This window comes from Calonectris borealis, chromosome 14 (genome assembly GCF_964195595.1).
Source record: "Calonectris borealis chromosome 14, bCalBor7.hap1.2, whole genome shotgun sequence".
Lineage (NCBI taxonomy): Eukaryota > Metazoa > Chordata > Aves > Procellariiformes > Procellariidae > Calonectris > Calonectris borealis.
The window spans coordinates 11,189,493-11,477,850 of NC_134325.1; the positions used below are offsets into that span (position 1 = coordinate 11,189,493).

A 288,358-nucleotide genomic window follows, 5' to 3' on the forward strand; every position below is an offset into this window, starting at 1 on the left:
AAACCTGCCCAGCACTCTCAGTGTTCACTGGCAGAAAGCAAATGTTTTCAAAAAGAATCACCTTTCAGACTGAGGCCAACAAAAGAAGAATACACATCTTTTGTGACAGGACGCACAGGGTCAGTTTTGGACACACAGAGCAGAACCAACTCAGGTGCTGCACTATCTCTACAGAAGAGTCCTTAGATTTAAAGTCATACTATTAAAATGCTTGAATGTGCACTCAGCACACATAAGTTCAGTGCGACAAAGATACTCAGTTAAGTTACTGTGCTTCATATTAATCTTAATCTTGTATAATTTCAGGGCAGGTATGATAAAAAAAATTAAGGTTTAAAGCTATCACTGTAGGTGCATCCATTTTGCTTGCAGAGCTCCTCTAATGTAATTTAGGCTTCTGCTGGGCCATGTGCTAACCCCAAATATGGGAGAACTGAGATAAATGTAAAGCAAACTATGTCCTCACAATCCCAGTTGTGCATCAGAACAAATATAACTGAAAATATAGACCAATATTTCAATAACAGGTGCACTCTAACATCTGCAGGGCACAACTGAATGCACAACACCCAGGGTCACTCTGTCTGGGAAGATTCATAAGTACGCTATACATGTTTCTTTTTTCTACTTGCATCTTCTCTCCGAGGCTGTAGGACTTTCAGCAGCAGCCTTTCCATGTACTCAGCTTTTCTGTAGTCATAGCTACGTTTGCTGAAGCCATTAGATAAACTTAATGCGATAATATTTTTATATGTATGTAGGGAAGAGTTGGGTGCAGTTTGGCTTAAGAGCTGCTTTTCTGCCTATGATGCAGAATCATTGGAGAGAGAACCATAAAAACGCTACAGGAGCCTGTGATTTTACAAGCCCAAATAATTATCACATATCTAGAGTATGGAGTCTCACTGAAACTACAGTCACTGCATGCTATTTACTTTGATGCAGAATGGATGAGTTAATAGAATATAATTTATAGCCCTGTTTATGTGTCATTCTTTTTGTAACACCAATTTTCCCAAGTTCTTTTTTTCTTAATGCCTAGAAGAAATACTTCATTCTTGTATAAACATCCACAATGAAATTGGTTTGTTTAGGTATTCACAATGAAACCAATGTTCACAATGTGTGCAAACCAACACACTCTAAAAAGGAATCTCATGCTTTTTCTCATATGTACTATTTAATGAAATGGCAAGTGTGATTATACATAGACACAAACACACACATATATCTGTGACTGTGGCCTTGTTTGTATTAGCAAGTGCCATGGCACAGCAGCAATGGATCTGCAAAGTAAAACAGTTGATTCTGTGGGCCTGATTACCATCTATATGTGTCTTGGGTGGGGGTTACTCCAGACTAACTCTAGTGCTGTTGACTGAATTACTTGTTGGGGCACATTAGGAGGGCTCCCAGAGTAAATTTCTAGTTTCAGATTGCTCCACTGCATGAACCAAAGCATGATAACTGGAGAGGATCAGGAGATTTACTTTAGAAGTGCATACCTAATCTGAAGTAAAATGCTAATGTAGCAGCACTCTAAATCATCATAACTCTTACTGCTTCTAAATGAATGTCTGAAGGCTGAGCTGAAAAAGATTTGTTTTGATCTACACTCCCCAGAGGAAACCTAAATGTCACATGCCATCATCCTTCGAGTTATGAAATTATGCCCTCAGCTCTTAATAAGAAAAAAGGTTTCCAGATATCAGAAAGGTAAGTGCTGAGTTCTAGCATACAATAAGCAAAACTTACTCCGTGGGGTTTCAAATATACAGTTGGCTTTCTCTGTTATCTTCGGTTTGGACTCTGGAACATGGCTTTGGATATGGCATATGGGATCCTTTCTGAATCAGTTTTGATACTTTTTTTCCCTCCTGGCAGAAGTAGCCAGCTTACTCGTGTTTTCTTACATTTTAAGCCTGCCAGGAAAAACAAGAATCTGAGTCCTCCCTAGCTTTGTCACTTCTTCCATCACAGAAGGATTTAAACAACTTTAGCTAAAGAGGAAACATTCTGTGAACCAAAAACCTCCTTATCCTCATGCAACAACTTGAATATCTAAGAAAATAACAAGTTCCAGCAACTTTTTAGGCCCTTTTATTGTTTAGAGCTTCCTGTATCAATTGTCCTCCCCAGGGCACTCTGTGCCAAAGTTACACGTGTATACTTTCCTTTTGTACTTGGCAACACTGAGAATTTCTCTGCGAAGGGGGAGGGTTTCTTCCTTTCACCTAGAATTAGCATTAAATTCTTTATACTTCCCTCAGTGTGGACTATGCCAATTCCATCACACAGCCATGAGCAAGAAAATATATACTGACCTGTGACATTTTTCTAACTTTCCTTAATAAAAAACTCCATGGATTTTACATGAAAATTAGATCAAGTATTTTATTGAGCCATTTTTTGGTAAGAATTACTAGAAAAATGTTTTACTTCTAGAGAACTCCATTCAGTAGTCATTGATCTTTTTCTGTGTTTTATGAGATATTTCTATAAACAATTACTAGTTTGACCCAAGATTATGTCTTTAATATTTACGAAAAGTGTAGCAAGTAACAGCTTTCTGAGAGATCTGTCACACTCAAAGAACAATATCCTCTATTGCAAGGGAGGAGTGCTTTATTTAACATGAATAGCCATCTGAAGTATTTCAACAATACTCATATATTTTCAAATCAAATTATCATTATCACAATCATTTTCAAAACAGCACTTTCTGTTGTCATATTCATTTCACACAGGTGAGCCATCACTGTGAAAGTTCTAAAAGAAGCCATCAGATTAAATATGATCCAAATGTGAGTTTTCTAAACACAAGCTATAGCAAATGGGAAAATCAGTATAAATGCTTCTTTAATGTGTTTTAAAATGTCAGTGGGAACAAATGAATATTTTATTACTTGAAAGATGAACTCTTCAGCATTCAGCCAGGATTACATAACTTTAAATTGCATCTGAGCACAACTCTTCCACCACTGTCTAGGCAGTAGAAATAGCCTAACTTAGGAATAAAAAAGACAGACACTGAATCCCAGAAGCACCATGTTGCCTGTCACAAGGAAACCACAATCAAAAAGGGTTCAGGAGCTGCAAATGAAGTGGCTTTATAAAGAATAAAGTATTCTGGAGAAAGCTCCAGGGTATAGTAAATGTGTCTGAAGAACTAGAGGAGTATGTCTGGAATAATCAGCCTGCAGCACTTATTAAAAGAAAGTATGTAAGAAATGATGAGATTCAGACAGAAAGACACAACTCCTAAATAATATAACATCCCGGAGAAATTGAAGACAACAGCTCAGGAAAGGACAGAGGATGCTAATGTATATGGCAAGATTCCTCCAGAAACTGGAGTAAATGAAGGTGTAAGGGTTGGTAATTTGAGTAATTTGGTAAATTTTGCAAAGTGAGGCTGACCCTCTACTAAAGAATAAGGCTGAACAAATCAAATATGGTAGCCTTGACTACACTGAGAACTTCAGTATAAAAAGCTAGCCACTAATGCACGAGGGACTAACAAAAAGGGTTATTGCAGCCAGGACAAGCAAAGCAGTCCTTGTAAAATGAATGCCCTGCTATAGCATAAATCCTTGCAGAACCCCCAAACCAAATGCATTTGATGAAGAATTAGGATATGGCCCCAGACATAAATTATAAGCAAGATTAGCCTGCCAAAAAGTAACATAAAAACAACAGGCAGTAGCACCTTTGACTGGAGGGAAGCAAAGAACACTCACAAAGAAATACAGTAATGACTGGGACAAAGAGTAACTGTGAGTTGCCCCAAAAGAAGATTAAAGAGGTAGATGAAAGAGAAGATGGGTGAAACCATATGTTGCATATGACATGTGAAAACCAAAATGAAAAAAAACTCGAACCGTTTCTCAGCCTGGAAAAGCTGAAGCCTTATAACAGAAACACAAAGTCTTTTGTGTTAGAATAGGGCTAAAAATAAATTCTTTCATATTGAAAAGGTGGTCCCATATGTATAAACAAGGGAAGAAAAATAAAAGCAGATTTTCTGTTTACAACTTTGGACAACTTCGGACAACTTCTGGGTGCATGAAGACTGGAAATAGGCTTTCATAACTGTTCTGGAAAACTGAAAATTAGTAAAAAATTATAGAAAGGAGCTTCTCTGTAGGAAGAAAAACTTTAAAAGAAATGTGAGGGAAAAGCCATGGAGACTGCTTCAGAAGTCTATATTGAAGATGTGCACTGCGGTGGACCTCAGAATCCCTATCCCCTGACAGCTTAGATAGAGAAGTTAGTGAGTGCTGCAGCTGCTTTCTAATGCACAGCCCCTGATTTTATCCCCATGTAAACCAAGGCATGAGAGAAAAGGACAGAAGTGATGATGTATAGTCACACCCTGGTGGAATCAGGATAGAGCTAGAGCTCATATCTGTATTTGTGAGCCCAAAGGTTTTCCCAGACCACCATTCTACACATAGAAAGACAGACTAAGAATCAGCCAAACCTTCTGTATGTCCAGAAGGCAGCAAGTTTGATCAGTGGAGAAAGCCTAGCACCATTTCTTAGTTCCAGTATGACTAAAGAGCTAACACTGTCATCTAATTTTTTCTAGATTCTGTCATATTGAAGAAAATATGTGACTTTGTCCAGAGTATAGGCTTTTGGGAGTACAACTCTTGATTATTTCTGCTGCAGCATTTAAAATTAAAAGGAGGCCAAAAGTGTTAAGTTTTTTTCAGACTTTCAGACAAAAGGTACTCCTTTGACTGAGTAAAAAATTGTGAAGGGAGATAATTAGGTCAGGGTCCTTTATAAGGTAACTATATGCGTGTCTATTCCAGACTACTGAGATATCAGATAGCCCAGCTGGCTGTGCTAACCCCAGAACTGGAATCAGTATCACTGCATCCTCATGGCACTGCACTCAAACTAATTAGCTGGGTGATGAGAGATACCTTGCCATGTGGTTTATAATATATTACAGCTTCAGCTAGATGTCTCCACTCTGCTTGCTTCTGGGACATGTGTCTCTATTAGCCTGCTGGGAGTTTGCTTAGGGGTCTTTGCACGCTGCCTCCTGTGGGGTGCAGTCAGGCCCTGAGCAGACGACCCTAGATGATTAGGTAGGGCCTTGGAATGGAAAAAGGCCTCTAAGACAGAGTGCAAGAAGAGCATAAGGTTGCCTGTGCTTTCAACTGGAGGCACAGATCCATTTAATGACATTTCTAAGGGGAAGAAGTAGATATTGATCTGCCTGTAGCTCTCAGCATAGCTGGCTACTAGTCTCCTAACTCACTGAGAAGCATCTGATTCTGGTAAAAAAGCCACCAGGTCAGTGCTGTTGCTGTGCTTTGAGAACTGTCTGAATCCTCATCTTCCCCCCGTCAGTGATGTAACAGACAAGCAGAGGCATTTCATGCTACTACATGAAATTTAACCGGAGATCACAAACCCTAAGATGTCTTTACCTGCCACTCACATAATTTCTGCCTGGTATCACCACTGAGTGCCAGAGCTGCATTGCTCTATCCTGACATAGTTTGATTTTCTTTTCAAGGTAACCTTTGTTCTGAACTTTCTTGTTTTGTTGAACTTAGATTGAGGATTAGTTTCAAGATCTCTGTAGTGTATTTTGTCGTAAATTAGTGCTGGGTGCACTTACCTGCATTGTAATTAGGGTCTGGAAATTATAGAGCCCTACAATGGTGTGATTGTGCATGATTCTTTGTTCACAGATGCACAGCAGAACTCACCACCTACACACTATGGCAAAGAACAAAATGAAACGCCCAAGCTCTATGCTTATAGTGTGTCTAGGTTAACTCCAAAACAACTACAGCTCCTTTATCATGCATAAACATCCACAGAAACAATAGAGATGAGATCAGTGTAAATTCAAGTAATAGAAGGAGGGGGGGTTGCAGCCAGAGCAGCCAGATTTATCTTCAAAGTTGGTCAAGCCTTGGAGTTGGCTCTGCTTGGAGTCTGGGAGGACAGACCAGATGAGGTCCCTTCAACTAAAATTTTTCTGTGATTCTATGATTCCAAGAGATTCCAAGAGATTGTAGCACCCAGTCTAGTAAGGCAAGGAGGAGATGTTGTGGTATAACCTCAGCTGGCAACTCAGCACCCCCTCTCCCAGGGGGAGAGAATCAGAAGAGTAAAAGTGAGAAAACTCGTGGGTTGAGATAAAGACAGTTTAATAGGCAAAGCAAAATCAAAGCAAAACAAGGAATTCATTCACTACTTCCCATTGGCAGGCAGGTGTTCAGCTAGGAAAGCAGGGCTCCATCATGTGTAACGGTTACTTGGGAAGACAAAATGCCACCACTCTGAACATCCATCCAGCTTTATATGCTGAGCATGATGTCATATGGTATGGAATATCCCTTTGGTCAGTTGGGGTCAGCTGTCCCAGCTGTATCCCCTCCCAGTTTCTTGTGCATCCCCTCCATACATGCAAATTAAAGTTTCTCAAATTATTACAGAAGTTAAATTTAGGTGCATTTTTCAGAAGTCACTTTTAAAATGTGTCTGTGACATCAAATAAAAGTAATGGGGAAGATACCAATAATATTTCAATGTTGGCACAGCAGCGTATTTTGTCTAGTCTCATTTTTGAAAACAGGTAAAAAATATTGTCTTCATGCCGCCAACCAGGTAGTTACACACACCTTGTGTACGTTTTCCATGCTAATGTGCTAATTCTTTGGTTTTCGGTAGCAACTGTTAGGATTACAATGTATATTCAGTAAAGGTTACTGAATCACCAAATCACAGAACGGAAAGGACCTCTGGAGACTGTGTAGTCCACCCCGCCTTCTCAAAGCAGAGCCACCGAGAGCAGATTCATGAGGGCCGTGTCCAGTTGCGTTTTGAGTATCCAAGGACAGAGACTCTACACCCTCTCTGGGCAACCTGTGCCAGTGTTTGACCACCTTCACAATAAAAAAAAAGGTTTTTTCTTTTGTTTAAGTGGAATTTCCTCTATTTCTGTTTGTAGCCTCTTGTCCTGTCACTGGACACCACTGAGAAGAGTCTGGCTCCGTTGTCTTCACTCCTCCGACCAGGTAGTTACACACACCGATAAGATCCCCCTAAGCCTTCTTTTCTCCAGGCTGAACAGTCCCAGCTCTCTCAGCCTGTCCTTGCACGACAGATGCTCCAGTCACTTATCACCTTCACGGCCCCTTGCTGGACTTGCTCGTGTCCCGGTCTCTCTTGTACTGGGACCCCAGAAGTCTCACCAGTGCTGAGCAGAGGGGAAGGATCAACTCCCTCGACCCGCTTCCTGATGCAGTCCAGGAGGCTGTTGGCCGCCTTTGCCATGAGGGCACACTGCTGGCTCATGGTCAATGTGCTGTCCACCCAGATCCCCGGGGCCTTTTCTGCAAAGCTGCTTTCCACCTGGTTGGTCCCCAGTCTGTACTGGTGCACTGGGTTATTCCTCCCCAGGTGCAGGGCTTTGCATTTCCCTTTTTGTTGAACTTCATAAGGTTCCTGTCGGCTGATTCTTACCTTTGGCTGCATGACTACACACAAACATAATTTCTCCTTTTGCATTCTTGCTGCATCACTTAAGAGCACCAGAAATACCTGCCATGAGATCCAAAGTATGAAACCTTATTTTGAAAAAAATTATTAAAACACCTCCTAACTGTACTGGCTACCGTGCTGAGTCCTGTCAGCTCAGTATAGTGATATTTGTGTTTGATACATGTTTCCATATAAATGAAATTTCTTCTCATTTCTGTTAGTCTAGGCCATAGGCTCTTTTAGTATTCATTCTAATTGGTAATCATTAATTATTTGTGTTGAGATGTCTCTTCACTTTACCAGTGAATTTCATTAGAATTATGAAATCCACATGTCAACATTACTTGTAGCCATTTCTTTTTCTGTCAGCTCATTTCATGCTTCGCTTTTCCTCTTTACCTTATTTATTAGTTTTCCATATCAAAATGTTGAAATCTGCTTACTTCTTGTGCTTAGTAATTTCATAATATATCCCAATATTTGATACCTTTGAATTCATGATCAGTTCTCCCTTCTGTTTCTGTTTTAGTTACCCTTTTCTTGCATAAGCTTCATAATTTGTCCTCAAGGACTGATTACACACAATCAACATCTAGCTCACATAAACAAGAAGAGTCATTTCTCTACCTGTACGATATATAAACTACACAAGTCCTTGTCTTATTGCTCGCAACAATTACTTCATAATCTTTGCTGTTGTTCTACTAAGCAGTTTAATAATATTCCTTAATATAAGCAGAACATCCCACCTCAATGGTATTTTCTCCAAAGAGATTTTTTTTAGCTTAGTGTTTCTGATTTTGTAGGTTCAAAATAATTAATCTATTTCCCATGTTTACTTTGTTCAAAATAAGCCATTTCATGCTGTCGTGGTTTAACCCCAGGCAGCAACTAAGCCCCACACAGCCGCTCGCTCACTCCCCCCCGGTGGAATGGGGGAGAGAATCAGAAGAGTGTAAGTGGGAAAACTCATGGGTTGAGATAAAGACAGTTTAATAGGTAAAGCAAAAGCCACGCACACAAGCAAAGCAAACCAAGGAATTCATTCACTCCTTCCCATCGGCAGGCAGGTGTTCAGCCATCTCCAGGACAGCAGGGCTCCATCACGCCTAACAGTTACTTGGGAAGACAAATGCCACCTCTCTGAACATCCCCCTCTTCCTCCTTCTTCCCCCAGCTTTATATGCTGAGCATGATGTCATATGGTATGGAATATCCCTTTGGTCAGTTGGGTCAGCTGTCCCAGCTGTGTCCGCTCCCAGCTTCTTGTGCCCCCCCAGCCTACTCGCTGGTGGGGTGGGGTGAGGAGCAGAAAAGGCCTTGACCCTGTGTAAGCCCTGCTCAGCAGTAACTAAAACATCCCTGTATTACCAACACTCTTTCCAGCACAAATACAAAACCAGCCAAAACCAGCACACATGCTTTCAGCTGTGAAATAAAATAGTACCTCTTCCTCAGTCATATAATCACTGTTTCAAAAGTTTGCAGTTTTTTGGTGTTTATTGGCTCTTACCCTTTAGTTGATAATGTTGCATTATATTCATTGCAACTTGGCATTACAGGGGCAGATCGGAAGACTGAAGCAATCAGTGCTGAGGCCCCTCTTCATCAAAGGAATATGCAGAGGTGAGAAAAACAAGCCTGTCAATACAGGGCACTGTTCTGTTGTCTATGTTCTCTGTGCCCAGGTTCTCAAGAACAGGTTTCAGTATTGGAAGAACTGGGACAGAGCTATTTTTGCCTTGACTATCTGATGAGAGGGATAGGTGAAGTCAAGTTCTGAAGATGATGATTTAGTAGAGAGGAGTTACCTCGATGCCATTGCCAGCATGGTGACCTAAGAGACTATGAAGTCTCCTATGGCTGCCTGTAGCAGGGCAATGCAGAATGGTAAGAGGCATTTGCAAAGGAGGAGAAAGAGAGCAGAGAACTGGGATTCCTTATTTTTTGTAGCCTGCACTGAATGAAGAGTGGGTCAAAAAATGCCTGCTTGCTCAGTTGACCCCAGGGATACTTACTGGGTGAGGCCTTTGAGTGCAGACAAGGTATATCGTGACTGCTGGCCATCAGTTTGCCCATACAATGCTACTGCCTGTGCAAACCCTATGCTGCTGGGATAGCACAGAGAACTATGGTCTTGTGATCAGGTAAGCAATGTATATTACTTCTCCACAGCTCTGAGCTAATTGCTGTTATTCCACCAGAAGCCCCATGCTTTCCACCCTAGAGACACATTCAAAAAGTATTACAGTTATTTTGGTTTCAGTCAGGTGTGCTTATACAAAGAGCTGCAGATGCTGATTGTTGTGGGGAGAAAGTTAAAGACATATCCCTTGCAGAGTTTTCTGTGGGATTAGGAATTGGATACCCAGAGCAATGCTGGAAGGTACACAGACTTCCACTTTTTCCTGTGTAGTGACCATGGGACTGAGGGTGCAGAAGCCCAGATGAGCTGCCAGCTTGGTAGGGTGTTCTCACCTGAGGATGCCTTCAAGCTCTCTGTCATTGCTGCATCTGTTGTGTGGCCCCAAAGTGTCATTATCATTCTTGGTCTTCAAGAACACTGCCTTTGTTCATTCAAATTTATTGAGGCAACAGTCTTCTCAAACACAGCAGTTGTTGTGAGGTAAACAACACACTGATACTGCCATGGGGTAATCCTGCTACCCAAGAAACGTGGCTTTCTCCTGACACAGATTCACAAGGAGTGTCATTTTCTTAAGGCTCCTGGTTGCTCCTCTCTGAAGTTTCTCTGAACTTGGAAAGAGAGCTGTTGACATGGGAGAAGCAAATGGATAAAGAGCAAAAAAAGAAAAGTAATACAAGAAAGAAGGGCACCAGCAAGGGGGGAATGGCAACAGAAAGTAGGGCAGGGAAAAGGATTTCAAACATGAAGATGTGTAGATGGATGAGGAAGAGCTGAAGGCTGGCCATCAGCAGCAAATGGAGTTGTTGACATGACACTTGAATCTTGAATGAATTTGTGATGTGCCATTGACTTTTCAAACAGTGGAGGTGGAGAAAGGTGTTTAGAAAAGCCACCAGGCATGGAAATGAAGAATCATGGAAACTTTCCTGTATTTTGAGTGTGAATCCTTGAATGGGATGAAGAAAAATCTTATCTCACAGCTGCACTGTCAACACTCATGTGATATAGTTATGCTACTGAGCAAAGTTTTGTTATTCTTCATCAAGGTTTTCAGACTGGCATAACACAAATACCCCATAAGAACAGCCTCAGACTCATGGCAAATTACAGCTTCAACAGATGAATGAGAACAAGATCCCTGCTGAAGATACAAGGATGTAACATACATTAAAGTAGGGACAAATGCAACTCCTACCTTAGGAAGCTACATCGTGATGAAGCAAATGTTATGTTGAACTGATTCCTATTGCTATTGTGAATGGTTACTCTGCCAGCATCTCTGGCCAGAGCCTGGAAACTATCCCTAAATGATACTGCAGCAGATATAGCAGCACAAAGAAGAAAGGATCAAACTGGTATATGCTCCTCTTCCGGCTGTTAGGCGCAGTCCCAGTACACATTCTGAGATTTTTTACTTTATTTCTACCTGCCTAAGACTGACTCTAGAATCTCATGTGAGTCATTGAGTGATATGACCTGGAACGTGATTAGAAATTAAAAATTAGAAACATAGTGGTAGCAGTAGGAGAGAGATCACATTCAGAAACTGTGAAACTTCCTGTAATGACCTTATTTATTTATACAGAGCCACAAGTCAGCAATAGCAAAAAAAGATAGTGAGGGCCCATGAACACTGAGTGTAAGATTAGTATTTGCAATTAAGTCATCTGTGACATATTCTTTTGTCTGAATTTTGCTTTATGCTATCAGTTGTACAGACCAGGGACCATATATGGTTTAAGATGCTACTGTGATTCTAATGTAGTATTTGACACTGGTGATTTAAAGCCATCACCACAATGCCATATGCAGTTTCCTAATAATTTTTTATGACATGTAAGTAGCACAGGAAGACAGAAGTTGAATATCAAGGAGAGCAACACCCTGCCTTTGTTTCTTATACTCTGTTTCCTTAAGTGTCTGGTACTGGCCATTCTTAGGGTAACATTGAGAAAAGACAATATTGGCTCAGTTTGGCAGTCAATATTCACTGAGCAGTTTTACATCCGTTGAGCAATATAATCTAAGTTTATGATGCACGGTTGCAAGATGCCACTGATGCTGAGACACCTCTGTTAAGATTAATTTCTCATCAAGCAATGAACTATATGAATTCTAACACTGAAAAATGCTTTGTTCAAGTAAGTTACAGTCAGTTGAACCACATACGAGAGAGCTGCTTAATCTTCACCTTAACATTAGCCATATTAGACCATAAGATTATATTCTTGGCAACACAGTAAACTTAAACTCCACCAAATGCACTGTTGTAACACTTGCTGCCATGAAATTACTTCTTTTTAAGACACTTGAATTTATAATCTATGCTTTAAGTTTTAATTGCACCTGTAATATTGCTACAATATTGCTGCAATCGCCAACAGGACTTGACTCTTAAAGCAGAGTTATCAGGTCTTCAGGTTCCCAAGGATACAGCCTTTTTTTGCAGAAGATTCTACAGATATTTTGACTGGGCAGAATTTAAGGATATTGGACATTTTTCAAGGGTTTCTGGTTATCCCACCATTCAGTCCTAAGCAGACAGCAGAATGTTCAGAAATCCCAAACACTGTAACAAACACACAGTAGTTATGGCACTTCCCAGAAGATACAGATCTAATGTGCATGTACTGTAGCAATGGTTTGCAAATGCACAACAAATCCAGCAAACTCCATGTGTATTGGAGTTAGAGAAAATGCCTTGTTTGCCCATGAAGAATATGTAGAGGTGGTCTACTGCAGCCTGAATGTGTCAGGCTCACTGTTTAAGCGCTCAATAGATGGATATATACTTCTATCGAGGCAGAGACAAAAGAGCCCCAACCTAAGAATATCAGTCTAAATGCAATAGTCCTTACTCCAACATAAGGACTCAGAAGTAATTGTGAGCTGTGATCTCATTTTGGAGTAGTCTAAAGATACTGTAATCTGGTGATTAAGGCACCCACATTGGTGTTGACAGACCTGATTTCAGTCCTCACTCTGCTTGATTAGTAACTTCAGTGTTAATTCTTTCTCCCATGGTCCATGAGAGTGACCTTGACAGCAGGCTGCTATATAACCTGGATGTCAATCTTCTGGAATCTCTTACTTGCACTGTTTCGCTTTATATAGTAAATTCTTCAGAACAGGAATGTGGATGAGAGACAGAATGTGGATTAGAAAATACATTCCTCCTCCTAACTAAGGTCCTCCTAAGGGGTAAAATTGATCCCATTCTCCTAAGGAGAGAAGCAGCTTTCTGTTGTTTGGGATGTAAATTACATTTATCTCTGTTCTTGGCAGGACCAACTAGCGGGATTAGACTTGAATGCATTGCTTAGAGAGCCAGGGTTTCCAATCAGGAGCTGAAGCAGTCAGATGGCTAAAAGTCAAACACCTTTGCAAACCTTATTCAGATTGATTTGGTGAAGTTTGAGGCTCCAGAGTAGAAGAAATCAAACTGAACATTTTTCTTCTGTGAGACATTTTAGTGTCTGCTCTTATTCGACAACGGGTCAGGGTCTCCAGTCTTTGGCCATACTCTGGATCTGATAGACAGAGCGCAGTTGGAATTTAAATATTTTTTTCTTTTTTTTCCTCCTGCTTAATGCAGGACAGGTTTTGGCAAAACTATTACGGCATAAAATATTATCTTGTGCTGTGAGTTTGTTCTATCGAATCCTGTTTTCCCTGATATTATATCAACTGCATTTAGCTTAACTATTTCCGTTAGCCAAACGCCTTCACATTCCTTGGTATTTCATGGGAATGAAAACTGCAGCATGTGGCTCCATTAATTTTGCCTGAAGTACAGCAATCCATTTGGTAGATAGAATTTGAAATAAATCAAGCCTCCATATTGTCTTAAAGAACTAACCTTTTCTTTCATTTCCTCTATTTCCCATTCTTATTTCCTCACTCCCTTATCTCCTGTGCTGGTTTGGCTGGGGTAGAGCTTCATAGAAGCTAGTATGGGGCTATGTTTTGGATTTGTGCTGGAAACAGCGTTGGTAACACAGGGATGTTTTAGTCACTGCTGAGCAGGGCTTACACAGAGTCAAGGCCTTTTCTTGTAAAGTAAAGTGAAGAGACATCATCGACACAAATAATTAATGATTACCAATTAGAATGAATACTAAAAGAGCCTATGGCCTAGACTAACAGAAATGAGAAGAAATTTCATTTATATGGAAACATGTAGTTTTGTGCTTGGGAAAAATAACAACACTATGTGCTAGACCCTCAACAGTTTGACAGGACAGAAGAGGAAACCAGAATATACTCATCAAATTCACACTTTTTATGAACTGCTGACATGAGGTAGTTATGAGAAAAACAAATATAAGCCTAAGCTGCCATCGAGAGATCTGTTTTCGGTAGAGGTATGAAAATATTTTTGCTGTGTAAGATCTCAGTGAAATTTCATCTGGAATATTGTATGAAATTATGAATTCAATCTGAAAAAGATGTGAGGATGGGCTCCTGGAATGATTAAGAAAGAGATTCTCTACACAAGAGAAAGCTTACAGAACATGGCTATTCTAGCCCAATAAAATGAAAGTTGAAATGCGATAAGATTGCTCTCTACAAATATATCACTGTGACAATGGATTATTGGACAAAAAGGCAAGTGCTGGCCCAGAAAAAAAAAGTGTAAATGCATTTAGACTGCAAATTACAGGACAACTAAAAGAAGGTTAGAAGTAGCAAAGTACAACTGTGTTAAAAATGGAACACAATCATTTTACAAAGGGACTTCTGTGAGCCAGTGCCTGTGATAGCTGGGCACCAGAACCATGAGCCCATTGGGCTCCCTTTAATCCTCATGTTCGTAACGGGGCTACCTGCCTTATAACTTTTTTCAGCCAGTCTGCTGTTCCTAATTGAGCAACAACTTTCACACCTTTACTGTCTGGTTCCTTTCAACAAGTCTATACTGTACAACATTTGCTTTTTACTGAGCTGTTTTATTTTAGTCATATGATCCAGATAGCCACATTTCTTAAATGGTGTGATGACCTAAGCCTCACACGATCAAGTTGTAACTAAGACTCCGTCCTTCCTCTTAAAGGATCAGTTCACCCTACAGCACTCCTCACAGATACCAGTCATTCCTAGCAACTGCTCCTACCACCCGCAGGTTTATTGGTATACTCAATGCTCTAAAATGCAATTAAATGTATTGATATGCCAAAATGCAATTGCATCAGCAAATTTCAATATCAAAGAAGAGAGGAAATATCAAACACAAATATCACTATACTGAGCTGACAGGACTCAGCACGGTAGCCAGTACAGTTAGGAGGTGTTTTAATAATTTTTTTCAAAATAAGGTTTCATACTTTGGATCTCATGGCAGGTATTTCTGGTGCTCTTAAGTGATGCAGCAAGAATGCAAAAGGAGAAATTATGTTTGTGTGTAGTCATGCAGCCAAAGGTAAGAATCAGCCGACAGGAACCTTATGAAGTTCAACAAAAAGGGAAATGCAAAGCCCTGCACCTGGGGAGGAATAACCCAGTGCACCAGTACAGACTGGGGACCAACCAGGTGGAAAGCAGCTTTGCAGAAAAGGCCCCGGGGATCTGGGTGGACAGCACATTGACCATGAGCCAGCAGTGTGCCCTCATGGCAAAGGCGGCCAACAGCCTCCTGGACTGCATCAGGAAGCGGGTCGAGGGAGTTGATCCTTCCCCTCTGCTCAGCACTGGTGAGACTTCTGGGGTCCCAGTACAAGAGAGACCGGGACACGAGCAAGTCCAGCAAGGGGCCGTGAAGGTGATAAGTGACTGGAGCATCTGTCGTGCAAGGACAGGCTGAGAGAGCTGGGACTGTTCAGCCTGGAGAAAAGAAGGCTTAGGGGGATCTTATCGGTGTGTGTAACTACCTGGTCGGAGGAGTGAAGACAACGGAGCCAGACTCTTCTCAGTGGTGTCCAGTGACAGGACAAGAGGCTACAAACAGAAATAGAGGAAATTCCACTTAAACAAAAGAAAAAACCTTTTTTTTTATTGTGAAGGTGGTCAAACACTGGCACAGGTTGCCCAGAGAGGGTGTAGAGTCTCTGTCCTTGGATACTCAAAACGCAACTGGACACGGCCCTCATGAATCTGCTCTCGGTGGCTCTGCTTTGAGAAGGCGGGGTGGACTACACAGTCTCCAGAGGTCCTTTCCATTCTGTGATTTGGTGATTCAGTAACCTTTACTGAATATACATTGTAATCCTACAGTTGCTACCGAAAACCAAAGAATTAGCACATTAGCATGGAAAACGTACACAAGGTAGCAGAATGCCTTCAATTGTAAACAATATATTTGTTACCCATTCGGTTTGGACACCGATACCTAATATGTGTTAAATATATTCAGGATTAAATTTAAAAAACACCTAGAACACTAAGTAAGTATGCTCAATCAGTTAATTCATTAGTAAAAGACAAAAACAGCACTTGACCAAAAACTGTATTACTTCTTTGGAGAGTAGAATTGTAAGTTTCCTCTCATGAGGTGTTTGCTCTGTTTTGAATCCAAAGATACCTTTAAATATTCTAACTAGCTTTAATATACAGCTGAAAATAAGTTACTGGACTTTTCCTAAACTGGTTTAAATAGTTTTCATCAGACCCTTATCTTTGAACCATAGTACCTCAAATTAGAAAACAAATAGTTTTAACTGTATTAGTTACTGCTCATACAAAGTCCCTGTTTTGAGCTCCTGTAGAACTGTATCTTCCATATCACATCACATACAGAAGTAAGCTTGCAAATTTCAGCCTATATTACTGTGACTGGAATGTACTGTAGCTCGAGGGTAAGAGCTGTTAATGCGCATAACATCATAAATGCACCTTTTATAAACACCTTCTATGGGTATGGCTGTTAACTCCTATCAGCGTGAGCACAAATGAAATATTATGAGAGTGTAAGTTTGCTGAACAGAAACTGCCTGTGCGCATACTTCTGGCAGCACAGAAAGTAAATTTTTTGTTGACTAATCCTTTCATTAAATGGGTTGCATTTACCCATTTAGAAATATAAATGAGTATCCATACAGCCCTCACAAGTAGCTAGCTTGTGGTAAATACATGCCTTAGTTTATGCAAAAAACCCCACTCTTCATAATATGTCCACAGCCTACTGAAATAAAGATACATGACTATTGTTTGCATAAAAACAGTTCTGTTTCTGAGGTATAATAGTGACGAAGTTATGCACAGAGAAACAAAGTTTCTATATGAACACTGTTTTCCTGTAGCATGGCTGTCATTTCTAGTGATACTTCATGTTTTTGATCTGGCACTTGTCGTCTCTCACTTCTGCCAGTGACACCTTTTTCAGTCTCCAAAGCAGGGAGACTGGGGAACCTAGTCCAGGCAGTGGATGCAAAATTAAGGATTTCTATGAGCTGGTCAATAAAAGGCACAAAGTTTTTACAACTGTTGGCCTTGCTTAAAATTGGAGAGACTCAATGAAGTAATCTCTGGAAGATTCTTGTTCATGTGCACTGACCTCAATTCTGCATCTGTATCTATCTGCTGCAGTGGACTCTTCCATACTGAGGAATCTGAAATGAAAGAGCTTCATCCCCATAGTCAGTAAGGCTGCTTACCACATGTCAAGATTTCACTAGAAGAAAAAAGGAAACACTGGTGACATAATAGCGTACAACAAAGTAGTAAAACCTTTCAGCAGGAATGTGGGAGATTTGGACTCAAATGTTTGCATTGCCTGCGTTGGTTTTCTTATATGGCGGATGGTCAGATAATGCTTCAGCTTCAATGAGCAGGTATTTTCCGAGGAGTAGTGTCTTTGAAAAACTGTCCAGTAACAATTATGATAAAGAGTTTAGAGTTATGTGATTCTAAGTACTCTGTCAAGAAGTACTTAGGTATTCGGTTTAACTAGTATGGAGTAGAAAAATCATGACAGTACACACCTAACAATAAGGATAAAATCATTATTGAATTGCCGTCGATTATTGAACACAACTCCCATTCTCATGGCCTGTATCAGGCAGAAGCCATTCTGAAAAACTAACATGCAATTGCATAAGCAAAGACTGTTTACAATTCTCATATAATACTTTATGTGCACTGTAATCAGAATTAATATGGGTTGCGCAAGCTTATATAGGGTGTTTCCTAACTTGAATGGTTGATTTTTTTTTTTTAATCTGATGCATGTCTGTCTGTGCAATATTTAGTTATGAAACAAAAGGCATAATGGCATGTTGCTTTGTAGCTTAGCAGTATTTGGTAACAAACGGTGAGGTAAGTGGAGTGCAATGATTTTTGTAGCAGAGATGCAATGTGTATCAATAATATGCTGATAGTATTATTGCGCTTATATTGACATTGCGCTTATAATGCTGCAAAGGGTCCTCAGGCATTTGGCTTGTAGGTGCAAGCTGCTAAAAATGTCTCCAGCATTGCTGCTGTGGAAATGACAGTTCAGTGGGAACGGTCCACCCCTGCTCCAGCCGTTCTCTAACTCCCCTAACAACTGGATTCGCTTTGGTGGAGGCTGGGTTGCCTTCTAAAGCCTCAATTGGTTTTGGACCTTTTGGCTGATTTCAACCAAAATTGACTTAGTATCTCAATATTCAAAGGTTTTGAAATTTAACAGAAACAAGTGAAATCACTGCGGCAAGGGATGAGTTGTGGGTATCTATCTCAGGTGTCAGAGCAACCATACACACACAGGCATACGACAGTGTGATGGGCCCGTGTTTTGCTCACGGGTGGCGCGACGAGCGGCAGAGCCTCGGGCGGGCAGGGCGACCTCCTCCGGTGGTGGCCCGCGATGGAGCGGCTCCCCCGGGTGGGCCGGAGGTGGCGCGGCACAGGCCTGGGGACAGCGGAGCAGCACTTTCACAGCGCCGCGGGGACGGTTTGGCGCCTACCGGGCGGCCCCCACAGCAGCGGGGCTGCCCCGCGGTACCGGGGCCGCGGGCAGGCGCCGTTGGCGGGGGGCGCGCGGGCGTCCCCAACCGCCGCGGAGGGGAGCGAGGGCGCAGCGCGCGCACCTGAAGCGGCGGCGCAAATCATAGCCGCTCTCCCCCCGCCCCCCGAGGCCCCCGCACGCGCCCAGCCGCCCCACCCGTCGAGCGGCGGCCCTGGGTGGGGCTCCTGGAATCCGCCAACCCCCGGCGTCCTCGTCCCTCCGAGCGGCGGAGGGAGGAACCAATAGGCGGGCGGGTACTGTGTGCGCAACGGCCAACGGGAGCGGCTCTTTTAGGGCTGCTGTGCAAGCCCCTCAGAGCGGCGGGGGAAGGCGCGGGGCGCAGGTAGCGAGGCTCAGCGAGGGACGCCGCCCGGAGCAGGTAGCGGCCGCCCGAGCTGCGGCGGGAAGTCGAGGCGGGCCTCCGCGGCTAGGGGCCGCGGGCTGAGCCGCTCCATCCTCCCCTGCGGTCTCTGAGGGGGGCGCGGAGGGAGCCGGCCTCCGACGCGCGTTTCCGGGAGGCTGCTGGAGAGGGAGGGCGGCGGGAGCCGCGGGGGGAGGCAGGCAGACAGGCGCTGGGGACGGGGAGCTGCGAGATGCGTCCTGGTGGCGGGCAAGCGGCCAGCCGGAGGCGCTTTACAGGCGGAGGAGCTCGCTTGGCGGGATCGATGCTTAGAAAAGGGGGGAACCCCAAGCGCTCCTCCGGGGCGGCTGTCTCGGCGCCGCCGGGCTGCGCTCTCGCGTGGGCGAGGCCGAAAGCCGTGGACTCCGCGACGGCCCGCTCCACCTGCCGCTGGGCCCGGAGCCGGAGACTACCACCCATCTCCCCGCGCTCTCTGTTCCTCGCCCGCCTGTCCGTCTGCTCTGCCCTCCCGTCGCTGGCTGGGCCTCTTGCGAGCAGCGGCGCGCCGGCTTTTCCTGCGAAGCAGCTCTAGCTTCCCCCGGCTCCGGCCGTACTGCTACAATAGTTCCCCTTTCTCAGAGCCCGTGTAGTTGCGGCTGGTGCAAAGAATAGTCTTACGGGAAAAGGCTACAAGTTTCTCTCCCGCTTAAAAGAATGTATGGGGAAGAGAACTAGAATGGTCCACTTCTTCAAACAGGAGTCCCAGTTCAGTGAGTCCATGCATCAGGAAATAGTAGATTGAGAGCTGTGATAGCTCTTAGTGTGTGCAGCAGCCCCTGAGTCTGGGTAGAGGCTTGGAGTCCTTGTGGAGCAGGAGCCGCGTGGGTACAGAAAGACTTTCTTGAGTGAACTTTAAAGTGTGGCTAATTGCAGAGATATACTGATTGGTAGCAGACTTGTAATTGAAACCAGCTTGAATCCCATGGAAATAGAAACCTTTAATTTCATTTAACCTATTTCACAGCTTTAGCAACTGAAAGTTTTTGATATTTTAATAACTGTTTCAATAATAATTAAACCAGAAGTGGAGCATGTAGGAGTTTTACTGTCTGTGACATCCATCTGTACTGTAGCAGGCTAGAATTTCTTGACCCACAACTTCCCTAATTTGTGTATCATGTCTGTGCTTCATAACTGAGATACCATTATTTCAGCAATTTGGAGATTATGTATTAGGTATGTATTTCTAGGATCTCTACTCTTCAGCATTTCTACCGTTTTTGTACCCTCCCCTCAAGTATAGATGGTGTAAAAATCAGCCCTTTTGCCACCCAAAACCTCCCACAACTGGATATGAAAGACTGACTTTGCAGGTTTGTGTTTTTTTTTTCCTCCTAGCTGCTGCAGAATGATAAAGTAATATGCAAATCTAGATCTGTAACTTTATACTGCAAGTACTTAGTCTTTATTTATTTACCTTATGCTGGATTGCAGGTCTAATAAAGCTTTACTAGAGACAATAATTTGAACACTAAAAGGACAGTGGGGCAGTTGTTTTCCATTAAGTGTGATTGTCTAATGTAGAGGTATGTTTTAGACATGATAAATATTTTTCTTGCTATAGTTACAAAAAAACCCCACCTGTTGACATCTTAATCATCCAGAGCAGCTGATACTTGTCAATAAAAAGTTAGCATTGAAGCAAAACTGTAATTTTTATAATAGCAAAGGATTTTTCCTTATTTGGTTTTCCTCACTTTGAAAATGTACAGGATATCAACTAGCCAGATGTGAGCAGAGAGCATCACTAAGTGTCAGTTTTATAGTGCAACTCCTGACAGTATGCCATGATTCTGCTTGAGAGGCATCTTTGAAAGCTGGAGTAATAGATGTCTCGAAATACCTGTACTAACATTTCTCCTGCAAATGGAGAATCAGTCCATCCCTAGAACCTCTAAGCTCCTGAGAGGCCAAACTGAATCTCCTCCTGGCTATTAAAAGGCAAGGGGTCCTTTGTCATCTTCCTGTTTCTGGGTTCTAGCTCTTGTAGGAACACACAGTTCCTCACAAGCACTGTGCTTCCAGTGCTTGGAAGGGATGTGTAACAAACTAAAATGGTTATACAGCAATTTGGAAAGTTTAAGTGAGTGCTAGAAAATGTACCAGGTGGTGTTGAAGACACAGCTGTATCACTGCAGTGATTTCGGGTTTGGTTAGCTTCTCCAGCCAGAAATTGTCTTCCGTGTGCGTGTTTGGGTTTTTTTTGTCACAAAATATTAAGTGTTTGAGGAGGGTCTATGTTCAGTACAGCATGCCTGTTACTTGTCTGCAGGAAGCAGAACTGCTGAGTAACTTAAAGCAAACAAACAAAAACTTCTGAAGAGGAACCAATATCATCAAAACTTGTACTTGGTCAGTTTGGTACTTTGTCTGTACTTACCTCATGTAATCCTTTAATGGCTGGGCGTTGTTAGTACCTTCATGTACATCCATAGTGTTTCTCCCAGTTGCTAATTCTGAACCTTGCAGTAATACAGTCCTCCAGCTATGCTTTCTTTAGCCTCAACACTTCTGAAGTTTGGGAGTTGCAAACAGTCCTATACTGTCTCTCTGAATAGACTAGGTATTCCTATTTGCTTTTTTCTTCCGAGTGTCTCCAACCCAGGTTTTATAGTGAGGCCCTTTTTATAAAACTGTTCTTCTTTGCCTTTGTTAAGCTTTTTCCAGACTTTCACAAAGAATGTATGACTCCTCGGATGTACCCTGTTACTTTATTCCTTTGGGTGTGGTTAGAAAGACTATGCTTAGTAGATCTTGCTAAGCTGCCATTTAGTGTTGGTAGCTGTATATTCATTACATCATGCCAGCCTTTCCATGTCATTGTTCAGCTTGATGTTTGTAAATTTGTAGGGCTTCTTGTGCAATAGGCGTAACTGATAGAGCCACATAACACATCCATTAGTGTAAACAGGACTTAAGATTGGAGCCCTTAGCATCTACATGATCAGTATCAGCTACAGGAGTGGAGTAAATACCTCTGTTCTTCTGAGAAGGAAGAGAGAGGCTTCGTGAATCCTGTTTAATTGTCGTTCACTTTATTTGTCCTGTTTGTACAGGACAGGTAGGCAATGTACTGGTAGAACTTGCTTTAACTATGTGTTTAAGCTATTTTTAAAGACAAGTGGTGAAAATGGGCTTTTAATTTTTTGACAGGGTTTTGTTCTACATGTATTGGAAAAAAGGAAAGGTAAACTTGTGTGTGTGTTTTTTTTTTTTAAAGAAGGTGATTAGGCTTCAAATGCAACTTGATAGAGCAGTTGTCAGATAAATGAGTTATTTTAGGTTTCAGAAGAATTATTGGGAAGTTCTGCAGGAACATAATGGGAGAGGAGATTTCTTTAACAGAGTGTTCTAAAATCTTAACTCTTTTTACAGCTGTTCAGCAATCAGCTCATCAGCTGTGAGTATGCTTACTATGGGTGTTCTTTACTACAAAGGCGCTAGAAGTTGGGATTTGGTGAAACATGGTCAAGGGTGTTTGCGGATTTTCTTACAGAAGTAGAGTTAGTGAATTAGTACTAAACATTCACATGTATCTGTCAAATAACGGATTATGTTGGTTTTTTCCCCCCCCCCCCCTGTAAATCTTTCTTGAACTGCCTGAAACTCTTCAGTTGAGAGGAGCCGAGAAGATCAGCAAGGTTGATCATTTTGGATTTTTTTTTTTTCAATTTTAAAAGCTATGGGAAAGTATGAAAGGAGTCTGGAAGTGTTGATTCCTAGGATTTCAAATTCATTGTGTAATGTCTGCTGTAAGATGTGACTCAAGCCTTCTAACTCTGTAATAATACGTACAATTTAAAATGAGGGAGGAATAAGAGTTGGGTTTTTTGTTCTTGATTAAGTATTCTGGTTGTAAATGCTTTGTTAATAAATCTAATCATACATGCCAGGGTGATTCTAGCAAAAGACTAGCTCAGAAGGCTTATCTTGTCCTTCTGATGTTTTGAACAGAATGTAATTGCAGGTACAGTTTTTGGGTAGTTGCCTTTGTCCTGTCAGTTCAATATGAATCTTGGTTTTAATTACCCAGGTTTGTCTCTTACCTGTGAAACGAGACAAACTGATGAGCCACTGGAGCGTGGTTTGTTTCCCCTCCCGCTCCCTTCCCTCTGCTTGGTTTTTGGCTTTCCAAAATACTTTGAATCATAAACCTCACCCCACATCCCCTCCCAGCAAAATGACAGTATCGCAGTAATAACTGGAGCAATAATCTTGCTGCTGCTAAGGCTTTTCCTAGTGATTACCTGGACTGAATATCAACATACCATATGAAGGCTAAATTGATGCCTTTGGCTAATTTTCTTAACGCAATGAATAAGAATTGAGTGATCTTGTAACTGCAGCAGTTTATGTAGTAGTCAACTGTGAGTGTTACTCTGTTCATTATGTTGTAGGTAGGTTCTTCAGACAGGTTTTGTTCTTTCAAGGTTAATTCAAGAGCCATGATTTATGCAACTACCTTGATAAACAGTGTGGCTCTATCTTGTAATCCTTTTGTAACCAAAAGCACAAGTGAGATTTCTAATGCAGATTTCTATTTAACTTTGATAAAATGATCTGGAATTATGATCCTGTTTAATGAATCTTGAATCTGCCTGCCTGTTGTTTTCCTAAAACTTGTTTGAAAGCGCTCTGGATACAAGTGTTAAAACATGTTTCCACGTGAACTAGAGATGGAGTATAGTAAACGTTCCTATGTGGGATGTGCTTTACTGTAATAGCTTAATTTCTGGACAGGTGCAACTTGGAGAAATGAGGTTAATCTTACCAAAAGAGATTTTTTTTCCTTCAACATGCACTTTGAAGACTAAGCTCAAACAGTAAACAATTCAGAAAAACATCAAATTATAACCTAATTATAAAGGGGTAGTAAAGGAGAAGAATTGTGTTTTGTTTTTTTTTTTTTAAAGCAAGTCTACTTTATTTGTGGACCTAAGGCTATACACTTATTTATGTAAACTTTGACCTAACTAATTAGTTACTGTAACTGATATTGTGTTTCAATAGAGAAATGATTTAAAATAGACAAATCTCTTCATTGGTAGTAGGTTAGTCTCTTTGAACACCTTTGAGAGTGAAGAATATAACTAGTTTGAAATGTCTATTGTTGTTTTTCAGAAATTCTCTAATATACCGAGTATCAACCACAGGTTTGCCATATTCCACATACAGCTTTGAGTCTTCTGATGGCATTTATACTGCAGTTGTCATGACTTAAGTATAATCTCTCAGACTGATTTAGTTTTGTTGCGTTTCACTTGTTTGTAGAGATCATCAATAAAGGCATGTTTGGTATACATGAGAGAACTTAGTATTTCCCTGAATCCACTCCAGTTACTTGTCTGGAAAATGTGTAGTGAGACACTTACCATATAGCATACTACCAGGCATGAGGCAAAGACTAGCTAGCTAATATCAATTTAGTGGACCCATTTTGATAGTTCTTCAAAACTTAGTTGTTCTAATTAGCTTCCAAACCTGGCAATGTGTTTTCCAGCTCATGGAGATATGTTAAACTTTCTTGGCAGGTTTATCCTGCGAGGGACTGTGGCTTACAGCTAGTAGAGAAAATGACCTTGCAGAGAGTAGATAAGAATGTTGATGAAGTCTAAAACATGGATAAGCTTGTCATTCTGCTAGCTGTGGGAAGAATCCCAAATCTTCCACATGATTGTGGAGTTTAGAATAGGTATGCTTTTAAGGTTAGCTTACACCAAAAGCAGCTTACAACAGGAAATACTGTGTTCCATCACTTCAGTCTCTACTCATCTCCGAAAACAGTATCTTTCTCAGATAAGGTTTCTCAATGGATATAACCTTGGACCGTGAAGACAAACTATCATCCTTTGGTGATACGCTGGATAGGTATTGTCCAAATAGGGCAGATCATTGACCCTTGTGGTTGCTGAAAATGTGGACATTCTGCTGATAGCATTCATCGATTTACTTTTGTGGAAACAAAGCACCAAATGAAATGAGACGTGATATCATGATATGATATGACCCAGGCTTGTCTTTCTGGCAGTAACCTTGTTTAGATGAGTTAAATATTACTTCCTTTGTTGCCTGAATCTCTCCAGTCTCCCCAGTTCTTAGACTTTTTTGCTTGCCATAGTGTCCTTGCAATGGGGCAATTGAAGCTCTATATGAGAGACTTCTGTAATGATTTTTGTCTGGTGTGGATGCATGCATGCATGTGTAGTGTTTAAAAAATATTTGGTGCATTCAGATTTGATGTTTAGATGGACTTCATCTCCTGAATATATATAAATAAACTGTTTCTTCCACCTTACTTTTAGATCTTTTTTCTGTTGTACTGCTGCTAGTACTAGGTTCAAGCTGTCAGAGGGAAAGGGGGGAAATTAGTTTGTCAGGCTGTATTTTTGCAGAACTCTGTGGCTTGTTGCTGATGTTTGAGAGGTTGGGAAATGTTTTCTATTTCTTGTGAATGATAATCTCAATATGAATTTGGAGGGAGCATGTTGTTGGCCTTATGTTTGTCAGTGATAAACTAGGAAACAGACCTTTTAATCTCTAACAAGGACATACATGCGCACTCTAGTTGCTGGATTTAGCATTTAAACATTCAGTGGAACTGCCGTAGGCTTTCCTGGCACTTGGAAAGTAAATCTTTAAGCATCTTGATCTGTGTTTGGACAAATCTGAGAATTGATCTTTTTCCTGTTAAAAACAGAATTGTCCTTGTTTTGAGAGTCATAGAGACCTCTGTTTGAAGCAATGAGTTAAATATTGCTGCAGTAGCTCTGAAGGCAAACAGAGCCGCCGTTGTTTGCTCCATAATAGCACTTGCTCAGCCTTGGACACTAGAATTTTTTTACAAGATGGGGAATGTTGGCTAGGATCCTGAAGTGTGGGGTTTTACTGAAGTGCTTAGGAGCTCTTGATTCATCAAAGGACAGCACCTTTCAAATAAGCGGTGTCTTCAAAGTGTCACCATTGGTTTAGTCTTGAACCTGTGAATTCAGAAGTATCCTAGCATCAGTTTCTCTGTAGCAGCAACAGAAGCTTCCTCTACCAAAGGCTATTTATCCCTACAAATCATCTGGTAATTTTGATCATCCTTGTTCTACAGCAAAAATCCTTTACAGAACTGTTATTAATCCTTTCAACTGTCAGATTTCTTTTTTCTCGACTGTTATTACTTATTAGCTCAAAAAAAGTAGCTATGCTACAGGGATTCAGATATTCCAGAGTGTGCGTTAGACAATTTTGTGTTTTATAGAAGTTACCTGTCTGCATGTTTGAAGAGGTGGCTGTTAACAAGTCATTGGACAACTGGTGAAAATATGTATTGCTGGTTAATAGGTACAATTCAGCTATTGCAAGCATGCAAGAAGTTGCACTCTAAAACTAGATAAAACAATTGCTGACACTTAAATATTAATCTTAAAATGCTAGATTTTATTTTGCTAAGTTGTCTTGCAAGGTAGGTATCTCTTCTGGACCTACTCCAGCCTGTTACGCGTTAGAGGTCAAACTAAATTTCCACTGGGAGCTACATCTGTTTCTTAACTGTTTGGTTTTTTTTTAAAGAAACACAATTATGATGTAGTTCTTCAGTAATTTGCTGCCATAAATAACTTTAAAAGGTAACAAAAGTAATATATTATACTTGTGAAATAAGTCCCTTCTGAGCTTGAAGTTAGGAGTTGCCAGCAATGCTATGCTAACTGGCATGTGGAGGTGCATTCTCAAAGAAGGTAGGGGAAGGTAGGTGGAGAATGGGAACATTCTTTCCCTTTCCTATGGTTGAGATAACCTTTCTTTCTAGTAGGGCAAAACATAGGCTGCTTATTTCAGGCTTTCTTTGTTCACATCTAGATTCCATACATGGTTTTTACCCTTAATTCAAATTTGGTGCTTCTAGGCAGTTCCCTCACAGTCCCAGTATTTATTGCTGTAACTTTAGCAGCAATGTAGACTTCTGAAAAGGTCACCAATTCTGTTTTCTAGCTGGAATCTTCTAGAGGAATGGAAGTAGAAGACAAACGTAGTGTGGAAAATTGCTATGAATGAAGTCTACCAGAGGCTAGTCGTCAGACAGCGGGGTAAAGGGAAATGGGTGTTGAGAGTTTCTCAAAGGAAACAATTCTGTCAATCCTTTTTTTTTTTTAAAAAAATAAAAGCCTACAAACATAGAGGTGTTGCTGCCTCTCAAGTGTGAATGTAGTATTGATGTATGTTTGTGGTTTTTTAAGAGAACCCATTTTGTCATTATACTCAATCATAGCTTTGGATCTGGATGTTCTGTAGGTCTGGTATTCTGTAAAAGTTTCAGGAGAATAATATAATTACTTTTGATCTGATACCAACCTCTTACTCAAAGGAGTATGGTCAGAAATAACTGAGGCAGGAAACTTTCTTATCTATTCTGGCTTCTAGTTTTCTTTACATCGTATGACCCTAAATATTGTCAGATTTTTCAGTTGGCTAAAAAGCTGGACCATAGCAACACAGATATTTCTACTGGTAGCATAACTTTTTTCATTGTTTTAGCTTTTAGGAACAGATGTTGGACTGTAGCCCATGTACTAGATGTTGTAGCAAGGTTGCTGTATTTACGTAGCCAAGGACTGTCTCTGCCCACGTGAACAGGTTTGCAGACTGAGGATACAGCATTATGTCAGAAGTAGTATTAAGCCTTCCGTTACGGAAGGGCAAGTGAACTGATGGTATTAACATACTGTCATAGAGTCTTAAGGGGTAAAAGATATGAATTATGGCTAGGCAGGTAAATTAGTAACAAGATTATGTAGGAACCAGAACAAGACTGAATCTTGGTGACAAAATTGGTATGGTAATAGTTGCATGAGTCTTCTCTTCCCTCTTCGAGGGAACAGAAGTCATATCCTATACGTGGGAGCAAGCATGCAGATTTTTAGGAGGAAATGGAGTTGAATGGTGTATGCAGAGACCAGGAAAATGAAAGTTATGGGGAGGACATAAGAACATACTTGAAGTCACAATTAATGTTCTCTACTATTCAAGAGTCACAGTGAAGACAACAGGCCTGTATCTTACATTCAACAGGAAAAAATGACTCATGAGCATGCTGTATCTTGCTCTCCATGCTTTATTGCAGGAGATGTGCTTTGAAATTTGCATTAAAGTCTTTTAAGTATGTGGCAAGAGTGGTTTAATGTAAATAGCTTTTTCCCTCCATCCCCCTCTCAGTCTCATCAACCTTTAAAGAAACAATTTTGAATGATGTACTGTGGCCAATGGAAATAATTGTTCTGTTCTAAACTTGCTACTGTATCCCACCATCAGTTTTTTAGATGCTTCACTAATAAATGCAGGAGCTAACCTTGTCAAAGAAGGGAGTCAAAATAAGATTTGGAGTGTTGGACAACAAAACATAAGACTTTGTACCCAGACTGCTGAAACTGGGGCTTGTGCAGTTGGTAACTCATTTCTGGCAAGTAATCATTTAGAGCTTGTTCAGAGGCTTTGTTGTGGTATGAACATGAAAAGCACAGCACAATTGCTTTAATATGACAGCTACCTGAGATGTAGGCAAGTGTTCCAGAAATTTTTACTTACTTTTCAGGCAAAAAGTACAAATTAAGCCTGTAGTTTTTCACTCCTAACATTCAAGATCTCATGTGTATTCCCTGGTAAGTTCCTGCTTGCAGTAGCCTGCCGTTTCAAAAGAACTAAGTATATATTTAGAAGGTACATTCCTTTATTCTTGGGTGGTAGGTGAAGAAAGGCTCTCATCCTGTTTAGGTATTCAGTGTAGTAATTCTTACTTGCTTAAGAAACACTTTCTGACTGTGTTTAGAGATTCATTTTTGTTGGGTTTATTTAGTACCATGGTTTTATGGAATCTGTCCCTTTTGGTAATATTTGGTTGTAATGAGTTGTGTGTGGATCTGCTATAGGAGACTACAACTAGACTTTCACTATATCAGCTTGTTATTTTTATAAGTCTGATTAGAAAGATTGGTACAACATGGTGGAAGTGTATCCATATGCTACAGTCTTCTACAGTAAAAGTAAGCTGTTTAAGGATTACGGTAAAGATGTTGGTATATTGGACTTAACAGAATGGCTTGAAGTTAGCCTGAGGCATGGATTGAGTTCTAAAAGTCACAAAGGTCATGGTCCAAAGATCACATTAGTGTAAAAAACAGCAGTATATTTGTCCTTAGAAAGTCTTTCAGTTTCCAGTATCTAGAATCAGACATAATCTCCAAGTGGTTGATTAAGGGAGGGGAAAGAGAATAATTCTCATAGTTAACTTCCTAACTGAAGCAAAACATACAACATCTTTGAGCTTTGTGCTGGATTTGAGTAACAATCCCTTGCCCCTCGTTTCATTAGGTGGCATATTTGTGGCTAACTCATATCTTCAGTTTGTGTGAGAATTCTAATCACTTATTGTGGGGGGGAGGGGAATACAGAATTAATGAAAAGGTTGGAAGCCTGTATCATCTGTGAAACTGCATGTTTTTTTGTAATCAATGTAGAACCAGCAGTTTCTTCTCATACCAAAAACTAACTATATCTTCTCTCTGGCCTAGCTATGTCTGTAGGAAGGCTCAGCCTAACACTGACAGGGGACTTTGCTGACACAGGCAAAATACCAGGGCCAGCAATTGGCAGATGGCTGGCTCCCTGTCTTCTGTCAACATATTTGAAGTATCTACTTGTGATTATATTTTAATGGTATGACCTCTAATTTATGTGGAACAGCCACTTAAAGTGGTAAAGGACCATGCACAGGAACAGCCACTTAGAGTGGTAAAGGACCATGCACATAGAGGTACAAGTAGACTAAAGTTGAGCTATTTTCCTAGACTGAGTGCGTGTCTAATTCCTTAAGAGACTGTTAACAGGGGCAGTTTACAAGAAGATCTGGAATGACTATAGTGACCCTGTGGGAACTTTTTCGGAATGTGGTGAAAAAAGACATCTTTAAGTACTCGTTATAGGTTAAAAAAAAAAAAAATTACTGTTAAACATTTCTTTCAGGTATGAGGTTGAATGTTTGCATCTATGCTGTCCATTTATATCTTCTGCAAATCCGAACTCCTAGAAGTTCTTTAATATACTTTTGTCTTTAACTTTTGTTAAGGTCATAATGGTTTCCATCCCTGAATACTATGAAGGAAAGAACATCCTCCTGACAGGAGCTACAGGCTTCTTGGGAAAAGTGCTTCTGGAAAAGCTGCTCAGATCTTGTCCTAAAGTGAAAGCAGTGTATGTATTGGTAAGACACAAAGCAGGACAGACACCTGAAGCACGAATAGAAGAAATTACCAGCTGTAAGGTATGTGTCATATGCTCACATTTTTGTCCTTCTTTACAACATTCCCATTTCATTTTGAGAACAACTTTGGTTTGTCTAAAGCAAAATATTGCTGTTAAATGTTTTTTGTTCTAACAGAAATATAAAATCCAAGACCTGGCAGTGCTTCTATGGCCGATTTTCAAGCTGTTAGTCTCTAGCAAAGCCAGTAATGGAAAATTATCCTGAATTTAATTCAGGAGGAGGATGTTCAGCTGTAATGCAGAATTGAGAAGTAAAACATCTGAGTTAAAACTTGTTAAGAGAATGTATGATCAAGTGCAAGAAGTGGTGTGGACTGGGAGTTGTAAGATAGGATTGAGTCCCTTCTTTAGATCTCAAGCAAGTCACTTTTTATTCTTGTGCCTTATTTTCTTTACTGTAAGATGAGGCTTAGTACTTCCTTCTCCTTGAATGTGCCATTGGATCCACCAGTAAGCAAGAATGTGTTCTAACAGTTGTTTAAATAGCTTATGTTTGTAAACAGAACAGAAATGTTTATCTTAATAGATTCTACTATGGATTTCTGTTAGTCATAGAGATTACTATAAACCTGTGATAACAAAGGAAAGGCACTGAAATTCTGTGCTGTGGAAGTACCAAAGTGGTTATCTAAAAGTTCTTCTGTGCATGCTGGGTGGGATACTTTCCTTCTGAAAAGACTCATAACCTTAATATTCTGGTGAGCTAGGCTGGGCATTCTTACTACATGCAGAACCATCCATCAGTGTTGCCCATCTCTCTAATATGTATCCCGTTTACGATGAGAAAGACGAACAGGAAGGGGAGAGATTTCTAGCATGAACTTTGCTAAAGCAGGGTTTATTCATTTCTATCCAGGTCCTTTCTCTTATGGGACGTGGGAGTTGGCAGTTTAATTTTTCAGGCTTAGGAAATATGTTGAGATGCAATGTAGTCTCTACGAAGTGTGTGCTTAGAAGGTGCTTAAAGGGAATCAGTAAAAAAGTATGAATGCGTTTAGGCTAGGAGGGGTAAGTTGTTTAAAGTAGGGCAATGAATTTCTGCGACTCTGGTAAAGGTTACAGCAGACATGAGGATGGCTGTGTCCCTAATAAATTATTTTCTATAACCACGTCAAAACTCTAGCTCATTGCTCAAAAGCATCTGCTTGCAGTCCTGTGCGATGTCATAGAATGCAGCAGAATGAGTAACAGTGGGGTTCTGTCTTAAAATCAAGTTGCAAATTCTTTCTACATAAAATCCTCAGTTTGTCACTCCCTGAAACAAGGAAAAGATCTCCAGACTAAGCTCTGAGATGAGAAAGGAAAAGTTTCTCAATCCCCTTTTTGTATACACTATTACCCAAATAAAAAGTGGGGAATATTCGGGCAAGGGGGAGAGTAGCAGCAGTGTGGGCTGACTTAAACTTCAGTAAGACTTAAGCCTCAATATAGCTTTTGGGAAACTCGTATGTTGTAAAAGGCTTTTAACTTTGAGTCCAAATCTTCTGCTTATAGTCTGTTATCTCAGCTGGACTTGGTATAATCTGATGTGTTTTATGAGTCTTGTTGAGTACTTACTGCTGGAACAGGTTCACAACAGAGGTCCTGGTAAGCAGGACTTCTGCTTAAGGTAGTCCTACATCTTAGTCCCTAGAGTGAGAACATGAAGGGATGGTGTTGCACATCTATGCAGAGATGTATATAGGGCCAGATATTTGTTGTCCTCATCACATGGTGAGACAAATTAGATTGAAAGTATATTGTTTAACTGGCATTAATGTAATCAAGATTCCTCCAAAAGAGTATGAAAATTTTTAATAGGATATGTTGTCTTAAGTTGTTCCACTTGTTGAGGGCCCTGCCAGCAATTTTTCACAATTTGGATGGGCTCATTAAGTGTTCTAAAGATTCTTGGACATTCTGTTTCTTGAACAGTTTAAAATTTAAATGGGTGAATGTGATAATTAAAATAAATTGAGCTGCAAATAGCCAAAAAATGTTGAGGTTTCTACTTCCTTTGGACTTCAGATATCTAATTCCTCTGTTAATTTGCCATATGTATTGCATGTGCTCTAGGTGTTTGTTCTTTTTCCTCTTTGTACTGGTGTCAGTGCTAATATGAATTATGTCAGAATAATGTATGGCTATGGATGTGAAAAGGGGCAGAACGGATAAAGTGTACAAACTAAAAGTACCAAACTGGTTCTTTGCTTAAGTGCTTATCCATGGGACTTCTTTTCTATTATAATGCATACACATTAATATGGTTAAAAGGTAGTTGCTTCAGTTCCCTGGAGGCAGGCACCATCATTCCAACTAAAAACATAGCAAGCTTATTTGCAAAATAACAAAAGGCTTCCTGCCCTTGGGTAAGCACTGTTTGCTGTACCCTGTGAACTAAGAATTGCAGAGTCTTTAAATGCTCTCTTGGCAGCTTTGTCCTTTAAGGTGAACTTTCATGTTTGGGAAATCAATTCTAAGACCTCTATTACTGGAGGTGTCCCATATTCTCGCTATAGCATTACCACTGCTACTTTAGGTGGCCACACAGTGAGCTGCATTATCTCACAGTTCAGCTGAAAAAAATCTACAAAAATGCCTATTTTTTTCGGCTGGACCAGTAAGCTTGTGTGCTCACACGGCTATTCAGCTACTTGCTATTGCCAGTGCAGGAGAAGCAACATGGAAATGAAGAAGTTAGAGGGACCAATCTGTTTGGTAGCAGTACAAACTATATTGCCTTAAGAGTCCTGAAACTGTACTTCTAGGTGAAAAGACTAAGTTATAGTTGAAATCAATTGAGTTCTCTTCATTCTGTAAGGAAATGTCTCTTAACAATTTGTATTCACTATAACTCCATGTTTGGAAGGGGGAAAAAAAAAAGTACTGCTGTGATTTTAATACATTTTAATCGACTTGTGTTGAAGCAGTGGCTAAGATATTGGCTCCTGTATAATTAAGAAGAGGGGTCTGCTCTGGTGAAACTTTGAAGTGTTTTATTGCCACAATACTATTTTGCTCAGGAAAACTTGCATGCTAATGGGTGTAAATAAGATGAGGCAAGAATTTTTATCTGTGTGTGTTAAGCCACATGCTTAGAACCTGGTTAATTATGAGGAGAATATATGATGGAATATAATATGGGTGAGATTTTCATAGTTGAACACCAGTTTGATAAGACTTGATCAGATTGTTCTAACATGGTACGCAGCCTTTAACCCTGCCTTTTTCTTTTAACTAGCCAGAGAAACAACTTTTAAAATCTGGAAGTTCCCCAAAACTGGCATAATTCCAGGATACCATTTCTTGAATCACTCGAAATTTTTAAAGCTTGATGAAAGCTTTCTAAACCTAAAAAACGGCATGACTCGTGCAAGTCTACAAGAATTTGAATAGTTAGTATCAAGCTTAGGAATTGGGCAGACTTTTCCCTTTCCTTCTGTTGAAAGAAAAGAGATTATAGTATTTAGACTGCTACTTAAAATTTATTTGAGTCCTGTTGTCTAATGGAGACCATTCCTTCTTTCTTCTGATATTTATAGAGATCTGATTTTAAGGATAGGGATGAGTATTAAAAAAAAATTAAGTGCGAATTTAAGTCTTACTACCCTCTGTACAACACATGCAATACTGCTTTCACTGTATGGGATAAAGTGTGCACAACTTCATCACTGGATATGTTCAGGGGAAGTCAGTAACATGTTGTAATATTCCTAACACTTTTCTAACTTACTTCTCAAGATCATCAGTATAACTCTGCATAGGCGGAAGATGTAAGATTTTTCTTCACTTAAATTAAACATCTCTGTCTTATCTTCACTGGCTATTGGTTTGAATTTTCAGTCCTGTTTTTTTTTGACAGCTCTTTGACAGGTTGAGAGACGAGCAGCCAGACTTCAAAGCAAAAATAATAGTAGTTACAAGTGAACTTGGACAGCCTGATCTGGACATTAGTGAACCAATCAAGGAAAAACTTATAAGATGCATTAATATTGTATTTCATTGTGCTGCTACAGTCAGATTCAATGAAACACTAAGGTAAGTCTAAAATTCTGTGTACTCTGGTCTGGTAAACCAATGGTACTCAAAGGGAGGGGGTAAATCAGGTGTCTGCACAATCTTGCAAATATTCAGCCTGTCAGGCTACTTCATGTACTCTGATGTTTGTGTGCTTGGTCAATTTCATGAAGCCCCTTAAGGTAACAATCTTTCCCCCAAACTTATCTTAAGCTGTTGGGTTTTCACTTGCTCTTCTTAGCAAGATGGAGGCATATTATTTACACCTGCTTTGCCAGAGATTAGAATTACACTATTCAACATGGAAGAGTTCATATCTTTTTAAAGCTTTAGGCAAAAAGACAAATCCATTATTAGTGCTTAGAAACGAAATAAATTATTTTCGTACTTTTGTTATAGGCCCCTCAGGTTTTGTGTGTTTGAATTTTTTTGTTTGTTTTGGGTGTGGGTTTTTTTTTTAACTAAATCCCTGTGCCTGAATTTCAAAGTCTTTTTCAAGGGAAGCTGTTGAAGAGACTAGGGAACATGTTGCTATTCCGAGTCTTCCTAACATCATGTGTTGCTCTGATCTCTGGGATGGGTAGAAAGGATATGAATAAGCTGTAGCTATATGTACTCTGCTCACTAGTAATGTTAGAGTTTTTTTTTCCTAGTGTGTAAAAGGGAACACAAACTATTCCTTTAGCCTTCCTTGTTAGAAGGGGAACACACATTATCAGAGGATAACTTTTTGGCAAAACTGTATGTGGGGAAAGTTCTAGCACTTGCTCTCTACCTGATGAACAAACAGGAGATTAAATACTGCTCAGCTTTCTTCAGGAAGTCTTTCATTAAGAAGAATAGAGGTTTGCATTGGAGGGAGTAGGGAGAAGTAGATGCACAGGGAGAAAGGTGAAAACTTCCGTGTTGTACAGAAAATCTATTAAGGAAATACTAGAGAAAGGAGTACCAGAAGCAAAAAAAGATTGTCTTTTGCCTTTTGGCAAAAACAACGCCTTGATTTAGTGTTGAAACACTTGAATAAATATTCATTTCGGGTAAATGACTTTGTGAAGAATAGCTCCAATTTTTATGGGGTGAGGGAGAGTGAAGCAACTTCAAGATAAAACGCTTCTCAACTCAGATTTTCTTTGAGTTGTTACAAAGGTTGGTACTATCTCTCTAAGAATGCTATACTGTATGCTGAAACGTCATGAGGTAGCCCATGTTTATCACTGTTTCATGGTCTTGAATTGCTGAAGAACTGCCAAGCTGACAAAAGCCCAGAGAGACTTTAAAACAATTTTCAAGACTGGTGGAATGGGGTCTTGCTACAAAAAGCCTCTGGCAGCTTCTGCTTTCTCGGCAGGCCCCGTATGTTGTTTAGCAAAATAGAAAATGCGAGCATTTCTTAGGTCCTCTGGGCTCAACTCTTTCATAACAGATGTGCTGGAATAGTTGGAGGAACCTTACAAATCTGAAGACCACCTAGAGCAGCCTTCATCAGATATTTAACAGGAATAACTAATGTAAAGTTCAAAGTACTTGGCTTGGGGCCAGTGGTAGGAATAAAGTCAGGAAAGCAAAATACTTGAGCTTATTTTGGAACTCTTCCTAATTTGTGTTTCCTATACACGTCTGTATCAGTACATACAGCTCTGATTATGAACTCTTTCCTTTCTCTTCTTGAAAGAGGCAATGAAGACTGAGAATAATACTTTATAAAAAAAAAAATTATTGAGATGTAACGTTTTCCATTGATGTTAATTGCTTTGGGACAGTGGTTCCCCCTCTCCTGTCCCCCAATGCTTCAGTAATAATGTGTGATAAAGCAGTCTTAAACTTAGTGCTTATTCAGGGGGGACCAAGATTTTTTTTTTTATTAATGTAACACTTTATTGCAAAGACTTTGATAAAGCTTTGTTCAGCTGTATTCTTGAAACTTAATTGATTACTACACTGTGTACAAGAAAACTAGCATCCATAGTAAGTTTTGTAGGCTGGAGAGAATATCTGAATTGTATAAAATAATCATAGTAGTGGGTCATTAAGCTGAGTTCTGGTGGGAATTGTAGAGATATACCTACTCTCCTACAGTGTCCTCAAGGACTCTCTTTCAATGAGAAGCAGTGAAGTTGGAGGATGAAAGTGTGGTTCTTGGTGGTTCCCCCCCCCCCCCCTTCCTTCCTGTAATCCTGTTGTGCTGTTGAGCCTTGAGCTATTCTACAAGAAGATGCCAGTCTCCAACTTACTAGTCCTCTGAGCCTTCCGAGTTGTTGACCTAACTCAACTTGAACTAGGAAGTTCAGAGATGCTCTTAAAACTGACATGCATCTCACGTGGCAGCTAGGTGTTGTGTTGCATTATTTCCTTCACATTTTATTAAAAATGTAGGATTGGGATTTAGCTTAAGGAGATCAAAGACTTTCCCACTCTAGTAATAGAGCATGAGGATGACAATAAGAACAGGGTAAAACTTAGGAAAGTTATCCTGAACCTTGAGAGATGTTCTCGATTAAGACTGCAGTGTATTGTTCTAAGCAGAAAGTTAGGACACTGATGGTTTTTTGAGGAGGGTGGGGTGTTTAGGAATACTTTATATGCCTATCACTGAGGCATTTAGGAGTGAATTGACTAGTTATTTCTTTTTGCTTGTTTTTGTCTTGCTTTCTGTTAATCAAGTTTTCTGTTTAATCAACAGAGATGCTGTTCGGTTAAATGTGATTGCCACACAACAGCTCCTCTTCTTGGCACAGCAAATGAAGAATCTGGAAGTGTTCATGCATGTTTCAACTGCCTTTGCATATTGTGATCGAAAACATATTGAGGAAATAGTTTATCCACCTTCTGTTGATCCTGGGAAACTGATCGATTTTCTTGAGTAGGTGTTAGGTTTATTACGTCAGTAATCTGTAACCTCTTGCTTCCTAGTAATGAAGTACCAAAAAATAGTTAGGAATCTGAAAGATGAAGAAGTTAGCTTATGCTGTCCTGTAAGTCTGTCAGCACAGCTGACACCTCCCTTATCTGTAAAGGCGATGGGCTAAGGTTTTATGGTCACTTTCAGCTGAGCTAGGTGTAGAGTAGTACTGAAGCAGGGGGATGCTCATATCTATTCATGATGTCTCATATATGCTGAGAGTGGCAGTTTTTCAGCTGTATGATGAGCTGAATCAGGAGCTATTAAAACCAAAAAAGCTGTGCTGTTACAAGTATGCTAGCACTGGCATTGTGAAGGAAAGGGGTAAAAACAAGACAGTCCCCTTTAACAGCAGCCTCCCTACATCCACCTAAAAACCATAGCAAAACCAGCCTGAGATACTGAAATAATATTACTTAACTGCTCAGAAACACAACTGTAGAAGTAGCTCCGTTAGGAATTCAGAGAGCGCAAACATTAAAAATCTGTTTCTGTAGCTTTTTAGTCTTGAATTGGGTGTTGCTGGGGGAAAAAACTACTCACTCTATATTTTATTTTCTGGGTATATTAGCTGTCCTGAGGTCTTATTTAGTAGCTGTCAAACCCTACCTGAAATAGGTGGCAAATACGGGATAAATCAAGTGTAATGTAATAAATAATAATCTCATCTCTAAATTGGTCTCTCCCTTCTTCCCTGTCATACAAAATATCACCCCTTGTAAGAGAAGTATGGAACTAAAAATAAGTAATTAAAAAGAAAAAATTTTCTTTAACTTGTTATTGTAGATGGAAGAACACTAACATTAAAAACAAATGAGCTACTACCTAGAATGCACGTTGAGCCAACCTGTTTTTATAATGTTGACTTTAAATACACTTTCAAATGAGATATTCTGAAATAGTTATATTTTTGTCTATCTTTTCACAAGCAGGATAAATATAACTTGGACAGCTGTCTGTATTTTAGAACTCATGGCAATGAGGGAAAGCTTTTGTAAACTTAGACAAGAGTGATCTCTTTAGCCAACAGCTGACTGAGACACATAGGAAGGGACACAGATCTGTTTCTGGGCTTTTCTACCCCTCTTCCCAGCCCAGTTCATATCATGAAGGCAGTCTGATGCATGTCAGCTTTGATTGTAACAGAACGTTGGTGAAAAACAATAACAATGTTGGCTAAATTCCATTTATGTGGCTAAAATGTTAGGTGGCTGAGACAAATAAAATCCAAGTCCTGTTTTGAAGTGAACACCAAAGTAGCAATAGTTCAAAAGACACATATCTGTTGTGCTTGTATGCTGAAGGCTATTACAATTTTAAATACAAACTGCTGAATGAATTGGGAAGCAAGATGAAATTGCAAGACTTAACTAAATTAAGGAGAGAAAGAAACATGGTGAACCAGCTTGCTTCAGAGGTGTGGGATCGCTTAACACCACAAAGGTGGAGGTGATGCTTGTAATGCAGCTGGGACTCCTTTCCAATGGCATTACTTTCTAGATCACTTAATGCTAACCGAGGAGCAGCGTGCCTGTGTCCCAAAGACTTAACTTGCTGTGTCTGCACTTCATGTTTGAGGACTTAGTTGATAGAATTAGGATTATTATAAAGCAATGTACTACTTGCTCTGTAGTTGGTGTGTAGTAAATGAATTACTTGGGCAAAAAAAGTAAATAGCAGTATGCTTCTCTCAGTGGATGCTGAACATACAAGCCTCCTCTCTTTTACTGAGAAACTTGTTTTCATTTCAGGCTGTATCCCTTTTTCTTTGAAGGAGAAAAAAAATTCATGGTAACTTCAACAACAAAAGAAAAAAAAAGATTTGATATTTAACGAAGTTCATAAATATACTTACTTTCTACAGTACACCATATGAAATAGTTCCAAAACACTTTTGGAACTGGGCACGTGTTGTGGTGAAAGATTTTTTTTTTTATTACTGGCATTTACTTTCAAGAGTTTAGATTTTATGGTTTAATTTGAAACACAAAATGAGCATGAAGTCAGTATAAACAGTCTTCTGAAAGTTGGTAGTAATGTCCTTAAACAAACCAGCCTAACTACGCTGTTGCTGTAGGATCTCAAATATAACATTCTTCCTCAAGATCCCCTTTTCAGAAGGGCTCTACATATGCAGTTGCCACCTTAATTTAAATAGTAGTGTATAATCAAAATGAGCAATAGACGGGCTCTATTAAACTTGATTTTTCTGGCCTCTGGGATTGGCCTTCAGTTTAAAGAAGCAAAAAACCTGAACTCCTATATTTTGGTGAATGGTATTTTAGGAGGCTATGTGGTTTTAAAGTTAAACGCAGTATAAGCTGTCAGCAGACATTTATTGTTTGATATGCAAATGCTTATGGAAATGTTTTAAACTTCCAGCTGTTTAAAGTAGAAAGAAGTGTGTGACATGCTAACTTCAGTGGCAGTTGGTGTTAAATTCTGAAAATCGAGCTGAGATTTAAAATGTACTAGTTTAGTGTTAGATACTGGGATTGTTGCAGAAACGTGAAATACAGAACTGAGTTTTTAATTATTGCCTAAATTTCTTCACAGAATTTCTTGTTCCTCTGTGCTTAGGTATTTTGTAGGGGAATGCTAATGCTTTGGTGGTTTTAGTGTGTTGTTTTGTTCAGTGTGGGTTTTTTTTGCCTTGGGTGGTGTTTTAAAGAAGAGATTGGATTTTAATTTTACTTTCTGAAGTATTTTTTATTTAATCTGGTTATCCTTTTTACATATTGTTTTTGCCCCAGCCCTCCCCCCCGCCCCATCCCTGGTGAAGCAGCACACAGTAATTTACACTTACCTTTTATTTTGTTTCTTTAGGTGGATGGATGATGGCCTAGTGAAAGATATTACTCCTAAACTGATAGGCAGCAGTCCTAATACTTACACATATACAAAAGCCTTAGCCGAATATGTAGTACAACAAGAAAGTGCAAAATTAAACGCAGCCATTATAAGGCCGTCTATTGTTGGTGCTAGCTGGAAGGAGCCTTTTCCTGTAAGTCATTGAGTTTTCACCTGACCATCTTGCCTGTTAACTGTAGTACATACTGACAGCCTGTTTATCTAGTGACCTTTGTAGAGGAAAATCTTTTAGACTGTGAAGTTGTGTCTTGGTTGCTTCTGGATAACAACTCTGATACGAAAGCTGCCAAATACAGTATTCTTATGTGGGAAACTTAGGGGTAAATTACTTCTAATCATAGAACAATACAATTCTATCAGAATGGGATATACTATTTCACATGTTAAATAAATGATCAGCTTTTTACTTCATGATTCTGTGTATCTTATCTGTTTTTCCCCTCTTCAAGATGCTTTGGTATGTCAGTAGCTGCAAAGGATGACTAGGAAAACTGGGGACCATGGGACATAAAGATGTTTTGGTTCTGCTTCTTTTAGTCAAACCCTGTAAGCTTTGCAGGGGATGGCATAAGTTCTATGTACTGTATGCTATATTGATATATAGCATATATGGTATATTCTTCCTCCTATATGGGAGATTGGTGTTGGAATAGCTTCTCCACTTCAAGACTGAATATCTCTCAAGCCCTTAAAACCCATATAATTGACTTTGCATACCTTTTTGAGTAGTATAAAATGTACACGTCAAACCAATAAGTATATAGTGTCTAAATACTGTCATTAAAGATGAACAAGAATGTCTTCTGTTTGAAAAATGAAAAAACTAAAAATCAATAGCAAAACTGCTTATTTGTTTTCTGAGTTGCTAGAAGCTAGTCTAAAAATACTTGTAAACTTGAATAGTTTCAACATAAACATTTATAGAGACAATGCCCTGCAGTTTATTCACTGAGAAATAAACAAGCTAGCATCTCACTCTGAAGGACCAGTGAATCTACCGTCCTTGTAGATCTCTTGTCTGAGTCATAGCAACTTGTTACATCACCAGACTTTGCTATGGAAGAACTTCATTTAGAGACATAGAAATTACTATCTTTCTCTTTATTCTCTTTTCCCTCCACCCCTTATACTTGTAGAAACTTCTCAAATTTTCACTTGAAACTGCTGACTTCAGTATATTTTAACCAAATCCTTTCCCTCCCCCCTGTTCATAATAGGGATGGATTGATAACTTCAATGGACCTAGTGGTCTCTTCATTGCTGTAAGTAATGAATATACTTAAATTTTTTTCCTCCTTTTGGAAGGCAACAAAGCTTCATATGTTTTACTGGTGGGTCTTCTGTCTCTTTTTTTTGTTGTTGTTTTGTTCTTTAAGGCAGGAAAAGGAATTCTTCGAACAATGAGAGCTTCCAACAGTGCACTAGCAGATCTTGTTCCAGTAGATGTTGTTGTCAATATGACACTGGCTGCAGCCTGGTATTCTGGAGTTAATAGGTATAACAGGTGACAATAGAGAGTACTAAGTATTTTGAAATGATATTGTGTATTTTAATAAATCAGTCTTCTATCGAACTTCTAATCAGTGTCCTGCTATTCCCCCCCAGGACAAAGGAATCTAAGGTTCTAACAGCATTAGTCCCTGAAAATGTAACTTCCTTATGCCAAAGAGGAAGACATCACCTACTGATACTGTTGTATAAGCTATGCCTGAAAATTGTTTCCTGGGCCATGTTGTAATCAATACAATCTACAGTAATGTAGGTGATGCCTTCTCTGAAAGAAAAGAAATATGATAGTGAAAGAAGGAGAAAAACACTGGAAGATGATATAGGGAGCAAAAAATCTAACACAGGACTGATGCTTTCTGCTTTGTGTAGATGATGCTGTTAAGGGAAAGGATAACTTTGGGTATGTCTTTTGTCTGTGTTCTTAAAAGGTTGTTTGTCTTCTAACTTGCTCTTTTGTCTTTCCCCCCAGACCAAGAAATGTTATGGTATATAACTGTACAACAGGTGGCACCAATCCTTTCCACTGGGGTGAACTTGGTATGCCATGTTTCTTTTTTTTTTTCTATAAGCTTTAATAGAAAAATAAGGTCAAATAATAAAAGCACAGGCTATAATCAGTATGTCATACTGCATTTTTATTGTTGAAACTAGTATAATAGCCATACCTCTCAACTTTGCAGTGTATTGTGCTTTTTCATTATCTTCCACTGTTAATTCTCTCCCCTTGTAGTGTTATCACTGTTTCATTTTGTTCTTGATTTTTTTTTTTTTATTCCATTATAACTTAAACTATGGGAGAACTGATTTTTCTGTTTTGATGCTGCCATGACTTAATCTTCAGAGTGTGGGTAGTGTGCAGAGAAAAACATTGCCCAGAGGAGCCGTATAGTGATGTTGGGTTTAATGCCAACTTTACTAAATACATATGGATAAACAGTCCACAATTAGATGTTTTGTACATCTGCATAATTGAGAGGTATGGTAATAGTTTTGCACTTGTGTAGTTCTTTGTTGTGTTTGGCTTAAGTTAATTGTTGGTTGAGGTGGCTTTTTTAATCTTCAGATAGCTACATGAGACTTCTACTATTCATGTACAGGGAAAAGTAATCTTTAAGAAGGTATGGCCACCTATTTTTAGCTCTTAAATATCCTGACTAGAGTGTAATCCATATGCCAAAAGCTTTGTAATAGTTTTTGTTATAAATAGCAATACAAGCTGACTGGCATGCTAAAGCTATTTGTTAGCTTTCAGTTTTTTAAAAACAGAGTTCTTAAGCTCAGAGTATTTTTTTTCTTTTAGTTAACTTAAATACTTAAATCTATTTTATTTCTCTTGACTACTTTCTTCATGCTTTTTACTTGCTTTTGCCCATTTTATATGTCTGTATTTATAAACCTTACTGCTTCAGCCAAACTTGGAAAATCCTGACTTCATTTATCCCAATTTGAATCGGGGTATTTAAACACTGTTTATAACAACAGAATAAAGTTACAAGAGATGATTACAAAGATGAGGTGAATTTCAACGTAACTTTTTAAGACACTGATCCTGCATATCTGTCACGTACAGAATTTTCAGGTGTCAGCAGGAGTTTCTCATGGAGGCCCATCCAAATTACTTTTCTCTTAATGCTCAAATATGGATAAGTTGTTTAAACATGTCATTTGAGGTGCACTTCAGATGCTTGCAAAGTCCTCAGTCTGTTTTTTAAATTATTCTTCACACAAAAGATTAGAATAGCCTTCTTCATGGAATATAGATGAGTATTTAAATAGCTCTACATGCTATACAAACTGAAATTGCTGTGAATTTTTGAGATCAGCAGTTTCTAAGGTAGGGGAAGAGGAACAGAAAGAGAGAAGCTACAATAAAATATGATACTGAAGATAAAGGCATAAAAGACCTCTTGATTATAATAAGAACCAGTTTAACAGTATTTTAGGGTAAAAGCTTACGACTTTGTTTTAGTTTCTGTGGATTGTAGAAGAGTTAGAGTGGCTATTTAAATAACATACTGAAGTAAATATTGTACACTGTAATGTACTTTGAAAACCACTAAATTTTACATGGTTATTATCAAAGCTGTTACGCAACTTTTCTTTCTCAGAATACCATGTAATTTCTACTTTCAAGAGGAATCCTCTCGAACAGGCCTTCAGACGGCCCAATGTAAATCTAACTTCCAATCACCTTTTATATCATTACTGGATTGCTGTAAGCCATAAGGCCCCAGCATTCCTGTATGATATCTACCTCAGGATTACTGGAAGAAGCCCAAGGTAATGGTGACTAGCTCTGTCTTGTCTGTTCCTCTGACTATATGTAAGCTATGCTTACACTATGATGTACATTGATTATTTTTTTTAAATTTTTTTCTTCCCCTGAATGCTTTGTGACTAAAACCCAGCCTTTTTTTCCTGAGAACAGGTCCTTGAATTCAAAGTGACTTTGAACTTTCTAGCAAAAATGAGGATGTTTTTGTTGGATAGTTTGGGGGTTTGAGTAGTCAAGGTAAACAGAATTACAAGATCTAGCAAGTGATGTTTGTTCTTGAATAATAAATATTCAAAATATGTTGATCCTTATTTTTTCCTACAGGATACCACATTAATTTGAATTTCAAGATAAATCCGTTAGAAGGTGCAGTAAGGCACCCTGACATTAGCTTACAATCCAACCCCCTCTTGTGTCAATATCGGACTGCAGTCAGCCATACAGTGCCTGCATTTTTGCACGATCTTTTGCTCAGATTGACAGGTCATAAACCATGGTAAGAAGGACAGGGCTAAAAATATCTTGCTGGTAAGGTGGTGGAGACTTGTGAAGAAGACATGGCATGGGCACTATCTAGATTTACTAACTATAAGCAATAACAATCCAGTGGCAGCTTTTCGAAGAGATTAACGACTGGCTCAACAATATTGTCCAAGATATGTCTCAGATCAGAATCCTAGTCAGTCATTAAACTCTAGGAAGTGGCTTGCATTAAGATTGTTGTTGCTATTATAAACTGAAAATGGAACGGGAGACGGAGTTAATAATTGCGTGTTATTCCTGTAGATGATACAACTTGATCTGGTATGTTGGTTTGTATCATCTCAACATTCCATTCAGTTTATAATATTTACACTACTATCTGGCTAACTTCTTAAGTGGTGAAAATGGCATAGCTCTGCTAAATAGGCTAAACTAAATTATGTAGAAGGAATATAAGATGTCACTTCAATTTGTTTCAGATTTGCCAAGCCATATGATCTTAACTCATTGCATATGTTATGTTTTCAAAAGTATTTGTGTTCAGACTCTATAAAATAATCTCCACTGTGGTGACAGTGTATTAACACAAGTGAGTATTCATTCATTGTCCTTTAGTCTAGGTCTGTCTTACAAGGAGGGAAAAGCTATGTAACAGACTTCGCGCTGGTTTATTGGAGAAAACTTCTAAACTGCCTTGGGTTCTGTTGTTCCAAGCCTACTCAATAGTGTAATACTCACAGCAACAGTAGTGGCAGGGGGCTGTGCCTGTATAGTAATCTTCCCACATTAAAAAGATGTAAGCTCTTCAGATCAGAAGAAGATACTGAATGTACAAGTTCCTATCTTTTAGGTTCTTTTGCAATTTTAAGTTATTCTTAATAAAAATTGATTGAAATTCCCTGGCAGATGCGAAGACTTCATCACTCACTAAAAATAGTTATACTATAAATGCCAACCTACTGTCTTTCAAATAGTTAGGAAGTAGTACAGCCAAGAATCTTGTCAGTCTTTAAAAGGCGTCTAGTCTCTTAAGTATTTGACCCGTGGGAGTAAAACAAGGCTGTGAATAATCATGTTTAGAATGCTCTTAATGGTTTTATATTATAACACTGGGAATGTTGAATCTTGGTTTTGCTTTTCCTGGAGTTTTCGCTTGACGTCCAAAGATGGAATTTGGAACTTTAATCAGTACTAGTACAATTGGTGACATTAAATATGTATTTTCGAGCCTGTGAAGTATTACTGGTATGAGTATTCCTAATTAGTTTAATATAAGAGTGGATGGGTGAGTTTCCTATCATGTACAAGATCTCTAGTTTAGAGGAAAGATTCAACTCAAACAAGCTATTGTTCAGTCGCTAAAGTTACTCAAATGCACTTGAAAGAAAAACTTTTAAGTTTGATACCCAGCCCACCTTCAGGAATATAGCTTTCATTATATAGTGCTCTTCTATTTTTTAAGCATTTAAAAAATGGGAGCCTGCAATAGGACCAGTAGAGGCAAATAAATATATAGATGCAGGCAAGACATGCAGTGTTAAATCCTAATGGGCTTCATGTGTTGCTTAATAATAGACGAAATTTGAGACAGATATTTACTCTTCTACTTTTTTCTAGTCTTCTGGCTCAAAGTACTTTGAAAGCTGCTTTAACTGATGGGCTGGAGACAGTCACGGTATAGGGATGTTGCTGTGGTCATTCTGTCCAGTTGACAGAACGATTTTAATTACCAGGTAGCACGTACTAGGAAACTTCTAGAGCCTCAGAAGCATTACTGGAGATTCTTAAACTCAATATAATGCTGTTCTGAGTGAAGAAAGGCTGGCTTACTCTAAAATGTTACCTTTTCCACCACAATTTAGCAGAAAAACTTGAGCAATATAGTAAAAATGTAGTAAAATCAGCACAAAAAAAATTCAAATACTGTGCTAACTTGACTTCACATGGTCAACAGCCTGCCCTCTCTGTGCTGAGTCTGAATACACTTCTGAGGTCTCTATTGCATACACTGTAGGAAAAACTCTAAGCCATGAAATTACTGTGTAGGTTTAACTGCACTGTTGTCATACTGTCAGGATATTGTACTGCAACTGAATGAGAAATTTTTAACAAGTAGAAGAAATAGGTCAGGCCTATGACCCGTCAGAACTAAAGGATTATGTTCATAATAACAAAAAAATATCTTCCTGTTCAGGGTTTTTGGAAAACTTATCTGTTGAAATCTTTCTGCAATATGAAATCATTCTTTTGCACCTCACTTGTGGAAGCAATGTTTTTAGTGAGATGGAAATCTTGTGCTGTTTTTGCATCTAGTTGAAGGTTCTTGAATTTAACAATTCTCTGATAATATTAACAGTTAAGGAAAGGGAAGGGAGAAATAATGCATACAGTATTTCTTCTGAATTTTATAGGAAGAACATGTGCAATAAGGATTGACATAATGAAGATTTAATATTTTATACTAAATACCTAAGACTGATATAGCATTGTGCAATTACATAAATAGTGGTGATAATTCTTAGCATCCAAGTTTAAGGATGTTGTGTTGTCAGTAGCTTGCCATATATACTTAGTTGCGTAGCAAAGCTTGTTAATTTTGTCTAATTAACTTTAATACAAGGCATAATTCTCTCTTGTAACTTTGCATAGTGCTTAGCACAACAGAACCAATTGTTATTTAAAAACAATTCAGTATATTTGAAATCTTAAAGCTTTTAAAAATACACACCCAGCAGATCTTTCCAATTACTCTGGAAGAACAGAATGTGGCATGAAATATTTAAAGTTGTAATTCAGGGATTTCTCCTTCAATTAATTTTCTATTTTTGCTTATTAGAAAGCTGAAGGGAAGGTGTAGTTGATATATATAGGGAGGTATAAAGGACATAATTTCAGATCTATCATTTCAGTTTAAAGCTGCTTGAAAATTAACACGAAGCACCTTCCACATAGTTACTGTCTTACAAACCAGAAATGAGTGAAGAGTACACTTTTATTGAATAGATTAACATGTTTTTTCCTCTTGGAAGCACTTTTAAGTTGTACACTTAAAGGAACCACAGAGCTGCTGGAAAGATAAGAATTCCAGTAGTATGTCTTACATGTCAAAATTTACAGCCAAATGAAAATTTGAACAAAGACAAATCTGAAAGCTTGTTTTATGTATTTTAGAGGAATCTTTTTTTAAATATAATTAACTATCTCTAATGCTTATGCAGAGACTTGCAGATTGGCAGCCTGTAGATCCACTGAAGGATCAGTCTGTATTTAGCATCAGAACTGTTTTTAGCCTGGAGACAATAGGTTGTGTGTAAGACTTCTTCAAAATGCAGTCATAGCCTTAAGCCAGGTTGCTTTTAATTGTCCAATTGTCTGGTATAGAAACATGTCCACCTAACTTATGGATAATTGAATTAACTATTGCTTAAAACTTTTAATTCCCGTGATGTGCTTCTCAAACTGTTGTAATGAATTTTGTGTTAATGGCAGTAAGGACTGCCTAGTAGAGGCAAAATTCTACTTAGTATCTAGGTGAAAGTCTTGCATGCTGTCACAGTGACTTGCTCACTGCCGCTAATGTTCAGTTCTTTATGATGATCAGCAGGTCTGACTTTTTTCTGTCTTCAGCTTATGAAGAAGGTGTGATGCAATGCTTGATACTATACTGACTGGTTATATATGGCTTTGATATTTATGACTTGTATTCAATGGCTATCTCTGGAACAACCTGTGAAGTGTATATTTCAAAACTTCAAGTTGAGAGATAAAGTTCCATTATGTGTATTCATGCTTTTCTTTGAGTTGTGTGTATATTCCCATTTGCAGGAGGAATATGGTGCCATTGAACTTACAAAACTTAGTCTGCCAGAGCTACATAAGTGTCCACTAAATGACACTCATTGCTGACATCTCTGAATATGAGAGGCTGTCACTATACTTCTTCTTCTCAAAAAAAGTGTAGTTTCATGTTGATTTAGTACAAACTAACAAGCTATCACCAAGAAAGTTGGTCCTCTTCTGCCAACTTTGTAATTGATCTAGCAGCTGAAAGAATGTGGAGACATTTGATTCTTTTGGCTGATATATCAAGAAACTAACCCTACAAAAAAAAAAAAAACCCAAACAATTTTCCACTGATGAATTGAATCAGCTGGTTCTGTGGCCAGTCACTAAATCCAATTTGAGTTGGAGGGAGGGAAAAAAATCTGCAGCTGAGGTAGAAGAACTCTTTTTAGCCACTTGATTTTTTTTTTTTTTTTTTTTTAATCAGCTTAGCTATGCTCTAAAGCCATATCCATAAGCAGAGACAGCAAGATTCCCAGCAGAGGTTAGTCTTTACATTAGTTTAAGTTTAGTTTAGTTTTTGCTTACAGAGAAGAGTGAAAACAAATGTCAGTGGCCAGTAAAAAGCTCAGAATCTACACTTGTTTTGCAGGGGCACAAGTTTTCTTAAACTGTAGCAGTCTAAGCACTCTAAAACTCAGCTGCTCTTCCAGCTTAGTATAAGAACATAAATTGGGGAGGCACAAAATGGCAAGTCAACTAAATTAAATTGTCTTAAGACTGTCAGTGGACAGAACTCTGCAAAAAGTCTAAGCATTTAGCCACTGTGTCCTGTTTGGCGCTACTTTTATCCAGGCCATTTTGCTATGAGGTCTTGCTGGCTTATCTGACCAGCGAGATCTTTGCTTTCCAAGTTTTGGGCTCTTTTCTGAATTTTTTGGCTTAACTATTATGCTTTTTTTATGTTCAGTTCAGTCTTGTTAGCACAGGATATCTTTTGGATACACATTCTATATTACTAATTATTTTTGAATCAGAGGAACTCTGGTTCAACTCAGCTCCCACTGTTGCCACCTTGCCCAACTGGTGAAACTATATAAAGAGATGTTTGAAAGTGTCTAGAAATCTCTACTAATAAAATTAGCTGGTGGTCTAAAATTTGAATACAACTCTAAATTTTACTCTGTACATAAGTTCCTATGGGGTTTAAGGAAAAATATTTGTGCTTTGTGTGCTTTAGAGATACTCTACTTTTTCAGTGGTCTCTGCAATTTGAATTACTCAATTTTGTGAGAAGAAAAAGAGGCAATTTTGATATTCCCTTAGATGCTGAGATGCCAGCCATTAGTGACATTAGGGGACACTAATGCGATGCAAAATAGTTTCTTTAGAAGACTTTCTGCGACAATGTGCTATATCCCTTCTACAAGTATGAATGCATCAAGGCAGCTTTTGGAGAAAAATCAGTGGTTTTTATTGTTTCTATGAACTTTATTGAACAAAACTTACCTTCAGAAAGCCATTTCCTGTTAGTGCTGGGTTGTTCTGCTTTCTTTGCCTTCCCCCCCGCCCCCCCACTCTGTGCTTAAAATGATCAGTGTGTCCTGCTATAAGGATCAAATTGGAAGCAGTTCTGCGAGATGAAAAAACCTTGAGCACCCAAAGCATTAGGTTATGTGGTACTAGTTAGTACTTATTAAAATTATTGACCATCTCTAGCACTGTAACACTTGAAACAATTTTCTTGTCATAAATATGGGAACTTTGCATCTCAGAGACTGGTTGACTCACGTTTTTGGGTCACATGGATCAGATAGTCTGATCAAAGAGAAACTTGCCCAAATTGATCCTTATAACATAATTTCTCTGTACTACAAGTGATGGTTTTGTAGAGTTGCTTCCTCTGCATAGTAAGGGATGATGGAAGGTATTTCTGCATATTTTGAAGTAGCATAGAACTGATCATCTAACCAGCAGGATCTGCTATGGTCAGTCTGTGCCCTTAAATATTTTCCTGCCCTTTGCTGCAGAAGCAGTAGAGTTAAGGGGCTAAGCCATATTTCTGGTGGTTTTAAGCCTTGATCTCTTAGTGACCATAATAAACCAATTTTGTTTTGTTACAGAGATCTGGTCTTGCACAGTGTGCAGGAAGATCAGGGAAACTTACTCCCTTGCTTAAAGTTTTCATGTGCATATGTTCTGCAGTGTGCAATTTGACTCTTTCATCAAGTCAAATTGTTCAGTACAGCTAGATATTCCAGTATGCTGAAGTGAAAAGTGTTCTGTGTCTGTGTCCTAAAATAAGAGTTACCAACAGAAGACAACATTTTACCATGTCTTCTTTTTTTAGGGAAGAAACTCAGTATTGCACTGGGAAGTAGGATTAGGGAAAAAGGACTATCCTATAATTTCTGATTCTATATAAAGATTGGACAGCCAAAGTCCACTTTAATAATATGCAGAAACATCCTGTTGATCTAATATAACATGCTTTGGGTACAGAGCAAGATGGGATATGTTAACATAGGGGTGTGGGGTTGGAGGGTAAAAAATATACATCTTACTGTCTGTTTTTCTTGTTTGAACTTATCTTTGCTACTGTAACCTGTACATTCCATGCCTTGGACTGTAGGATGATGAAAACAATAACACGTCTTCATAAGGCCATGATGGTGTTAGAATACTTTACAAGCAAGTCTTGGACCTGGAATACTGAAAATATGACTATGCTAATGAACCAGCTAAACCCCCAAGACAAAAAGGCAAGTAGCTATGTGATGTGGGTGTGGGGACTGAAAGTGAAATATAAGCTCATTAATTTAAGATTGAATAAGGACATGAACTGGTAGTGCTGCTTACTGTAATGTAGAGCTCTAACCTTAGTACTAACGCAGCGCTGGAGATTCCTGTCACCCCTGTTCAGTTGTGCCAGGGCAGTGTTATGAGTTAGATCAGTGATGTGATCAGAGATGAGGAAGGGCAGGACTCCCTTGAAAGTGGCCTGATGTAAAAGATGGTTGTCTGTGGAGTGGCCTGATCATGTGATCTGGTGTTGCCCACATATCAACCAAGTGGCCAAGCTGTTATGGTTTTACCTACATCATGAATAAAACAAGGCTTTACTTCTTGACCACCAATTCTTTTTCTGATGAACAGGAGGTGGGTTTTGAGGGACTTTTTTGCTTGTTTTTAAACTAGTAACAAGTTTTATATACCCTTTTCATGCTTTGGCCAGAGAGCCCCAGAGTCTATTCAAAGAAATGTAAGTGTAAATTCTCTCACTTCTTTCTGAAGCACACTCTTGCTGTGTGACTAAAACTGCCCCATGCAGGGGGGAAAGTATAACAGAAGCAGGATGACAGAAAAGTCCTGAAGGTTGTTGAGGAAGAACGAAAACTGTTAAGTGCAGGGTTTGAGTAAGAGTGAATGAAAGCTCAAAGGAAAAGTCATAGTCTTCCCACTGTGTGTTTGTTGACCATCTATGCGAGTCTCTCTATTTTTGTTCTATGTTTACCAATCTCAAACTAACAGAAATGGCTGGATGTGGCTAGCTGGTTCACCTTAGTGACTAGTATCGATCAAGGCTACCTTCCTCTCGTGCATGTGTGCCTGTACTGCCAGATTCCCATCTCCCTACCCCTCATATGGCTGGGAAAAGTTACGCAAATCTTACTGGATTCATTCCCAGTAATTCAAAATATATTTGTCTAATAGTGAAGCTGTAATGGAATGGAGTTGTTGTTCCCTTCCCCCTCTCCCTCCAATATGTCTCACAGGAAGATCCATGTACGTGTTAAAATAAAGAAGTATTGCAACTGAGATCAATTTCTGTTCCCCCCCTCCCCCCTCAACATTTAACTGAGTTTAAACTTCCTTTCTGCTATCATTTTATTGGTTAATATTCAGCAGGATAAAAATCACCAGTTACTGTTTTAAAAACTCAAATCCCCTTGTGCATTTGGAACAGTTTTGTCATCTTTAAGATGTCTTTCCTATTCAAGTGTTTTCAAGAATCTAGTTCTATAGTTAAGTTGAAGAAAAGGTGCCAAACTCCTAAATAAACTGCCTAAAAGTAGGAAATAAAATAGCTTTTGGTGATTCTTGTGTGGAGAGGATTTCCACCCCTTCCCCACCTCACCTGCCCTCAGCAACTTGAGTTCAGGAAAAGATTAAAAAACAAAACTGAAATAACCCCAGAGCTTTGGACTGTTAGTATTTTCAAATAGCTGAATTTTCAATAAGATATGCATAAAATAGCAATAAAGAACTACTTGAAATAACAGTTGGAACTTTACTTTCTTTATTCTTACATTCTTGCTGTGATGTATATTATGGAAAATAAAGTTTAATTGAGAGATTCTGATAACTTACCAGTACTAGAAGGCTGTTGAGCATGTATGTATTATATATCATGACTAGAACTACATGCTGACCTTTAACTTGCAAACAATGGTAAATTACAAAGACTCACTGTGAGGGATTGTCTTCAGAACTGTAATGGGTTTATTTTTCATCATACCTTATAACACATCTGCCATGCTGTTAAGCAGCTTATTTGGAAGCATGGACTTGGGGATTTAGTGTATGTGTAACAACTTTTAAAGCTGAATAGAGTTTCACTGCACAAAACTGTTTACATGTCTCTTGTTCCTGTAATGATCTTGCTTATTCTTTTACCTGAAACAAAATTGGCACAGTTAAAAACCTGCTGGGAAAATCTTGGTATTTATTGGGACTTAAACGGCTATTATTGTAGAATCTTGAGATGAGGAAATCAATATATTGGTGAAAAACTTGAGTTGTGAATTTACTGTAGTAACTTCCTCTCCTGAGGAAGCAACAACTGTAAGCACAGCTAAAAGAATTCTGCATTTATCAAACTGAACTTGGCACAGAGCAGTGTTTATTCTATAGCATATTAGAATTCTTTTGTAGCTTAAAAGGAAACAACATAATAGAAAATGGTTATTTCTAGAGTGGAATTCCTTACAGACAGATGAAATGGGAAAGCAGTGCACTTGGAAGTGGAGGGAAGAATGTTACTGCTGAGGGGGAAAAATAAGGCATGAAATGGTTGAAATTTGGAAGAGATGGTATAAGAAGCTGGTGGTTGAGTCAGAAATGGTATCTAATTCTGGATCATTCTTATGATTAAGGACAAGATAACTTTCTTGCATCAAAGACAAATTGAATTATCTGGTATAAAGGCATTTATCCTTTTCCTTTAAATTATTATATATAGCAGGTGAATTTTTAGGCAACTAACAATGAAAACTTATTTTATGCAGACGTTTAATTTTGATGTTCGACAACTACATTGGGCAGAATACATGGAAAGTTACTGCATGGGAACAAAAAAATATGTGCTGAATGAAGAAATGTCTGGCCTCCCTGCAGCTAGGAAACACTTGAATAAGTAAGTATAAGTTTTTAATTTCTTCTGTTTATATTTTCTGTTTTCCTGCTGTTGTCAAGTTTTGCTTTTCCATGTTATGACTTAATTGTTCTTTATAGCATCTGTTTAGGTCCTCCAGAATTCTTCTGTTCCAGTCCGGTGGTCTGACGTGTTTTGTAAAGAAGTCAGATGTCATCTATCTTGTTCTATTTTTGTTGCTCCTGAGATGCTCTCAGTATTAATAATTACAGTATTAGTCTGGGATATGGCTGTAGCTCTGATCACCAGTGTATACTGTAATCCAGGTTTCTGATTTTTACCCAAGTATCTTTTGGAAGGTAAAAAGATACACAGTAACACAAGGGCAGAACGGCTTGTTCAGTTAAGGAGGTTTAATAGAACAATAGTTCTTTCTTCTGGGAATGTGATCTTTTGAAGCAGGCGAGTAAACAGGCATGGACTCTCCACCTCAGAGCAGGAAACTTTGATGTTGGTGTTCTAAGATGACTTTTCTTAACCTTTTATCTGTGGCTTAACTCCTCCAATTTGAATGCATTGTTACTGTCCAGAATTTTACTGGCACAGTTGTTCTTGGCTGATTCATAATGACAGTTGTAGACTTTTTGATTTGTCTCTTTAAAGAGTGAAATAAAAGTGATTAATCTTGTTCTGCAATAGTACTTCACATCTATTGTGCTATTTGGATAGCACAAAGAGAAGTGGTTTAGGTCATTACTTGTGTCATTCTTCTAAAGACAAGGATTTGCAGTTGTAGAGTGGATTGGCATGATATGCTACAATCTCAAATATACTTTTGAAAGATGGTAATCTTTGATAATGGGGATAGCTGAAGTGGTGTCCCCTTCTGATTTTTTTTTTTAATTTAGATGCTGTTAAAAAATGCATAGGAGTTATCATACAGTTGCCATTCTTTGTACCAAAAATAACATGAGAAATAGTATTGTATTGGAACAGCATCTGGTTGCCCCCAACTCTCTGTTTATAAGTGGATTATTTTGCAAGAGGTTTAGATTCTAACATATATTTACTCTGAGGTATTAAGTTGGTCTCTTCTGTTACCATCTAGCTCTTAACTCTAACTAATCTGCATTTAAGGAGTCCATTGCTTCAATATTAACCAGATGTGGCAGCCTAGGGGACCTGACTTTTCTAGGAAACTGAGTAGAATTTTTCCCCAAATGAAAAAATGGGCTTTACTTTTGTAATACAGAAATTTAGACTGTTTTTTCTACAAATAAGGTATGTAGAGGAAGGTCTGGCTAGAGTAACACCCAGCCTACCTGTAAAACAAGATAAGAGCAGTGAATATTTCCTTAAAAAGAGCTGCCTTTAAAATACAAATTGTCATGATCCACTGAACCAGATAAATTGTTCTCTTTCTAAGAAATCTGAGCAAATTCTGATTGCTGTTGGTGTTGAAGCTTCCATCTTTACCTGTGAGAAGATTGGTAAAAGTCACAGTTGCCCTAAAAGGATGCTTAGTTTCTCTTAATCTTTAAATATAGTTCCCTGAGAAGTAATAAGTTTAAAATTGCAATGGAGACTCCAGGCTCTGTGCTGGAAAATCGTATTGTGGGTGGGTGTGTGGTTTTTTTTGTCAGAGGCAGTTGGAGCTATATATACTAAGTTTTAAATATGTGGAGGGGAGGAGGGGAGTTCATAGTGTTAATATTTCCTTGGTTTTGGGTTGGATGGCAGCCTTCTACAGGTAAGTTACTGTGAGTGTGACTTTAGCTTTAAGAGGTTTTTATCAGGCAGCTATAAAGCAGAAGTACATGTGGCGCTGGCTCTGTTCCTTAGTTTTCATGTGTTCCACTTTTTAGCAGTGAACTGTGGAAAAACCTTCTCTGTTTGGTCCTTGACTTAGCTTACTTTCGTCATTCACTTAATACCACTCATAATGTATCTTGAGATGAATAGATAAACAAATTAAATTCTACATTAGAAGCTAATTTTTTTGGTACCTTGGCTTTTAATTATTTCTTTTGTTTTTCCTTAGGTTAAGGAATATACGCTATGGCTTCAATACAGTTCTTGTGATCCTGATCTGGCGTATCTTTATTGCAAGATCACAAATGGCAAGAAATATCTGGTACTTTGTGGTTAGTCTGTGTTACAAGTTCCTCTCCTACTTCAGAGCCTCCAGTACTATGAGATACTGAAGAAGAGAATTTAGCATTAGGACATCTATGCATATGGTGGTCTAACTGCACAAAGCCTGTAACATGTAGTCATCTCACATTTTGTAAAAGCATAATTTCATCTTAAATTGGAGTGCGAAATATACGGTATAGTATATGTAATGTTAGTTGTGTATCTTCCTGGAAACAGAGGAAAATAAAATGGTCAAGTGCCAGGTTGAATTGGCATTAGACAAGCTTTTAAATAACTTTAACACTTTGACCTGGGGAAAACATTTTAGACCACTGACCAACACAACTGTGCAATTTGGAACGTGTTTGATTGAAATCTGCCTTAACATGATTTTTTTCCTTTTAAGTTTTACACCACATTGAGCAAGATAAATATTGACTTAGTAGTTGCTAGTTGCTGTAGACCTATTTATTTGAAATTCTTCTAAATTACAAAGGGTTTTACAAGTTGCAAAAGTGTATTAATTATGGTGGATCTCCTGAAAAAAATTATTTGAGGACTTTTGTAATTTGTCTTTACTTTTTGCCACTTTTTCCCTTCTCAAAGTAGGGATGCAACAATGGTGCCTACTTTGCTCTAAAAGAAAAAAGGAAAAGGAAAAAAAAAAACCAACAAAACCCCAACCTTCCTTAATTACTGAAAGGCCTTTTGTCCGATCTGGTCTTCAGAATGCACTTAGTGATTCAGTTCTGTGCTCGAAACTGGCTGCATCCAACTTGCATTTATGTCAGCATGAACAATTTGCTTCTCTGAAAGCAGAATTGATCCTATCATTGAGTAGATGAAAGGAATTGTAGCCCTGAGGGGAGCAAAAATTAAGTCATTGACCGTCCTCTTTTTTTTTTAATGATTTTTATTGAGAACACAGAGCCAGCACTTGATTGTTACACTTCTGACTTCAAAAGGTAAATGTATTTGAAAGGAGTTTATTATGCTTAGTTGCTATTTATATTACTGATAATAGTTGGACAAACTGTAGGCTTTCATTAAGAGATATACCTGTTCTTAAATTCTAAGCAATGTTAGCAAATACTTCATGAATTAATAATTTTTTAAATCTGAGCTATGAAATTTGATGCATGGACAACACCAATACGTAAGCACACTTTCTCATCCCTGCCCCAATAAAACCTCTCATTTCACTGGGCAAGCAGAGCAAGATGCACCTTGCTTCAAAATGAAAGCATGTTAACAATTCTTCCATCTATCTTCTAACTTAAATTATTAGGTTTAAATCTGAAGAAATCTGTGTTTTTCTGCATGTCACTTTGTTTCAGTAGGGAAAACATTTGTAAGAATAGCAAGTTGTAAGAAAAGATTGAATCCTTGTTTAAGGCAATACATGAAGATCCCCTTAAATTTTGGTTGCACAGAATTCTATCTGAGAACACTGTAATGTTCCTCTGATTGATGCACTGACCAGAACCCTTGCCCGGTGTTTGTTCATTAAAATCAGTTTATACTGATTAATATGTTCTTGAATCTGCTTGAAAAGACAAATAATGACTTAATTACATAAGAGCTACGATATGCTTCCCCTTGATAGTTTTTTGTCCTATTTGAATTAAGTATGTGAAGAACGAACTTTGCTGTTGTTATGAAAACTCTTATTTTAAGGAGAACACCTTTCGTGCAGGTGTATATCTCATTTTGAAAAGATAATGGCTTCCTTGCTGAAGCTAAACACTCTGTAGTAAGTAGTTAAGCTGTAATTCCTTTTTAAAATTACCTGTGTGTATATATAAAGCTAGTGATGAAAAGCCTAAATGGTCTAGGACCACACCTTGTGTGAGAGACCTCTGACTGTGGCTGAAAATAAATTATGGCTTCTGTGATTGAAGATGTTACACTTTAACAAATACATTAGGTGTATTACATTTTTAGTTGCCTCCCCAAGTATCTTACTAGACCTGAAAGTATGCTTAAGCATTCCTGCATTGTAGACTTTTTTTCCCAGAGGTGCCTACTATCCAGTGACACTGCTTGTCCGATGTTCACATGTGGCTGAAGTTTGCAAAAGACATACATCATATTCTGAAAATGATTCTGTGAAGCAATTCACTTATGAATTTTGGTTGTTTATAACTATTATACATGATACTTTTAATGTTGATTTGTTAATACTGAGAACTATGAAGCCAATGAACTGATTATTTCTGGTCCAAAACACTGCTTAGAAATCTATGCTTTTGAATAAATAACGAAGAAAAGGATTACTTTAAACATAAGGATATTTAACCTCTATTCTTTAAACATTTGCCAATTTAGAAACTCAAATTTTTTCCCCTCTCTGGAGACCGTGGTTCTGTGCACTATTGGTATCTTACACAAATTCATCAGTCATCCTATTTAACTGACAGTAGATTCAGTGTCACATTTATTACATTAGTTTTGTCACTTCCTGTGGTTGGTCTGTGAAATTCTATCTTCTATCTGAAACTACTGGGGTTTTTTCCGTATCAGAACTCTGTTCTCTTGCAGTTCTTCATACCAGTGTTTGCACATAACAGATGTTGATAAAAAATATACTGGAACTATATTTTGATATAGTAAGCTAGACTCACTGTACTGACTAGCAAGTTACAGGAGATATTCCAGTTGGTTAAATAGGAAGAAGAGCAGTCTGAAACAACATGATCACTTAACAGTTACTGGTATTTCAATTTGGGACCAGGAAAAAAAAATTATATTTTCCTGTAATGTTTTTCTCTGCTGTAGGAACAGATGTTTGGAAACAAATGCTAAATCTGTGAGCTTTTATAAGACATAAACAGAAATATTGGGTGCCTTTGTTTGTAAACCAAAAATAAACAAATCCCTTGAAAGTGTTGTTACAGTGTTTACTGTATTTTTTCATGTTTTTAGTCTAATTTGTGGAAAATAACTGGATAGTAATTACTGGAGAGTAAATGCTATCTTAATATACATGAACATGCTCTTTCCTTTGTGAGAAACTTTGAAAATCAAGTTAATGACTAGTACTGCATTTTTAAAAAACAAAACAGAAAAACCTTCACAATCACAAAACAAAAAAACCAAACAAACCCCCCACAATCTAAACCTTCATGGTGATGCCAAAACACATGGTGAGGTATGCTTGGTCATGGTGACTTTCTTGTCTGTCAGCTAGTTTTCTCCTTGCTGTCATTGCCTGTTAACTTGTAGTGTTAGTTTCAAATTTACTTAAATAGATGGGTGCTTTTTCATATGGTTTAAAAGAGTACTGTGGTTTTGCAGTAGCTTTTGGATTAACATTTCAAGGAATTGCAAGCAACTACAGCTATTTGTAGCATCTACATTTTGTGGTGAGGGAGGAAAAGGTATCATCACCAAAATGGCTTGTTTTTTGTTTTTTTAACTTTAATTTCTTGGAATCTTCAGATTTCATGGATTCTTTCTCCTTTTTATAAAGAGCACAGTTCTAGAGATCATGCATGATCTGTAAGCTGTGGTTTGGGGTCTACCAGCTTTAAAGCATAACCTTTCCTTTACTTAACTCTAAGTCATAAACTACCAAATATAGATGGTTTTTGTTGGTCTCCTTAGTTGATTCAAAATTGGAAGCAAGGAACAAAAAAAAAAAAAGCTGTAAGATGTTATCCCTTATGTGTCTTGTGCTATTAAACATTTTGCCCTTTCTTCATAGTACAGTATTGCATCGTACATGGTTCAAAAATAAAGAACAGATTTATAGAGGTAACTTGGATCGGAGAAGTACCCTGCACAGAGCTGGGAAGTGTAACTTTTCATAATATTTTTACATATTTCACAATCTGCTGAGCAGACTTTAAAACAGAAATGAAGAAAAGTCACCAAAGAATGGCTACTCTGAAGAAATTTAAGTGAATTGCTTTAAAGTGTATTCTTGCTGTTTGTCAATCTTTTTGTGCTGAAGTATGTGCAATTTATTCTGTCTGGCCTGGTGACATTCACTGTGTGTTTGAGTAAATCTCTAGAAACTGTAAAATAGTTCCAGTGCAGCTGATATGAATTGTCTGTGCTTATTTTTAATATGTGCTCTACCATCAGAAGCGAAGATTGACAGGTCTCACCACTTTAAATTCTAGGTTTTCTTGCTCTCTTCTAGAGTATTCTTTAGAACTTCAACTCTGTCCTCCTTTCTGTCTGCAGGTGACTGCAAGTTAAAGGTTACTTAACCTAACTGTGAGCTGCTTCTCTGCCATCTCAAACTAAATTTAACCCTGCTTCCACTTTCAAGATATTTATAAATGCTTTCCTCCTTAATGTTATCTTAGTACTTTTCTTCAGGGCAGAGTTGACATTCACTTCGGCTTTCCCTGCTCTGCAACAAATATGACTCACTGATAGATAATTAGTAATTATGTAACTGTCTTTTCTGGAATATGGAACAATGACAGCTTTAAGCAGCTTTTCTTCTTACTATGAGAAGCAGGAGAAACCGTGACTAATTGGTGAAAGCAGAAGTTCCAACACATTAATGCACTGAATAAAACTGGAATGCTTAGAGCCATGGGCTCTAGGTAGGGTGAATGGAACTTTTTTACTCTTGATTCAGTTTTATCCATTAACTGCAAGTGCAGTGATTATTACCAGAAGCCTTTAATTTCATTCTAATTGAATTGTTACACTTTTCAGGATGGTAATTCTATAGCCAGCCACTATCACTTGTGAAAAATTAATATCCTGACATGTAGAAGCAAGGTCTCTTTTGCTGCTTTATGAGCATATGAAAAAACTAAAGTATGAACTTACCATAAGATTCTTCGAAATAAAAAAAAATAAAACCACCACTTGGTTAAAATTTTCTGGGATGTAGAATGAACATTAAATCTTAAATTCCCCTTGCATCATGTTGTAGGAGTTTCTGCTACATCCTCTGTATATGCCCTATCTCTGCTGTAGAAATAGCAATTCAGTCTACCACCAGGAGTGCCAGAAAGTAGTTGTGGTATTTTTCTTTTAATCAACAAACATCTGATTTACCACTTAAGTGAAAATGATTCAGTACTTAGCCACTATTAACTTTTATGTATCATGTCAGCCTTAATCCAGATTCAAGACAGCATCATATAATTGAGTATTTTTATCCTTATGAAACTTGGTATCTCATCCTTTCCTTCATTCCTGATGAAATTATCCCACAATTGGATGTCTAGGGACACAAATATTACGCTTACTGTTTTAGGCACCTAACTTGGATGGAATTCAAGAATCTAAAGTTAGGAAGCTTGATTTCCTCTATTATACAGTTTTCTCAGTATGATTCAGACTCATAAGGCAAATGCTTAAAATAAGCAGGAACTTCTCAAAAGCAGTCACATTGTGGGGTGGGGAAAGACAGACCTGTGGAAATGAAAGGAAATGGTTAAATTATGGGAGCAGGCTGAATATGGTTAATATTTGTTCTTATGTTAGTATGTATGTGGAATTGAGGCTGTATTGACACTGTATTGTGTCACGTGGCTCATGATCTGCATTTTATGTAAAGCTTGTGGTCTAAACAGATAAATCAGACAAGAAGTTAACTCTAAGTGAGCAAGTCTATCATCTGGCGCTTCTCACTTAATGTACTCTCCTAGGACAGTGCTTATTCAACTTAAAGATTCAGATTCACTTTGCAGAGGGACAGCAGCTAAAGAGATGTTTGGAATATTGCTGACAGTGTATGAAAGTTTGTAGAGTCTGTGGAAGATGAGGTTTTCTTTGCAATTTGCAAGATGGGAATCTTCTTGCACGTTATTTACATGGCATAAAGTGCAGCAGTGTGTCCCTCAAATACACGTTAATCACTCCCATGATTAGACTCCCATGAACAGACTCCCAGTCTGTTCAAATAGGCTTTAAAAAATTTCTTGTACTTCAAGAAGGTAATTAATTTTTAATAAATTGCATAGGCTAGAACAAGAGGACTTGATAGCTACTGTAAGTCCTTACCAGGAAGAATGGAAATTTCCTGATCCACTTGCTGTACTGTACAATTTCTTGCTTCATGTTCCTTCAAGGACTTTTTAGTTGATGTGCTTAATTTTTAAGTTGTACTTAAGTTAATAGTTAAGTATAATTCTCCAATTGTATGAAGTTACTTTTACTTTGAGAGAGACTAGTTGTTTTTTGTTTGCCTATATCTTTCAAATACATCTTACCTTTTCTGTTTCATAAAGGCTCTCCCAATTTAGGTCAGAGACCTGCTATTTGTTGCATAAAGCACACAGCACATAGTTTCAGAATCTTGTGCCTGGTAACCAGGGTAAGGATTCAAGTCTACTTCAGGCCAGAGCAGCACAATCACCCTGAAGCTGTTGAGCTTTCACTGAGTAACTGTGAATTAACAACATATGCTGTTCTGACTGTTAATGCGACCTTCTCCAAGCCTGCAAGTGAAAGAGCTCTCTTCCAGGTACAACAGTGGAGGACCCATAAACTGATTTCACCTGGCATTCTATTTGTTTGCTGGCAGAGCACTTGTCTATATCAGCTACTTAATGTGATCTAATGTAGGACTCATAATAATCACCTTTTTCCTCTATCATGTTGCAAGAGTGACAATCCAGTAGGCTGCTTCCATGTTTGGTCTTAGGTTTAATCTCCCCTTGCTGAAGGGGCTTTTTTAAAAGGAAGACCAGAGCTCTGGATTTAACTGTGCTTCACTAAGATCTGGAATTTGTTTAGAGTATTTTATGGCAGGTTAGTTTGCACTGAGCAAACAAACTCTCAAAAACTGGCTCCTTTGTTTTCCTCCCCCACCCAGACGCTACCATTGGTTCTTCTGCTCTTGCCACCCACTCAACTGACTGTAGTTGTGGTGCCAGGCCTCTTGAGATGAAAAGATTGTACACTTCTGGCTGTAAACACTTTATTAATGCTAGGCACTGTAATACTCTTAAAAAAAACGAAGTGGCCATTTCCCCAATACCTAAATTATGATTCTTGGAAACAGGTGAAAGGCTTCTAATTCACCTGCGACAACAAGGATTAGTGTGAATTATGCACTTGTAAGGTTACTTAGTAAGCAGAGCATGTCTCACTACTTTTCAATCTATGTGTATGATTTATAAGCCACAACTAATCTTTCCTTGTCAGTGACACCTGTGTTTTTCCTCTGTTAAATATTTGATTTGGAAAGAAAAACATGCAAGGTAACTTCCACTCTTTGTGACTCTAATTTAAAACCAAGTCTATCCATTTTTAATAGGAATGTGCTGCACTTAGCCTAGTAAGTCACCTTCTTATAGATGAATTAGCTACTTCTGTGCTGGTTTCTGCATTCCGTGTGGTTTCTGCATTTCAGAGCCAATAGGTGCTTAGCACCTATGTATGAGTTCAATGAGCATGAAATGTGACTTGAAAATTCTACGGCACATTAGGTGGCTGAAGATATTTTAGGGACTTACACACCAATAGTATTCTGTAAGGGCTTTCCTTGTAGCAATTCTCTCTGGTTAGAGAGAGACACAGAACAGTTCCATTTTAAATGTTAAGTGATCTCACTGTTACATCAGTCTCTACTATTACTGTAAAGAAAGAGGAAAGTACTGATACAAGTTAAACCACTGGTAGGAAATACTAGCTATGTCTGAATTAATGAGCTAAAATATTTTAAATCAGACTTGATAGAAAGAGAAGTACTGGAAAAACTTGGAGCCACAGAATATAGAAGCAGTTGGTGCTCTTCTCTATAAAGGTTGTGCTAATACCTATCAAATAACCTTGCTTTTACTTAGAACTTTACTGTAACTTTTGTAAGCAAAAAATGCTAAGACCAGAAAGCAAGTGCAAAAAAATCAACCAGTTCTTCTTGGCACTTCTTTCTGTCTTTGTTTTAGAATTAAGTGCAGTCTTGTCACTTTAGTCATTTTGTTGGAAACTCTTGGGTTTTGTGCTTCTTGTTTGTCTTTTGTTGAAATGTCAGGAGTTATTACCCTGGGTGCCAGCAGTGATCAGTGTAGCTGGCATAGAAGCTGAATGAAGAATCTGGAAACAGATGCTCCCTTCACTCATGGTAGCTTTACAGGTGCTTGGCATGCAGGTTTAGTAATTAACCTTTTTATGTCAGGCATCTTTTAGGGTAAGTTGGATATGTGGTGGCAGGATAAGATAGCTTGCCTGAAAGGGCCATCTCTTCAGGCACTTAAATAAAAAAAAAAAAAAAAAAGAAAAAAATCCAGAAAACCTATGGTAAGTAGAAAGCCAATGTTACCTGCATACTTAAAGTAATAGCTTTTCTAAATCCTGAGGTGTTGTCACCACATCAGAATGCTTTTTGCATTTTCTTCTAGAAAGCTATTAAAACATGACAAGTGAAGATGATGATTTGCATTTTGATGAATGGTTATAATCTTTAAAGCATGAAATCTGCTTACAGGTCATCTTTCTCTTAATTCCTCTTCCCACCTATGAAAAATTGGGTGGCTCCTATTTTAAAATCACCTTCTTAGAAACCCAGGTGGGAGAGTTTAGAACAGGTAGTTATTAGCATCTGGTGCTGCAGAAAGACACAGCTGCTGCACATTAACTGAACAAGCTCACTTGGGCCTCAAGTGATGGTGATAGAATGGGCTGCCACCCCTTTAAACTGAGAGCACCTGCTGTTAGTCTTCCTGCCCAATTTGCCTCCAGTTCCTTTTGTTAGGATTTTCAGGGTTGATTGCTACAGCATCTTCTCAATTGCTCTTCTAGAAGCTTTTCCTCGTCTTCATCAGCAGCAGTTTCATAGGATCCCTTAGGAAGTTGGTCAGGAGATGGATACAGACTTCAGGTAAGAGAAAAGCACAAATGAGCAGTTTCCATAAGGAGAGAACAGAAAAGGCTCAGAGGTTCCTCTGAATAGCGGCTTGTTTGAACTGACCCACAGTGAACTTGCTGCTCTACTTGTTCATCTTTTCTGCATCATCCATGTGCCTCTCCATGCTGACTTGTAAACACTCGCTTCCAGAGGGACTGCTTGCTTCCTCTGCTCCACTGTGTTTAATTAAAGCATTTGTCCACCACTGCAGGCCTTTTGCAGCTGTAGTTCTTTTGATCTCGGGCAGCAATTTTTCTTTTTTCTATTGGAGCATATATAGTGCGTTAGCAGGCATTCAAATACGTTTCACAGCTTCTGGGTTTTGTAGAACTTCTTGAATGTCCTACTAAATGCACTGCAAATGGCTTCCTTTGTGTAGTGCTTTGTGTCTTCAATATCCTTAGCATTGGGAAGCTAGTGCAAATTCCTAGACATAGCTGACCAGGAAAACATTAATTTCATGTGCACTCCAACTTGTAAAAAAACGGTTTTGTTTTTTTTTAAATGTAAAATGTGTGACGTGAAAAACTACTGGTGTTTTTACCTTTTTTTCCTTCCAGCTATCTGTAATACTATGCTGTCTGTTAATTGTTAGATTTTATAGGACTTCTCCAACTATATATACAGTGCACATGGCTTCTGTTGTCCAGCCTTCTAATATACTGCTAGTTTTATGTTCACTGGAAATAGTCTTTTTTAACAGAATTCTATTTAGAACAGGTATATCCACAGTAGATTTGAGTCCTCATGTTTCTTTAAAGTATTACTCAGTTGTGTTAATCACATTATGAGCATACATAGTGATTTGCAAGCATTTTATAATAATTTGAAAAACTTCCAAACTGTTTAATGTCTGTACGTGTCTCATAATCTCCACAAACATGTACACATGTATAAAGAGCAATATATATTGCCAGTTTTTCCTCTTCTGTTTTTGTTCATGACTTCTGATTTGCTGTTCTGTCTGTGGCTTCTTTTGGAACTGAGGGAGGAAACACTTAACCATTACTATTTTCAAAACATAACTGCTTTACAAGAAGGCTAAATATAGAATGCCTGTGCTAACTTGTGCCATCTGTTAGGTGCTTGGCTTGCGTCAAAACTGCACTAGTCCAGTGCTGCCTTAAGTCCTTTTGCTGTGTTGATGCCATGGTCTTCATGCTGCCTGTATGAAAGAGCACGGTTTGGTCTGAGGAGAAGACATGAAGCTAGTCTGGATACAGCATTATTTGAAATTCTGTGGGGCTGCTGACTGATGCTATGTTATAGAATTAAGTACTCCTAAGCTCGTGTCCACTTCTAAAGGAGGCTTTTGAAGTATACACCAATGATAGATGCTAAAATGTGAATAGATTTGACAGGCTTATGATTTACCAGGGGCACCAGAACTGAAGTGGGGAAGCACGGGTTGTCACCGGTGTCTTGACATAGATGTGGAAGATGGGAACAAACATTTCATCCTTATTGCAGAAATTACTTAAGACTCGTCTAAAGCCTTCTGCCCTGCTACCTTTTGAAAGCAAGAAGTACGTGTGCATAAAAGAAATGGTAAAGTGGTAAAAAAAGTGTCAAACTTTATACAGCTGGATTAAATAAAACTTGCAGAGCTTGTGGTAGTATTTACACTTGTCTGAAAGAGAAGTGGAAAATGAGAGTTAAAATGGAAGGTGGATGACGAATCACTGCTCTTAAAATATTTCTACTGTTGTCCTTTTCTTTAGAGTGGAAAGTATAACTGCTTTAGAGGCTGTGTTTTGAAAGTAAACACTCTAAGTCATTGCAAATACTGATTTTTGCTCCTGCAGGAATTGGTTATAGTTTATTGATAAAATTGCTGCAGGATAATGTCTCTTGGGCTGTTTAATTCTGTTCTGCCAAAATGAAGTATCTGAGGAAAGATAAAGTATCTGAGGCTGTAATAGAAATGTTGATTGTATTGCAGGTTTTGAACAACAGACTCCTGGCCACTGGCTGGGATGTCTTGCAGCTGAAGTGATTTGAGTACATGTGATGTTAATTGGTAAGCTCTGCTTAGATTTAACTGTGCTATCATTTTGAACTGTGTGCATTAGTAAGCTTATCAGAAAAGCAATATTCAGTGTTCTGAGGAAGTGACACACAATTACTCTTTTTATGTACTCAGACTATAACATTATCATAGCAGATTTTCTGACACTCCTGTTCTTTCACCTCTATTTCTTTAGAAAAGAATGACTGAAGATTAGTTGTTTGTTGGAAACTAAGAAACACAGAGCCCAGATCTCTCTTACCTGGCAATTAACTTCTTTAGGAAGGAGGCTTGCCTCAGGAGACAGATAAGTTTGTAAGTGTTGCATGTCTACCAATATAGCATTTTAAGAAGTAAATAATCTATACAGTCAATACTTTTCAAATCAATTGAAGTTTAACACTGTACAGACAATACCTGCTATGTTGTGATATTTAGGCAGACAGTTTAATTGTAATAGAATTAAACAATTTCAATGTTATTATTAAACAGAAGATTTAAATACTAGCCATCACTTAAGTATTTCCAAATAAAAATCATCCTCTCTAAATTACATGATTTGCTTATTTTTTGTGTAAACTCTATAAGCATATATGTGTGTGTATACACACACATGTACACAAATGTATGAATGGCTTTTCAATTTCAATCTTTGTAGGAAAAGCTTAAATGCTTGCAGTGCAAGGTGTATGAGAGGATTTTCACTGCTTTACAGAACTAAAAGGTTTATCATCTCCATTTCATCTTTATAGGTATATTAAATGCAGTGTGGAGCCTTATAGTTCTATTTTTAAGTTAGTTACTGCACATAGAGAAGCTGGTGCATGTATTGTTGGTAAGTTCTGCTCCAGAATAATTGAGTTTTGAATAGAAAGGATTAATAAAGAGACTGAAAAATTAAAAACTATGTTTTAAGAACTATTTTCATTACTTCATTAAGATCTGTAGGCTCTAGTTTGTTTACTGATGGGTTTGAAACCTTGACAACTAGTAAATGGACTTGAAGAGAGATGGTGTCAGTCTTAAAAACACTCTCTGCACATGCTTGAGCAGGTAGAAATAAATGGAAGGGTGAGAGAAGAGGAGCAGGTTCAGTTGTATTCCATGAAAGGCACTTTCCTCCTGCCAGTTAATGAAAACAACCTGGGAGCTTGTAACTGCACGCATTTGAGGGGAAAAAAATCATTTTAAGTTTACTTTTTCTACAGCTCTGTAGGAGCTGTATTCTAGAGTTAATTTTTAGAGCAAACTTGAATGCATGGCTAAGCAGTGGTTGAGTGAAAGTGCTGATACACCATTAATAATGATATTGCAGATGCTGTTGCTTCAGTGAGTTTATGGACTGACAATTCATTTGAATAGAGAGAGCAAGCCAAAAGAGGAGGTTTTAAATCGGAGATCATACAATGGACTGTTGTTGCACACAGACGGTTAGGTAAGCAGTGATAAATAGATAGAGAGCATGTTGATGGCAATTATTGTGTGCTCCGTTTTGAAAACTTAATTATGCCTTCTGACAAACACGGCGTTAGTACTGCAGGGGCTGCTGTTGGCCTGTTGTCTAACTTCACCTGTGTAACAGAATTGCAGTTAGATGCCTTGAGACAGACACCTCATCTTTTGTTTCACACGCCTATTTCTCTCTCTCGTTACATGGTAATACTGCACGCTGTCGCTGGCGCTGCGCTGAATGCTCTGTGTGCAGAAATCAGAAATATAGGAAATTCTGATGACCAGCTCCAAGTTGCTCACATTCCTGCTCAGAGCCCCTGTTGTTAGGAGCCTGTCGGTGTTTCCATAGTAAACTCTAGGTCTGCAGCCTGAACCCCTTCAGGGTGGAACTTGGCAAACAGGCCAGGCCTGATTTTGCTGCCCTTAAGCTCAACTGCAGAATCGCAAACTGAAAGAGCGAAGTGAGTCTTCTAGGGGGTTTGAAACAGATATTGCATCGAGGATACTTTGCATGGCAAAACCAGCTCTTTCCAAGGATTCTTGCACACACACTTTTTGTTGGGGAAGAGGATTGTTCTGCTTAAAGAGAATTTTCCTGAGAGGGAAAAAATGACTAAACAGGCAAACAACCCAGCTCAGATGCTGTTTGAGGTTGGCCAATTAAAGCTACACGGCAGCAGATGATTTGATACCCAGCAGACTTTAATTCCAAAAGCAGCATTTTTTACTCCAAGAATCATAAGCTCTCTATACTAGAGAGCTTTACACTAGCGAAGACTCAGTTCTTGCTGGGAAGTTTGGGTGCCAATGGTAGTCTAGCTATGGCAAAATGGAGCTTCCTCTGGGCTTAATTGCACTGCCAAGAAGTCAAGATTATTAGTGTCAGCTGAACTCAGGGAGTTTTAGATATTGAAGTTTCTGGGTGTCCAAATAGTCAGAAACACATGGTGAAATGTGCAACGGAAGAGTGGCATTACAGAGGTTCTGAATGGATTTTGTTGTTCTTGTCTCTGTTTTTAATTTAGCCATTGTGCTAATTTGACCTTTGTAGTGGCCACTCATGCAACGTTAATTGAGAGATGAAATTCTGGTGTTCTGTTTTGTTTATTTAATTGTATCACTTAATAATAGACTTTTGTACAGCAAACCAGGTATTTCAGAGTGAGGAATAAATGAGGGTAACTAAAAAAAAAATATATATTTCAATTTTAAGAAGTTTTAAGTCAAAGTGTACCCAAATGTCAAGGTTGTTCCCCATTTATGAAGTCTAGACAGTTGCTTTATGTATGTCAACTTAATTTTTAACTTATTCTAGGAATTAGGAGAAATCTGGCTAAACACAGACCACAAGTGATAAAGGCTGTGAAAGCACAGAAAATCAGAATGTAACCAGAAGCTTCTTGTGCCCAGGGTGTTGAATCCAGGTTCATAGGATAGGCTTTGTGGCACTGCAGTGTTCAGCTCTCTAATTTATCTGGTGCTTGACAATGACTTACACTGAACACACTTACTAAGTAACCACTAGTTTCTTGCATGATTCTTTCCTGCCTGTAACAATGAAAATATTGGAGACTACTTGAACTATTAACTCTTCATAGTCCTAAATCTGGCATCCTTCCTGCAAGTTGAGAGAGGGTCTGAAGCTGCAGAAACCTTTTGGTTTGCTTTTTTGCTATCTGGGAACAGTTCAGGATTCCAAAGACTATACTAGGCCCACGGAGGACCTCTAACATTACAGGTAGAAATACAGTGCAGAAAGAAAATGGCTCTGTTCATCTTGGTGGAGAAAAGCATGCAAAAGATGCAGAAGCTGCTAAACTGAAGGAGTTGCCTGTTGGTAAGACTTTCTTGAATGTCAATGGCAGTGCTTCCCTTGGCTGGCTTGTAATGTTAGTCCGCAGCCCTGCTGTGCCTCCTATTTTTAACACCACATGACTTCAGCCTCTGGAAGTTTTTTTTTTTGTAGGTTACTCTGGAGGTGAAGATGTGCCTCACTGAAGTTTGCTGTACTTGGGTTGCAGATTTATCTCTCCTACCCCATGTCCTTTCATCCATCTGTCCATACACACATGTACTGCTCAAGCTTTGTACGTTGGGCCTTCTTTTGCATTAAAAGATATCAAAAACTACAGTTTACCCCTGACCTCTGCTCTAGAGAAGGTAGAGCGTTCCTAAATCATGAATTAGTGATGCAACCCCATGCATATTGCATTAGGGCAAGGAACAGTGCAGCAAGTGATGTATACTAATTCAATATAAACTAGCACAGAGCAGCACAAACCTACAGTATTCTGCAGTATTTGTGAACTGCAGTGTTCTGAGGGCTTGACATGGCACTTTCCTACATAAAAAGGGTTGCATTGTGCACAAAGTTGTGAAAGAAACACTGCCATTCAGTGTGTTTCAGCTGTTGTTATGGAGGGAGTTAGTATTTGCTGTCTAGTTTGGTTTTGGTTTTTTTTTTTTAGAACTGGCCAGAGATCTTGCATGATCAGCACAGTGCTGCTCACAAATGTGTCGCCCGACCCCCATAGCAATGAAGTCTTAAGTCAAGCATGTACAGAATTTATATGTGGCTTAGTTCTATCTCCTGTTTACATCAACTTAAAAATAAAGCGTGTTCATTTTAATTTAACACTATGTCTGTATTGGTTGAATTCACAAGTCACCAGTCTCCTAGTGCCACGTACCACTGTGTTAGAAATAACTGTCTTGAAGAAAGAGAGCTGACATTAAAACTTGCCTGCTTAGCTTAGGTGGACTGTATTGCAGTTGTTCTGAGTGGAAAGAATTTAGCAGCTTCAACTCATGCTGATTCTGTGGAATATCATGCATCTGCTGATGAAAGGCAAAAGCCACTTCCTGTCTTCGAGCATAATGTGATTTCTGTAGTGTTCTGTGATGTTCATTAAAGGCCTCCAATTTGTGACTGAATTGCTGCAAAAGAATTGACCAGTGGCATAGCTCAGTTTTCTACCTACTGAAGTCTCACATCAGCCCTGGAACTCCTTTAAATTCATTTTCTTAAGCTATTAAGACTCTTCTATAATCATTTTGTTGTAATGTGCTGCTTGGAGCTTGCTCTGGCCTGTCATTGCAGATGTGATAGTAGTAACCTAAACCCTCAAACTGGCAACTTTGCCAAATCTTGCTGAGACAGTTGAAATTTATCCCTTCCAAAGCAGAGGTGTGATGGGGTGGCTGTACATCCATGTCTCTTCTTCACAGTATGCACGATCACATTACTTATGTACAAGAATGTTTTATTAGTAGCTCCATTATTTAGCTTTTTTGCTTTGGCTCTTTTTGCCTCTTCTCCTTGCCACAATTATTTTTGCAAAGACTTCATTTGTGTGTGCGCATTCAAAGTACTGAATATTTTGTAAGGCAGACTTCTCATTTCCTACTCAGTATTTAGAGCTACATCTACCATTGCAGAGATGGGGAATCCCCTCAGTTTCAGTAGACGTTTTCTAGTTCCCCTCTTTCATCCTACTGTGTGGTCTGTGCATCTTTCCCTAAAGGAGAGAACTAGTAGTTTCATTGCTGGCTGGTAATACCTAAGCAGTGAGTCCCCTGTGACAGAAGATATTGCAGGTGGTTGCATTGATACAAGCTGCTTGGAAGCAGGAGGCTAGTTATGAAAGTGAGAAAATAGGGATATTAATTCAACTTGAGAATTCTAAGCTAGCTAGAGCTTAAACCCAGTGCATATACCTGTACTAGGATGAATCCTACTTAGGGTTGCTGTGGGGCAGAAAGGGTTTGCAAATTACTGTCCCTTGTACGCTCAACTTTGAGAATGAGATACAAAACTGGAAAAGCCATACAAAAATCACACAGCAAGATGTGTGCTGACTGTGTCACCGTTATTCATAATGCCGTTCCTTTTCATGATAACATCGCAGATTTTCCTTAAGCTTTCTCTGCAATCATGAAAACAGTTTAAAATTTATTTCTGGAAAGTCTATTAAGAGGATTATGAACTAGACTTTCTGGTATGACTTTAGATATCTCACTGGATTTGAATGAGGCTTGTCTTGCAGTACAGAGGGGAAACAATTGATTCTTATTTCTACAGCTACTTGCATGGCTGCATGTTTACTATACCAGGCAATATCAAACTGTCATGTGTAGATCAACTACCTCCGTGACAGAAATGGTGTTGCTCTGCCATCTTATGGCAGAGCTGAAAACAGAACACAGCACTTCCTACTTCAGTTTCCACTGTATGCATATTAATGTGGGGCAGCTAGAAGAATAAATATGAATGCAGTTGATTCTGCTATTGGCTGTATTTTAATTATAAATAAAGGAAATATCTCATCATTGTTTGGCTTAGCTTTCCCCATCTCTCTGAAATTGCTTTTTCTTTGGGCTTGGGCTGACTTTGCTTGTGCTTTCCGCACTCTTACATTACTCTGGTAGTATAAGATAGGAGACAGAAGACTGGTTTTAACTTTGTTGCAGACTTCTCTGTCTCTCTTTTTCTCTGTGTCTCCCTTTCCATATTTAAAGGTGGGGACTGTGAATCTTGCAATCTTTCACAAAGAAACCCAAAACCCGCTACCCAGATTCCAGCCTGGAAAGTACCCCCAAAGATTTTTAAATCCACCTTTCTACAGTTCTGGCACAATATAAATAGCTCTATGAGCATGCTATTTTGTCACTGTTCTCTCCTCTTTTCTGCGTTGACCTCTCAGTCTAAACCAGTAGCTGAGGGTGTGAACCTGCTCTCTGATTCTCCCTATGCTGATTGCATTTTCCCCTGGGTCCTGAAAAATCAGTTATTTAGCCATGGAGACCAAGCCTGGCCAAGAGCAGACACACTATGGTTATGTGCCAGTTTTCTGTAGCAGTGGAAGCTGGTCTCTGTTGACTGATCAAGAGCAAATACATGGATTACTTTTGGACTTCCTTCTCCTGGACTTTTAATCTGACAAATCATTCATCTCTGATCGTCTACCATTTGGACTCAGTTCCATCTCCTCGTAGGCAGTGGTTCCCTCTGTGAAATAGGCTGTACAATGATACCAAGAGTTTTGGACCTCCAGTGCTGAACTTAGCAGGCACCTGGAGTGCTGTCCTTTTATGTCCTGCTCATGATGTGATGTGATGCACAGACGCTGTACTGGCAGCATAGCCATGCTAACGTAGTACATTTTTATGTTAAGTATGTTTCTGAGCAAGCATGCAAGAATTCATCTCGCCGCTGTTTGCCTGAGATGGCGTATTTATGTATTTTGAGCATATTCTTTAAGCACTGTAATAATGTAAATGTTTTTATCTGTTAAAATCAGACATTAAAATGTATTCACTGTGCTCTCCAAAAATCAAGTAATTTATTGGATTTATTTTGGACCATGTGTCTGTTATGCATCAATTTAATAAGAGATGTGCAGTTGATTTGATGTAATTATTATGAATGTCTTCTGTGCAGGGGACAAATTCTCCTTTTATACCTTGCTCTGTTATGATGCTTTGAACCTTGTTGGAAGATAGTATATAATCAGGGCTTGCTGGCAACTTTGGGCCAAGAGTACCTGAAGCTGGGGAGGGGGGACATGATAGGACTGTAGTCTCACTCATACTTGTTTCACACTAATGATGGGGAAGAGGTGGTACGGCCCCTTCTCCTACCTGATGTTACTGTTGCATCTGTCACTTTTCAGCATATACCTCATTTATAATGTCAGGTATGAAAAATAATGCAGTAATCAAAAGGCGGTTCCTTATGCTCAGCTCTTATGTTCAGGAGTTGTTTGTGTTTCATGATAAAATACTAAGGCCATCATAGAAATGCTTAATCAGGATGGATGTTTAGATGTTGAAAATCTAGTGTGTCCAGTTACGATTTCCTAGTATCAGGCCCAAAGATGAGAAGCAGTAAACAAAGTGCAAGCTGATACTTGTATGGGCAAGCTGGAGATTTATTGCTACGAGATGGTCAATATAAACATATCAGAATGATTCCTATCAAGAGGATGGTGAGGGGACAGATGATAAATCTTAATAGGTTTATATTTTTTTTTAAGTGGCTTAACTAGTTACACTGGAAAATATTCTATTCTTTATCATTGGTCATGCTGAGAGAAGACATTACATTCTTGGGGAAAAAAAAATTCTGTCTCCTAATCTACAAAGCCTGCCTGATGAACACTTGTTCAGCTAAATCATGCCAGATTGCCCTAGCGTCATTTCAACTGTCCTTGTCGAGGTGTGGTGTGATATAAAAATGTGCTCGTTAATTGGCGTACTTGTCTTGCAGCAGTTCGCTGTATGAGGCATCCTTAGGGTTCTTCTCCGTGCACGCAATACCGACAGCGGGAGGGAGGGATGAAGGGAGGGATGGATGGACTCTGTTGTCTGTGCACAAAGCACGGCAGAACAGCTGCGACAGCTGGCAGCGATGGAGGGCCTGTTTCTCCAGTACCTTACCTCTCACACTGTTGCGGTGCTCGCTGAGCGAGGAGAGCCAGGACCTCACACCCTTTGTGCTCATAATAACTTCTCTTGGTGCAACACCTCGTGAGCTCAGGTTCATTGCATTTCAGGCTTTATTCTTCTGGATGTGAGAGGGTGCTAAATATAGGGTCTAGATACCTGCAGAACAAAACCAGTAATTGCTAGTATGCTAGCATAAAATGGTACAGTTACATGAAATTAATGCTTTAGTGTTCCTCTCTTTTTTATTTATGTTTACATTGAGGAGCTACCACTGTTCTAAAGACTATGCATTTCATTAGCATCAAAACATTCCTGAGGGGATGCTATACGTTTGGGAGCTAAGCGACCAGCATGCCTCTGACTGTTGCTGATTTTCTTAATCCATATGCCAGATTTTCCTTTGCTGAAAAGCGTTAGTATTGATCTTCCCTTACAAAGCATTTTGAGATATTCAGCCAAATAGTTGAGCTAAGCACAATTTTGTTCCCTTTCTCTTCCTTCATTTGTCCTTTCCCAATTAATCCGTTATGCTGTAGATGTAAGGCTGGACTCTATCCAGAGGAAGCTTTGGCCTGTATCTTAACACATTGTGCTTTTCAAAGCCTGCAGTATTTTTGCTTTTGTGGACATTGTTCATCTTGTTTGGTCTTGTTTACTTTGAACTGTAAAATTTCTGACCATGAGACTTAGCTACAAAAGGAAAATGTATGTCACAGCTTTACTCATCGCAGATGCAAGTAACTGAGCCTGTGTCTACAATTCTTACATATTGGTGAGCTCTGAAAGCAGGAAAAATGGAACTTTCTGAAAAGCAGGAAAAGGCCAGCAGGTGTTATTTCTTTCAGTTCTTGGTTACCAGTTACTTTTGGCTAGTATAGCAACTATTGTGCTTTGCTTTGCATAATGAAAAAGAGCTTAGTGCATCTTCCTCTAAAGTTGCACTCCTTTATTGCACACGAGACTCAAATAGATCTTGATGCATATCCAAAAGCCTGAATTAAAGACCAAATGTTCTGGGAAACAGTGTCTTGGGGGGTTTCTGTGGGTTCTTATCCCACCGAGTGCTCTTTTGAACATTCTTGCTATTGTACACTTTGTCCTGTGCCCTGACAGGTCAACTGAAGAATTTAGGAGGATGTAGCAAGTTGAAGTAAAAACATTATCAAAAGCCAACCTTTCTTGTTTTACTGCTCCCTCCGAGTCCTTACTTAGTTAATTAGAAGCAATAAAACATAACTAAATGTCTCTCTGTGAGGCAAGAACGCTGGCCCTTTCAGTTATGTGAGGGCTGTAATGGGAACACAGTGGTAGCCGGGGAGGAAATGTTAAAAGCACGAAATCTCAGAAAGTAGTCTGCATCCAAGGGAACCTGACTAATACTTGGGAGGGTGCGAGGTGGATGTAAGTTGTGCTGGGGTGGTAGCAACTTTCCTGTTTGAACTATGGAGTTACTAGGTGACTGTATCTTTTAACTTCTGCTATGCTGCTAAAAGTCTATAAAGATACTTTGCCCTTTTAGGGGTCTTCACACCCTAAGAAAAGGGACTTCATAATCCCCAGCCTGCGATGGTTGATACCTAAATATTGCAGAACATTTAGCTGAGACATGTTTACTAACCAGGACCAGACAGGAGGTCGTAACAAAGCTTGGAACAGAACTGAAAACTCTGGGTCTGTTTTTAGGACAAGACTGTGTCTAAAACCTAGTCTGGCTGAAGTTTCGTGATTGCTTTAGATACTTTAAAATGTAAGTGGAGGCTGCAGTCGAAAGGAATGGACTGATCTGTCTAGTGCGTGCTTTCATTCCTCCTCCTTTGCAATGGCACTAGCATTCAATTTTTGAGTAACAGCTTTGGTCAAGAAACCAATCCAGCTATAAAAGCAATCCAACTACATAAAAAAGAAGAGTATTTAGCTCTCCACACAGCCTGACCAGCACTGAGGCTAGCACAAGGGGAATGGCAGCAACAGGCACTTTCATGGGAGATGGGGCACAACTGCCTTCTTGGTAGCAGCCTAAACTTGGGTTGGTTTAAAGCTATCGTGAACCTACAAGCACTGGGCGAACATACATCAGTTTTTTGGATTGCTTGTGAAACATTTGCCTTGTGTATTTTCAGCAGTTACTGTTTGTCCTTGGTATAGTGGCAATCAATCGTCAGCACTGTTTTTATTAATAGATGGAAGTTGAATAGGTTCAAAATGGTACTGGCTTAAAAGTTTTGTCTCTGACCTTTTTATAAATATTTATTTTGCTTAATTTTCAGGTAAGCATTTTGCTTCCCCAAAAATGTCCCACTGACTGAAAAATCATGGATATGAATCTTTCGGGAAAATGAATTGATAGTATCGTGAGCATTATTACTGCAAAATTTTAGTTTGCAGTTCTTTTTTGAAACGTTTACCCAAACCTAGCTATAATTCTAAACTATAAAACTAGCTTAACTAGGATTCATGTGGGAATGTTGAAGTGAAATTCTGTGGTTTGTCTTTTGCAGGAGGTCAAACAAATTTATCAATGATCTCTGCTGGTCTAAAAAGGTACACGAATCCCCACCACATGAATCCCAACTAAAGGTGTAACATGGCAGAACGGCATGGTCTGCTGAGATGAGACTATATTCGTAGAGAGGGAGCGGGGAAAACATATTTGTGAGTTGAAGAGTTATTTAATGTTTTGATTCTAGGAATTGAGAATTTCAAGGAGGAAATTCCCTCAGCTTTTCAAGGCATTGCTCTTTGAAGTAACATGAAGGCTTTGGCTGAAAACAGTGAATGAAAAGTTAACCTCTCTCAATGTGTGTGTGTGGGGTGGTGGTGGTAGGGATTTAAGCATATTAAAATTGAAGTGAGTTTTGTGCTGGTGCTATTCAGGGTCTTTTATATGCATCTTAATGTCTTCTTTCATTTTGGGGAAATGGTAGGCAATAATGGCCTTGTCTTGAGAATTAAACTTGATTTTCTTGTTACATCAAACTTGGGCATAATTTGAATCAAGTCATTGGAATTACAATAGGCTAAAAGTGTTGAAAAATAAGTTTGTTGGAAAATGCAAACTCATGCACAACTCTCAAAACATAAATACATTTAATCCCTATTAAAACTAAATCTGCTTTCAGTTAAGAACTACTGGATTCATAAATGTAATACATGAATTATAAGATTTATGAAGTTTAATATTCCAAGACATTATATCTTGTTTAAAATGTGAAACTGTTAATTTTATTGAGCTAATAGGTTTTCCAGTTTTCCAGCAGTGACCTTGCAAACTGTTCTGATGTGATCAGTGACCCTTGAAAGCACAGCTCATTGTGTTTAAAAAAATGCCAAAACCAACCCACAACCAAACCCAACAAAAACCAGTCCAATTTAAATGTGTCTTTTCTACTGATCTTCTAAAAGGTTAATTACTAACCAGCATTTGCTGCTTGTTTTAGCCTCCCCACCCTCTGTCCTTCACTCCTCTGTTTCCTCTTCTCTTAAACTTCACATTGTCACTAGGTGAATAAATTTTCTACCTTTCTTCCTCCTCGGATGGGAGGAGCCACACGAAGCAACTTTTCTGGCAAGAATAGAAAGTAGTTTTTTATGTCTTGCAGTCTGGCCATCTCAGTGGTCCACTAACCTTCACTGAAAAGCAGCCTGCGTTCCCTCCCACCAGCCCTCCACCCCCTTTAAAAACCCCTCAAAACCAGAAGAACAGAGCAACCATTCTGCAAGGTTCTGATGATGAATATTATCTGTATTCTTTGCAAAAGAAGGGACAGACCAGACTGACTAGCATCAATTAGCGCCGTTGTTTTGGGGCTAGGGACTGGCTCTACCCGCTAAAACATGGATCAGGCCGTTTTGGACAGTGATTTAATGGCTTTGTTTTTCTTACCACAAAGGTACAGGACACTAACAGGATACAAAGCCAGCTCTGCATTGAGATTCAGAGCACATGCGTGGATGGAGATCAAGTCGTAAGATGTGACCTTTGCCTGCCTTTGAGGAATGATGCTGGCGGCGCTGCCTGCCAAAGCTGCGAGTTTTAGGAGCAGTAACAGCTATCCAGTGGGGAAGGTGGGTAAAGTCATTAGTGCCTCTGTCCGCACACAGGGTAAAGATAACAGCTTCAGCAAAAAGATAAATAGGTAGCAAAAGAGGAGGACAAAGAACAGTAGGACAAGAAAGCCTGCACTTCTTGTTTTGCCATCCCAGATAAGGAGCAGGTTGTACCGAACGTGCCCTTCTATGCTTTTTCTTTCTGACCTCTTTGGCTGCTGCACAGTAAGTGTTGCCTCTCTGTCATAAATTTGAAATGAGCCGATTGTTTCTCCATTTGCCAGTGGGCCGGATGTTTCTATTTCTCATCGGTAATGTGACAGATGTAGTTTGCACAGCATCACTTATATATCCTGTTGGATGGCATCATTCCAAAGGGTGTCATTGTGGTGGGTGATCAGAGAGCTCTACTGTACACGGAACTGATTTGGGGGGTTTGGGGTTTTTGTTTTGTCCCTGCAAAATACAAATGAATTAATGAAGGAAAGCAGCCTTCAAAGTTTTTTATTAGAGCTGGAATGATATTGTTGATGCAGGGTTCAGAAGTTGCAGAATTAGGGATCTCCACAGGATCAGTAGGAAAACTGAAGTCTTAAGAAGTTCTGTATATTTATAACAGAAAAAACAACTGCAACTCAAAGTTTCTAGGACAGGGTTTGTATTCTGTTGTTTGTTATGAAATTGCATATTCAGAGTAGAAGCTGGTTTTTGTTATCCTCTGACTGGCAGAGGAAAAGAACGACAAAGACTTAGAACCGAATAAATACATAAATGATTGTTGGGATGTTGACTGATGGTGGATCGGGGGGGTATTGTGAAATCCTTGGCCAAATAACAGAACATATTCAATAGACTGGGGCTAATGAGTCAAGTATAAGATTGTTTTCTTTGGAAGCCTGAGCAGAATTAAAAACACATGAGTCTTGTCCATTGTGATAGTTTCTCTTTTTGTGGTTACCATTTAATTACTGTTGCAACTTACTTTAAAAGAATATATATATTTTGCATTTACCTGTTGACATCTTGAAAAAATGGTAATTTTGATAAGTTATGACTATGAAGGTGTTCAAGATGAAGTTTGTATTAACATGCATGTATTGTTTACCCATGTTTCTGTCTTCATAGTTTGATGCATTTCCCATGTGAAAATTATGGGTTTTGTGGGAGTATTGAAGGTGGAAATATTGAATTATTTTTTACAAAGAGGGGGGAAGCTGAGGATCTCAACCACTTCAGCCAAGGAAAAAAACCACAAACAAACTACGTTTTTCTCTGTCTTGTGTAAATATTTCTTTGTCCCAGGTATAAATATCCCTTGCCCTTTCTGGTATAAATGAGACTGGTGGCTTCTGTCACCCAGAGTAAATCTATTGCTTCTCTTGATGACTCTAATGTCTTGGTGCTTATGTATTTCATATGAATTTAAGATAGTTCAGATAGTATTTTAATTGTATTTACTACTTTGTTCAGTCATTTCCAAGTCGAGCAATACTTGCTAAAACTGATGAGATGAAAGTTTTAAGTGGTGAATTTGCAGGGTAATTAAACTTATGCTTTCTGTTTTGTGAATTTTTTTAATTTAGCTGCTGATGTGTTCCTTATTTAGGATTTGAATAGCCTTCTAAGAGACTTGCACTTAAATTGCTATTGAAAGTGGAGCTTAGCCATCAAAGTGACTCGGAACTGGTGCTGCTGATTGCAGCAATACTGAAATATTTTTAAAAAGCTGAGCCCTGTCCTCCTTAGCTGCCTTTCAAAAATGGGATGTAAACACTGCTCTTTTGAAAAAATGATACGTGGATGCAGAGAGCTATCTTTGTCTTGTACAACACTGAGCATGCTGCCAACAAAATGATAAACTTTTGGTATGTTTCTCAGGTCTGTAAAATTGGCTAAATATAAAGTGTGCAGGAAATATAAACTATTGTCTCTTCCAAAGCTGTAGAAATTGTAGGGGCAAATAGCAATTGACATTCTGTTCACGTGTGTTCTACTTCGATGTGTAGATCAGCCTGGGTAAGTGTTGCTAGCAAAGCAAGCAATGGTAACTTCATTTTGTCATTTTGCCTGAAAAAACTAGTTTTAGGGAGGATTTTAGCTAGTATTTTACAGCAAAGACTTCAGTAATGACATACAAAAGAATCATGCTCTGTTACATTTGGAAAACTTATTTGTGCAGGTAAGTGCTTTATGGCTGGATTAATGAGTAACTTCTTCAATTAGTTGCTGTTCTCCTGCAAGTGTAGTATTTGGGTTTCTTTTTCCCTATAAAAACTCTCCTTGTTTTCACTCAGTCATTTAGCACCCCAAGATGCGCCTTGCCCCCAGGAAGCTGCAGTTACTCCTGACGGGGATAGTTTGTATTACAGAGTTTCGTGCTGTACCATCCGCTCTTCAGAAAGGTAGGATGAAAATTTCACGTCTAGTTTTAACAGTTTTCTAAGTGCTAACGGTTTTGTTCTTAGGCTGTGACAAGCATGGAAGGCAGTGCTGAAATAAAGAAGATGCTCTAGTTTCACCCCTTGAGTTTTTGACCCTGAGAGCTTGCAGACCTAGACGCAAGGTAGCATTAGAATAACTGGTCGAGTTTTCATTCTTTGCTTTTGTTCCAATCCAAGTCTGTAACTGAAAGTTATTTTTCAATGAGTAATTCTTACGGAACTTTTGTCTGATTCCTTGATGATTCAGAATGAATAACGTTAAATAAATATGATGTATAATTAAATAAAAAAAATTAAATACTCTCAGATTTGCAGCAAGTTAATGAAGGTCATGATTTAGCATGTTGCCCGTGGGCTGCAAACAAAATACAGTGTGTTCTCTCTTCCATTGTCTTACATTTTAAAATCCAGGGTATTCTTTTTTTTGGAACAATTAATTATTGCAATTGTTTCTGTTTCCTTCATGAAGATTTACTGATTTATAGCAAACCGGAATGGAAATCAGATCTTCGCTGTTTGCATAAGCATTTTGCTTCTATTTTAAATTTGCAGTAGTAAAAAATGGAAATTTACAGCTTGATTTCCTAAATTCTGCAAATCACTTGTTTTCACTGTAAAAACTCTATTTTGACTGTCAAAACAGGCATGGTATCTAAATCATCATAATAAGTTGCTCACTTAAGCAGTCCAAAGCATAGTATTCTGTAGAATGGTATTCTTTTGCTTCAGTGTCCTGCCATGCAGATGGATGTGATGCAGTTTACATAGAAATCTCTCATCCGACCAGTGAACGACATTGGTCCTGAACATTCCTTCCTGCAAAGCAGGCAGGAATCTCTTGGGCTTGCAAGTGCCATGGTGCAGAAGATTTTAGAGTTTATAAAAATACAGATAATATAAGTTTTGTATAATATTAATATCAATATTAACTTGTAACTTTTAAGCTAATCTTGCATATGTTAGGAGAATAGATTTATTCAATGCTGAAAGAAAAAAAAGGAAAGTTTTAGTTTGTGAATCTGATTTTTAAATTTTATTTATTTGCCCATTTTTGCCCATTTCCCCAGTACCAAATTCCTTTTTGTAAAACCTAAATCCCATTTTTTAAAATTTTGTCTCTGTTTCCTCTTTCCCTTTTCCTCACTGTATTTTTGCACGTGGGAAAAAGGTGGGTGCAGTGAGAATTAGGAAAGAATGAAAAAAAAATCAGATAAATGAACTGGATCACTTCTATATAAAGCCTTTTTTATTTAAGAGCTAGGGTAAGTAGCATTGTGTCAGCATTCTTGTGACACTGTAATCACTTGCATCAGCCATGTTAATCCTGAGTATGATTGCAAAATCCTTATAGAAGTTGTAAGCTGCATTTTATGGTTTGGAGGATTCCACATTTTCCAGACAGTGCATACAAGTATGGGTCCTCCATCCTTTGAATGCAGCCACCTATCTGCCAGAACAGCAACGAAATGTTCCAAGTTTACAGATGCTAAATTTTTCCCAATGTAGTGTTTAACAGAATTTGTAGTAAAATGTTTGAGAGATGCGTTTGGCTTCACTGAGTTTTCATATGGCTTTAAGAAAAAAATGCCTGTGGCCACTGCTGGGTTTGGGAAGTGCACTACAAAGAATTCCTCTGTTACAATGTGCTGCTTGGCAGAATTGGTTGCTCTGCTCCTATCTTTCTTAAAATACTACGAAATCAGTAGTTACCACCACAAATATTTGTTTCTATAAATATACTCCTGTACAAATACATAAATATTATCAGCTTTTCTTAGCCATAGTAGATGATAACAATAATGAGTTAAGAAGAAATGAAGTTGGCCCAGTAGTAGATGTTCTGGAGAAATTCAGCCACTGTTGTTGGTCATCAAGGTCTGTATGTTGTGCATTTTGACCCCGTTTGCCCAAAATATTTTAAGTACCAATGCTGGGTGTAAAGAGATTTCTGAAAGCGATAATGAAACAGTGATTTAGTCCCAAAATAATTCCAAAACTTGCTTGAGAGAGAATGTTGGCATTCAGAAAGTTCAAGTAAGCATGGACCTAACGAGAACATTTTTTTAATATATATATATATGTATATATATACACGCACACACACACTCTCTCTTGTTCATGGAAGGCAAAATTTAATTTTTGTGATACAATTAAACAAAAAAGTGCTAATTTGGAGAACTGCAAAATAAAGTACATTGCCTTTTTCTTAGCCCAATTTAGCCTTAGTCTGGGCAGTTTGTATTAGGAATTGTAAGACGGTTCCTGTCGTGGCAGCGAGATTGCACTGACCTCTGCTCCAGGCCATGCCTTCCAATTCTATGTACCTAAAAAGTAGAAAAATTTAAATCCAGACTAAATCTTTTCTGCTTTCCCCCCTTTTACTCCTCAGATCCTAAGTGTGGGCAGAAAGTTCAAGATATAAAACCATGGAGTTACCTGAACCTTTTCACTCGGATTGTTGGGGGAAACCAGGTGAAACAAGGCTCACATCCATGGCAGGTTTGCATAAACAAATGTGGTTTTATCTTCAGAACAAAGTCCTGACTTTTCATACAAGTGACAAAATAAGAAAACAGGTATATTTTGTGCTTACTGACATTTACGGTATATTGTTGAGCTCCACTCTGCTTTTATGAAAAGCAGTGAAGGAGGTGGAGAGGACACGGAACCTGTTCTGCTCTCTAAGAAACCTTTGCTTATCATTTATTATTTTGTTTATCATTCTTTCTGAAAGAGCATCTATAGATTAGTCTATTGTAAAAAGGCATGGGTGAAACTACTCAAAATTAGAAGGACACCGAAGGACACCACACCCAGCCCCTGACTATCGTCAGGCATCATGGATTTCCAGTGCTCCCAGTGATCTGCAAAGGAAAAATTCTCAACTAACTAGTAACCTTTACAGCGTGCTGAGTACCTCAGTGACTTGGCATTTATTACATGTGTGTTGCTTTTATCCAGGTACCAAGTCACCGCTGAGGGAAACAGCAAGGTTTAGGATCTTTTAGATTCAAGGACCGTAAGAATGCCATGAAAGTGTGTTTGCTTGAAATGCAGCACGTACTTTAGCTATGTGAATCTTCAGAGAGTACCTGCACGTACTCTCTCCTTTCTTCCTCAAATGCAATCAGAGCAGATAAAAAGGTTTTCTTTATTTGACATGCTTTCTTTATGCGATGCAGGTTTCCCTGAAACGAAGGCAAAAGCATTTCTGTGGAGGCACCATTGTTTCTGCTCAGTGGGTGGTCACGGCAGCTCACTGCGTCTTGGACAGGTATGGATGTGATATTTCAGGAGCAGGCTGCAGGTGCAGAAAAACATTGATTGTAAATGTGTGTGTGTGCTGTAGCATCTTTTTGTGGCAATGACTTACAGGTGCTACCCTTTCATTTGTGATGAAATATTTTCCATGTTTTAACAGAAAGGGAGAAAAAAAACAAAACCTTTGAACACTTAAAAATAATTAAGAATAAAATAAACTTACAGGAATTGGTGGAGACTGATTTTGGAAGTGTAGGTAAAAATCTGACTATATATCTGACTATAATTATCAGGTGACTGCAATTTTTTTTTTTCAGAGGTAGCAACTGGCAGAGTATATGCAATTAAATGGTGAATGGATATAGTACTGACCTCTTGCATGCTGATGATTTTCAGCCTTAGTGCTAAAAAAAAAAAAAAAAAAAAAAAAAAAGGTCTGTGAATGTTGTACGGAAGGTTTCAGTCCTGATTCTGTGGTGGCTTCACTGAGATTCTAATTCCCTTATAGTTAATACTGATTCTTTGTACTAATGGGTCACCTGGAATTATAAATTTGATCCGTAGCTGGCATTGTATGTGATCACATCTTGGTCAAATTAGCCAATAACTGCAGAGTTTATGTTAACTACAGAAGGACAGGCAATATCTAAATCAGCATAAAGCCTCCTGACACAAAAGTGATTCTTCAAGTCTGGTGAATAAATTTGAAGCAGAATAAAAAGTTTATAATGATTGCTTTTGTGTTTCCTTGCTACACATCTGATCTGCTACTAGGAGCCCTAAAACAGGATTCACTATGTTTTTAAGTATAAACTGAGAATGCTAGAGAAGCGGTGTTATTTTTTCTCTACTTTCCTATGTTCAAATCTTACCTCCTTCTTCAAAAAGCAGCGTGACTGAACATTTCTAAACAGAGTAAGACGACCTGGCTCCTCAGTGGACCACCAAACCACAGTCAGGAGCGTAGCCAAATCACCTTCCTTCTCAGTCCTTTTCATCCCCCAATTCCTGCTGCGGGGCCTACTCAGCTCTCGCTGGCTCTACGTATTAAGAGCTCTAAAATTTGAAGATGAAAGGTATTGGGTATCCGTAGTAATAACTTTTCTGTTTAAAAACAACTGTATTTTCTCCTTTCATTTTGAAGATTCTGTAGCTGAACTTTTTATTTTTCTATTCTACAGGAACCTACTCCAGTACTTGAATGTCACTGCAGGAGAGCATGATTTGAGGATCAGGGAGAATGGCGAGCAGACACTCCCTGTTAAGTACGTCGTTAAGCATCCAAACTTTGACCCCAGAAGGCCGATGAACTATGACATTGCCCTTCTGAAGCTGGATGGAGCCTTCAACTTCAGTAAGGCCATAGTTGTCTGTGATCCTTTTCAGTGGGGAAGGCAAGGCCTTTGTTTCTCCCACATGCTGTGAAAAGTCTTGAAACTCAGCTTAAACCCATTTCCCAGCTGCCAGGTTATACCATTAAAAATCTCCAGAGTATTTTGCAACTGAAGTGTTTAAAATACCAGAGGTAAGTCAGAAAAATGTATCAGTCGAATTAAATGGTCTTCTTCAGACTTATTACTCCCTCGAAGAAAAAGGTATTGTTCTTTGTATGCAGGAGATAAAAAATAAAAACACCTATCTGGTCAAATTTTAATCTAAGGTGTAGGTGGAGATTTCCGCCTCTGGCGAACAGCAAAGCTAGCTGAAGGCAGACCAGAGGTCGGAGCGTACCGCAGCCCTGCCTGTGCCGTGCTCGCACCCCCTCTGCTATTTGCCCTCTTCTCCCTTCCCGCAGACCGCAGCAGGGAGCGCGGGGTTGCCTTCAGCGGCGGCAGAACGGTCCCGGGGGGCTGTAAGGGAGAGGGGAAGGGGAGGGGAGGACGGCTGTTAATACCCTGTTTCCTGGCCCGTGAGCCAGCCGTTTCTCAGCTGTGCACTAACTTTGCCTCACGGTCAGCCTTTCTGAAAGGCTACTGCACGTCAGTTTTACACAATAGTGAGGTGCGTGCGCTTTGCTCTTCCAAAGGCTCCAGCTCACGTCACCAGTTGCTCTTTCTTTGCCACCACAAAGGTGAGCAACTACTTTTTCTGATGGAAGTTTGGATCATGATAGCAGCTAAGTTTAAGCTGAACGGCAAGGCCTGAGCTGAAGCTCGTGGTGCTCCTGGCTTTCTTTTTCCATTCCAGAACACCACGAATTGGAGGCACAGATAAATTGTCAAATGCCAGATTAATTTTTCAGATGTCACAAAAATAACAACGCTTTTTAGTTTAAAAAACTAACTGAGAAAGAAAGCTTTTTGTTGTTGTTCTTTCAAATATTTATCAATAAAATTCATGTCCATCTGTGGCAGGTTCATCAGTTTTGCCAGCGTGTCTTCCTGATCCAGGTGAAAAGTTTGAAGCAGGACATATCTGCACTGCTTGTGGCTGGGGCCGTTTAAATGAGAGTAAGCCACTCAAATTGTTCTTTGACATTCAAGTTTCTCAGTGTCTTATTTCTGAAGCGAAGAGCTTGATTGCGTAGGTCATAGACAGATCAGAAAAAACCATCAACTGGTCATAAGAATTGTAATCTCAAAATGGGATCTTAGCTAGCTTCTATGCCTACTTGTGAATTATCTCAAAATGGGTTGCTACAATTATAGACTTGTATTTTAATTTTGAAACATTTTGAAATTTATTCAAGTAAAACTGCTTATGTACACAAAACTGGATGTTTATGTAACCATAAAATGGCTTAGAAGAAGTTTACAACTCTTTTTTTTTTGTGTGTGTATTAGCAGTGACATGAAGCTCACCTTTCAGTATTTCTTACGAACAATCTTTTTTGTATTTCAGATGGAGTACTCCCTCAGGTCTTATATGAAGTCAATCTACCAATCCTGAACAGTAGGGAGTGTTCAAGAGCATTATCAACTTTAAAGAAACCCATCCAAGGTGACACTATAATGTGTGCTGGATTTCCAGATGGAGGAAAAGATGCCTGCCAGGTCAGCTGAGCAGAGGGCCTTGTGTCCTTACAAGGGTTTCTCAGAAGCTCAGGGCTCTGTGTGCCTAAGTGAATAAGTACACTGTAAAATGCAATATTTGGAGTGTATTTATTTTGATGTGTGAATTCTTTCAAAGATTCTGTATGGGGCAATGCACTTAATTACATGATTCCATTTTAATTACTGCGTGAGTTGTATGACAGGTTCCTGAGAGCAATTTTGCAATGTATCCCAGTGCAATAATGCTTAGGGCTTTCTAACTTCAGAACGCTTGATAAATTAATTAGTTAATGTTGGTAAGGTCCTAAGCAGGCAAGTAGGAAGTATTGCCTTGGATTACAGGAAGGAAAGGAAGTGAGATAAAGCTTAAGTGATGGTTCCTTGTCATGCAGGTAAAAAAAAAAGCTCCCCACTCCTTTTTACATGCTAAAACACAACAGAGGTGCACCCATGAGGGAATTAGTCTCTCTCTCCCCCTCTTCACAACCCTGACTAAACACAAGAAAAAAAAAGTGTCTTTCTTCATAGTTTTTTTTTTAATTACTATCCCCTACATTGCAGATTTGTTACTATGGCACAAAAAAAACAATTCAATGAACTCTTTGAGGCTTGCTCAGCGGTATGCATGCACTTCTCTAAGCTGTGGGTTGTGGGCTTTTACTTGTTTTTTACAGGGAGACTCAGGAGGCCCTCTTTTGTGCCGACGTAAGCATGGTGCCTGGACTCTCGCTGGTGTGATATCCTGGGGGATGGGTTGTGCTCGTGGCTGGATAAATAATGAGAAGAAGAAACATTACATCAGAGGATCTCCGGGAATATTCACAGACCTCAGTGCAGTGCTTTCCTGGATTCAAGAGAACATGAGTGCTGGTATTAAGTCTCCACAGTCACGTGTCCCTCACTTTTGACAACTCCTCTGTCTCACAATAATATTTCATTTAATATTATATTTTTCAAGATACAGTATTTATGTTTTTCCCATTTTTCCTGGCAAAGCATTTTACAGTGCCTTTAAGTATATGGTACTGATTGGCAGTTGCCAAAAACAAACTGAGAGCATTGTAAATGTTTGCTTCTCTTCCACTTTGCCTCCTGTTTGGACTATACGTGTGTGTGTGTGTATATATATATATATTTTTTTTTTAACTTTAAGAATGGTCCTTTTATCCAGCTAGCCAGTTAGCCTGGTATTTTTGTTTTTAAGTGGAAATTCACCAGTTGAAAGTGTCTGAAATTCCATATGCACCTCTTCAAGTCACTTGTCATTTTTCTCAGTTAAAATCTGTTGGATCAGACATTTGACTACGTGGGGAAAAGCTGTGCTCTCAGCAGTGTTTTTGCTTACTTTACCCAAAAGGCTACATATACCCTCTGTGCAGGGGAACAGCATGAAAATTATCTATCACTTCCAAAGTCATGGAGCTGGAGCTATAAATGACAGTCTGTCCAGGGGTGAACTTCACTCAGAGTATTAAGGAACTGAATTAGTATTTTCTTCCATTTTGAGCTATTTTCATTAAAAAGTATTGGAGATTGTGTTAAAATTTACACAGAGAACTGAAAAACTGAGGAAGGGTGTTAGAGGTTTTGCTATTCAATGATAAGAAAAGAAATTGTGAGGGGGGGGAAAAAAAATTTCCCATTAGAAACCAGCTTCAACTTGTGATTAAAAAAAGAAACCCTCATAATGTCAGAGAAAAATGAAAAGGGTTCAGCTTCTGAAAAATATTTTGGTTTTCAATTAAAAAAAAAAAAAAGAAAAGAGAGAGACATGGGGTCTTTTTATTAAAAATTTACTAGTTGGCCCATTTTATTATCAGGAAAAAATAACATGATTAGCTATTGTGGTAATTAAAGTGTGTTGGCTCCAATGAACAGAAAAAGCGATTTGGTAGGTAAAGTGAAAACACAATTCTCAATGGCATCGCATTCGGTTTTGCTTGCTCACTCTTTTATACTGTCACACTGGTGCAAAAGATCTTAACTGTAATTGCTGTCAGGCTTAATGTCTCTGTGTCCCTGATGTGATGCTAGCAGTTGGATTCTGCTACCCTTACCTGAACTGTATAGTATCTACTCAACAAGTACATAGAAAGAGAGTACTGTGCTGCTCAGACTGAGCGGTGGCCTATCAATGTACAATTAATTCTAGAAGTGGCTACTCCAGAATTGTTTATTCCAAAGTCAGCATTGGCTGAACTTGCAATATTGTTTTAATTCCAAGCCTAGTTTATTGTAGGCACTATGTCCCCAAGAAGTACTTTAATTTGTCTCAGTGCTAGCTGTATAAAATTACCATTTCACACGGATAAAAATAAAGCCTACATTGTGAATACGAAACTATAGTAATTTATTCTTCTTTTTCCACCCCCTTCCCTATCCCTCCTTTATTAGATCTGAAAATGAAAAGCTCCACAGGTGAGTACAGTATTTTTTCAGTATCTTCTATCTATGTTAGAGCATAAAAAGACCCCCAAAATAGTCTGATATATAATCTATGAAGGAAGAAACGTGAAGAAGCTTGACTCATCAAAGAACATTTAATTATATACTTTAAATATATACTTTTTTCTTCTTGGTTCTGTAAAAAAAATTATTTATGTAGGGTTGTACTTATGTGGTGGTGACTTCAAAAAGGAATTTTCCTTAAGACAGCTACATATATAAAGCCATATTTTTATTTAAATGCAAATAAAATTAATGGGAAAAATGGAGAACAGAACCTCAAGCAATGCATGAAATCTAATTAGTGAAGTTTATTCTGTATAGAAATATAGATTTTAAATAGAAAGTATGAGGTAAATTAGGAGTACTTTTGCACAGTCTATGATGAATCTATCTACTTAGTCTGATGTCTATTTCTATGAATAAAATGCAAAAAAACCTCCCATGAAACCCAACCTCGAATGTAACGTGTTTTGAAGTTGAAGTCTTACTTTGATTCTGCCATGTTTATGTTCTTGTTGGACACTCTGTTCATCTAAGTACAACTTCACATAAAGATGCTAGAAACAACTCTTGTGAACTTAGATCTTAAAATTTTAATTTTAGTAATCTAGAGTGAGATTTCTCAGGTGATAAATGAGCTTGGGCACACGGTCAGTTTGTATAGACTTGCTGTGGCTGGTGAGAATAGGGTATTTAAATGCTGTTTGTGTCTTTTTGAAATTTTTTACCGGTCTTCCTTGGACACTTCAGGTAAGATAATCTTATAAGTACATGATTCCTTAAATTTGTTTTCATATACATAGTTGTTGATAAATGTCTTACTGGCTTACCTTGCAAGGAGAAAGAAAGGCAAGAGGAGATAATTTTTGTAAGAGTGTTTCTAGCAACACTTATCTGGAGAGGAAAGCTTCTGCTTCTTCTATTAAAGTGTCTTCAATACCATATTGTAGTGTTGCAAAAGCCTCCTGCTGTAACATAGCTAAGGACGTTATTACAAACGGGCTGCAATGAACACTTTTCTTATGTCCTGAGGTATGCATTTTTCCTCCCTGAAAAATACTTATACTGAAATCCTCATTTAACCAATAGTTTCTTTAAGGTAAAAAGTAAGCACTGCCATTTTTGCAATGAAATATGATAGCGTGCTGGCAGTGCACTTCTACTCCCAAATTATGTGTTTTAAAACTGACTTACCATAATTCCAAATAAAAGAGAGAAGACCCAGCATCAGTCTGCCAGCAGAAACAAGGTACAGCTGAGCAATCCTGAGTCTCACAATATTCTCTAGATACTTGAGCTTTTTGGTGTAACAGATGATTGCATATGTGTCTAACCTGATTCCTCTTATTTTATTTTAACTCTACAATGCAGCATTTTGTAGCATTCAGGATGGCAAACTCCCTGACAGCGAAGGAGAATTACATTTTCCTGGAAGTCCCAAACAGTTCTATCAAAACCACCAGTAAGTAGAGAAAACAGAGTCTTTACCCAGAAATTATCCCCAGTATCGGTGTAGTTGGGTTTTTTGTTGCAGTTTTGTGAACAGGAACTAATTTATTGTTCCAGATTGTGCATGTGGACTCTATTTGTACCAGAAGGGAATTATATATTGCTTCGTTTTTCCCACTTCGATATAGAACCAGAAACATTTTGTGACTATGATTCTTTATCAGTCTACTCAAAAGACGACAGACTTGTTGGTGAGTTGCTGTCCCCTTCTTCTTTGAAATAATCTGTCAGTGTACCTGTTATTCTAACAGCAAGTACACCCAGTGAGGACATTGCGGTTGATTATTTTTACTTACATTTTCAGGACGAATACATTGTGACATATCATCTAAAATAAAAGACAAAGAGGGTGGGAGGGGGAAAGAATGGAAAATGCCTGGTAGGGAACCGTGTCAGCATATGACTTGCTGGTGTCAAGGATTTTCAATTTTTAATAGTGTGCATCTATTTGGGCTAATGGATTAATAGGGGGTGTAGAGGAATGAATAGGCAATTTCATCTCCATCCTAAAATTTTTATAGCTAAGTACTGAAAGTGGTACATGCAAGTTTTCTCAAGTGACTAAAGACTTTAAACGGTGATTATTCTCTTATATTATATTTCAGGGAAATTCTGTGGCGGAGATCTTCCATTACCTATTTTGATTGGCTCCAGTAGTATAAGGTTGAAATTTGTTTCTGACAACAAGGATTATGGAACTGGTTTTTCCATGACCTACAAAGCTCTTACACCAGATATTCTTCCTGGTAAGTCTAAGTCTAGTAGTACCTGTCTGCGCTCTTGGGTGGTGACCTGAAAAAAAATTTCAGGAGAAAATAAATCAGAAGAAGATCCTATGATATTTCTATGTGGATGATGTGGAACAAGGAAAGAGTGGTTAGGCTGCTGTGTGACATTGTGGAGAAACTGGGATGCCAGAAAGAGATAGGATAGATGCTGTGGAGAGAAGCCCTCCTTTAACTTTGCCTTTTCTCCGTCCACTTTATACAAGATCTCATTTCCTTCCCTACCTCCAGAATGTTTTAAAACTCAATTAATAAGATGAGTCAAATGAGCAGAATTTCCAGATGAAAGCTGCTTTGCTAGTCCCAAGCAGGCTTTTGTGGAGGGGCCCTGAGGGAGGCAGCTGATGCTAAGATACATGTCGTGGAGCATTGCTTTCAGTTTTGCTGTGCAGAGCGGTTCCCCATCACTAGGCAACAGGCCCCAGGGCCATCTGCTGGGTCTGGACAATCCAGTTACAGACAGACAGCTGTTGTTCCTGTTTCTGCAGCTTTTCCAGCTAGTTTCTTTCCTTTGCAGAGTGTAAGGGCAGAGTGTAGGGAGGAATCCCCTCTGAGGGGTGTTGCCACTGCACAGCCCATCAGGAAGACATGTCCGCTGGTTGTGTTTTATGTCTCCACTTTCCTCTCCAAAGAAAGTTGGCAAATGTTCTTCTGACATGCCCGTGTCCTGCTCTTCTGTTACCCCACACAGGTGCCTGCAGCGCACTGCCTGTAGCCCAAGGGGAATGCTGTAGTCGTGGGTTGAATTGCTCTTCTGCCTGGGAACAGATTAAAAATTTTCTTTGCACCTTTTTCAAACAGAAGGATTTGGCTTGCTGCTCTTGTCCTGTTCTCTTTCTCAGTTGTGTGAAAGCACTCCAAGAGTTTTTCTAGATCTAAATTTTTTCTGTGAATGATTTAATAGGAAATCGCAGTGCCTCCATTTTTGTTTTCCTGGATTTCCAGATTCTGGCTGTGAGTCCTTAGCTGTCCTCTTTGAAGAAGGAGTGTTACAAAGTATGCACTATCCAGAGTGCTACAGCAACATGGCAGACTGTCAATGGATTATTTGTGCGCCAGAGGACCATGTAATCAAGGTATAATATGAGCCCTTCTTGTGTCTGCAGAATGGAAGTGGGCACCATTGAGTTAATAAGAAATTACGCAGCTAAGGACAAGCAAGATCAAGCAACATAAGCTTGAATAATGCTCCTGGATGCAGTTAAGAGAAATCACTTTCCATCCCAAAAGCCAGATAGGTTTTGATTTCTCCTTTAGGTTATAGTAAAATAGGATTTCTTGGTTTAAATTTTATCATGGCAGATTCTTCTAGCAAATGTAATATGCTATGTATCACCTGTGAGACATCTGAATGTCACAGAAACGAAACCCTAAAGAAATCATTGAGAATACTAAAGACCCTATTATATATCTTCGAACTTCTTCTGTGTGAATTTAACAACAAAGTTCACTTTTTCATTTTTTATTTAAAGCTTACATACCAGTCCTTTGAAGTAGAAGAAAGTGAAGATTGCTCTTATGATGCCGTGACTGTGTATGAAGATGTGGGAAAAGAGGAGGAAATTGGTCTGACTTTTGATTTTGACATATTTTGGGGATGACCTATTTCTTTTATGACTTTCACTAGCCCTGTTTTACAGTCTAAAATCAAGTTCGCCTCTAGAATCTCAGATGATGTTATAAGTACTCGTTTCAGTACCTTGAAAAATACTTGCAGGTATTGCTGCTTGTGTTCCACTTACAGAGGCAAAACCACATTGAACAGAACAGTTTTGTGTATTTAAATTCTATATGAAATGCAGTTCTGAATTCATGTAAATGAAGAAAAGGGCATAACACTATAATTTGTTTTTATAGTAATGATCAGACACGGAAAGCACCCAAGAGGTCTCCTTTTCAGAGTCCAGTTGTTCTTCACTCCAGATGAGCATTCACGTAATTCTTGCCACCTTGCTGGAGATTCCCATGGCTTACATTGAATGAGAGGAAGACCTGTCCCAAACAACGGATTTCAGCACTTGCTTGGTGCTGGTGCTTAGATTAGCACTAGCAGATGCTGAAACACTAACAAGTGGAAATCAGGTTTCCAGTGTGTTCTGTGAGCGTGAGTGCTGCAATACTCTTGTGAAATAATGCACAAGAGTCTCCTTGTTCTTATGAGATAATTACTGAACAAGGGCAGACTGTCAGGAATAATAGAACAGTCCTTCAGCCTCAGTCCGCTTATCTCTACTCCTCTCTAGTGCATAGTTATTTTTTACCATCCTGTGTGAGAGCTGGAATACACAAAATATTGGGTACCCACTGATGAAAGAGGTAAGGATGAAAAAGTACATGTTAATCTGCAATGAACCTTTGCTTTCTCATCTTTAGCTAAGTCTTGTGGATTTGCCCTACCAGCACCTGTTCTAAGCTCTTCTGCTATGATGCTGGTTGTCTTTCACTCTGATGAAACAGAGACCTTTGGAGGATTCAGAGCTACAATCTCTTTTGTTCCTGTAACAGGTAATAGAAGTAACTTGCGAAACTGCCTCTCTGGGGCAGCACAAAGGGCTCTTCAGTGAACCTGGCTATTCAGAATTATTTTGCTCTAGGACATTCTCATCTAACAAATTGTTTCAGTGAAAAAACTATATTGTGAACCTATTGAGGCATTAAACAAAGGGCCTATTGAGTGCGTGAAGAGAAACAATGAATCTACCCAAAACTCAGAGTTTTATTTTGTGTAAGAATATTTTGGTGCATTTTAAATGGCACTTTACTACCATGTGAAGATGCAATAGCACAGATCCCTACTGTAGAAATCTAATCCTTCTACAAAAATTATAATAAAGGAAATAAAAGTGATTTTGTAATAAAAATATCACTCAAGACAGCCTGCTAACACATTTGCTATTTTCAATTGCTAGACTTAGATACTTTGGATTCAACTAGTGAAGAAGAATTTGAAGATATGGATATGGCTGAAGAAGACATACAGGTTATAACAGGTAAGCCAACCCGAGTTATATCCTCTTCATGGGAATAGGAAGTACCTTTTGGACTATAATTTAAAGGGTGTTTTCTCCAAATATTTAATGGATGCAGTTGTCCCAGAATTTTTCATTAAGATATTTTGAGGAAATTAAAAGTTGAATAGTAAAACTTCTATGCTTTGGCTTTAGAATAGCAGAACCTAATTTTTCTTGTTTCCTTCATCTTGTTAAGTCCTTTATAGCAATGCAATGACATTATTTCAGCTTGTATGTCAGTTTACACCTACTTGCTTTGGTGAAAATAATTGCAGAGAGTACAGGGTAGTTGAAAATAATAACCAGCGTTTTAGAACTTCCCTTTCTCCCTCCAGTACTTTATGGAGAATGGAATGAGTCCATATTTATTGTAGGTTTAAGGCTAAAACTTTTGAAGGTAAGCAGTTGCTTTCATCTTGGTGAAGCTCTGTTTTTGCTAAGATCATATCCTCATGCTATGTCTAAAAATTTGGATCCTTTGTAATGAGGGAAGTTGAAAGATTTAGCAAAAAAGGGGAGGGGGGAAGCTTGAGAAGCTGTGGGGTAGCTCTTAAATGGACTGTTCTTTGCTTCTCCAAATCTTAACCTCTACAGACCGCTTGAGACATCAGTGCTTTCTGTTTCAGATGATATTTGTGGAATGCCTTCAAATCAGCCCAGGTTCATCTTCAGTAGGATAATTGGAGGTGAAGAAGCTGTACCATACTCATGGCCTTGGCAGGTCAGTGTACAAATTTCAGATGAGCATATCTGTGGAGGAGCAGTTCTTGCCAAAGAATGGGTTGTCACAGCTGCTCACTGCTTTAATTCTAAGTAAGTACACTGGGATGAACCCTTCCCTGGGAACGTCTGTAATTGCACGGTGCGTCTCTGCGGCGTGGTGGTTCTGCCCAGGGTAGCTGGCACAGTTTCGGTTACCGCCTACGTACAGTTCATGCTGGCACTGGATTCTTTTGCACCACACACATGTACAAGGATCATAGTGGCTACTAAGGAAGTAAGTAGCCTGTTTCTGTAGGCTCGGTTTTCATTCAGATCAGTTTTCAGAAGAGATAACAAGATACTAATTCCCTCGTCATCTATCACTTACTCTTATGTAACTTTTTTGTGTTTGGGTCGTTTACAGAGCATGTTTTCATCCAGGTAGAATCAACCTATCAAAAAATTTAAAAATTACTGAATTTGCATAGATTTTGGAGGACATAAAGGAGGCTTTTGTGCACAGGGTTGATGCCATTCCCTTATTAAGAACCTATCATCTGTTAAATCAGACTACCTGGAAATTTTTCTGTCTTTATTGAGAGGAGACAAAAGGATAGTCTGTGTGACTTTCGGACTCTTTAAAATACTTTCTAAACTGCAATTTGTTTATTCATCTCTTAGGCTGAACACTACCTGTTTTGCAGTTCAAACTGATCACAAGTACATTAATTTAAAATTCATATACACTGGGTCATTAAAATATTTTTAAAAATTCTCCCAGAATTGCTGATGATTAGGTATTCTGGCCTGTTTTCAAATAAAGTTGCAATTACTTGACAACAAGGGTAAGCTTTCAAAACCCCGAATGCCAAAGATGCTTAGACATCTATATTCTCCATTTCTTTGATTCTCTTCCCCACCCCCACAAAACTGGGGATCTGAAATGCAAGTGCTGTTTTGGATTTTAGACTTTGGCTTCTAAGTTTCTAAATATTAGTTTGCAAAATTTTATGTCAGGAGCGTTGTTGTGCTGTGTTGAAGGTACTGCTTTAAGAGCCCTATTAAGGAGGAATTCTCTATTGCACATTGCCATCACATCAGGATTTGCGTACGTGGCTTCATCATTCTACACAACTAATTTCATCAGGGAGTTATGACAGGTTTTCAGGCAGTGAGAGGGTTTGGTTAAGAAACCAAAGGGTGAAATGAAATGTTTCTGTTGCATTTCTTTATATCATTTGATAGGTAGTAATGTTTTAGAGGTCACCCATTTTTTCGTTAAGAAGGTAGGGACCAGCACTGTCCCTGGATGATGTGGACCATGCAGGCCTTGTGTTCTGCATCAGGCACCCCCAGCCCATATAAAAGTGACCTTTCTCTCAGTTCGCTGTATGTTTGAGAGATCCTACTGCCTCATCATGAGAGTATTTCATGCTCCCTAGAAGTCAGTGGGAAGATTTCCATACATTTGTATGGGAGTATGGGCCTCAGGAGTTGTTGGCCTAGGAATATGTAGGGCCCTAGTGTCTGTTTTTGGTGGGGAGGTTTTAAGATTCACAGGTTTCAAGAATGCTGTTATACCAGCCTGAGAATGTACTTATCCCTTTTTTTTTTCTCTTTTTTTTTTTAAGGGAACTATACAGAGACTTATGGATGGTGGTAACGGGACTTCATGATCTTACAAAGCAAGAATACAGACAGGTACTATAAGTTCTGCTTAATAATAAAATATAAATCAATCTTGCAAAATAGTTTTTAATATAAATGCATCTCCCAAATTGTTCATGATGCAACAATGTAAGAGCCTGCATGCTGACCTTACTCTGCATTTACACAACAGCTTTTGTGTGACTGTCAGAGAAATTGTATCAACACAGATCTGTGCCTTCACCAGTAATGAACTCCAAAGCTCAGTATCCTGGAGGATGTGTGAGTGAGGAGTATATTGTCTCTAAATTCCCTGGTAACTATTACCAAGACAGAAATAATTGGGGCACAACTTTCCACTTTGCTCAGACTGGACGAACGTTTTTCAAGACCCCCTTCCTACATTTGCTGATGGAGTCTCCTGCATGTTCCCTGATCCACGTCAAAGAGGCATAATCTTGACTTGTTAATATAAGAAAGTGGTGGCTTCAGCAGCTGATTTTAAATGTTTCCTTCTCTTAAGGCATCTTGCACATGGCCTGAAAATTTATAAAACCAGTTACTTAAAGCCTCAAATTCACAAGTCATTCAGAAAATGTCAATGTCCTTGCTTTCCTAGAAAAGGTCAGTAAAGCAGTATATTATACATCCAAGTTTTAACAAGACCACCATGGACTCTGATATTGCCTTACTGCAACTGGCTGAGCCCTTAGAATTCAACCATTACGTGCGCCCAGTGTGCCTCCCTGCCAAGGAGGAGGTGGTTCAGCCCTCGAGGGTGTGCGTTGTCACAGGATGGGGTGCACATGAAGAAGGTATGCAGTCTTTGCTATTTCAAAGTTTGAGCATGCTATAGCTGTGTTTTAAATATTATGTTCTGTGTTGTAAGATTCATTCTGTCTGTACGTTAGTTTCTGGGGAACAAACGTGTTAAGAAGTTTTCACTTGTGTAAGCTCAGCAAGACATGCAGGGAAAAGGGTGGGAGGAAAGGAATCGGATAATTTAGATTGAGACCATTTGAAAAGGGGAAGAGTAAAGCTTCTTTCTGGAATCGCTAATTCATGCCTCTACTGGTTTCTGAGATGTCTTTTACTTCAAGACAGAGAAAAAGGGAAAAAACTGCATCAGCTGGAAGTCCCCATCCTGGTGCTTGACACATGTCAGAGCTATTACATAAATCTTCCCAGTAAAGTGACCCAGAGGATGATCTGTGCTGGATTCCCTCTGGAAGAAGGCAAAGATTCATGCACAGTAAGTTGCGCACATCACCTTTGCCTTCTGACACTTGGGGTATGGCCAGATGGGTTCTGAAAAGGGGAGTGTTAAAACCTCGTTAAGAGCTGTTTTCTTGCAAACAGGCTGTAAGCGATTTACAGTGAAAGACTCCTTAATAGTAGGATTTTAACTACTCATATTGCAAAAAGAGGTACTTCCTTTGAACAAAGGTTATTTTTTTTTCTCTGCCTTTTAAAAACAGAAACCCCCAAACACATGAGCAGCTGGGATCTCTCATAGCTGAACTGATATTTTAAAAACATAAGGAGTGATGTTAGTTCATAACAAGATTCCTTTGTCCTTGTGCAGGGTGATTCTGGTGGCCCATTAGTTTGTCCTTCAGAAGATAACTCGGGATTTTACACTCTTCATGGAATCACTAGCTGGGGCTTGGGATGTGGAAGGAAGAGCTACCCGGGAGTATACACAAATGTTGGTGTGTTTGTTGACTGGATCAAGCAGAGTGTTAATAGTAGTGGTATGTATGAAAAAAACAATTAAGTGAATCCTTTTGCTATTGCTAGATGCTTAATTCAAGGCCTTTTCCAGGGTGCCATTTTTATATTTGGGTGTCCAGCACTTCCTGAAATCTTAGCTGTTTAAAATACCCCTAGCTGAATGCCCAGAAACAGATGAATCTAAATCAGTAGTCACTTCTGAAAATCTTATTTCTTCCGGATGTATTATTATTCCCCTCTCTATTGCATTTCTCGTGTTGATAAATATGTTTTCCTTACTGCTGCTTTGCTGCTTTGTTTGTCAGGGTTGGGAGGAAGTAGGGAGGCATGAACTGACACACGATGACAGCTGAGTCCGCTTCGACAAGTTTATAGCCTGCCTTTGTTGACAATCTTTGCAAAGTTTACCCTGTTTTATTTTTGTCCTTTTTGTAGATCTCCCCATTTTCATGGTGTGACCGTCAAAAGAGCAGTTCTGATGGACCACATTGTAAAACACTTCCAAAGCACAAATGTCATTGAAAGCAAAATTTGGTGGAAGCATGTTAGTTCGTGATTGGTGAAGAGTTTCCAAAGTAGCTGATACTTACCCCTGAATTTACTGCTGATTTACCTGAATTGAGACTTTGGCTTTACATGTGTGTGCTTACGGCAGACACAAGCTACTTGCAGGCTTCTGACGCGCTGTTAGTCTATTTTAGAAGGAAAGAGAGGGAAAATAAGCCACCATATACCGTATGCCAAGCGTGTCCTTGAATGTAGTACTGGAGAGCATAAATATACTGCAGAAATGAGATTAAATAAACGCCTGTGTAAAACAACTGAAGGGGCAGTCGGTCATCCTTTGATTAAGGTCAATGAGAGTGTTACCTCTGGCTCTGAGAGGACCTAGGCAGTGGCAGCAGTAGTGCATCACTGAGGAGCAGAAGACATTGTCTAGTCATTAGTGATGTGAATCAATCCAATTGCTGGGAAAAGGATATTTTTAATACAGTTCCTGTTTTAACAAATTGCATGGTGTTTAAACAGAGGTGTTTGAAAAGACAGGTGTTACAGGCCAAGGGCCTTTAGCACTATGGAAGAACTGACAGCTATGCTAATTAATCTATACATGTAATTAAGAGGTACTGTGTAATCCACGCACTGCAAATGAGCACGTTTATTTGTAAATAGCAGTTTGTTTAATGCCCAAATGGCTGCTTACACAAGAAATTGTGATGACAGGCTCCAATTAGCTTTGCAGACTGTTTTGTGCACAGTCTTAGTGTTTAGAAGCTAGATCAGTATGATAGTACAATAGGTAACACAAGTATAACCCTTCTTTGACTCAATGGACTGGAAAATAACTAGAAAGTAAGAAAGATAGCTCATTTTGTTTCTGTTGGTATTAATGGCAAAAATCTTTAGAGATGTGTTTCCTGTACATGCATTTGATGCCAGTAACCCTACTTTTTTGATGATATTAGTTTAGAACCTCTGATTTTTTTAAAGATATGATTTTATTCTGTAGCTGGGGAAAAAAATAATCTCTCTACCTTTATTCTCAAATGAACATGGTAAACATTTTTCACCAGTTTCTTCTCATCACTGTAAAGTTTTAGGCAAAAGCCCAAAAAATAATCTGGAGCATGAGCTTTCTGTGAAACTATGAAAATACTTCATGGTGGAAGGACTATGGACAAATTCAGATTAAGTGTAAGGCACAGCTGTATTACATTATTGGTAGAGCATGCTTGTTCTATCTTTGGTAAGCTCTTTGAAGAGGTCTTCGGAGAGCAATGGAGGGAAAATATTCTTTGTAATTTTTCATTATGGAAGTCTGTTAACGTTCAGTTATGGTGAAAGTTGCTATTAGCTAACTGTATCAGTTTAACTATGCTGGGAGCAGATGTGTCTTATCACTTGGTTGCTATTCCATTTTGCTTAACAGGAACAAGATGACTCAAAATACCTGTAAAGTTTTTTATCTGCTTATTAATCTAATACAAGGATATCAAGTGGGTGTGTTCAGAAAAATAAAAAGGTGGGGGGAGAACTACAGGTGGTATCAGCTGTGCTAGCCCTACTGAATGCCGTGGTTATGTGCTGATAAATTAATATCTCGTAAAAAAATTCCTTTCATATATTCGGAATGCTATCTTAAAGTATTTGTATTTGTATTTGATTTGATTGTTAAGGTACTTACTTTTTGCTTGACTGCATGATGTTGACCTTTTGTGTTTTTCCTAGTATGGTTTTACAAGTAGTTTAGTTTTGCTTTTGTTTCTTGTATCTTTTTAGTCTATTGTAAGCTGCCAGTATCTTTTAGCAATAATGTGAACTGCTTTGTGACGCAAATGAAATCTGATTTAAAAAAAAAATAAAAAATTACTTTCAATGGAGTTCATGTAATGGAATTGTATTTTAATTTTTACAAAATTTATATGAAGTCCACTTTAATTCTTGACAGTTATACAGGGCTTTCCTGAACCCTACAGTCAAAAGGTAGGATACTAGTAGGCTACCTGAGTACTGAGGTACTGCGTGCTTAAAATCTGGATATAAACCTTCTTCTGTTGGTATGTAAGTAAAAATATCTTCTTTGTAACGTTATATGGAAGCAAATGAAGGCTCATTGCATTGTTCATTGGCACTGTGCTAAATATTTCGAACAAAAGTCTACGTCCAAAAATATCTTGATCTGACCGTTGGTTAACATGAGCATCTGTGACCGTAAGTCTTCCTGCTTAGCTCTGAAGTGGTAGTCCTGCTCTGTATGGGCACGCGTGCTGGGAGTCCATCCATATTGCCAACGACGCACCTAGGTAGCCTTTGCAGGAGTGGTTATTAGAGCATTTTTGTAACTTTTGTTGGAAAGGGGAGATCGTAACCAGAAAATAGAAAGTACATGTCCATTGTTAAAGCATGTCTGGCAATAGTACAGAAGAGGAAGCAATTGTTGTCTGAAATCTGGGTTCTGGCTATATAGCCTGACAAAAGATGTTAAAAATATTGTTGATCTCTGACTCTACGGCATTACCTCTGTGAATTCTTGGTTCGTAATTCTTTTACTTTGCCATCTTCTCCTTTTCCAGCCTAGGACAATAATAGTGGCTTACTGCAGCGTACTTGTTCTTGGTTGCTTGCGCTCCTGTGACCTCCCTGATGAAGCCAGAGGAGCGATAGCACAGCAGCATCGTATCCTTCCTGTCTGGAGGTATGCATGCCATGTATTTCCTGACTCTCTTTTCTTCCATATTGGGTCTGCCTGAAAGGGTCTGACAATCATAGCATTTAGGTGTACTGTAAAACTAATTCTCATGTGATCTTCCCAGTTTTCTTCTCTTTTCCCCTAGCCTTTTTTCCTTTGTACTTTTTGAGGACAAGTGGCACAAGGGAGTTTTTTTCTCATTTAGGAATCCATTTACTGTCATGTATTGGATGCACAGAAAGACTGTTATTTCTTCATGTAAAGTGACTAGACTTGGTTCTTTGCATGCTTTCAAAAGAGTGAATTGAGCAGTAACACCAGAGGAACCATGGATGTTATGTCTGTGTAAGACAAGTTAACAAGAGGAAAGAATTAGGCTTGGTACTTTGAAGAAAAAAAAAAAGACTTTTATGTAGACAAAAACATGCCTTTGGCTCAAAAGAAAAGAAAACAATCAGCAAAAATTGAAGGAGCATTAGGAATAGTTCATACAGAAAATAAGAAATACCTCTAAATGTTTCTCAAGCGCTACAAAACTCCTTACTTGCCTTTCTCTTACTAAAGGCAAGGAAAAGTCTGGTTCTTGAGGGAAGATTAATGCTTCCTATCAGTAGTGCAATTTAGAGAACCACTGGTAGTTGCATAGCTGTGCAATTATTAGTTGTAGTAAAGTAGACAGAAAGTCCTCTCTTGAAAATTAAAAAAAAAAAAAAAGGATAAATTCCTGTTTATCCTTCACTTGTTCCTATTTAGCCTTCAGGATAAATTCTGACTGAGAGATCTGAATGTTTCTTGTCTCTGTTATTTTTGTTCTGCTTTATTCTCCTTGAGTTTCGAGCCTTTTGCCACATGGATATATGGTAGATCGTTGATGAAAGCAAAATATGTAAAAGTGGCAAGCCATACCATTACCGCATTGTCAGAAAATAAGAATTCATAGCACCTTGGTGGGACAATGTAGCTTTTTTAATCATGCAGAATGGGTCGTTCGGCCTGGAGGTCCAGTGCTCAGTTACAATACTCTGAGGACAGTGGCTCTGTGTGACACTGATGCAAGGAGTTAATTTACTTCAGGAATGGAGCTGTAATATGTAGCATTTTGGTAGTGGTTCCTCTGCTTTTGAAGTCAGGTGAGGAAAAGCTAGTATTAACAAAAGGAAAAAAAAAAAAAAGAGTGCACTGGGGTATTAATTCTCTGGTCTTCCATAGTCAGTACTTCAGAAGCACAGGAGACTGAATGTATTTTTCTTTCAGTCTTTTTACAGGTCACATAAAATACAAGCATTCCAAAAACTAATAAATCAGATTTATTATCTTCTCCTTGTATCACCATCTACAGCTTGGTACACTGTGACATTATTCCTGGCATTCCTTTCTTCCCCATAGGTTCGATCAGTTTGTTTTCTTCCTCCTGACAGAGACGTGTCTATGTGATATGGGCATGCTTTTATTTTAGATAAACTATTTTGAACCTTGTGGCATGGACTTGGACTTCAAAGTCTTGTATTTTCATTTAAATGACTTTTGTGTCTGTCACCAACTTGTGTGCTCCTGTTCTACACTGTAGAGGGAATAATGATACATAGTCTCCTTTGTTTTTTTTTTTAAAGCAATTTGAAGTCCACAAACACTAAACAATTTGTTAGTGATGCTTGTCACAAAAGTAAAATTTTGGCCCAGGGGATAGGGAAGAAAGTAGGAAATAATTTCTATTCCCCCAGTCACACTAGCTGAAGTTTAGCTTTCTTGTCCCCTCTTTCCCTAGTTAATTGGTCGTTTGCAACACAGACTGTGGACTGTACGTGTTGTCTGCAAAGAAAGTCACAAAGGCAAAGCCAAGCAATTAGCAATGCCTCTTGCTGGGTGCACTGGCATTGTACTGCAGTCTTTACCTGTAATGTTGGTGCAGGTCTTCATGGCCTTTCATTAGGATTGTACCTATTGCAGACTTGAGGGAGGATGTTTGCATATAAAAATGAAAGATGCCATCTTTACCTGTGAACCTTGTATTGTTAGATTGTAAGGTTGCATGCTATTTCTGCCTAGAGGACTTAAACTTCGCTATTTTATAGGACAGACTGTGGCAAACTGGGACTGGACCAGAACTCCTGCATCACTGTTTTCTGTTGCTGACCGTGAAGGCAGTAAGAATTGAGGTAGGAAAATGCCGGGGAGGAAACAGCCTATAGCCAGTGAGTGTCCACCCTGGGTAACTGGATTTTGTGGCTGTCTCTGTCCTACTGTTTTGCGCAAAGTGGGTCTGATTGCTCGCAGCGGCCCGCGGTGCAAGTGGTGTGCTCCCATCCTGGGGAGCGGGACCTGCTGTCCAAAACGGCCCCGCGGTCCTCCCTGCCAGCGAGATCTGTGCGCAGGACACGTGAAATGCTGATAAACCGCTAAGTATTCGTAAACATGCCTTAGCTTTACCAAACAGGCACTTCAGACGGGAAGTCGTCTCCTAGGGTACCCTGTTTCAGCCCGGGATGTGAGAGGAGTGGGGCTTCGCGCAGGCGTTTCGCGCCTCGCGCCCAGACGCCCCGGACCCAGCCTCCCCCTTGCCCCACGCCCGCGCCCCTCCCACGCGTGCCCGGCGGCTCGGCACCAGGAGGCGGAACCCCGCGGGAGTAGGGGGGCCGGTCCGACCTGGGCCGGGGCGGGGCGGGCTGTGGCGGGCGGGCAGAAGGCGCAGGTGGAGCGCTGCCTGCTCGCTGGGGAGCTGCGGGCGGCCACCATGGAGTCGCTTATGGTAAGGGGCCGGGAGGGAGGCGGCCCGGGGCAGCCCGGCCGAGGGGCCGGGTACGCGTGTGGCGGGCTGTTCCCCCGACCGCCTGCCCTTCTCCTCACAGGACGCCCCTGTGGCGATCGCCGTGGCCGTGGTAGCTGCATCTGCCCTGCTGCTGCTGCTGCTTAGGGGGACAGGGCGGAGGACGAGCGGCCTCGTCACCTTGCAGGACCCACTCGCTAAATACCCGCTGCGGCTGGTGGACAAAGAGGTGACCAAGCTCCCGGGGCGGCCTCGCGCGCGCCTGAACCCCCTCCCTCGTCCCGGCTCTGCAGCGGGTCGTGCCGGCCCCTTTGCTGCACATCGGCCGGGGCGGGCGGGGGCGGTTGGCCCGTTGGCAGGGGAAGGGGCTGAGGGGGCGGTTGGTCCGTTGCCTCGGGGGGTGTCTGGGGGGCGGTTGGTCCCTTGGCCCGGCGGGGGTCTGAGGGGGCGGTTGGTCCGTTGGCCCGGCGGGGGTCTGAGGGGGCGGTTGGTCCCTTGGCCCGGCGGGGGTCTGAGGGGGCGGTTGGTCCCTTGGCCCGGCGGGGGTCTGAGGGGGCGGTTGGTCCCTTGGCCCGGCGGGGGTCTGAGGGGGCGGTTGGTCATGGGCTGCCCCAGGCTTCGGGGCCAGACAAGCGCGCAGAGGCCTCAAGGGGCGGCAGTAGCTTCCGCAGCCAGGCTGCAGTGTCTCCTTAGGGTAGGGCAGGATTCTTAAAAGCATTTATGCTTACCCTATGGTGTTACGCTTGTTTCAAAGGATGGACTTATTTCTTTGTATGTTTAAATCCTAGTTTGGAGCTGTGTTTCTCACTTGATTTCTGTCCAGCGTGCATCAGGGAGAAGTAACCCCAACAGCCTGTGCTTCTGCACGTCTTGTCTTGCCTGATCTTTGGCCACAAATTGTGAAATGTGCTCGCTGGCCTTGGGCAATAGAGGTTTCGAGTTTTTCTTTATGTAAAGGTGCTGTAGGGATTGTGCAGACAGGGAAAAGTCACTCCTTATGGAATTAAAGAGGAAGAGACTTTGGTTCCAAAACTTCTGATCTGTTTAAACTTTTCAAAGCCATTTTTTCCTCCCTTCCTAGCATTTGGCTTGCATGCTAACAAAGAACAGGCTTCCTAAAGCATATTGTGTTGAGTAGAGTTTGAAATTCAGAGCAGTGGTGATGTTGACTTCATTCTGATTTTGTTTGTTTGTTTTTTTTTTTTAGGAAATCAGTCATGATACTAAGAAATTCCGATTTGGGCTACCTTCACCAGATCATATATTAGGATTACCTATAGGTAAGTACTGGAAACACTTCATTACATGTATTTCTGTTTTTAGGATTTATAACTGTACTCATGGTTCTTGGACTTCTGACTGTTTGGGAATTTAATGCTCAGCAAAGCAAGGAGTTAAAAGCTGCATGTGGATGCTGCTGTGTCAGAGAGAAGTGTCAGATTTCCCAAAGGATTGTATTTCTGATCTTTTGTGTGTGCTTTGTTCTGCTTGTGTTAAATTGTGTGGTGTAGTTCAGAACAAGAACAGTGAAACTGAACTGAGTCTGATGAAATTCACTACTGGTCAGAATATAGGCAAGAATATGGTACCTGTCAAAGCTTTTTCATATTTCTTATTTGCATTCTGCTTCCATCTGGTACCCTCGGTTTATTGTCAACTGCCCTCATGCTTTTGATGAATACAGTCACACTTGTAGATGAGAAAGAGAACAATCTTCTTCTGCCTGGGAAGCTGTTCTGTGCAGAACAAGGGGGAAAATACAACTACTGTATATAGAAAATGCTGAAATACTCAGTCTTTTTTGTGCATGCACTTACCTTTGATTTACATACATATGTGTACAACTTTGTCTTGCTTTCTGTAGCATGAAGTTCATTTCAGACTAGACTTGGCACAATCTTCTTTCCTGTACCTTGCAAAACTGATGGCATTGAACCTTGGACCTTGAATTAATGGTAATCTATGCAGGGGAAGGTCTCCCTTTCTGATCTGCAGATGTGGCAGATGTAGCCCTGTTTGTGCTGTACTATGTTTTGCAGTTTCCCTTGCTGTATGGCAAGTGTCAGGGTCTTTCCCATTCCGTGCTGTGAGCACATCCTTCTTGCATGCTGCCTGTCAAGGGCATTTCTCCACATTCTCTTCTGGCTTGTATGGGAAAGTGTAATTGAACTGTCCACATCAACTAGACAAATGATAAACAAATTGAGATGTGCCCTGCTGTGCTTGTATTTATCCAAACTTTATTCTTAAGAATTTAGGCATAAGACCCTGAAACTGCATGGGCCAGATTACTTCCTGGGAGATTCCTGCCTTCTGCTTTTTACCAAGATCATTTTGCTAAAAATAAAGTGTTTTCTGCCAGCACTGTTCCTGCTTTTTGTTTTTCCATATAACTCTCTGATCAGTGCTGTCTGGCTGAGGAGACTACTCTTGGCAGTTCTTTCAATCAGCAGAAAGAAACGGGTGCCTTTTAGAGTCTGCCTCTTGGAGCATTCGGTTGGGCAAAGGGCTTCCTGTGGACAGTAGCGTCCAGTGCTGTGGAAGCCGCAGCGTTATGGAGGCAGGAGTTATGGAGAAGGAATATGGCCCAAGGCTTTGTTCTTGATGTCTTGGTGCAGAATCTCTGGGAAGTTTGCTCTGAGAGCTTGCTGCTATTAAACCGTAATACTTCTTTCTTTGCCTCTGTGAACTGGTGCATCCTTACTTTCACTTTGTTAATGAACATGAGAACAGCAGAACTCAAAATATAGACAGCACTTGAGAATGAGCAACAAACTTTCTATATCTATATATCTATTTCCTACTTTCTTAGTATCTTATCCTTGATTCTGTAACGTACCAGTTCTCCTCAGTTACCCTGTGCTCCAGAAACTCTTACTAACAAAAGAGACTAGGTGTTTTATACAGCATTTTATATGGCAAAGATTTTCTCCATCATTGCTTGTGTTTAACGGGTTACAATACCTGCTTTTCTTTCTTGCCTTGTCCTCCAGGTCCAAGAAAAGTTTGAAACCGGGGATGAAAAAATAAATAATCAGATTGTAATTCTTTCTCCCTAGGCCAGCACGTTTACCTTTCTGCAAAAATCAATGGTAATCTGGTGATTCGAGCCTATACCCCAGTTTCCAGTGATGAGACAAAAGGTTATGTTGATTTAATTATAAAGGTAAATTTTGTTTCCTTAAATATAGATAAATTGCTAACTAGAAGGAAGGAAAGTACTTCATTTTAGCGAAATGTAGAGTTTATTTTGATTGATCTTCTTTTGAATAGGATGACTGCATGGCAAACAACTCATTTCACATTATCCTTGAATAGCAAGTTGTATCCTGTGTATCTGCTGTATGTCACTGAGAGACAGCAGAGGTAGGGAATATGGAAAAGGGAATCACTTGGCAGTACTGCAGGAACTTCCCTAGTATCTTTTATTTGGCAATGCACGAACAGCAATCCCTCTCCCTCAAGCTGCCTATGCTGCTACTAGTACTTACTGCTAATAGCTGTAAGTAGGAAACAAGTCAATAAGAACTGCTGTCTTTGGTGACGCTACAGAGATTGCAATTATACATCTGTAAGCGTCAGAAGTTGTGCTAATGTGTTTATTAAGAAAATGGGATACAGAAGCGAGGGAAATCCTTTAAGCTAGGGAATGCAGGATGATTTGATCCCAGTACTTCTGGATTTTCTAATCCTTTTCCACGATAGAGTTTGTCCTTAGGTAAAAATCTGGGCTTTTTTTGCATGCTCTGTTCTTCATGTTACAAGTATGGTGAATTGTTATTAACTACTTAGCACTTATTATGTGCTTTGAAAGGTGAAAAAGCTGTCATGTGGCTGAAGTCTCTGGGAAAGTCTTAAAAAGAAAAGATGCAGCAGTGCTATTTTCAGAAGGAGCGATTACAAAAACGGGGTAACATAAGGTTCTTGCTGGAGCGATAGTGAAATGAAGGCACTAGTACATAATCTGCCTGCCACCTATTCCTGTTAGCCTGGCTGTTTGCAGAGAGCATAGGAACATGCGCGTGAGAGCGCATTTTACTTATTTTGGCTGCTTCCTGTTGCAAGGCACAACAGATAAGTGAGAGCAAAGAATTGTCTCAATTTCTTTCTCATATGTTAAATTGTAGAACACAATATTGCAGATCTGAAGTTTGTAATACTGTCTGCAGGAAAGCTAGTGGTTGATATTGTACAAATTATTGGTTTTACAGGTCTACCACAAAAATGTGAATCCCAAGTTTCCAGAAGGTGGGAAGATGTCCCAGTACCTAGATGACATGAAGATTGGAGATATTATTGACTTCAGAGGGCCAAATGGGCTCCTTGTCTATAAGGGGGCAGGTACTGTGACATGAAGGTGGGAGAGCAAAAGGGAGGAACTTACATTGGTTATTTTTCAGAGGTGTTTTATAAAACTTGACAACTTTGTAGAGAATCTTTTTTAAAAAGTGGAAAAGAGAAAATCTACCTTTCCTGGTCTTGACCAAGAGCCCATCAGAGTCGATATGATGGGAAAGCATACTTTGTGTGAGGAAGAGCTGGTTGTTGTCTTACTCCTGGGACCGTATAATTAAATCTGAAAAAATCGCTATTGCATTATATTACTGAGAAGGCTACACTGAAAATAGTACCTCAGCTATACATGTGGAGAGAGATGTTCCAGATGCTTCTGAAGCAAGGGAGGTTGTGGCCTAAAATGCCCTCTGAGAATCTCTGGGTTGTTACTGAATTACCCGCTGACTGTGAGCCAGCTCTATTTCATGATTAATCCAGGTCTGAGTTGACTGGACGGAAGTAAGTTCAGAGAAGTAATCCTCTTTCAAGATGCAAGTGAAAGATTTTGCTTTGATCTTGATTGAGAGGGACCGTGCACTTAACTCCTACTTCAGGGGGATAAGAGCTCAGTGCTTCTTTGGATCATGAACTTTTATCATGAGTAATATACTGATGAATCTGTTATATCACTCATTTCCTCTGAGATATATGTTTTACAAACGTTCCTTTCTGCTCTTCTTTGGCTGCTATAAAGAGTAGTAGCTAGGAAAGCTTGTTACTAGTTACAGATCTCTTAAAAGATGATTGGAATATGTCAAGCGCTGTTCATATAAGATGCTTTTCATAGGCTTTTCACTTGGCTTGGTCCTTGGAGATCAATTCAATTACAAACTGTCTGGTTTTGTGACAGTTCTGAAGCAATGGTATACCCAGGTGAGCAGCAGAAATTGGCAAGGTCTTCGCATCTAGGATACTAGAAGGTAGTCACCTAGCTGACTGCGAGCGTCACGGGGATCTCATTAACTAGAAATGAGTTACAATAATAAAGTGCTTGATGATAAAAGTATGCAAGGCTTCAACATTCCTCATTCTAATCTTTGCAAGGGTTTTTGCTTGATGTTGGTTTAATACAACTCCATTGAATGTGGACACACACAAATGGCTAGATCCATGGTGCAAATGAGGATGATGAAGATGGCCTAAGAAACCTGCTTCTCTGTAGTAGGGGCTGTGGTTATCTTTAGCTACCACTAACGTTCACAGTTGCTGAGTTGTGTTCTAGACAGTGATGTGGGAATCCTTGAGTTTATTATAAATTATGTTGGGCAGTAGGAAAGGAGTAAATCAGCTAGGATTGGCGTTTACAGAGACAAAGAGGTTTCTACTCTTCGTGCTCAGTGCTGTGCTGAGTCCATTTAGCATTCCCAGAAGATCTGTCCCAATTAATTGGTAGGCTGTAGTAATTTATTCCTATGGAAGTTGTATCCATGTTTGTTTTGGAGTTAATGTACCTGTAAGTTTTGAATATTTCTTCCAGGTACCTTTCTCATCAAGCCTCATAAGAAGTCTGAAGCAGAGAAAAAGTTTGCAAAGCATCTTGGGATGATAGCTGGAGGAACAGGTAAAACTATTCTCATCATATAGAATGTCTAGAGAACGAAGATGTCTTTATGGATGCGTGAGGAGTATCAAACACTGTACTTTCGTAGCAGAGCACTTCCACCTGTATTTCTTTTCATGAGTGTTTGGTGACACTGAGGCTTTCCAGTGGCTTGAGCTCAGTCCTGGGAGTTAGCAACTTCAAAGTCTTAGTCTTGATTTACTGTGTGATTTACTTGTGTGACATCAGAGGAGTCACTTCATCTCTCTGAGCTTCAGTCTCAATGATAAAAAAAATTTTAGGAGAACGTCTTGAGGGTAAAATTACTGTATGCGATAGAGAGTGCTGAAGAGGAAAGCCCCATATACGAGTATTGTGGTTTTGTTTTTGTTTTGAAACGATTTGTAATAGTAGAAACCCCCAACCTTTGCATTTGGCATGGGTTAGAAATTCAGAGGTATGTAGCCCTGTGCAAACCAAGCTCCCACTGAAGACTGAAGGAAGGCAACATTAATATTGAAACTGCAGCCTTACGTGGGTTGGAAGAAATACCCATTTTTTAACCACTTTGTTTTTAACAGGAATAACTCCTATGTTGCAGCTGATCCGTCATATCACAAATGATCCTAAGGACTCCACAAAATGTTACCTTCTTTTTGCTAATCAGGTGAGTATACGGACTCATCTGTTCTCCTTTAATGGCCTACTTTCTCTGCTGGCCTCTGAGCTTTTTAAACTGGAGACCCCTGGAGAAAATACTGCTCTGCATGTTTCATACTCATGCATTGTCTTTGGGTTTGTATTTTCACCCAACCATTTATGAGAAAATACTATCTGAGATAGCACATTTAAAAATGATCAGTATAGGGAGGAGCAGGAAATGGTTATTATGTAAGTTCTTAATCTATTGTCTTGGCTAAAAATGATTTAAGAAGAAGAAACTGAATAAAACAAATTAGCCCTAAGGCCCTTTATAAATACTGCGTGGTGCCGCTGTAGTTCCCATGATCTTTTATTTGTTTTGGAGATGGCTCCTCATGGTTTCACTTACACTCCCTAATTCCTATATTAGGGAATAAATAGTGAGAACAGATCCTTATCCCTCTACTTGTTTTATTCCTTCACTGATTTCAAGGAAACAGGATGTTCTGTTAATCTATTTCTACAGTTAACCTTCACCATGCTAGTACAGGACTGTATTTGCCAGAGTCAGAGATAAATCCAGCTAATTGTGATTTTAGCCTGGATTAAAAAGTTGTTCAAATTGCCATCCTTAAGACAGTGTTTAGGTGGCTATTAAGTGTCACAGTTTGTTGTTGTTAATCTGAATTTATGGAAGCCTGTAATGATAGTAGCCTACCATGTAAGGTGGGGGGGGAATCACTTTTTTGGTTTGAATGAGTTATCATTGCATTTGTCTTGTTGAATGCCAGATGAGCTCACATTAGAGGGCATCTTGAGATGGTTTGGAGCTAAACAGCGGTCTCATTTTGCAGACAGAAAAAGATATATTATTGAGAGCTGAGCTAGAAGACATTGCTAAGAGGCATCCTGATCAGTTCACGTTTTGGTATACACTGGACAGACCTCCACAAGGTAAGGCTACCGCGACACACTGGAAATGCCTCTGCTCGTCACAGTACAACAGTCAGAGTTTCACTCTTATCATAGAATCGTAGAATTGTTTAGGTTGGAAAAGACCTTTGAGATCATTGAGTCCAACTGTTAACCTAGCACTGCCAAGTCCACCGCTAAGCCATGTCCCTAAGCACCACATCTACACGTCTTTTAAATACCTCCAGGGATGGTGACTCAACCACTTCTCTGGGCAGCCTGTTCCAATGCTTGACAACCCTTCCAGTGAAGAAATTTTTCCTAATGTCCAATCTAAGCCTCCCCTGGTGCAACTTGAGGCTGTTTCCTCTCTTGTTTAAGGGGCCATTAGTATAATATCAAGTTGTCTTGTTTTACACTATTTTAAACAACAAAGACACCCCCCAACCCCTCATAAAGAAGTCTTACCACAACATCTGTTTTGAAAAGTGTTCTAAACCAGGTGGGCCTTAGAAAGTGTGAACTGATAATTAACTCCTGTTGGGTGAGACACATATTACTCAGTGGATCTTTTGATGTATTTCAGGATGTGCCAGTTTCTTGGACTTTGCAGCAAAAGTTACAGCTCTGTTTTGGCTATCTCCCGAATCAGGTTATGTTAGCATTTTGTTGACATTAAATTGCTTAATACCTGTAAATAGAACATGCATATCTTTGTTTTGCAGCAGCTCTAGATTAGATTCTGGTAAAACAGAGCTGCCGTGTGTATAGATTAAAGCATTAACCATAGGCTGGTGTAGCACTAAATTAGAAATGGAGAGAGAGGTTGAACTCTACTGAATCTCCTTTGAAACTTGGGTATTCGTATTCACTGATGCTGTAAGTGATCTGAGCTTTTATTTAACAGACGCAAGAGCCAAACTGAGTCAGATCAAAGTTCTGTACCTGTTGTCAGCACTAGCCACGAGTAGATGGCCAGAGAAGAGTAATCAGCAGGCCTTGATATTCTTCCAGTCTTTAATATTTCTCAGTTCTGAGCCAAATGTGTCTTTATAGATATAGTAACCCTCAGCGGACTACTTCTGTATGAACTTACTGTGTCTCCTTTGGAGCCTGTGTGAGTTTTTTGGCAGTGTGTTAGTGGTTCCATAGGATTAGAACTTTTGTGTGAAGAATGACTTCCTCTGGTTTGCATTTGCCTCTTAATTCTTGTGTTGGAAGAGTGTGAATAGGTCTTCACGTTATAATTTTAGAGACATCTATCAATGACCCCTGCTGCCCCATCTCTTCTCTATTGAAGATTGCTGGTCATCCCCATATAGCAGTGATTACGTACCTTTGCTCATCCTTGTTCTCTCAACCTTTTCCAGCTCTGCTATGTCCCTTTTTGAGCTGAGCAGATCAGAACTGAGCAGCGGTGGTCAAGATGCAAGCAAACTCTGTATTTTTAATTTGATGTGGTGTTCCCTTTTTCTTTCCTAATACTTCTTAACATTTCATATGCCTTTTGACTGCTGCTGTTTTAATAATCCCACTATCTTGCTCCTGATAAATGAGCTTAAATGATATATTTTTATATGTGAAGGCAGGATTTTTTTTCCTACTTGGCTCACTTTAAATGGCAGATGCATTCAATAATATTACTGCTTGAAATCATTTAGCATTTCTTTCCTCATTTTAATTTTTTTTTTCTTTCATCATTTAACTATGTGGCAGAACTGTTGTCATCATCAAACTTTGTCACCTCACCACTGATCTCTTTTCTAGGGTGTGGTTTTTTTTTTAAACGTGTTAGACGGCACAGGTCTCGGTACCTCTCCCTGCACAACTACCCCTCTCTTCACTGGAAAAGCTGATTTACTCTTCCTGTTTATTCCTACCTGCTGTCTCATTTCTTCTAAATTTATCATTTATTCACAGACTTTCATGTCTTATCAACCAGATCCTTGTTATCCACATGCTTGTTGTCCCTATCGAAGGGGACCACTAGGTTTGAGCTCAGTGAGAGATTTAACTCTCTCTTGGCTTGCAGTGATGGTGGCATAACTTTGCTGATTTTTCAGCTACTTCGTGACTACAACATACGCTGTTTAAAAAGGCTTCAGACTGTACAGATATTCAAATTAATAGTTTAATTTCTTTGTTTCAGATTGGAAGTACAGTTCTGGCTTCGTCACTGCAGACATGATTAAAACCCACCTCCCTTCCCCTGGCAGTGAGACACTCATTCTCATGTGTGGCCCACCACCTATGATTCAGTTTGCGTGTCAGCCCAACCTGGACAAACTTGGCTATCCCAAGAGCAGTACATTTTCTTATTGACACTGATGTCATCTGATACCTTTTCGTAAGTACTGCGTATTTTCCTTCAGGAACAGCTGGTATGTAACTGCAGTATTTCTTTTGTGTGTGTGTGTGTGTTTGTGTTAATTGCTTAATGTAATTTCTGTGGTTTGTAACTTCATAATTACCTTTGTGTGTTTTAATACTAAGAAGTTGAGAGATCATCTTGAATTGTGTGAAAGTAACTTAGTCTAACCTCTTAAGTTAGTATGAAATGTTAATTCTGAGAAAGAAAAATTAAGTGTAATCGGAGAGGTAGGACAGACATAAAAGCACTCGTTTGTTAACATGGGTATGGAATTTCGGAGAGGCCTATAGAACTGGACTAGGATTATTTGACTGTGCTCTGTAGGCAATTAATTTATTTAGTGCATCCTGGGGAAGGAGAGTACAATGAACAGGTTTTTTTTTTTTTTTAAATGCTCTTTTACAGTCCTTTACCAGGGACTAAGAAAGAAGTCACAGTATACTATTGAAAAAGTGAACAGAATTTGGGTAACATGCAAATTGCTTATTACTGTAACAGAAATTCTCATTAATGTGAAATTCTTTCAGGAGGATTACATAACTTCACGCTATCTTCTAACAGCCTTAGTTAAACAATCACTGCCAACTGTATATGGAGGTTCTGGGCTACATATACAGACATAGCTATCCAGTGATGCTGCATCATTTGAATGTCATTCTCTAAGTAGTAGCTTGCTTTTTTGGCAGTTTCAGAAATTTCCTTTGCTTAAGAGAAAACATGGCTTCTTACTTCATATTGTAAGCTATGTTGAGTCAATCTTAAACTCAGCTCATGCCTCATGTCAGTGTTTTTACCACATAGCATTTAATTCTTAGTCTTCAGTGCCTGAAGTACTGCATGTTCATTTCCAGGAATTAGTTTATACTACGTTTGTTTCAGGGTCTGACAAATCCCTGAGCCAGAAGACTTGGTTCTTCAGATGCTAATGAATATGTTTACTAAATATTCTTATTCATCTAAAGCAAAAACAAAGGAATCGACTAGTTAAAAATTGACATAGGGGTTTTATACTTCATCAGTTACGTTGTAGCAACAATGCAAAGACAGGTACAGGGATTCAGACTGTGATTCTGTCCCTGGTGAGAGATCAACCACATGTATTTGTTAGAATCATTCCACAGTCACCAAGAGATGGAGAAACATTCAGAATTTATTCATAACAGTCCAAAAATAAGCATTTATGCCTGTGTTATGCTAATTAGGATTTCTTTCTCTCTATATATATATAAAAAAAAAAATCAATAATTTTATAGATTGACTATTCACAGCCAAGTTAGCACAACACCACACTGAGTTATAAATACATCATTGAAATCTGAAAATCTGCTTGGACTATCCCAGTGATATTAAAGCTGCCTCTGTTAGAGCAGCTTATCCTATTTGTAGTGCTGTAATAAGTCTGCTGGCTAATTAACCTGACAAAGTATTTCAAATGCCCATAGTACATTATCTGGTCACTAGTGTTGATTGATTGCATTGCCAGATTAGAGATGTACTTGACTGGTATGTTTAATACCTTTATTAAGCATTTTTAGTTTGCTGATGTGTAGACTAACTTCTCATTCCTTTGGATTTTCCATTATCATTTCATTGTTCAGTGATCGAAAAAAAATTTGCCTTGGTTTTACCATTTTGGACAATAAAATCATGTGTTTAACTTCTAAAATACGACCATACAGTGCAGGGTCTGTCATGAGAGGCTCATGGAGTGAGGACTAGAATAGGTCACCTTTAAAAAGTGCCACTGATAGCTCTTGAAGAGCCCTTGCTGCATACTCTGGACAGTACCTGAGATTTCCCCTTTATTTGGGAGGGTTGTGGCTGGGGAGTGACCTGCCCCGAGGTTATATTAATATGTAAACCAACACTCTGCAGCCAGCAAGGAGAGAGTAATGCAAACCATCCATAATACATACTACGTCTTTCCTTTACAACTGAGCAGATTTCCTTTCTGGCATTTCTCTGTTTACTAAGATATCTTGTTAATACCTTATTAATTCACAAGAGGCACATGTCAACAGATGCCACAAGTAATTGCTGCTGTAAAGGAGACACTTTCACCCTTGAACAGCCCCTCAGGTAAGTAGCGAGAGGCCATATTTCCCTCTGTTACAGTGCTGCAGTCGTGCCTAGCTCAGTAGAACAGCAACAGATCTGTTTTGTCAGGTGTTTTGAAGAAACAAAAATTTGTTCTATTATGGTACTTGCCTGATGCTCCTTAGTCACATTTTACACATCACGGAGCAGTAATGTTTGTCTCCTATTGCTGAATAAAGTATTCTATGAAAATCTATCTGTAGCTGGAATGAAAAGAGAACTGAAAGAGAACAGCAATATTGTTTACAAGATCACCAGTTCTCATGCAAACGTGACAAAAGTGTTTCTACTGCAGTCTCCAGTTCTCAGGGCTGTTTGCAGGTGTATGTTTAGTTAGGTGTAGCTCCGGAAACAAAAGAGGCTTATTACAGGCATCCCTGTCTTCCTGAGAGGCCATACTATGTTTCAGACCAACCAGGCACAGAGCTTACAAAACTTTGTCCGAACTATTTTCACTGTTCAGAAGGCTTATGAGCATCCTGATGCTTGCACGTGTGTGTCAGTACTAGCAATTTTAGACAAAATGGTGGTATACACATAGAGCCCATTCAATAGTTCTAGTTAAAGAACTGCCATTTAAAACCAAACAATGGATCATGCTGGAAATTCTGTTGCATTTACCCTACAGAGTGTGGCGAACACCATTCTTAAAGTTACATTTTACATTAATTAAGTGTTGTGATTGCTCCTTGATTGTGGACATCTTAGTGCACATGTAAAAATCACACAATAAAAAAAAAATCACTTTAAATGAAGCACCAGCTTTTGAGTCAATCAGTTTTTCTGGTAGTCTCAAAGTTACATTTCCTGCTGTGGTTGTTCAGCCTCTTTTTGAGTTAGGTGAAGTTTTGTGAACACGCCAGCTTGATTGTCATTCTCCTGATAAAAGCAAGGGCTTGATGGATAATACTATGTTCCATTCTTGCCATTCTACACTGCACTTACTTAGATAAAAAGAGGGCAGGACATGTGCTAATGAAAGGGATGAGAGATTAAAACCCTTTTATGGGAAGCAGTCTCTGGCAAGGCTCCAGTAGTTGTTGGGATCCATTACCGCTGCACTCACCAGCATCCATCTGAATTTCTAGGTGGCTCTGATTAGTCCACATGGTACAATAGAGTATTAATAATTCCTGCTTTACAAGTTAACTACAAAAATAAAAAAAATACAAAAGATCTTTCATATAATAGTACATAAACATACCATGTAAAAGATGACTGAATAAAAGGGTAAAACATGTTGCCAGTCTTGGCTTTCCAGACTCTGGATATGCATACCACTTCTCTCTCAACACCTGTTTCACATTACGAAATATGGAAAATAGCATGGAAGAGAGTTACCTGTAATATGCTGCTACATTGACAAATCAAATGCTATGTGGTAAGTCTCATTGGCAGAAAAGAGGTAAAGGTTTTCTGCACCACAGCATAAAGCTTCTCCTGGCCACCACTCTGGGCAGGCATGAGGTATTAGTGTTCTTGGTCATGTTGAAACATCATCTCCAGTCTTCAAAGGTAGGTGTTAAAAATCTGCTGTCATTCAGCATTTCATCTTGGCTTAACATCGTCTGAAAAAATAAGACGTGAACAAGTAAGCATATTCAGTTAGAGGCCTATAGTTAAAGAAATCCAACTGTAATGAGATCAGATTCACAACAGAGGGAGTTAGAGCCACATAAAATTAAAAGGCATTTCTTGAATGCAGCTTTAAATAAACTATTATTTGCTTGAGGAAATTCTCACAGAGATTGCGTGTGTGGCATGTGACTCAACTATGTAATGTAATTCTTCATCATACCTTTCAGTCAACTTTTTTTTTTTCTTCTCTTTTAATTAGCTGCTATGGAGTCAGGAATTAATACAGTGATTTTTTTTTTGTTTTGTTTTCCATGGAGTTTTAGCTCATGTAAATTTTCAAGTCTGTACTTCTTTGCTAGACTTTGCTGTGACTGAGGCATTTGATGGTGGTTACTTGCAAAATCTTTGAAGAATTGTTTTCATTTACAGAGATGAATATCTATCATTGGGTCAAAGAAATAGAGTTCATGAAAACTTAAAATAGGCCTAAATTAAACTTAATTTCTAGTGCGATTTAAAAGCAGGGATTTTTTGGACTGTGAATGCGCAACCAGGCTGTAAAAAGGCATTTAGCAAGAATAATGACTCACATACTCTTAATTACCACCAGCAATGACCAACTTTCACTGAATTCTAGCAGAAAACATTTGTGACTTTAAAACAAGAGTGAAATTACTACTTACCGTAAGATGGCTTATGCCTTGAGAAAGAGCCCCTATTTGCATTACTGTTCCTTCTGAATGTTCCATCTGTAAAAGTATTCAGGAACTAGTTCAAATCAGACAGCATGTGCAATTTTATTCACTCTACATGCATCTTTGGGAGGTATCTGTGCCTGGACAAACGAAGTTGTGATACATTTAAAAGCTCTGATTTCTGCACATTAACAAAAATGCCTCCGTGCTATAAGGTATGTGAAAACACATTTAATGATAGGAGGCATGAACCCTGATTAAGGAAGATTGATTCCATGAAACTTGAGCTGTAATTGACACAAGAAAAGAAAAAGCTTAACCGATATTATCAGTGAAGAGTAATATTTTCCAGATGGTGTAACACTTCTGGTAGTCTTCTTCCACAGGCAAGTGGTAAGAGTCCTTCATGATACAGTCCTACCTATTCTTATACAAAAAGGTCATCAGTTCTAGGGCATTAAGATTTCACTGCATGACCACATGCTCAGAAGTCATGCTTAATTGAAAGACCATGCTCCTAGAGAAAAATCCAGTATTTTTGTAACACTTGAACAACTGCATAGTGTAAGCGATTGGCTCAAAGTTAATGCATTCACTTGCAACTCTTAACTGTGCAAGTGGACATCCATACTAAATTATAGTCAGGACTTGGTATTGTCCCTACTTGGGAACAGCACTTTATTTTGCTAAGGTGTAGATTGAAAAAGACAATTGTTAGATAATGAACACAAATGAGATGTTAGATGCAGTAAACCATGCAAATGAAAAAATTATTTTCACAGTTAGTCTTTCAATTTTGTGACCATTCTCTTACTAGGCTTACAGTGTTTTTATCTCACTTAAGGTCACTGAAGATAGGACAGTTTACCCCAGCTGCCTCTGTCTGGCTCTTGTGTGTTGCCAAAGTTCACACAAGCCTCCAGGAGCTCCATTTTTCAGGGTTTACATCCCTTTACACAACAGCAAAGTTGAATAAAATTTGATGGTTTTTAGTCTTCATCATTTGTCTGTATGATGTAAAGACAGTTTCATTCACAAGTTCACTACTACATAACAAAAGTGAATTATTTAAGTATTGGTTTATTAATGATTTTGTTCGTTACTGATGCATTGTTTTCACATATACTGTCTAAGCATAACTACTCCCCATGGTACATAATGAAAGAAAAATTCAGTTGGATTCTTTGATTAATGTCTGTTAAAAATATACAATCCAGTTGTACTTTAATATATAACTTGATAGCTTTGTACAAATTAGTCCAAATAAATTTATTACATTAAAAACCACCCATAAAGATAATGAAAAAAGTCATGTGCCGTACTCAGATTATGAGAGCTAGAAGTACAAAAGTCTTGTGTTTACTGCAACCTCCACCTTAATTGTCAAAATACATCAATCTTCGTAGTGTAAAGGTGTTATATTCCTGAAAAAGGGCTTGAAGGTGGATGAGTTTATTATTATGTTGATTAAAAAAATTAACCTGACATTCTTAGTATAGAACTCTTTCCAGTGTCCACAGCTAATACCTTCTCAATGAGTTCATGCGGATGTAGAAAATACTTTGTTATATGCTAACATTTGGTTATTTGCAAGCTTTGGAATGCATGGAGAGGATGAGATGAGAATGGCATCAGTCTGTCTGTCCCACCTGATCCAGCTCCCTATCAGTGAATGGACTAAGTCCTTTGTATGCACCATAGTTTTTCTGGGTACCGTTCGTAGCAGCTGGGTTTGTATCCATAGGACAAATGTAGTCTGTTGATTCATCAAATTTCTTTTTTCTTAAGTTTCCAAAATGTGAAAATCCAAGTTTCTTTGGCTAAAATAAGAAGACAAGTTTTAAACAAGAAAAGTAAAGTTGTCCTTTAAACATTCAAAATCCTCTCCATTTTGATTTACTGCTATACCCTAGTCCTTAAAGTTACGTAGATTCTGAACTAAATAAATTTAATTGGGAGTTACAGTTGATTTTAAATACATTTAGGTAGTATTGCTTCTAAGAAAAGACAGAAGGGATTGCATGCTTATTTCAGAAGCTGATTTAAACAAATGATATAACAGGAAAATGTAACACTCCTCCTAGAACTGACCTCTCCCTGCCCACGTTTGTCCCTTATTTTCTTTATAAAACAGGGGAAAGGGAGTCTGAAATTCTGAAATACCTCCTTTTTGAAAGCAATACATACCCGAACTTTGGCAGTGGTGGTCAGAGGTGTGTATGCTGTTGACTCGGTTATTTCTCTTTTTTCTTGTTGCGTCTCTGGTCCAATTAATACGTTAAAATTGGTTGTTAGGTGGCGTCGCAGTAGGGTCTTTTGAGGTGGAATATTCAGCAGCATTGCCAGTGTGTCACCATTGAAGCGAGGCTCGAGAATCTATTAAAAAATGGCAGAATACTTACTTTTTTAATCTGGTTAAATATTTGTAATAGTAAATCATTACTTATGTAAGTGCTTATCAGAAGGATTTCTCATTCTTACAAAGCTATTTATCTATATTAGACCTTTTATAACTCACTCACGATATGATATTCACTAGGGTTTGAAGGGAAATACATGAAAGTAGGCACTAAGAAATGTAGAGTGTGATCAGGCAATACATTTATCATCAGACCTTACATTTGTTTGGATTGAACAAATTTGTTTTCAGAATTTTCTGCTCTACTTTGAGAGAGTATAAACTTTAATCTTAGCACAATTTTTCCTATTTCATTTCTGAATCATGGTATTTCAGAACTCTGACTTTACTAAGCTGCAAATAGTTCTGAGTGTTTTGAATTAAAAAATGTCCTGATTGCTGGCAAGACTGCTGCGAGTTCAGGACAGTTATTTACTGTGGCTCAGAATTCTATTAAAACCACTCAAAGAAACACTCAGTGATGCCTTATCAATAAGTAACTTTCCCACAGTACAATTTGTTTGGGGGTTTGGTTTTTTTTTTTTGATGTACTGCTGTTAAACACTCATGCACAGCTCAGCTTTGATTATAAAAAAATGTTTTAGCATTTTCTTTTTTATTTTAATTTTCCTTTGTAAAATTAAGATGCATGGATCAGATACAGAGGCTCTTTAGAAGGTCTGATCATGCTGTCATATTGCACATGTATTTGTTTTCTCCTGCTTGACAAACACCAGATAAAAGATGTTTTATATTACAGTCTGTCAATTTTTATTAGATATTTAGTAAAACATTAAAATGAATTCTTACAATCAGGCCACCATGCACTCCGCTTCCTCGAAGGTTTGGTGCATATTCTGCCAGATCGACTGATCTGAGCCATTCCATCACTCTGTGATTGGACCACTGAACTACTTCAGAAGGCGAGACATTATTCTGTTAAAGCAACCAGAAAAGATGATGACAATATAGCCTGCGTTGTCACTGCATGTTCACAGTATGTATCCTAAGTTCAGACAGAAACATCATTCCTCCTCTTCCTCAAAGAGCAGTATTTTTTTCCCCGATTCTAAGGCATTTTTTCTGTTCAAGGCCTCTTTCAAACATCCTCTGATGAGATGGCAGGCATAGTTTAGTACAGATGAAACCCCATATATTGCATCAAGTAGTATAACAATAAGAGATTACAGATACTGGGTGTAAAAAAGGGAGCGTTTTGAGAACAGTATTATTATCAGTCTTTAAGACTAAGAGAATAAGCTATGCTGACCAGGTAAGGCAAAAACCTTGCAGTCTTTGAGAGTTAAAAATTAGGACAGGCAAGAAAAAAAACATTCAAATTATTCTCTCGGAAGTTGAATTAACTTCTTTACGCAAATAATTTCTAAAGGGAGGTGCATGAAATTCAACTAATAAGTGGTTCAAGCACTTAAGGAGTGAGTAGATTTTTATTACGGGTGAGTACATGTAACACTCCAGAGTGGAAAGCAGCGTATCTACTGCTTTAGACACAATTTCCTAGTAGCAGTGATTCTGTTGTATCATTGTACACAGTAACTTTCTATCCCCTTTGGCTGGAATCAGGTAATTAGTGCTTGTTAAATTACCTTACTTAAACATTCTTTTACCTCCTCAACTGGTCTCCTGCGTAGACAGTGGGGGTTAAAACTGTTGACATGCAGCACATGAATGGCACATTTAATACTCAGATGGTGCAGCTGACTGGTGACTTTCAGAAAAAGAAGGTCATTCTGTAAAGGAGAGAGGCTTTTAAGTGGCACAGAATACATACCAAAACAGTTACTTTCCCCAAGAAGAAAGATTTTAAGCTTGCTATGTAGTTTTATGTAAAACACAGTTTTGTTTAGGTAAAACAAAAGTTTATATTTTAAAGAGGGTTTTTTAGGGTGGGGGTTTTGGGTTTGTTTGTTTGTGTTGGGGTTTTTTTTGGTTGGTTTTTTTTGTTGTTGTTGTTGGGTGGTTTTTTGGTGTGTGTGGTTGTTTTTTTTTTTTTTTTTGTTTTGTTTTTTTTTTTTTTTAAATTGCACCATAGCAAGACCTTGCTAAAAACTGAAGGCGAGCTTGTAGCCTATTGAGTAAAATCCAGGCTCATGGATAATTTTAAAATATTTGGACTCTTCCTGATCTGGCTAAGATCCTGTTGTGGGTAGGATCACTGCAGCTAGCAAAACACCATAGAACAACAGGGACCATGCTCCTATAACAAAGGCTGCAGCGTAGACTGATAACTGCTAAATTTTTTTTCATAGCATAGTTAACCAAAAAAAACCCCCAAAACTTAATTATCCAAACCTGGGCAGGGAAACTGTAAAAAACCACGGTGGCATGTGTAGGCCATGGTTTGCTGATAGTGTGGTCTAAGCTGTACAAATTACTGGATTTGCTGCTTATCTTTACATTACTGAATATTGATGCTAACCTGGTGTGGAGAACAACACGCTCCAGAAGCTGCATGCAAAATAGGTCATTTTACCTTTAATTGTGGTGTGCTATACAATATTGCAAGAAAGACTTTGCAGAAGTTAGCTATAACATATCCTATGACTTATTTTAGGTACCTTAGGAATAGTAATCCTGGCACTAGACAACTCAAATGAGTTACTACGGGCAACTATTTCTGTCTTACAAAAAATTCTTTAACTGCTCACATTCAAAGGAAAATCGTAAAATTCATTGCTCATTCTGAAGTTAAATTTGGTTAAACTGAGGAAAGAAGGATTTTAGCTTACCACAGTTAGGTACTGCAACATCCTCCCATCAACCCTGGATTCATGAAACTGGTCTTTGTACTGAGGTAAACCAATATCATCAAGCCATCCTGCAGATACAAGAACAGTGGTGTACCCAAATCCAGATCAGTGAGAATGAAGCCCTTCTTGTCTGGGCTGGCTTCTTCTGAGGCATTCAGGTAGCTCATTCTACCTATTCACCTTCCCAAAGGACAGTCTCTTACCAGAAGCATAGAAGCAATTCCCACGAAACAGCTTTGTCCACGATACTCCTGTGATATTTTTACATACAGTGTGTGACTGAGCACATACCTTCTGCAGCATGACGTAGCTCTTGCTAGATTGAACCCCTGCCCCCCGCTATTTACTTCCCTGCAATCTGAATGACAAGAATTCCCCTTGGAAGATCATGCTGCATAGCTGTATATTTGGATGTCAAGAACAACATAAAAATCCTCATTCTATGGAAAATTTTACTATGTTGAAACTTAGTGCTCTTAAAAAGATGTTTGGTAACTGCTTAAACAAACATATATCAGGCAGTGCAGCCACAAGGGTGGGGGAAATTCCAAACAATTCCATGATAGTTCAATCACTTACGTGTCACCCAGATATGATCAAGTTGCGCAGACTTCTCATCTTGTTTTGCATTTATTGATTTAATGGCCAAAACTAATTTCTTCCTGTGCAGTGGATGCTTTATTCCCATTTCCTGCAACAATAACCATTAACAAATAGTTTGTCTTGCCTATGGCTCTTTTCATCTCATTAGGTATCTACAAAAATGGGTACTACATATTTCAGAAAGGCAGAACTGCCAGTTGTTTGAAGTGGCCTAGTTGTACAGAATCAACATGTATGGTTGCTTGAAAGAAACAGATTATTACCTTTTCCATGTCCTGAGGTGTTGCAGTTAATAATGTATGGCCTGAAGTCACCCACTGCCGTGCAAAAATGATGTACTGACCGAGACCAAAGTCCTCAAGCCAGTTGCAAACTCTTTCAGTGCTCCACTGAGCAAACGGAGCATTGTAGTCACTGAAAAGTACAAGAAATGTTTGAAACTCTTAAAGGAAAGGAATTCTGGTTATTATCAGAAAGCTCATCATGTGCCAGAGGCAGTACTACAGCATATGTTTTAGTGTGCTTTGTTCTGTGCAATAATAAAAGCTAACAGCCATTCTTGCAGTGTATGCCGTGGTACTAGTGTCCTGTTAATTGGACTGCCCAGCCTCAACTCATGAACAGTTGTGGTGGGGAGGTGGGCGGGGAATAAGAATTTCCCATTTTCTGTTTGAAAAGAGGAAAAAAGGAATTGCGGAATCCTCATCACTTTGCAGATATTCCCACACGAGATGATGACAAGATTTCTCATTCTTTAGCAAGGTAAAATTTTTGACACTCCAACAAACAGCTAGTGCTGCAACCTGCAGCTGAAGGAGTGCAGATAGATGAGCTACTCAGCATACGTTTCCTACCAGAGAAATTCTTCCCAGTTGTTGTGGAATTCCACGTGTAATGAAGTATGTTGGGAAAAATGTATTTCACAAGAGGAGGGTTTGGCTGTTCAGCACATTTAACGATACCGCATAATATGCTGTGCAAGGTAAAGAAGGAACCATTACCTTTTCTGGCCTTTGGTTTCCTTTGATCTGGATAACCGAGGTCCAGCTGTTGCACGGAGACCACCTCTTCGAAACTCTGCCAAACCCAGGTCGTCTGCAGGGAAGTTACCTGACTGAGTTCTTCTTATTCTTTCAAGACAAGAGTGCCAAGATAGTACTGTTAGCTTGCAACAGAAAACATTTGTTTCGTATGGAAACTTATAATGACAAGTAGAAGATGTATTAATCTTCCTGTAAACCACAAACATCTAATTCACGTGGTAGCTGAAGAAGTTCCAGGCAAATGCTGTCTAGACCTGACTCTGAGGAAAAGAAAGCTCTCCAGAGCAGGCATAACCCTTCCACCCAAGTAATGATCCACACTGGAGGCCAGACTTCTAAGTGTCTGCTGTCCTGAAGCAGATAAAGCAAACACAGTAAAACTCAGTCCCCCTGCTTATTGTTTCTGCTATTTTCTCTCATTTTTTACCTGATGGCTTCTGTAATGAACAAGTTGCTATCATTTAATTTTTTGTAGCTAATGAAACTGTTGGCATTCTAAATTATTAGCATTATAATAAGACAGCAGAGTGTATTATTTCTTCCAACAGCACGATGCTGAACACTACCATCCATTTTTCTACACCCATGTGTACATAGAGACACACCCATACAATCACAGAGCTGCTTTCTCTCCTTTTCCTGAATTTTACTTTATTCTTGCTGTAGGTATTGTAGCTTTTGCTGAGAATGGGATTCATTCTCAGCCAAAATGCTTTGACAGGAAACTTAAAAAAAAAAAAAAAAAAAAAAATCATCTTACTTTCCCCAGATTTTCTTGATCCCTTTTGGACTCTTTCTGTTTTCTGGAGACAATGGAGATTGCGGACCTGAATCCGTTCCCGAAGAAAGAGGTGAAAGGTCATCTGAGACTACTGTACCATCCACATTCTCTGTTTCTCCTGGGTTAAGAACAGTATTATAATCACGTTGTATACTAATCATTAACAAAGTTTTTATCTGGGAGACTAATGTTCAAATACAGAACATAATAAAAAAGTAAAGACATTATAAAATTGTTCTTGTATTCAAAAAGCATGCTCAGAAGGTGAAAAAAATAGTAGCTGTACATTTGATACAAAAAAGAAAATAAATATTGGGTGAAATAGTATTGTTATTTCAGTCGTTCGCATTTAAATATATTACATTAATTAATTCAAGGTCTTCAGACTGAAGCAGACTCTTCAGACTCTTGCCTTGCCTATTCTTAATACCAAAACTTCTCCTTCAAAAATCAGTGGGAATTTTTCTGTTGACTTCAGTGAAAACAAAATAAAAACAGGAATAAGAATCTTTAAAAAATCCCATCCAAATGCCATGCAGCAAAGGCTGTTACTTCATTTCAGTACTGCACTTGAGGAATTCAATCTGAATGGCCCACTTGGTATTAGTATTTCATAGAGAAGAGAAAGGAAGGGAAAAAGGAAGGGAAAAAAGCAGCAAAATTCATGTTAAAGTTGCATCTTGTTTGGATACAGTACCTAGCACTGGTGCACTGACACTCCTGATGCGATCTTCAGTCATCCCAAGAAGCAGAAAGCCAGATGAAGAAGCAAAGAAGATATAAAACACCAGCAAAAGAAAGTTACAGAAGAGCAAAGATGTAAGCTAAGCATTAAAAGCAGAAAAAAAAAAAAAACAGAAAAGAAGCAGTTATGCTTGACATGAAAGTGAATATGCATTGATGTGCACAAGCCCCAAGAATTCTGTACGGGTCATCTTAAAAAGATAGGAATGATCATTTATCTCTTTTTTTTTAAAAAAAAAAAAACAACCCTATTCTCAGACAATTTTAACACATTAAGCATATACTACAGAGCTCCATAAAGCCTGCAGAAGCCTGAAATGAAGCAATGTCTAAGATTACATCAAATTCCTCTGAAATACAGGATTGGAGGTATAATGAGTTTACTGCAAGAAACAAACCAACCTGCATAAAAAATTCTGTTAATTCAGTGTATTTAAGGAGTCATTGCTTGTTTCTAGAAAAAGAACATTTTCCTTTACAAGATCACCCATCCTTGGATAATCCTGCAGTTAAAGACATAATAGCATGGCTCATGCATTGCCTACAATGTTGCAATCACAGAAAAACTCTTTAAAAAATGCTGAACAACCCACAACCTATTGAACCAGCTTTTAGGACCATGAGGCCTTAAAAAAAATAAAAAACATACCAATCAAAAAACACCCAACCAAACAAAAAAAACCCACCTCAACTTTTAAAGTGTAGGAACACTTCAAAATCACAAGGGATACTCTTCTGCCCGAGCTTCCAAGCTATTCAGTCCTTGGCAAATAACTGATTCTGTCCCTCACTATAACACTTTTTGTCAATAAATCCATGCTTAAGATGTCACTGAAAAGAAATTAATGCAGGCTTCCACACATGGCTGTGGTTGTGGAATAACAATATACTTGTATTTTCAAAATCCACTGATGTTTTTCTGCACCTAGCCAGTTAATTTTTCACTTGTGGGTCCCCACAAGCTACAGCAACCAACAGTGCTGATGCTAGGATTTTTGCCTGAAATGTGCACATGAGGGCTAGTTATATTGTAAAGTTTCAACACTAAAATGCCATGGGATGGCAAGGGACAGGTTTGTTTGGTTTAATACACCAATCTAGTGTACATTTTTTAAAAGTATTGATGATGTACTTGCCTGTGCATTTTTGTTTGTTTGCTTGTTTTTTAAGAAAACAGATCAGCAAACTCAGGGGAGCATTGGAAGCATGTCCAGAAAAAAATACTGCTTATTCATATTGTCAGTATGTTTGCATCTCTAAAAGTTCCAATTTTTAGTTACAGATTTGTTGACTTTCAGAATGCTCTCCCCCCAATCTTCAGTGTCTCTTCATTACTTACACTATCAACAATGTCAGCAAATTATATCATCAAGTGCAACAGAAAAGAATGCTCTAACTTAAAACCATACTTTACTCTCCAGTGAGCTAATGTGGAGTATTTTTTGTACATTGTTAAAAAAAGAAGTAGAACTTTCCCTGAATCATGCGAACATCGTAGTCCGTTGTTCTGGCATAGCAGATTATATACCATGTTATGTCCCGATCCCTCAAACAGTTTGCTTTTTTCCCTTCTACATAACCCTCTCAGAGAGGCGTGGATACATACTTAGGCCCAGGATGCTGTTGTCCTCATTGTCGTTCATGCCACACCCATCCGGCAAATTGTATGTTCCCTGCTCTCCATTCTGTAAGGGTCGGGGCAGCTTTCCTGGCAAGGTTTGATACTTGCTGCCCTTCCCAAGCGGCTTACTCTGGTAAATAAATAAATAAGTGAGATCACTCATAGTATTTGCAATCCAGTACATGATATTTTAGAAGTTGAGAAAAAGTATTTGACGTTCACGGTTCAAAATTACACCACCCCCTCCATGTTCCTTCTTACAGATAATTCAATTTAAATCCAATAGTCAGCTGACAAAAGTTTTCTAGCTAAGACACAGCCTTCTCTTTCCTCATCTGCCCCTTCCACTTCAGCCAGACCGTATATTACATTAAAATATATGTTGAATATTACCTGGTTTTATCATAAGAATTTTTCTAGCTGCCTCCCTTTCCTCTAGGACCCTGGCACTATATAGTAATTTGGTCCTTCCAAGGTCAGCTTTGATAGTGCCAGAAACATTTTTAGTTACTTCTCAGCCCGTTCTTTGCTCTGTTAATTTTTTCCCCCCTATATTTCACCAGACTGTCTATGTTTTTGCCTCACAATTGTATCTCACTGGAATTTAAGCCAAAAGTATTTGTATAACTCCAAGTTGGTCAAACATATTTGCCCATAACCATTAATAACAGTAAAAGAATCAACAATGAAGTTAGGCCACAGAAATTTCACTTTTGTAAGAATTAAGATCTCTTTGTACAGATAACATTACAAATGTGAGGTTTTTTAGAAAAATAATTATAGCTAAATATATAGTTGCCAAATATATAGCTAAGTGTATAATTGTCAATTCTATTATAGAACCTAAGCACAAGGCAAACTTTTGATATATGCTGGGGAAAAAAAGCAGAGACTGACCTGTATTTTAGGGCTAGTCTGAATGGCTGCTGACTCTACAATGTCCATCCAGTCAGGCTAAAATAGAGTCTAATGTGTGCTTGCCTGCAGCTATGGTGCACGTACACAGCGTCACTAGCATCAGTGAGATAACCTATGCTGGGAGAACCGTCCTTCAGCAACAGAGCTCACAAGCGGTGGTCCTCAAAGTCTCGGTATATTGTATTGAAAGGGAACTGGTATGTAGGGTTTACTAAAAATAGAATATCTCTTAATTGTCCTTGCATTCAATTTTTCAGTGATCAACTACTTGGGGATCTTGCTCCTTGTACAAGGGCAGATTAGAACTTGCATAAAAATCTAATAGTTTTGGGCCTAGCAAGATACTTTTCCAGCCACAGTATGCATTTCACAGAGGTACCATCTACAGTTTTGGAAACGGCACGTTGAGACTTCTTCAATACTGAATCCAAATGAAAAGATGAAGGAGCCATCACTCTGGACAAAAATGTATATCCCACAACTGTAAAAACTATAGGAAAATAGAGGCTTTTCCAGAGAAGCAATGAACCTGCAACTCCACCTGACATTAGTGGGAGTGGTGTACATTCAATGTGTGTTTTGGAATAAGCTCACACTGGTAAATGTTTCAGCATCAAAAAGGAGGTTGTGTAGGAAAACTTTGTACTGAAAATACGCAAAACACATTTAGTATACAGAAACATGTAGTATGCTCCTGTTTAGTAACCCCATTCTAGCAAAATTGTTTTAAAACATTTAAAACATCGTCTGTGACAGGATGATACATGAAATATTTAATGAGATAACCACTGGTTTATCTATTCTTATTTCAAGGCCTAGAGGGGTCTTTGTGATAATATAACTGCAGTCCAAATTCCTTAATTCCTCACCCCCTGCTCCTGGTTTGGCAACTGCAGGAGTACATCCTGACTTGTACCAAAAATTATATGAGTAGAGAAATTGCTTATTAAATTAGCACTCTATTTTCTGAAATTGACTGGCTTCAGCTTCCAACCTCACATAAAAGCTTTTAAAAATAAAAAAATATTTCCCTCTCAAATCCTTACCCGTTCTCAGAGTTTGTCAGTACTTGAACTGTGCAAACATTTTAAAAAGAAAATTAATGTGAAATGAAAACACAGCCATACCATCACAGCACATCACAACAGATAAACGTTAAGAGAGTTTACAATTAATATACCTCTTGTTCTACAACAGGCTGTACTGGTTTTCCGTCTACATACTACGGAGTTGCAGGGAGGATAATTTCAAAGTTTTATGGAAAAAAGCAACAGACAAATGTTAGTATTAACATACATACACAGAACATCAATTGTAGTCTTATTACTATAGTGATGCTACTTAATGCATTGACAATATATTACAAGGTCTGTTATCTCTTCATTTAATTTCAATAAAATATTTAATACTAAATATGTTTGTTCAAACAACTCTACAAAATTCAGGGCCTGTTTAGGTTGTGTTGTGATCAAAGGAATTTTTCTATTTTCAGGCTTCTGGGTGTTCCCTTTAGACTTACTTTAAGCTGGGAACATAACAGTTGTTTAACAGTTAAAACAATATGAAAATGACTGACATAAAAAAAGAACATACACATTATTGTATGTATCCAGCTGAAACCATAAAGAGCTGTGATAGAAATGAAGTGGTAAAAAGACCAGCATGGCTAGGTCAGAGACACCAATGTGTTTTATTTTATTATCATTATTGCCGGATGTAATTGGAATTTTAGTTTTGTGCAAAGCAGTATAGCTCCAGTAAACAGTGCCGCTAGCACAGGTTCTCTTGGACTTAATGGAAGAAGCAAAGTCTTGTCATGCTGAGTCAGCAAAACAAGTTTTCTTGGCCTTAGTTTTGGTTGTAACTAATTCACATTTAACCACTCACTCATACCCATAGGGAGGTCTCAATTATTTCACTAAGAAGCCTCCTGTCTAAATTAGGGCAAACAATTTAAATGCCTTGCTGAACATGGGGCTAGCTTGCTACAATTCTCTCATATCCTTGGTAGTTTCTTGTTTCTCTATGGACTCTGATTTAACAGATAGAGCAGATTTACAGCCTAAATGTGTAGGTACAGCCTTATCACATCATATCACAGAGACAAATTAAGTTTTTGAATTTAAGACAGGAAAATAATTTAAACGTTATGAAAAGAAAACAGACCTTCGTAAATTCCACACGGAGTGAAATGTTAGTTCCGAACTGATTTGTCACATGTATGATCACAATCATTTAAATAAGTGCAACACAAATTTCAAACATTCTATTTGGTTACTGTCATCTTCAGGGATTTAAGAAAATTTGAAGAACTGGAACAATCGTATTACTAGTATCCATTTTAAATGGCATTACTGGGTGTGGGTAATCTACTATTAAGCCTAATTTGCGTATAGAAAGTGTCAATAACAGTCTCACAAAGCATAATTACAAGTGCATAAAAATTTCAGTGTACATAATGACAAAACGAGCACCTGGACTATAACGTAATGAGACTTTGTAAATTCAAAAGTCTTTATTCTGGAATGGAATTAAACCTTTGAATTAATAACAGTGCTCCTGCTGTTTTAACTAAGGCAGCATCACTACCATCTTCAGGAATGCCATTTATATCAAAAGTCTAAGTTAGGGAGCGACACTCATATTTACATGCAAACACTCAAAAAGGAATCCTATGTGGAAATACCCAGTTCCAATATTTAATTACTTTCAGGATTTGCTGCCTTAACATTTTTAGTGATTTGGAAGTCAAAATTATTTTAAAAACACTTACCTATAAACAAAATAATACTGCAGTTCAACAAAATGACTCCTCATTAACATTATTTGTTGTATTCCTCTTAAATACTTCTCTTTCAGCTGAAAAGCTGAATTTGAGGATGGGTGTGTCAACTAGTTTCTTTATTCCAAGCTTGGCAATGGGGTAAAAAAACAACCTGAACTGTTTTATCATTAGGGCTTTTTTCCCCACATACAATGTTAGTGGTGGTTAGGATTACTATATGTGAAACAAAAAGAATATTTATACTTGACCTTTATCTTTTAGTTGTGATACTAAACACCAGAAATTGTGATTACAAATAAACCAACCTTTTCTAGGGATTCACTCTGCAAATCTTCTAAACTACTTGACTTTTTCTTCTGTGGAACCCTTAAAATAATGACAGGCAAAAAAAGCAATATTTAATACAACACAGTGTATTTGCATATGCCACAGCTGTATCATATGACAGCTGTATATATCACGTAATGCCTGCACATAACAGATAATTCAGAATTAGGAGATTAATTTCTTTTGTTATATTTTTAGCCTAAAACTCATAGTATTGGGAACTGCAATAGATGAAGTCAGAAACAGCAACAAGACGTCCTTTGATCAACAAGGAAAGGCAACAAGGCGCAATGTGTGGTTTTAAACCTTATTATATATAGATGACTTTTTAGAAGCTCTTAACAAGCAAAAGTAGACAGTAGTAATTCTCTGTGAACAGTGTGCAACATTAAGAGTTTTTTAAAAGATTTTAAAAATGGAAAAAGGCAGAATTAGAAAAAAAATTCTGTATGTTTCACGTTTCAATTAAAGTTACTCATTCTTACCTATTTATGCTTTCCAAAGATTCTTCTTGTGGAGAGGTTAAATTAGTTGAAGATACTGGAGTGCTTCCACTTTAAATCAGAATAAAATATACTGTTTTAAGTACATGCATCTTCTGATTTATAAAAGTGCTAATTTATTCCTGTAATTCAAACTTTATACAACTACGTATTGCAAACTCCCATGGCAAATACTGCTTTCACAACTACCCAAAAGTTCTTGCAGAGCCAAGAACAGGCAAGACAAGATGCCAAACAGGTTAAATAATACAGACTTAGGACAATCCACACAAAAAACAAGAAACAAAGGTCTTGCCTGATTTCCATAGCTTTGCGTGGCACTGGAGAGAGCATAGCTGGTGACAATTCTCCTGAAGAGGCCTATGTAAAACATAAGAGTTTCAAGCCTGTAACTCTAGTGCCTCATTCTGAATCTATTGTGCCCATACCAAGAGGCACAAAAATTCAGCCAGGGCCAAACCCTCATCTATATTACATTAACTACTACAGAGATACCAATACAAACAAGTCATATATACAGCAGAACTTGCTTCTAAAACATCTTTACTAAGTACCTCTGTTTTAAATAATTCTCCTTGAGGGTTATTCAAAAGATTCCACTTCCTTAAAGTTGTCTCAAGTTCCTCTTCACTGCCACCAGGGATGGAAGAGCCTGCGAGCATTAAAGATTAGAAGTAGAAAGGGAGAGAAGCAGGTTTTGGGTTTTGTTTTTATTTTATTATGCTGAGCATCACTGTTTTTTTTTATTTACACTCTACTAAACGTCTATATTAGCATACATTAACACTATCATACTCCCTGCAGCACCACCCCAATAATCCAGAGCATCATGGCTTGCGCCTTGCTCATGCACACAAGTGTCCTCCAAAAGCCATGTCCCACAGGGGGATGGTGCACTCAATTATGTACTACCAGGATGTGGCCAAGCAGAGTGGAACGGCAGGGGTTACTGTTGAGAGCACCTACTCTTAAGGTAACAGTGGCGTAGCTATCTTGGGATTTCATGTCAATATGTCTCCAAAAGCTACAATCACACCTTTGGATTTCCTTTCAGAACACTTTCAAGTGAGAGACCTTTATTTTTTATAAAGGAACATTCAAAGAGAGATCTACCTGACTCTTGTTCTCTATTCTTGTGTGTTAAATACAAGTTTTCATTATGCCATACAAGACCTGAAAATATTGTGTTTGTTAATGTGATGACGTACATTGAACAAAACTATCCTTTCAGAAGGTCAAGTTTACCAGACTAAATTTAGTACTGAAAACTAAGGTGGCAACTTAAAATGAGATTGTCCTAAAACCCACTCCACTTCCTGCAGCATAATTGATAAATGGGACAAAGATTTTCCCCCAGATTTTGAAGTTAAATATCTAATATCATGTGCACCAAAGCAACCATGGGTTTTCAGTTGTTCCTTCCAAACCAGAACTTGCCTAGTCGGCTGTCAGGATTTTTCTTAGTGGAAGGGAGGGGCAACAGAAATTACTATATTGATTGCAACTCTTTTTAGCAAAAAAGAAAAAAAGTCCTCCTAACACAGTATCAAATTGCACCTGAGATCAGCTTCCCTTTTATGAATGCCATATAAAAAACATGACATAAAAGGAAAACATTGTGTCATGAACGCCAGCTGGCTGGCAGCTGCCATTCCCGAATTGAACTGGGTGTAGGAAATCTGAATATAGGATGTATTTAATTAATTAATGTTCATCATCCACTAAGGTCTCCTGATATCATTTGACACTGTAGAAACCGGTTACTCATAACATAATGGTCACAGGAAACACCATACAAACTTAATACCTATCTTGTATACTTTATTAATCTCCTACAGATGAATTAATTTAAATCAAACTGAATGTCATTTTAATTTTGAATAATAGATTTTTGAGAGGGATATAATGCAATTTAATAAGAATACTGTAAACTTACGCCTTTAGCTAATTTGAATGAACTTTCCTAATTGCCCCCGTGTCGACAAATTCTGTCTGCATGAGTGTCCTGCCGTTTGCTCCCTCCTTTTCACTCTTTTTGCTATAATTCCTTTTGGTCTGGCCTCTACAACCCATGTACAACTGAGGGGATGGCAACCAGCAGCAGTGAAAAAGGCAGTATGAAGCTTTGGTCATGAAGGACAAATGTCATAGGCCTGCACTGTGGAAGAGACTTAGAGGAGTCTCATCAGCGAGGAGGGACAGGACTGCATGAAGTAGCTAATAAAACCATGGCCCCAGCTGTCCACCCAGCCATCGCTACATGGATGTAGGAGTTCTGCAACCAAAGCTCCTGCTCTGCTGCAGTATATATAGCAAAGTATTTTAAGGAGAGCAGTTGCTGACTGCAGATTGCCTTGGCACATAAGGAGGTAAGCTGCAGAGCTTCAGACCCAACTGATGAGCAATTCACACAGCTGTACAACCAGAGCAGTAATCTCACCAGTCATCCTTCCTTATCAATCAGAATCCTTAATGACACCATCTAAAACAACACACAGCACCAAAATTAGGCTCCAAGGAGGGATTTACTATTAACTGGTGTAGAACAAATTTTAGGTTATGACTTATGGGGTCGAGCATAAGATTCAGTCACAGAAGTCTTGCTGAATAATAAAATTGTAACTAAGTCTCCAGACAGATTTGCCCCTATTTTTTCGTACTGACTGCAGCACAGGAAACAAAAAGGAAGTCTCCACAAACTACAGGCAGTAACACACAAGCCTGGTCAAGACATAGTGTGGTTCTCTCTGTATCTGAAAGAGTAAATACTTGCTCTCATAGCACTGCAACGTGATACAAATATATGCATAATGAAATACATATTACTGTACACATATTTAAAAGGATAACAAATAGCAGTTGTAGTACATGCAGTTTTTTAAAAGACCTGATATCAGGAAATTATTCACAAGACATTTTACCATGAGCTGCAATGATGATCTCTTTGACCCTCCTGTACTGGCTTAGCAATAGTGTTAACTCCTCTATTCGACGGTCCTGTGAAAAGCATTAAATAAAATCATATTTAAAATCCTACATTTTTAACCTGCAGAAACACTGTATTACACATTCATTTCCGTGATTTTGGCCTGCCTTTCCAGAAAGCAGGATCAGGTCTCTCACATGCCTTGTAAAGAACGTTTCTTGGCTTTTATTTGCCATCGTACATAGTATTTGCTGGGCAGTGTGGAATTATGGATATATGCAAAGCAGAGAGTTTGACATTACTAGTAAATTAGTTATTTACAGAAGCATAATTTGGAACTCTGCTTTCACTTCTGAGAGTCAAAGGAATATTCTGGAGTTGAACCTCAACTGCCTGAAGTGGGCAGTGTTTGTTTTTTGCTAGCATCGTTCCTGTAATCGTGAAGTAAATCATGTTTATGTTTTGTATAGTTTAACAATATAGTCATGTTCTTTAATCCTCTCTTGTAGGGTATGTTCTGCATTCCCACATCTACACTTAGTCCAGTTTTGAACACACCTTTTTGAATTTAGGCAGTCAAACCTGTACAGAACCAAAGAAATGAGGTCTCAGGAATGCCTGATGCATTATCCCACTCCACTCTTTTTCCAATACCTAATGCTTTCCTATTATGTACGGAAAGCATCTTAATTCATGTATGCAGGGAGTGGACTTGCCTTTTGCACAGACGCAACATGGCGATGGGTAGTAATCATTATTTAATTGACTAGATCTGTCATTTCTCTCATTTCCATATATGATATTGTGTCCCCGATGATAATAAATTCTTGCTATCGGTCACTAAGTGTGCGATCTTGCAATTTGCACTCTTACAGCTTGTTGTGTTTCTTTGACCCCAGTTCTAAACCATTCCTGTGCAATAATCTCGCCCAGTGCTGTGACTACTGAGCACTGAATACAAACCCAAGCAAGTAATAAAGAACTAGTTTCACAACCAAGTGTCAGGAAAGCGACAGAAGCAGAGAAGTGGGCACTAGGGAAAAACAACACCTTCCAGGGAAGTTGGCAAGTATTTAAGTCATTAGCTCATACTGAGCTGCTGCACTGCCATAGCTAGGTGAGAGATACTTCCATTAAAATCTGCTCCAGTGCAAGTATGGCACATTACAGTCACAGCAGGTATCAACTGAGTTGTAGGAGTAACTGCACAGAAACCAGACCTTTACCACATTACAGAATGGAAGATGATGCTGATCCTCCCTTCACGCCTCAGCAAGTACGCACAAGACAAAAGAGGCCTAAAATAGATACCCAGTTATCCCAGCTATGGATAGAAGCAGTAGGTTCTTCTTCATAGCAGAGAACTGAGACTAACATACCCAGTTTTTTAAAAAAGAATTACGTGCACCGCTTACTAGCAGCTTAGTTGAGCACTTTCTGTCCTAAAGGACACAAGGAATATTTAGAGTTACCCCAAAAGCTATTTAGAGCTATTTTCCCTCAGGAAGAATATTTTATTTTGCAATATTACTGAATGTAACAGCTTTACATTAAACATGTAAGAAGCTGTGGGTCAACCATCAGTCCACTAGTTTAAACGCTACAGTTTCCAAGGAAATAACTCGCCTTTCCCTGTGAGTATATCCAGGTATTAGGACACAAGCAACAATATTTTGTGCTCCCTTCAAATGCAAAAATCTTATGCAGACTTAGAATAACTTTGGCAAGAGATAATGCCACGTCTTTTATTTTCCAGATGTAAATTTTGGCTTTTTGAGTTTTTAAGAACTAAAGGTTGTTATGAGTCACATTAATGTTCTCCAGAATTAACATTGCCCTGTCCAGATTCCCCACGTACTAAAGGAAGTTTTTAGGGATATATATTATTGTCTGTTTGATTGTACACAAGTATGTCACCATAAAGGAAAATCCTGTGGCTTGGTTTATTATCCTAAAACAAGAATTACAATTTTCTCAAGAATTAATCCCCCTCACCCCCCCCCCCCAAAAATAAGGAACAATTTATGTAGTAAGTCAATGGCATCTGAAGTGGAGATTCAACATCCTCCGAGACTGAGCCCTAAACTCTGCACTTGAATTGTCTGATTGACAGACAAAGAGCATACAGGCAATAAGAGACAAAAATCATATTTACCATTTAAATGGGTTTAATTTCACTCCTCCTCTCCTTTAGTACTCTTTTTATTTTTCTTACCCTTGTCTCTTTAAATCCTGGTCCCTTTCTCTCAAAATTTGAGGCTGATTCAAAGGCCACTTTGACTTTCTCTTAATATCACAATCTAAACTGGGGATATCAATCCACTTCAGATTAGATTGGAAGATGAAGAGCTGCCAGAGATGCCTTAGTGATCTTTTCAATAGCAGAAACCATGAGATTCTGCTCATTACAGCCTTCACTTTCTACTCCCCTGTGGAATCTAACGAGCCTCCCAAGTTCTGCAGCCAGCTTAGCAAGGTCAGCCACAATTTCTATTTAAAAATCAACCTTCTGTCACAATCTCATGGGATAATCCAAAAATCAGGGCAATAACTACGCTTACAGAAAGTACGTTATTCAGCTCATTACAGAGATTCAAAACCATCATTTCATTCTTACTATGTAGAACAACGATTATTTTCTCACCTTCTCTTCATTTGCAGCCAATAACGATTCCATTCCTATCTTCAACCGTTGAACTTCTTGATCTAGAAATGTTTTTAAAATGTTGTAAGGAAAATACACTTGCTATATTTAGTGTAAACAATATGTGGTTTGTGATATTCTCCCTATGTTCTTATGAGTAACCAAAACCATGCCAGTGGCATGGCAAATGCACTGTTAAACTACATTTAACTTAGAGCTTTTCAAAAGCTGAACTATTAAAAGCATCGCACAACACAAACATGCTGGTTTTGCTTATAAAAGGCTACATAATATTATTTCATACTCTAAGAGTCAAGTAAAAAAAAAAGAAACGTTGAAGCTTATTTTGCAAAAGATGAGAGTGCATTTTCAGTTATACATTTAAGGAAATAATTTTAAGTATGATTGAAAATTAATTATATTCCATCTGGGAAAAATATTCACCAGCTTATGACAAGTAGTTCAAGGACATTCACGAAACTTGGAAATGAAAAATAACAAAAACTATTTTGATCTGAGGAAAATTTGTAAATTTTTTTTTCTTAAAACATTTCAGTATGAATAACTGAGTTAAAATCTACATCAAGAGCCAATACAGAATTGCCTCACACAAAATGTAGTGTTACAAGATAGAGGTTGTTCAGGAATGTTATAGTCAAAGACAGTTAAAACACACTCTCTGAAAATTTATGAGGTTGTTAATCACATCACCCAACTTTGCTGAACCAAATCTTTCATTTCTTCTCTACACACTATTGCTAGCAAGTCCTCCAGTACCAACCTATACTAAAGTCTAGATGATGAAGACAGAACCTGAAATAGTTTATCTGCTGTAACTGCCACTCAGGGAATTCATGCTTTGACATTAAAACAGACCCACTTGTTTCACAAAAGACTATGAAAACCAGATGTGGCAGGCATGAAGTGAGAGAGAAGAAAGAAAATCAATCTGCTACAGAGCATCTTTAAAGGAAATGTTTTACAACTAAATGTTGAACATACAATGTCATATTTAGACTATTGGCAAAACCTGTAATTAGTTTTTCTTGTAGTGATTCTGAAAAATACACACCTTGTAATAATTAAGTTTTAAAACATGTAAATGAACTTTGCAAACATTTCTCTTGCAAAAGAGAATTAGTAACACAAGACATGCACAGACACAGCCAAATCAAAAACTAAAGCCAGCAGGCAGTGGGCAAGCAATTGGAAGATTTTAAAAAAGCCATTAAAAATCACAGTCCCATTAATTTCTCTTTATACATATTAGACTTCAAAAAGAACTGGTGTCAAGGTATTATTAAGCACATTAAAGCAAACTTTACTTACAATACTTATAACAACATCAAGTATGGAAACATTTTTATTCAGACTTTTTTTAAATTTAGTGCACTGATTTAAAAAAAGCCCAAATCCTTCCCCTCCAAGGAAGGAGGCTTTCAATTAAAGCCATCTTTCCAGATATTATATGGGGTTTACATAGGTACAAATAAAAAGAGGTAAAGGTTAAGTTTTGGCTCTGTTAACCTTGACAATGTCCCTTTGAAGTCCAACTATCTGATTTGTGAACCTCTGATTTTTTTTTTCTGAAGTGAAATCTTACTAAACAGGGCAAGTAGCTGTCTGCTTGCTGCAAGCAATGAAAGCAGTGTCTCATGTATATTACAATTAGACAGCCAAATCTAAACAAACATTGAATTATTCCTGCAGAATGCATTTGAGTTATAATTTGTGTGAAAGGAACAGTGAGATAAAGCCAAAAGTGAATTGCAAGGCTTACGTTTTTCTTTTAGCCTTCTCCTATAAACTTCCTCTACGATGGTAAATGGTGAGAGTCAAATAAAGTATGTAGAAAAAGCACATATTAGATAAATTTTGCAATTTAATTAGAATATGCATTCTAGCATACTACAAGTACATTGACATTATTTTCCAACTTTATTTGAGAAGACCACCTAAAAATCTGATAAATCAGTAATTTTTTTGCAGAAGAATTATTACTGCTGCATACTGTTTCCATTCAAATATAGTCTAAGTGGTTTCTTTAAATGTAGCCTAAAGAATCTGTACAGGGTTTGATTCTTCTCCCACTGGAAGCAAGGACAGTTTCACCCATCTTCAGCATGAACAGGAACAGACACACGACTGGAAGTTTAAAGTTGTTGAGCTCTTGATTTATTGTCACACTGCTATCTTTCCCTTGAAATATCATAAATTATTTGGGCATCTCATAGAAAATACAAAATGCTATTAGTAGAAGAGTTCCTCTACAAAACACTGCTGTTAGACAAACTAATTTTCTAGTTAGACATGCAGTCCTCTACATGCACAAGCTCTGCAGCTGAGTGAAATCAGCGCCAAGTGTATGTTAAGTCACTTATTTGGAATAAACAACAGTCAAAATAGAGTCTTCTAGAAAAGACACATCTGCATTAATTCCTGTAAGGAGATTCTTGGTAAGCGCTGAGGAGGAGGTAGCACAGCACCTGAAAAGTCACATCTCAACAAGGGCACTCTTTGGAAGCGTTAGTTAACACCCACGAAAGAAGTTAGTGCAGCTAAGCTGAGGCACTGCGTGCGGTCAACTACACACAAATACTCCTGCGTGGGTAAGTGCCAGTATCGTAGAAGAAAAAGGTCACTAATATCATATTGCTCACACCCAGCAGTTGACAGAAGCTCCAGGGAGTCAATATTTCATAGAACTGTGACATGACTGGTTGAGACCAAAGGCTAAACAAACTGGTTTATTTGCCATTGACCTGTATCAACAGTGCAGATTTAAAACAGAAACCTGCAATATCATAGAATCGTAGAACAGCCCAGGCTGGAAGGGACCTTGAAAGACCACTTGGTCCAACCTTTCATAGGAGAGGGAGCCTAAATGAGATATAGTCCTGAAGAAAGGAAAGACGCGAATCAATGGCTGTGTTTTAGAATGTTCGGACATTTAAACGACATTATGCTTAGCTACTACTGTGACAATTTTTTTTTCTTAAAAAATGGAAACTGCAAAGATTTTTCAGAGAAATTTTGAAGGTATGCACAAAAAAATATATTTCCACTGAACCACAATGACTCTTTCAAATTATAAATAAAATGCCAGTAGAAAAAGTTTCAGTGCCCTTAGGATACTTATTGCAATTTGTGCTGGCTCTAGATTGGGATAGCATTTCACATATTAAAGGCCTCTACTCTACCAGAGGACAAAATAAATTTGCACCATTTTTCCTCCCAAAATAAATTCTGTAAGTCCATTCTTATTCACCTTGTACTCCTTTGAAATACTGAGCCAAGCTGCTACCAAAGCGAAGTTAAAGTAGGGTTTGGGATTTTTAATTTTAATTCCCCTCCTCTTACCTCTTTCTGCCACTTCACTATGTGATGAGGTCCTAGATAGCTGACTTTGTAAGCGTTCTATTTCTGCATCTTTGAGAGCTAATTGCTCTTGAAGCTGGGCTATCTCAGCCTGAAAGAGAGTACAACAAATTCAGAATAACATCGGTCATCGATCCTCTGTGATTCTTTCCCATCAACTAGAAGACTTCCAAGCGTAACGCTTTACTTCGACTGATGTCCTGTTCCCAATTCAGAACATTTCATAAACACTGTAACAACCTTACATATTTCATGGTGTTACTATCCTATTCCTTTTACAGAAGCTCACTTTTTCCAATGCAATTAGCTCTCAGAGAAGAGAGATTTACAGAAAGGTAAAATTTTCAAGGATTCATGTAGGTAGAAAAGCTCTGGAAAGCTCTCAGTGCTCTAATACTGATTATATAATAATGACTATTACAGGGCAACTCCTGAGTTTTGCATGAAGACCACTAAAAGATAACAAAGCATTTTTTAAAAGATACTGGTTTCTTATCCTAGTTATTAATATAACTTAGAATCTATTAAGCCCTTTTCTCAGCAGCATGACAAAACTGTTCTTCCTCACATCAGAAACTACAGCAATAGGCTAGAAGCAAAGCATGGCTTGGAAAACAACCACATATATGCACAACGTATCAGGGATTCATTCATGGTTACTGCAATTTGTGCTGCCACTGGATTAGGATAGAATATCACACATTAAAGACCTCAACAATACAGAGGGAAAAGAATTCTGTGATTGTCCAGCTTGAAATACAGCGATTCTCATCTCTTTTTCCTACTTATGAGAAAAACGGTCAACAGCATACTTTACTAAGTCAGTAACTTCATTCAGATTTTCCTTAGCAGCCTTGAAGCCTTTATATATACCAATATTCTGCATTTCCCCCAGCAAAAGCATACCAAACCTCCTTGCAGTTAAAGAAAAAAAAAAAGAAAAAAAAAATCACTAATGTGACCAATTTCTCAAAATACTAAAATAAGGCAGGAAAAAATGCAAAACACCAAACAACATTATCCGAACACGGGAAAACATGGACTAATTTACTCTAACACACAAACTTATTTTCACCAGGAAGCAAGCAGCTGGATGGCAGCAAAAGATCACCACTCTGCCTGCAATTCCATAAGGAATAGAAGAATCTGCCTTGTTGCATCTCTGAAGGGATCCTACACTTCCCAGTGACTAATATGCTTTTTATATCCAGCCATGGAAATATTCCAATTTCTCATCTAAGAAGCTGGAGCAACAGGAAGACAAAAGCTGCAGAACTCTTAATACCAGATTTGGATTTGCCTCCCCCAGTCTATTTGATTTCATAGCTCTTTTAAATGCCCTCTTTTTCCTTTAATGTCTCATTCCTGCCATGTCTACAATTATTTTTCTTCTTTCTCTCTCTTTCCCTGTACTTTTCTTCCTTTCTAGTCCTGTATCTTTTCCCACTCAATGGGTTTTACAATTCTTATTTTCAGCCTGCTCCTACACTTTCCATAATCTTTATCTGTCTTGGCAGCTGGCCACACACTGCTTGAGAAAATATTTTCCCAAAGACTCCTAATTTCCACCATGTCAGATAAAACATTTTCATGGATACAAGAGCTATTGTCTTAATAGGAAAAAAGACATGATAGCAACATTTCAATATTCATCTAAGAATTCTCAAAAGAAAGAAATGCTAATACAAATAATAGCTATCTGTAATTTCTGGATCAAGCTATCAAGTATTAAAAAGAAAACTCAGTTTAATAATTTGAACTGTTTTTCCAAGATCCAACCACAACTCAAAAAAGTCAGTCATTCGTGTGAACAGGGATTATACTGCTACACAATGAAAGGAGATGTGATTACAGCACAAAAATGTACCTCAACAGGGAAAAATAATAAGGTGCTTTTTAAGCTAGTGGAAAAGGGCTAAAAATTTAAACTAGAAATAAAGTGCAAATGTTTAACAATGAGAATGTTCAACTAGAAAAATTACTGTGGAAAATGATAAAATGTTTCAAATGTGGAGTTTCTCCAGATTACAATCCAACAGCTTTCCAGGATTTAAGGTCAACAGAAGGGTAAGGCAGCTATGCACTTTGATATACACGAAGTCAAAGCAGATGATCTAATGATGTATTTTGGGCTTAATGTCTATTAAAATAAATTCCATAGTAAGTGAACACCCAACCAACTTTGCCTGTCTCTTCTCTTCAGTCTGGAAAGCATATTCCACAGGGGCTTGTCACCATTACACAAATGAAAGACAGAAAACCGTCAAAGAGGCCTTTTCTCAGAACAGGTCTTGTGTAAGTCAAAATGCCTTCTTTTTTTTTTTTTTTTTAAATAAGAATTACAAAAAGGTAGAAGACTGGAAACTGCAGGGAGGGAGCAAAAGGCACAAAAAGAAGTACAAAAACTTTAAACCAAAATACTTATTCCAAAGATGGTTGAAGAAAACTTGACTTTATAGTAGGCCCTGACACAAGGGAATTGCAAGAAAAGTAAATATTGGTGAGAAGTGGAGCATACCCCTTTCCAGCTGAAATAAGTCTGTCATTAGTAAATGCCAAGTATTCTGCTTACTTTAGTTGCTTTTAATTTCCACTCATATTGATTTCTTTCATTTTCCAGTTCTTCCACTTTAATTTTGAGGTGTCTAAGTTCCTGTAGCAAACCCTGCAAAGGAAGAACAGCAGCTAAAAGTAAGATTAGTCTGGTAGATACTAATTTTCCATAGTCCCGAATCAAAGATCACACATGAGCCACACAGTAACAAACACTAAACCACCACATTAAAAACTCTGACCTAGTCTAAGATGACAAAAAACCTATTTTGAATTGAGAGATAAGGAATACTTTCTCAAACTCTCCACCTGAAATTATGAGCAAATTTCTTAGTCATATTAAGGAATGCAGCTGAGCCTGGTGAAGTTATGTGTGTCTCAGTGAAAATGAGCCAAAAAATCCACAACTGCAGTCTCATGTAACATTAACTATTGGGTTTTGGGGGGGAGTTGGGGTTCATTTGTTGTTTTGTTTTGGGTTTTTTATTTTGCTTTGGTTTTCAGCCACCTCAAAGTAAGCAGAAACATGCAGTGCTAAAAGATTACTAACTTTCATTAAAGTGACAATCCTCTCCCCAAACAGGTGTTTAAGCTACTTACAAGAAAAATAACACAGACTAACTAGTATCTAGCAAGTTATAGGCATGTAATACCATACACATACAGTCAAATATGACTACAAATATGCTACTTTCAGCATTGATGTCTGCCACTTTGTAAACTGAGTTGATGCAGCCTAGAGCTGCAGCCAGCCAGGGTTCCTAACATTCTCCATCTGTTCCTCTGACAAAGCTGTCTCTTAAATGTCCCTTTTCCCTTTCCTTGATAGAATCGTATCTTATTGTTCATTCTGAAGGACAACATTATTAAATCCCTGATGGAGCTCTGACGAGACCAAATGTCTTTAAATGAAGGAATAGAAAAATTTGGAAGTGTAACTCAATTTTGGAATCCTGTAGAGTATATACATTAAGCAACCATACTAATATCTTGGATTAAATTAATGTTTATTTTTAATGACTCACAGATTTGACTCTCAGATTATTTCCCCAATATGCAGCTTGTACTATAGTCTAATAGTTCACTAATTAGTTCTGAACAGAGGCAAGCTCAGAAACAATAGCACTATTTTCAAAATAGGCATCATACCCAAATTCGTTATTTTTAAAAAATAAACCTATGAGAAAAATTACTGAAAAACTCTCTCACAATGTAAGCAGATTATTTATGAAGTTCTGAGTATCCAAATATTAACCAGAGAGATGTGGCAACTAAAGCAAACTGATTTAAAAGCAAATATTAAAATGGACTTTTTCAGGCATACCAGTATCATTCCACCTTCAGTAAATTTAAGCAGTTTATGCAAAGTAGCTTTTGTTTTGACATGTGACATAGTTTTGACCAAATACAACTAGGATCTGTAACGTAAATTCAAAAGTGCTTTTCTAGTAACTGCTAATGTCAGACAATAAACAAAAATATGTTGGATTTGAAATCTGAAAGGTACAAGTAGATTATTTTTATTATGGCTTTTTTCATTCACTTTAACATTATCATTAGAAAAAGAAAGGATACATTTCAGATAGTCTTACCTGAAATTTTATATCTGTGTTAAGCTTTTAAGATATTCAGGAATTAATAATCTGTGTTCAGAGGACTGGTTAGGGTGCACCATCATGCACGGCTAGGGTGACATTATCATGAGGAAAATTAGTGAACTACCAAACCATGCTAGCATGCTGCATATCAAACAGACAAGTCTCAACTAAGGAAAAAAAAACAACCCACACCACACCAGCACTACAGGCATACAACTAACAAGTAAAACGAAAATCATAAAAAAACCTGAAAGAGGTGATTGGGTGTTACAGATGTCTGTGCTTTAGTAGACAAGCACCAATGGTGACCAAATTTGCCCCAATAATTGGGGGTGGGGTGTCAGAGGTGGGTTTTTTTTTGTAATTTTTATGACCACCTCACTCTTTGCTAATGAAAGCCACAATGATTAATGCCAATAATTCACAACATAGCTCTGGTTAGTGGAATTTAGTTTCTGCAAGAGAAGAGAGAGACAATACACAGGCTTCTGCTAAGGTGTACTTCTCGTACATCACACCGAGAGCAGTTCTTCTGGCTGAGAGCCTCTATCACTGATCTTGGGCTAGATTGAGGACCATTAGGTGTCAAGTCTGGTTTCCTATCTCGAGACTTTCTTTCTTGGATTCTACTATTAATTTCCAGCTGCAGTCTACACATCTGCTCCTGTAGCTCACTGATCAGGTTCACTACTGACTGAAAACATGGGAAGAAAAGGAAAAAAAGACAAAAAAAAAAAAAGACAGGTGAGAAAGAAAATGATGCAAAGAACATATTTCTACAGTTGCAGCACAAGAAATACATGAAGCATGTCAAAGGCAAACTAAAAAAAGACAGATGATGTGTTTTCCTTCCGAGTATATGTGAATGGGTATAAATCTGGAATATTGCACAAACCTACAGTTTAAATAGAACAGGATCTATATTCCAGACTAATTCATGACTCTGATCCTAATGTGAAGATCAGAATTTGGCCGCTCATTTTTGGAAACTTATCCAGTCACATGAAGTCAGATATCAGGAAAAATTGGAACATATTTTAGTATGCTGGCTCAGAGGCACAATTTTGCTGAAATGGACTTGACTACATTCATTTATACAGCCAAATCATCCACTAGGAAGAAATTGCTAAGTGCTGAGTTGGGGCCATAACCTACTCTTTCATCACAATTTATACACAGAATTTACTAATAAAGTAATTCTGTTTCCAGGTCTAGCATGGGTCAGAAAAATAACTCCATTACCTAGCTTGCTAGCTAGGCAGTACCTTGACAATGGAGAAAGAGTTAAGCAACATACACAGGAGAAATCAAAGGATACCACAGGAGGAAAAGTAATGACTTTTAAAGAGCACTAATTTGCTGGCCAGCTTCTTGGAATTGTGTGTATCAGTACTACACACAAAAAAATCCAGCTACAGAAAGCAAACCAAAGTATTAAAAGCTATATAATATTTCACTTAAATTCCCTAACTCAGTAGCAAATAGTGCTGGGTATTTTCTCAGGCATTACAAGTTTGGAGTGCTTTTCTCTTAATTTTCATGTACATTAACAACATGTTTTGTGATTTCTCAATCTTCTCAAGTAGAATAAATTTGATGAGATTAATCCCTCTCCCAAAGGAGTGAAAAAGTTTTTAGTGGACAGAACAACAGATGACATGGCTTTTTTTTTTTTATTTTCTTCATTAGAATGCACAACAGTCCTCCTGTAATCTCAACTCTCTGATGAACCAATAACCTCAAAGCTAGGGAACAGCTACTGCAAGCACAGGACACTATTCTGACCAGGTAAGTATTTAACACAACCAGTCTCAAACTGTATCAGCATCCATAGACAACTTTAAACATTCACAAAAGTTCCCTTTCAAAAGCGTATGTATCAGTTAGGTAAAAGAGTTCCACATCAATTAAGTATTTTTCTAGGGCACTGTGCTTAAGATGAAATTCAGAAAAGCAGTTGCATATATTTCACTTTCTACGTATTATTCTCAATCAGGATCACAATGCCTGATGCTCATCCTCTTTCATCCAACAAACCTTTTACGCATGTAAATGAGGATTAGTTCCGTAAACAATCAAAAAATTTATGAAGAGTACTGGGGCCCAGCATACCAACTCTGCAATATCCAGTCTTTTATAGGCTGACATGTTTTTTTCAGGGCTGCACAGGTAAGAAAAGATAGCCTCCTTCAGCCTCAGCTCCCCGAGGTGAAACCGTATCCTTCATACGTTCAGTGACTACATTAGCTACTTTGCAGCAACACAGTAGGACAATGGTGAGGAGAATGTGCCCCTAGCTAACTCATTCTCTTATCAGAATGCTGCAAAGCAGAATACCCGTAGGACTAGCTGTATGAACAATTTAGATACTATCCACAATCCCTCCATCTTCCATGCTTTGATTTTGTTTCTTTTGTACCATCACCTCCACAATCAGACACCTCACTGAGCAGTACCAACTGGAGACTGGAATCATCAGGACACATCCATCTCTTGCTTTCTTTTAAGCATCAAGGTTTTAGTCTGTGCTCGTCTTTGACAGAGAACACTGTTAACCCATACGAGGTTCTCAAGAATCACTGCTCAAACAAGATGCACAGACTTTTAAGCACAAACTGACAGCTGCTCCAGTTGTAGCAATGCGGGAGAGTTCAGAAACACTTCCGCTGCCACCTTGTAATTCTTTTTGCTTTTGCCTCACATTAGAAATGGGAATGGCAAACACTGTGTCCACACAGACTTCCCTCAGGGCAAACCTGACAGTACTGAAATGGCAGAAATCCTTGCTCCATTGAAGGATAAGAGGTCTATGGAGGAGAAACAGATGAACTCCAGCTGCAATATATGCCTGTAAGGTTGTTTCTAGTTTCAAGGTAGAAAAGGCTTCTCATGTTTGAGATTCTTTCACAGCATGAAAATTTATTAACACTAAAATACTAGATCTTGAATTTGATTCAGGTGAGACAACAGACCAAACTCCCCAGTGGGAGTCAGTCGCTCATTGACTCAAGTTTCTTTGAAATTGCAAGTAACTATGCACTAGATATTTAATTCAGAAGCATCCACTCAAGAGCCACAAAACACTTCCCAACAGCTTATAGCAAACTTCAGATCCTCAGTATGAAAAAGCAAAACCCATAAAACTTATCCCATGCTAGAAAAGAAGAAGAGACAAGAAGGGCTGCTAAGCAAGTTGAAATGGACAGTTATTCCTGCAGTCTCCTGATAGTGATAGAAGGTCTCTTTTGTCTATGATCAGGTAGAGCAGGCATCTGGGTGCCATTAATCACTTGATAATGCTGCTCGCTCATACCTTGCTACATTAAGAAAACACATTTCCAAAATTTCTAAGGCTTCTCAGGTAAGAGAAAAGCTACACAAACTCCCTCAGGTGGGATTTCAGAAAGCTTCACAGCATCCCTGCGGCAAAAGTAGAACATTGTTCCACAAAAAAGGAATTAAAATGACAAAGCCGAGAGTGAGACTGTCCATTTACAAGCAGCTATTCTCCCGGCCCCTGTGTTATATATATAAATAAATGGCACTTTAAATTTAGCATGTGCTTTTGAAGAGCCAGAGACAAGTGGCATTCAGCATGAAATTAATACCTTTCAGAGGAGGTTAGAGATGCTTGATAAACTCTTTGCTGCTAACTAAAACCAAAACTAAACCACAGCTGCACAAAATAAAGTGAAACGAATCTGACACATTAAAACTTGCTTATATCTAGCAGGGTATCTTAATTTGTTTTGTCTCCCCCCAACTCAACCAGAGAAATAATTCTACAGATAAATTTTATGTGACTGGAAACAGCTGCTGTGAAATAAGCCGACACAAAATTAAAGTATAGAGCAAATATGTTTTAGCTGAATTATTCTGCAATGTCATATTTAATTTTAAACTTTTAAAAACCCATTATTATATTTAGAAATTGCAGCTATGAAGTATAATTAACAGCCTGTTTAAAATGGTTTAACTACTGGATGCCTCTGTAACACATGCGCTAGGGTGAAAACTGAGGACTATTACTTCTAATAGTAGCAAGTCTATAAAATCACTGTCCTGTTCACCTCTGTCAATCCTAAATTCAGTCTTGAAAGCAGCAATTGGCCAGCTGTAGTCTATAAGAAAGTCTCTACCTCTGTCACCCATAGCTTTGTTCCACTTATGTAAAAATACCAACTGCAAATTCATTTGAGGCATTATACACTGTAAGAGCATGTTGTAGTAGCCACAACATTCAACAATAAAATTACAAGACGATTCATTTCATTGTCACTATCAGTTTGGAGAACTGTCTCACTCTGAAGCAATTAGGTTGCCACAACACAACTGCATAAACAAGAGCAAACTAAAGGTAGACTGTTGGCATACATAAGAGTAGGTTATTCACTAGAAAGATGTAGTTGGGCAGTGGAGGCAAGGAATTCAGGAAGATACTCAAAGGTATTACCCAATTTAAGCAGCAGTTGTAGTCTAATAGTATAAAGAAACTGTATTAATAAATTTTATTCTGATGTTTGAAATTGTGTTTCTATTGAAAATTAGTAAAATTTACAGTAAAAGGAGCTGAAATAGGGTTAAAGCATTAGAATTCAAGTAAGCATCCAGTTTGACTGAAAGCAACCCCTCTGTTCATCTTGACAAATTGGATTAACGCTTACTCAGGACAATCTGAAATAATTTTTAAAATAGCTCAATGAGCAAACCAAAAAATGCTGTTTATTTCCCACAGCTTTACTTACAACACCCATTTTCCTTGCTGTGTATACACAGGTTTGTGACTTTCAACAGGCCAGAAATCTAATCACATTTTGGGGTAGTTAATAATTCAGGGCATACTTAACACAATGATTCTCAACTTTTCCATCAATTAGAATCCTTTTCCATCTCAGCAGGAATGTTTCCTATCACTTAGCAATACAACAAAGGCTTCCAGGCCAACAAGCTCAACTTTTCCATACAAGGGGGCCACACACCTTGTTGCAGTGGCAGAAGAATTTCACAGGTCATAGCCTCACCCTCATCACAGGCCCAGACCTACTGGGTACTTAAAAGTCCTGTCAATGCAAATGCACTCAAAGTTCTGTTGCTTTCCAGGAGCCAGGCTGACTGTGCACGTTCTGCAATAATTTAAGCAGCCTCGTCCTCCTATTCGACATGTAACGGGAAGTGCTGAAGGCCTCTCAGGCAGGCGGCTGCCATCTGTAGCAATTAGGCGCTGCACTGACCAGTTTAGATTTTCAGGTAGTACGAGACTGCTTAGGCCTTCTGTACACAAGACACTGACAATTATGGGTGAAAGAGCATGAGAAGGCCACAGATGGTAAAAACAGCAGCTGGTGCCTCTCTGGCTTGCAACCTCTGCCAGAAATTGCTCTCTTTAAGCTATCTTTTAATCTCTAAAGAAAACTTCAGAGGATAAATAAGTCAAAAAACAAACACACCCCAAACGTATTATGTCACTGCAGGTAAATTACTTATGCATAGTTATCAAATATTCCACTGGCAATGTTATGGAGAGCAAAGAGTTTTCTGACACTGCCTAAGTCAACGTGGAACATAAAGTCTTTTTTTCAGTCAGCAACGTATAAATCTTGGACCTAGTAATCCTCCCTTGCCAGCTAATCGTCTCCTGCTAGTTGGTCCCCTTACAGGACCACTGAGTAGGGCAATACATGGCAATTGGTATGAATTACTGCCTTCCATAATTGCCTTCCTTCCCAGCCCCACCTGCTGCTCACTACCATGAAATGGATGCTGTTCACATGATTCCCCATTTCACACTCTCTTTCTTAACCAATATGGTAAAAAGCAAAGCTGCTTTGATGTCCAGAACTCTCCACATCTGAAGAGGAGTAAGGATTAGAATTTCCTCCAATGCACGTCATTTTTTTGCACTATTTATTTTGTAACCACAAGGGGAAAGGCTCTTCTGAGGAAAATGCCCTGCCCCTTGCCTTTCCCTCCCAAGTGCCATGAATGCATTAAAATCACCGAGGGTGATCATCTAAGTGTTTGTAGCACCCCTGGTACTACTGAGCTGACAGTCTTCTCTGCCACATAAACGAGGAAAGAGAAGAGCTATGGCAGGCCTCCTGTGGCCATGCCAGGCCAGCTCCTGTGGAAAGGAAAGGGTTAAGTGAACGCCAGTTGTAATGTATGCTTCTGGAACAGACTTTTTGCCTTGATTAAAGCCAAACAGCAACCTTTGAAGTATAATGAGAGAGGGGAAAAGAAACCACATCCCAAAAATGCATCATCATATTCCTCACTGAATTCACAGGATCAATGATAGGGCCTGTGCTGTAAGCACGGAAAATCCTATTGCATGCTGATTTCAGGTCAAAAGCTCAGGTGTATGACAGCATACCATAGACACGATAGGAAAAAAAAAAAGAAAACAAGCTAATGAAAGAAACTCACCTCAGCTTTGTTCTGTTTCTCTTCATATTCACTCTGTTCCTTTTCCATACCAACCAGCTTAATCTTCAGGTCTGAAACTTCAGCCATTAGATCTAATTTCTCAGTCTCTAGTGATGTTCGACTTAGCAACTCCTGAAAGCAGAGCAGAACATTTTCTCCAGTTATTTATCTGAACACTGACAGAATGCTACGTGATTTACTGGCAGAGCCATAGAAAAGTCTCTACCCCAGTGTTTAATGCTTTCAATACAAAAGCAAAATGATTCTCGTCTTCAAAAGTCACACCTGCTATTGCTTTACAATGCAAAAAATGCAGCAAGATAGATTTGATGTAAGCATTTACTGCAGGCAGAAAAAGTAACTAAAAAAAACAAATAATGGAGTGATTGGCAAATTCATATGAAAGCAAATTCCTCTACCTCTGTTCACGGCGTGTATACTTTGAACTGTTTGAACTGTGTTTCTTGAGTTCTGCAGCTATTTTCACCTAAACGTTCTCCGGTGTTAATCACTAAACCACTGTGTCCCCCTACCTATTTCAAGAAAATGTGTGGCAGAGTTAATCCCTGGGCAAGACATGATATCAGAAAACAATACTAAGGCTGAACAAACACAAATCTACATAATGCCATAGAGACCTTCACATGACACATTACAAAACAGTTGGCTACTTCCTAAAATACTCATCAGACAAAGCTACATCTTAGTATTACAATGAAACATTTTAGAACTTCTTATCATGTGTTGTTCAATAAAGGAGGTATTACAGAATGAGCACCCTAACCAAAATAAGACAAGCAACATTTCTGCAGTCATGCTAGTAGCACTTAAAAGTTTACACCATATAGTACTTGTTAACTATTGAAGGCTACACACTCTGGAGGGAACAGTGGTATGCCCTAACTGGAATCTAAAAGGCAATGTCTAAACAGAGAAACAATTCGCCATGACTTTTGCTTGTGTGCCCCGAGTTTGTTTTTCAGATTGCAGAGAAAGACATACTTTGGACAGAGTGGTATCACTGTGTTTGGAAAACATTCGATATTCACACCTACATTGCATCTTTCAGTTTTCAAGAAAGCCAAAACAAAAAATCTTCCAAAATTTAAGAGTGTATTGTATATATAAAAGGCTTCTGTTGGCCTCCATTTTCAAAGACAAAAAAAAAAATCCATTCAGGAGTTTAAGCCTTACTAAAAAATCAATACCTAACTTTCAAAGTGCCTAATTAATTTTTGCAAAGGAACTTAGCTTTCTAAACGGTTAAAAAAATTTATGGTAATTCATAAGTTGCTTTGGTGTTTTGATCATATGAAACGCACTGAGGAATCACAGCAGATTCTGCTTTGAATTACACGGAAGTGACTTAACTGAAGTTGGTATAGTTATTCTGGATCTATGCTGATGTTACTGAGTGATCAGAAACTGCCTTGTCCATCACCCTTTTTTCTCATTTCTTCCTCTTCCACAAACTGTATGCTATGTTTAGACTATGGCTTGGAGCCAAGAAAGCCACAAAGGTTATTTTAAAAATTATAAAGTTAAAGTTTGTTTGGAACCCAAATCTGCTCTACATGTAAATTGTTTTAGTCTGGTGGGGAATACTGCCCAAATTAAAAATAATACTAAACTTGCATTTGCATTGCAACACTAATTATCTAAGCCACCCACTATTCCCAGTGCCATGCCCATTCCTGCTGATACTGACAAAGATTTTTGTGTATAGATGGGAAAATAAACAGAAATGTAGCCTCATGGTTTGTTTGGTTTTTTTCTCTGAATGAAATAAATCCATGGGGAAAAGATAGCGCACTGACTTTTTTTATTGAAAAGCTCTAAGAGGCACTCACCTAATGAAATCCCAGTAGTAGCTGCTTTCTACAAAGGTGATTACAAATTACAATTATAATTACAAATAACTTCTCTATCTTCTAGAAAAACACTAATTTGCACAAGTTGCAGAGGCACATTCCAGTCCAGACTAGAACAGGCTCTGTACAGCTGTTAACATAGCAGACTTTTGCACGTCGCTATAAATGAGAACTTTGATAGGAAATAAGGCCACTGAACATCAAAAAGACTAGCAGGAGGAGGTGACTTGGGCCCCATGGACAGATTCTATTCACTGTTGAACTGAAACAACATTCAGAATTTTTTTTGACACTGACATGGTGTTCCATGATACAACAGGAAAATTTCTTAATAAGGCAAGGAGACATGGCATCCCTCTAGAGATTTTTAACAAAAGATCTATCCTTTGAGTGCACCATCTGGCATCACTCCTTACTTTTTCTACAGACTCCCAAATTACACTTAGCTATGCAATGGCGAGTAATACCTCACTCCTCTCATTCCGAGTTCAGTAGCTCCATGTGAACACTAAGGTGCTACCTGGTGTAAGTGAGCATGAAAGCAGCTGACCTTTTTTTTTTAAATCAACTCAAACAAAGTTTTCTCTGAAGCTGGAGAATCAGATCCTCAGCTAGTGTAAACTGGCATAAAACTCTTGCCTTAAAATAGACAAAATAGCTAACTATCCCTAGTTTGTTTTCAATGGAGCTACACTGATTTAAAACAGCTGACAATTTCTCTTGCATCTAGAGGGTCTAACTTCTGCTTTGAAAGAAAGTGCCGTTTAAAGTAAATGTCCCCTCTTGAAATGGTAACATCTGGAAGCAATTATTTTCATCTTCAAGCAGATGCTCACAGTGAACAGCTCATTAAGAATGTGACCCATTTTGTTACAGAGAAATTATAGTGTATTTCAGTGGTATGATGCAACTTGAATTCAGCCAGAATAAATATGCAATTGTAAGAAAAGAAAATACAAATTTATGTTATTGGTTTTAAAGCAAAAAAGATAATATAAGACAGGCAAAATGGTAATTTGGGCTGTAGCAGCTTTAGGAGGATCTTAACAAGCTGAAATACAGAACAGAAATAGAACATATTCTAGGGAATCTTATTTATAAACAAGATACTTGTTTTTAATTTTAAAATGTACTAAAAGTATAATTTAATTTATCAAAGTTTTTTTTTTTTGAAAATCAACTTTTAACTTTAAAAATTAAGGGAAAAAGCTATTTTAGAGTAGAATAATTAAAGATGATTCACGCAGAAGCTACAATATGCATGTATCAGACAGATCAATGAACAACAAACTATTTCCAAACACAACTGTATTTTTAAAATTCACACTGTATACTTTTAAAATATTTAATCATGCTTTTCAATATTCCCAATGAAACTGAAGCATGTGCTGTCTATCTCACTTTCACATTTTGTCATCTTAGAAATAAATAATTCTTATAAAGTTGCTTACGAAATTTAACATGACAGAAAATAGCTTACAAAGAGGACACTACAGTATTCTAGGCTGTCAGCTGCAAGCACAGAAAATTCCAGGATATTCAGCGCTCCACAAAACAGAAGAAACAATCATGCCATACACTGATTGAGAAACCATAAGTAAGATTTTAGTCAAGTGAGGAGAAAAAAAACGCCCAAAGATCCCATTTTGCACTTGTGCATTGTACAAAATACAACACTCAAAATATTTCACACTTTTCATCCTTATTGAAATAGTTGAGAGAGACAGACAGACAGACCGACCGAGCTACCTACCTGGTAAGCAAAATTCAGCAAGAACCACCACTAATGAGCACTGCACTTTTCAAGTGCTGTGTGTCAGCTGTGGTAGAAATAAGATATTTGCTTAACTGAAAACACAGCTGAGAGCAATGTACATGTGTAATCACCATGAAATGGTGCAAGTCAGTAGCAGAGAGTGAATTACAGCCCTCCAATTCATCATTTGCCCATTATATAGTTAAGCAACGGAAAGGACAGAACTTCCCATTGCACTGCCAAATTGAACAGCCCTTTGCATACGCCTGACGATGGAAATCATTCCTATGTTAACTGTAAAATAACAAAGCAGTGTAATGCTCACCTGTATAGATAAGCTGCACAACTTGAGAGCACACTCTGAAAACCTTACGCCTCACAACCAGAGCAGCACAGAGCACACTTCAAAATCTGAAACACTAAGCTAGCTGCTGGCAAGAAGTTACTGCATGCTATAAACAAGTGCTGAAATTCATCTAAGATCAGATAACTCAGGCAATTGAAAGTTGAAGGAATGATCCTTGCCAGCCAGCAAAGTTCCTGAGAAGCAAACAGATACACACCAGATTTATACTCTGCAACCAAGACAGGATTCTGGCTCCCCTGAGTATAAAACAACTGCAAAACCAGAACAGGTACACACTAAACTGCATTGGATTCAAGTTCCTACTCCCATACAGCTCCTCCCTGCATTCTTTTAATCCACTGTTCTTTAAAAGATTCTCCATTGTGCCTCACAAAGGGCACTATCTGGCACACTTTCCCCGGCTCCTTGCACACAGGCAAAAGTTGGCCATAAACTGCCATGAGAAACAGAAATTCATTCCTGTTTGCATTTAAGCATTTCAGTTTCTATGTGTATTTTTAAGACAGAAAGAATCCTAAAGCCAAGTGCTTTGTACTTTGCAAGAGCATTTACTTGATAGAAGACACAATCATATTTACACAATGCAACCATCTGACAAGAGTCCCCTGGATTGCTTCTTGCAATTCTGTGTCAGAAATAAGATGGAAGGCAGAAGCACACAGTCAAACCACATCTAGGATTTGGTACAGGTCAGGTACAAGAAAGACATTGCCACACAGACCAGCATTTTGACTGGCAAAGAAACTGTACGCCGTTATACTTTACGCCACAGAGCTTCAATGGGAACTAGTATCTGTTAAATAAATCAAATGCAGCACTGGAATAGCAAAGAGGTAACTAACTATTCTTACTCACAATAATTGCCATAAAAAACGCACTTAAAAGAACTGTGGAGGTGAAATCTGTGCAGAAAATTCACTTTTCAAACTGACTTAACACAGCTGTCAAGATTGACAGCATAGATTCCATAGCACCAATGTGTTTACATTATGCATGGCTGGTACTTTCTGTTAGGGGACAATTTAGGCTACTTTATAGAGCAAAAATTACTTTTGCTTTCTAATTCTGTTCTACATTTGTACAAATGAAAGGAAAGTTGATAGCAAGCTGATAGGAGATTCCCCCAAGGCTAACATAGCAGATGTTGAAGACCCTCTCTTCTCTTAAAAAAATATTTCTTTCTTAAAATTGACTGAAATAAAGTACTTCAAAATGCCACAAACTAACTTAGAACAAGACACATTCTTCTCTAAAATTGGCTGTAATTTTACATTTTAAAGTAGCTGATATACTGGAAATGGACTGCCACAGCATAAATTGTTTTCATAGGATAATTCTAGGAGGTTTTTTTTTTTTATTTCAAGACATTCATTACAACGTGCTAAGGGGCAAGGCAGGTAACTATTCACACAGGCTGGCATTTCCATATTCTTTACACATTCGATGGCAAGACAGAGATACCACTGGAAGGCAATTCAGTGAGACCAAACTGGCATCTTGCTTCCAGTCATGCTCCAGAAAATTTTCTCTTAACATTTACTATGAAGGTTGACCAGGGAAATGTGTTTCTTGGCCTAAACTCGAACCATACTTAAGGACTGATTTTTACCATTGGCTTTCATGAGTTTTCGAAAGACCTACTTTGTTTTAAAGAAAGAAAATGCAAACACCTTCAAGATGAAAAATGCTTTTTCTTGATTAGAGTCTGTAGTGGAACAAGTATCCTTACAAAAGCAAATGTTGAGTTTGACACCGTAACCATCGCATCTCATGAAAACATACATACATTATCTGTAACTGTGCACCAGGGCATCTCTGCATCTGTTACACAGGATTCTCTTGTTTCTTAAACATTGCTGAGCCGTATTATCTTTGGCTGTGGTTTCATAAACAGCCAGGTCAAATGCACATCTCACCATTGCCCTTATGCCACGTCCTGATCTTTTCTGTGAGCTGTTTCAACTCACTAACCCAGCAGAAAAACACCTCCTTTGTTTTAAATCCCAAGTTCGTTTCCTCCCAAGTCATTGAGGAAAAGGTCTGATGAGTATAAAATCAGTTGCAGAACCACATGGTCAGGAACAGGGAGAAGGATGAAAGGAGAATGAGGCCTTCTCCTTTTTGTAGTGGTAACCTTTAGATTGGCTCAACTCATTTCTTGAAAGTTCACATTTTGACTAAGGGATATTGCACCATCCTCTCAGTGATGAAGAATCCCTATTTTCTGCAAAGAAGCAGGAGTGTCTGTTGCTACTATTCCGCATTCAAGATGTCCACCTAAATGCTGAACAGCCATTTTATGTAATTCCTATAAAGTTTATTTTAGCTGTTGTTTCAAAAGTGTTTCCATGATCACTTTGTAGCAGGGTTCAAAACAACTGTGCATAAATCATAAGTTAGAAGGATTTTAGCCAGTAACCCCACCCTGCAAAGTGGACAAGTCTCTGCTAGCATAGATTCAGCAAAAACTATTTTGCAGGGTAGCATTACATACCCTTTCTGTTGTGGAACTACCAGATATCGTCATTAAATTATCTTAACAAAGTGTATGATTTTTGTTTTATTGTAGCATTTTGGGCACAGAATTAATTAAGAGTCACTTTCCTTATAGTTCCCAAAATTAAAAAAACAGGGCTTATCCTGGACTCAGGTATATGGTTTCCCAGAGAAGTAAATAATATGCTTATCCATACTGCAGTTCTATTAATATACATTAAAGATTTTTCAGGCTAGGGCAATTATCTTTATCATTCCATTTTCCATTTAGAAGAAGCAGTCAACTTAAGTTCACAAAGCTAAAAATCAGTGGAGTTCAATATATTGTAAATAAGCAAGCAGGACCATGAAATAAAATTGGATTTACATGCACCTCAGGAAGATAATAAAAGTCTTTCTGAAAAGCAAGAATATTTATACAGCTACATAGATCTAGATTATTTTTTTCTTATTAGAAATAAGTTAGTTTACTGTAAAAATAAATAAATACTGTCTTGAAAGACCCACTAAATAGTTTTGACTGGAAAAACTCAGTGACAACACTAGTATCTTTCATCTCTTTGCTAAGCATCATGAGCACTTGTACAGGACACTAGCAACTGCTGGCTGAGAAGATCTGAACCCAACTCTCCCCAAAACCTGATTGATCCATCAGTCTGTTGAAGTCCCTGAGGCCAGATACTCACTCTACTTTTGACAAATTAACTGCAAGAAGGCATGTTCGCCACATCTCTTACATCAACGTCCTAATCATCACATTATCAGGTCGTTCTCTTCTCTCCAAATCTCAACTCATTCCCTGAAGAGGGTAATCTTTTCAACAAAATGAATTGAGAAAAGAACCTTCAAAATAAATTATCGATAAATAGGGCCCTCTGCTGAGCCATAATACATGTATAATTTCTCTGACTGTTGAGATTTTGAGAGATCTAATTTGTAATCCATGTGAGAAAGACACCACAACTACCATTCCCTCATCATCCTCTAGTATTTCACTTAATTTGCTCTTCTTACTGTTCACAAAACTAAAGTGTTAACTCAACATCATTTTTTCCTCATTCCAGTGAAAAAATAAATTTTAAATATCCCAGTTCCACACTGAATTTATTTATTAATTTTGGTTCAGCTACTGAAAGTGCATCACTCACACTAAAATTAAAATACTAAGTATATGTGTTTGTGTACGTGTCTGTCTCTGTACAAAGTTCAAATGGACAAACTCATAAGATTAAAATGAAACACAAATCTCTACCAAGTTGTGGCCTAGATAATTCTTTCTCTTAAAAAAAACCCAACCAAACTCGAGTTATCATATATGCTGTAAGCATGAGAGATGAGTCACTTAGAAATTCAGCAATCAACAAGCAAGCTTGTCAGTATTTCTGTAAGTTATGTTCAAATGCAAGATCTCAAAACTATGATACAAAGCAATGAACAAATTTGACCTTATTGCTAACTATTTTAATATGAGTGCAGGAAAGAAAATAAATTTAAATTTATTTAAATTTAAAAATAAATTGCTCCCATTTGGCAACAATTACAGCCGCTCAAAGTGATCTCAAAATTTAGATTTAAGGTTTATGTTAAACATATTGGGAGATTCTCTCACTTCCTTAGCTTTAGTACAGACTTTTGTATCTTATCACTTTAGGATCAGCTTTGTAAGCAATTTATACACGTGCCTAATGCCAGATGGGTAGATTCAAATATTTTCACTGAAATAGCAATGTACATGCATTATTATATTCTATTTTCAGATGCCTCAGTGTTCCATTAAATCAGGCTTTAAATTCACAGTTTCCTCAGAAGACTATCAGAGCAGAAAATTTTCAGTCAGAGAAACAATAAACAGTTTTAGTAGAAGTCACAGAACTATCTAGTTTACAGATTGAAACAGGAAACTTCTACACTCTATTGTGAATGCCTTCCTGAAGTTTGAAAACAGATTTTCATAACTTAAATATTACTGTTCTTTGAATTTCACTTCAGATCTCACTGAAAAATTAAATTCACTTGCTATTTGCATTTTTAAAAACGTCCCCTCACTTAAGTATGAGAATAAAACTTCCCAGCTGGAAACATTTTGGCCTGCAAAAGTTGTATGAGGCCAAGTTTTTTTCAGAGAAGCTTGGAGAATTATAACTTTAAAAGGTTTAAGATACAAGCTTTTCTTATAGAACTTGCTATTTTTTTACATACATATGTATACAGATCTTTATCATAGTAAAATAAGTTTATATAGATTAATACAACTGTAATCTACGTAAACATAAATTAACACAACTATAATTTAAAGCTATGAATAGTTCATAGAAAGACTTGTATATTTCACATCGACTAAAATAGTAAATTTATAACATAACATTTTGGGTGGGGAAAGGAAGGAAGTTCATCAAGAACAACATCTATCCTGTAAATTTCTGGGATAGATTTTGAGGGTTATTTACAGTTTCAAATCTATTTTTGATATCTATGTACTGTATTACCAGTGGATGATCTGCATCTGTAATAACAGAAAATTGCACTGGGAGAGGTCTTTTGCATCGATAGACCTGCCAGCTCTGCAGTAACACATAAAATGTAAGATATTTAATTTATCATTTATTCTGCTCCCTCAACATACAACACGAAAGAGCAAAAATTAGATCACATAGCCTGAAACTGTCGATTGAAATAAAGAAAAACATGTCTTTATATACTAATTTTCTTTCAAAAGTAAGGGGAAAGCTCCTAAATTAAGCAAAAATGGTTATAGAACCAAACTTGATACAGTAATTCATTTCAACTGACTACCTGTTCAGCTTCAAAGCCATACGAAAACAGAAGGTATTTAACTAAAACTTCTGAATTCTGTAACTCCTACATATATTAGATACATTTAACCTGTCTAACCAGTTACTCAACCATGTTCAAATTTAGTTCGTCAGCACAGTACAAATAAGACACAATAGTTTCATTTTACATGCTGCCACATACAGTGTTATGCAACCAGCCAGTAAAATGTTTCTGCAACAGGAAAACAAAGAAACATTTATTGCAAAAAAAAAAAAAGTGCAAAGCAGCAAGAGAACAATAAAAGAGGCATTTTGTTCCCGTTTTTATCTTGTGGCCAAAGGCACTCACACATGCAGAGAAGCTGACCGTATATGTTGACCCCTCTGTTGGAGAAGATTATGCAAGAAGCTTTCCAATCCAGATTTTTACCTGTTGAAGCATTTCTTCTGTAGCATTCAGTTTCAACTGATGCCCCTCAAGACAGATTTCTAGGTCCCGGATTTTCTCTCCTTGAGCTTCCACCTGGTCTGTAAGAACACTCACCTGTAATTTGAGAGGAGAAGCACAATGCTACTGAACTGACTGTAAATAAGTTTCAATTACCTTATACAATTAACATCCAAATGCATATTTTAACAGCAAGTTCTCTTTTAAAGTCCTCAATGGTTTAATATTCTTGTGCACTGCAGCAACCTGCGCTATCAAGATAGACAATTTTTCAGTCTTGCCTATATTTTGCTTCAACCCCGCCCTCTGACCCCCCCGATTATTTTGTTTTAATATAAAAAGGAAAGAGCATTTCTAGAAGAGATGGAAGACTGACTCAGGCTACCTGTAGATAGTTCATGCAAAAGTCTGAAAAATTAGAAAGCACCAAACAAGAACATAGGATACTGAAAGTGTTTTAAGTGGTTTTGGAGCATGCATTGCCATTTCAGGTTCTGTTGGCATTTCACTCCCTAAAACGGATAAACAATAAAACTGTTCATTTGGAAACCAACAAATTACTTTACTTCTCACAAGAACAGAAAAACAGCTTACCTATCAATAAAGCGTTCTGAAGTTATAAAGAATGCAATGAGTAAAAGGCATGTTTTAGCAGCGGCAAAGTTCTATTCCAAGAAAAATTCCCAGGCTTTGCAAGCCAAAACATGAAAGCAAAGAAGTGAGATACAGACAATGAATCCCAGGAAAAGAAACAATAAGCAATACTGGTAAAGAACTGTGGGAATGGTGGTACAGACCAGTGAGTGTGTAATAACAAAAGCCCAGCAGCCTAACTCAAAGCTTACAAAGGTGAAAAAACTACACTCAGGATATCATTAGAAGATGTGGAAAAAAAAAACAGTGATAATTCCTATGTTAAGCAGTATATGCTCTCTGTATATTCATTTTTACTATTTATTTATATAAAAGCCTTGATTATACTAGAAAAATGTTATCTCAAACAAAAAAGCAACCTTAGGTGTTTAAACCCCAGTTTGAATGATGTGTGTTAACAAAAACTTATCTATGCTCTCACATGCAACTCCACAACACCTTTATTTTTTTTTTTTAAAAAAAAAAGGTACTGGTCGTGGAAGTGAAACCTTTAAGATGTACCCACTACACAGCATTTCTAAAATCCAATCAATGAACAACTGAGTTCACTTCAGGGAAGCTGCAGAGGGAGTGACTGAGTGATCTGTATTTGTTTTACCTGCAAACATAATGACAAGCATGCCTGGGAAAGGAACATAGAAAAAGAAAAAAAGAGGACGACTTTTTTTTTTGCCTTTAAAATAGTTGGCTGTAGGGTGGAGTACAGATGAATGCAGGATGAGAGATGATAGGAAGGAGTGGGTGGAGACAGGTGGCAGGGGGGCATATCCAAGCTGGGGCAGGGGGAAAACTCCCTGCAAGGAAGTCTGTTGCTTGTCTACTTTTTTGTTTTGCTTCCATTAAATGAGTAATGGCACACCAAAACCACCCCTGTGAGGTCAGAAAGCAAGAAGAAACAAACTGAATCCTCTCCTTCAGTCTGATGCAGGTTCCAGAGAAAGAAAACAAGCTCTGCTTAAAGGGTCGGGTTAGGTTCCAACTAGCGTTGTAACCTGAAAGGAAAACTGCGTATGTTAAATGTGACCTGCAAAGGAATTTAGTAAAACCTTAGCAGCTTTAGAAGCATGTGTTGGATGTTCCAGTAGTTAGGCTGAGAGGCACATTAGCCACTTTGAACTCATATTTTCCCCTCTGCTCAGGATCACATCTGCCAGACTCTTCATGGAATCAGTAGGCTGCACACAGAACATAACCCCAGCGTATGCTATGCTGGCAAGTCCATCTTGCCTTAGCAGTGCAACACCCACAAGAGTCAGCCTGTAGATAATATATTTTCCGTAAATATCTATAAAAGTGAGACATACTGAACAATTAGCTAAAAATCAAGTGGTATAGGGATTTAAAACATCTTTGTGAAAAAAAACCCCAAACAAAGCAAACACCTAAAGAAGTACGTTAGCTCCTACACACAGGCACTGAACTATAAGAAGGTATCCCAGATGCTGTAGCATTTCCAGCTTCCATCACAGACTGAACAATGGAAGCAGGTTTCAAGGTGCGCTGTTTGACTCAGCCTTGGTGGACAGAGATAGTGGGCAATGCCTGTGCCCACTACAAGGTGCCTTGTACTGCTGCTTCTGCAGCAAGTCTGATGCAAGACTGGAGTGCTCCCAGCCTCATATTTCCTATAGATTACTGCTATGGACCACAGTCACTGGCACAATGCAACATGAGCTATAGAATAGAGGTGCTCTGTTTCCCATCACTTTCTCATCCTTCATACCAATGGTCACACCCAGGAGCCAGGTTTGTACCAGCAGGCTCCCTCAGGCCAGTCTAACCTCAGCATGGGACTTGCCTGTGTTCCTCATATTCAACTGCCTAGATAGAATATGCAGAACTGGTGTAAACCCAGGTTCTAACCCCAGCTCCATCTTGGCACTTTTTTTTTTGTTATTGTTGTTGTTGATGTTCATCTATCAGACTGAGGTTTTCATCTGTGTTATTTGCCTGGGGTTTTTGGAGTTCTACTGCAATACTGTGCAGTGGGATAGGAAAATGCATAAATATTGACTAAGCCTCTTAATTTGATGGGGGTAAAAGGCAAAAGAGAGACAATTTCTACATCTGATTTTACTACATTGCTCATGAAAAAAACTCTAGGCAGGTCTCCAAACCATGTCATAAAAGCCCCTTCTTTGCGAGTTTGGCTGGCTGCATTCTATTGGTACCTATTTGTTTGGATGAAGAAATAGTTACTAAAAATCAGCAGGACAGACAGGAAAAGTACCTACTGAGCAGCAGCCTGGAACAGTCTTCAGGAACTTACAAGCGCTGGAGAGTAGTGGTTCTGTTAAATCCACAAAAGCTGATACACTTTGAACACCAAGATTCTGCCAAATCTGTACAAGCCCACCGGCATGCATGACCATCAACAACCGGCTGTATAGCATGAACCACATCCAAGGTGACAGTGGTGTCAGCTATATGCAGACAAAGGTTACAGGACTATACACACATGTGATGAAACAAAGGAGGCCTTCAGGGACAAAGGCACAGGTGCATCAGTACAACCCGCTGCTTCTGAGTAAACAGCTGGGTTTGGCCCCCTAATTGTTGCTTCAATTATGAGCGCGCGCGCGCATGTGTGCGAGGGAACTGTGTAAGAAGTGAATGTACTGTGTGAAAAGTTGTTTGCTATTATTAATAGAATCAAGGTGTTACAGTTAATAACCACTTGATTAAAGGTGTTCTAATAAATATCAGTTGTGATGTTGTCTCCCCTGACCTAATTCCCTCTCAGAAAAAAGGGAATTTGCAGCACACACTTAAACACTTAAATTCCAACCAGAAGTTTGTTTTTCGTTCAGGATTTTTTTTTTCTAAATTTGGTAATAGCAATTTTAGTTTAACAGTAACGAAAAAATCCAACCAAGACTAAGCTTATGTCTCACAAACCGTTTATTGTTTATTTAACAGCAGCAGTGAGAATTCTGCTCAGTAAATTAACACAAGTGTGAACAGAACATACAGGATAAAACATGCTTACAGAAACTAGTAACTGAAAGTACGGAGAACACCTACCCAGTATAGTTAAGTTTCGTTTGATATAAATATATATGCTTATAATACGCTTTTGTAAGCGTAAAGAGAAAGGATATACAAAGACCATTTAAAGAATCTCCAGCTTCAGTTTTAAAAAGCATGTAACATAGAGTTTAGTATTAGTGAAAATATCCAGAAAAAAAAAAGTAAGTTTTTTTATTTTAACTTGTACAACATGTGTTTCCTCCAGCAGGACAGCTTACATGGGACAGGGGATCTGTTTGAAAAAGGCTTGATAAACCGTGAAACAGGAAACCTGGAAGAGCTTAGGCATTTTACTGTCAAATTTTCTTTTTCCCTCTTTACCCCCCCTTAAGCTTTTTGATGATGTAAATCAACTTTGGTACAGTATACAAGCAGGAAAAATATCAGTTCTATCTACCTGCCAGTCTTCCAGTTAATTAAAAATGGTGGTACACAGAACCCAGAAAATCAACTGGTACAACCTAGCAAACCTAGAATGAGAACCACTACCACTTCACAGCATTATTTTTAAGTTGTTTTTTTTTTTTTTTTTCTTTGTCATTCTTCTCCCTCTTACTAATGTTATTCCTCTCTCCTCTACCCAATTACGCCACCATGAAACCAATCAGATGGATTATACAAATTATAAATTAATTCCTGATTAAATATCAGTAACATTTGGTGACCCGGTAACATTTGTTTAACAGAAAATACTCTGTCATTTCAGCTTTTATTCACCGAATATCAACTATGTAGATAATGTTCTCTTTAAGACATACCTGCAGTATGAGCGACTCTTTATCACCTTCTAATCGTGCCAATCTTTCTTGATAGGTTTCATTATTAGATGAATGATGGTTCACCTGTGACTGGGGGAAAAAAGTGCTATGAGAATTTTTACAGTTAATATTAAAATTTCAAGCAATAGCTAATAAAAATTGATATAAATTGAGTGGTTGTTATAATGCAAAAAACAAGCAAAAATGTGTCTACAGATCAAAACTGTTTATTTCATATGCATTAACCCTTTTGTATGTACCTTTTTTTAGCTGGATTTTGAATACTTTCTCATTTCCTGCAATCAAGAATGGTATAGGAATAGATTTGATATTTTCTAGCAAGTTATTGTTTCATTGGGAAATGCCATCTTAGCAAGAGAAAAAACATTTAATTTGAAATATCTGGTCTAAACAGTTTTTTGCCAAAGTCAAAGAATCTTGGTGTTTATTTTTAAATGGTAAAAATTGCCATATGTATTATACTATTCCTAGAAATTACTGAAAGAAAAGTATAATTTTTTTGTAAGCAATTAACAAATTATTTAAATTATCAAATTTTTATCAGGAACTACTCTAGCTATGTAATCACTTACGGATTTCTAAATGGCTCTAAGGAGTAAGACCTTCTAAAACATGGCCTGTTCCTAACTATTATGTCCCATTTCCTATGAATTTTAATACTCCAGAGACAAGCACCACAATTAAAAAAAAAAAAATCTGCAGATTTATTTAAAAGAAGTTTAGAAGAGTTGCATAGCTTCATCCTGCATACTAAAACATTGTGTAACTGTGGGAATGGAGCTGTTTGCTTAAAGCATCAAAAGTAACATGAGCCCTTAGCAGTTCATTTCCCAGCTCCACTGCAGGCAATGCATTTCTGCCGGGGAATAAAACACTTTGGCTGGCCTTTTCAGCTAACACAAGAATCCAACTTCACTGAGTTCTCTTAAACTACATTAGTCTGCAGCTGACTACTCATTTATAGTTGCTTATACAATGGCACCAAAATAATTATAATCCTCCTCTCCACCTGTCCTTTCTTTTTCAACTGAACATTTGTGAATAGGATTTTTTAAAAAATATTAAATATATTCATTTCTTGATCTCCACTGAGATCTACAGGCCCAAATGTAAAACAGAAGATGAAAATAAACATGGTGCTAATTAATGCAAATCAAGAAATCAAATATTTATCCCACCAAAAGCTAAAAGACACTTTTCAAACCATAAAGTGCTGAACTAGATAGGTGTGTGGCACTTTTATGAGCTGAGCTGTGAGGAACTGAGCACCCTCGTCTCTGATATTTTTGAAGGGAATTGAGAGAATCACAAAGACGCCAACAAACAGGACTGAAAGGTGCCTGAAGAGATCATCTGATTCATTATTCTATCCTAGGACAGATGATTATTTGCAATATTCTTGTCTTGCCTACTCCTAAAGACCTCCAGAAATGGATTACACAGCCTCCCCATATAATCTACTTCTTAGGTACCCATCATTAGAACATTTTTCTTAATGTCTAACCTGAATCATCGTCTCTTCAGCTTCAACCTACTGCTTCTTATCATACCACCATGGATAAAAAAAAGGTCCTTCGCTTCTAAAATTTTTTACGTATTTGAAGATTATCTGTAGATCTCTAATTAGCAGGTCCCTCTTTGGGCTAAACAAACATAAGTTTTTCTGTCTTTTCCTCACAGGTTAATTTTTCAAGATCTGTTTTGTTGCTTTCTTTTGGTTCCTCTTCACCAATTGTTCCTTGACTTCTTTTGAAATTAAGTGCCTAAGAGTAGACACAGGACTCCATCTGAAAATGGCTAGAGTGGAAAAAACCTTTTCACAGACCCTTGTGCCCTATTTCTTTTCGTGTCAGCCATATAGTAACACTGATATATTTTCAGCCTAGGACCCATAACTTCCAGATCCTTTTTCAATGCTCTTATTTAGCTAGCATCCTGTTCTTCATTCTGTGTTTACTCATTGTTTCTGCTTAAACATGTAACCTTGCACCAGTCTATACTGAATTGTGTCCTCTTATTTATACTATTTTCCTATGTATCAGGCTCTTCGTATGTTTTAATCATGTCCTTTAGCATGGCTGCAAGTCCCTGCTTAACTAGAATCACCTATAAATTCACTATGCTTGGTCCTTATTCCCTGTTTTAGAGGGTCAACAAGAACACTGAAGAACAGAATGTGCAGAACCTCACTCTACACCTTACCAGCACCGATCAAAAGAAGAATATCTTAACTCTGCTCAGAACAGACTTTTCTCATTAGCTTTTGACGAGTTTATAGTAGGTCCAACTAAGATTCAAGACATCACAGAAATGGCTCTAAATACGCACATCTGAGTGCATAACATACACAAACAGAAGTCTCAGACAAATTAATAAGTTTTACAGTGGCACACACTTAAAGGAATGGTGACTTTACTCCCTCATCCTCTCCTAACTCGTTTTAATTTTTTTAGGATTTCTGTGTCCTACCATTTCTTTCCACCTTTCCTAACATCTCAATGTCATTTTTTCAAGCCTTCTCCTTTTATTAAAAAAATACCACACCCCCACACACCCCAAAACCCCCCACTGTGTTTATAAAACATGCATCTTCCATTTAACTTAGGTCCTTTGTATTAAAAGTTGGCCAGTCAGTCCATATGGTCTTAAAGTTCATTCCTTATTAACTTTTGTAGTACTATAATGAAAATAAGGAATCCTCATAAGTACTCAACATGCATTTCTATATGTCTGTCTAGATAATCCGTTGACCTCAAGCTATGCATCCTCAATCATACTGCCAGCCATTCTGCCTGGGTTGTTACTCCACTTGCAGAGCAAAGTCTTATACTGTACTTTAGAATCCAAAATCTTTAGCCTTGGTGGCTATGCTTCCATTAGGGTTAAAACTCCATTGCATACCATTAAATGAGTTTTCTCAATGGAGAGCCCACAGGCCTTCCCCAGTATGTCTCTGGCTCACACACCATGGTAGGGGAGACATACCTGCACCTAGAACTTCAAGTATTCAGGTAAGAACAGCACACTGCTAGGCAGGAAAAGATTCTCTTAGTCTTCACCTCTTAGTGATGAAGACCGCCTAGTCAGGTAGATTTTGCACCCTTTCTCTTGCCATCATTTGCAATTTTTTTAGGCTAGATTTAAGAAATATACCTGTAACCACTTGTGTAACCACTCCCTTCCTGGCCTTACAGGCACAGTGAGTTAAATTCCTGCCAACACATTTTTACATAACCAATCTGTCATGAATGCAAAACAGAGTTCAACATTTTATATAATCAGTAAGAATTAGTTCAACATCAAATCACAAATAAGATATTTTACTACACTCACATTTACCAAATGTATAGCCTCCAATGCTGTCTGCTGCACTGACTGACAGTGAAATACCCTCTGGTGGAAGTAATAATCATGTAAAACCTAGTGAATCACACCCACGTGAACAGACAAGGAGGAAGGGAAAAAAAAAAAATCAACCCTGCCAATAGGTCAGCCAGAGAGTGCTCAGATAAGTACAGGAAAGTACAGTAGACAGAAAATGACGTGCTAAGTAAAAGTGGCTGATTGACACACAGCAGTTGTTTAAGACTTGGGAAATCTCTGTGACATGCATAAAGACAAGATAAAACAATGTAATATGAACCAAGGCCATCTGTGGATGGTTGGAGTGCATTCTGCAGTTGTGAAAGTCAGTACTGAGAAGAAACTGAGCAAGTATAGTTAGATATCACACGTATCAGCAGCAACTGAATATAGGACCTAGAACACTAAAGTCATAAGACTACAGACCACTCGAGTGGTGTAAGAGCTCACAAACAACACACACTAGACTTGTGTAACCACATGACTAAAAGGCTGAATCACCAAGATTTTCCACAAAGATGTTATTTCAGAAGATGTAGTCTTAAAAACCAAAAATCATTACCTGGGTTCCACAAATTGTAAGCTAAATATGTTAATTATCTTTCTTGTAATGAAAGAAAGAAAGAAATTGCATAAAACATGTAAAAAAGTTTATGATAACACATGATAACAAAGTAGAAGGAAAGATATGCTAAGGCAAGGTGGTTGAAACTACCTTGATGGTAGTACCACTGTAGATGACAAGTAAAGTATATACCACAACTACTTTGCCTAAGGGAGCTGCACCTGTCTCCACAGAGATTTTGGATATAGTTTAATGGCCATCAGATTGCATCAGATATTAACATAAAATGTTTCCTCAGACAATTCCAAATCATCCATTTCATGCGGTTCTAGGAAAAAAAAAAAAAGGCTTTTGCATTCCATTACCTGCTTCAGCTTCTTCTTCATCTTTAGTTTCCAAATCTCTCTCTGGAATATGCTCGTTACTGTAACTCGGACATAATACTGGTAGCTGCTGGAAACTTGACTGTTTAAGGATCACTCTTACATGATCAAGTAATTACAGAGTCCTTTTCCAAGAAACAGGCTTAAATATTCCTCCATAATATATAACACAAAAAAATCAGACTTCAGAGTATGATTCAACAGCTTTAATTTAAAATGGGGATAACCAGCAAAAATATAAAAGGGTATGGCAAGAAAGGGAAGAAATGTTTGATCGACTCAGTTACCTAGCTTAATTTTCAACAGCCTTCTCAGTGACTGGTAAGCATGGACTGTTATGTTTTCTTGCATGTTATTTTAATAGGAAACAATTCAGAATGCAGCTTATTGTCAGAACAGAATGACAACCATTGTATAGCACTTCTGTAGAGAAGTTCTGTTCAGAAGTTTCTGTAACAGAACTTCTAGCTAAATCTTGATAGGCTGTAAAAGTAAGACCCTTAAAGCAAGCACATATGCAAGATAATAAAATTGGATACAGGCCAGTTTATGTTCTCCTCATGTGTGCTGTTTCAGTTTCAGCTCAAAGAATCTCCAACACAGCTAATTTTAAAACAAAAAATACCAACTTCTGAAGTTGATCAGCAAGCTGTTACACAGAAATCTGTCACTAGTACCATGGATCTCATATTGGGCTGTGGAGCGGGGAGAATCTGGGAAAACAAACCTGGCAGTCAGCCAGAGTGGTGATTTGTAAGCTTTTTCAACAAGTCAGCCACCTCTTTTAGAAGACAGATTATGTCATAACACTCTTCTTATTCAGTCACATGAATCACCTTCAGTTTCACTGATAATTGAATAAGATGCCTGTGGCAACTATAATACTTGCATTAATGGGGAAGATTAGGGACATGCTTGACGTATTGTCTTTTACTGCAGTTTAGAAGCTCAAAACAAGAAGTACAGCCAGCAGAGTTCAACCAGTCAGTTTTCTCCGCAAAGTAGTAGCAGCACACAGACCATAGTATTATATTTCAAAACAAGAAAATGTACGCTATAGACTTTTTCCATCCTATTTGGAATTGATAACATTTAGAAGAGTATGGACTTTACATCTCTTTATTACTCCTTTGGGTCAGCAGAATTATGTTATGAGTCACAGTAGTTGCTATTGTGTTGTGATGAGTGAGTAGCCTACACAGTAAACATTTTTATTTTGGCATCTGACTATGTATATAATACAAATTTAATCTCTTGACATGTTAGTGCTACCTAAGATACACACCCATCTGAGTATATGTACATTCACTCAGTGTACTTGAGGAGGAGAAGGCAGCTGGAACATGATTTCTGGATCTGTAATTCTTGCCTTTCATCTGAAGGCAATTAATAAAGCAACAACAGGATCTTCTATTTGCCACTGTTCCTTGTTGGTTAAGTGAAAGTGGCAGTCACTTTGAGAAAGCTAACAGCATATAGTGTGAAATTAACTAAAGACAGAGCTAGGTAAATTTCTGTAGTCCTTAAAATAAAAGAATTTTGACCAAATATTTATATTTTATCTGGATAATTTTTCCTAATACTAATACTTATTTTCTCCTCCAGACAGTTACATTACTTAAAGGAAGATATCCTTACAGAAGTCATAAGATTCACCCTCAATATCATAAGCTTAATGGCTATAGCATGGGTTTGATCACTCCATCTCTTGCTAGTACAGGTTATGAATAGCATCTGGAAGAAAGGAAAGAAAAGCATAAGAATAATGTACACCTATTTCAGGTCAGTCATCAGCTCCGTACTGCATGCACCTCAAAAGGTAAGTCTAAAGCAAGCTACAAGAGCCATCAGGTGCCTCCACTTCACATGAAGGTATCTCTCTTTCAAAATGAGACATCTTACCACTGTACAGAGTTTTTCAGAGACAAGAGACTTTCCATTTTGCTACACTCCATCCACTGCAGTTCAAGTAGCTCAGTTAATTTACAATGTCCTTAGAGAGCCCATAATACTGTTTGTAGTAAATGTCAGCACTTATGTTTGTGATGTTTGTTAATAATTTGTGGTTATACCTATATGCCTACATACCAAAATGGGGTTGTGCCATTTTTATTCGGAATGGTGTGTTCTAATTAAGGCCAGATGGAAAGACAAGAATAAAGCAACAGGACAACAGATGAAATTGTATGTGAACCCTCTAACCCAAATCCCTCAGGAAAACCAAAGAAAGTTTGCTAAAGATGAGACACTTTCATGTTCAGGTAGTGGGGAGTGTCCCAGGTTCTTTAGCTTGCAACAGAACTTTTAACAGTGACAGATTTATGCTTGGGCCCTGTAAAAGAACCCAACACGAGTTACCTGCAAAATGCTTCCCACAAACTGCCAACCAACTACTTTATGAGAACTGTGCTGCTGCCTTAGCTGTAACGTTAAAAGTGCACTGTATATACACAAGAACTTTTCCACATCGTTCTAGAAACAGACTGCTGAGAGACATGCCTCCGTTAATAATCCCTGGGACCTCCTTAGCTGGGCTTTGTCTCTTACTAACAAGGTATCCTAGAATATCTGCATTGCTACAAACTCTTATAACACTGCATGAAATCAGGGCGGTACTATGTGCCTATGTCAGATATCATTTAGCTTCTCAGCCAGAATAAGCTAACCGGGACAGTTCTGAAATTGCCATCAAAGTATCACATGCCATGAAGTACAGGATAGCTGTACCCATTGCAGAGTTTTGTCTTTCTGATATTAAGAAAGATATTATCAGAGCAAGTTCTTTCTCTTGTCAGAAATACTACTACTATTTTTTATTATTAGCAAAAGGCAGAAAAAAGTGAAATGGAGAAAAAACAGTAAACAAAGGAAAACACATTAACTGTTCCTCACATAGAACTGAGACAAGGCTAGATTGTTTTTGGCTCTGTCCATCTGCTCTTACATTTTGCTGCCCACTCTGTCCATACCTATGGCCATTCTTGGCACAGCACTTTTCACAGGTCAGTTTAACATCGAGAAAGTCCAATGGAATGAGCTGTGTGTGGCGACACCTTATTTCAATTTGATCAATATTGCTTTGTCCCTGCTGCTGTTGCATGATGATATATAAACATGAGGTTACAAGACTATTGCTTAAAACCAGACCCTCTATTCTAAGCATCTGAAAATAGCAGTCATTATCTGTCATTTTGCCTGCCCGGATCTCGTGATTTTTGTATTTGTTTGCTGCCCTAACCCAGTCCAAGCCGCAGATACCATGCAAATCTAGCTTAGCCAACCAACTGCAACATCAAAATTGATCCTGGTCTCTGAAGTGATTTCTGCTAATGATGAAATTGGAGCCAGCTTTGGCATACTTCACCAATGGTTTATGGAAGTCTGTTGCAGTAACTCTCCGTTAAGTGCCATTTGTTACTCTGGAGGGTACTCATACTTGCATTATCAGCCAAAGAGCAACAGTTTATGATTGCAGGGCCTGAAACCTTATATGCTATCACAATCAGTGCCAGACATGTGACATTAGGATTCCTGAACATGAGAATTAAATAAGCAACTTAAATTGTTTCAACTTTTTTTTTAAATCACTTGTCAAAGGAATTTGGGAGCAGACTGCTTAAGTTCTCCTGGGAACAATACAAGATCATTTTCAGTCCTCTTCCCTTCCCCCACGTGCTCACCCGCTTAAAGAGCTTGCAAGGAAAAGCAGCAGTATTGATATTCTCCTTTATGTACCTTACATAAAAGGAATTGCATGCAACCACAGTGATAGCACTATTAATTTCTGTAAAAGTCTGTGCAACATTTGACCACAGTATCCTTTCTTGGGATGACTTGAAAATCATCCTAAAGGCATCCTGTGTTAACCCCTCCAAATGGTGAACTTTTCAGTGTGAGACTTTCTTCACTGAAGCTATTTCTTGATCCCTTTTTCATTATGTTATTGTCCTCAGTGTATCCTGAATGCCACACAACCTGATAACAGCACACCTTAGCCTTTTGTTAGCAAACCTATCTTTTTAGAAATGAAATTTAAACCAGGAAGCAGGGGTGGCAGACATACCGCATTCAAAACCTCATTTAAATAACAAATTAATATGTGATCTCAAAAAACACTGAAGAGTTATTTAGCTTTAACTGCACAGAGCACAGGTTAAACTAATAGTATCATGTTACCAACTGCTACTTCCTGTTGTCTCTTCTTCACTACCTTACTCGCTCCCTGTTTAATCCCCTCTCCATCCACACTCCAGAAATGTAAAAGTTTCCAGAACCTGATGTAAATATTTTGTAAATTAACGTCAAGATTCTCAAGCTTTTATTGAAGACTGACATATCATGAATATTTTATATTCATTCAAGAAACTACCCAAATTAAAGTTCCTAATCACATTTCACGTAAGTATTTACCTACATCTTACGTTTATACAGCTTATAAAAAAAAATAGAGTGCATGTGTATATGTATACATGTGTGTTTTTAATCCAGTGCCATACAGAAGCACTAACATAAATGCATAGAACTTGCAAGAAAAGTACACACAGGTTAAAATAGGTTTTAAAAGTATAACGAGAGGATGTGCTGCTTACATGACACACAAATTAATATTCTAATTAAAAAAACGTATACCGTGAAGGATCTATTCACATCCCATTCATGGATTTTTCAAACACTGAAAAATAAATACTTAGAACCTAAAAAAATCTAAAAGCTGACAAAAACAAAGTGATTTTTCCAAAGTGACGAGACAACTGCACAAACCTTTTTGCTTTTATCTTTCTATAAAAGAAAATCTCATGCAGTTAATTCATGTTCGGATAGTTCATCACAAAATTCGCATTTTAATAGCACTGCCTTTTTAAAAACCATAATTTTATCAGAGTAACATGCACAGGAAAAAAGTACCACCATTTTTATCCGAAACAAAGGCATCCTAAAAGATCTCATAGTTACCCCGATGAAGAATTCATTATGTGAAGAACTAGTGCAAATAATTTTACATTTTAAAGCACAACATGGTAAACAGCATATTCTCCTTTTTTGCCATACATTCCCATGCAGGATTTGCTTTGTTGTATTACAATCTCAGGAAAGCACGAGCACTTGCTAGGATCTATTGCCATTTGTTCAAAGTTTGATCCTAGAGTTTCATTTTTAAAGACAAAGACAGCTGATTCTCTCCCCCCTCCCTAAGCCTCCTCCTCCTACATGAAGAAACATCTTTAATTCATTTCTCATTAAGAAACTTAAAATATTTTATGACTGAGGCACTCAATATGTTTCCTTTCGCAAAGCTGAGAATTCTGACTAAGATTTGCTAAAGTGCATTTACAAAGAGAAAACAAAGCCCAGCAAATCACTTACCCTCTTTAGCCACGTGAAGTGCTTGTAAATATCAATCTCACCATCCATGCTTTGGGCCCATCTCAGCAGTCACATTCCCAGGGTTAAAAGAAACTTTTGGAAGCAAGCGCACTGCTTTGTTCTACAGGATATAGCTGTGACTTCTTCCCCTTTCAACCCTCAACTTCTAAAATCTTGAATGCGTGTTCACATTTTAAGCTAAATCTTCTGCCTCTGTCCCACAGTCTTATCCCAAATGCTTCTCACAGATGTATATATAACACATAACTGTATAAACTTCAGACTCTCCCCCAAACATCTGGTTTTTTTAAAGAGCAGATCGGCTAGCAACAAGAACAATGTAACTCTAAAAACTTCAAAAATATAACTTGCTAAATGATCTTTAAAAAAGGATCTTTCAAGAATAGTATAAATCTGCAGAAACTGTTCCCTTTTAATGTTGAATAACAAGCTAAAAATTATTAAGCTGTCACTGAGAAACTATTTTCAAGTAATGCCTTCTCTGGCTTTCTGTTTCAAGAGTGGCTGGAACTCATTACCAAAGACCCCCTATTTCCTGTCTCTGTTTTACTCTCTGTTTATCGTAACACTACTCAGCCTTCTCAGTTTATTTCAGGCTCAGACTAAACCTAAAAATAAGTTCTGCTCTTTGAATTACTTGCCTGTCCTCTCAAAAGACATTATAAAAGAGGAGGAATTCAAGGACGATCCTGTGGATAAGTTAATTATCCCATAAATACTGCTATTGCCAAATAGGCAATTTTCCATCTTAACAAAAGATGATGATACCCTTCTAAGATTTTTGCTCCTGCTGAAGCTGAAGTCTCATAGCATGGCAACTTTTCAAACTTGCAACACCAAGATAAATGCATATGCAAAGCAATGGTCTGGCAAGAAGGGAAGTTTAAAAGTGTTGCCTGTTACTGCAGTGTCCTCTAGTGCCTCCACTCAGTAGTTATGATTAAGTTCTAATTTTTCCCAGTAAACTCCAGTTTACAATGTTGTATCTCACACTAGTTAAAAGTGGCTTTGGCTTTAAATGGGGCAACTGATTCTTCTACACACAAGGACAACTGCTTGGGCAATGCCTATTAAGGGTAAAATGCAGCTGTCCCCATGGGATTTTTGTAATGATCTCAGAACATTTACTTATCTCCCCATTTTCTTCAGTTTCTACAGCCGAACACACTCCTGCATTTAAGGCAAAGTAAAACAACAATTTGGAAGAGCCAGTGCCAAAGTTGCCCATCATACTAATGATATATAAAAAGAACTCAAAGTCTGAAGCTGTATAATGCCCTGAAAAGCAGTTCTTACAGGGACCTGCCTCACTTAGCCATCTACCCACATTCTAAACTGTGGGAGTCACCAATACACAAAGGAGTTTCTGCAAGGGATGTGGGATTTTATTATTTCAACTATTCTTGACCCTTTTGACCTGATGGATCTCTTTTTAGAATCTTCCATGACACAGAGAGGGTAGGATATAAACCTAGACTTCCAGCTTTCCTCATGTATTTATTACCTGTTACTTAAAGTCATGTGACAAGAAAAATATGAAAGGTTTTTAAAAAGTTAGAGCTACAGGTCTTCTAAAGGTGCTAGGATACCTAAAATCACCAATAAATGTGATAAGATAAAAGAACTATCAGTTTCCAAAAGTGAACCACAAGACAGATCTGAAGAGGACTTGGGTTGCTCTGCACATAGAACTTATTCTACACTGGTTGTAGAAGTTTTTATGCTATCTTAAAATTGATAAGAGCAGCTATTTCTTGAATAGCTCACACCATCTGGCAAAAGCCTTAGTACATTGTCAATGGTCCATTTAAAAAAAAAATCATAAAAATTAAGATGCACTTAATATAGTACACTTCTCTATATATGACAGCCTCTGTCATGGCTGACAAACTGAAGACTGAATAGGGGTTCTCTTGACATTGAAACATGAACTCCCTAGAGCTTAAGGCATTTTTTCGCCAGAAAACTAGTTATCTAATTATGGAGAACAGCAAATATATCAAACTTCATCTTAAAGTATTGCATATCCCATAGCACCACCACTACGTAGCCTCAAGTTCCACATTTCATCTATTTCAAAACATAGGCTCTAAGACTCTCATTTCAGGCTTCTTTTAGAGAAGAGGGAAACATACCTCTCAAACATTCCACTACACATCATCTCTTAATGATTTTGTTTTTCATTTAAAAAAACTACAGGAAAACTATATTACTCCACTTGTTAGTGCCTCAGTGTAGCGTCTGTAGCTAGGTAAGTATCCATTTCTCCTCTTAAAAGTATTTAAAATTACAAACATACCTTGTTTCTGCCTTGTCATTTGTCCTGGACTTCATGCAAAGGCCTCTTGATTCTGTTACAGTCATTCTTCCTGACTAAAAGGTAAACGTGTCTGAATTTTCTACATCTTATCAGCCACGGATGTTGACAACATACATTCCAGACAGTCACATGTTCACTTTTAGCCTGTCACCTGCTTGCTGAAGTTTACGTCCTGCTTGAGCTTTGGCCTGAAAAAGTTTCAGGCACCAACTGAATGCAAATCAATTGCCCCAGATTTGCTTAGGATACTTTTGCATTTCACTGGAAAAGCAGGTTAGTTTCTGTGGGCAGTGTGAAAATAAGGAAAATATGTTGCAATCTGGGGATTGCTTCATCTGGTTACCACTGTAACCTTACTTATTTTTAGGAAATCCATGTCTCTGCAGTTCTTCACCGAGCACTAACTTCTAGTTCAACGGAGAATTAAAAAACAAACAAACAAACAAAAATCCCCCACTATCACTGCAGTACCACCACCCTCAAGTGTTACCCAATGGAGAATGATCTAGCTATTACTCCCTTCCCCCACCAAATTGTTTATTTTTTCCAGTGCCATCTCCAAAATAACTGAACACACACATTACGGCAATATAAATGCAATATAGGGCACTAAAATGTTTAAAATTAACAAAGTTTATATACTCCACAAGCTGTATGAAAACCCATTAGGATTTCTTTGCGAATTTTATATTTCCCTAGAAAACTGCTGACTACTGCCACTGTTGACAGAATTAAAAACTCTATTTGCAGAACAAACACCAACGGTGCTAGCCACATGAATGTCTGCTGATACATAACCCATAAAAAACACTTAGCTAAGCAACCCATTACTTTATTAGTCAAAATGTCAAATATTTCAAACAAGGTTTTAAATCTGTTTCAAATAGTGGACAGACATGCTGTAATAGCTTTGAAACTGAAAGTAATGGAATGCTTTAAACAATCAGTTACACTTCTCATGTCCCTCCATTTCAGACCTCTGAAGAGGCAAGAAAACATCCACAAATCCTTTTAGAATTGTGGGGGGAGGGCAATCTGACTGTCTGGTGTATTCCCTCTTCTCCTACCAACACTGGAGCTGAGGAAGCACAGAGTAGTTTGCTTTTCCACCACTGTCCCTCTTTCTCCCACCTAGCTGAGGCCCAGCTGTTACAATGAACATTATAAAATCATATTTATTGCTGTTATTTTAGCAATTTTACTTTTTATTCAGTTAAATTTGTGCTAAAACATGTTTTTTCATGATTTTTCAGAGTAGCACAAATGCAAACTGTCAACAGCGTTCTTGTATTGGCACTGCATTGCCTGGGAGGTTAGAGGGCAAGGGAATAGGAAGCAGTGCCTGTTCTTCAGCCTCCATCAAGTCCAGGTCCCTCCCATAGCACCTCTCTTCCTTTTCAGCAATAACTTTTAAATCATTTTGGTTTCAAAACCCATCAGCCTCTGAAAACACTAAAAGAACGTACACTTCGCCTTTCAGGCCAAGAACTGAAATGACCAACTACACGTCTTGCCAGCCTCATCAGGAGAGGCCAGCTGAGTATGGACATGTAACAAAAATTTACTCATTCCCAAGAATTAGTATCAACTTTTCCTACATCCATTACTCTGTGCTCTTCCCAATCCTAGTGTTTGGGCTGCTTTGGAAACAAAGGGATTAGGACCAGAGTTTAAAAGGGAAAAATTTCCTCAGCATGCCAATTCACACACCTGTCATTCTCATGCTGCAGAAAAATGCAAGAGCTTCAGAGTGAAGAAAGAGAGAGAGAATATGAGAATACGCCTGCACAGGAATACTTGTGTAAAAAGAAATTCAGGCCATTTGTGCAAAAGACAATGGAGGAAGAAGTCCTTTTTACATGGTGAGGAATGGCTTCAGAAATCTAAATGAAGCATTTCCAGCAAGATAATTTGTCTTAGAGTCTTAATCATGACTAACTGATAATGCCTAAGTGACAGAGAAAAATGAAACTCTTGGAACAAAAGGAAAAAAAATACTGCATTCTGTATATAAGCACATTTGCTTTATAATTTAAAAAAAATAAACAAGTATCCTGGGAAACAGACTAGAAATAATTTATGTAGATACATGAACAAATTATCCTTTCCCAGTATAAAATGTACTCAATCCTAATGGTTTAATTCTTTGATTAAAATCTGTATTTCAGAAATAATCAGACTTAGGTGGCCATTAGTTCCAAGCCAGCATGGTGAACCCTCACCCTTATTGCATATTCAGGGAGGGAGGTAATACTTCAAAAAGGTGCTGACATCTTTGGAGTCATTCCCATCTGCAGGCTGTATGATATCACATATCTCTAGCACTGCTATGGCCTTTCTGGTTATTGCTCAAGTAATAACTAGCTCTCTTCCCTTGTCTTGCATAAAGAACGTATTACCAATACTTAGATGAAGTTACTGTTCATTAATTCATCCACAAATATTTGCACATTCTTGGCAGTTTCAAACATTCCTTGCCATATACTGAAATACTTTTTCCAGCCCAAGTTCTAGAAGAGTTATAACTTTTTGCATTAAACTTATTTAGAAGAAAATGTAGATTGTAAGAAACTTGAGTACTATATTTTTTGCTTAAAAACTAAAACACGTTTTCTACTTAACAGAACAACAGAATCACTGTGACCACTCCCTCCCAGTTGCTATAGGCAAGAAAAGAGTACAGAAAATATTTAAAAGAAATATATTTACATTCTACCACACAACATATTACAATAATTCAGGTTTAGTTTTCAGTCTGAAAGGTTTCAAAGCACTGCTGAAATTACTAAATATGCAGTAAATCAGTATATGAAACATTTGAAACAGGACATTTACCAAATATTTGCACATACATCAATGACATTACCAGGTAACATTTTGCCTGTCCTCAGTATGACACACATCAGATTTTCTCTTTTAAATTTCAGAACAGAAAAAATTGTAAGAAAATCCAAAACAGAATAAGCTGTAGATAAACCTTCACAAGTCCTTATTTCTGATAAGGAATATTCATTATTTTCTTCTTAAGCATTTCATTATTTCAGGAAAATAAAGCACATGTTTATCTACGTATGAAGTAGAGTAGCATGCCAACGTATAATATGTCTAAAATAAGTATAATTTTTTTCCATTTTTGAAAGATCACAAAACCTGAAAAAATATTTATTTGCATTTTAACTAAATACAGGTCTGTTTACCTCTATTATTAGCATACTATTCCAAAAGAGAATGAAATAATTTTGTTGTAAATTATATTATTGCTATGTTTGTCATAACTGATAATATTTAGCAAATGAGATAAGTCAACCTACCCAAATTCTGTGAAATCTGAATAAAGGTGTTATAAAGAAATACTTCAAACTTATGCCCTCCCTCTAACATTCAAGTAATACCTCCAAATCAATACAGAACCTTTAAAAAGAAAATTTTGCCTCCAGCTTCTTTAAATAGAATAGTTTGGGTTGGATGGGACCTTTAAAGGTCATCTAGTCCAACCCACCTGCCGTGGGCAGGGACATGACCATTACCTTTATACCTTATCTGTTAGCACCATTGTTTAATGAAATAATTCTTTCTTACCAATCTCTCTGTTAATTACTTTATGGAAAACATTTTCCTTTTAAGCTACACTTAAAAAAGCAGATACTTCATACACTTACATTTATACATTAATGTTTGTTAAATTAATACAGTGTATCATATTTAAATCAGTGAAAAGCAATGCAGCTGGAAATTCTAGTGACAGATCATGTAAAATGAAAAACGGACACCATGCATAACATTAGACACAAAAGGAAAGATGAACTAATGTGATATTCAGCCACTTAGTGCGAAGAAAGACACTGAAGCCAACAACTGAAAGAGTCTTAGATAAATGGAACTGAATAAATCGTATTAATGCTTTTGAAGGCTAACATGCAATTTCTGTATACAATCATGGCTTCCTATAGAGTAGTCCTCTATTTCCTCTGACAGTATCAAGGTGTGGACAGCCCATGTAGGTGAGGATTGCCCCCAAGGGCTAAACTTCACAATATGTCAGTAGACTACCTTGAAATCTTGGAAAACTTAACATATAAAAATACAGGCCCTGCTATTATAACAGGAATACCCCCTTTCTTCCATGAGTACTCTAAGCCTAAGGCCATAACACAATTCTGTCTAATCACTTCTGGTCATTGTAGTTTAAAGATGGCTCTGTTAAGAATTATGAACCATTACAAGGGCAAAAGAAAATGCCAAAAACTAATCTCACCATGACATTTTAAGAAAATCTAAATCAGCCTTATTCACTGCAAAGCTATTTTAAGCTTCTATTAGTTCTTTGTGCAGAGAAGACCTTTCTACCTCTGCTGACAGCTACTACAGTGAGCAGTCACAGTCAGAGATGATAGGGTTGACTCCCAGACAAAGCAATCACAGAATGTTAAAAAAATTAGGCCTGGTTTAGAAAAAAAAGCTGTGTACACCCGCTTTCTACTAGCTCCAAGGCACTCTCTAGTATTCATAAATAGCTGCACATGTGAAGGACACTTCTCTGCTGTTTCTTGTGTGCTGTGAATTGCTCTAACATGCTTGGGGAACTCTGAGACGACCAGATCTTCCAGTTCAGGGCTTTCTTGCATCATCAACTCATTGAAAAGGAGCTGGAGCACAGTAGAGGACTGGGTCATACAACTCTCAACTCTGACTACTGCTCAGAAAACATCCATCTAATGTTTCAAGTTGGCAAAAATAAACATGAATGCTTATGGAATGACGGCTTTTCTACACTGTCCCAACCCGGCTCTACTGGTCCATTTTCAATTTAACACGTGTTAATACCACTTGGCAATGGGAAGATTCAGCTATATATAGCTCCATCGTGACTCTCAACAGTTGAGTCCCACAGTCCAATCTACCAGCAGATAAATATACTGGCTTTAACTGGCATTGCTCAGAATATATTATCTTCCCACGCAGCTGTTGCTGAAAAATTCTATTGATATTTTTGTAAAAGCATGTTTCAAGTATATTGAAATGCCCTGTATTGTAGTCATTTTCTGCCTCTGTTCTGGACAGATAATTCTGTAAAATGAATCTTAGACAAAAGTGAAATAAAAAGACTGGTGATTATGTTTCAGCAGAGCACTTTAACACATGATAACTTTGAGGTGATTTCAAAACTTCACAAACTCCACCAAGTCAGAATTCTGAACTGGGTTTACTTTTTTAATCCAAGTCCCTGTGAAGACACCGAGGAAAAAAAATTCCTTGATTTTAACACACAGTGGAAACAATCTCTTCTGAACGTTAATCATGACCAAATGGCAATCAAGACTCTAAGAAACTTATCCTATTTCTACTAAAAAGTCTGGTTTTACCACTACAAAAACACAGAGCATGAAATGAGACAAAACACCACATATACCATAAGGCAAATCACATTATTTTAACGAATTGCTTCTACCAACAGTCCTCTACTGTTTCTTCTGTTGTTCTCCCCCTTCCTGTTTCCTCAAATTTAGAACATTTAGAAAGATTTTCAGAATTAGGCTTCCAGGAAAAAACATAATCTGGAATATACTAATGAGTTTTCAAGAACCAGCATTTTAAGGGTCAGTATACTACATGGTGAAGTGGCTTGCTTCAAATATAAATGTTGCACTAGCAGGAAGATCATGTTTTGTGATACTGGAAATGAGGCTTTCACTCATGCTTAAAATCATTTTAGGACCACTGTAAGAACACCAGGGTTCCTTTTTACTCAGAAAAGGGTTCCATAAAGATGTATAGAATAAAAAAAAGAATTAATAGTGTAGAAGTTCATTTAGAGTTATGAAATAAAACTCTAACTAAACACATTCTCTCATAGCTTACTGAGTCACAGTCAGTTGTTACTGCAGCAGTTAATTTTTAATGCTGAAATTACTACCTGCTTTGTGATATGTCATGTGGTCACTAGCAATACTAAAATATTTAACAAGAAGCATTGAAACTGTACACAAAATTGTTTTATATGAACTCTACATGATAATCCCCAGGTCTTTTTGTTCTGTTTTTAAGGCCAAAAAATTTACAATCATAAAGCATGTAAAACATTCCAGACATTCACTTCGAGTCAAAAATTTTTAATACAGTTCTTAAGCAGTTAAAAGTCTATAATTAATGATGCTTTATTCCATATTAGCTTTGTCAAAGAATTGTGCAGTTACAGCAACTATTAAATCCTCATTCTGTGATACACAGTAATAATCTTTCTAAATTCAGCACTAACTTTGTCAAACCTATTTCATCTATCTCAAAGCAGTGACAGCACAGTTACTGTGCCCACTTATACTGTAAACTCAAGAACTTGATATGTTCACAGATCCCAGACCACAGAAACTTAAAAAGGAGCCTTTTCAAAAAGGACTCCTTTAGCTCCACAAATGGTGTGCCTCTTCCTTAGAGGATTGTAGAGGATAAGCGCAAAATCCAACTCCACCAAATCACTGAAACACCAAATCACCACCAATGGTTCCATAAAAAAAGGAATAAAGCAGATGCTTTCAAAAGAGGGAGTAAGCAAGGTAGTATCAGGTATGAAACACGATGTCTGAAGTTTTCACACTCTAGGCATATCTAAATTTTCCCACATCTTTGGTATTCACACCTATAGCAGACAGACCAAAGAATATAACAGTTACAATTGTTTAAAATATTAAAAAAAAAAAAAATCGAACAAACCACAAAACACAACTTGGTGATATTCCATGTCTGATAAATTCCATAGTTTGGTACTAAGGAACTGAAGGAAGGCAAGACTCTAGTGAGGCCAGCTATAGTATCTATAACCATCACAGAAGCTTCCTGACTCATCAGTAATAAGCCAATGTGCATCAAAGTTGACCAAAAGGCTAAACTCCACAGTCTTATTTATTTAAACACTAGATGTAGTCCAGCACACTAAGTGGCTGCAAAGCTACTTGAATTATAAGGCCACGGAGCAATTTTCTGCAGAAGTTATTTTTCCCATTCTAGTACAATTGAGCTCTAGTTTCTAGATGATACTCCAATACAAACAATACAAAGAAGATTCAGTCACTTTCTGTCCTCTAACCTGCAATCCCAAATACTGCTGTCTGGCACAAATAGAACTAGCGGGGATAGCCATACTCTGCCTCAGAGAGCTCTCAGGGCTGTATTAGGTTATGATGATTGCTAATGCAGAAGGAGCGCACAAGAAAATAATTGGGACTTCTATTCCATACTTCTGTTTAAACCAAAATGCTAGCTGTTAAATGCTGCTGTTTGATACTATGCAGCAGGAACTAGTCTTGAGCCATCTTTCTGACTCCCCTTTCTGTGATTTCCCATAAAAGCCAATATAGGGCAGCAGCAAAACACAAATTCAAATTATTTCCATAAGGCATATTGTTTGTATTCTTGATTAAGGATGGCAGTTGCAATGATTTTTAATACAATTTTCAAGCACGCATTTAAGTGAAGAAGAATCATAAAATAACACTCTTTTTGTGAAAGGAGCATGCTTATCTGCTTTTAAAATAAACATCAGATTGCTTTTTGTATCTTTAGTTTCTAATGTATTCCTAGTCAGGATAAGCTGGGAATACTTTTGACCTCACCTATTCCTGTATAATGTTAGAAACAAAGCAGTTGCTGTGTTCTCTAAAACCAGCTTATTCAGTACATGCTAGAGCAGCCTCCAGCTTCAAAGGAAGGTGCATGGACTCCAAAAATAGATGTGCAATTAATCGTCCACAAAAGAAAATCCCCCTCCAATCTGACCTATAATAGCTCTAAAAAAAACCTCAAAAGCATCAGTTCACCATCCACTCCAAAGTTTGTGACAATTCAACTATTGCTACTGGTATCAAACATTGTTTTATGTAACATTTCAGTTGAATACAACAATTAAAATATATTCCAAATCTCTGTACTGAATTATTAGCCTACACTTTAAAGACAATGCTTAGAAGAGACACTTTGTAGCAAATTCCACTTGAGAGCATCTGGCATTTTCTACGTAATGATGTTTTACCTGATGGTTACCAATTGCAACAATTGGGGACCCACGACTCAGGGGTGCCTATGTGAACTTGTGGGGTGCTTGCTCACCAGCGCATGGGTTAGTAGACTGTAGGGAGCTCCACGAGTACACACAAAAGCTAAAGCACTCACACGTCCATGAGGAGATGTGTGTAAATAGGGGAACCCACATCCACAGAAGAGGCTGCTTGTAACCAACACCAGCTGTGAGAGAGGAAATGTGTGCGTGTAACTGTGAATGTGTATGTGTGCATGCCTCTGATCTTAACTTTTTTGAATTAGTTATAGAACTGCATTTAGAAATTTGTAGGTATACCTTAACATTTCTTAAGCATCTAGTATTCTGGTTTATCTGTTGTATTGCTGATGTTGACACTAAATATAGAGTTCACTGATTTCCAGTTAATTATGTCTTCAATGAATCAGCAAACTGCTTCAATCTTGATGTATTTAAACCATGGGTATTGAGCGGGGTTTTTTTATGACACTCACTCCAACATTTCATAGACTAATGATTACCAAACTTCATTTGAGGCTTCCAATGTGAATGGATTCATGGAGCTACAGAGTTCTTATTCTCTACAGCTTACTACCTTGACTATCCTTTTTGACATATCAGGTATCATGTTTCACAGCTCTGGGCTGGAATTAAGGAATTTTCAGTATGGGATGTAACTATGAAATACTCCATTTCACTGAACTGAGCTGAATTTTATCAGATTCTTCTCAATTTCCAAGTGCAACTGCTGCTTGTCAGTGGAGAAAGCTCTTCCAAATTTGAAGTCCATGGAAGTTGTGTGCATGCTTACAATTTATTGGCATTTTTAAAAAATATAAAAAAGATCTACAAATACTAGATTACTATCCATTTTCAAATAACAGTCACAGAAACTATGCACTACCCTCCCTGTGCATGTCTTTAAAAGAAGTGCAGAATTTGTCAATACAGAACAGTGCAAAATATTTTAAGAACAGTGATCTCAACATACTCCACTAGAGATACTCTATACCACCAATTTCCCTGTTCTGTTGGTTCTGAATCCAGACTGCCCAATTACTTTATCAAATGAATACTACTCTTGATGCACTAGACAAGGCTTTTAGGACATCAGTAAACTGCAACTCTAAGAGGGACCTGTGGCTTCTGTTTTGGCTGGTTTCCCATGAAAAAGAAGAGATACACATGTCTAAATTAATGAGGAGTGAAAACATCAAGTGTTACCTACCTTGCAGAGCTGAAAACCTAGCTTAATTAATATTTCTGCAACAGAAGGGCCAAAAGCCAGACCACCAGATTCAAACTCTTCAACTTAGTGGTTCAAGGCCAACTTTACTATGAACAACTCCAAAAATGTATGTCTTTTATGCATTAAAAATATCTTTTAGCTATTACAAAGTTTTGAAAAAGCATTAAAATTTCTGCTAAGGCAGGAATTCAGTAAAAGCTGGCCTGAGGATACGGACTCAAAATCTAATACTGTAAATCCAATTTAAATATTGCCTCCAGCTTTTGCGTTCAAAACTGGTACCAAATTTCATTCCTTTCTCTCATATGGTCCCAAACAGGACTTTCCAGCCATAGACGTGTGCTCTGTGAAGAATGCCAATAAACCAGCAGTTGACAAGTTTAAACAAAAGCAGCTACCTTTCCAACAACATTAGGTTACAATAGGCACAAGGCAGCTATAGCAAATGATAAACTCTGAACCAGAAGCTACAGACACAATTACATAAAAGTAACATGCATTGACAAAACCAGAAGAAAATCCATTCATCTAGAAAACTTTTCTGTAGTTGAGAAAGCAGTAGGTGACTTTTACTCATTAGGAAACCACCATTCACTTGCAGCGACAGGCTTGGTGAAGAGGAGTGTTCTGGTAGGACCTGCTGTTTCTCTTCCTTTACATCCAATGGGTCTCTTCTTTTAAGGTATGTCTGAAGATCTGCTCCTCACCTGGTAAGCCTCAATCTTCCAATATAGTCAAATGCTTATTCCGCATCTACCCCAATACGAATGTCTCACATTCAGAAGCTAGAGCTTTCCTACACCACTGCCTGGTGTACAAGGTACTTTGGAGATTCATAATACCGATAGTTAAGGTAAAGGAAATATAGCGAGGAAAGGATAGGAGAATCATCCAATTTGAATTTGTCCCTTCAACAGACAATGCCACCATATTCCAAATTGGTGGTTTAAAAATGAAAAGTTTTATAACTAGTTATAAACTTGTTTGTTATCTCCAGCAAACGACCAACAAAATGAAACCAAACCAAAAACACCCACAGAAAAGGTAACTTTTTTGGTACTTCATTTTCACTATCTTTTCTCTCACCAAAGACAAAATAAGGTCTTTTACCAACTTTTACCAACTCCTACATCTGCACTGCTTTAGTAATCAGCACATAAAGTAATATCCTTAGCTTTCTATGATTGCTCACGATCCCCTGCAGCTCTCTAAATATGCAAATTTCAGTTATTATAAAAATAATTGAAGTATCAAAATACTTGAACCAATGCTGTTTGCAAACAAAACAGAAAAGCTATAAATAACTACTCACCAGATTCTCTTCAAACCACTCCCGTATACACACTGCTGTGGCCCCTGGAATTTGATTTCGCAATGCTTCTTTCTCTTGAGGATCCTCTAGCATTTCCAATGCCATCTTTAGATCTTCCAGGAGATGCAAAATTTGAAATGTGCCCAAGTATACTGATGGAGCAGGTGACACAATATCATAACCACCATTAGCATACTCTGTGGCTGACTTTGTACCTAGAATAAGTAAAACGAGGAGAGACAATAATGTTATATAATTGTTTTGTAAGTGACAAATACATAGGTACTACATACTACAACATTTGGACTTCAGATGCTAACTGACAAGTATCAGTATTTTAGGCTTAGAAATACTTGAGTTGGTCTCTAGATAAATAACAAACACTGGAGAATTAAATCTAAGAAGTATGTACACGCACATTAAAAAATAATTTTGACTTAGAAAACATTTGCAATGTCCATTATATTACAAATGCCAAAACCTAACCACAAATCACCTGTAATTTTCCATGGTTACCATGAGATGTCACTAACTTCTCAGCTACATAGTTAGAAGTCCCCACACAGAGCAGTGTTAAGCAACCCAAGAAAGATTGATGCAGTCCTTTGACAAGAAACTTAGATGAAAATAGATCGTGTTACCAGAACTAGAAAAATATGTGACCTTCAGCAGGTTTAAAACCTTCCCACAGAGAACAAAACCTCAGTTAGCAATAAAAATGGCTAATGAAACTTTGCTAGCTCTCTAAATTACAAAAAGCTCTCTAAATTACACCACCTCCCTCCTGCCAGCCCTCCAGCACCAATATTATTTTCTCAAGAACAATAAGCACAGCAACAAACATGTCTCACTTGATGGAAGAATTATAAATAATACAAATTCTAATATCTCCGAATCTTTTTGCCTTAATACCCTGTGTTTCAATGAGTTGCATGCTAAAATGAACTATCTTTTCTCAGTCCTGAATTTCAGACCTTGATTTAATTTAATATCCCTTTGCTTCTTTAAGAACTAGTCAGATGGAAAACTTCTATTTGCTCTACTTTTTACAGTTTTTATTTACAATTCATTGCCTCATGTACATTATAGATTGTACTCATGTTATGTCTTCATTCCTGTTCTCTCTGGCATAAGCAATCACATTTTCCCCCTTTATTTGACTTCATGGAAGATTTTTTTTAGGCTTTTGATCATTCATATTGTACTCCTCTCAATCCTTTCATTTTGTAACATACTTTACAGGTATATGTTGGATACACATAGCATGTAGTATTCCTTAAAAGACTGTATTATTGATCTACACATGGGGATTATTATAATCCCCATACTATTCTTCGTTTTACTCCTGTGTTTAACATCATTTACATCTTAGTTACGAAAGGAACAGAAATCTTCACTGGGCCTTTGAAAATTATTTGCTAAGTTTTCTTCCTAAGCAGATGTATCTAATTTGAAACCCAGATGTATAAGTAATTCAAATTTTCTTCTTGAACGCATACTACTTTGCATTAATCAATGTTAGTTTGCTATGGTTATTTAGTTACCATGATTCGGACATTACAAACTATATTTGAACCCAATGGTTCATTTTACATATAGCCTGATATACAACTAGTACCTAAATACAACTCATGAATACATTGACACTTTAGGTCCTAGTACACTGAAATGCCTTCTGCAGCTAGATTAGCTTTTAACCAAAATGCTAACTGATCATTTAATCCTAATAGCGTTTCCCATCTAAATCAGTTTTGATCCAAGACAATATTTTGTCTCTCATTTTGTGAATGCTTAACTTTACTCAAAGCTTTTGGGAAAATTCGAAATAATATTAACCAGGTTTTCTTCAACCACTGCTTTAATGACACAAAGAATTCTGTCATATCAATTATCTTTGCAAAAAATTGTGTGGTTTGAATTCTACTGTACAATGTATGTGGTTTTTTGTTTGACTGTTTTAAACAATGCAAAACCATCCCTAGAAATTTCTAAAGTTCTGCAAGGCTCAGTAGTAGGGATTTTATTTTTTTTAAAGCAACACTCTTATTTTCACTGCTGGAGTATTTCATATAGTCTTAACTTCTTTTCAAACTGAAAACTGAGAATATTCCGTTTGGTCCTGTTGACTTCCGCTGCTTATGAGTTTATTTTAATAACTCAAGTGTGAGATCTCATCTTAATTTCTGGCTAAGACCATGTCCAAGATAAAGTTTCTTCAATATCCGGTGCTACAAAGACTGCTACTTCACCTCGTAAATCAACCTTGTCTTCCTGAATTATTTCCTTTAGAGGAGAGGATCAACTAACCATTTTGCTGGATTTGAGTATTCTAACCACTAAAAGATATTTTCTTGTGTATTTCTATACTCTCAGTTACTTATACCAGCTTAGTTGTTTGTTTATGTACTTCCTAATGCAGATTAATATTAAACTCTAGCAACTAAAAATAGCAGATTTCCAAATTGTGTAAGAGCCATTTGGATCATATAACCTCTTAAATCTTTTCATTCAACGAGAGTGGCTCACTACTTACTTTCCAAGAGAGATATGCACACAAACTGAAATCTGGCATTGTCTTCTTAAGTAGCATTGTTGCCACTTCTAGAAATGTGGCTTCCTTGGTTATTGCACCATTAGGACTTTTAAACTAGTTTTCTCCCTCTTTCTTTTGGAAAACTCCATGCTAAATTTTTCTGTCTTTTTGCTTAGCAAGTACTTTTCACACCAGAAAAGCAGACAGGATCCAAAGTTATTTCATAATCAGCTTTAGTAGCTACCCCTTCAATGAACTGACAGTTTAAAATAGATATGGAATGGGAAAAGCTTAATGGAGCATTCTGCTATAGCATTCTTCACGTTACTTATATGAATACTTTTTATATACAGATGAGAGAAACAAACAAAAATCCACACAATCCAAAATAAACCACACAAACTTTCAGGCCCACAACCAATATCTCAGGTGTGAAATAAAAGCCATAATCTTTAAGCTAAATACAGATTTAAAACAATTGTTCAGGAGTTCAGTTAATTATAGTAGGTAGGTACTTTGTACAGCCAAATATACAGCCATACCATACATACCACTGTAACTTTCTTGAGACAGTATTGTGACATCTTCCCTCACCAGTCTAAATGCCTCACTACATATCACATCTTGCCTCCATCCTAAGATTATTATGGCTACAACATTACTGGTAACATCTACCTTCTACAGAAAATAATTTTAAATTCTGTAGGAAAATTCAATGACACTGAAATTCCTACATTTTGGCATGCCTTTAATTGATTTGCCTCTATCAAAACACTAGGAAAAAGACATATATGCACACTCTTTAATCTTGGCAAGGGAAAGAACTGTCACCCTTAAGAAACAGTTCTATAAAGGTTAAAATTCTCAAGTGCTGGAGCACAGGCAGGGCCAGCCAGGAATCATACGTTACATGATTTCCTGAGACTGGGCATACTCCATATGCATGCTTCAGTTATCCCAAGCTCTTCAACTGACTGTTCAGACTAGCAGAATTCTAAGCATCCTCAAAGTCTCACATTTTACATAGCAGTGGAAGGTCATGATTTCTCAGAACTCTCAAGAACTGGGTCCATGTGTAAGGCACAAGTGCCGAATTTCCATGGTTGTAATCTAAGGTGGGTCTTGAGGACAGTCCTGTCCTGTGTAGGGACATTTGGAAGGTGGTAATGTGTTTTTACTGGGAAAGAACATCAACTTGATGTCTAGTGATTGAGAGTCAATTTAAGAATTTTCAGGGTTTTTTTCTTACTGTTCCCTTTCCTGCCTCAAGTTTTCCTCCATTTAAGTTTGCATGAAAAGTTTGCATGAAATAAGAGGTAAAAAAGAAGCCAGAAGAAGGAAATATTTTCCCATTCATTGCTAACAAAAAGAGATGCAACAAATTAAAATAATCAGAGACATCTTTATGGCAAACTCATGTTCCCTGAACTACCTAATACCACAAAAAAGCTGGTATATCTTATGACTTACCCCATACCTATGACTGGGAATTCATTTTGAACATAAATAGTACAGGATTTTAAACTGCAGAAGACAATAAAGACATTTCAAAAATTTCTTAGCTAATAATAGTAAACAGCACAGTATTTGTTTGCTTACATGAGTAAAGATATAATGATCTTACTGTGTGTAAATTCTTATATGCACTAGTTCCATTAACCTTTGAAAGGAAAAACATCTCTCTGATTAATATCAACTAAAGTTAAATGAAGGAAGTAGAGATTGAAAGACTCAATTTCATTCATAATTTTAAATCTTTCAACTGAGGTTAACCATGAAGGAAATTATTAAAAAAAAAAAAACAATCTCAGTACTATTCAAGATTTGTATTTAGACTTCAAAAAGCAGGCACTGGTGAGAGAAGAATGTAGCCATGTCTGATACCATCAGAAAGACAAACAAACAAAAACCCAAACCATATCTGCACCCTTACCATGCCGAGAATACAGGGCATAATTCTGAGATGTGCTGAAGATTCTAGCTTTCAGCAATCAAAATTCCACTAGTTTCAAGTCACTGGGATCACAAATATTAAGCAAGGACTTAAAAGTGCTTTGCTTTGCTGGACAGGGGCCAGAGCACTCAACAAAAGTTACAAAGCCCTCCCGTGAGTAACTCTCCTTGTCTGGAACAGGAGCTACCCACAGATCTCAGTGTATCACTAAGAGAACATGACCCTTCACACCTCCCCATCAAATACATGCATACACTCCTCCTTTGTGAAATTATTTTTAAACTGGTTTGCTATGGGTTGCTACTGTAGTACCTTTTATTCTCCTGGCTGAAATGGAAAATGAAGAATTCCTCTGAATGCAACAACTAATGCACTTTAGACTAGGTAAAGAAATGCAGAAATGCAGAGTTCAACTCAGCATTTTAATTCAGAAAGCTTCCTGTTTTACTGCTTAAATTCAAATGAATCACAGGCTTGCTTCTCTTATTTGCTTTCCATGTAGTTTCATATTAAGTAGGATATATATTGCTCACCAGAAGGACGAGAACACACCCTGAAAAACAGAAGTTAAAGTGTGTAGGAGTAAATAATTATATTTCTTTGCATTAGTTTAAACCTTTACATTATCATGCTGCAAAGCACATTAAGTTTTAGCACCAGACAGTAAGAATTTGGATCTCCTTGCAGATTGATGCAAAAAAAAAAAAAAAAGGAGATGCCACAGAACACTACATGTTACCAGTATACTCTAGCATTAACAGCAATTAATTTGTGTGTAGCTTTATTATAGATAGCTGAAGTGGGGAAGAATGTGGTTCAAGCACAAGAATTTTATAGATACTCAGGAAAAATGAGTGCAGTTTTGAACTCTTGCAAAAAGATTCATTTTGTATAGCCTTGAGCAAGTCAGTCTTCCTGTGCCTCATCTTTTCCAGGGGTAAACAGGACACAGGAGAATCTTTTGTCATTATGTTTATATAATACTCAACACCATGGTTTCCTAGTGTACTACTGGAACACAATTAATCATCATAAATGTCCACCTTAGAGGAGCAGGAAAGAAAGAGAGGGAAAAAAAACTATTGGAACTAAGACATTCCAAGCAGCTCAGTTCTGGCTTCCACATACAGAGAGTGGATGAAGGAGGTTAAATGTTGCTGCACAGTATATGTATGTTAGAAAGAATAACAAAAATAATAAAAGGAAAACAACTTTTAAGTTACACATTTCCTACACCCTGACCATGCAAGCACATTTTTAGTTCAAAGTTCCTTGCAATTAGCTGAATTTGAAAGTAGCGATCCTTTTGGGCAAATACATAACCTATTCAGAAAACAGCACTACTGGTGGCTTACAAAAATAAGTTACTAAGCAGAAGTAAACAAAGAAGCAGAAAGCCTTGCCAGTTTGAAAATCCACTCTCCTCAGCTTATATTGTATACATTCAACCATCACCCAACTTTCATCACTCTTAGCAGTAGATACTGTTTCTGATCTCTCACTTTTCCTTGCATCTTAACTTCTGATCCCCTGCATTCATCCTTATTATCTCAGTCTTTTCACTCTAAAACTGGCTGAGTTTTAGAAAAAAAATCCTGGTAATACGTAACTCAACCATCAGTGGTTAAAAACAGATTTTCCCAAAACTGCTAACTCCTTTAACCCAGAAACAGCAAAAACTAACAAAAGCCCCACAACAAAACCCAAAAGCTACTTCTATGCTGCAGTAGGATGATTTCCTATAAAGCTGAAATACTCAAGGGTAACAGTTTTGATATCTGACCAACAGTGGTTAGAATAAAATTATAAACATACATTTTCTCTGGCCTTTCAGTCAATCATTACACTGCTAGAGAACTTTTTTTTTTACCTGAGTTTTTACTCAATGAGCATATCGGTTGTCCAAGTTCTTCCACTCTCCTTCAAGACTACAAAGTGTAATTTTCTTTGAAGCACAAGTTTCTTTTTCTCATGAAGATAGCCTTGAAAACGTGAATTTATGTAAACTAGTAGTAAGGTCTGGATGGGATATAATTCAGTCTCCTTGTTCCTAAGCCTTCTGTCAAAAGAGTGAAGAGGTAGCTCACACAATCCTTTCTTCTAGTACTGTAATGCAAAATACATCACAAATGGTGTGTTGTGAATCATAGCTCATATTACCTTCTCCTCAAATCTCTGCTTTTAGATCTTTAACTACAGGGAACAGTAACTGTTAAGCTGGATTAGCAGGAAGCCCTAGGAAAAAATTTCCAAGCCTAGAAACATTAATGACCACATTCAGATGCAAGTTTCATGCAGCTCGGATGATTTTCAACTGAGCTTTATTTACAATCACACGTGGAATCCTTGAGACGATTTTCAAGAACTGCCTATAATTTCTTATGCAAATAATCTATGTAATTACTCAACCTTTTTCCTTTTACATGCTTATAGACTCCAAGCTGTGATGTGCAGCACATTAGGTACTGTATACACAACTACTACAAAAAGATCTCTCCTATCCTGAAACACAAGCTAAGCAGCCTTAGAGCTCCTGTGCAGCTATGATGGAGATTTGAGGCTGAGTCTCCATTGCATAGGAAAAACAGGATCAACACATTTTATTAAAGACAAAGAAGAACAAATACTTGCACCAGTTTTCTCTCTTTTTTTTTTTTGTAGTTACGCACACACACAAAAGTGTATTTAGGGCCAGTGAAACCAGTAGTCTAATTAAAACAGTGTTGTGAGACAACAAATAAATCTTTTTAGTACAAAATCCGTAATTATTTGTAGTAAGCAGTAGTAAGCTACTGGTAACATGAATACTGTTTCATGAAAAAAATTAATCTCTGAAAGCATAGGGAAAATAAGAACAGTTTGTGAGGAAATAAAGGCATCTTCTTTTATAAAAATTACACTATTTTGATTTTTAAAAAGACTTTTTCAAATCAATTTCATTGCCTTAAAGTAGGAATTTGAGAAGCTATGATTTTGAATTTAAAGAAATCCCATGTTTGATAAAACTTGTTTAAATTTAAATCTTAGAAATCTGTTCACTAGCCTGTTAAACAGCTGAGTGACTTATGTACTGAAAAACAGATCACATCATATAAACCACAAAAGACCTTTGTGTCTCAGATTTTCAATCCTATGGGGTTATGGCCATCATGGTTTAACTGCCTTTCTTTGCTACATATTGTATCTGCAGCTATTTCCATTTCTGTTTCTTTTCCATCCTTTTTCAAAACTTAATACAAATACCTATGATGTATGGATTTTGTTTTGCATAAACACAATGCAGTACTGCATTTTTGGCAAGTTCATGTAGGTGTCTAGATCATGACTGTATTTTTGTTTTATACTGACAGAACTGTTTATTTATAGTCAGAGATAAAGAATTTAAAGTAGCATATTTCAATTACAAAGATTTCTCCATTTTGAATTAGTTTTAATTCTTATTTTCAAGAAAACTTCTAATTTTGTTGTTTTGCTGGAAAGGCAGGAACACATGCAAGGGAAGTCAAAGACCAACTTGATCAGTAAATCACTGTTTCACTTAGACCTTCAAAGGACAATTTTGTCTTACACAAAACAATTTTAAACATCTATTTTTGTAAAAGATCATTAAGTGTTTATAGGAAACAAGTTCTCAATATTTTCAACTCCGTAAGATTCTGTAGTACTGTCCTGTTTACAGAGGGAATCCACCAGTACTACAAACAAGATTCAGAGAGTCTTCACTCTCTATCTTGTGCTCAGACCCCCACTAGCTGTGAGAAAATATGCTTAGGATAGTGAGAGTATGGGAAGCATGTTTTGGGACAGTAGCCCAAATAGCTATAATGACCTCTTGTAAGGTTAAGCACTCAAAATTGTGGAAATTCCAAACTTCAGGTTGCTCTGGCAACCCTGGTAAGGAATAAGCAGACAATGCTGCACATGCGCAATCACATGCAAGTTGCCATGATTTTCACATGCTTTTAAAACATATATCAAAACTGCACCTGAACAGTTATGGAAGGTCTTAACTTGAAGACTACAGCATGTGTAAAACCGCTACAAAATATAGTATCAAATGGCTGCAATGGTTATTCAAGTGTGTGCAGAGTTTGTGAGGCCATGTCTTTAGATGTTGTCAATAAACCTAAAAGAAAGACCACAGATAGCTGAAAAATTATGAATTAAATAAATAGAAAGACAGTGAATGGCTATACTTTTAAAGTTTTAAAAGTTTTTAAATTGTTATAAACCTGTTATTGTTGACAACATCTAAGGAATTAACTGATTAGCTTTTCTGAAGTCGAGTATCTGAAACTAAATGTCAGCACCTAACAACCTATAAGAAGTGTTATAAAATAAATATACATGTTGAACTACAAATTATAACCCCTAAATATTTGTGTTAAGTTTTTATATTTTCCGCTTTAATATCCAGGATGGTTAAAGGTCACCATTTTTATCTTTTTTCCCCCTCATAATTTTCTGGAACTGTTATGACAGGAAGTTATATATTTCTCTCTCAAAGACCTGATTTCAAGTCATTTATTATTTAATTCCCTTTTTCCTATCTCTATTGCTATAAGATCTATGCATAAATATGCTCTAGCTAATGGTTTCAAAAAGCCTCTGTAGTATCTTGTATAGTACAACTTCACAAATGCTCACCTTAATTAATGCATAGCAGTAACAAGATAAACAACAAGTGCTGTAGATATATTATTTATTTTGTTCAGAAAAAAGCCTAAATTACTCACTGAAAAAGCACAGAAAATAAAAAGGAAATACACTAATCATAACCAAAGCACAGCCTATTAACACAATTACAGTTTATTTAGAAAATACAAGAAAACCACTGCAGCTGTTGCTGTTCAATTACTCTGATCTATAATGAAAGAAATTGCTCATTATTTAAATTATTCTGTTTCATCATTACTTCAAGTATAGTCTATGTCAGTTCAGCGCTCTAAAATGAAATTCTACAAAGATCTCTGTATTAAAATTGTAAAAAGTTACACACCTTTACTATAGAAAATAAATTTTGAATTTAAAAATACTGTGAATGTTGAATAGGACATAAGTGATAAAAATATAAAGCCATCTGCAAGTATACAAATTGAAAAGAAAAATTAGAAGCTATTCTCTAGTCATTCTACAAAATCACAAGAGGCTCGTACTGCACATCAGCTGCATGTCACCCAGCGTGTATTTCAGATAAGACCCCCGCTCCACGCCCCCCAAAACACATCACAAAAAATAGGATTAAGTGCTCTCTGTCTGGTCTGGAGAATTTCAATCCCCTATGAAGAACAGTTGTCTATCTTCTTCACTTAAAGTGCTGTGAGACTAGTCCTTACATTCTGAATGAATCCTGTGATGACATATATGACTATTCATGGGTAAAGGATGAGGTCACTAGGAAATATTTTGATTTCCTAGTATTTATGTAGGAACTCAGTGAAAACCTTATTCCACAAAACCTAAAATTCATCCAAAGGGTTCAAATGAGAGTGTTAGTACTTTTTGTCCTCTCCTGCATTTCTAATCCAAGTTCTAATCACTTAACTAGAGGTGACTTAGTAATCTAATACATCCAGGAACAGAGCGTAGCTCTGGAACTTGAACTCTATTGTTTTCATAGTAAAATTGTGATGGGGCAGAACAATGAAAGAAAAAAAGAAGAAAAAAAAAACCACACAAAACCCCACAAACAGGTCCTCCTTCAAATTCTGGCAAATAGATCCCATGAGGAAAATATATTAAACTCGAATTAAAATCTTGTTCATCTCTTAACTATAATTTCCTCTAAAGGCTCCTTTTTCACCTAGGGTGTGGGAAGTGGTTGGGTTTGTAGCACACAGCCAAAGCAATGAACTGAACACAAACGTTCAGCCACCTCAAGAGACGGGAATTTAAACATGCATACTTTTTGGACAACTTCTTGACAAACTTTTAAATTATTTATATTTTTTAATCTTTCAGTACTAATACTGAAATATCAGTACACACCCATGTGATAACACATTTAACTTTCTCATTTTTTCAGTACGCAATAATTGCAGGAGCTCTGGTTAAACGGAAACTCAATAATTACAATGATTGGTGAATGTGAAGAGACTTTAGAGCTGCAGCAGACTATAATACTGTGACAGGAGTTTTTAGATCTTACAATTATGGTCATTATTCACAAAAGGAAATAATGGATTTCCAGATTGTTGTCAGAGAGAAGCAGTTTGATATAAAATAAAAGTAAAATTAAAATTATTTTAATTCATTAGGATATATTGCAAAGAAAAAATAATCAAAATCTATAGTCCAATAAAGAAACACATTTTAATAAATGGGTACAAGCTGAATAAAAGGGAAAGTAATGACTTGGTCAAACCTCAGAGGGAAGCAATGCCAAAGTCATGCACCTCAAATAAAGAATGCGTAGACACATCTGACATATGGGAGCTTTCTTTAGAGAAAGCCTCTGTTTGGAGTGCAAGTCATTCTAGCTAATGGATAAGTCATGTTCATTGACAATCACATTAGTCCTTTTTGCTATTTTAGTCAAATAAGGCTAATCATTTAGCATGCCTAATTTATATAGCTATGAGGGTGGGTTATCAGTACAGATGTACTGAAGCATAAAAGACTTGGGAACACTGACCTATCTGTCAAATTTGATCAAGCCCAATGAAATTCAATTTGTTAATCTTGCTTCACAGTCCTACCCTCAAGCACTTTAAACACTAATACATTTTGTATTGCACTGGGGTGCACAGTCTACAGTGAGACTTTTTATTTGGATTAATCAGAATCATATATGAGCTATGTTAACATTTGGAGTAAGGGACATGACTTTTAAAATTAGAAAGCTAAAAGTAGGACTGCAAATCTGTAAATATTTGTAATACGTATTTGCATGCCCAGTTCTTACCTTAAAGGACAAGACCACAATCTAATATTTTAATAATACCTACAGCTAATAAGAGACATCAGGACTCTTCTCATTCAACAGAGTGTGCTGGTTTTGCATGTGTATATATACACAGCTACTCAAGCTTCAAAAATTAACCAATGCAAGTTACACATCTCTGGACTTCTCACTTCTCTAAAATAGTGATTAACAGTCATTTTGTGCCTAAAGCAAAGGTTTCTGAGGCCAAGAGAAGAGCATAGCTCTCCTAGTATCCACTCAGGCCTCATTCCAAAGGAAATATCTTTTTCATCAGCTACATAAGTTTCCAACGGTCATGAAGTTTAGCCTTAGTTTTTGAATCCAGTGCTGCCTATGGATATCCACGGAATCTGGATACAGTGAACTGAAATAGCACAAGCTCTGAACAGTTGATTTTTTGCTGTTTCCAGTCTACTCTAAGAGCAGCCATATTTGCACAGATTATTTGTCCAATATTTGCATAATATGGTATATATAAATCTGCAGTTAGAAGACTGTCAGTCCTGGTTTGTTTCATGACAGTCCTCCAGTCCTCCTTCTGAAGGAATTCCCACCTTATTTCTTCTCTCACCATACAGGACAAGAGAACATTCCTGTTTTCCAGTCCCTGCCCAAATTGCATACAGAAGCTTACTGGATTGAATTAGAGAGAACCAAACTTGAATAATTACTATGTTCCTCAATTTGAGACAAATTGGGATAATAACTGTATCCAAGTACAGGCTCCAACAGATATATTTGGTCCTTCAATCATACCAGAATATATTCAAGAAACAATTCTGGAACATAAGAACATTAGCTAGAGAAGATCAACCAGAACAGACTTAACTCAACGTGTCTTAAAATGTCTTATCTATTTCTAGTAATGGAAAATAATAAATAAATAAAGAAGGTAAACAACTTTCCCACCCAATTGAGCTTTCACTTCATGTTATAACTAAAAACAAATAAAGGAATAAAGCAATATGATTTTTTTATTGGTACAGGTAGATATAATTCTGAAATCATATGGGAAGTATTCAATTAACATTGATGAGACTTGACAGATTCATTGTCTGGGAAATACCTTCGTTCTTTTCCCACTAGATATTTTTATATAAGCCTGATTTCCATAGTATACTGAATATCAGTGGACATTAGACTAAAAATGTAAGTAATGTGAAGTCAAAAACTCAACTCTCCTGAAGAGGTTGCCAATTTGCTCATGACCTATCCATACACTGTGGAAACAAACTCTACATACCACTAGCATGCCTGAATCTTTGTGAAACAGCTGTGAATGGGACATGCAATCTACTGATTCACATAGAATATTACTTCCATCATTTGCTTTGCTTGTCTGTATCACTGTCTCCACCATCATGGCAATTAAGTGAGGGGGGTAAAATCGATGTTGTTTGGAAGCCTGGAACAATTTAATTCTATTCCTTATTTATCAAGATTAAACGCTAAAATGTTATGGACACAAACAATCTGAAAAAGAAGTGGGGAAAAAGAAAAGAATATTAAAATCAAAAAAATCAAACCCGGCTTCCGACCTCAATTAGTTTTCTAGCATGAAACTAGAAGAAATACGTGATTTTCTTAGCCAGTCATATATTGCCACTGAATCAGTTATGCCACATATTACAAGGCTATCTTTCCATACCACGGAAAAAATACCCAACACTAAAAACCTATTGTCTTACCCAGAACTAGCGTAACAACAACCATTTTTCAGAGCTTCCATTCATGGAAACGCTACTGAGTAGCAATGTTATTCTCTCAGTGGAAAAACCACACAGCCTGTAAGTCTGAAAAACTTTTTTGAAGGGAATATGAAATGGCATCTTCAGATAAAACTAAAATTTTTTCTAAACAAAACATAGCACTGCTTAGATAAGCAAGACGATAGACCTGTTTATTGAATATCTCCTCATAAGAGGAGATACTGGACAATTTGAGATATGTTGGAAGCACGACCTATTAACAGAAGAGATTGAAGCAGATGAAATCCTGTGGAATGACAAACCTGAAAATCCTCAAAATCATGACAAGTTTTCTAACTCTTTCCTTTAAATGAAAACACACCACAAAGCTTTGACAACTCCTGGAAGAAAATAAGTGTCTAATCTGAAAATCAATTTAAATAGAATATGTCTATTTTTCTTTCTGTTGATTTTTCTAAAGAATGGAATCATCAGTGCATCCATGGTATCACCGATGTGTGCTGGGCTATGTATAAATCATCACAGAAGAGAGATATTGAGTTAAAATTTCCACATGTACACAGGTGATTTATAAGCACAGGTTCCATAGCATAATTAAAGGGACATGGTTTTCTGTGTTACTTGGGCTCTTTTATAGCACGATCCAGGATCATAACCCAAGGTTTGCAATGGCTAAGAAATTATTTCAGTTCCCTAGTTTATGAATTCTGGTTTGGGACTTGCTTTTCTTGTTCTGTCTTTACATACCTGAGGGAAGTCCAATGCTTCACTGACTATTTGTTTATGTGTTTTGTAAGAGGTGAAAAAATAAAATCCCAACTAACTTCTGTTGGTTAAAATCTTGTTTGAATAAGGTTTTGCATTCAGAAAAAGAAGGGAGAAGGAAATACATATCTAAATTTTCCTATTTGCCTGGAACTTGTTCCATTGTTGTGAAAAGTTATTTGTGGAGTTATATCTATCACATATTCACATTTACACTTCTGTATATCTTAGCAGTATGTTAAAGCTTCCACATTTGGAATAAAGTGAAGACTCATATGTGGATGAGAAAAAAAAAAATCTAGAGATTCTTTAAACTAAAAATCCTGGATAATGACTTCCTGCCTCATCAGACTAGCCTAATCCTGGCTAGTCTGATGGTAATATTTGAAGCTCCATATTAGTCTCTGGATAGAAAGCTTTACTAGAAGAGCAGGAAGAAGAGCAGGAAGAAGCACAACTGCAGCAACAAGAGGTTGACGGAATCTTCTTCATCATTAGGGGAAAAAAAAAAAATGAAGGCACAGCATAGGTGTCACTATTTAAATTTATAAAGCTTTAGTGAATGCTTTCTCATTGTGCACAAGTGAGATCATGGCCCTACCCAGATACCTCTTTTAGGAGCTCATACTGAATGGTGTGTGAGCACAAACCCCAAGGCTACCAAGTCCTAACCACAGAAATCAACTTCTCTTCTTGGATGCTGTAATGTTGAGAGAAAAATTTTTAATTGCCTTACTATGTCAGCGTCAAAAGACAGCAAATTCTGTCTTGCATCATATGCCTTTCTAGTGGACAGCTGTGTAAAAAGAAATTAATAGCTCCACTCCTGGATATAAATGTCAACAAAAAGATATGCATTCTAACTCATTAGGCCGTGAAGGTAATTAATAGCTAAACTATTTTAAATATTACATAATAAATAAAATTAGGTATATTTTTTATATATATATATATTTATTTATATCTATGTGTGTGTGTTAAAATACAGATATATACTATCCAGCTAACTTGGCGAAAACTTTTTACAAAGACATACTGAAATAAAAAACTAACACATACAATACGGAATGTTAACACATGAATTAGGATGTGTTTAAGTTACCACATAGCATTAGAGCAAAGTAAATCTCTCTTACTTCAATATTCACATGTCTGAGGTGGAATTACAGGTTTTCTTGCTTTGTTTTACTTTAAATTTTCTTCACATGAACCAGAGAAATCTGTGTGTCACAAAGAACTTGACAAATAGAGAATAATAATTAAAAAGTAAAAAAATAAACAGGAAAATTGCAGGAGGGAAAAAGACAAACCTAGTTAGGTCTCAAAACAGTTTGGTGTAAAATAAAGCATTATTATACCTGCAATTATGTCATCCATCTGCTCCAAAGCTGCTTCCAGCATATGACTAGCGTCAGAAGCCATCATCTGTGATTTCTTCAGACCTTTACTCTTGCTACTGAAAAGACAGATGAAACCACATGTGTTACACTAAACCAGTCCTGACAGAAAAACATATGTCACTGTTACATTATAAATTAACACTAGCAAAAGTCCACACTAGCAAAAATACAGCCTTGTAATATGAAAACTAACAAAATTGTTCCTATTCTCGATAGATGACTTGGGATTTCTGAGGTTTTCATTCATCATTGATTCATTTTTTTTTTTAAAGAGATTTTACTAAAACAAGGAAATGCAGATGGAAACAAAACCAAACAATCTCAAATAGTGGAAACTCAACATCCTCAACAATGGTTTCCTAGATTCAAAGTTCAGTGCATTTCAACCTTTTGCACTGTGGGGAAAAAGAAGATTGACTAGGTTTCAATGAAGGAATGAAAACATGGTGAAAAACATGCTTAACCTATAAGCAGAACTTCGTAGGAGCTCTGCTTTTTGATTGCTGCCTTAAAGACAATTCTGATATAATTTTTATTCCTCCTTTCTATACCCCCATTACAATCTTTCTACCACTTCTGTCATGACACTGAAAATACAGTTCTTTCTGTTCTAATAACCAAAATGCCCCAAGTATGAAGTTTCTGAAGTTACTGCTGCCTCTTTAAAACAGGATTAAAGACATTCATGTTACCATCTGACATTAAGGATAACAAACAAAATGTTCCAAAATTAGTCTTTACTTGTAAGTTGGTGTTGCTGGACTTTTAGTCAAGTAGCAGTCACTATTGTCAACAGATGACATTTCAAAGGGGTAAAGAATTTACACTGTCCATTTCACTGCCAGTGAGAAAATAAGGCCGTTTTGCACATCACTTCATCGCTGAAGTATGAAACCAGTGCCCATACAGCAATGAACAGGGATCGTACTTATGCATAATTTTTGCATTGCTCTAACACAGAACTCAAAATACTGATAAAGCCTTTAAAGAGTCATAGAATTTTGATTTCTCTTCCATGAAGAGTGCAATTCAGTCTTTTGACATTCAATCTTCTGATACAGCAAGTTTTTAAATCTGTGATTCAGAACTGTTCAATTTTGACAGCTTTCTAAGCAACACAAAAGACACCTGTCTGACAATGGCTAGAGATATCGTTCAAATTATGCAGGTTGTAGATAAGTGTATAGGCAATTATCATATGTTTGTGGGGCTGATTATTCCAATGCCACTGATATTTCACTAATCTGTATTTATCATGCAATTACCTATGCTAAGAATTCAATTATTTTGAATTTAAATAAATATTACAATAATCTCTAATGGCAACTGACATAGATGAAAACATTTTTGTACTGTGTTCAGTGAGTGACAGTTCAGACACTGGCCACCATGACCAATTGCTAAACCATCCACATTTACTCTCTCAGTTAGAGCCTGCCTAAACACTAAAATGTAGAATCAGCAGCCACAGGATAAAATCAGCTTTAAAATAAAAGCTTACCCATTTTTTGTTTCAGAGGGACAGTCAGGGGGAAAAAAAAAAAAAAATCCCTAAAAGTACACTAAGGCTGAGTCCAAATTACTGCATCATAAGAAATGTTCAATCTCAGTAATATGCCCAGTGCAACGGAAAATTTTTACTAACAAGTCAAAATTATTTGCTTCTCTTACAAACTAAGAATCCCGAGTCCCATGGTGCTGGTGAAATATACACAAAGAAAGCTAATTTATTAATAAACTCTGTGTTATCAGTAAGGTGTCCTATGTCCATTCTAGTCAATGTATACAACACCACTATCTAGAGGGACAGATGCAGGAATATGAGTCAGAAACTACTATGTTCTAATTTGAGCTCTGCCATTTACAGCTTGTCATAACGGATAAGCCATTATTTAACTTCAGATCAAATTGATCTGAAGAGCAATATGAGAATGCCTTATCAGAAAACGGAAGAAAAATCTTCAGTGTCACCCAAGGCAAAAATTAATTAAAGCAATGGTTGGTTTTGGTCTCTCCATGTTTGTCAAAATAGTAATTTAAGTATGAACAATGCTAAATGTAACTGAATTCCACCAAAATGCATCTGACCCAAATATTTCATTTAATGTTATTGGAAATAACACAAATTATGCTCAGAATAATCTGGTAAGTCATCAAGTCAGCTGATATAAACTTAAAATTTCAGAATGCTTACACATGTGAACTTTATAGACACTCCTCCTGATTCTGTTGCTTCAATTTGTTGGTTTTGCTGGATTTCCATCTTCTGTTGTCACATTTACCTGCCAGCAGCTTAGTAGATTCACTACATACTTTAGAGATACCTGATTCTCAACTGCAGTGAGCCTCCTTCCTTGCAATATTTCCCCTAGTTCAAAGCAACCATAACATCGGTAATAATCACCTCAGTGAAAGGATATCCACCTACAGTAAGCAGCTGCCAAAGAGGCACCGAGGCTACCTTGCTCCTCTGGCGGATGTGGCCACGAGCCACTCCCCCAGAAATATATGGCCACCAGCTGTGTTGGTAAATCAGGACAGTAGACTGGCTCAAAATTAGAGGGGAGAAAAAGAGTGAAAAATACTAAAAATAGCATAGTTTCTATTGCTAGATTGCACTGCATGCCCCTATTTGTGCTGTAAGCTACTGCTCCACGTGCTTAAAGCAGCTCGCGCAATACACAGTTGTTATTAACAAGAAAGCCAGGATTACTATTTCTTCTAAACATCAAATATAGTATTTGACCATCTATAGTGAAAAAGATACAGAAAATACTAATACATTACATTACGCACTTGAAATTTTACTTATAGAAAAACCTTCAGTCAAGACCTTGGCACAAACCAGAAACTTTTGCTGAAAAATACCACCGGAACTAAGTCTTTTATCTCCTCCTAGCCTCCACACTCTGCCTCTTTTCTCACCTGTATCCACAGTGTATTTGCTGCTTAACTGCATTAAGCTAGAGTAAAACCTGCTGATCAAACAACAATTTATTAATAAAAGCAATGTTCTTTGCTCCAGAGCGATAATGTAATACTACTTGCTTGACATCTTTTTTCTAGACAGACCTGTTGCTTGTGCTTCAGGCAAGTCTTACTTTCCCAGACACTCCCTTCTTACAGTTTGACTGTTCTGAGCAATATTATGAAAATAGCTTGTTAGCTCTCATACACTTTCAGTTACCATTTCTGATCTAGTTCTATAGAAATATCTGCAATTGTGGATTCTTTTTTTATTATTATTAAATAACAAGACACCTATATCAATCCCAAGGCATGCTGAGTGCCTCAAAGAGGATCCATCTATTTGCTGGTATTTTAATTGCAATTCCTTTTTCAGTTTTCATTCCTGAATAATATTAACAGATGCAGAACACCATGACTTATCCACCTATATAAAATATACATATATTTTGAAAAATAAGTTTTTTCAGCTTCGGTAAGGACTGAACAAAAACTATCTCTAACATTACAGTACAAGCTTTAATATTAGCAAATTCTAACCTTTAGGATTTATTAGATTAATTTATATACCAGCAAAATACAAGAGTGAATCTACTTACCTTTTCAGATTCCTAGGAAGAAAAGAATTTATTTTTTTGCCTGATCAGTAAAAATGGCTCACTATTAATAGCCAAAGTTTTACTGTTAAGCAGACTAAGTCTAAATTATTATCATCCCTTCTAAGCCACACGCTCATACTAATTTAGAGCCCAGCCCACAGATAAAGATATTGCAACCCTGTTTGTTATACTTACCCAAGTAATAAGATCTTCCAGGAAGTGCAGACAGAGCAAACTGGTCTGAATGCCCTAAATTTATTTTGCTCAGCTAGCTTTACCCTATAAATCCCAATGTGAGATTTGCATTTCAAATAAAATGAAAAATCTCTGGTAGAACTGTTGTGCTTAGAGCCAATATCCCTTGCAAATTTCTTAACCTACTTTCTGTATGTAAAACTATAGCTTAATGTGCCCAAAAAGAACATAATATTTAACAGATGTATTCACTATGAGCAAGATGTTCTTCAGAATTATGAAAAGCCGTAATTAAATTTGAATCTTTCATGGCTGCCTTGAACCAGCAGCTGTCCAGAGATAAGAATGTGAACATTTAGGCAACTCATAAGTCAGATGTTTTTCCAAGGTTGCTCCTAATAATAAGGTTGCCAACTTTATCGGTTATGGAGAGAGGTGTGGTTTTTGACAAGAACTCTTGAAATCCAGATCTTGCCTTAATATCAATGCTTTGGGTGGCCTACAAATTCCTCTTACATTTAGAAGACACAGATAATAATTAACTACCACCACCTTTTTTTCTGGGATGAATAAATACATGTTTGTAAACTGTTTAAAGATTCAAATTCAAGTATCACATTGCTTCGTACTTAATGGTATAATGAAATACCAAGCGGCTTGGGTAAGCTTCAGAAGTCCTCCACGCTTCTTTCAGCTGCAAGATGACTCCTGGAGTTCATTCCTGAGCTGTAATGAACAAATGTGCACAATTTCTACCCCTGCCATTTCCCACCTTGCTTCTCCCCCAGCCACATGCCGTATTGTATCCGATCACTCCGCAGGAACACAACTGCTGATTCATCTCTCCAACCTGGCTCAGTAGTTTTCATGACACCATCAAATACAAAAATTATAAATACATATTTGGGTCCTGGCCGTTTAGAACCTGGCATGGCTCTCTAATTAAGTTAATCCTTAGTCCTAAATAACCATCCACAGCTGCTGGGAACAGAAGAATTTCTGATGATCACTAGAATGACCGCCTAAGGAACACTACTTATACAGCATCCTCCAGGACTATCCAGCCAGAAAACCTATTCATCTGATTATAGCTTAAATTTAATTTATTTGTTAATACAGACACTACTTGCTCTATTTCCCCTTCATATGCTTCATTGGAACAGGCAGAAGGTCCACAGAACCCTTCCTTCATTGATCACCCTTTATGTAATAAATAAAAACAAGACTATAGAGGCTTTTTAAAGAATAATTAGAATGGGAATAAAAAAAAAAAAATTTATTTTCAGCTAGAAAGTGTAAAGAGTCCACACTAAGGGGGAGGGGGAAGCTCTGGAGAGAAATATAGATTAGCCAAAGTTGAACGAAGACCAGATGCTGAACTATTTCAGGTAGATGGTAGAAGAGCTGGTAAAATCTCTAGTCAACATATTGCTGGGAGTCCTTATATGAGGAGACATCCTTAGGTGAAGCACAGTACTAGTACAATACCTCCATGATGAAAATGAGCTAACTAAGCTCATTAACTAAATAAGCTAAACTAACTTATGCAGACAGCTGGGTATTACCCTGGCACTGCAAAACCACCATGTTTGTGTGCTGCTGATAAGAGTTAGAGTGACAAGCAGTAAGAACTATGCTGCTTTTAAACATATTATACTAAATAATTTGATTTAAAATATGAAGGGAACTGAATGTAGTTAAATTTACTGCATTATGAAGTAGCAAAGCCAAAGCCAAACATCTGTTTTCAAAAATAAACCCATTAAGTTTGCTAATACAAGTCTGAATTTCAATTTTGGGGAAAGGGAGGGGGAAGGAAAAAAGCAAGCTTTAATTTAAAAATATGCTAAATGATCTGACTGATACTTTATGATGCTTTAAGAACACAAATCACCTCATAGTAACTCCTCCACAGGACTCATGGATATTAAGTTACAGTTGCTATTGGTACCATAACTGAATTTCCTGACTCATGTTTGTACAAAGTCTCATCCTTACATATAAAAGCTGACGCTGACAGAATGGCATGTGCAAAGTGAGGTTTCTTCAGCTCCTCTCTACAGCAGTTCTATCAACTGTAGAAAGCCCTTCATTCCTTCAGTGTTGTTTTAAACATTGTTTGTAAAAGCTTAAAAAAGCACTTAATAATTTAATTTTAAATTGTTATCAGATATTTTAATTTTTCTTTGTTATACACAGTATAAAGGGAAATGTTGTAGCTTCTGACTTTGCAAATCTTAAAACCAAAAGTGCATTCATTATTTATTATTGTATTAAGTGAAAAAGAAAAAACCCTCATTATTTTAGTTCAGTTGTCATCTAACTAGTTCCAATTTCTAGCTAGTTAAAATTTAAAAAAACCACAATGAATAAATGCTTTGGATTTAAACTTCAACTGAATGAAGCATTACCTGGTAAAATACATGAGAGGAAAGTTTCTGAACCAAAACGTGGAACATTTCTGGTCTTAAAATAAATACAAAGATGAATGGCATACAAAAGTCAGATTTAGTACTACAGTTCACATTTAGTTATAAAAGTATTACAATTCAGAAGAGTTAGACCCCCAAAATTCTGACATTCAAAATAAACTGTGTTTTTTTCCTTTCCCTTCTAATCTCAGGTATTCACTGGCCTCAAGGTCACAGCTTCAAATTTGCTTCCATGAAGGTCAACATTTCAACTAGGTCTTCTAAATTACTTAACTCCAGATCCAATGCCTGGGAAACTGCATCCCTCCCTGTGCCCCCCTCCCCCCTCCCCCGCCCCCCAAAAAAAAAACCCAACCCCAAAAACAAACCAACCAAACCACAAAAACACGCAAGAGTTGAAAAACTTAAGCTGAGAAATGATATAATGAATGATCCTGTGAAAGTAAATTCATGCTCTAGTAAATTGAAAGGTGAGAAATGGTAATAAAAGTAAACACAGAATTCATGCTCGAATGAACTATTTGCGCTAGAGTAAAACAGAGGACAAGACCTTGACAGAAATTGAGAGAGATTAGCTATATATGATTAACAAAAGTATTCAAAGTTATCCTCTATAAAAATCCTAAAAATTTTGACAAACGATAATGCTGGAAAAAACATTCTTTAAAACTTGAGAATTAGGAATAACATTTCTTATGGTTCATAAAAAGTTCTCAGGTTTTTTCAAATCTCTCTGAAAAAAAGGCTTCTCAGCCTGGCCATGACAACCTACTGGATCAGGCCAGTCCCCTACAGAAAATTCTAGTGTTCAATTTTTGTTTGCCTTTCTGCATTTCAGTAAGTTTTTTAAATGGAAATCATTCTTCTTGCCCATTAAGCTGTTATAGAACGAACTCAGCAGAACAAGCACTACTAACAACTAAGTACATGTGTATAAATCCCACTGGGGATACAGAAGTGTATATGAGCACTGTGAAACAGAGATTTTGCATTACCTTATGCAGGATACCATTTAGAATTAGTCTGAAAACACAGATGTTTCATTGAAGGAGGCGAGTGCTAACATAGGGCCAGAGGATCTGATCTCTCAAAGAAATGTAAGGAGGTCCAATTTTCAAGTCTGCTCACAGTGTCCATTTTCTTCAGTTCCTTGATGTACACAGAGAATCGTCATAAAAATCAGCTGCTTTGCCAACAAAGAGCGCACATTCCTCAGCCAACTAGCTTAGTTTTTAGAATGCACACAGTCCTTGGTCCTAGTGCCTCGACTTCTATTTATTATTGCCTGTAGTGTAATCAAGACAGGTATCCATCAAATTCATATGACTCAGAGGCAGAAACAGCTATGTATTTTTGGAACTCTTACAACACCATAAGAACAGTCATGCTCGTTAAGACTAAAAGTCTGTCTGGCCAGTGCTCTGTCTCTAATGATGTTCAGTGCAACACAGGTGCACACTGATCAGTCTCCTGCTCTATCTTTCCCAATAATCAGCAAGCATGAGGCCTTATGAAAACAGACTGGATAGGAACCATCATGCTGCAATAGATGTTGAAGGACCTACTCTCTGTAGATTTATCTGATTTCTTTTCAAATCCATTTTGTATAATTTTTCAGTGAATGCTCTGAGATTACAGAAAAGAGAAAAAACAGTGGTTAATCACTGCTGGTTTTGTCATGCCACTATCTTACATTCTCTTTCCAGTCCTATTCCCCTTTCTCCCCTATAACATCCCTGTTTAACTGAGGAGTTGTTATCCTGCAAGTCTCTCCTCAGAGTAAACCTAATCCATACTTTTCAAGACATTTGCTGCTTCTCTATATACTTTTTCTTATTGTACCGTTGTTGAGATGAGATGACCAAGGCTACACGTAGAGTAGTTGCAGAGTATTTCTGACCTTTAGAAAAATGCCACAAAAGAAATACATGATGATATAGGTGAATATGTGAATTTTTCCATGCAGAGTAAAAGCAATGAATCTTTACAGAAATAACTCACTTCGGAGGATTAGAAGAGTGGAAAGCACTAAGCATTCCTTAAAATGGACAGACACTAAAGTAGGTGAGGATTGGTAGAGGAATATCTCAGTGGACATTGAGATATCCAAGATCTGTTTTTCTGCAACAGAACCTCAGAACAAAGAGGACGGTTAACACACTAGAAAACTGATTTCCTGCAGTCAAAAGAGACAATTTTCATCCACAAGTTTTCTAAGGTAAAAAGCTGAGGTCTGAGTTAAACAACACAGAGAAACAGTCCAACACAGCATAACTAAGAGAGATATTTCTTACGATTATTTCTCATTACAAAATTACCTACTCTTGGATTACTCAGCTTATAAAGCTCTGTCTTGAATTTGCCTCAACTTTATTAATGCGTTATAAAGACTTTTGTGAAGTCGAAACTCAGCTTTGGACATAAGACTTAAAAATGAATACTAAAAAGACAGCTTTTTTTACTTTGTAAAATTTAATTTCATGTTCATATTTTTCCCTCCTTGAAACATTTTGTGCAGCAATTTATAAATAACCGGAAACATCACAGTTTAATATGACCCACCCCGCATCTATGAACACAAATATGCTGAATTCACACTAACAGGAACTGTCAGTATCAAGTACTTCTGTATAAATTTAAGCTTCAGTAGGTATTTTGAGGAAAGGGTCTGTGGGAAACAAAGAGAGGAAAAATATACTTCTGCTAGAAACAGCAAATTCAACATAAGTGAATCTGCTTGGATTAAAAGCATTAAACTAGGAACAACAAATGGAACACTATGAAAAGCACCATATCCCACATTACTCATCACATCAATGAAAATATGAATTTTAACAGCTGTGTCAGTTTAATGCCTATGCTTATAAACAAAACATTCTTATATTGATTGCTTCCTGAAGATTAATGAAAATATCTTTGGAAAAAGTTGTCTTCAAGTTTTTTTCTTTCTCTGCCTAAGAATAGGTATAACCAAGAGGCAAAAATTCTCCATGGCAAGTTAAATCCTGATCTAAAATGACACATTTTGTTGATTTTGCTCCTCCATTATTCAGAATATGGGACATCTTACTCCTTGCAGAACTGGCCAACAAGTAAGGAAGTAGCTGTATCAAACACTGTGCCACAGCTGATTTCTAAATCAGAGAATGACATGTTCTCCTATTATATTTACTTTCCATACTTAATGGATTAACATAATTTTCTAATTATGAGAAAAAGCATTATACCGAGAGGCACCGTTGCAAGACAGATACAACAGTAACTTGAATCCAAAAAGCAACATTTAATATTTTTAAGATTCACATAGGTGAGAGAAACTTGTAATATCTCCCAGCTGAAGAAACATTATTACAGGTGGCAAGAAAAATGCGACATCCTTTATTCTTGTTTTTTTAGTGGATCCTAGAAGAAAAACGAATACCAAGATGACTAGAGACAGATTAAGCACCCACTGAAACCAAAAGCTGACTTTAGAGGGAACACGAAGCAGCCCATAATGAACATGTGACTAGATATATTGGTCTCCTCAATGACCTGTTCTATGGAGGAGCTGTATTTGCTCACAGAAAAACATGTTTACCTAGCAAAGGATCTTAACAGAATCACCACACTGAAAACCCACTCAAGTGGTCAGCTTTCCTATTTCACATTCATCTATGCACGCTGTTACTGTTTCCGCTCTATCGCCACAACTCAAACAAGTAAGTTTCAGGTAAAGGTATATCCAGTTTTGACTATTCGGTGCAAACTTTTTATAGGCTTACAAAAGAGTTCTGAAGTGCCCAGCATACTGTTTCCATCTGATGGCACAGGATACAAAAGAGATCCTCAAAGTCTACTGTTATATATAGCACCTTTTATAATCAACCATGCTAGGCATTCTCAAGTTCTTACCTACTACAAAGCCCATCATGCCGTGTCTGCCAACCATTTCAAGGCATTTATTCTCAGTTCTATATAAATGTAAAATGAACAAGTTTCTGTGTCAAATCATGTTATTAAGGGTAAGTCAAATCAATTTAAATTTCTACTTATAAAATATACATGATATGTAGAACTAAGAAAGAGATAAGAAAATGCACAGCCACAGTTCCATGCATCAGAATGCCTATTTGAATTTGCAAAACTTAAAAAGTATATGTCATTTCCAGAAAGAGACTAATTGCTCAGTAAAACTGGTTCCATGTATGAGCCTCCAAAGCTACCCTATTCCAGTTTAGTCATTTTGACTTACAGGTTTGCTATGACACTTAATTCAGAAAGCTTTTCAAAGTTTTGCAAATTAAAAAATGCCTTTCTCAACACAAACTGAATGCAAGAACTGGACCTAGAAACAGACCCATTCATAAACTCGGTATTCTTCTGGTTTTTGTATACATATTTGCATCTGAAGTTCAGGATGCTGTCAGCATAATTCATCAGTGGGATATGTATAAAGGATCACTTTTGTTCTCTTTTAATAGTGAATTCCCATTACTTTTAGGGCATGAAAAAAATAGAAGTTAAATCATTATAATGAACACACATAGGATTTCTGTAGATTCATTTCCAGATAGGTATTTTAATTAACTACTTGAACATGAACAATAACCCAAAAGTATTTGCCAAAAAATAAAACTGTAGCCTAAAATTTGTGCTACTATGTGTTACTTCCAGTCCAAGGAAAAACTCTTTCATATGATTGAAATAAATAGAAAAATTGCAGTTGTTACTGCAAATGCTGAAGTATAACAGTACCTGAAGCAATATATTGTTATAAAGTTCGTCAAATTTTACTGGCTCTGAAATAAATAGGTTAGATACCTTTGTACTGACATAGAAGACAAATGAAACACAATTCTTCTATTACTTTAAAGGGCCTGAGCGTCATTATAGCAAGGCAGGAAGTCCTAAAGCGCACCGTCACAGTCCCAAACAGCAATGACACCTGAGGGGATACTGAGTATCAGGCTTTTATACATCCTGTCTTACTTCAGAGTATTTCATGTTAAGACTCAGAGCAGCTTTTTAGAACTGTTTGAAAGGCTTACTACTCATATTTGGTCCGATTGTGAACAAACCTATGGAGTTTCCTGAGGTAATAACTGAATCATGTATTTTACTGTTTGATAACAATGCCTTCATCGGACTTGTTTATTAAAACAACCACAAAATTATTTCAGACTAATGACTTGCAAAGTCCTTTAATCCCTAACAGCTACCAGCTGATTTGTCTTTATGAAAAATATCTCAGAAGTTTCTTGCATCTGGGGCCAAGTGACAGTGCATAAAAATCAAATTAAAAAAACAATAGAAAAAAAGATTGAATTATTCAAATGACTGTCCATTGGATGAAGTTAATTTTTTCTTCTATTTCAGGAGAGAAAAGGAAATCAGAGTTCACTGTCAGTTCCTTCAGTTTATTTCATTTTCCAGAAAATGGATCAAAGTCTGCTCCCATATCAGTGATCATGTTTATACTTTCATACTAAATTTTTAAGTAAAATTTGATTTGCTGTTATATATAAGAGAGATTTAGTCCCCTGTGTTTTAGTGGTCTTCAAAAACCCCAAGTGCAAATATTCAAGATAGTTTTATTAATTCTGAAAAAATATATAGCCAGTCTTTTCCTACTTGAAAAGAAAAATATGGTCTTGTTAACAAACACTGAAATACTGCTCTGTCATGCGGAAATTGTTTCTTCTCTATTAGTCCTTATCGATAAGGGATAGTTTTGCTCCATGACAGAAACAGTACTGTTTACTTTGTTAGTTAAGAAAAACAAATAAAATACATTCACTGTAAAATTATACTTACAGGCATACTGCCTGACAAACTAGGCAAGTTGCCTAGCATAGCAGTTTTTATCAGTCTCAACTAATTTGGAACCTCTGCTTCTAAGTACCTAAATCTGGGTTTCCAAAGGAAGTGAGCAGCTGCTAGTCCCATTCTTCACAAGTAGTCCCTGGATAATCAGAAGCTTTGATTAAATACAAAACTACAAATGACTGGTGCATCCAAAGTAAATTCATTCTGGAGCATGAATTCCCTTTGTACCAAATCATTTACTCTGAACACAAACTCCTCTCCCCATGTTAAAAAAAATTGCAGTCTTCAACAGTCCATCCTTTTGCAAATAGTCTATGTGAAATGAGAACCAGCTGGGCTTCACAATCTACAAACAAAACTGAAGATGCTACCAAATTTCCTACTTAAAATGGAGAATACAATCAAAGCAAAACAGAATTGGACCATAATTCTTGCCACAGATTTCTAATCCTTAGCCTAATCTACAATTATTGTGAAACATTGCATGCACTGGACAACGTATAGGTAAGTAACTATTGTGGACTATTAAGTATTTTTCACAACACTACAGTATGTTCTGCAAAGCAGGCCAGAACAGATCTTTTTCTTGCACAAAAGCTTGGTATAACAACTCTCCTTTCTTCTAGTAACAAAAGGTTCTAATATGATTTTCCTTTTGTACGTATGAAGTTTGCCAGATCAGACCTGAAATCGCTCTTTTCAGTTTGGATACATTCAGCTTCCTACATTGAAGAACATTTTAATTCAAGAAATATTTAACTAATCTTTTATAATGTTTATGACTGAGATTTTCAGGTTTAATATAATCTGTACTAACAGTAAAATACTTTGTATATGTACTTTTCATTACAGAAGACTACTTTCAAGAAAAGAAAACTACTCACTTGACTTGTTTTGATTTTTTTTCAGATGCAATGAACACATTCTTTAAGAGAATTACATAGCCTACTTTTGTGGATATTTTACAACCAGTCTGTGTTTCTGGTCCATATAAGTAGCTCCGAATTTTAAGATCTGTTCTTCTTCCCTTCTTGAAACAATTATTAAAGTATGTATTACAAAAGAGCTTACAACAAATGCTTTACTCATAAATGTATATATGCTTACATAGTACTTGCATAAGCGTACCTTAAGTTCAGCTAGAAGAGGGTTTTTTTTGTTTGTTTGGGATGGTAGTGTTTTTTTGTTTTGTTGTTTGTTTGTATTTAGTAGTAAGTACATTTAATGCACAGGTAACAAGGGTAGCTGAGGTCCATGTTTGAGTATCTGGGTTGAAGCTATTACCACAGTTCCTACACTCTCACAGTTTCTGAAGTTGTTAATGCATGTCCTGAACACATCTCAAGATCCAGTGACTTGTTTTGCCATTTTTTCTCCTGGTCTGCTGAGTGACTGTAAATCTGCCAGTGAAACTGTTGAGGGAGTGATGGTGAAGCCATTGGAAGAAGACCCATGCTTATGTGATTTCTCACTTGTACCCCTGTAGAGAGGTTACAATCATAAATTAACCAAAGCACAACTTCATGTTAGGTTGGGCATAAAAACTTGAAAAAAGAGATTTTCCACATGAAAGAAAGGAATGGAATTAATACTAAATTTCAGATAAGAGCTTATGTTAACTGCATTGTGAAGACCTGCACTTAAACCTAATGAGAACAGTTTTATGAAGCATATAGGAGTGTTATCACAGAATAATTGAGTCACAGAATAGATGAGGTTGGAAGGCACCTCTTCGGATCACCTACTTCAATTCCTAAGAGCTTGTTTTTATTAGTATATAGGTTAACATTGGCTGGAATGTCACCAAGGCACTGAATGCATAGGACAAAGATGATTTAACAGAAATTTCATTATGAACTACAGAATGATAGAACATTTTAAGTAAAAGAGGGAGAAGTCTTACGCAAGAAGATCTTAATACATCTCCTGTCTAATACTGCACACAGCAAATACTATCCAGGTGAAATGCAAGAACTTTGCTTCCCAGGATGGTTTGTGCTGGTTTCCTATCTATTTAAAATATCAGATTTGCCTCCCCAAGGTCTCTGCTAGAGAAATTTTTTTCTCTGGAGTAAAACATCGAAATACTTCCATTTAGGAGCTGACTGGATTACATGCATTAGTTTATCATCATCACAAAAACACATAGAAATACATTGATAAATTTACTGCAATATCATTAGAATAAGATGTTGTGATTATGCGTTATTAAAGCAGATGTTACCATCTGCACTGTATTGTAGTGGAATAAAAATATGTTTCACTATATTCAAAAGACACTTGGCAAGTATTTCCCCCTGTCAAACTAAGACTTCTGAAATAAACTTTGGGTTGAAAATAGTGCAAATTGGAAACAAAATTACTTCTTTGTATGAGCAGTACAGACAGAAACAAGAAGGCATCCCTAACTAAGTCACCTCCGAATGTGGAGACCAACCAGACTTGTTTTCAGAAGAGTATAAAGTAAAACAGTCGTTCCCATACTGTCAGTGCTTGAAATCCGGATTAGAATTCAGCAGCTTAGATTTATCTTTAGTAATTACTTTAACTGGCATAAAATCTGTTGATTTTAAGAGTATGAAGACATAGTCAACAAGTGAATCATTCTCTATGAATATTCATACATGTTACATTGTTGCTCTAATGAAAACAAGACTCACAGTCAGCATTTGATAAGCAACACTTGTAACAGAGCCAGGCTTTGGACCTGTCTTTTTCTTCCATCCAGCATGTCTTAACTGAGAGTGTTCAATCTTATTTCACCCCTCCAGCCTAATTCAAGATTTTGATGAAGGAGAATCAGGCCTGCTGATCTGTTTTCTCCAAACTCACATCTGCCTAAGGAAACCATCATCAACTTACCACCATGTCCTTGGGTGACAGGCAAAAGACCTCTCATATAATCAGCAGTTCACGCTCTGTCATTGCAACTTTTAGGAAGTCAGATCCATCATTTACCATTCCAGGCATGTTGGCTGCCACATACTATCTGGTCACCAACAGGTTTCTTATCTTTTCCCCCCTCTAAACCACAAAGCACTCTATTTTTTCCCTGTATTCAATTCTCAACTTCTATCTTCAGTTACTTCAGGTTTTACCTGGGAAATTCAGCAAATGGCTGAACACATGTTTTTATGTGGATATAAAATAAATATAAGAATATATTTTATATATCACATATACAGAGTTGAGAAAAACACTAATGGCTCCCCGTTAGTTTGTTGATCATCTGGCAGAGAAATAATGTCCTGTCTTATGCATGTGAAGGTACCAAATTTTCCTCTTTGATGAGGAAAATATATGTATGAAAATATACAGCTCTTCCTCCTCAGCAGCTTTGGGTTACAGGTCTTCCAGAAATACTAGTAAGCTACACAATATGCATAACAATCTTGCTTTACAGGTTATCAAATTAGAGTTTAAAATCCAGGTCATGCTTACAGTCCTTTAAACCACTACATTGTAACTCAGCAGATGCACTTTAAACATAAAATCCACAAATTGACCTAGACTGGCAACAGTGCCATTAGGATTTACTTTTTATGTTTCTTTCAGAAAGGAAGTATCTTTGTAATTTAACTTCTTTGTTCTCTGCATCAATGAATTGCCAAATAAGAGCAAAGTGCTATTGGGAAGTGGTTTTATAGCAAATAAACACATGAAGATGTAGGGAAACAAAAGAGGTAACTGTAATGTTACAAGGTCACAAGAGACTTGAAATAAAAACATTGTGCTAAAGCATATAGGCAGAGGCATCTAGCTACAAAACCAGTACCTTTATTTTGTTGCTTAATGTGCATCTATTTAAAAGAAGAACAATTATAAAGTACTGTAAAGGGGTGGCAGGAAGAAATTCAAATTGTCACAGTTTATCAAAGACATGTTATCACTTCAGAGATGGTGCTTAGACAAAGTTAAAGAACAGATTGTCCAAAGGTGGGAGTCTCGTTTCTTCAGCTATTGAAAGTAACAGGTGAGTTGATAGCACAGAATAGGCAAGAGCAAACTGGGGAAAATTTAGAGAAGTTAAAATAGTTCACAGCTTAAACTTTCCAATTTTTAAGAAATCAAGTTACTGAAGCGAAATGATTTCATATGCATCTACTGAACTCTGATAACTGATCAAGTGTGCCTCCAAGGGCAGCCATTGCTGGCTAAACTTTATTCAGTAGCTTATGAGCATTTCAAGATTATACCTTAAGAAGTTGAATTCACTGAACTCTGAGGATGAGGTGGCAACCTGAGATGATAAACACCTCCAAAGATTTGAATGATGCAACTTCACTAACAGAAAAGTGACTTCTGAAGGTTCTCATCTACTGCCCTAAACAATGTTATCTTCTGTTGCATTACTATTTCTACGCTATTAGGTATTTCTGGAAAATGCAGAAAAGCCTTGCTTGGTACAGTACGTTGAATAATAACATGTTTGCATCTGTACTGAGTGATCATTGTCACAAAACATATTTCCCTATGCATCGTTTCTCTGCTTTGATAAACACTAAATCCTCTGAATCATACTACGGACATGTAAAGCAAAAAGATGGTTTCATCCTATTTCTGTAAATGTCTTTTTTGGGGGGAGGGGGGAAAGGGGGAAGCCCCACTGAGGGTCTGCATTACCTGTATGAGCATAGTCCTTTGCTAACCTTACCAGGTCAAGGCCCTAATTTGTTTGAGCTGAAAGGCTCAAATAAATCCTTAGCTGTGGGGAAAGTGAACTAAGTTTCTGGTCTGTCTCTGAATAGTCTAATAAGACTGAAAGTAGTGTTTAGGGATAAGTGCTTTATAGGTTTTTGTGGGAGTTTGTTTGTTTGTTTTGAAGAGAAAGAGACCAGAAACAGGCAAACAGGAAACAAGTTAGGTAAATAGAAGGGCTAGAAGCAGAGCTGCACATGTTAAAAAAAAAAAAAAAAAAAAAGATGGGTCACTATCTTTTGTTTTTTTTCATTTTCCCATGTTTTGCACTCACAGCATATTCTCCCTCTGCCCTTCCCCCTTGTTTGCTGACCCTACCAAAGTGTTCAGGGAAGGTGATTCTTAAGGTCTTCACTTACGCTTTTCCATCTGTTCTTTTCCCATCCTCCATTCAAACACACTCTACTACATTAAGTCACATAATGCTGCCTTAGACCCTAGACTGTCTAGAGTAACGGAGAGACTGTAACAGAAGCATGACAGAGGAAACAGGGAGAATTGATTCAAGAACCCAGAAAGCACTTCTCTAGTCTATGCCTACACAGATGTAGTCTCTCTTTGTTCACACACACACACACACCCCCCGCCCCGATCACTTTTCCACACAGCTGGTACCACGTTAACAAAGATGAAGCGAGATCAGATACAGTAGGAATGAGGGGAGGATAGTGCTTATTATCTCATCTCTACTTATTCCTTCCCTACTTCCTTCCTGTCCTCCCTGCTTCTAGCATAGTCCTCTTATGGATGGGGTTGCTGGAGTGAAATCAAGATGGTAGGTAGCAGCAGTGCCCTCTGCCACCATTCCTCTAATTCCTCAACTTCCTAGGACAGGAGATGAAAGCAGCAAGGGAACACGGAACCAGGGAACAATGCTCCCAGCCCAATTCCTACCATGCTTCAGCCACACAGATTAATCAGTTTCTGCCCCCTCCCTTTAATTTGGCGCTTTCCATAGGGCAGAGTCCCAGATATACGATAGATAAACTGTTATATGTTTTGCCAAGACACTTGATTATTACTTGGCTTGGGTAAATAAAGCATTTAAGTTTTCAAAAGTGATGCTAATATTAGTTCAAAACAGTTACAGGCATATCATGTGTGCCTACAACAGACATAAACATCAGCAGCCAGTGGCAAGATTAGTCTTGAGCTATCCCTCAGCTTAAGTCTTGTTATTGGGGACTTGAAATTACTTTTTATATTACAAATTATATTCTAATTTTTTAAAATGTTATTTTTTCATCATATTCTGGTTTCAAGCTATACTTGTCCTGAAGACAAACCTAAGGTTCTTCCGAGTTCTCCCTCTGCTCTAACTTACACTGGGTTTCTTTTAGGTTCAAGAGGCCCTTGCAATTGCTTCTAGCTGGAACTATCAACAAATGAGGGGTAAATCCATATCATTTAAAAACAACCCATATTTGCTTAGGTTTGTCCCAATTTATCCTTTCACTCTCCTGGTATACTGAGTTCTACTCCAAGCATTTCTCCATTAGGAAGATACAAGGAAGCGTAAAGATTTATTGGTTTTAGCTAAGTTCATACAGCAGATCCAAGTCAAAGTGAGGAACACAAGCAAAGTAAATCAATAAACCTGGAAAGCTGAAATTCAGCCTTCTTTGCTCTCCCATCTACTCTTTCCACATCTCCATACAAGTTTCAGAATTAAGCCTTTCATGCACCTGTTCACATATTCCTGCTTAAAAAAAACCCAAACCAATACAGAAAAGTGCCCCTCACTGTTCCCCCTCCTGCCAAAACCCTGCAATTAAAAAGCTGAAATTGTAGAAGACCTTTATGACTATGGAAATACAACGTGTTGCACATGCAAATCTTCAAAAGCACATATTGCACTTCACCTATATACAGCCAGATCCACAGTTACTGACCTACCAAATTAATACTTAACATCTTATTTTGCCCCACGGAAAACCGAACACATTATTACAAAGGCGTGTGATTCCTTATCCTTCTTGTAAATGTTAAGGGGGAGGTATTTTTATCATAGTAGCACGATAACATGAATGCTGAATGATGAAACTGGAGATCACTTGACAACTCATACTCTTACCTCCCTTACCTCTGTACTGGTAAAACAGCCCATAATAGCCAGTTTCATTTTCCAGCTGTTCTTTTCTGAACATCCTTTTAACTATCTTATTTCCCCCACATACCTCTTTTCCGAATTAATTTTCAATTACAGACTGGGGGGGGGGGAACACCTCACTTCCACTTTAGAGAACTTGGCTGCAACTGGATGTCATTACCGACGGCAGAGTTTCTGAATCGACTGTTCTATGTCAATAAAACGGTTTATTTACTGAACTGCTAGCTGAACTCAAATTTCAAGGCTTTGCGCACTGTGAGAATAAATATTTAACTTACAGGAGCCGCGTCTATTTAAAAGTCTTCTCAACAGTATGGAGTCCTTTACTCTCACAGCAAGTGCAAAGTATTTAAAAAGGAGAAGCAACAGGCATCGTAGTCACATCCGCAGCAGGACTGGCGAAGGATTCCCTTTTAAAAAACAGCCCAAGCGCCCCAGAAACCGCCAGGAGCCTGCGTGCCCCGCTGACCTCCCCCCTGCCCGACGGTGCCCTCGACCGAACGGCCGCGGCGCCTCGGGACAACTCGGCCCAGCGCTCCACCACCTCACCGCCAAGCCCGCGCCAAGGGGACACCCGAAACACCCGGGTAGCCTCGCAAACCCTCCCCGCTGAGGCAGGACCCTTCCGCCAAGCACCCTCCCAGGCAGCCCGCCCCCGGCTCGCACCGCCCGCCCGCCCGCCCGCGGGGACCGACCTGCGCGGCGGCAGCGCCTCCCGGGCTCCGCTCCCGGCCGCCCTCGCCCCTCCGCGCCGCCAGGTGCGCCACACGCCGCTTGGCGGCCGGCGCGCGCCCCCAACTGCCCTCACGCGCACGAGGAGGCAGCGCGCTCAGCCCCCGCGCCATTGGCTGCGGAGACGGGACTGGCGGCGGCTGCCACCCCCACGTGACAGCGAGCTGCGGGGCGGGGAGGCGGGGGGGAGAGGGCGCGCGGCGCTCCTGCCCCCCCCCCCTCCCCCGCGGGGGCAGGTGCGAAGGGGCCGCGGCCGGCGCGCGGCAGCCTGTAGCTCGTCCCCGCGGGGCCCCCGGCGGGGGCAGGACCCGCTCCGGGGCCGCCTTGGCGCCTCCTCGCCGCGCGTGGGGCCCGATAGGAGCTCACGGGGCGCTTCGGGACACCGGCAGTAGGTCTGGCAAAGACCGCGCAAAGACGTGCCCCGCAGAGCCCAGGCGGGCAGCAGGGAGGCTGGCAGGCAGGTGCGTACCGCCATTTCCCCACAGCGCCGTCAGGGCTCGCGCAGCAGCGCCTCAGCGTAGGTGTGCGCACCTGCAGCGGCATAAAAACACCCGACGCCCCCCACCAACCCCTCACGTCAGCGTAAAAGCAAGGCTGCGCCAAAGCTTGTGGCTACGGAGCACGGCCCCGTCCCTCACAGGACGGACAGGCGAAAAATTTTTCAGGGTTTCTAGTGGGTTCCTGGCTGGCGCCTCCTGACCTCTCTCCTGCCTTGCAGTACCTCAGTTTCTACATCTACAGTGTTCCATGCAGGCACTGGTGAGGTCTGGCGGGCCGGGCTGCAGCCTTCCAGACCTTGGCTCCACAGGAGCCTTTCCCACCACCTCGTTGCAGAGAGGGAAACTGGGTATTACCAGACCTGCAGTGAATTTCAGTGTGAAGGGAAGGGTTTGGACAACTTGCCCCTCCCCCTGCCCCCCAATTTCTGAGTTTTATTCTTGGTATCATTGTTACTGGAAGTAGAACAATTGATTAAAACTCTGTTGTTTTAAATAGTGCTACCAGGCATATTTTTGGTGCATATTCCTACATACCAGGGATTTTCTAGGTTAACAGAGATGTTATTAACTGAGAAAAGCAATACTCTCTTTCTCTGAAGATTTAAAAGTCAAGTATTTTTATAGCTAAAGCACTTCTTATCTATTTCAATTCTATTAGTAAAATAATAGCATAGGACATTTATATTTGTGTAAGTGTTCTATGTCATTATTTCTGTTGGCTCCTGTTTTAAAAACATTCTCTAATGCTATGTTTATGATTGCAAAGATCTCTAGTACAGGAATTCTACAGGGAAGCAAACACATAAGACAAAGACTCACACTCAAAAGGTGTAGGTTTTTCCTCTGTCTGTAAAGATTCCAAGGTTACTTCTAGAAATATGAAAAGTGCTGCAAGTTTTGGTCACTGGGAGTTTACCGGTCACTTTGAGTGCCTTGCTGATCCAAAATCTGATAAGGGTTGCTGCTGTCTTTTTTTTACCCAAACAGGTCATCCCATATGTGTGATACTTGCACAGCTCTTTCACAGCATGCATGTGCTGAGTACTTCTGATTATGTCAGTTTTCTAGGGAGTTGGCCTAAACAACAGCAAGCATTTAGCAGAAAGTGAGATAAAGAGTTTCGAGTACTTGTAACATCGACAATGTAATTAAAACACACTTTTCACTGTCTGGAATGGTTGTATTTCAACCACCACTGTTTGCCGTCTTCCCTCTGGGATGATGTTGACTTCCATATAAATAGTCTAAGCATGTTTAATATGCATGATGTTTTAATGTAATTCTATTACTTATAATAATCGTCCTCAATTTTAGAATTTCTTTTTGCCTAGCATAAGCTTGTACTGTATTTGAAATGTTGAAACATTTTGTTCCCTGTTACCAACTGATGCACTCTCTGACCTTGTGAAGAGTTATGTATGATTTCAGTTTTCTTTTAAGCTTATGCATGAGACCAAGACCATGAATCACATACCAGATATTCCAGATAAAGAATTGGACCTCACTTACAGAGCAAACATGCCTAAGGTGGGAGAGGGAGAAAATGGGAAGTGAAGTAGAACGCCTTTGAAACATCTCTGAACACGCTAAAGAATAATTAAAACTGGCAAGAATCCACAGGCTGTGTATTAATTTGGCTTGCTTTTGAATTTTTCTTGTCTTTCCTCTCAGCTTTGAAGTAATCATCTTAAATAGGTCATATAGAGGAGTGGTCAAAATTGTAATGGTTGATAAAATTTGCATCTTTTGTAATACTGATACCAAAAAGTATTACTACAGCACTGCTCGTTGCAGTGTCGTTAAGCCATTTGGGAAAGGGTCAGTGGAATTTAGAACAGTCTGGGCAAAGCTGGGAGTCTTTTACACTACCAGCCTGGTTTCCCCTTCTTTTCTCCAACTAGCCTCACTGGTGGTCTAGGACAGGTGTCTGGGTGACTTTCCACATGATGGAAGCAGCATCTGGGACCTCATTTACTCCTTTATGGCCACGTAGAGTTGTTACCTCCTTTCTTGTTTATTCCTGAGCTGGAATAAGACCCTGCTGGTACAGGCTGTACTCCAGTGTTTTGTTGGGAAAAGCAATGTCAGTCAGTGCATGGGAAAGCGAGCACGGCCCTGCCCTAGTCCTGTGAAGGGAAAGGACCTGCAACAGAGAGGCTCTGCAATTACTGCCACTCCCTTGGGAAGCAAAGGCAGAAACAGAGGAAGATTGAGCAGCACAGGCTAAGCATAGAATACAAACCACTGTCCTGCTACTGCTGCAGTGTTCATGTGTAATAATTTTACTGTTCTGCTTCTGTATTGTTTGATGTATGGAGTGCTGATACTACTGTAATATTATTGTACCACCAGAAAGCACAGAAAATCCTACTTTTGGGATACCTTTAGCTTGTTGATCCTGTCTATCCTGTTTAATATCATTTTCCCTGAAGTGGATTAATTCTGCATCTCTTTCTCAGTGTAGTGGGTTTCAGATGCACTCCCTCAGCTGTCCTGGCCTCTTGGCTAATTACCATTCCAGAAGTCCCCCCTTCAATAAGAGCGGTTTGTTTCTTTTCTGCAGTAGTGCAGAGACATTACTGTCACAAAGCTGGCATTGTGTTAAGTCTTTGCCTCTCATATATAACAATGAAGCTTATTCAGGGAGAGCAGAACCATCCTTCTAAGAAAAGACCCATGAGAAAAACAAGTTAGGAACCTCAAAAGAGAACACTGCTGGACACTGCTTTACTGACCATCTTCATTTCTTCCATCTTAAAAATCAGTGGAAAGTTATCTGTGAGATCCCAGATGTTGCTCTATAACTGTTTATCTCAACTAGATATAATGACCAGGGTATATTTTTATTTTGTTAAAAAGTATTGAGCAGAACTGGCTGAGTTTCTCTCCCTCAGTGTCACAGTCACATTATAAGTCATGCTGACAATGCTGAGAGGTCCTGTATTTGAGTTCAGGCCATGTTCCTGATCCTGCAAGCATGCCTGAATGGTGCTTAGGCTTATGCGTGTTAGCGGTTCTTTCATAGTGCACTGCTTGGTCTGTTGCTGGATTGTATGGAAAAGTGGCAAAATGGTTCATAGTCACTGAAGGGTAAGGACCAAAACAAACACTTAGATGAAGGCTCTAAATGGCTATGTTCCCTAGACAGAAGCTCACGGCTATAAGGCAGGAAAAAACATTCGTGTTTTGATACATCAATTTGCAGTATGTTCCAAATTGCTGTTTTATTTGCTGAAAAGTTTTTATAAAGCTTTAATTTTACTGTTTATAAAGGAGAGTAAATTAGCTGCAACTAATGTAGTCTAAATTCAGTCCCAACCATTCTGATTTTTTATTATCAATTTACTCAAGAATTCTCACAAGAGATACCTAAGATCTCCTGTCCTTCTTTATCAAAAGCTTTACTCCAAGAAGACTACAGCAAAGATTAGTCTCAGTGTGATTTCACTGTTTTCCCTAAATCACAGACTGTAGAAGCTATGAAACACCAGCATTAAAACAATGAATAAACATTGTGATGCAGGACTGTGAAAGCTGCAAGTACTGTGAAATCTCTTGTTTGTGAAAAAATGATCCATTTAAATACTCAGAGGTTTCCTTTCATGTAAATTTGCTTAAATCAGGTGTAGACAGGAAATAATGGATTGGAGAATCCTTCCCTATTGACTCCATACAGTTAATCTGTTATGTCTCATTAGAAAGTGTAGCCTGCCTTCAACAGAGATTTGTGGCCAGTCGTGTTACCAATTTCCTCTGGTAAGGTGGACAACCTTCTCTTATCCTTTGAAACCTTTTTTAAACGTATGTAGTATGCTCTTTTTTAATGGATAAGATACAGTTGTGGGTTTTTTCCTCTGTCATTATTTGGTGGAGTTAATGTGAAATATTCAAGATGAGAGTTTAAATAAAGATATTTTGTCTCTACATGAAATTACACTTGAAATTTTCTTGAAATCTTGCAGAACAGCTACAGCTACTTGATACTAAAACAGAACTTATGATTTTTTGCTCTCTCATAGTTTAGAGCATCAACTGTTCTGTAGCAGTACACATGATATAAAAATCTTCTTTTCACATATGTCTTGCTAGGACAGATGAAATACACTTTTAAAAAAATTCCTTAATATATAGACAGTTTTCTCAGAGAGTACTATACTTGTTGAGCTGTTTTTTTGTTTGGTTTTTTTTTGCGTTTTTTTTTTTTCCCTCCAGTCTTCTGTCTGTATTCCAGAAGCTTTTATGGACACATGCAGTTCTTAAAAAAGGCTTTCAGGAACGTACTGTTACTTTTGTTCAGCATTTTTAAAGACATTTAAACAAGCCATTGATCTGGCTGCTTCCATATAACTAATTGGAATTACACCTGAGACAGCTGTAACGATATAAATTTAGCTAGTGGTGCTACAAGGACATAGCTCCATCTAGTGTTCAGCTTTTAAACCAGGCACGAGCGATCTTGAGAGTTTTTAGAATGAATGTTCTTGGCTCCCAGGTAAATACTAGCTCCATATGTTGAGGCATTTTATAAATCTTTGGGTTGGCAAGCTTACCATAGTAAATTAAAGGTAGTGCAGGGCAGGTGAAGTCTTTTCAGGCAGACACAGCTGTTCAAAATATCTGCATCTGCATTTGCTCTTTGCATCAGGCAAAGGCCTTCTTATTGCAGCTTAGAAAATAGAGCTTTTACTGTAAGTTACTGCATGCTTATGTATAGATAATACACTACCCTATAGCCTGTTATTCCATCTCTTTTACTGAGGTAATTTTGAGTCATGGGACTTGTTTCTGAACTGAATGTTACAATGACTGAAGTCATAACATTGGGGAATTTGGCATTTGTCTAAATTTGTTGCATTAAGAAATGGTAGAAAAAATACATGCTAGAAGGTATCGTGAATTATGTAAGATGTTATTAAGCTGCTTCTTGACTCAAAAGATATCTATTGTTCTATTATCTTTTTTGTGAAAGCTTCTAGCCAGCATTTAGGTTTGATTCAAGTAAGATGGTGTGGGGTTTTTTTGTGAGATTCTTCTTATTTAAAAAAATACACACAAAATCCTGTACCTTCAAACATAGGAGAGTCCATAACAGCAGAAAAATTCCAAGTTCGTCTTACCTGCAAGTTTTGAGCCAGCAGACAAGGGTCTCTGTCAGCGCTTTTTCCCAGATAATGCTCTTGATTGCTTCTGTCCTTGATTGTTACAGTTGCCATCACACGGTTCCTTTTCTCATGATCATACATACAGATGCAATAAGTCATGCCTTCACCTTTGGTTTAGAGGCAGACCTTAGGCAGCTCTAGCCTATGCTGTTTGGTATTATGATTCAGTTAATCTGATGTAATAAAATACTCTGTGCTTGCTTAGCTGCAGAAATGAGCTGTGGTGTGTGACTTGTTGCAACTCTCAGGCAGTGAAGATTAGCTTAAGCCACTTTCATCTAACCTCCACATTAGCAGGAGCAGGCAAGGTCAGTTATTGAGACTCAGCTGATATGCAGGAACTCGGTCACATGCCTGAGCTCTTGATTTGTTTACTGATCAGCTTTCTTGTGTTGTTTTCTGGTGTTTGCTAAAATGTGACTTCATAGAGGATGAATGATACCTTCTGTAGCGATTAAAGAAGAGTAGGCAACAGTGTAACTGAGTCTTTGCTAATACACATCTTAAAATTACCTTGAGGGTCATCCGGCAAGCAGTCACTAAAATCTATTGCAAAAAACCGCACCCCAACAACCCAACCCCAAAAACCAAGCCCACAACAGAAAAAAGCAGCAGGTCCCTATCTCTAATGATTGTCTTGGATCCAGTAGCTGATAACCTATATGTGTGTAACATAGCGCGCATAGCTTGGAAATTATGAGTAATTGGCCATGACTGACACATACAACAGGAACTCCTAGGTTTACAGATTCTGTGGGGGCATGTAGCCTTTTCTACACAATACAGGTTTCCTGTCAAAGAGCCCTTCTTGGCTCTTTCTGTAGCCTGACACTTAGCCATTTCCCTGTTCCCTTTGTTCCTCTCTCTGCCTTCAGAGAGAAACTTTGTGTTTTTCTGAAACTTGATCTAGCACCTAAGACCTATTTTGTCTATCTGCCAGACTGCAGGTTTTCAGCAATTCTTCACTCTTGGGGTTTTTTTTAGGCTAATGTGTCTCATCTCTCTTCCATGTGTCTCTTCTCTCTTCCCTGGCTTTGAGCTGTAACCCTAATTTGTAGATGACTACCCAGATCCTGGTCACTATACTTTCATTAGATTTTAGAAGTAACCAGAAAAATGTCTCCTGATGTTTTTATTTTTTAGATTAACTAGCATAGGGATCTAAAGTCTCATATCATAAAACCTGACTACAGCCATGTTAATTAATTATCCAATGTATGGCCTATAAATTTAAAGCTAATTATCAAGAAAGAAAGTCAATATAAGATGATGAATATTTTAATTCATGGCAGATTTTATGTAAGTTTGAAAGTCTTACTGGGGGATGATAAATTGTATCAGCCACTTTAAAATTCTCCTTTCTCTTGTATGGCCAAAACAAATCATCTTGCTCTCTTCACTCAAATTGAGATACGTGTCTAGTGTACTTCAAGGTCTGCATAGATGCATGGATCTTGCACAAACTAAAGTCTCGGGGTGTATCTCCACGATTGAATGTAAACAAATCCAAACCAAAGTCTTCACTGTGAGCTGCCTGTATGTACATTTCCAGTTAAGAAATCAGAGATACATTCTGTATGAATCATGCATTTCCTGCCCCTCCCTTACTTGTACCATTCTGGGAGAAGAACTGGACTACAACTTGGGCGTAAAAGCTGTACAGCTTTCATACACCTTTATACCCCATTGGGACTGCAGCTGGTAGGGAACCAAGTTAAGTACCAGCATGAGCCCTCTCAGAAGGGTTGTTTTCAGCTTGATCACAGTGCCACAGCTGCAGGAGTTTTCGTTGATTCTGAAAGAAGCTGTGTTTCACTGCAAATGACCTCTAAATCCTGTTGTGATTGTGCACTGATTGCAGCTATATAAGCCTCTAAATAAGCTTATGTCTGTTTAAAAACTAAAACAATTTCTTTTGTGCTTTACCATAATTTCCAAATAAAACCAGAACTTATCACGGAGAAAGTTATTTATGAGCACTGTGAATTTTGACACTTAGGCAGTTAGCAAGCCTTTTCAGGTAATTTGCAGTTTAATTTGATTATACACATTCAAACTTAGCTAAGATGAATATGTTACTGTGTGTTATCATAACATATTCTTTTATTCTCTCAGCTTCTTAATGTGAACTGTCTTTGACTTGTTATGTTAATAAAAAGTTAGGAGCTTCTGTCTCCCAAAAAGTTCTCTCTGAACAGGAAATAATTATGGTCAGTCACCTTTACTGTGGCTCTGATATTTGTTTTATCAGAAGTGCTCTGCTCTTATTATGGAAGTAGATTTTTTTGCACAATTATAATCATTATGATCCCTAGTTTTTTCCTAAATATGAATTTATGTCAAACCAAAAGAAGTACCTCAGTATCAAAAACTTGCTGGCATGGTAATGACTCTATTCCTGTCATAACTGTAGCTTGAGACACTGTCTTTCTGCATCCAGACCTGAATTGTGACTCACAGGTTCAGCCTGAGAAATGTTTCACTTTTTGCCATTGTAAACGTTTTTTTTCCCTGCTGTTAAGATCTGTTGTGTGCTTTTTAGTTGATATATTCAGACAAAGGTTTACTTCTTTTAGGCTCCTTTAAAAAACACAGCTGTATTGTTTGGTCTTAAAGCCTAGTTCACCATTCATAGAGAACCTAAAATGCTGACTTTATTCAGTGCAATTGTACACAGATGAAATATTTGTTTCCCTGAAGTAATGGAATGACTAAGGATATGAATTTAGCTTCTCCTTTGTCTTGCTTGTGCATTGTCAGGTATTAGGATTCTACTTCTGTGAACATACCGCATTCCTTTTTAAAAAGTATTCGTATCTTGTTTATGAACATTCCTTGTTGTTTTTCTTGGACAGTCAGTCATGTGATGTTGTAGTTCCTCACTAAACAGTCAAACAAATTCTTTTAGCATCAACACAAGGGTGAAATTAAAATGTGATTTTTATGAATACTGCTACTCATAGTGTTGAAGTTAATTTGACGTTGTGAGTAATATCAGAGAAATATCATGACGGCAAATATTAATGTAAATATTTCACCAAAAAGTTTGCTTTAGCTGGAAGGGTATGATAAGCAGCACCTTCCGTGCCTTATAGCTCCATTAGAGGGAGTCACTAAAATCATAGCTAGTAAAATCAACTTAATTGGCCACCTGGATTTCAGTGCTGTGCTATGTCTGATAAACCCATGGAGGTTTATGTTGCAGGAGTAGCTGGATGGTTTTGGGTGGAGACAACTCAAATGTTTTCATTTAAAAAAATTAAATCTCTTCTACTCTTCAAGAAAAAGGAGGTGCTTTGTTTCAGGTTTTGAAATAAGCTTAAGATACGTGGTTTTATGGTTCTGATTACACCTGGAAAGCTACAATGGCATATACGAATTGTTTTATATTTGTACAGTTGTGTGCCCTTGTTTTTTTTCCTGTTTATATGTGCACTTGTACATGTCAAAACATAAACATACAAGTATATGACCATTGCCAGCATATTTTAAATTGCTTAGATAGAAAAAGTGTACATCCTTTGTATTTATTGGTTAGTAAAACAAAACATTGTTTTCAGAAAAAAATTGATAAGAAAAAGATTTATTCAAAGTATATATCATATAAGTTATGGTATTAGTAAGTTAGGGAATGAATGATATTTGAAATTTAATAAGAAATTATTTGTTGATGAGGCCAACTAGGAATGTAGTATCAAATGTGCAACAAGGATGGGAATGTGTTATTTTTCTTATGATACTAATGCCATAAAAAGGAAAGGATGCAGGGTAGTCTGGAGGCTGTTTCAGTTTGTCTACATGCAAGTTCTGTAGACTTAGAGCAATACATTTTTACTTTACTGCTGTCATTAATCCTGCAAGTTTTTCTTTGCATTTTGTGGCCAAACAATTGAATAGGAAATGCATTTTTTCTGGATGTAGTCACTAGCTTCCAAAATGGTGGAGAAAAGAAGTAATTTGTAGCATTCAGCAAAATTGCTTCTGCTAAAAAGATTATTGAAATAGAATTTTTTTGAGATTTTGATAACATCTTCTATAGTGATATGAGTTCTGCACACACTTCAGAGTTGATTGCCTCTGGGACTGAAATATCTGATGTCAGATGGTTCCCTCAGTTTTTTGGATCCATATAGAGAAGAGCTAAAGCTTTAAGTCGGGCTTTGCACCTATTCTAAAGAAAACCTTTTCTGTCAAAGCTGGTTTTACCAACTGCACATGTGGCACTGGAAAGCTGGCATTAAATCAGTGTGCATCTTGCAGACACATTAAAATTGCTTTTGGAAAGATACAGTGTGAGCATAAAGCCAAAGTAAATCTTTGTAGCTTTACAGGGAGAACCATCCACATGGCACAGTATTGATTTCAAATTGAGTATGTATACAGGAAATTACATCAACACTTTATCTTCTAATCCTCTTTATCTTCTAATCCTCAGTTGAAGTACATGGACAGTGATAGTGCAAGCAGTATAAGACTGGGCCTTTAAAAGAAAAAGCAATTGGGCATATGTGTTGTTTAAATTAAATATTCTGATAAATATTCCTATAAACATGTGTTGTTTAAATATTCTGATAAAACTATATTTTAAAACCCACAAAAATGCTTAATTCTTCTGGGATATTTGTTAATGGTTACAGATAATTTCAGGCATTGCAAGGGATCAGAAAAAAAGTACTAAGTATAAGATCAGTGCTGGTCCCAAAAATACTGTAAAGAAGATTACTTATCAAATAGTATTTGGATAACAGATAAACATGTAAGAAGTTTATGATCTAACTCATTGCATTAGCAGTTAGTGTTCATATGTTGGATTCTTTCCTTTTCCAGCTAATTAAGAATAGAAAAAGATGATTAACTTTGAGGTCACAGAACAATCTAGTGTAATAATCCCCTATTTAAATGATTTTTACTTGCACATCCTAATAAAAATATTGTTTCTAACCTGATGTATCACAAACACTGGACAAGAGAACCCAAGTAAGAGTTACAAAATGATCTAATTTTTAATGCTTTTATACCAATCACATATTTCAAAGCAAATGAATGCAACATCAGATCACGCAGACCGAGTATCCCACGTACAAGTACAGACAGGTTGGTCTAGTCAAGTGATTTTTCTCAGCTTTGGAGCTTCACCAGTTTTCAAAAGGGGCACAGATTCTTAGAGAGCAAATAGACACCTGACAATATGCTCATTTTTCTCAGTTAACTTCCTGGCTTAGCTGGTTTAATGGCTTAGATAGTGCCCAGAGACCACTCCTCCTCTCTGCTCGTAACTCCTGTTTTGATCAACCACCTGTCAAAATGCAAGATTACCCCAATCTATATTGTTCCCGACAGAGGAAAATTGCAAGTCTCCTGTTACTGAAAGTTTCTAAGATAAAAAAGTCTGTGCCAAGGTTCACTAGCCTTGTAGTCAGAGAATTTTCTGATGTCTAGCCTGATTGCAGTTTGAATTATTTCTGTCAGAGATACGGAGGACAGATCCTTCTCTTCTGCTTTCCAATAGCTTTTTACATATTTGAAGCTTGGGTTTTTTTGTAATTGTGCAGTTGATCATTCCTGCCTAAGTATAGTTACTTGCTCTTGTCCTTACTGAATTACATCCCAGGTTTTTCTGACCATTGTCCAGACTAATTTTGGTAGAAATGAGTAGGCCAAAAATTCAATCCTTAACAACAACTAGACTTGGAAAGAGTTGGTTTAGCTCACAGAAAACAGCACTGAGGTAGCAGGAACTGGACATGATAGGGACTTGAGGCAGCAAACAACTGAGCCTCTGCTCAGCCTGTGTTCATTAGGAATCTCATTGTCCTCTTCATGAAAATGGGTAACAGGAGTATTTCTACAGTGTGTACCAATTTCAAGTCTTTGAGCTCACAGTTTGAGAAAACTTACAGGCTGAAAATGACTACAGATCTGATAAAGTCAGGACTGATAGTATGACTTGCTATGGCTATGGTTTTTGTTTTGAATTCATATTAGCATTAAAGGTAAAAATACAGTTTAAACAGCACTGGAAACTCCTTATGTTAAATAACCTCCATACTCGTGTGTAGGTATTTCTGACCTTGAGTAGGGAAAGGCATAGTTGTTTCAAACAAATTAAGTTTAATCTTTCTGCACAATGTTCTGTATTGACAAACACTGGAACATCTATGACATACACAATGTAAATTACGCGAACATACAAAAATCAGTCGTTGCACATACTGGTAAATAAATACATTTACTCCAAAATACCAAAGAGTTTCTTTAAAAAATTTACTTTGTAAAAGCACATTCTTGCAGGTTTATCTAAAACTCCATATAGGTCTGAACAAAAATGAGATGCCTGACTACTCAAAACAGGTCAAGACAGTCTTGCGTGCAAACAAACATAACGTATTACAAGCATTATGAAAAAAATGACTGGTTAAATATTAGTTCTCAAGATTAAGACTTTTTTGTCAATTTTGATATTTTCCACTTTTTAAACCCCATGTAATTTAAAGGAAATCTAGACCATAAAATACTCAAACTCTACTGTATATCATTGGTTTATTTAAGGAAGGCAAAGAGATTAATTAGAAGATGTTTACTCTGGGAATAAAAAACCAACCCTGACTAAACTACTTTTTCATTTTATGGGGACAGAAACATTCGGATAGCACCTGCATTTTCTACTTTTAGAAGTTTAAGTAAACAAGTCAGAAACAAAGTATTTTTCTTTACAGGCAGATACAGTCCTAACACATTCTAAAATGGGTATTTCTACAACTGCTCCCAAACACTGGATGTTTCAGGCTGTCAATAATTGGATGAAGGCAGTATTGGGAAATACAGAAACAGTTCAGTCTCTACTAGGAACTCTCAAAAATTAACCACCTCAAAAGTATTTACTTTTTGAGATATTTTGAAAGGTGTATCAAATTACAAAACATCCTCCACAGATATTTTTTCCCTTGTTCCCCTACTCTTAAGAAACTGTTCAAAAAGGAGAAACAAAAGCCCCAGTCTTGTAATCATGGGGTACAGATTGACTCACTGCATGGATCAATCCCACTGAAAAGTCAGCTCAAAGGAAAATGGAAAAGCAGATGGTTATCTGTAGTAAATACAGACACTTAGGTGGAGAGCATTTCAGAGATTTTTTTTTCCAACCTTTTCCACACAAAGATTTTACTTGTTCAGAATTATTTTAAAAGGGGTTTCAAATACGAGAGTGTTTTAGAGATATTTTGCAATAATTAACTCCAAGACAAATTAATATCATGGTTTTTGCTGTCAGTGTGAACAGCAGAAGAGAAGACTAAGTAATCCCCAGATATCACCAATAGAAATTTTTTAAGACTATATATGTATGTATACGTGTGTGTGCATAGTACATATATTTGCACATCTAACATTGGAAAATGTTGGGAAAGTCATAAATTAAACCCACTCCTAATACTGCGAATCCTGCCATACTGGGCATGTATGTGCACTACCTTTATACTTTGTATATAACCTCCAGACGACCTTATTTTCCTGTTGCCGAGTACAAGATTTTTTAATTTGAAATAAACTGTTAGTTTCAATCACAAGAAAATAATTTTACACTTTTAAGATACTAACAAAATTAACAAAGCTCCAATATTTGTCTTTTTTTCAGACATGTTTTACAGTAACTCATTGTAAGAGGTTTGTTTCTTATAGTATAGACCTTGTTTCTTGGGGAAACTTCCTGTGTGATTTGCGAATTCTTGTGCAGGATCAGTTGTTCAGTATTATCCCTTAAAACATAGGCAACTATTAGCAACATTTTGTTTTTCTAAATGCCCTGTGTAGTTGCAGTAATGACATCATAGAATTTTATGGCACATTTAATAGAAAAGGTCAACTTCTTCACTGATAGACATTTTAGATACACCTTTTCGTGTGAACAAGGTTTCATAGGATGTACATAAGAGCAAAATTTAGCCTGCCTTCCAAATCCACTTTCTAAAGTATTCATGCCAGTACTGCCCAAGTTTTGAGATCCAGGTAAGCCCGCTTTTAAACAAAGACAGACAAGGATTTTTGTAGAGACATGCAACTGTGGCATTATGGAGACACAACAGAAGTTAGAAAGAAACTTTCAGTTACACCAGCAGGCTTTGGATTAGGCCCTAAATAGAAATAAATGGGTGAAAATGTCATCATGAAGAAATATGCACATAAATCAAGCCGCTTAGGAGAAAAACAAATGGTATGGGCAGAGTTCTTACGAATATAACACAATGTAAGCAGTGACCATTGTAGTCTATCAATGAATACTGAAATCCATTACTTGGTCTAAATGATGCCAAGCAGCGTGCCAATTTTCTGGCAAGAAAACACCCTACTGTCATTCCCCAGCACATGCTACTGCCTTACCTGCACGCTGGAGTCTCTCCATATCTGTAAATGGAGCTTGTTTGCACTTTTGTTTGGTTTTCTCTAACTGCACTCCTTGGATTGTATATTCCTTTTTCTGGGCTTAGGGCTCAATATAGTGCAAGTATAAAAGGAGTGTTATCTTCTTATACACAATGCAAACACATGAAAAGTTTAAATAACTTAAAAAGCCACAGGTCCCAATTTTTGCCTTCAGGAGGAGCTATTTCTTCAGTATTCGAAGAGCTGTATCTTAATGGTTTCTGCAGTTTCTTTTCTAAGCTTCCATGCATGTCTTTGCAGCCGTGTCCTCTGTCTGGTGACAAGCACACAGGGTGGGAAACAGCACATCGGGAAAAACATGCACTGTTACATAGCAGGATGACAGTAAGCAGTAAGTTACATTGCTTAGTGATAAACCCATCCATAATGAATATGTTGTGTGTGTTTTTCTTATATGGTGGCTGCTTGCATGAATGCTGAAAGGGGCTCTCATCCTCCAGATCCAGGCAGATATAAATGAAGAAGAAAAAGAGAAAGGAAGATTATTTTCTGAGAAACAAGCATATCTCTGATGGGCACTGTAAAAATAAACCTAGTTATACTGGCATAATTTACACCATGGTCCTAGCATCAAGCTCTGCTATACTAGTAAAGCAGTTGCTTTTAGCATACAGTCCACAGATCCTTGGATCCACAAAATCCAAAGAAGAAAGCACGCTGTTGTCAGGAAGCTTAAATTCATCATACAGGTGTCAATAAATTGGAGAGGGCTGAAAACCCTCCTGTCTATGATAATTCCGATTGCTTCAAGCACAAACAGGATATAGTCCTTGTAGATTGTCCTGACCTGACCAAGCCCTCTGCAGAAGAACTGGCAGAAAGAATGGAGGGCATGGAAGATGAGGAGTATCTGTGTGATGAAACCCTGCTATCTGATCTCACCATGGGAAGGGGCGGTCATGATTTAATGCAGAAAAAGGACGAGGTAACTGGCATCAGAGAAGAGAAGAGGGAACTTTATCACAGCCAAAGCATTGAGGAGTGCTGCCGTTGTTATGAGGATGATGATCCTGCTGTCATAGCAGAGAACGCTGGATTCTACTCTCAGAGCTGCAGCGAAGAAGAGCCAACCCAAGAGGACCTGTCTGTAGAGTCTGAAAATGAAAATGCAGCACTGAAAAAGCAAAAAGCCAGTGATTCAGATGAAACGAGCACATGGAGAAAGCACAGCACGAAAGGACTTGAGTAATAGGAACAATAGTGAATGCTATCTATATGGTGAAGGTAGAGGTCATAACTGTCATTTGTATGTTTTTTGTTCCTGATGAAGACTTCTCTGTGTTCATCTCCTTGTACCAATTTCATTCCCATGGTAACAACCAATCATATCATCTACCTGAACTGGAAGCCAATCATCATGCAGGGGACCCCAGGCACGGGATGAGGCGGGGGCTGCAGCCCAGGCACACAAGGGGAGGTGGAGGCAGTCCCTGTCCCTCAGAGGACCCTGGGGCCTGGAGAGAGAATTTCTTCAGTCTGAGGATATGAAGGTTGCCTGATGGGTGGTTGAAGATGAAGCCAGACCCTCCACAGCGATGCACGAAGAATAGCAACAGATCAAGCAAAGAAGTTAGAGAGACAGCTGTTCCTTTGGAGAAGCAGACGACTGCAGTTCTGCCAGGAAGAAGGGCAGGCCTTCAGCATTAAGGTCCCTTCTAGCTGCTTCATGAGTTCTTCTTTTCAAGGTTGGGCAATAAACAATTTAAAACCCCCCCAAACAGTAAACCAAGAAAATAACAGTAAAAATGCTTTTCTACTCTCTTATTTGGTACTTTGGTGACTGCATCTGGACTCCTGGTCTCCCCAGTCCAGGAAAGACACTGATGCGTGGGGTGTGGGCCCAGCCTGTAAGATGGTGAGGGGCCAGGGCACATGGCACACAAGGGCAGGCTGAGGGAACTGCCTCTGATCATGAGGGTGGTGAGACACTGGAGCAGGTTGCCCAGAGAAGTAGTGGATGCCCCACTTCTAGAAGCATTCAACGTCTGGTTGGCTGGGGCTTTGAGCAACCTGATCTATTGAAAGATACCTGTCAGCATCACCTCTGTGCCTGGGAAGATCATGGAACACATCCTCCTAGAAGCTATGTTAAGGCACATGGAGGACAGGGAGGTGATTCGAGACAGCCAGCATGGCTTCAGCAAGGGCAAGTCTTGCCTGACCAACCTAGTGGCCTTTTATGATAGAGTGACTACATTAGTGGTGTCATGGTTTAAACCCAGGCAGCAACTAAGCACCACACAGCCACTCGCTTACTCCCCACCTGGTGGCATGGGAGAGAGAATTGGAAGGGTAAAAGAGAGAAAACTCATGGGTTGAGAGAAAGGCAATTTAATAGGTAAAGCAAAAGCTGCGCGTGCAAGCAAAGCAAAACAAGAAATTCATTCACTTCTTCCCATTGGCAGGCAGGTGTTCAGCCATCTCCAGGACAGCAGGGCTCCATCACGCATAAAGGTTACTTGGGAAGACAAAACGCCATCACTCCGAACGTTCCCCGCTGCTTCTTCCCCTTAGTTTATATGTTGAGCACGATGTCATATGGTCTGGAATATCCCTTTGGTCAGTTGTGGTCAGCTGTCCTGGCTGTGTCCCCTCCCAGATTCTTGTGCACCCCCAGCCTACTTGCTGGTGGGGTGGGGTGAGAAGCAGAAAAGACCTTGACTGTTTGTAAGCCCTGCTCAGCAGTAACAAAAACATCCCTGAATTATCAACACTGTTTTCAGCACAAATCCAAAACATAGCCCCATACTAGCTTCTATGAAGAAAATCAACTCTATCGCAGCCAAAACCAGCAGAAGTGGACAAGGGAAGATCTAGGGATGTCATCTATCTGGACTTCTGTAAGGCCTTTGACACGGTCCCCCGCAACATCCTTCTTTCTAAATTGTTGAGGTATGGATTTGTTTGGTGGATGAGGAATTGGCTGGATGGTCGCATCCAGAGAGTAGTGGTCAACGGCTCAATGTCCGGATGGAGCTCAATGACGAGTGAAGGACTCACTCAGGGGGAGTGAGTCCTCAGGGGACCATATTGGGACCAGTACTGTTTAATATCTTCATCAATGACATAGACAGTGGGACTCCAAGCTGAGTGGTGTGGTTGACACACCTAAGGGATGGGATGCCATTCAGAGGAACCTGGACAAGCTTGAGAAGTGGACCCATGTGAACCTCATGAGGTTCAACAAGGCCAGATGCAAGGTCCTGCACCTGGCTTGGGGCAACCCCTAGTATCAATACAGGCTGGGGAACGAAGGGATTGAGAGCAGCCCTACCGAGAAGGACTTGGGGGTACTGGTGGATGAAAAACTGGACATGAGCCGACAATGTGCACTCACAGCCCAGAAAGCCAACCGTATCCTGGGCTGCATCAAAAGAAGCATGGCCAGCAGGTCGAGGAAGGTGACTCTGCCCCTCTCTTCCACTCTGACGAGACCCCACCTGGAGTACTGCGTCCAGCTCTGGAGTCCTCGGTACAGGAAAGATATGGACCTGTTGGAGTGGATTCAGAGGAGGGCCAAAAAAATGATCAGAGGGATGGAACATCTGTCCTATGAGGAAAGGCCAAGAGTGTTGGGGTTGTTCAGCCTGGAGAAGAGAAGGCTCCGGGAAGACCTTATTGTGACCTATCAGTACTTAAGAAAGTAGGCTTATAAGAAAGATGGGGACAAACTTTTTAGTAGGACCTGTAGTGATAGGACAAGGGCTAATGGTTTTAAACAAAAAGAGGGTAGATTTAGACTAGATATAAGGAAGAAATTTTGTACAACAAGGGTGGTGGAACACTGGACCAGGTTGCCCAGAGAGGTGGTAGATGCCCCATCCCTGGAAACACTCAAGGCCAGGTTGGATGGGGCTCTGAGCAACCTGATCTAGTTGAAGATGTCCCTGCCCATGGCAGGGGGGTTGGACTAGATTACCTTTAATGGTCCCTTCCAACCCAAACCGTTCTATGATTCTATGAAATTCATGAAAGAAAAGTCTTCAGCGATACTAAGCACAAAGACAGTGCTCTGGCATAGAACCGCTAATGGGAGAGATACATGTTTGCACTGTTATTATGCTCTTCCCCCTGTATTCTTTCTTGGTACCTCTTTGAGATTGGCTATTGGTTGGGTAACTCTCTGGTTGATTAAATAAGGCTACTCTTACGTTCTTATGCTGGACAGGACAAAAATCAATGGGGTTGCATTGCAGCAAGGAAAACTGAAGTTGTGCTTTAGGAAAAATGTTACAGCGGCTGGCTTGTGAGTTGATGGAGTAAACTCCCTGGGAAAGTTGTGGAGCACCTATCATTAAAGGCTTTAAAGAATAGTTGAGACAGACTAATTCAACAATGCCTCCTTCTGTTCTTGTTCTCTTATGGTTGTACATAAGTGGTTTGCCAAGAAATCAGTATCAGGATTAACATCTGGGAATTCCAGCTCTTCAAATTGTTTGATTGTTCATATACATTTTTGAAACTTGAAGGCTTGAAAATTTGCCCCACCTTGTAACTGAAACTCAATTTTGAAATTTGTGAAAACTTTGGTATTCTATTTTCTTGTTTTCATTTCTTTTGCATTTTGTACAATATGAAGTAATCTAGTGAAGCTCATCCACACAAAACTTTCTCCTTTTATCAAAACTAGGCAGTACCTTTAATTCATTATGGAGCTTGGATTTCCAGGGCAGCAAGTTTCAGAGTGGACGTTCCCTGAACTTTTGAGGATTGCTCATTGAAATCTCTATATAGAATAATAATGTATGCTTTCTCTGTTGTGTAACAGTGTGGCGCATAGCATATTCCAAGAATGCCTTTTCTAAAGAGCAGACTCAATCCATATTTACATCAAAAGCCTTTATTTGTTAAGTAAAGAAAATTACAGATCCTTTTGCAGTAAAAGATCTCAAAGCATTCCAAAGGTGGCTAATACCATTTTGTATTTTTTGTGTTTGCAATTTTACAGATGAGGAATAAAAGGCCAGATAGTTGAATCTGCCTTTGACCCATGGTCACACAGGAAATCAGTGCCAGTGCACCTTACTTTCAGCATGGGAATGTCTTTAACTATGCTTCCTATGGCTTCTGTAACACAGAAGTAATGCTATAGTCATTAAGACTGCTTAGAACAATACAGTTTCTTTTGCTAAAAGCGGAGTAGCACTGTTGCAACTCAGCAGTCCATACTCTCTTAGTTGTATTCTGGAACTCCTTTTCAAAATCGTTCCCTGATGTTTGGCTGTTCTGTTGAAGCTATTTTTAAACAGAACAACAGCTCTTTCAGTGTAAAGAACAAAATGGGCTTTCTGTAGAAACAGCTGTGTGTTGCTTTTCAAGCACCATTTTTTGTGTGTGTGAACTTTTTTTTTTTTTTTTTTGTTATTAAACAGAAATGCCGCTGTCACTAAAATCCAAAAACTACAGCCAGTACCTGTATTTCAGAAGTAAAAGTCTAGGGTTTTTTTGGTTTTGTTTTGTTTTGTTTTGTTTTTAATATTATTGTGTAAAATGTGTTTGTATTTACCTAGAGTTTATCTGTTACTCACAAAACCAGGACTGACCAGTGGCATGCCCTCACTTGCACTATTGTGCTCATCAGGGCCACCTTTTCTGTACAGGTATTTTACTGGAGTCAGAGGATAGGATAAGAAAGATTCCTCTATGAGCAATGGAAGTGATCTGAAGTATTAAGAAAGTGCCTCACAACTACATGCTGTAAGAGGACTAATAAGAAAGGAAACAATTAAAGAGTGATGTGTAAAACATTTAAAAATAGTGTATGGTACAGAACAGATCATCTAGGAACATTCCTTCTGACACACAAGCAGTGATACACTAAAAAAAATTGAAAGGTGGCAAATGGAAGCAGATAAAAGTGAATATTTAGCTGTAGCTAATGTATTAGCAGCATCAAAAGTGGACTGTACAGCTGTATGGATAACAAAAATGTGGAAATTTCATGGAAATTTCATGGAAATAGTCTAGATGTTCAATGATTAGGAATAGCCTTGGTGTAATGTACAAGAAATATACGTTAAAAATAAACCATGTTTGTGAGGATATATACTCTTATGCTTTGTGATATAATAAACATCTCCTGTTAAAACTTTATAGGCAATTTTGCTGGGAGCATGTGATTTTATAGTGCTTACAAGAAGGCTTCCTACAGTGAGCTTCAGGGTAGTGAAGGTTGTCAGGTAACGTATATTGGACAGGAAGGACTTCTGATTTGATTTCCATGGCACTGAAGCAGAATACATAGTTTTGGTAGGAAAAGAACATGTCAGAGATGAATTCTTATTCTTTTTAATTAACCTTAGTCTTTAAGACTAATTTGTGTCTGTGTCTGTGTGTGGGGATTGTACATGTATGGTATTTGGTCATCATGTAATTCATATTAATGGAGTCTTTACATATTCTTAATTGGACATTAGTTTAAGATCACTGGGGTATGTAAGCCTGAATTTATGTAAAATAGCTTGTAAAGTTGTAACAAATGGGAATAATGTAATTTTAATACACTTTAATGACCATATTGACATGTGACTGTTAGCTTTTAAGCGTATTTGAAAAGTTGCTGAAGATCTAAACTTTTTGCTTTGTGTGAAGCTTGTAAATGATCTGGGATCCATCACCCCAAGCAAAGAGTTGCTTTTCTTTAGGATTGTAATGTATAGTGGAATGACTACCCTGACGTTTTGGAAAATGCAGTACTGGGATTTCATAAGTATTTACAGCATCCAAAACATCATAAACACATTGTATGCGAGAGGTGCCTCCACTAGGAAAGTTGTACACAACATAGAGTGTGTTGCATGCCATGAAAGCTGCTTCAGCACCCTTGCTTTTGCATGATGTGTCCCAAGTGTGCTCTACTGCCATGGTTATATGGTTGATTTTAGTAATTACAATGTTTCCTCCAGTCTCTGGTTCTGCGTGTATTGCCCAGAGCCCTTGCTCATCAATGGCAAGATCTATTTTTGTAGATGGAGAAAGCTGATAGGCAGGAATCCTTCCAGCCCCTGGCAGTAGCATTTGGTCAGTTATAGTTCTTTTCTGGATATTGAATTTAATTATCTCATTTAAGGAGCCATATCTGTGATAGAACAGGAAACCCTGATATATGATGTGGCCAGTTCCTTCCCAGGGAAATGGCAAGGTGACTCTGCGAGCTTTTAGTGTATGGTTGCTTTCCATGAATGTCATGATATTTGCAAATTCCAAAATAACATTATTTACAGAACCGTTTAATAAATAAATCTTTGTATGCTTTTTGCCAGGATCTTTCATCCAAGAGCCATGCTTATCTCCAGTCTTCTTAACTATCTTTAGGGATTTAATACCTGCAAGCATGTGGTCACAACCTGCAAGGAAACACCCAAAGACAAAAAAAAAAAAAATTAGAATAACTGTGAATTTTCTAGTTTCCTTTCTTTGAATTACTTAGTTTCCTTTTAATCCAACTATAAGGCCAGGGTCAATATATCAGTAAAGGTGTCAGCAGCGTGGCTATGGTAAGTAGTATTGAAGCTATTTTAATACAATATATTTAGCATCTCCTGCTAAGGAAAATGCGTATCTTCAGCTACAGTGTGTTGTTTTCTGCTCTATTAGACCAGTGTTATCGAAAAGGGATTCTATTTGTGTACCTGAGAGGAGGCCAAGAGCACAGTTAGTGATTCTCTGATTATTCTTGTCAGTTCTTTTACAGGGCTGTAATTTTTACTTCAAGGAAGTGACTTCTGTTTTAGATTAACACTGTAAAATAATCAAATTTATTTCTTACTGAAGACATACATATTAAAATCCATTTTCCTGATATGCCATGTGTATAATTTTTTTTTTAGGAGTTCTTTTATCCTCTGTTAGCCTCTTTTTTTGCATTTATAATATGAAGACAAATAAAAATAGATCATCATAATTGAAAGCCAAAACACTGGCTTATCTTCCCATTTCCCTTCGCAACACCTGCAGCACAAAGGAACTAGAGCAAATATAGGGATCACAAAATCAGGAATGCCCATACGTTAAGGTGGTCTTTAAATGAACTGGTATGATGTCTGTGTTATCAATTCTTACGCTAGAAGCATGGCTGGTGGAATCACGTAGTTGTTTACCTCACTATAGCGATAAAATTGGCACCAGCAGAGAGCGAGTTATAATTTTGGCTCCATTACATTTTGTATGCACTTTGCACAGATGTTAAGACCAAAAAGCACCAAGCTTGTGAAGACTCAGGCATTTAGACGCTAAGATCTTTATCGAATACCATCCTTTCCAGGAAAGACTCTACTGCAAAGCATATTAACAAGCTTGTTTACCACGGCACTCATAAATTACAAGAGATACTATTTGAAGTTTAAAGTATTGCCTTTAGTGAAGTGCAGTCATTTTAGTAAACAGAACAAACAAAGCCCTAAGGCAGGAAGTTCTGGCAGTAGATGAAATGGAGAAAGCAAAACCAGCCTCCCTATTTGGCCTGATATGAACCTATTGAAGTCAGTGGCAAGATTCCAGTTGCCTGTAGAAAGCAACCTTTATGTAATTTGTGTCTAGTGATACCCTCTAACCAAAGCATTAGGATATTGCTGCTACAGCATGGATTCTTTTCTTGGAAGTCCTCACTCTGGATGCACCTTCCCTGAGCAAGCCACAATAGCTTTCCCAAAACTAACGTTCATTGATTAGATAGATTCTAAAAACTTAGAACTGTTGAATCAAAATACCTAGCCAGCCTTAGCAACATCTTCCTCTGCAGGATATCAGATTACTATGTGATATCTATGAATAGTGTCTCTTTTCCTGAGAGATTTTTAACTCTCCTTGGCTTTTATAACAGCTTGGAGGAAGACTTGAGAAACTGAGACATTCACAGTGAGCAAAAAGTTTACCAAAATTTTTCCACATTCTCCACAATGATACCTTCAAAGCTCACTGTTTCTTATCATACCCCAAAATGTGCAGAAGATAGTTTCCCATTTCCTACCCAAAGCAGGATGAGGTATCAACTACTGCATGTAAAAACAGTGATTCTACTTGATTGTTGTTTTCAAGCCTGTGTGAACTTGAACCAAAACCAGTAACAAAGTTGGACTTAAAAAAACATTTTTTTTCTAGAGTTTTGGAGTGACTCAGCAAAAATAATCGTAACTTCTGGTTAATATATGATAGCATAGAAGCAGAGCTGCTATTTGCTAGAGTTGAGCATCTTGCTACTTTTTCTAAGTGCTGTAAAATCTACACAGGGACTAGTTTTGCCATCAACTTCAATGGGACAAGCATCTGACTAGTATTGACAAAAGTAAAGTTGCTATGAACTGCTGCAATAAAATTAAAAGTAATAATTTCCAACAAGGGAAAATGGAAAGTAATTTTTTCCCCTCTGAAACTCTCAGAAAGATATAATTTTCAAAGTGTCCTTGCCACAGTCAATTTAAAAATCCCAATTTTTTTCTGCCTCTCAAAAAAATGTCTAATGTTCAAAAAATCTATATACAGAAAAAAGAAATCTTGATATTCAGAACAATCAATTGTGGTGTAGGATTACAGCTTAGAAGCAGAATAGGTGATTGCTTCTGTTACCATCTGCCTTAATACTCTTTTGCTGGAAAAGTTCAAGGAACAAATTGTAAACTTATTTGTAAAATTAAACCAGTGTAATTCTGTTGAAGCTAGTAGAATTGTATAATTGATGATGCTAAAGATCTTTCACCTGGCCTTTTAAAAAATGGTGGTTTATATTTCTTATTGTTTATTTTTCATTTCTTATTACTTTTGAATGAAAATGAAACAGACTACTTCAAATATGTCTACAATATGTAATTTACGTCTATAACTCAACTTTCTTAAGGTAAAGATACTTAAAAATATAAAACTTAATTTTTTTTAAAAAAGTATAGATTGTGTATATAGTCTTCATACTAGGTACCTTAACACATAATTTTCAAATCAGATCTGAGCTTTGCTTGCAGCTAAGCCAGTGTGCTCTCTTGATAAAGTACACGGAGGGGAGAGGGAGAGAAGGAGTAACAGAGGAGGACAGTAAAACAGATGCAAATTGTAGAAGTGAATTCAGTCTTTTTATTAACTCGTGAGTTCACTTTTGAGTTGAGGTTTTGACCACTGCCGACTCCAAAAAACAAAGACCACCATTAATTCCTTGGTATAGCTGCAATACTCAGAAATGCACTGGCATTTTTTCTAGGATTTTGCAAAAGCATACATTCAGAGGCTTTTTACGTTACTTTATAATAAAAAGCAGCTTCCAAAGAATCAATTTGATATGCAGTAGGGTATCTGCAAAATAAATGTTTGAATTGTACTTTCTTCTATCCCTCTCCCGTATCTTTTCTGTAGCTCGTTGTGGTTTTTTTTAAGTCTAGTATTTACACAGCCAAAACCCCATGCAGTTATCTGTGGTATTCACATAACTTGTGAAAATCTGTTATCCCTGTATCAGCATGCATGCATTGGCTAGGGGACTGGTTCGTTCACATCAAAGTTCCGAAAAGTAAACTGTTCTTACTTGCATTAAGCATGAGTTTAAGTTTCTTTTTTTCTTCTGCTTCTTCAAATAGCTGCTGTTTCACCAGGTCTTCATGTACTTCTATACATGTATTAGAATCTGTGACAGATCCAAAATAGTCAATGTCCCTTTGTGCTCGTTCAATTCTTGTTAGCAAATTCTCTACTTCATTTTTAACCTCAGCCTTATAATTGTTCAGTCCTGCCAGGCGTGACAGTACCATCTTTGAAAAGTCTCGGAATTCTTCCACGTAATCCAGTATGTCTTGGTTGCATTTTTCCAGCCTCTTCTTGAGTTAGAACACAGGAAGAAAATACATGGATATACGTGTATATTCTGTATAGATTAAAACCTCATTCATGATTACTTTAAAAACTGTGCTATTTTCTCCTTTCTGGTCCCCCTGCCCCCTATCTATTTCAAACCGATGGTCTGTTGCTGTATATCTACGTGAAAAGGACATATTAGACTGGCACTAGCATTCACGATTCTGGACAAAAAGACACTTTTTTTTCCTTGGTGTGGTTACTGACAATCAGATACTTCGTTTTGCTGCCTAAAGAGAGAAAAGAGCTCTGGTGGAAACAGCTGGTGATACTTATGGGCACATGGTCTCTGATTACTTGCTTTCCAGAAACTTTTCAGAACTCTCCTATAGGACCACTGGTGAAGCAGTCTCAAAAAGTTTTCTGCAGGAACTCTACAATGGGAACATTTCACATAAAGACACCTCTTCTGACCAACACAGTATCTAGTGTGGCTATTTTTCATCCATTTAAAATGGAAAATGGAAATACTGACATCTCTATGTTTGAGAAGGGTTTTTTTTTTTTGTCAAATTGTTGGCTGTATTTAAAAAAGAATACAGATGTTTCTTTAAAACTAGATTCAAATTATCAAAATTTTTAAAAGTGAGGAAAGTGATTTCTCTGTTGTAATGCAGCTGCTTCTATAAATATCATAGGTGGCCTTAAAATAGAAGCCCAACTGCCACTTTGGGAAGATGAGGAAATTGAGCCGATATTTAAGCCCAAACACACAATCATAGTAGATCTAACTGCCAGATTGAGTGTTCTGATTTATGCACAGATTTCAGGTCTTTTGTTTTAAGATGGCGTTTGACTAGGGAATGTCTGAGTTTACTGGATGACTAGTGCAGTATGCATGTGTTCCTTGTAAACTTGGTGGTGGTGGTTTGTTTGTTTTGCGAGGTGTGGTTTTTGTGTGGGTCATTCCCCCTCCCCCCCCAGTTTATACGTGACCATAAGTCCCCAGGAAGCTGTTTAATTACTTTCTACAAAATCCTTATTTTAAATGTTTTCAAGTGTTCTCTTCAATACCTGCCTCACCCTTTTTCCTGTTCTTTGTTTGGTGCCCCTTGCACCAAATGACACCGGTGGAATTGCATCATTTTTAATGTGTGCCAAATGAATGGAAATTACCATGTGAAGTTATTCCTATAGTGGTTAATAAAATTTAAGTCTCAGTCTACACAATGGGAACAGAATACCAGGCTAATCCTTCAGTTCTTTCTGTGTTGTGAAGTTAAGACCAGTGAGAGCTGTGTACAAAAAGGGAATGTGACATCAGGCAAGTTAAAGCTTCTCTAAAAATCTACCAATGCAAGTCAGGAGCCAAGGACAGGTTAATGATTTAAGATAAACTACCTATGATTACAGCATGCCAATACTGAAAAGGTATTTTGCAGTACTAGTAGTTTTTTACTGCAGAAAAAGAAGCAGGTACCGGTATTTTTATACAATTAATTGAAAGCAAATACCTATTTCAGCCTCCCAGCTGTAAGGGGATTATTTCAACTCCTAGTTAAAGTGCAGGTACACTGCTAGTTTACACAAATGTGTCTTAAACTACTCTTCCAGGTAGGTTCATCTGAACATAGAAAAAATACCTGATAATTTTCTATCTCCTTGTTATAATTGACAGCACTTCTACTGGTGACAATATGGTTATACTGTTCCCTAGGATGGACTGTGACAGTACTATAAACATTTGCATATTTATCTAAATTCAGTGATGTCATTAAAAAATACAAGTGAAAACAGAATAGAAATATAACATTCTGAAATTATATCCTGCAATAAAAAATGATGTGGTAGTTAGGAATCATTACAGTTAAAGATTTAGCTACAATTTTACTTATTTATTTGAAAAAGCTGGAAATTTATCTTCCTGATACTGTTTAGCATACAAACTGTTCTGTGTTCACACACACAGAAGAACATTCATACTTTTTGAAACCTCTTTGCAGTTAGGCAGTATTACAGAATGATACAGTTAGCACATACCTCTAAAGATAGGAAACGCCGGTCAATGTAGTTCATCAGTGCTGCATCTTGCATCACATATTGCGCTGCTCCCATGATGCTTGTAAGCAATGGAACTAACAAAAATCGGAGTTGCAAGACTACCATTGTTTCATAAAATTTTGAAGCAAAAAAGTAGTGAATTAATTGCGTGTGTGTGAGTGTGGAGGGCAATCCCAAACACTACTGCCTGTCCACGATTAAATGACATTTAACAGTTGTCTGATGCCACGATGTGAAAAAGTAATACAAAAAATTACTAAAAAGTTAAAAATACTGTGGCTACAAGCATTAAAAAGACTTAAAATGGCTGTTGCAGTTTATCATTAAAAAAGTAAAGTTGTGGAAGAGGAACTGAATGTGTTTATTTCTAGAAGCCAGATGACTGCTTTCCAATTTGTGGTCCTATGATCAATCCCAGATGTTCAGTACTGAGTCACATAAAGCCTGTAGGCCAAATTTTATTAAATACAAATAAAAATAATTTATTTTGCCTCCTTTCTCCTCCCATCTGCTTTCCCGTGTGACCAACACAGTGCAGTGTATACTTGGCGTAAGTGAGCATAGATTCAAAGTCAGTGGAGCACTGGTCATTCTTTCACAGGAAGATCTGATGCTTACTATCTGTAGCTATTTCAACAACCACAGCTGTTACTGTAAAACAATCTAAAGCAATTGTTTTCACTTCCAGTATTCAGCCTATTTACAGTAGGACTGAAAACCATAGATAAAATTATTTAAAAAAAAAATCTTTTTCCTTCCCTTCTTCTCTTGCCAGTACTTTTCTAGCTAAAATCAATATCCTTAACACAGTTCTGTGTCAATTTAATGGAGTCCTTGATAGGTCTCTTCTTTCAGAATAATAATTCAATGTAGGATGACTTAAAAATTAATTATAATTTACTTACATGAGTCTATTGCATTTGAGGCAATTTTTATTTATTCTTTTTCATAATTTCCATGACTGAATGCCTTGTCTGGAAATATACGTAGCTATGCTAACATTACATTTGCTAGGAAACCATGTGTTAGGATGTTAGAAAGCTCCTTTTGTATCTGAAGCCAAACAGATGTCTCTGTTTCTCTTTCTCAGAATCCTCCCCCTCTTCACTTTTCCCCCCCCATTTTCTTTCCCTACAGTTTTTTTCCTCACATTTACACAGCTTTCCTTTTCTTTCTGACTGCCTTGTGTGTAAGCATGTGACTTGTGACAGAATTCATGAAAACGTGTCACAGCAGGCAGATTTTTACCTGCATTTGCTTGATTGTTGGGAGGTACGGTTATGCGTGCTTTATAGGCACATTTCACAGAGGTGCACAGATAAGTATTTTTTCTTTTAATATTGCTTTATCCTAAGAGGCGTAAACAAATTGCCAGTTCCTATTTATAGGCAAAGTCAATGATGCATAGAGAGGCTAATACTTAGTTGTCCACTCCAGTGTCATTTCACTTTACTCCAGAATTCCTGCCTGGGAGGATGGAAAGCTTGCTTGCTTGGATCCTTGAAGGATTATGCACTGAGAATAGACACGCTAGGAAGTGTGTTGATTATGTCCTATGGAACATCTTGAAAAAGTGCACTGTCTTCTTTTCCACAGAATAATCAGCTTCAACACAGAAAAATTATCTCTTTTCTAACCTCCTAGGTGAACCTGGAATCCTTCAGAGTAGTTCTCTGAGTTTAGTATGTCTATCACAATAATCTAAGGCAATGATCAGGAGATTAAGACTATGGGATTCAATAGGTTAATTTCTTCATTTAGTGGAGGGAGAAATCATACATCTGTATAAAAAAAAATCTATCATGGTTTGCCTGCAGTTTGGAACATGCTTGACTCAAGTTATGTCTGCAAGTCCTATTTTAAGGTAACGTGAAGTAGCATCTTAACTTTATGACTTTTAATATTCTTTTTCATTTCACTGTAGCCTGGGTTTCCCTCTAAAATAAGGCAGTAGCCTCTTTGGAGAATTTTATTGGATTATGTCAGAGCATGAGTCATAGCAGAACCCCTTACTGAAAGTTTTTTCTTAGAAAGGATGTTACAGGTTGTGTCTGAATTTTTGATAATCACAGACAATTGTTCATGAACACTACCATTTATCAGTTTCAGAGCAACTTTATTTCTGTTTGAATCCAGACCACCTAAGCAAATAAAATACCCTAAGCAAAATACTATCAAGAAAGAATACTTAAAAGTCAGGATATAGATATATAATTTCTTTCCTTCATCTTAAAACAGCGACAAATTATCTACAAAGCAAAATATCTTGAACTGCTAAACATCCCGTATAAACTTAAGCATGCTGTATAAGAAACTGGATTTTGTAGTGTTGCTCCATCACTTCTCAGAATTACCAGCAGCTGAAAGACCAGAAACTTTAAGGGATTTCTTCTAATGAGACATTCCTGTGCTTATTAAACCATAATCTCATGGTAAATGGCAATGACATCCATGTCAGATGCAGTATTCCGGGAGGGCATGCTATAGCATCTGATTAAGAACTGAGCTTCGTTGTTTTTTTTTTTTTTTCTTTAGTTGTTATATATTTTCCAGTTCTGTTCTGCCAAGATATATACATATACATGGCTTTTTTTTCAGCTACATATTAGTTGTATATGTAATAAATAAATATATGTATATATTTATGGTAGTGATTTAAAGCAGGTTTGCTTGGCATGCCTGGGAAGACATTGGTCTCAGTGCACAGGGTGTTATATACTAACAGAGCAGAAAGATTGTTCTTATCTCAAGGAACACTTTTTCTCTTGTGAACTACTCCTGGAATAGGTTTCCTATTACTATCTTGATTTGACAGACAAACCTCTAAAAGGAAACAAGTATGTTGATGTAAGTGTATATGCTTTTTCACTGTTCTTGTCCTTCTCTCTCTGGGTAAGATGGTATTCTTTTCTTGTTAATGCTGCTGCTTTGCTGCACTTATCCCACCTTTTTATCATTTGGTGTCTCTATTTTGACAGCTGTTTGAGGTTTCCAAATAAAAATAAGCATTTTCAGCTCCTCATCTGTGTTTGTGATTTTGATTTCAGATGCTAGAGGAGTTTTCTGTATTTTAAAAGTGATGTTGAAATCAATTCAGAGTGATACTAGATTTGGGGAAAAAAGGACATTTCTGTAAGATATTATTTCACTCTTATACCATTGCATGCTATGTTCTGCTAGGTTTTTTAAATTCAGTTTCTTTCTGGCATTTCGGTTGGTAAAACCAGAGCAGTGCCACAATAAGTCAGGCTCTTTGCAGTAATTTGTGGCACTCTATTGTACCTGCAAACCCTGTTACAGTCAGGAGAAATGTTGTAAACTGTAAGTTTACTTCTTTACAGAAACTAATTTCTCCATCACACCCATGGTGGAGAAATCTATCATGAAATAGGACCTTAGCCACGGAGACCTCAAGATTACTGTTCAAGGCACTTCCTTGCTTTGTCTGAGGAGACGAGTCTCTCTGATTTGTTGCAGATGTCCAACTCTTCCACATCACTGCCGTAGCTTCCTGTACCAGGTCTTCCTCAGTTCTTTGACTTGCCTCCAGTCCCACTGTGGCTTCTTGTAGGTATGCCTTAGTTCCTCACAGGAATCACGAGACATGTTTGTTATCCCACCAGAGCCATAACACATAAACCACATTGTGTCATTGCTGGTTCTGTCCATGCCTGTGACTCTCATAGACTCTCAGTGTGCTCCATAAACGCAGCCTACCATTTTTCTTCTGAGCTTTGGAAATATCCCTGACTCCCAAGCTGCCTCAAGCTTCTTCCTTGGCTTTTGCTGAGCAACGGATGCTCTCCTAATGCCATGCCCCATGCTATTACAACTGTAAGAAAGGTGGGAAGCCCACAATCCTGTCACTCAGATATAAGTAATACACATATACATATACATCAGATTTTACTCTTGAAGTCCAGACTGGCTTAAAACAGGGTTGATTATGTTTTTCGTCCTTAGTTAACCTCTACATATAAAGCAATAATAGATAGATGAAAAGAAAACATCAGAGACGTAGTCTGATTTACAGCTTTCTACATTACAGACTTTATACACACATGCATTAGAGTAACAGCTACTCAGCCTGATGCATCAGTGATACATCAGTGCATGTGTGCCTTGTGGTTTTGCATCTCATGATCATTAATCAATCAAATGTGTTATAGGCAAAACAAGAGGAAAAAAGGTAACTGCCTGAAATAATGGGATTTTGTTTGTGATTGCAATTTTATTTAGTTTATTGTTGCCCAATTTTGTAGATTTTGGCACTGATGAACCATAATGATGTTTGATATTAATAATATATAGTCTTCTTGTGTATTTTCTAATTTTGTTCAGACTTGGCTCTACAGAATTAAGTTCCTTGTTAGTACTGGCCACTACCTGATGAGGTTGTCTACTGCTGAGATCTGTGAGGTTAGAAAAGATTTTTGTCATAGTGGGAAATCAACACAATTCCAGTTCTGCCTTATTATCTTTACACCACTTTCAGTTTTATATCTTAGACAGTGATTCACATTTCTGTAAAAAAGACAGACATATGAAATCCAATTGAAGTCCTTATGTGGTGTTCAGCTATAAGAACAGTGTTGGGAGCGATACCACTAAGGGATGTAATACACTGTGATAAAAAGGAGACTTCGCTGAATTTTGGGATTCAGACAGCGGCCTCCACTAGGCGTCTCTCAAGTCCTTAGAATTGAAAGGCAAACTTCACTGAAACACACCATTTCCAAACTCTCTGAATGAGATAAATCATACAGAAGGAAGCATGGTTCAGATGGTCCAAAATGAGAGAGAGACACACAAATGGAAAGCTATTAGTAAGCCAGGTGCTAGTAGGCTTTAGCAATCTGCTGCTGCAGTGACAAGCTCACAAGGGTTAGTGGTCTGTGCCTTCTAAAATGGTGAAAGCCAGTGCTTCCTGGAATCAGCAGGAGCTAGGGATGTCCAGTACCTGCAGGAAAAACTAATCATCTCATGAGGACTGGCTTTAAAAATGAAATCACAAAGGCAAAAAGAATCCCTATTTTATTTGTACTGATTTACAGGTGAAGCTAGATAAATCATAGAATCATAGAATGGTTTGGGTTGGAAGGGATCTTTAAAGGTCATGTAGTCTAACCCCCCTGCAATGAGCAGGGACATCTTCAACTAGATCAGATTGCTCAGAGCCCTGTCCAACCTGACCCTGAATGTTTCCAGGGATGGGGCATCTACCACCTCTCTGGGCAACCTGTTCCAGTGTTTCACCACCCTCATCATGCAAAATTTCTTCCTTATATCTAGTCTGAATCTACCCTCCTTTAGTTTAAAACCATTACCCCTTGTCCTATCGCTACAGGCCCTGCTAAAAAGTCTGTCCTCTTCTTTCTTATAAGCCCCCTATAAGTATTGAAATAATCCACAGAACTTCATCCAGACACAAATCATGAAATAGTCTGACGTAAAAATCAACCATGTGTAATTATTTTGAATGGTCTGTTTGTTTGTTGTAAAACTCAGAATTACATGTTCTGTTGATCAAAGACAATTCCCTGTACCTTGAAGCTTAAATTTGTATAACCCTGAAACTAAACAAACTTTGAATTGTACGATTCAATATAAACTAATATTAAAATCTTCACTGCTTTTGGCTTGTTTTACAGTGTGAAATCCACTCATGAATATTCTCAGTAAAATTTGTTTTGCTTGAATGTTCATGTTCATTAAACCTATTCACAGGTGTACAGTAGTCAAAATGACATTGTTTTAAATTCAGAGTATTTACAGGAAATGATTATGACAATTGTCCAGCTCAGTTCAGTTTTTAATGCCAATTGTGGTTTTTTGGTTATATTTATTTTTGAAACAGATATTTTAGGTAGGATGCATGAATACTTTTTATTAAATACCGTATTATAGCTTATCAGATGAAAAGCTGAAAAGATGCTTTTTAAATTTTAAATGCCTACAATTATATGTTTTATCTTTTTTTCATTTTTTTGGGATAGTAGACACTGACATTATAACATTTCATCATATTTCAGTGTTGTTTCATTTATCGTTGCACTGAAGAGATGGATTCATAACCTGTGTACCTACATGTTGCAAAGAAGAGAGAAGTGATCTGTATATACCTGGGAAAAGGTGTTAAAACCTATTAAGTAACTTTCCCATTGAGATGACTAAATGTCACTAACTGGTGGAAAAAATATGTTTACTGATGATGAATAATGCTTACTTTTGTAGTTCATTGGCAGATATGAAGAGAGTTTGTAACAGGGTGATATGCTCTAAGACTACAGCAGTGAATTCAGGACTCTTCAGTTATATTGTTTAAAACTAAAACTCTGACTCTACACTAAATTTCCAAGTGATCGCTGATGACATGCTCAGAGATTATGGTGATAGCTATGGTACCAGAAATCTGAGCTGAGTAGAATGGAGTTGTGCTAGCAAGTGTCTAATTAAATCTACCCAAAACCTAAAAGATGGGAAAATGTCTATGAACTGGGGGAACTAGGACAGAAAAAGCCCTGAAGGGGCCATGCAGAAGTTAATGAGGATGGTTGAGATTTGTTGTGCTGTTTTTTTCACATTACCAATAAAAACGAGTCCTATAAAGGAAGAGGGACCAAGCCCAAACTCAAGAGTCATGCTTAAAAATAAGGGGTATTTTTTAATAAATTTTTTAAAAAAGATCAGAATATAATTAAAGAAGAAAATATCTGTGATTATCTTTCTTGCTATTTATATCTGCTTGCTATCAGCTGAATCCTGGTCTCAAGGTAAGATTAATGAAGCCTGCTGTGTTCTCAGATTTCTACATGGGAGTCTTGAGATTTCTACTTCTGGAAAAGTTGGTTAAATTTTCACACTGTTCAAGCATACTTCTCTGGATGAATTCAAAATTAAGAATTGCATTGAGGAATTGAGCCAAAGAGACATACTCTGACTTTAAATGGATATCCACAGGTATAGATTTCTGTCTTCTAATTTGATATGAAAAATAAATTCCATCACTTCAATCTTTTTTATTTCTAATTTTTATTCTTGCCAACCTATTTATGATCTTAAAATTATTCCTGATGCATGCCAGAGAGACTAAGCAAAATAAACTGTTAGTAATTATGGTGCAAAGCAGGGGGATCTGAGCTAATAAGTACAGAATAAGTACATAATAGGAGAGCATGTTTTTTTGATGCACATTAATCTGAGCATTAGTTCAGAGAAATCTCCTGGCAGACAAGCTCTAGGTCAGGAGAGGGCATATCAGTTGGACCTGCAGAGCAGTCAGCTGTACAACTTTTGAAATTGACATTTTTCAAAGCCCCATCATGTCAAGACACTTTCATATTTTCATTTAATGTAGGCTTCTTATTATGCTGTACCCAATCTCTGAAAATGAGTAAAAAATAAGACATTCACAAAAGTCTCCAGATTAGAAATAGTCTTTTCCAAACCAACAGAGAGTGAACTCAAAGCATGACAGATATGCAAGAAATGGATTTTGTGGCCTCAGTCTTATACTGAATCAATTCCTCAAGCTTTGTTGTATCACCAAAATTAATTATCTCCATTCAGGAAAAAGGTCACATATATCTGTGCACAGGATATAACATTCTGCAATGTTGTATCAAGTGGGTTTGATCTGTTCCCTTTGACCCGTCAGGGCTCAGTGCACACTGAATTTTTATGGTTTGAAATGTGAGTTTCTGCTGAAGACAATTCAGTCTTGTCATAAAAATACGCAACCCATAGAGTCTTCACTTAGGAAAAAAGCAGAACACTTGTCTTAAGAGGAAAGCCGAAAAGGTAATAGGTAATACGTGGTAAAATTTTCCATCTCTCTAGCCCTCAGTTGGCCAGACAATCAGAAACTGTTTCTATTAACTGATTAAAATAGACATTCAGTGCCACCATCGTGGCCTTTTACTAGGTTGTAGGAAAAAAAAAAAAAGCTCTTCTGCCCTGCAAGCTATCCAGCCTGGCTCTGTTTGTTTCTCTGAGTAGATAGGGCATGACTAACTCGTCCATATGTTCAAACATAAAATTCCTGCTGTGGTTCTCTGTAACAGAGGACAAGCAGCATCTGTATAAGGGATATCTTTTCTGCACTTGAATCAGTATAGTCCTCCAATGGGAAATATTTATTCCTGCCATTTGGGAGCTAGCACACTACTGCATCTTTTAGGCCTGCTGGTATAATAGCAAGATATTCCCTTTTCTGCACATGATATGTGAGTACCACATCCAGATGCTCTACCAAGAACTCACTGTCTGCTCTGTGCACTTCTACTTCTCGCAGAAAGATTGTACAGTCCCTGCAAAATTTTATTGTACTGGGCCCATGAACACAGTTGAGTTAATTTTGAGAATAGTCTGGGGTAAGCAATCACTGCAGTCGTTCTCACGTGCTGTGCTGCCATGGCAGAGTTAGGCAGAGAATTTGTGTATCCTATGGGCTGTGTTAGTGTTGATACATGAATGGCTGTTAGGTATATTCTTTTAGATCCTTTGACAAAATTATCTATGTATGTCTCCCTGAAAGGTGATTTAAAAAGGTGTTACTGCCTGACATGGTATAATTAAAAGTGATAAATTAATCTTGCGCACTAGCTTCTTTTTTGTGACTTTCTTCCTGGTCTTTGTTACAAGGTAGTTCCTGGTCCTCCAAACTTTTAAGTACATCTGTCATTTACTAATGTCACACCGAAAAAAATGGTACAGGATGTATGAAAAATCCTATGGCATGTTTCTGCAGGGACTTTACAGAAAGAGACTTCAATTCTGGGCTTTGTATTTTCTTTTATTGGAACTCCCTCTTAAAGAAACACTATAACTTTTGTCCATGTTTGATGTATTAGAAAGTATAGACAGCTTTCTAATCTGTCTTGAATGATATCCTTGTGTACTACCATTTGTTACATGTATTATTCTTAGCTCCTAAGCGCCGAAGTTGTTACACAGCTGAGGACATGCCATGCCCTGTTAATTATAGATTAGAATCTCAGACTGCTTTTTCCTGCCTCCATGCAGGACCACATATTTCCTGCTTGTGTATGTTTCACACAGGGAACAGGAATCATCATATTTAGCTGACTTTTCTCACTAATTAGTTATTCTTTTTCTTTCTTCTTTAATTTTTTTTTTTTCTGTCATGTAATGACAGTTTTGCAAATATCTTTTCCTTTCAAAATAACTGAGTCATGTTTGACCCCAGTTTTCTTTTCTCCACGTGCCTGAAGCATCTATACCTGTTATACAGACAGGAGACAACTTGGACCAACTAGAAAGTGATGTTGGTATGGGAATTGTTGCTTTACAAAGCTGTTGAAAGCTAATGAGCTCTTCTTTCTAGTACTAAGCACTTCCAAAAACATCTCTATATAATAGTTTTGGCTCAAGTATCAGGTGGATAAATGTGATATAGCACACATTAAGCTCGAGAAGTGGGCCCGTGTGAACCTTGTGGGGTTCAATAAGGCCAAGTGCAAGGTCCTGCAGCTGGGTCGGGGCAGCCCCCAGTATCAATACAGGCTGGGGGATGAAGGAATTGAAAGCAGCCCTGCCGAGAAGGACTTGAGGGTACTGGTGGATGAAAAGCTGGACATGAGCTGACAATGAAAGCCAACCGTATCCTGGGCTGCATCAAAAGAAGTGTGGCCAGCAGGTCGAGGAAGGTGATTCTGCCCCTCTGCTCTGGTGAGACCCCACCTGCAGTACTGCGTCCAGCTCTGGAGCCCTCAGGACAGTAAAGACATGGACCTGTTGGAGCGGATCCAGAGGAGGGCCACAAAAATGATCAGGGGGGTGGAACACCTCTCCTATGAGGAAAGGCCGAGAGAGTTGGAGTTTTTCAGCCTGGAAAAGAGAAGGCTTTGAGGAGACCTTCTTGTGGCCTTTCAGTACTTAAAGGGGCCTTATAAGAAAGATGGGCACAGACTTCTTAGTAGGGCCTGTTGTGACAGGACACGGGGCAATGGTTTTAAACAAAAAGAGGGTAGATTTAGACTAGATATAAGGAAGAAATTTTGTACAACAAGGGTGGTGGAACACTGGACCAGGTTGCCCAGAGAGGTGGTAGATGCCCCATCCCTGGAAACACTCAAGGCCAGGTTGGATGGGGCTCTGAGCAACCTGATCTAGTTGAAGATGTCCCTGCCCATGGCAGGGGGGTTGGACTAGATGACCTTTAAAGGTCACTTCCAACCCAAACTATTCTATGATTCTATGATTCTATGGTTCTAAATATATAGGATAAGCTTTAGTTCCTTATTAAACCTTTACCAAACAAATATGCTTGTACATAGTCTTACAAAGAAACAAAGAAAACACTAGAGAGTTAAAGATTAATCAAAAGAAAGCAATGCAAGAAGATCTGGCAGCCTAGATAATGCATCTGTAGCCCTACCATATAACAGGCCCAAAGCTGCAAACACACTGCTTTTTGTAGAGAAACCAGATGTTGCCACTGGAAAATGTCTCAGTTTGACATCTATGGCCAGATGGTCAAACTTGTGCCCTCTGTGTATTGTAATGCATGCAGATAATTCTGCCAAGTGTAGAAAAATAGGAATATGATCCAGTGATTGTCAGCAGTTAAATGGGATTACAGCAAATTCTTGCATACACAGCCAAGGGACATCAAGTTGTTCGTGATTGTTTATGCTGCATGTGTGATCCAATTGTGAGATCTAAGCTTTGGCCTGGTGATGATCCTGAACTTCAGGAGCTGTTTCAGTTTAGGACAGGCAGGTACTTGTCTCAGGAGGGAGGCAACAGACACTGGACCACCAGTATCCGTGGCCTCTCAGTTGCTACTGATAGTGGATTTCCTTGTTTCTCTTTTGTTCTGCTCCAGTGTACAGTCAAAGAGACTGAAACCATCCACAATTAAGCTAACCTGTTTGACTTTGAAATGGAAACAGGAACAGTTTATGATAGCATGTAGGGGTAGGAACTAAAAGCACTGCCTCTTAAAACCCCTTCCCTGCATAGAAACTTGAACTTCTGTTGAGTTTGTCATGCTGGCTCTCTCCTGACAAAACAATATTGTGACTATCAGTGCACTAAGCATAGCTGCCGAGGTGGGCTGTGACTTAGGGTACAAATCTGGACTCAAATCCAGACTAAATAAGAATGTGGATAACTCCAGTTATTTTAAATGGGGATATGCACAGCTGTAAACTGTCTTGAGCTGGTATAGCAGCTATTAGGGGATGGTATGACATCGAAAGAGAGAGCTCTTGGATAAAACTAGTTGACTAGTTAGTGACAATTACAGATACAACTATATGCTTTGTAACATGGAGAGTAGCTCCAGCTGGATGGTCTGTTAAAGTGAACTCTTAATAATTTCTTTCTTCTTGAAGTTGCCATTGACTGAAATGAGTTGAAACCCATTTTCCTTTCTCCCTCTAAACTTTACCTGGTTGCTTGGCATTATTAAGCAGTTGTTATGTTTTTCACAGTTACTGCATTTCAGTCATAAACGTGATAGGTGAAATACACTTTCGATGAAAGATGCCACAGACCACTGAGTGCTATTACGGGACTTGTTTCCAAAGTAGTTATTGGGAATGCAATTGTACACTTGAGAGTCTTTTTTACCTACCTAATTACCTAGTGTTTCTGTCTACAACTGGGTTAATAAACTTTAAAAGCTGTGCAAAGATTTTACAATGCTAGTGATACAAACAGAACATTTGCCTTTATTCTTACTGCTCAAAAGCTTCACAAGCTGTGCTATCCCAATTACCTTTTTTCAATGAACACCATCCCATGAGAAATTTCAAATCCCCTACAATCTAACTGAATGTAGGCAAGATGGAAAATGCACATGGAAAAATCAGTTTTCCCAGCAGGACTTTTGCACAGATTAATTCTTAGAGAAGAATTTTAATTTACTCCAAAACACCTAGGGTGATTCCTTGGTGATTGCCAATTTATACTCAATGAGAAACACAGTTTCCACAACTACCTGATTAGTATGACATACTTCTTTTCTCTACAGCAGTATCGTTGATACTGTAGAATAGCTGTAAACTGCCCTTTTTTTCCAGACTGTGACATATGGGTGATGGTTGGTTGCTGTAAAGCTTCTTTTGATAGTATCAGATGGGATTTACTTAGAGTAGCGTTGGGGGCAGGGGGAGGTTCTGCAATCTCATAGTCGAGGTTATAGTCAAGCATGAAATGAGAATGGAATTCTACTGTTTTAAGCATAGCATTGCAGATTACAAGAGTTAATTAGTGATTAGTTATTCAGAAAATATGGTTCTATATCATAAATATATGTACATAGCAATTGATCTCTGGTTTGAACAGTTCACATGCATGTGGAAAAAACTGCATAAAGTGGTTCAATATAGAACAGTGTGCAGCTAGTTTGTGCTGGATTTAGATCCTTAGGGTAAACAATCCTTGCAAGGAATTGTATTTTTAAGTAAGGAACTGTCTAAAGTTAGGAAACATTCCTAAGATGGTAAAGTATTCCTCAGAAATCTATAGAAATGGTGTCTAAATTTCATTTTATTTACATGGTTTCTATCCCACAACTACTTTTTTAGCACTAGTGTCCCATTAAGTTGAAATTTGTTCCTCTCCAACTTCATTCCTGCTTACACCATCGAAATAAGTGGTAATTATTCCTGGATCTGGTGCTCTTTTCTTTTTTTTTTTCCTTGTGGCTTGAGTTCGACCTTTTTAGGTGGTGCAGTTTAGTCAGGACTGCTTTGATGTCTGCAGTGCTCCTCTCCCTGCAGCTTTCACCAGTCCTTTAGTATCTTAAGAACCAAGTTAAGGAACTTGTGCAAACTTGCTGAGGTTTCCAATTCACTTACTTTTGTATTCACATAAATGTTCATGAGAATGCTAGAAATGGTATGGGCAAGAGTGTTGATGGCTATGAACTATATCATTATGCCAACGTATTGGCATTGTAAAAGTATCTTTTTTTTATCCAAAAGTAGCAAATTTTCTTTTTCTGAATAATATCCAATACAGAATGCTTTTTCAATTGAATTTTAAAAGCCTCTTTTTGAAATTTATGCTTACCTATTTTGGAATGTCCTGGTGCTTCACATGTTCTGATTTCCTTTTTCTTCCCTTTCATAGCTACTTGTAATATTAACTATATACTCATAAATAAAAAAACAGCTCTCTTGCCTGAAGGAAGGTTATTGTGTGTTTGTAAAAGATTGGTTCAGGGAGTTGAATTTCACTGGACCACACACACTTGCAGTAGCAGTCATAAATTTTGCAATCGCAAGCACGGCTAAATCTTTTATTTATAAGTTCACCTACTTTTTATACTGTCAGAAAATAGTGAGCAGAATGTACTTCTCGTGCATCTGTCCTAATGTCAGGAACATCTGCCAGTTTACAATTTTCAGACAAATAGTTTGTTGTAATCTCAAACATCAGTCTTCAGCGTGAACACTTCTGTACTAAATTAAACAAACAGAAGCCCTGTGTTACTATAAATAGAAGGCAAACATGTTTTGATAAATTAATTTTAAAAGAACCTTAATTGTATGCAAAATATTGTGGAGAAAATATAAATTGTGAAGGTCTATTTAATTACAACTGGCAAACAGAGGGAGCTGGACAGATTGTAGCTTTTAATTCTCAGCACTGTCTATGGGGGCTAAAGAATCTCAGTTCTCCCAGAACTTATTATAATACATCTGATATAGCACTGTCATCTCAGAGATTTCTGAAAGATGTGAATTTTGCAGTAAAATTGCAACAAAAAAGACTAAATTTGGACAAAGGTCTGTGTTCTGTGTTTTTTTAACTCCATCTGCTTGGCCCTGTGTGCATATATATGTATATGCACACTAATTAACTTAGAAGTAAGCTTTGTGTGTTTGAAAGCTTGCTTGTTTTTTTCCAGCTGCATCACTTGATCTAGTAAAAGGTATTGTGTCTCCCAATAAATCTTGCCTGGCTTATATCCTTAGACTGTTGTAGCTACAACAATGTTAGTTAATTTGGCCGCTTTTGCACATATATTGCAGCCAGGTTGTGGAGAAATGTAACGTAAGATAGACAGAATTTGATACATTAGGTGATCAACTACATGTTGGTATTTAGATTATTTTTAGTATGGCTCCTGTAAAGAGTTGGCAGCCAGGACAGAGCAGGAATAGCTGGGGAAACTGCACAGCAGAAGTGATGAGTAGGAAGGCTATTTGTTTATTTCTTAGCAAATAAATGTGCAATTTTGCAATTTAATTTTGCATTCTGCACATGAAACAATCAAATTCTAACAAGCTGTCTCTTCACAGCTTTCTGCGTTGTGTAGTTTTCAGATTATTAATTAATAGAATAGGAAATGTTTCTGGAATGCTTAATCTGATGTCCTGGTTTCGGCTGGGGTACAGTTAATTTTCTTCCTAGTAGTTGGTATAGTACTGTGTTTTGGCTTTCCTATGAGAAGAATGTTGATAACACACTGATATTTTTAGTTGTTGCTCATTAGTGTTTACATTAGTCAACGACTTTTCAGCTTCCCATGCTCTGCCAGGTGCACAACGAACTGGGAGGGAGCCAGGACAGCTAACCCAACTGGCTAATGGGGTATTCCATACCATATGACGTCATGCTCAGTATATAAATCTGGGGAAGAAGGAAGGGGGGACATTTGGAGTTATGGCATTTGTCTTCCCAAGTAACCATTATGTGTGATGGAGCCCTGCTGTCCTGGAGATGGCTGAACACCTGCCTGCCGATGGGAAGGAGTGAATGAATTCCTTGTTTTGCTTTGCTTGTGCATGGCTTTTGCTTTACCTATTAAACCGTTTTTATCTCAATCCACGAGTTTTCTCACTTCTACTCTTCTGATTATCTCCCCCATCCCACTGTGGGAGAGTGAGTGAGTGGCTGTGTGGGGCTGAGTTGTCGGCTGGGGTTAAACCGCGACATCTGAATAATAAATAAGCAAAATAATTTACTACTCACCCTTTGCTAAACACAGCCTCAACAATTCCAGTTAAAAGCTACATTCTGCTGCTGTTCAGTGAAGGCTGTATTATATGATGTTTTGACAATAAGAATTGCCAGCAGGAAATTCAAAAGGCATTCAGTAGCTCTATTTTTACAGTACATACAATTTATTGTTTTACTAATAGCCTTTATAGTAAAATAACATAGAAGTCCACCCAGGTATTAGGCTTAATATCCCTGAAGACAAACACAGAACAGAATTTAATTGTTTGCTTTCATATATAACAACATTTATTCATTACTGGCTGAAATGAGGGATACCAAATCTTGTCCAAGATTTTTATATCACATAGATTTAAATGTAGTTAACAACACAATATGGAATCAGTGATACAATAACCAAACAGTGATGGGCTTTCGCAGGGATGTTTTTCAGATTTATAGGAATGCAATGATTTTTTGCATTGTTTTTCAACCTTTTTTTTTTTTAATGTATTATTGGGGAAAAATGTAGGAATCAGACAGCAGACAAAGCCCTGAAACAACTGAACAATAAAGAAAAGATTGTGTTTGCTTTCTCAAGGCTGAATGCTTAATTGCTTTTCTTTATTATGGCTTTGTTTTGGCTTTGCTGCACAGTTGATTATCGCAGCAATTTTTATGCCATCCGCCAGCATGGCCTATCTTTTCTAATTGTGGAACTGGACCTTGTTCTGGGCTCTAGGCATGGGCTGCACCATGACCTTCTGGGTCTGAGTGCTTGTTCATGGACTGCCACTACATGTTCTTCTGTTCAGCCTTGTCTGCTACTTTGCCTCCTTTGAGACAGAGTTGGTGAGCCACGTTGGGCTGCCCTATGGGCTCTTTTGGCCGCCAGTTGGACCAGCTTGCTGTATCAAAGTGGTTCCACATATGAATTTAGATTACTAAAAGAATGTTCTTCTGCTATTGAGCCAGGAAGAATAGCCACTTTCTCCTCTTGGTTTTTAAAGTTTTACCACAAATCTCCAATCTATTTTCTCTTTTCTTTCATTATTCAGGGAATGCCATAGACAAATCAGAGTAGAATATCCATCATGGGATAAACCCTGATGATCTTTTACCTCTCAGATATCCTTCAAACTAACTTGGACAGAAATAAACACTGGAATTTTCTGTCCTGAGTGCTTCAGACATGATTGGTCACTGACTACCTCAAATGGGTATTTTGTCTTTTGGCTTCTTCAAGTCAGGACTATAAAAAATGGATACTGTCAGTTGAAAGCACTCTAAATAGCTTAATAGCCATTACCTTAGGCAGTACCTTTTACTCTCCATTTTGTCTTGATTCCAAAATATGACTTTATCTTTATCATTTGTTGACTACTTTTTCAGATTTGCAGTCTCAGAAGATGAAGGTGCCTTCCTGTACCCAGAATAGCTCCCACAAATCTGTCTGAAAAAGTATTTTAGAAATGCATCACTATAAATCATTAAATACTTGTACCAGGGGGGCATACGTAATCACCCATTAAGTGAAAGATACTTCTTTTCAGTATCCGGCCTGGAAAAGATATGGGTATATTGATGCTGTTAAGTGGAGTACTGATCTTTGATTTCTATTCTTTTCACTGTGATATATGCAAATATATCCCATTCCTTCAGAAGGTGAATGCATAACAATGTGGTTAAAGGTAATTAATATCCGAACATGTTATTTTCTCAGAATCTTACATGGTATTTAATAACCACAATAGATTGCACATAAATGTACCATGTGTCTGTTTATAGCCAGGCATCTAAAAATATTTTATGGACAATGTTTTGTGAACAACATGCAATAACACATATAGGAAAAGAAATTTTATTTAAGTTTTAATTAATCTTTCTCTGAGTTTGAAAACCCTTTTATTTTTTCACAAGCACCTGGAGATATTAGGAGCAAGTTCTAGTGACTGAGATATTTATTATAATCTCTGAGGACACAAATCACCTTGGTTTTTAACTTGAAAGTTAGTGCCCAAGGCTTGGGTCTCAAATCATATTTTAAAAACTAGAATATAAAAACTGATTTCCTAATTTAAGGCACTTTGTCAAAGATGCCAGAGTTCAAATAATAAAACAAAATTTTATAATTTATATTCTTAGATTTCTAGTAGTATACTTCTTTGGCAAAAAGACTGAGCACTTAAGTGGCCTTCCTGAAGTGCTTAAAAATTACAGGAATTAGAGCTGCAATTCAGTGATAGAAACTGCTTTCGAGAGACTGAAAGTGTTCTGGAAGCTGTCTTGAGCAAGACTTTCACATTTTAAGCTGTAGTAACCCTTTTTGGACACTTATAATGCCCAATCTCAATGCTACAATATGGAATATTGCAGAGGAATTTTCTGTGATTTCCATGCTGAGCTGAGTAACCTACTACTTACCTTGGACATGCACCAAATATAATTTTTTAGTTGAAACTATAAGATGGGCCGACTCACAGGTGCACCTGCATGAGCAGGCATGTGCATACACTAACAGATGGTTGTGTGGTAGAGCTCTGTATGGCCATACATGGTCATCCAAATCATCCTGTGCAGAAGTGCTAGGACCTCATATAATGGGGCAGAGTGATTCTTACTGACTTATTCTGACAACTCAGTATTTTTTCTCTATACAAAAGTAATAGAGCTAGCATGGCTCGCTGAAGAAATAGAAATCAGGATGGTAAATCCTTGAGAAAAGGCTAGGATCAGTCAAGCTTGAAGAATATAGTTTTTTGTTTGTTTCTTGTGGTTGTTTGAGGCAATAGTTAGTACAGACCATGAAAAGGTAGTCTGTACAAAATTGGATGTATGAATATTTTGTCCAACGCAAGTTGGGGGTTGCATTAATTTACACATGAAACCAAGAAAGGGGTTGAGTGCCTGTGCATCAAGCATAGAAAAACATTTGGCTGAAAATCACCTAAAATGGATACTGTGTGCTGGAACAACAGAGACAGCAGCAGCAGACTGTGCTACATGTACATTATCTGCACCAATCTTAGTGCCTTTATGATCTGTATACCATTAGAGGAGTGAGTGATTGCTTCTGTGTATGACCAGATGTTTTATTTGAAGACCATTAATCAAATTTCCCAAGGCAAAAGAAACATTAGGCAATTAATTAAGATATAATACTAGTCTTGTAAGAGGTTTCTGACTACACTAATTAATCAAGCGAAATTGGAAGATTTTGTTCAAGGAGCTCTGAAACACTTTCTGATATACTTCAGAGAAAGGAGTTGTGAGTATTGCAGAGGAGATGTGAACTGTTCAAGACACCCATTTGCACTCATGTCCGCTGCTGATGTGATGGATTGTGTGTTAGAAAGGCATGGTGAATCAAGATTTTTTTTTTTATAGTCACAAAGGCCTTCGTAATAAGCTGCGGTTGAGTGAGACAAGGAAGTCCATCTTTCTCTCTGCTGAAATAGAAGAAAAATGGTTTGAATTTTGAAGGTGAAGCCAGGCTGTTGTTTTAATTATTCATTTTGGGGGAACATGGAAAAAATATACAGTTAGGAAGAGCTATATCAATGATTATGCTCATTATTTTTAATGTTTAATGCAACAGCATCTAGGATCCATAGCTTGAAGGCCCTTTCTTGTGGGCATTGTACACTTTCTGATGAAGGAAATGTTCCTGTTTCACTAACAGAATTTTAAAACTGCAGAAGATTCTGAAAAAGATAAAAATCAGACAGTAGTAGAGCAGTAACAAAGATTGCTGTCTTGAAGAACAAGCCTTTCTTAGATTCCTCTGCTGCATGACGATAGGAACAGAGGCTTTGTATGATAAGAATCTGTTCCCACCTTGCTATATTATAAGGATGTTAACTTTAAGAAGAGAGAGGCATGTATCCACTGCTGCATCTTCTTGGCAGTCCTGCAAAGGGGAAGAGTGTTCATGGCTGCTAGAGACCCTGTGGGAACTTCCCCATATGGATTGATAATTGAAAGTGACGCATGTCAGTAGTTTCTTGAAAATTTCAGCCTCGGTGTAGGAGGATGCTGCATGTTTTCTCATGATGGGCACAGGCAGACTCTTTGAAGGCCAAAGTGAGAGATTCTTCAGGTTGATAAGAGCATGACAGCAACCTTCATCTGGTGCTGAAGGTAACAAGGACAGTTCTGTTAGTTATTTTTTATTTGAAAGCTTTTGAAACCAGCTCTAATTAGAACTCCTATTCCTCAGTATGTTGTCTGAAGGGCCTGGACAGATAAGTTTATGAGAAGCCTCCTATGGTCAGTCATGCAGGAAATAAAGTAATTGGAAATAGAAGAACAGGTGATTTGAACTATGTTTAAGAAAAGTAACCATTACGTATGAAAATAAGTAAGAAAAGATCTCTTCTGATACATTATCAACTATAGCAGTCAAGAAAATTAATGAAATATTGTTGTAAATTCTCAAACTAACAGTTAATGCATAAATGGGTGTACTTGTTTCCTTGGTTATTGAAGCACATTTTAGTTGATATGTCAAGTGACTTCCCAGAAACTGGCCTAACTGTTTGGATAGGCATTGTCTGGAGTTGCCTGCAGAGAATATGCCTATGTAGGAGATAGAGAAAAAGTTCATTAATCAAAAGGATCTAAACCACTTAACAATTGAAAATTGAGAGCCTGCAGTTATAAAAATTAAGAAGTAAAAAGTTTCAATGTCACAGAAGATCTTTGACAACTAAGGTAGCAAAATGGATGGGGTTTTGACAGATTGAGTCAGATAAGAGGTTGGGAACTGTATTGTGTGTGTTTTATGTGATGAACTGTGGCTGTCAACCAAAAAGAAATCTGCTAACTCAATCAAGGTTAAACAAATATCAATCAGAACTAAAGGGCAAACAGTGGCTGTAGCATAGTTTCTCCAAAAAAGAGACATGAAAGTAAAATATCTTATGATGGTTAAGGGGAAGATACTGAAATAAAAGAACATGACTGAGAGGCTAACTTGACTATTAGCTTGGGAAAGCTGCAAAATGTATGTTTCCATAGAGACAAAAATGACAGATTTATTTAAATGGTTGCTCCATGGGCCAGAGTCTTTCCTTGCTGCCTAGAGAGGCTTCATTGGCAATAGGTAGAACAGGCAGATGCCAAACTGATGAAATCATCACTGGTAATGAAACCATTAATTGAGATGGAAATCTTGCAGGGGAAGGTATTACAGTAGCTGGTGCATGTGGAAAAATAAACACGCTATCATGCAATGCTCACCCTTCTTTGACAGTCTGGTTTTTTTACCTGTGTTAATTGGTCTAATAAAAGATATTACGTCTTCCCACAAACTTTATCTTAATTCCATTGTTAGATTATCATGGACTGAACATTACCATTTGAAAAAAAAATAGTTGCTATTTAATTATAGCTGTTACAGTTATTTATAGCACCTCTTCTTTTCTTGAGATCTTTCAGGAAAAAACATAAACACTGATTTTTCTTCAGAAAAGAACAAGAAAGTGCAAAAAAAAAAAATATATGTACACAAATATCTGTGAGGAAAAAGCTCATATAGGTTATTGAAAAACTTTTAAAAATTTGCACTGATTTTTGAGTATATATTAAGGCAGCAGAAGGACATTTCTAGGGTTTATCTGTGTAACATAGGATTAAAAGACTGGGCAAAATGTTAAATAATATTTGGCAAAATGTTTTAGGAATCACTTAGTGCCAATGACATTGTATCATCTACATCACCATCTGATGAAAATGTGAAATTATTCTTAGCATATTCAAGCTTAGGGTTGTGAACATTCTAAGTTTTTCTTGAGGGTGTCTCTTCCACACTGGATCTTCTAAGTACTTCTAGATGTGGACTTCTAGAGACTAAAATAAGCTGAAAGCAAAAGTGTGTCATTTGGGTCTCAGTGGCAATATAACTATTATAAGAAAAAATTGTTTTAATTTTTTTAAAATTCTTTTTCTTCTCAGGATGGATGCCTGGATAGGATTATGCTAAAAGGAGATTTTAGGGTAGTTTAGTAAGCTAGCTTACTACTTAAGAGTAAGCTTCCCTGGAAAAAAAGTAAATCGTATCCGTTCAATTAATTTCTGTGTAGGTGAATCTGCTTAAGCAAGTGAGAAGTTTTAAAAAAAATAGATTATTGTTTTGTGTCCATTCAGGTAGTTTTATTTACCCAGAGCAGTATGTGAAATTCCCAAGATCCCATTTTGATCTCAGACACCAATGGGCAGACATGGGAGCTGGTTCTACAGTCACTGAGCACTAGTGTATATACTGCACCCATGTTAAGGCTTAGTACCAGTATCCTCTCTTGGAAGAAAGAAATGTAGTTCACTGGAATAGTGACCCCAATGTATCTTTTCTAGAGAGTCCATGTCTAAGGATTGCTCTGGCAGTATAAAAGGAGTTATAAAGCAGGCATGCATTTTTGTGCATAACTGCAGTGCAACTGCAAAGTACAGAGAAAATGAGAAAAAGAAAAAATAAGATCCTAAATCGCAAAAGAGAAGAAAATATGCTTGAATGAAGTACCAGATGAAATTAGAAGTACAAGTATTTGGCCAGAATTTCACATTATATCTATATAAAGCTAATGTAACCAGAAAAACATACAATATATTAGTGTTTTTTGATGATATGCTATCACCATTTTCCTCCGTTTTCCCATATTTAGTGTGAATTTTTTTTCCATATCTTTTTTTCAGTGTCTTTCTAAAAGCTTGGCAAACTGTGTGTCATGGCTGTTCTGCTACTATTACTGAATAACTTGCTAATGGTGGAATGATGATCAGAAAGAAAAAGATATTCTGAGTTGTTTTGTTTTGTTTGTTTTTTTTCCCACAAGTAGAACTTAAATCCTCTCATCTAGCAACTAAACAAAAATAGAAATTATGTGAAGTCAGTTTTGATATGTGACTAATAGTTTGGACACTAATATTCATGAACCAATTCAAACTGTGACTTACCTATAGCGGGGTTGTTAGAGTTTATATTATTAGAATATGATAAAAAAACCCAAACATATTTTTTACACAGAAAGAGCTAATGCTACCCTTGCTCTGTTAAATATTTAATGATTTCAGGTTTTCTAGTCTCAAGCAATTTTTTCTCACATAAATCATATAATCTCTTTGACAAAATCTGTATAAGACTGACAGTTGATAGGGCAGATCATTTTGTCTTCATTGTTCTGATTAAATAATGTTGGGTTTTTTATCATCTAGGTCTGCAGTATTCCAAACTTAGAATCATGCTACTGCTGCATTTGAGGAAGGATTAGAGCACATCACCCAATATATGCAAGTCTGAAATAAGAGAAGATTGCATCAGGATATTGTTGGCAAGGTAATTTTTATCATAGCCTGACATACCTGTCTATACAGCTTACTCCAATTAGTATTTGTAAGTTGATTTGTTAAAGGTCATGCATGTTGCATTCTTGTTACAAAGTTAAATCCTAGATAAAATGTATTGTATGAAGCTACAGTGTTCATTATTTTATACTGAGGTACTTATTTTTTTTTCATTTTTAATTAATCTGTATGTCACTGGAATACATCACCTCTACTCTGAATTGGAATATTTTTCAGGCTAAACAGGCAATATTGTCATAAGCTTAAATAGTTTTATTTTTACATTTCACAAATGTATACATTATTATTTGATAAAATCAAGAATCCTGTAATTCTAACTGAAGCAAAGCTTCAATACATACAGTTATTTCTTTGAAGTCCATGGGGTCAAGATATTATCATGGATATTTATCTTTATCTTTCTGGAGAACTGGTGAGACTGAAGAGGAAGAGGAAAAAAACAGGGAAAGCCAAATCTGGACTCACCAAAGTTTGCAGAAAAACTTCCATTCACGATTGGGACCAAAGTTTCACGAAAGGTTCTAGCAACGTTATTAATGACTGAATATTATGCCTTTTCATACTTTTCTATGCAAAACTACTATAGCACCTTGATTCTGTCAGTTTCTGCTTTCTCTTGTCTTTGATACCCTAATGATTCATGGAACACACTTGATTTTAAATTCACGTACAGTCAAGTTGAATTGATTTATTTTACTATATGAGTAGTAAGCTTGTCCCACATATCCTTGCAACATGAGATATTTGTGTATTTTAAATGTACACAACTAATACAAGAACGTACTTAAAACCAAACAAAAATTCTGATACAAGAAAACATTCTTATCCAGAAAACATACAGGTATATATACCTAGGACTCACTGAATTTATAAAATTGGATCACATGTTTAAATATATGCTTCATTCCACGTCTGAATAGGGATGGACTTAGATACCTCCATAAGTGTTTTCTTTAGCCAAGTCCCAACAGATAGTAAATTAAAGTGTGTAAGTAACAGACTTTCTAATGCTATGTCTAAATTGTGGGTCTAGGTGTTCACATGATTACCTGTTAAGATGCGACTCAAGTGCAGGCCAGGTTTCCCTTTCCTCCATTTCTTGCTTTCCATGGGAATGAAACACATAGAAAGATCAGCGGACAGCTAAGGCATGTGTCAGCCTAGGTTGTAGTGTGTCAAGGAGCATATCTATCTATCTTGTGGCTGTATGGAGTAAGACTGTTCAGGTGTTCATCTACAAAAGTATATGATCAATTTACTAACCCAGAAATATCTGCATTTTTACTTTTGAGGAAATGTGAAGGAAAGTATGACTTCAGAAAAGCCTAAACAAATGCATGGTTGGATAATGAGTGATTCTAGTGGTGAAATTGTTCAGAATAAAAGCTTTTTGTGAATTCCAGCATGAACATCAAGAAATTCTGGTTTATGATTAAAGATTGAGATAACCAAGCCAAAATGAATCTACTGCTATTTATTAATCCCCGTTCAGTAAGCCTCTTCCATCATTGTCCAGATATTTTTTCGTGGCTCTTTTCAGAGCCCTTACTTCTGTATAAATGAAGATGAAATTTAGTTATGTGAAGTTGCTTTGCATTCATTTTCTGTGATGACACCATTTACACAATTTATTATTTCTCTCTTGTTAATTTGCATCTCTTCTCAACTTTGCTACAGATGAAGTAATTTAGTGTAGTAACTGACAACAGAAGTTGGCCTTTACAGGGTGTATTGTGCATGCAAATACAAGCATGCGAGTTCAGAGAGTGCTAGGAGATTGAAATGTGAACAGCCCAAAGCCCACATTTTCTCTAAAGAGTCCTTCTCTCAGGCACAACCACATCAGTCAGATCACTACCAGTATTTGACATATGTAGCAAGCTAGCTAGTATCCTTTGTCATTAGATGTGAGCTTTGTACCCTATGTAGCATGTGCATCCTTTCCAGTAGGAAGCAGCATGCTACAAGAGACATGACTCAATATAAAATCAAGGAATTTGCATTATAATCTCAGTTTGGACACTGGATTTCTTATGATTTTGGCATACCATTTTATTTTGACCTGTTACTGCCTTTCACAAATATCTGTATGCATCACAGTCAGATATTAGAGCAGGAAACACATCAGGGCTTTGACTGGGAAAAGCATGTGCTTTGTTATTGTAGATCTCTTTATAGTCTTTGGTATGTAGTGTTGTCAAGAATGCAAGTTATTTTGGAGTAAATGAGGTTTCACTTGGCTTAACCTGTTTGTTGTGTCATTTGGCCCTTTATCATGATGACTTCTAGTTGACTTTTTGCTCTTTTCAGCCTTTATGTGACTCAGAATGAAGCAGTTGAGATTCCATGGGCCGTTTCACTAGGGCAAGCAGAAGTCCCCTTTGTTCCCTGCTGCTCTGCTGAAGCAGAGCATTGTGCCTCTGGCTTGTAAGGACACACTTTAGTGTTTACAAGAAACTTCCTGAGATGAGGAAACTTTGAAGTCACTCTTGATATTCTGTCACTGGAGAAAAAGGAAGTAGTGACAGCCTATGATTTGTCACAAGACAAGAAATAACCTTTGAATAATTGGTCTCATTAGACAGAGGCTTGTTGTTATGGTAATATTATCATCCCAGTTGATGCAGGAAACTGAACAGGGTCATAAAAAAGCAATTACGAGATGTGGCAGAGTGAAAGAATTGGGTAAGAAATAGTCTTTCAGGAAGTGACTGTTGGCAGGTTTCCCAGCAAGCTTCTAACCCAGAGATGCCTGATTCACCTAATCCCTTGCTGCAGTCCACTTTCACGACAATAATTGCCTGCTTACTGAATGAGGATCTTGAGATCAAGACCATTCACCGATTCCTGAATGCTCCATATTGAGCTAGGAGATTCTTTTCTTTACCTGTCCCATTCAGGGACAGGTTGACTTTATCCTACAGGTCCTTAGGGCTCCAATTATGATACTGAAACCTTTAAAAATGTTTGTGAACGATGTGATCATACTATGTGTATTCACTGTGCAGTATATGCAGAAAGATGGTTGCAGAACGGAAGATTTGAAGTTGGTGCTTTTGAAAAGCTCAACAGAAACAACGAAAAGCAAGAATGGTTTTTAAGAAGAGACGGAAGATTAGGGCTGTTGTTAGTAAGGAAAAATCCTTTGCTGTGCTAAGATGAACTTAAATTAGATTTTTTTTTTAACCTCATTTAATGAGCAAAGAGAAAGCTTAATTAAAACAAACAGCAAGATTTAACTGTGGAGAGTAAAATTTAACTGTAAGATAAATAATATCAATGGGTTGCTTGGGTATTTATGAAGGCATTTAGCCCATGAATGTTCTCACGTTCAGTTTCAAGTCATACAAAATTCAGGAGTTGTTATATATTATACGTTTCAGGTAGATCACCAGCTGTTTTGATGAAGTGCTGCACATTATGCACCCCAATTTCTGCACTGATACTGAGCAGAACCTTTCATTCACATGGAAAGAGAAAGACTAGTCCAGTGACTGGTGTTCTGGACAAGGATTGGAGAACACTGCCACTGACCTCTTGTGGGAATTAGACCAATCTAGGAGACTTCTGATTAGCTGCATATACAGAATTTTAAAATTTGAACATTTCACATTGTCTTTCAGTCCTGAAGGGTTTATCCTGAAAAGCATTTCTGCCTTTTTTTCTGCCCCCCTCTGATAGAGGATACTGCCTTTAAACCTTGCCTTGGTATAATCTTTAATGTGTTCATCCTTGTAGCACTGCTGTGAAATATAGAACTGTTTATCCATTTCAGAAGCAAAAACAGATTTGAGGGCTGTTCAGAAAGATTAATTTTGGCTAAAGAAGTTTAACTTTAGCTGTGCAATCTCTGGAGGCCTGCGTTTTTGGAGAGAGGCTTCTCCAGTGGTCATCTCACAGGAAAAGCCTAGCTTAGCCACTCTCAGTCATGTTCTAGAAGGACCTCTCTTTCATTCTCCATTGACTAGTTATTTTTGGATTCTGTGAAGTGAGGATAAGAGGACTTTTACATTTCACAGCACTGTGTTCGGAAAAAATTATTAAGCCTGCATGGTGCTCAAAGATTTAATTTCAAAAGTCTTAGGTGTTTAACAGATCTACAGGGCCTCTTAAAGCATTTGTGTGATGAAGTCACATGAGAAACTTCATCACTTATTCATCATGGTACAGGGTCTTACTGTACAGCATGCCAGTCCACGGGAGTGGAAAATCTGTCTGAGCTGAAGTTCGTTGAATGGTCTTGCTTCAGGCCTTTAATGAGCTGTTTTATATACTGTTGCAAGTGGCTATAAAAGAAGCAGACGTAAGTATTGTGTGGCAGGTTGAAGATCTCATAGGTACTTTTTGAAAAGGTAGACGTGAACTAGCATTTCATTGGTTGTGACAATATGTCATGAAGCTCAGTGCATCAGTGTTAATGCTGAAATACCTAAGAGGGTACAGCTGCATCCCACCCTCACTGTCGGGTTTATAGGTAGCCAAAATTAAGAAGCAGCAGTCATTCTTTCTTCCCTATGGCAGCCATCAGCAGCATTCTCAGGTTTCGCAGAGGGCTAAATGCTACCTAAAATATTTTTCTGCCCTTCAGTGAACCAGAAAATATTTCTACAGTTTAAAACCAGGTTTAGCTCAACTTAGAACATCCTTCTTAGGCTAACGGACCTATGGCTCAAGATCACTAGCACAGCCATCATATCTAGCTTCATGCCCTGTGTTTGATCCCATTCAAAAGGCAACGATGATTTGCACTAACAGAATCAGTACAGCAATTTTGATGCTCTTAGCTGAGTACTGTTTCCCCATTTTGTTAAAAAGTACTGTAATAAAACTGCTAGGACTAGCATGCGAGGAGGTGAAGTAAGAGAACTGCTGTGTTGCCATTCTCCCTTGTCCGAGCTTTCATCATGAGGTAGGACGTTTAAAATGAAATGAGTAGGCCACTTGAGCCCAAAACTGACTAGAGCTGTTGGTTCCTGTGCAACTGCTATTTCATGTTAGCAAATACATATAGCTGTGTGTAAAATATATAGCTGTGTGCAGTTCTGGGCCCCACAATTTAAGAAGGATATGAAGATCCTTGAATGTGTCCAGAGGAAGGCAACAAAGCTGGTGAAAGGGCTGGAAGGCATGTCTTAAATATGTATAGAATACCTGGTCTTGGTGTGCAACGTATAGGTTATTCTTCTACAAGTACTAATTTTCCAGTTCAAGAACATTCAGGGTATGTTGATTCTAGTAAGTTAAATAGTACCAGGGAACATTGGCATGTATCAGAGCTTCATTGTCTGTACTGTCACACTTTTAAATTTTTATAACAAAGAACAGCAAATCCCTTTCCTTTTAGAATTATAGGATTTTTAGTGAGCCAGATCCTAAAGTGTGGCAGAACGTCCATCTCCAGGGAGTGGAGCAGAGTCCTAAATATAGCTCAGTCTGGAAAGTATTTGGATGGCACTGGGGTAGGGAATGTTTTATGAGGTTTCCATATATAAATAAAAGATGAATGCAATTAGTGCTCACCATAGGATATTTCCTTCTATGTGACTCGAATTTGTTTTTTCTATGGTTTTCAGCAGGAGATGTGTCATCAAATGCCTTTTGAATATCAAACAGTTTGAATGAGCTGCCATAATCAGCTCCATAACCTTTTATAACCACCTTTGTGGATGAAAATTTTCCCTTTGAAATCCATATTGGCTATTCTCTTTCAGGTTATTACTTCAAATATGCTCTGCAACTCTCTTCTAATTAGTGATTCCATCTTTTTTGTAAGCTACAGATGAACAGTGCTATTCCGGTTTCTCCAGGTCAGGGCTGCATGCGCTTTATAAACACTGAGGCCTCTTCTTTGTACTTTTGGACTCTTCACACTTTTTTTGTGCTAGTGATTTTTTCATGATGACTGCCGCAAGCGTTTGAGTTCATCCTGGTCTGAATCTTGACTGCCAGAATAACTTAGAGCCTGAGGCTTCCATGAGGGTCTTGGGAGTTAGATCTGCTCAATACCTCCAGTGGTCACACTTCATTTTCTTCAAAACTCTAGAATAAGATCAGCAGTGTCTTGAACATTATTAAACTACTTGTGTAAATTAATATTTTTGCTCCTGTTGATCATAAAATCACTGGCATGAATATTTGCTTAGAAATTGAGTCCACACTCAAGTCCAATGAATTCTCTAGGAGGTAACAATTTGAATGAACATCAAGAGACAATGAGGGTAATTTGGGGGGATGTTCTTAAGACTGCACTACTCTGCAATCAATTAGTTTCAACAAAATTGTCCACCATCACCCTTCTAGAAGTTTCAAATGCCCCATTAATGGTATAGTGTACGGAGTAAAGGGCACTTGTTTGCACCAGAAGGGACACTGACTTGAAAAGAGCCTGTCTTCCAATTCAATTGCAAAGCTAGTATTTTTGTTCATTCAGAATTTCTCTCTTCCTGATGCTAATTCCCTACTTGAAACAATAATTTCCTGTTTCTGGTATTGCTGCCTCAGAAATCTGAAGTTTTTGTGAAGAAGAAATATAGAGGCAAGGGAACTTTATATTAGGGAATAAAAAAATTTTTGTGGTTTTATATTACCAAATAATATAGTGAAGACAGAAATAGAAAGTCAAAGCTAAAGATATCACACAAAAAACAAAGCAAGATACGAATGCTCAAGATATGAAACTTTTGAGATTAATTTTCCAGTATATTTATTTCCATGTGCCTTGCATTCCCAGGGGCAATTTGAGTTTGGAAACAGAATTTATGAAGTCCCGTGAGAGTGTCTGTTCCATGCAGAATTTCCAGCCTGACCAGAAGTACATTTTCTCAAAGATCTGGAGAGAAAATCTGTTTTTTTTTTTTAACTCAAAAACTACTCTTTAATCAGACAAAGCCCTCTGTTCTATTAGAAAGGTTGTCCAGTCAACCAAAGTTTGCTAACTTGTGATAGGACTTTGCCCTTTTCTGGTACCAGGCAAATTTTTTATGGTTCTCAGCCCTATCCTTTCCAACAGTTGGCAATCAGTTTTAGTTCTGATAAACTTCTGAACTTTTACGGTTCTGTAAATTAAACTGAAGTTTTTGAGTATTTCCCATCATTGTGCTAGAATCTTCACTGTGGTTACTTTCAAATACATTCAATGTGAATGCTTGATGCTTAGAACCTTGATACAGTATTCAGTAGCTTACATGACTGAGTGTCTCCTGTCTTTGTAAAGGTGACTGAAGTAACATATTTTCTCATGGGAAAAGCTGTACTCTGTGCTAATCCAACAGACATATACATCATAGTTGAACAATGTACTCCTGGACCAACCCATAATATACAACCAGAATGGATGGCAAGAAAAAAAAAAGAAAAATGTGTCATGAAAAATACACACATCTACCCTCAATTTTCCTTCTATATTCTTAAAATTTTCTCTGTAACATCAAAATTAAGGACTGAGATACTTGATTAAGCTATAACATGTCAGTTGACCAATTGTAAGAGATAATGTATTTGCTTTTAGCCCATAGCAGTGAAAGAAATTCAAAGTGATCTATTTTAACTCACAGTCCATTACTGCAATTAACTGAGAACCTGCAATAAATTAGTCTTGTGCCTAAGCTCTAGGTGTCCAGCTTGGTGTCCTTAGTTACAAACTGAATGCTTATAGAAAATGGTTTTTGGAATGCAATTATTCACTTTTACAGAGGGAAAACACAGTTTTACAGTGTTCTTTGTCTAAGAAGCAATCTTCATAGAAGATTACTAAGTAAGGCTTAGTAAGGCTATGAAGTGCAATAGAAATCTGTCATACTGCTTCAGATTTCCACTAACTGTTGTGCTATAGCAGTGGAACAGTTCAGTCTTCATGTCTGTAAATAGTATTGTCCGATTAATAATCTCAGTAGTTATGATCTTCAAAAATCCCTCAGGCTGAGTGAAAACCACGGAGAAAATAATTCCTTCTGTAATGTTGACTTGAACAGGGGAAATGAAAAAACTTTATATAAGGTAGAATCATCATGAAGTGAAGAAAGAACATTTGTCACAAAGGAAAAATTTGTAAGTGATGAAGTTTTCAGTATGTTTCACTCATTGTGTCTTACCAGTACTGCAATCCCTTATATACTTATGAGTAAACAATGAATTTTTATTTGATTTTCCATTTGATTATCATGCCTTACATTGTATATCTCAGTCATCATTAAAAAAATGTTTCTGAGTATCCACTACGTCTTCAAGTTTTTAAGAAAAGGCAAGAGAGTCATAGGTCAACACTATTGAACCCAGCTGAAAAATCCCAAGTATTTAGGTGGCGTAGAAAACAGATCGGGACATGTCTTGTGCTTTTTGTGGAAACAGGAGAGAAACAGGTTATGCAGACTGTGACTTGCTGAGACAAACTAGAGGACTGCATGTTGCAGAAATAAACGTTGAATAAGCATAGAATGTGTATGTTGTAAAGTTTCTTTGAAGGTAAAATAAATGGACCTGCAGGGTGTCCTTCCATCGTACCAGTTCTAGCTGGAAGCACTTATAGCTGACTGTGAATTTTAATTTTCTGATAGAGTAGCAAAATAATTTTATCTTGATTTTTCAAAAGTTTATATTTTATATTGAGACAGAAATTCTCAGTTGAGTGAGATTTGAGCTCAACTTTGGAACATCGAGTGTTAACAGTTCCACAATCAGTTGTAGTTGTCTTCATTGAATGCCACATTATTAATTTCATGATTTATCCAGTTTATCTGTAACATCTTGAGTTGTGGTCCTGTCCTAAAAATGCTTGCAATTCTACTTAATTTCATTAGAACATGTTGACAACTTTTGAGAAAAGGTTTTTTTGGGGGGAAGGAAAGCTCTCTTTTTTTGACGAATACTTTGTGGAAATGCTGTCAAGCACTTATGCTTCACACTATTGTGGATGAAGCTGGAATTTTATGCAGGGGGTTCCTGCTGTCTTTTTTTTTTATCAGTAAAAAGCATTAAACACTTGCAAGCTTATGGCTTTTTAAAATAAGCTGCTGATTCAAAACTAATTTCTGGTACCTGCTTTAGGTTCAGATTCACCATTGGCTCTAATACAGAGATTGCTTTTTCATTTGACTCTGCTTGAAATAGCTGTGTACAGTGCTGGTGAGTAGTACTTTCAGACTTGTTAGAAATGTCCATAACTACTTTATGTCTATGGTAGTCCTCATAAAATAACCCACCAGGCTGACCAAAATCTGCCTTCAAAGACCTTTCCCAAACCTACTTTTTTGATCAGGTCTTTATGAAGTAATCAAATCCAGCTATATCTAGAATTGCTGAGGGAAAGAAATGCTAAGTAATTTGCCAGTCTTTATAAGAAACCTTGTGTATAATGTCTATAATAATGATGACTATTCAGTGCTATGATACTGGGATGTCAAAGCACCTCAAAATACTTTTAGATGAAAAATACATAGATTATGCTTTTTGAATGTTGAACTGAGTGAATGCAATAATGCCTATTTTGCATGATGAAATTTGTGTAATCTTTCCAGTCATTAAATAAGGTATTCTAGCTGCTAGGATTTTGATGCTTTTTCAGGACAGAACTAGTAACTTCTTCAGTGCTATTTGATAAGCAGAGATCCAAGCAGACTAAAAGATATGGTGCCATGAACTCTTTTACAGTTTTCAGTACTTCCTTGAAAAATACATAAAGAATTTCACAGCTCTGAGCATCTCATTCTTAGGTACTTCCAGCACTACACTTAGATTTCCAGTGTAAGTTAGAATCTTGAGTCTGAATGGTGTCGCTGAAAAGGCATTTCATATGTTCATTTTAAAGTGCGGTAATTTGGTGCACTTCTGCAAGTTTCTGCAAGTTTTCTTCTGCAAGTCTGCAAGTTTACTTCTGTAATTTAATTCCTCTCCCACGTAAACTGCAGGATCTCTTTAGAGAATAATTTTTCTGTGAGCTTTTACGAGAACTACTACACAACAACATTAAACTGTAGTCCCCCTTTTATTTTAATAAATCTCAAGAAATTAAGGTATAATTCCTTCCTGCATCAGCTTTTTTTCCCATCCAATTTATAGCAATTGCAAACTTATATTATTATCTATATTTATGCCACTTAAGCCTGGATTCATCTTAGTGCTATGTTGTAGTCAACTAATTTTGTATTGTTTTAAAAAAAATGTAAGTGAGCTCAGAAGGGCTCATTTCTGAACCTCAGCAAGGACTGAGCATCTCTGATTTCTCTTCTTTTTTTAAAAAGGAGGTTTTTCTTTTAATTTTGCCTTCTCATTTGCTCTCTTTGTACGTTTAACTTTGGAAAAGTTCATTGCTAACATTGTGAGGTTCAGCAGTGCCTTAATTTTTTTTTTCCAATAGCAAGTTCCAGACTAATTGGGTAGTTGCTGAGAAAGTTCTGTGTGCTACATTCATTAATTTTTCTGAGAAATAGTATGATTATTCTCATTCTGGAAGGTAACATGTTGTGCAGTTGTATGGAAGCATCATGTGTTAATTGTGCCATTCGCAGTCTGGAATGGCTCCAGGAGGGCACAGTTTAGCAGCTTCTCTATCAAAGAAGAGAATATCTTTTTTTCTTCCACAGTCAGGACGTTGATTCATTAGAAGTCTTTGTGCCAGAGCCTGTATGCATCTGCCTGTGTTCTGTCACAAATGCCACAGTTCTCTTCCTTCCTTCTTTCCTTCCTTCCTTTCTTCCTTCTGTCAAAAGACATCAGAGAACCATAAATCTCATTAGGACCATGGAGAAAGAAATGCATGTATGAATGCCAGCATCAGAAGTTCTGATGAATGCATGCAGTTTGAATATATCGAGATTTATGTGGCTCAGGATAGTGTGTTTCAGTAAGACTGAGTTACAGGAAAGGATAAAATGGCACCGGGGTTCCTGAGATGCTTGATAAGAAAATAGTGGTCAAATGTTCTTTTTTGGGGTTGAAGAGTCACTGATCTCATCTTGCGATTGATAGACCCAAGAAGAATAATTTTAGTGAACTAGCATATATTAAGAATTCCTAAAGTGGGACATGTGAAATGAACATATGTGGTATGATTTAGCACATCTGGTAGGTGCAGAGAAGCTTTCTAACAATCTGGAAGAATCTTTTTTCTACCAGTTACCAATACAGAATTTCTACCACCTGATACATACTTCTGAGCTTGAACTGGTAGATTAAATGTTTTAAATGTTAAAATTAAAACATAATGAGATAAATAAACGGCTATCATATATATATAGCATATATCTTGAGATATATTACCAGCGAACTGTCTTGTCTCATCTGGCATAAATCTGTCATTGACTTTGCTTTCTTGTACTATTTCTAGTACTATCCTGTATCAACTGCAGTTAATATGCCTTCCATCACAACTGGATTGCACCACAACATTCGTTCACTTCTGTGATAGAAAACCTGAATAGCAGAAGAGCACAAGAATCGCAAATGAAATTAAGTGAAATTAAAATAAATTTAAAAGTTAGAAGGTTTCTTAACCACTTTCATCCAGGAGGCATATATTAATGTCTTAAGTTCTCTTCACCAGTAAAGTACAGCAATGTAGTCAATAAGTTCCTGTTCTAGCTGTTCTCAACATCATCATAGATGATGGGGTTTTTTTGGGTCTTGTATGTTATAAAACAGGACAGAAGAGGTTATGCATGAAGTCAACTAACAGAAATGTTGTTGGCTATAAAAATCTTGGCACAGAAACTCCCAAGGATTTCAGAGTCAGAGGGACCATGACAACAGAGTCTGAACGAATATTTGAGCTAGAAATTTACAGATTTAGGGGGACTAATAAATAAGTGGAAGGGGTTATCATGCCAGCTGTATAAACATTACAGATGAGCAGCTTCATCTCTCAAATTCTTGATGACTACATCAGACCTTACAGTATACATATATCCACATGCCTTCTTTCTGTGCATTGTTTTTCAGCATGCAAAATATTTTATATTTTTACTTACATTGCCCAATGAGAAAAGGTGTTTAAAAAGAAAAGAAAAAAAAACAAAACCAACCACACAGGTTTATACTCAAGAGTTTAATTCAACTCATTTTAATGTCAAAGATGGTACTATGAACTACTTGGGGAGAATGCATTAAAGCTCAAATTTGCAATAAACAGAAAAATTGAAATGATTGGAGGCTGCATTTTACTTTTATTGAGAGCAACAAAGGAAAAAGGCCAAAATTAAAGGGTTCTGTGAAAAGCCAATGAGCATCTGTCTGTGTGAGTTAGTCTCTGCTTGTGTACATCCTTTGAGACAACCTGCATCTGGGCACAGCAGCTACATTTGTGGCAGGGATGTGAGAAAATATTTTCCATTTAAAAATTCATCAGCAAAGAGTAATAAAACATTACATAATCAGATAATTTTTAGAAACTATTAGTGATTATTTACTTTTATGATGGCTGAAATTTGTTCACTGAATATCTATTAGAAATGTGTAGTTCACAACTAGTGGTCACAACTATTTTCCTTATTCTTTATATTACATATCAATGATGATGAGTAATTCACTTGAAAACAGCACTCCCAGTAATGAGTTTTGCTGAAAATTGAGATATCACAGAATAACCAGCAATTCTGGATGATGATCTCAGCATTTTCAGAACTGTTAATTTTTTCTTTCCCTGCACAATTGTGTTGTTATCTCTGTTCTAGAGAGATAAGGAGAAAACTAAAGAACATGGAGATTAAGAGCAAAAACTGAGAAACGAGCTTCTTCCTATCGGCTCTTTGCCCCAAAACCACTTTTCCAGCTGACTTACCCAACATTCTCCTGCACCTCTAACTGCGGGGCTTTGTGACTCTCCATGTGTCATTGTATTTGTTTTCACATTATCTCACAAGAAAAAGGTGTATGTTGGCAAATTTTATGTCAATCACTGTAAACTTCCTGGTGGCTAGGCAGGAACCTGTACAAAACATGACCACTGTGTCATTGCTGACAAACTGTTATGGCCATATGGGGTCTTCTGGGGAAATGAATGCAAGAGCAGGTGTGCCGTTGCAAACACTTAAAAACTGATAAGGCTAGTTTTGTGGGTGACTGGAGGAAAGCGAACAGAGGTTTTGCCTCTGCGTGTGTTTGGCTGTGTGTTGCAGAAAACGGGGTGATTAAATTATGGTACTGTTCAGGCAAGCTGGGTTTCTTATATGCCCTAGAAGAGCTTAGTAGCAGATTGCTATTAGAAGAGCTGCTCCTAAAATCAATTAGATTAACATGGAAAGCTGATAGTAAGGGGATGTAAGCCTTTTCTCCCAAAGGCTGTGGGGACAGCTATGCTTCTGCAGGTGTCCATCTGGGCGAAGCTAAGGGAAATTGGATTTGGAATTGGATGCAGGAAACAAGGGCTGGGGTTCAATATGGTTTCTGAGTATTTTGCAGAAAAGCTAATGACTAGTGACTTTTAGAGGACTTCTTGAGATCAGATGGAAGGTGACAGCCTTGATTAGGGAGGGCATGACAGAAGGCCTCTTGGGAGTTTGAGCCTGTGCATCCTCAGAGAATATTGAGATTCTTGTTCAACACATGCCAGAGAGGTCACATGTAGCTGTGATTGCAGACCTCTCCCAGAGCCAGTTTGAACTCCACTGGAGTTGCAGGAGTAGCCAAAGTGAGCCTGAGTTATGTGACATGTGACAGTTTGCAGATCTAGGTAAAGTAACATTGATAGCTGAAATAATAAAGTGGGTTCCACCAGTGTTTACACATAGATTATGAAGCCGACATAGCCAATTCCCCCGCCTTGCCTGGAATACTTCTTGTACTCAAGGGAATTTATATTAGATAAGATTTCAGACATAAATGCCCAGATGATTTTTATTACAAATTTAAAGAATGTTTTCTGAAATTGCTGGAATTCTGATGGCCTCTGATTATTTTGTAGGCTATAAAGATGCTGGATTATTCAACTTCACAACTGCTGTTGAACCTGTTGAAATCAGCAGCAACATTTTTTGGCTTGGTGTTTGTTGCCCCTGTCTAAATGTGCTAGAAGTGAAAGTTATATTAGAATTCAAAAAATTTTGCAAGTAATATTCCTCTGAATGTTTAATTTGCATTTGTTGCTGTCTTGTCTCTGTCTATATATAATCTGCTGCAGATTCCTTTAAAAATAAATTCCTTTTATCTCAGAAAGATCTTGGGGAAAAAAAAATCTCATAACATGGTTGAGAGTTAGTTCTACACAAAACTCTTTCAGGAGCTTTGTATTTTGGAAATCAGTATCTGGGACTGGAACTCCAAAAGCAATCTGCAACATTTTAAAGTAAATTAGTAAACAGCAGTGGCTGTCAGAGAAAGAGAACATGCAAGGCCTGGGAAAGGGTAGTTTGCACAAGAAATGCATGCCAGGAACATTCAGGTTGGTGTCCAGCTAGGTTAGTTTCCTCTTCTTATCAGAGAGAATAACATCTGCATCACAAATAAATATTCATACTGAAATTTTAAACACAGGGGCTGAA

General features: G+C 37.9%; 5 protein-coding genes across 10 annotated transcripts; 3 read left to right on the forward strand and 2 right to left on the reverse strand.

Annotated features, from left to right (window-relative positions):
- The first annotated feature begins 18,826 nt into the window (after positions 1-18,826).
- FAR1 (fatty acyl-CoA reductase 1) lies at positions 18,827-58,499 on the forward strand. 6 transcript variants are annotated; one of them, XM_075163219.1, is made up of 12 exons: positions 18,827-18,966; positions 30,092-30,286; positions 34,130-34,305; positions 36,965-37,144; positions 40,010-40,187; positions 41,272-41,316; positions 41,431-41,549; positions 42,033-42,100; positions 43,672-43,843; positions 50,737-50,866; positions 53,393-53,520; positions 55,520-58,499. In XM_075163219.1, the coding sequence occupies exons 2-12, from the start codon at positions 30,098-30,100 to the stop codon at positions 55,680-55,682; spliced, it is 1,548 nt and encodes a 515-aa protein (XP_075019320.1). In that variant the 5' UTR covers positions 18,827-18,966; positions 30,092-30,097; the 3' UTR covers positions 55,683-58,499. The 6 variants fall into 6 exon arrangements, with proteins under 6 accessions (XP_075019320.1, XP_075019315.1, XP_075019319.1 ...); XM_075163214.1 differs by having other exon boundaries at positions 41,431-41,558; positions 55,520-56,252; XM_075163218.1 differs by lacking the exon at positions 43,672-43,843 and adding an exon at positions 44,163-44,334 and having other exon boundaries at positions 41,431-41,558; positions 55,520-56,252.
- Positions 58,500-78,338: 19,839 nt separating this feature from the next.
- Positions 78,339-101,528, forward strand: OVCH2 (ovochymase 2). The gene is made up of 22 exons (XM_075163221.1): positions 78,339-78,410; positions 80,687-80,794; positions 83,223-83,332; positions 84,016-84,107; positions 85,276-85,448; positions 86,449-86,544; positions 86,936-87,087; positions 87,762-87,957; positions 89,482-89,505; positions 90,907-90,997; positions 91,102-91,235; positions 91,650-91,790; positions 92,775-92,905; positions 93,302-93,395; positions 94,203-94,334; positions 94,739-94,819; positions 95,467-95,653; positions 97,174-97,243; positions 97,809-98,004; positions 98,290-98,441; positions 98,775-98,943; positions 99,359-101,528. Exons 2-22 carry the CDS (start codon positions 80,704-80,706, stop codon positions 99,379-99,381), a joined length of 2,535 nt encoding a protein of 844 aa, XP_075019322.1. The 5' UTR covers positions 78,339-78,410; positions 80,687-80,703; the 3' UTR covers positions 99,382-101,528.
- Positions 101,529-104,784: 3,256 nt separating this feature from the next.
- CYB5R2 (cytochrome b5 reductase 2) lies at positions 104,785-126,869 on the forward strand. The gene is made up of 10 exons (XM_075163222.1): positions 104,785-104,859; positions 104,960-105,106; positions 106,085-106,157; positions 107,937-108,043; positions 109,089-109,218; positions 110,690-110,773; positions 111,334-111,419; positions 112,249-112,348; positions 114,456-114,653; positions 126,632-126,869. Exons 1-9 carry the CDS (start codon positions 104,845-104,847, stop codon positions 114,626-114,628), a joined length of 915 nt encoding a protein of 304 aa, XP_075019323.1. The 5' UTR covers positions 104,785-104,844; the 3' UTR covers positions 114,629-114,653; positions 126,632-126,869.
- PPFIBP2 (PPFIB scaffold protein 2) lies at positions 120,118-224,548 on the reverse strand. The gene is made up of 26 exons (XM_075163223.1): positions 224,221-224,548; positions 205,092-205,189; positions 189,848-190,062; positions 167,221-167,310; positions 162,761-162,874; positions 153,067-153,198; positions 145,062-145,154; positions 142,472-142,580; positions 140,892-140,924; positions 139,112-139,173; positions 136,463-136,538; positions 134,096-134,193; positions 133,837-133,901; positions 133,524-133,592; positions 133,017-133,077; positions 131,107-131,148; positions 128,994-129,138; positions 126,623-126,761; positions 125,821-125,949; positions 125,083-125,233; positions 124,796-124,907; positions 124,196-124,284; positions 123,074-123,196; positions 122,256-122,381; positions 121,235-121,423; positions 120,118-120,867 (listed from the first exon to the last, which is right to left on the reverse strand). The coding sequence occupies exons 2-26, from the start codon at positions 205,156-205,158 to the stop codon at positions 120,679-120,681; spliced, it is 2,718 nt and encodes a 905-aa protein (XP_075019324.1). The 5' UTR covers positions 205,159-205,189; positions 224,221-224,548; the 3' UTR covers positions 120,118-120,678.
- Positions 224,549-244,141: 19,593 nt separating this feature from the next.
- OLFML1 (olfactomedin like 1) lies at positions 244,142-252,664 on the reverse strand. Its single transcript, XM_075162782.1, has 3 exons — positions 251,589-252,664; positions 249,283-249,571; positions 244,142-246,121 (listed from the first exon to the last, which is right to left on the reverse strand). The coding sequence occupies exons 1-3, from the start codon at positions 251,712-251,714 to the stop codon at positions 245,343-245,345; spliced, it is 1,194 nt and encodes a 397-aa protein (XP_075018883.1). The 5' UTR covers positions 251,715-252,664; the 3' UTR covers positions 244,142-245,342.
- Positions 252,665-288,358: the final 35,694 nt, after the last annotated feature.

Bases quoted from the DNA above. Each gene is read 5' to 3' on its own strand.
- FAR1 (XM_075163214.1), top strand. From the start codon at position 30,098: ATGGTTTCCATCCCTGAATACTATGAAGGAAAGAACATCCTCCTGACA. The intron at 34,306-36,964 runs GTAAGTCTAAAA...TTTAATCAACAG, and splicing joins AGATTCAATGAAACACTAAG to AGATGCTGTTCGGTTAAATG. The intron at 42,101-43,671 runs GTATGCCATGTT...TTTCTTTCTCAG, and splicing joins TTTCCACTGGGGTGAACTTG to AATACCATGTAATTTCTACT.
- OVCH2 (XM_075163221.1), top strand. From the start codon at position 80,704: ATGCGCCTTGCCCCCAGGAAGCTGCAGTTACTCCTGACGGGGATAGTT. The intron at 84,108-85,275 runs GTATGGATGTGA...TCTATTCTACAG, and splicing joins GCTCACTGCGTCTTGGACAG to GAACCTACTCCAGTACTTGA. The intron at 98,005-98,289 runs GTATGCAGTCTT...TTTTACTTCAAG, and splicing joins ATGGGGTGCACATGAAGAAG to ACAGAGAAAAAGGGAAAAAA.
- CYB5R2 (XM_075163222.1), top strand. The intron at 105,107-106,084 runs GTGACCAAGCTC...TTTTTTTTTTAG, and splicing joins TGCGGCTGGTGGACAAAGAG to GAAATCAGTCATGATACTAA. The intron at 112,349-114,455 runs GTAAGGCTACCG...TCTTTGTTTCAG, and splicing joins ACTGGACAGACCTCCACAAG to ATTGGAAGTACAGTTCTGGC.
- PPFIBP2 (XM_075163223.1), bottom strand. From the start codon at position 205,158: ATGATGGCTTCTGACGCTAGTCATATGCTGGAAGCAGCTTTGGAGCAG. The intron at 190,063-205,091 runs GTATAATAATGC...TACTTATTCTAG, and splicing joins GATGGATGACATAATTGCAG to GTACAAAGTCAGCCACAGAG. The intron at 145,155-153,066 runs GTGAGTTTCTTT...CTTCCTTTGCAG, and splicing joins AGAAACAGAACAAAGCTGAG to GGTTTGCTACAGGAACTTAG.
- OLFML1 (XM_075162782.1), bottom strand. From the start codon at position 251,714: ATGGTAGTCTTGCAACTCCGATTTTTGTTAGTTCCATTGCTTACAAGC. The intron at 249,572-251,588 runs GTATGTGCTAAC...TTCTAACTCAAG, and splicing joins GGCGTTTCCTATCTTTAGAG to AAGAGGCTGGAAAAATGCAA. The intron at 246,122-249,282 runs GTAAGAACAGTT...GTTTCCTTGCAG, and splicing joins TAAACTCATGCTTAATGCAA to GTTGTGACCACATGCTTGCA.